General features: G+C 32.5%; 8 protein-coding genes and 1 long non-coding RNA gene across 23 annotated transcripts; 4 read left to right on the top strand and 5 right to left on the bottom strand.

Moving 5' to 3' along the window:
* The first annotated feature begins 46,653 nt into the window (after nucleotides 1–46,653).
* On the top strand, nucleotides 46,654–57,346 carry LOC124355229 (G-protein coupled receptor Mth-like). The gene is made up of 3 exons (XM_046806270.1): nucleotides 46,654–47,523; nucleotides 55,669–55,747; nucleotides 57,114–57,346. Exons 1-3 carry the CDS (start codon nucleotides 46,689–46,691, stop codon nucleotides 57,307–57,309), a joined length of 1,110 nt encoding a protein of 369 aa, XP_046662226.1. The 5' UTR covers nucleotides 46,654–46,688; the 3' UTR covers nucleotides 57,310–57,346.
* A 1,925-nt stretch (nucleotides 57,347–59,271) lies between these two features.
* LOC124355228 lies at nucleotides 59,272–61,824 on the top strand. The gene is made up of 2 exons (XM_046806269.1): nucleotides 59,272–61,374; nucleotides 61,468–61,824. Exons 1-2 carry the CDS (start codon nucleotides 61,181–61,183, stop codon nucleotides 61,763–61,765), a joined length of 492 nt encoding a protein of 163 aa, XP_046662225.1. The 5' UTR covers nucleotides 59,272–61,180; the 3' UTR covers nucleotides 61,766–61,824.
* An 8,233-nt stretch (nucleotides 61,825–70,057) lies between these two features.
* Nucleotides 70,058–78,586, bottom strand: LOC124355227 (probable protein BRICK1-B). The gene is made up of 3 exons (XM_046806268.1): nucleotides 78,224–78,586; nucleotides 74,214–74,296; nucleotides 70,058–72,111 (listed from the first exon to the last, which is right to left on the bottom strand). Exons 1-3 carry the CDS (start codon nucleotides 78,354–78,356, stop codon nucleotides 72,085–72,087), a joined length of 243 nt encoding a protein of 80 aa, XP_046662224.1. The 5' UTR covers nucleotides 78,357–78,586; the 3' UTR covers nucleotides 70,058–72,084.
* Nucleotides 78,587–86,833: 8,247 nt separating this feature from the next.
* LOC124355226 (CCR4-NOT transcription complex subunit 11) lies at nucleotides 86,834–115,189 on the bottom strand. 2 transcript variants are annotated; one of them, XM_046806267.1, is made up of 11 exons: nucleotides 114,968–115,189; nucleotides 110,691–110,782; nucleotides 110,134–110,282; nucleotides 108,250–108,369; nucleotides 107,514–107,671; nucleotides 105,992–106,124; nucleotides 104,484–104,693; nucleotides 100,278–100,417; nucleotides 98,801–98,966; nucleotides 94,890–95,099; nucleotides 86,834–92,848 (listed from the first exon to the last, which is right to left on the bottom strand). In XM_046806267.1, exons 1-10 carry the CDS (start codon nucleotides 115,003–115,005, stop codon nucleotides 94,935–94,937), a joined length of 1,371 nt encoding a protein of 456 aa, XP_046662223.1. In that variant the 5' UTR covers nucleotides 115,006–115,189; the 3' UTR covers nucleotides 86,834–92,848; nucleotides 94,890–94,934. The 2 variants fall into 2 exon arrangements, with proteins under 2 accessions (XP_046662223.1, XP_046662222.1); XM_046806266.1 differs by having other exon boundaries at nucleotides 86,834–95,099.
* A 4,694-nt stretch (nucleotides 115,190–119,883) lies between these two features.
* LOC124355223 (myosin-16) lies at nucleotides 119,884–192,384 on the top strand. 11 transcript variants are annotated; one of them, XM_046806264.1, is made up of 9 exons: nucleotides 119,884–120,343; nucleotides 122,996–123,162; nucleotides 165,806–165,942; nucleotides 169,254–169,475; nucleotides 172,070–172,237; nucleotides 174,489–174,620; nucleotides 184,403–184,589; nucleotides 185,695–185,792; nucleotides 189,276–192,384. In XM_046806264.1, exons 1-8 carry the CDS (start codon nucleotides 120,225–120,227, stop codon nucleotides 185,790–185,792), a joined length of 1,230 nt encoding a protein of 409 aa, XP_046662220.1. In that variant the 5' UTR covers nucleotides 119,884–120,224; the 3' UTR covers nucleotides 189,276–192,384. The 11 variants fall into 11 exon arrangements, with proteins under 11 accessions (XP_046662220.1, XP_046662214.1, XP_046662217.1 ...); XM_046806258.1 differs by lacking the exons at nucleotides 119,884–120,343; nucleotides 122,996–123,162 and adding exons at nucleotides 143,518–143,634; nucleotides 156,216–156,725; XM_046806261.1 differs by lacking the exons at nucleotides 119,884–120,343; nucleotides 122,996–123,162 and adding exons at nucleotides 143,558–143,617; nucleotides 156,216–156,725.
* LOC124355225 (E3 ubiquitin-protein ligase sina-like) lies at nucleotides 128,804–138,925 on the bottom strand. The gene is made up of 2 exons (XM_046806265.1): nucleotides 138,771–138,925; nucleotides 128,804–130,090 (listed from the first exon to the last, which is right to left on the bottom strand). Exons 1-2 carry the CDS (start codon nucleotides 138,771–138,773, stop codon nucleotides 129,353–129,355), a joined length of 741 nt encoding a protein of 246 aa, XP_046662221.1. The 5' UTR covers nucleotides 138,774–138,925; the 3' UTR covers nucleotides 128,804–129,352.
* An 11,788-nt stretch (nucleotides 192,385–204,172) lies between the features above and the next one.
* LOC124355222 lies at nucleotides 204,173–207,213 on the bottom strand. Its single transcript, XR_006921747.1, has 2 exons — nucleotides 206,903–207,213; nucleotides 204,173–205,499 (listed from the first exon to the last, which is right to left on the bottom strand). It is a non-coding gene; the product is annotated as an uncharacterized LOC124355222 (long non-coding RNA).
* A 510-nt stretch (nucleotides 207,214–207,723) lies between these two features.
* On the bottom strand, nucleotides 207,724–266,123 carry LOC124355221 (putative phosphatidate phosphatase). 4 transcript variants are annotated; one of them, XM_046806249.1, is made up of 7 exons: nucleotides 265,807–266,123; nucleotides 261,736–261,887; nucleotides 242,350–242,651; nucleotides 238,139–238,196; nucleotides 234,572–234,748; nucleotides 221,187–221,292; nucleotides 207,724–211,553 (listed from the first exon to the last, which is right to left on the bottom strand). In XM_046806249.1, exons 1-7 carry the CDS (start codon nucleotides 265,868–265,870, stop codon nucleotides 211,513–211,515), a joined length of 900 nt encoding a protein of 299 aa, XP_046662205.1. In that variant the 5' UTR covers nucleotides 265,871–266,123; the 3' UTR covers nucleotides 207,724–211,512. The 4 variants fall into 4 exon arrangements, with proteins under 4 accessions (XP_046662205.1, XP_046662206.1, XP_046662204.1 ...); XM_046806250.1 differs by lacking the exon at nucleotides 221,187–221,292; XM_046806248.1 differs by lacking the exons at nucleotides 207,724–211,553; nucleotides 221,187–221,292 and adding an exon at nucleotides 217,863–218,063.
* A 1,399-nt stretch (nucleotides 266,124–267,522) lies between these two features.
* LOC124355220 (BLOC-1-related complex subunit 8 homolog) lies at nucleotides 267,523–284,284 on the top strand. The gene is made up of 4 exons (XM_046806246.1): nucleotides 267,523–267,846; nucleotides 274,269–274,446; nucleotides 276,555–276,662; nucleotides 283,986–284,284. The coding sequence occupies exons 1-4, from the start codon at nucleotides 267,801–267,803 to the stop codon at nucleotides 284,137–284,139; spliced, it is 486 nt and encodes a 161-aa protein (XP_046662202.1). The 5' UTR covers nucleotides 267,523–267,800; the 3' UTR covers nucleotides 284,140–284,284.
* Nucleotides 284,285–288,358: the final 4,074 nt, after the last annotated feature.

Genomic DNA, 288,358 nt, shown 5'->3' with positions numbered 1-288,358 from the left:
CTGTGAAACTGATTGGAACTGCTCCGTGGTTTATTGTTGTAGTGGTGCGGTGGCTATGTACATGCCACACTTTTAACTGTTTATAGCCATTCTATTATTGATCTCAGGTCTATGCATCAGATGTAAATTACAACAGCTATTTAGAACCATTAACCGAGTGGTCATTGTTGTCATTTAGTGATGTGTGGCGAAAGGTGTTTTTCGAAAAGCCGTCATGGCAACTTTGCAAAGAAAAGTTTACTTTTTTTAGGCTAAGAGAGTTTAATCGTGAGATTTTAGTACAGTGTATATATCGTCGAGTGTTTCATGAAAATCTCCCTGCAAGACACAGATTTTTATGGGATAAGAACGAAACAGGCTGCTTATTGGATAAAAGCGGACAGGTGGGCGGAAAAACAGAAAAGGAAACCGACGAGATCATGCAAAACAGTTTTGTCCAAAGTCCAAAAAAGTACCTATTTGTTTAAATGCGATCAACTGTTGAATGTTTCTAACTCTACAGTTCACAAAGTTTTGAAGGAAAGATTTAAATTTAATGATTATTAACCTCAACTATTACATGCTTTAAAGACGGATGACGAATTAAAGAGGGTTGACTTTGCTGTTGATGTTCTGTATTAACATGAAAAGGATAAACATTTTATAATCCGCATTGTTCTTAGTGATGAGGCCACCTTTCTTCTTATCTAAAAAAGGTGCATCGTGATAACGTTTGTATCAGGCGGAAGTGAGAATCCTCATGTATTTGTAGAACATCACCGCGATTCTCATGAAATAAAAGTTTGGGGTACTCTGTTCCGAGACCGTGTTATTGTCCACTTGTTCTCTGCTGAAAACATTAACAGATTTATCCATCTTGATGTGCTATAAAAAACTATGTTCGTCCATGAATTGAAAATGAAGATGTGATTTTCAACACGATGAAGCATCTCCTCCCCAGAATGCCACAATTGTCCATGACTTTCTGAACAAGAAATAGTCTGGAAGTCACATAGCTCGAGGTGGATGGAGGGTTTGGCCACCACGCTCTTAGACCTTACGCGTTTAGATTTTATTTATGGTGACATGTCAAAAGTCCCATCTATAGTGGATATATCCGAAATATTGAACATTTAAAGCAACGCATGAGAACTGCAACCGAATCAGTTGCCCCAGAAGTCCTTATCAAAGCGTGGGGAGAGATCAAATTTCGCTTGGACGTCTGCATGACGCTTCATGTCAAGTTAAGATCATGCAAAACCGTTTAAAGCACTCTTCAATAATATGTTAATAATTTTTGTCTGTATTTTGTAAATAAAGTTATTTAAAAGTTTGTCATGAGTTTCTGTACACATTTTAAAGTACTTCGAGTTAAACATATGCTGAATTTGTATAACGCAACTTTCCGGCAACTAACGTACCGTAGTAACTCTGTACTGAAATATCTTCTTCAAGTATAAGCATTATCGTAATTAGCTTAGTTAGCTTGACTATTGTACTTTCAACGGTTCAAAGCTCGTTAACGTCCTGCCTGCAGATGTTTACACTAAAATGAACTCAGCAATACGACTAAGGACATATGGTGTGCAGGTTCACATTAAAATCGATTAGATTACTTGAATGAGACGACAGAAAATTATCAAGTTCCCTACTGTACCGCTTTGGTATAGCGATCACGTACCAAAGTCTGTGACATATGTATACCGTCAAAATTAGCGAACTTTCAGAAATGAAGTTACTTTGTCATGCAGACTCTGTATGTTTTGTTATTAATACTTATTGAAGGTTTGCAATGATTACGAAATCGAATATCTAAATGTAGGCAAAGGTTTCGTACTGTTTTCAGCCAGCCTTATCTTACATCCATTCACATATTGTTCATCTTAGAAAACAGTTGAGACAGGATTAGCGGCGATTATGTAATATACTGTATATGTGTTTTTACTTTGAATGTATTATCGTTCTCCTTTTAACATCAATCTTGTCATATTTTATAAATAATCATGCATCATAATTACCTTAATTAAAAATAATTATAAATGTAGTATCTAGTATCGTGTGAAAATCCGTCAGAAAATCAGTCGAAGTTCACTGTTTGATTTCCCAGTCAGTTGCGGAAGAGGTCTAGTACAAGTATTGGGTAGATTTCACAGAATCCTTCTCACTGCAGTGACATTTTCGCCGATCATAACCTCCAAAACCGAAAACCACCATAATCCGAAAATGTTGTATGCGTGCATAGAGGTGCTTATGTAATATGACACGAGCTTCTGAACACGACTGTTAAACATTTTTTGTATTTAAACTAACCTTGTCATAGGGATAGCGCTTACACCTAGTTGTTACGGGTTTTTATGCCAGCTTAACCAATAACTCGCATCTAACTCGTATTCAGAATTGAATCTGTGCAATGTTTTTATGCGTTTAGACAACGTTGACAAAGAATGACGCGTTGTTTTAGAAAATTTAAGCGGCGTATTTCAGGACTTTTTATTCAAGTGATTTTATTTTGATACTTTTTCTATTAAAGTTTCAAGATGGCGGTCTTTTAAATTTTGGAAAAGGAATGAATAGATATACAAGCATTTAACTTATTAGGCATCTTAGATTTGAACGATGAGTATGAAAGGCTTGATTGAATTTGGTACAGAAATAGTATTTATACAAGTATAACATTTAAATCTGTGTAAAGTATTTATACTGTTAAAAACTATTTGAAAATATCGACAAATAACAACAAATTGGTTTAAAATTTTATGAAAGCAATTCCAGGTTTTAGTTGATACGTAATTCGGTCTCTCTTAAATTTCAAATTAATAACTAATTAAGTTTTTAAGGAATGAATATTTAAGTAATTAAAAATACAGTAAAACTAATTTTTTCACTATCAAGTACAACAGTATACCATTTGGTAACATGGCAATCATTAGATTCGTCATAATTTCAATGTGCAAATTAATCTTGAAAACTAATAATAAATACATCTTCAGTTCGACATTTCAAAACATCAGCCACACATGAAATTCACCTTTCTTTCGACTATAGCGAAAGGGACATTTAGTTATCTTGTGTTATTGCGCGGTATAGTACCATGGAGCCATCGATAAAACAACCCCCTCTTTAACTACTACTAGTTAATTACTAACGAAATGTATATATACTCTTTAGAGAAGTATTTAAGAGAAGCTTTTAACTATTATAGCACTAAAAGTTCATTTCCGGTAAAAAAATCTCGCAAAAAAACACACGCTGAGAAGATTTATTCCGGCATTTGTTACAAATTTGACTCCAAAGCGTATTACAAGAATTCAGTTAGAATCCAGATTCAAGTTACGAACTCGGTAAATGTTGTTCGAGTGAAATACGATGCTGACTGTGACTATTACGATTAGATTAGACTGACGAGACCACCGTGCTAACAGTCAGTCCGGAGTTAGTTGGCAGTAAGGTAATGATCTAGACAACGCTCACCTAATGTAAAGAAAGTTTCGTTGACTGAAATTAACTACGAACTTTTACTTATAGAGAACGTAACACTACTTACTAATGGTATACACATGGCGTTATACGTGGAAAGATGGACGTGAGATGATTCTAGACATGAAACTAGTCTGTGAACAAATCTAAAACGCTCAATTAGTTACTTAGAGGCAGAGAACGATTTTACAACATTTTTAGCTGTAATGTATCTATCTGAATAGGAATCATGGACAGTAAAATTACAAGGCACTGTTGACGATTTTATTGTGTTTGAAATATAAACTTGCATAAGACAAATTTTAAAATCGTACGTTCATAACTTTTTGACATATCTCCTGTTATATTCAAGATATCTGCGAGAAACTGAAGTTTTAATGTTAGTGAAATTATTTAAGAAATTATTTGTAAAATCACACAATTTTTTAACGAATTTTATTATAAAAAAACTTATATCAAGTAAGTTAACTCGTTATTCGTGTTTAGCAGGGTTTTTTCAAGTCAGCTAAGCTATTCTTTCTTTTCCCTCATTGGGAAAAGAAAGAATAATTTATGTTTGAAAGTATAATTTACGTTTGAAAAAAGTAATAATATACCATTCTTTTGCTTTCTTTTGGCTTCATAAAAGCACGTGTATAACATTATGATGTTGTATGACAATACATATAATGTAGAATAACGTATCTAACAACACGTTTACGTGTTAGCTACAACACGATGTCGATTCGTGTTCAGGACAGGTACGCGTCCTCATGTATGTAGTACAACCGAACATTGGGCGGATGTTGGAACAGCGATGTTTGGTAATTCCACCACGTTCGGGTTGACCTGTATCGTGTCTATATCAGAACACTCAGCTACACGGGGTCTGTGCGATAAGTGGTGACAATCATGACTGTAAGAGACATATCATCATGTACTATTTTACCAGCCAGCTTCATAAAACGTAATATAAATTACTATGATATCTAAAGTCTAAACCTTTCCCTCGTATACAGTTTGCACACAAAAAACTGAAAGGATTCGGAAAGTAGATTGTAAGCTAAATATTTGTAGTTACGAGCTCGTAAATGAGCTACTTAACGGTGACTTTATACAAGGAAATAGTTACTAATTGGTTAGATTATTAGTTTACGTGGTACCCGTCATTAGGCGGAGTAACGAGAGGGCGGTAGACAAATATTTGGGGAGAAGTAGAGTTCGCGACTCCGAGTTGGCTTATCGAACAAACTTGCGGTTGCCGTGCCTAAGTGAACTTAGCTGCTATAGAGCACACTACACTCCGTCATCATTAGAGCCATCGCCATTGTCAGCAAAACTGCACATATCTGAGGCTGGTTGCTCTATTTACTATCAATAGAAATGTCAAAAATGAAAATCTAGTTTTATTCTTGTAACGGTTCCAATATAATGTGTAATGTATCTTACCATTATACCAGATAAGTCAGTAGTACAAAATATGTTGTAAAGGGATTTCAATATGTTTATTGAATAATACGTGAGCGTGCGCGTGCGTACGGGTATTATCTAATTTCCAAATCACACAAAAGCTGTATCTGCTTTAAATTCCATAGTCAAATTACAAAGATTATGTCAGGTTCAGTTGGTACAAATTCATTTCAAGGATACACCAAACCGGAAGACAGATTTAATTTAATATGATTATCAGTTTTTAAATGAGAAGTTCAGAAATCGTTCCTATACGTAAAGAATTACGAATATGTCTCCCATATGTATATTTTTATTGAAATCTAACCCAAATGTAACAAACCAGGGTCCCCACCCGACCGTGAAAACCGTGAAACCGGGAATAAGCCGTGAATTTCGTTCACCGTGAAAAAACCTTAAATAAGCCGTGAATTTTGTTTACATACCGTGAAAATCTCTACAACTTTTGAATAAATAAAATCAAACACGGGTCGTCGTCAGACGATCATATGGGAAAGTTGACCTTCGCTATTGCAAAGTAAAAAAGTAGCACGCAATGTAGGGGATAGACCACGAAGTTTGACAGGTGCTGCTATCTGAGCGATTGTACTGATAATATGGTTTATAAACAAATGAGGAAAAGGAAGGGCCGGTGGGAGATGACGCTTCCGGCTCAAATCACGTGAGACCTGTCTTTGTCTGTCGCCAGGTTCCGGGCCTTGGCTACGCTACGCGGCTGTAAACAAGGCATTCTCTGATTGAACGCGAGATTAATAACACAATTTAATTACTTGATAGATTGTCGTTTAATGTAAACACTTTTCGTATTGGAGTTTTATTGTATCAGATATAGTCTATTATTGTTTTCATAAAATAAAAAAAGTATACAAATCCTTAATCTAATGTAAGGAATTTAAATTACATTTTAACTTAATTTCATTCTATTAAATCCCTTATTTTATTTAAATATTAATGAGAAAAATGCTATTCAGTACGATATCTATAATCGTTGTGTGTAATGACTGTTAACACAATGTAATAATTATAAAAAATTTTAATTTATGGTGGACAATAAAATTGAATTAATTTTAGGGTCTTGCGTAAATAAATAGTATAATAATGTGACGGAGCAGAACCTACACGACACATATATCAATTAACGCAGCGAGACCATAACTTTATAGGCCTATATAACTGTTTTAAATTACCAGTAAGGTCGTTTGAGAAAACAATTTTATTTTTCATCTCTTTAGATATTAAACGGTAGTGATATGCGTTTTCCTTATCAATAATATTTTTTATGATTCCTAAGCTGCATGGATATTACGAGTGTACACGGTTTAAATCTTTTATGGTGAATGTGTGTTTAATTTGTATAATGTATTAGTAAAATATTACAAATGAAACGTCATGTTATAAAAACGTTAGAAAAAAAACCATTGCATTTTTTCTAACCAGGAAACAACAAACGTCAAGTAACTTTGTAGTGTTAAGCTTTATTACTACAAAACTACAAATGGAGGAAGTCGTCCAAGTATAATTTTGTCGGGTTCCATACGAACTACGTTAACGCTATTAATCATTTCATGCAGATGAAAAATATATCGTACAAGGTTCATTTATTGTAATGTGGTGCAGCGATGTTATGGTAAAAAATAACCTTTGTTGTCTACTGTCAATGAGAGTGGAAGGGAGGGGTATATCGTGTACTCCACTCCCCATCCTCGGACAACAGCTGGTTTTCATGTCTCAACATGAAAGATTTGTTTCCCCAGCTCGGCACTCCCAATCTTATTCTTATTGTGAGAATTGATATAAAGATTTAAAAGCTTTTCATTCAACTCATTCTGACACTTTCTCACGGAAATTCTTCTGTTGAAAGAGGCTTCTCTGTCAACAAACAGTGTATAGTTGAAAACTTGAAGGAGGAGAGTTTTAGTCGCGTTGAGAAAAGTTTGTGACGGCGTATCAGCAGCAGGAGGATTGGAGGCAATGGAAATCACTAATGAATTAGTTCATGCTGCCAAAAATTCCCACGCCCACTACTCGGAGCACTTGGCAAAACAACGAGAAGAAATGAAAGACAAAATTAATTCTGAGAAAGAGAGGAAGCAAGCTGCAATAGAAAAAAAAAAGAATTGGAAGCACAAAAATTCCAGGTTTTTGTCCGACGCCAGGAAAAGGGGCAGCTGAGTTAGACGATAAGATACAGGAACTTAGCAAAAAGTGCAAATCGTAATTCACTTTTATTCTAGACATTTTTTATAAATTTCTTTATTTAATGTGTACAAATATAATTTGTTTTTGTATAAACTGGTACCAAATAACTTTTCTTATAACAAGTTGTATATAATTTTTTATACATTTAACGTTTATATGTTAATTTTAATTTCAATAAAATTGCCTTTTCTTATGTACTAATTAAAAATGTGAACCTGTGATTATGTGAAAATTTTCCTGTGGAAGAAATTGATCGAAATAATAATAATAATGTGTTAAACAAGAAAATAATTTAATAATCACGCAAGTGTACTTCATTGACTCAAACGCGTTAGCCTTAGCCAACGTACGAATCCTGTCACCCTGCATCTGGTCTAACCTGTGTCAACAAAGTTCTCTTCAGATTTCAACAAACTTGTAAGTTAAAGAAAATTATGAGCTAATGTGCATGCTAATTATATTGAAATTTGCCTTTGTCATTGCTTTGATGACTGTTATGATTGATGTTTTGTAAAAATAATATGCCTTGTTATATTCATTATGTAGCAAATCACACATAAAATCGGACGCTCATTGCTTGCGTCGTAACCGAAGCCTATTGTTATTTCGTTCTTTTAGACGTTGCCGTCAATTCCTGCACGACCAATGACATCGTTAGTCAAATGGGAAGAAGTTTTATATTGTATTTTACCGCTCTGCCGCGTCTGTAGTGTTTACGTCTCAACTTCGCCCCTCTCCAAACACGATTTTGTTTGTACCGGTAACGTTGTTTATGAAAACTTTCCGACCTTGAATTTTAATTTTTTTAACCGTGAAAACCGTGAATTTAGCCGTGAATTTGAGTATTTAGATTGAGTGGGAACCCTGCAAACATAATTTAAACCTTGTGACGGACCTACGTATACAAGTGTGCATGAATTCAGTTCTGATAGTTCACGTAAACCGCACATGATTTTTGTTGGCGGGCTTGAAATACAATTTTATCAATTTCAGAAAAAACATCTGATTTAATAAATCTCTTTAACACCTGTTAAATCGATCTGATAACTAGATAGTCGATTATGGGGTTTATGAAATTAGACCTTGTGAATTATTTTGATTTTGACTTTTTAATTTATTTGACAGTGTCGTGTATTGTAGTAGGCGGAGCATTGATTGATTGATTTATTTCACTTCCAACGGTAAACCCAATGTACAATAATAGTAACGATCTGTTAATATAAACATAATCATACTGTGTTTAATTAAAGTAGTAAACAGGTGATTTATGTTTACTACTTAAACAGTAAAATAACACATAGCAAAAAGCATAAGTGTATTAATAAATAACAATAGTACATGTATGAGAATTAATAATAACACAAAGAATATAGGAAATAAAATATAATTCTTTATATAATAAATACTCTAAATTAATAACAACAATAATAAATAAATACAAAAATATATGTATAAATATAAAATAGGTTTAACAAAAAAAAACAGTAAGTTTTAAACTACAAGCCTAGATAAGACAACAGATAATGGAAAAACATCCCTTAATCCTCAAATTGCTGAAAATAAAATAAATATGTAATAGAAAACAAAACTTTTGCTAGGGCGTATGCTGGCACATACAATACTATAATTGTCTGTAACATCATCAGATTATCGGTTGATATTCATATCTGCGATAGGCGGTTGGATAATGTAGGATAGGTTGATGGTAAACCCAACCTGCGCCATGATAAGATTCTGTTGGTTTTGTAAACTTAAAACTGGTACTCTCAACACATGCCAAAGCAACGCTGACGTAAGCCTAAATCAATTATGTTTGGCTCCTAAAGGCGTCTTGAGACCGATGATGAGTTGAAAGATGATAAGATAGATGAAGTTGAAGTTTTTAACATTATCCTGCCGAGGAACATTGTTCGGTGAAGCTATCAAAAGGCGATCATGCTAGACGAGGCCACAGTTTGATGGGGTAAACCATCATGCTAGACGAGGTGTAGACGGAAGAGGAGTGTTAGTAGCTTGAACCTCCTTACAGGTCACCGGAAGTAGAAGTTAAACCATGTCAGGGAGCAGCCTGCGGAAACCTGCTGGGCAGGGTGTAAAGGATAACGAAATAATGAACCTTACAGGATAAATTTCCTGCGCTGATCACACCTTCGTCTACGTCCACGACGAGAAAATGATTGTATGGTTGTCAATATTGTTGTCTTGAAGTAGAGCAAGCAGTATTGAAAGGTAATGTGAATACTTTGACATAATTAGACAATGTTTATTCATTAATAATTTATTCAACTCATTCACCACCAAAAATCGTCAATGGCGCAAGTATTTCCTTCCTTAGTACTATATAATGCTTACGATATTGTTCATCGTCACAATGTAGTAGGTACATGTCTTTCTGATATACGGACTATCATAGGATATTTCACTTATTGTTTCGTATCTACCGTTCACAAAACCCCGTGTTGCGGACTTCTTCTCCAGGACAATTTGTGTATGGTCCATAATAGGACAAGAGTTAATATCTCATTTATCTCTAATACTCAATAGTCAATTATTTATTGTGGAAACAAAATACATTTGTAGAGCAAAGTCAAATATGTTAAAATTTGGACCTAAATACCACATTGAGCTCTCATTCAGACATACATTTGACCATTCATTCCACATTCATCCATTACCAATACTTCCACTTCGTTCGAGAGTCAGTCTTGTTATTTGTGTGGTCTCCCAATCATACTACAGAAACTCTTTTACATTATAAAATGCATTTGACGCTAAACTGCGTTTCAAATGAATTTTTAACGCCTTGAGCGTTGAGGCTTTTCTTAATTTATTAGGCAATCTGTTAATAAAATAAACCCCTGCTTATGAAGGTAAGCGTTCATAAACCACCGTCCTGTCTCCCAGTTCGGTAGTTGTCTCTCCCTTGTTCAGTCTCGTACAAATGAATATCTTGGCCCGTAGTCAAGGCACATTTAGACATATAATATAACGTTATTTCCAAAATGTAGAGGCTAGGCAGAATGTAGAGACTAAGCAGAGATCATCTTATGTTTTATTACATTCCTTTCATTTACGTAACGATGCTAGGATAAAGTAGCTAGAACACACTTCTAGTTTCTTTGCAAATTGGGCATTTCAGTTCGTTTCTCCTTCATTTCAACCCCAAAACGATTACTTTACGATTAGTATTCAGGAAGGATAAATTGTTTGGGAATGAGCTCACTTCAGCCCATACTTAATTGTCTGCGAGATTCCATCACTCGGTCACTTCCAACTTTCAGTCCCTGTCGCTGTTTGCGAGTGAAGGATGGAGATTTTCCGTGCACATGCAAACACGCCAACGGTGAAGGCTGAAAGCGCCGACGTAAGGACATTTCAATAACAATGTCGTCTAATGGAAACACAACCTACCAAATCTTGCCATTTTGTCCAACCTTCCTTCGCCGAGGCATGCGGTGAATATTAATTAACCTGTGAATATTTCAAAACGTTCTCTCTAGAATCTGTTACAAGGCGGGAGATTTAAATTTTCAAGTGTTCCTTTGGAGATGAGGATTTTCACCCATCTCTATTTTCTTATTATTTCTTATCAGGTGATAATTTTTAACTGTTGATATAGAAAATCGCGTCACCATTTTTTACTTATTTTATATTCATTACTGATTTCTCGAAATACAGAATAATCAAGAAACAAACTATAGTTTTAAATTAATGCAAATAAAGACATATCTGTTTTATCTTTAAGGAATTCTAAGCGAGTAATTTGATCTAAGAAGGATATGATCAGTTAGGCTCAACTTTACTTTGTGTGTGTGTCGGTCGTTGTCCTGAGTGCGAGAAAGAATTTCCATACGTTTTAATAAGTTTTACTAATAACAAATCTACAGAGGACGCTTTATTCCCGTAGTCTGTATCTTGTCTTGATTGTAGTGTCACATTGGAGCGGCAAAAAGATACTTTGTTACAAATTCCATGAACGTTAACAATATAAACCTAAACTCAAAATAATATACTTGGGCACTAAACTAAAACTTAAAACAATATGGCGTCCGATATCACTTTTACTTGTAACACAATAATGTATAGATTACTGTTCAGTCTTTACTCTACATCACTTGTCGCTTAACAGGCTTTGCTGAGGTTTCATGCAAAAGTTCAATTATATATCTCAAATGATTACATTACATGTGTTACTATATCATGTGTTAAAATGTCACATGATTGTATTCTGTTTGTTTACACGTTTTTTTTGTTCAATTTTCACTTTGCTTACCTATAGACCAAAACCATGTTACTCTTAGACCATGTAAAAATGTTCGCTGACGTTCAGCCAAATTCCATGGAGTGACATGCACCATCAGATGAAGCTTCGTGCGAAATTGCAAGCCTGTATGTTAGTCCGTTCTGGAGGATCGTGCGGACAGACAGACAGACATAAATAAAATTTTCCCAACCCCTCGAGTGATAGGCTTTGCTAACTCTCAGGCATTAAGAAGATAATTGCACTGGAATACTATATTAAGTTCCGAATATTACAGAGAACAACATATTTTTCTGAAGTTTCTCTCATGTTAAAGTATTCACCAAGGATTAGCTCAGTTTAGGAACCGAACTAAGTTTTGCTTTCTAGCAAGTATTTGCAGGATCTTCAGTTTACTAAGTCGACTTAACTAAGGCATCCAGACTTACTAAGAGAGTTCTGCAAAGCTGTGCTCACCGTCACTGTAGCTTTGATCTCGAGCAAGTATTTGCAGGATCTTCAGTTTACTAAGTCGACTTAACTAAGGTATCCATACTTGTTATGAGAGTTCTGCAGAGCTGTGCTCACCGTCAGCGAAACTTTGCTCTCCAGGAGGTATTAGCAGGATTTTCAATCCGCTTAGTCGACTTAACTAAGGTATCCAGACTTATTATGAGAGTTCTGGAGAGCTGTGCTCACCGTCAGTGTAACTTTGCTCTCCAGGAGGTATTAGCAGGATCTTCAATCCGCTTAGTCGACTTAACTAAGGTATCCAGACTTATTATGGGAGTTCTGCAGAGCTGTGCTCACCGTCAGTGTAACTTTGCTCTCCAGGAGGTATTAGCAGGATCTTCAATTCGCTTAGTCGACTTAACTAATGTATCCAGACTTATTATAAGAGTTCTGGAGAGCTGTGCTCACCGCCAGTGTAACTTTGCTCTCCAGGAGGTATTAGCAGGATCTTCAATCCGCTTAGTCGACTTAACTAAGGTATCCAGACTTATTATGAGAGTTCTGGAGAGCTGTGCTCACCGTCAGTGTAACTTTGCTCTCCAGGAGGTATTAGCAGGATCTTCAATCCGCTTAGTCGACTTAACTAAGACATCTAGACTTACTATTAGTGTTCTGCAGTTCACCGTCAGTGAAACTTTGCTTTGGATGATATCATCTCTAGACTTTAAATTTTGCATGAAACGTCATTTCTGAAACCAAGAATTAATTCAACGAAGTATCTCTATTTATGGGATTTGACAGCTCCCTTGAAGTGTATCGCTCACTAGACCGGCAGGGTTTTCCTTCTTTCTAACTCTCTGTGTTGTGAATTGCTACGAAAGAAAAGAGTCTATCTTCCACTCTGCTTTATTTATCTCACTCCTCTACTGTTCCGATTCAGGTCACATGAATCGTTTCCCCATTATCTAGCGTAATTTCGTCATTCTGATTTCGAGTTGAAATATATCTCAGGCAGATACTCAGTGACTTTCGGTGCTATAAAAAGTAAATATTAGTTATTCTTGAAATTTATTGTTCTACCAACTATGCCGGAAATTGTATTTGAAATGATTTTACACTCGAGTTTTTAAACTCATCACAGTTGGAATATTTAGCTAATGTCTTCTAAAGTCCAATTTTATATTGTGTAACACATCCATTTTGAGAATATTTATATATTATATAACTCTTCAAGTATTCAAATTCGAAGATAAAACGTGTTTCACTTATCTTCCAAGTAAATAAATAAGTAATACACGTTAGAAAATATCACTGTGTTATCAATACGTCATTACAATGTCATATTTTAAAGCGAAAATCCAGTTCCCAAGTAATTATTTACACGGAAACGTAGATATATATGTTTTTTAATATTCAATTTCTTCTTTGCAAAAATAAACTAAAATATTGTCAAAATTATAAACTAAGCTTTTACAGAGGTAAAGTCGACAGAAGAGTTGAAAGTTAAGAAAGAAAAGTGAGTTAGTTTAATGAGAAACCGATGAGGTTGATTGGATTAACATCACAGTTGACATAAGGAGATGAATTTAGAAGTCTCGCCGGTGCCTCAATATAGGGTAGGGTATCAAAACAAACGATTTTGGGGTTTTACACAGATTACGGAACGACGCGAGAACATGTGGTGAGATTTATCGATTTAGCGCGGGGGTATGATTGATGGGCTTCCAAACGCCTCGTAGACTAACTCTACCACTTCCGCGAGATATGGCGAGCCCGCCGCTTCCTTCTGCTACTCGGTATGTCAATAACCCAGCAGATATCATTTGAGAAGACGAGAACTTTAGAAACTCTGCAGTTTAAAATAACATTGTATGATGATTTAAGTATTAAAAACACATAAAGATAGTTTGGATAAAGATCCAGGTACATAATGGGTTATGATGGTAGTATTTTTAGTTATGAAAGGAAGATTGATTAGTTTAAGCATAAGCAAATTGAAAGAACCTAGAAATATTGCACAATGCATATAAAACCTTTAATGCAGATATAAACATCGAAACCTTTCCTTAGTTGGGTCTTAGAGCCTTAACTAGTTAAAATATAAAACAAAGTCACATTCAGATTTTACAGTAAATAAAAGAATTGTAATTTTTAAGAAAGGGTCGGAATCAGAAATCTTCGTTACAGTTAATAATTGAAAGGAAGGAAACTATTTAATGGCGAATGCAATGTCTAATTTAAAGCAACATTTCTGTTATGTATTATAATGCAAAATAATGTTGTCCAGCTATATAATATTTTATTTTTCATAAGAATTCCTACGCCTAGTCCAGAATGACAAACGCTGTGTATGGTTTGCAAAACCAACATTTACAGGCGACTAACAGTCAACAGATAAATATGACATTGAATTAAATTCCTGTAATAAAAAAAAAAAACAAAAGTTAAAGAAGCTCTATTTATTTCCGCGTTACAGGTAGCGATCTCAATTTAACGGGTAAAAATTTTACATCATTATTTTAATTTTTAACGTATGGGGGGGGGGTGGGGGGGGGGGGGGGTGGGGGGGGGGGGGGGTGGGGGGGGGGGGGGGTGGGGGGGGGGGGGGGTGGGGGGGGGGGGGGGTGGGGGGGGATTTACCTAATACTTCTTATATCTAAGTTTAAAATTTTCTACTGTAAACTGAAAATATTATCTTGGAGCACTCTCTAGTATTTTTTTTTTTTATTTCAAGGTATTTACAAAAATCTCTATTAGTTATAAAATAACTTTTATATTTAATCAAACGCTTCCTGAGATTTTTGATTTTTTAATCTTACCATTCATATTGAACTGTACTAATTCCTGTTTACAATTTCGTTTACTATAGCAACCCTTATTTTGAATTTAAATGTATTATATTCCTTGAGGCTAAACTACTAAAGAAGAGTGCAAGATAAGGAACAGTGTTTAACAGCAACGTTTCGAGGTAACCGGAGGTAAAACACGATATAAGATACTGTGTCATAGATAGTCCACACTAGATGGATGTAGCGTGTCTTTTTATTACCTTATAAATATTTGTGTGACCCTGTTACCAACAGTTTCCAGAGGGGTAAATTGCACGATCTAATCCAGTCTCTTGGTCTCTTAGACAAGATGGTATAGACTGTGATAGCTATTATTGCTTCTATTATTATTCTCGAACTGTTACAATACTACTGAGTGAACTCAAAATGTGAGGTCCTGTTACTTATGAAACGTTCATAGATTAGCAGAATATATTCGGAAAAGAATGCTATGTTTTACTTGTAAAAAGTAATAATAAAAACAGTCATTACAAATAATTATGTGTTATTCTCTCCATTGTCCATTTATTTCATGTTATGAATTTCCAATGACACTATACACAAACTGTCTATCTATTCAATGATTTTGCTCAGTGAAATAAGAGTGTTTTCTTTATTTTCTAAGAATGTCACCTACATAGAACAGGCTCTGTGTATTATTAGCTATGGCTAACAGTGGGCGATAAGACATGAAAGAAGATCACCTATTTTGCCGTATTTTCCGCACCGTCTAGAATAGTTTTGACGTCGTCCTATTTGTAATTGAGAGCTTGTGTAAGGCGATTCAAAAAAACTCTTAAGGTGATTTGGAATTTTAGTGTGTATGAAAATACCTTTATTTTTTTATTTAATTGCAAATATATTTCAAGTGTTGATTATTTGTGTGTATTAAAAAAATTAAATTGGCTAGCACGTAAAGAAAAAGTATCATAAAGATATACTTTTTCGTCATATAAACATTCAATCTATTGAAATAAAATATTTTATGTTTGAAAAATATATTTTTATTTTTAAATAACATGTTGTTTTCTCCGAACGTAATGTTACTTTTTGTTTCTCAATTGGTATAAAAATGCCAAGAACTATCAAGATTGATGATACTGCCCCACTGTGCAATACATATTTGATAGAGGACCTGATATCCAGTGATGTTACAGTTGATATCGACTCTAGATCACCACTTATAAGACATCCCTAGATACTTCATATTTTTGATCATAACTATACCATGTAGGTTTTCTGAGTAGTTCCAAAGGTACACCCAGCAATATTAGGAGGTAATATAACTTAAAAAGGGTATAAATGAAAGGTAAATTTAACAATATAGTGGTTTTTTATACTGACGAGTACAGAAATGCTACAAAAATGGAAACAATATTCTTCTATAAAACATAGATCGGGACGGGAGTGAGTTTTGAGAAACGTGGTGTATCAATAGAGACAACGAAAGAGAAACCATCTCAGGAATTACAACATGACGTGGTAAAGCAAATATTCTGTTACAAGCCTTCGAGCTCTCCTTACTCTTTCCTCCAACTCTGTACTATAACACGTTCATAAAAATATATACGAGTAAAATGTAACTGGACTTAACCCACTCGACTAACGACGACGTGGTGAATTTGTAATTGCAACTATGACTAACACAGCACATCAAATTGGAATGAGAAACTTTTAGAGCTACTTAATCCCGTGACAGTCTTCGTTGTGGTTCCCGGATTTTAGAAACTGCTTTAACAAAGCATGAGTATCTTTTCATCTTCAAATAGATTTAATATCAAAAACATTACTGTTAATGATAATGGTAGTTCATTTTTTATACACACCAGTCTGGATAAAGCCTCTGTACTACGAAACCAGATATGCCATATGTATATATCAAAATATGTTTAGATGGCTATAGCCTAACTGAACTTCAATAAATATTGATTAACAAAAAATTGCTGCATCCGCTGGAAATCGAACCCGGATCTCTCATTTGAAAATAAAAAATAAAGTGCCTTTATAAAAATAATAATAAAACTGGGGGGAATTGTTAAGAATTTATTTTTGCATTTTCTTTGCCATATTGCAATCATATTCGATTTATTTAACTAGTTTGTTAAAGCTTCCGTTTCAGTTATTAAAGATATTTACCCCAAACTTAAGTTGCATTACTCTTGTGTTTAAATCTGTACTAAATCATGTTAACGAAGGTTTTCTCGCGTCAATAGTAAATAAGCTAAGATTGTCACCGACGCTTCCAATCTGTGAATCTGTGTAATCCGTCTTCTGTAGGTTCTCGCTTCATTCATTTACGTTAAGCCGCTTAGGGCAAAACTGAATTCAAGCAATACACGTGATGTAACGCGAGGCAGAATTTCCTGATTTTATTGGTTGAGTAAAGATATTTTGTAATTAAATTGCTCTTTAAATGCTTTTGTAACAATAACAACAATACATCAGGACATCGAAGTCATCATTTAAATAATACATTTCCAATTACAATTACAACACCAACACGTAGCCTAGATGAAAAATAACAATAAATAAACGTACGTCATTATTGCATTACCATTAACGAATATTCCTGTTTAATTCTTCTGTAAAAGAATTGTCGTTAAAATTTAAAATAATTAACGTATGTTGTCAGATATGCGTTGTTTAACAGCCATATTTCTTTGTAGGTCCTTATACTTCTTTCTGCAATTTTAATACTTATTCCCGCGTGTGTTAAACGTATTTCGCGTTAAAGAAAGGTCAATAATAAATCTTCAATATATTATAGATTTTAAATGAGACTACCCGTGTCCACTTAACAAGTTTTAAACCATTTATTATATCAATTACTAACACTTACAATAATAGTTCAACTTACAAAGATAAACCACCATTTTCTTGGCACTTTTGGTGAAATAAAATAAAAACTTAACTTCCAAAATAATCCAAATACAAAAGTATTATTTTTTACACAAAGATTTATAAATCAAACATTTCATTAAAATTTAAAGCCATGTACATTATGAAATGATATTCATGCAATGGTTTCAAATATACATTTTAAACTATGAAATACAATTTTTCTCTAAACTGCCAACAATGAGTGTCTAGTCTTAACATGGTGACACAATTTTGTAATCAAATCTTTATTTTTATTTTTCTAAATTTATAAAATACTGAAGCAATCAATACATTCTTTATACTTACATTTAGAATGTGCAAAGCTATATTACGACTTAAAAAATATTATTTACATTACCTTGAACTTTACAAATATTAATCCACAAAATATCCCTCTTTAAATTTATAAATTAGTTAGACTTAGTCTGAAGTCCTGGAACTAAATAAATGGATTGTCTCAACTGAAACTGTTCATTACACATTTATGACAAATGTCTCTAACAATATTACTTGAAATCTGTAGTCACGCAAAGAGTGGGATTTAATTTAAACTAATCTTTAAATTAAACACAAGCAATACCAACAAATGTCAAGTACTAGCCACCTTCCCTTCTAACGGCAGTTACATAAATAGACCTAGGTTTATGCTCTTGCAAACAATCTATATATAAATCTTTCCGGTGTAAATTATACATTTTTACTAGAATTACACCTACTGAGAAAATAAGATTGATGAAAGCAAAAAGGCAATACAAATAGCGTATATTACATGGAATTGTTACAATAATAAACCTTTTTATTTAATTGCATGATTTTAATATTTAACAAGTATATTATCCAAGATGAGTCATAATTAAAATATTAAAAGCCACGATGTGAATTGTTTGCTTGACTTTCACTATGGAAGTCAGGAAACAATCATTTTCCATAATTTATTACTGACATCTGAAATGCTGAAGTAAATAGTATTGATTTTGATTTTCAATTCAGTATTTTGTAAGTAAAACTGTATAAAATATTGGAGATGTTATATACTTTCATAATTTCTTCATAGTAGATTATCACACAAATTTAAACAATGAATAAGCGTAGTTTTTAATAATATCTTTCGTCTGTACTGTTTTAAATTATACAGCAAGTATGTAATAACACATTTTGTTACGGGCGCAGAGATTAGTCTGGCAAGACGCAGAGTATGTTAATTTAATTCAAAGGCCTTCATATTATTTTATGAGCAAAAACTTTCACCTTTTCTTTTAAAACTTTAATAAATTGGTTGTTATATTTCCAATAATCCGAATTTTCTAAAGTACGGTCCCGTGGGCTGTTGTTTTGTAATTCAATAAAATTAATTCCGGAAAATGTTTTAAGTTAATATTGTAATAAATGTTAACTATATACGTCATAAACAATAATTTTCAGACAATCCTGGCCGCCATTTTCAAATAAAATAAATTGAACATGTTATTTATTTTTTTTTTTTTTATTTTTTAGGCACAAAGCTATTTCAATTTATATTTACTACAGCCTGTGTTTACATTTAAAATGCCTATGTTTTAAAATGCTCCATTTATTTAAAAACGCTATAATTCAATAATGTTTATGACAAAAGTATATTTAATAGGTTCTTTATAGGTTATTTTTTAGAAAAAGACTCTTTAAAACAGTTAAGTAATTATTAGTGATTGTAAAACATAGTAAAGAAAGGATAACATGAGTTCGGACATTTGCCATCGTTATACTGTAAGTTATAAAAAGGTATAACACAACGTTTCGAGGATTGGAATCTATCCTCTTCGTCAGGTGGGGGATGTATTAATACATACAAAAGTAAAGAATGTAAAGCGGTAAAGAAGGTAAAGAAAAGAGTTCAAACATAGCTAAAAGCTGCTTGTAGTCCAAATCCAGACGTTGACACTACACAGGATGCAAGCCCCGAGCACAAAAAAACGTAGTAAATATGGACCGAATATACGATAAAAAGCCGAATATGTGTAGCGTGGTACGTTCCAAGTTCTCAGAACACTGCATGCTATGTGATACCTAAATTGTCATAATATCGCTATATTTATCTATATACGAGTATTACACAATTTCCGGTAACAGGATTATTGGATTGTTATAATTCATCCCTTGCATCATTTCATATTTGTGACGTACCTTGGTAAACAACGAATATAGCGGAGAGGCTTCGAATCATTGTGTCAGTAATAATGCCTCAGTTACTTAATTAAAATGCACTTTATCCTTATTGGTATGACTAATACGAGTATTCCCCATTTCATTATCTCGTTGTTTGTTTGGTGTCATTTTGCTGATTTTGTATCTCTTTTATTTCAATTAATCGACATTTTATATGGGAATTACCAAGCTATAATTAGAATAGAAATACCTGCTAATAATTATGCAATCTTTTACTTGTCCGTATTGTCTCTGAAATCGAACTTATTAGGGTGCAATAAACCATAAGATATATAACAATCTTTGAAATACATTTTTATACCATTTTTCATGCATAACCTATCGCGGTTGTATGAGTGCTTGACTTTCACTATGGAAGTCAGGAATCAATCATTTTCCATAGTTTATTACTGACATATGAAATGCTGAAGAAAATAGTATTGATTTTGATTTTCAATTCAGTATTTTGTAAGTAAAACTGTATAAAATATTAGAGATGTTGTATACTTTAATAATTTCCTTATAGTAGATTATCACAGAAATGTAAATAATAAATAAGCGTACTTTTTAATAATATCTTTCGTGTGCAATGTTTTAAATTGTACAGCAAGTATGTAATAAAACATTTTGTTACGGGCTCAGAGATTAATCTGGCACGACGCTGAGAAAATGTTAATTTAATTCAAATGCCTTTCATCTTTCTTTTAAAACTTTAATAAATTGGTTGTTATATTTCCAATAATTTTCTAAAGTATGGTAACGTGGGCTGTTGTTTTGTAATTAAATCAATCGAATTCCGGAAAATGTTTTGAGTTAATATTTTATTCAATTTTTCAATTTTTTTAGGCACAAAGTTCTTTCAAATTATATTTACTACAGCCTATGTTTACATTTAAAATGCCTATGTTATAAAATGCTCCATTTATTTAAAGACGCTATAATTCCATAATGTTTATGAAAAAAGCATATTTAACACGTTTTTTTATGGATATTTTTATAAAAAAACACTTTCAAACAGTTAAGCAATTATTACTGATTGTAAAAGATAGTAAAGAAAGGATAACAGGATTTCTGACATTTGTCATCGTTATAGGTTATAAAAAGGTATAACACAACGTTTCGAGGATTGGAATCTATTCTCTTCGTCAGGTGGGGGAGTTAATAATACATACAAACGTAAAGAATATAAAGCAGTAAGGAAGGTAAAAAAAAGAGTTCAAACATACCTAATGGAATGCTTGTGCAAATCCAGACGTTGACACTGCACAGGATGCAAGCCCCGAGCACAAAAAGACGTAGTAAATATGGACCGAAATACCGAATATACGATAAACAGCCCAATGTGTTTAGCATGGTATGTTCCAAGTTCTCAGATTACTGCATGCTATATTTATCTATATATGAGTATTACTCAATTTCCGGTAACAGGATTACTGGTTTGTTATAATTTATCCCTTGCATCATTTCATATTTGTGACATACCTTGGTAAACAACGAATATAGCGGAAAGGCTTCGAATCATTGTGTCAGTAATAATGCCTCAGTTACTTAATTCAAATGCACTTTATCCTCATTGGTATGACTAATACTAGTATTCCCCATTTCATTATTTCGTTGTTTGTTTGGTGTCATTTGTTGGTCTTGTATCTCTTTTATTTCAATTAAACGACATTTTATATGGAAATTACCAAGCTATAATTAGAATAGAAATACCTGTTAATAATTATGTAATCTTTTACTTGTCCGTATTGTCTCTGAAATCGAACTTATTATGGTAAAATGAAGCACAATATGTACTTTTGAACCATATTTTATACGATTTTTCATAGACAACAAATTTTGGTTTTATTAGTAATATTCCACAGCAAAAAATATAGGGTTTTATTTTACCTGGTATTATTTACGATCATAATTAGTTATATTGTTTTCAAAATTATTGCAAAAACTGTGCCGGTCATCCATCGGTCATAAATGCCAAGGAATTGAAGCATCCTCCTCTCTAATTCCCAACTCCCCAAATGCTCCTTCTTAATTTGTTATCTGGGTGATAAATATGGAACAATCCAAAAATACAAGTGATATTCATGCTTTTATTTCCAAACTAAAACCAGTATTTATTGAAATAAATAAACTACGCTTATCTTTTTATAGCTATTAATAGGATTTCTAAATAATTAATTAATTCGTAATTTGAAATAAAACAAAACCGTTATTTTATATAATTATCTGTTTTTTAATTTTTTATTATAGATATTTTGGATTTTACAGCTTAAACTGTTTTATTTAAACTTTTGTGCAGACGTTGTTGTAACATTATTAAAGATATACGACACTTATGTATGTATGTATGTATATTAATTCCTACTCCTCATCAGAAATACAAGTACTTCATTTTAATAAACCTCGACTTCAATAAAAATTTAAATACGTCTACTCTACAAATATTTCACAGTCTTAAGAAAATATAATAGATCAAACAATTAAAAAAGTGAAGAAATGTTAATGTTTTATTATTTTGAGTTTATTTTCTGTTGTTCTATATCAATTTGCCTCTATTATTTGAATCTCTTACATGGAACACAAATAGTTGTCTTTTATTAATAATAACAGTAAGGTACAGAAGTCCCTTACAACCAGCACACCAATTATAAAATTGAAAACTTAGATATTCTCGTTATTTTACACTGAATAAATGAATAAATGATGAATAAATGATTTATTTCCATCAGCATCATACAACAGAAATTGCAAATACAAAACCTGGAAATTGACTGGCCACGTAACCAGTAGTGTGGCCAGTTTTTATAAGGCAAAGATAAAAATACAATAATATTTTTTGACGTGACAACGTCTTAAATTAGGTTGCGGCTCGGAGTCACTCATGAAAAAGTGTAACGCCCGGTAACGTTACGATGCCCGTCCAGTGGGTCCGCCGCACGGGATCCGCACGTGATAAAGCAGATAACTGTGGGTCCGCCGCACGGGATAAAGCAGATAACTATGTTTATTCGTGAAAATGTGGAGTGCTTAGATTCGTCATTTACAACAACTACAACAAAAAAGGTAAATAATTGTACACTGATATTTCATTATCGTAAACTATGATTGATTGATTAATTGTTAGATTGACACAAAAGTTGAGAAACTGAGTTTATAGGTTATGTCATACTATTGACAAATGTTGATAGTGTTAAGTAAATTATTAGTTTAAATCACTCTGCAATCAATCGTAATTCAGTCGATTGAGAAGAAACAGCGCGTATTGCTAGTCAAACATTTAAAATAACAAATTATAACCTCTAACCTGTCATAAACAGTGCGACCAAACAAACGAACTAAACCGACCAATCACCACGCGCGGAGTTAGAATTTAACTGTGTTTAGCAAGAATTTCAAATTCCAATTTTAGTAAATGTTTTATTCAACTTTACCATTTACAATAACAAATTTTAATTAATTTCAAATTATGTACAATGTTTTAGTAAACAAAATATATTTCTATAGTTAAAATTTGTGCAATTCTTATTTTCATTCAATTCCTTGTTCCTATTGTGCAATTTAATAATATTCATATCAATAAATATTCTACCGAGAAAAAGACGTTGTCACGTAAAATCTTCGCCCGTAAAACCGACTTTACAGGCAACCATAATGTTTTTTTTTTTCAGTCTAGCACATAAAGTTTAAATATTCAAGAAAGACACTCTCTGCAATGTTTATGCTTTCAAACTCTAAACTAGACTGCTTAAATATTGTAATAACTATTCAATAATTAGAACTGTGAAAAGGTTTTTCAAATGTGCGTTAACATTAATTTATGACATATATTGTATGCTATGGAAATAATTAAACTATATTAACTAATTACAAGATTCAAAAATTCTCCTTATATTGTTATATGTGCTCACTATCAACAGGAATAAAGGCATAGATGTTCATTTATTTGCAATATATATGAAACTATATTTTTGGAGATAATTCCAAGGTATATTTAATTTTGCGATAAATCTCTATTCCCTCGAAATATATTCCTTTACATGGCCTCTAATATTCCAGCAGAACCACTTTCGTGGGAGTCTCTGTGGGAAGTGGTAGAGTTATGGTCTCAGACTGTGAGTTTAACTAACCCTCTCCCGCTAGTAGATGATTAAATTCATTTTATGTATGTCTCTATGCACGATAACTAGTTGACTAGAGGGTAGAAATTTGCAGAGTAACACTATCTCTGCTTCAACGTTTTTTTCCGTTTTCTGATATAATTTCCAAACATATTTTAGGCAGTGTGCGCAAAGAATAAACTCTACTATATGCAGAACTAAGAAATGATCGTTTCTCTTACACGTATTTAAAAGGCTGTTGTATACATAACTAAACAAACAATGTATGGTTCGAATGTTGTGTTTGACTTCATAATCTACAATTTCCACAAACCCGAGCTTTGATCTAAGCAGAGAGAAGACTGTAAAGTTTAATTTATGTAACTTTGAAGTTTACTTAGTATATTTGTGCGAACCAAGTTACTGAACCAGCAGTAACGCTGAGTTAACATGGTTTAGTAGTGGTAACAGATGTAATATTCAAAGTTAGATACGATGATATCGTTATTAAAATATACGAATGCTAATTATCTTAAATTTAATTTTCAAGCCTCAATATTATGACATAGATAATGATAAAAGTTATTATAGCCGTGCCTATGTAAGATGTATGAAAGTCTTTTGAATATAAATTCATCCAAGAGTAACAAAAATACTAACACTATAACAATAAGTGATTTTTATAGAGTAACAAGAAGAGCATTTAAGAGATCGGTATATCGGTCTATACTGATATGCAACTTTCAAAACTAACGCTTCGCATCCGTGTCAGCAACGCTCATGAATGTGGAACATCAAGAGCGAATCAAACATGAATTAAATCTTATAAAGTAAAAAAGCCATTTATACTTTAATTACAAGAACTATATATAATTATTCAAAACGTTTTGTTGTACTATTATTGTAATTTAAGATGCATTCTGCACTAGCTTGACAATCCTAGACAAGTTTAAAGGGTTGAAAAAGCTCCCAATCCTCTTTTGTTCTTGTTTAGTAGACAATGGGTTAGGACAGGGTAGTAAGGACAATGGCCGCCTGTTGTTACGCTACTGCCAGTCGGCTGGACGTGATTTGCTTGCGTAATTAAGGGAAAGGGTTAGTTTTTGACAGTAGGCATTTTTGTCGTTTAAATGGAAGTGTAACTAAAAATATCACAATAAATAACCATGCTCGTTTTAGTAGTACTGCAAAATGAACACATTAAAACGCGTGAGTTGGAACTAAAGGTAAAATTAAAACTTTGTCCATTCTTTTTATTTTAAGGACATTTTCACCTTAAAACTGCGCTATTTTAGATTTCCGGAGTTTTGAGGTTATTAAATATAGTTTCGTTTATACTGTATTTACATTGTTTAAAGTAATAACACATCTTATTTCTGTCCACATCATGGTTAGTGCTTCACACTCCGAATCTATGTGAATGTAAACAAGAATCTATAAAGATATATGAGCTATTGGTGTTTGTTTTGCATGGTTACTAGGATTAATTTCTTAGACATATCAAATATTCCCTTATTGCGGCAACACAGACTAATTAAAAACATTTTAAGTACGCTTAATTAATTCATAGTACTAATATTTTAAATTTGGGTAATCTTACTTAAAATTAAGATCTTTAGCATTTTACACCTCATTGAAGTGGTCATATATAGTGTATGTGGTCATCAGAGTGAGTGATGGAATTCACACAGTCTGAAGCCTGTACTCAATATAAATTAAGAACTATAGCATTTTCCGCCGTTATAGAATTGGTCAGATGGAGTGAGTGACTGAGCAGTGTGCAGTAATTCACACAGTGCGAAACCTGTACTCACTATAAATTAAGATCTATAGCATTTTCAACCGTATAGAATTGGTCAGATGGAGTGAGTGACTGAGCAGTGTGCAGGAATTCACACAGTGCGAAACCTGTACTCACTATAAATTAAGAACTATAGCATTTTCAACCGTATAGAATTGGTCAGATGGAGTGAGTGACTGAGCAGTGTGCAGGAATTCACACAGTGCGAAACCTGTACTCACTATAAATTAAGAACTATAGCATTTTCAACCGTATAGAATTGGTCAGATGGAGTGAGTGACTGAGCAGTGTGCAGTAATTCACACAGTGCGAAACCTGTACTCACTATAAATTAAGATCTATAGCATTTTCAACCGTATAGAATTGGTCAGATGGAGTGAGTGACTGAGCAGTGTGCAGTAATTCACACAGTGCGAAACCTGTACTCACTATAAATTAAGATCTATAGCATTTTCAACCGTATAGAATTGGTCAGATGGAGTGAGTGACTGAGCAGTGTGCAGGAATTCACACAGTGCGAAACCTGTACTCACTATAAATTAAGATCTACAGCATTTTCAACCGTATAGAATTGGTCAGATGGAGTGAGTGACTGAGCAGTGTGCAGGAATTCACACAGTGCGAAACCTGTACTCACTATAAATTAAGATCTATAGCATTTTCAACCGTATAGAATTGGTCAGATGGAGTGAGTGACTGAGCAGTGGTGCAGGAATTCACACAGTGCGAAACCTGTAACTCACTATAAATTAAGATCTACAGCATTTTCAACCGTATAGAATTGGTCAGATGGAGTGAGTGACTGAGCAGTGTGCAGTAATTCACACAGTGCGAAACCTGTACTCACTATAAATTAAGAACTATAGCATTTTCAACCGTATAGAATTGGTCAGATGGAGTGAGTGACTGAGCAGTGTGCAGGAATTCACACAGTGCGAAACCTGTACTCACTATAAATTAAGAACTATAGCATTTTCAACCGTATAGAATTGGTCAGATGGAGTGAGTGACTGAGCAGTGTGCAGGAATTCACACAGTGCGAAACCTGTACTCACTATAAATTAAGATCTATAGCATTTTCAACCGTATAGAATTGGTCAGATGGAGTGAGTGACTGAGCAGTGTGCAGTAATTCACACAGTGCGAAACCTGTACTCACTATAAATTAAGATCTATAGCATTTTCAACCGTATAGAATTGGTCAGATGGAGTGAGTGACTGAGCAGTGTGCAGTAATTCACACAGTGCGAAACCTGTACTCACTATAAATTAAGATCTATAGCATTTTCAACCGTATAGAATTGGTCAGATGGAGTGAGTGACTGAGCAGTGTGGCAGGAATTCACACAGTGCGAAACCTGTACTCACTATAAATTAAGAACTATAGCATTTTCAACCGTATAGAATTGGTCAGATGGAGTGAGTGACTGAGCAGTGTGCAGGAATTCACACAGTGCGAAACCTGTACTCACTATAAATTAAGATCTACAGCATTTTCAACCGTATAGAATTGGTCAGATGGAGTGAGTGACTGAGCAGTGTGCAGTAATTAACACAGTGTGATGTCTGCACTTACTATAAATTTAGTCAAGATAAGGTTTTAAAAAGCCAAATGTCTCTCGGATCTGTAGGTAAACTGTAAACTCCGAGGCGCTGCGCTGGCTTGTTAACGGACTGACAGGACACTAACGAGGAAGAATGGGAGTTCAGCCAGCTTTGTCAATACCTGCTACCGAGTTGTCACAGTTTATAATAAGCAAAACCTGTGACTTTGTGAACACATGGGAGTGATTCATCCAACGTTTTCTTTATGCAAAACAAATCATTATGTAATAACGATCGCAAATAAAAATATTGAAATTGAAAACAAGAATTACCACATGTACCATCGTTGTTTCCAGATTTACTCATCCTTTGAGTGAATGCTCTACATATATCGGCCAAACTCAAGATAATAAAACTATGTAGTCGTTACCCACACCTTCGCACGCAATTTTAAAAACCAAGTCCGCAGCCTATTATGATCTTTCCGTATGGTATTTTTAAACGTAAGTAGGCATACGAACAGGTACATATTATTTCAGTGTTAATGATTAGACGATTAGAGGTTGATGAAGTAACTATTTTACCGTACAGGGACATTGCTAGTTTGAATTAAATATATGTAATTATTAATTAACAACCTACTTTGTTTTTTAAACCCACTGATTTCCAGCTTTTTCGATCTACTTCCTGTCTAATATATTTCCAGTGCCATAACTGAGTTTTTTCGTTGAGATATACTCCACACTTTTAACAGTGAATATAAACAAAATAAGTAATCTATCTACGTTTCAATATTTAGAAAACTTATTTACAGAATATACTACTTGTGGAACGAACTAATAAAATTGTTTCAGCTTTTCACATTTTACATTTAGTAAATCTTCTTCAGTAAGTTCGAAACTAAATAAATTAATAGTTGTTCAGACTTTGCTTTTATTTAATCAACACATAAGAAGCCCCCATACCTCAGCGTATATTGCAAATGTAAATTAAAATATATATTCTGTAACATTGACACGAAATAACATTTGTTTAGCAACATACTGGATTGATATTTCTATATTAAAACTAATATTAAGCTCTCTGTACTATAAGGAAATAATGTATTAAATTATAAACGTTAAAATTATAGACATTAAAATGCCTTATAAACTCATTTCAAATAGTAGAGGTTACATTTCTTTTTTCTGAACTGAACACCAAGTATCCTCTATTGATTTATCAAGATCTTGCTGAGATATTCTCAATAGAATAGTACAAGTTTAAGCAATTTTTGTGGTTTAATTTTTTTATATGAAGAATATAGGTTATATCTCCATGATAAATGGAGTTGGATGCGCCAGGCATTTCCAAGGCCACAAGGCTACGAAGCTAACAAGTGTAATATACTGAGTTTTGTCCCATAAAGGTCATTCATAAGATCTCGCTTTTCACATTTCATTTTTATCTTTTAGTAGTAAAAAAGTTCATTTCATAGCAGTAGTCTCAGACCGAATCGCATGCAGTAACGAGAAATATAGGTAAATACTCTGTACAGAAAATCCGCGAGTATTAAACTACAATTTAACTGCACGAGTTGGAACTCGAACAGTACAAGGATGTAATAGAGGAAAGTATTTACCAAGATAAGAATAGTTCATACCATTCTTCCGACAATAGATTGTATGTATATATATATATATATATATATATATATATATATATATATATATATATATATATATTTATTTATTTATTTATATTATTTTACAAAACTGCGGCTCCAATTCCGTTTGTATTAAGAAACTATCTACAATCCATACATAGGTTTAAAAGGTCTATTTAATTTAGTTTAGCCATTGTAAATTTTCTTTCGGTTGAAGGTATTTACCGTGCCAATAGTCTGGTGAAGTATTATACACATGTATTTCAAATTTCACCTTTAAGGGGTATTGGAACATTTATAAACAAAATATCGTTCTCTTAGCGTTAATCTTCATGAAAAATCTTTATTTTGCCTGTTTTGAGTAAAAGTCACGTGTATTTTAAAATTCAATCATTCTATGCCATGGCGAAGGGGGTTTTAACCCGTTTAAACTGTTAAATTGGTTGGGAGTTGATCATAAAAAATTATGAATATGTTTGATGTTGTAAGCATATTTTAAATTTCATCGTTGCCACAGAGTAACTAAAAACCAAAAATATAGTTCTTCTAGGAGTTGCAATACTATTTCAGCCCTTATGGATGGTTGATCTTCATAAAAATTCCTTCTTTTGTCCGTGTAACTCGTGAGCCATGCGTGTGTAAAATTTATGTTCCTAGTACATAAATAATTGATACTAATTTAATGTTTAACAAACAAAATTATAGTTCTTCTAGTGGTTAATACCCCATTTCAGTTATTATTAAAAGTTGGTTTTCATTAAAAGTCCGTGTATTTCAAATTTCATCGTTTTAGCCCATCACTTCTTCTAACCCCATTTAAACCACTATGGATGGTTGATCTTTATGAAAATGCGTTTGATTTTCCATTGAAGTAATGAGACACGTGTGTTTGAAATTTTATTTAATATTTTATACAAAAGACTTAGACAATAATGACATCTGGTTGCCTGTTCGCCCATACTCTCTATTTTTTCAATTGCCTGACCGGTCGTTAACTACTATGTAATAAATTATTTTATTTTTAAAACTACGGTACAGTAAAATTGCAACATTTAAAAACTGAATGTTGAAATGTCAAGAAAAATATATTTAAACTGTACTTATAGCCGTCTGGTAATGAATAACGAGGTATTTACAGAACGTTAATGTAACTCTCAGAACAAAACTGAGGAAAAATGAAAAGCCAGAGCGAGAATTGAATCAACAGTAATTGGTTTAGTTAGAAACACAGCTTTGAGGGCCGTTTTGGTTTCATTGTGCACAGAAGCAACTTAAATCATATAAGCTTGTTTCTGTCACTGGAAATGCTTTTACTCCTAAATATTTATTTATTTATCCATTTATAATAACACTCGTATAAACTACGTTTTATAGTTTGTTAGTATAAGTTCTCACTTTGCGTGTAATGTTTAATGGGAACTTAGATTGAACAATCCATAGTAACAATAAGTGCAACTATCTTGAATTCTATACGACTACCAGGCTACCTGCAGCTCGTAGTCGTACATACTAGTTTCCTTATAGGATCATGTATGTGTAAACTAGTAATATAAATCAAATCAAATCAAATTCTTTATTGCCAGAACATCTTTACAATGTATAGCAGTGTCAGAAACAAATGCAGCATGAACTATCATCTATTACATGCATTGCCTAGGCCTAGTAACAAGTGTCTATCCAGTTATAGCATAATAATCACTGATGCCATATGGGCTGATATTAATCAATAGCTTTTTTACACACTTCTTGAAACAATTAATTTCAAGATATTTAAGATGAGAAGGAAGAGAGTTGTACAGTTTAATGCATGTTTCATCAAAACAATTTAAAGTGGTTTTAAGACTACATTGAGATATTCTAAGAGAATTTGAGTTTCTAGTTATATGGTTATGTACAGATCTATAGTTTTTCAAATTACTCATAGTTTATATACAGTAATGTATATTTACAAATGCATATGTCACACTATTTGTCCAGTAGTGACACATCTGTTGCATTCAGTTTTAATCCTAGGCGACATAGTTAGATTTTTGTCGAATTTTTTACGTAAGAGATACAGTAAAATTTCTGTACAAATTCTTGCAGGCACACGGCAATTAATAAAAAATTGAAACTCTTTACTAATCATTACAAGAGTGTTGTTTTAATAATATAGCATATGAATTCCTAGAAAGCCATGAAAAACCGACTTTTATACACATTACCTAATAAATTATGTATATTGGCTGTTAATTTACTAGCCAAAATTGATTGCCCTTTTATGGTAGTGTAAGTCGTTTGTATCCACTACTTTATATTTTAAATAGTTGAAAATTGTGTATCTTATAATCAAACGCCCTGCGCATAGATTAAAAATTTGTACACAAAGTAATACATAATGAATTAGGGTTTATTAGAATCAGGATGTTCATTGGCATTTAAATAGTGGAACATTTCCTATAGAAACTGTATTATTGTACATACTATGTTATTAGCTTTCATACGAAGTCTTTATTCCATATAAGAAGTTATTATTGTACATACGAAGTTATTATTGGAACACCAAGTTATTGTACATAAGAAGTTACTATTATACATACGAAGTTATTATTGTACATACGAAGTTATTATTGGAACACCAAGTTATTGTGCATAAGAAGTTACTATTATACATACGAAGTTATTATTGTACATACGAAGTTATTATTGGAACACCAAGTTATTGTGCATAAGAAGTTACTATTATACATACGAAGTTATTATTGTACATACGAAGTTATTATTGGAACACCAAGTTATTGTGCATAAGAAGTTACTATTATACATACGAAGTTATTATTGTACATACGAAGTTATTATTGGAACACCAAGTTATTGTGCATAAGAAGTTACTATTATACATACGAAGTTATTATTGTACATACAAAGTTATTATTGGAACACCAAGTTATTGTGCATAAGAAGTTACTATTATACATACGAAGTTATTATTGTACATACAAAGTTATTATTGGAACACCAAGTTATTGTGCATAAGAAGTTACTATTATACATACGAAGTTATTATTGTACATACAAAGTTATTATTGGAACACCAAGTTATTGTGCATAAGAAGTTACTATTATACATACGAAGTTATTATTGTACATACAAAGTTTTTAAATTTTCAACTAGTTAAGCAAAGTGATAGCAAATTCTGGATTCATGGTTTCAAAGTTATTATTAAAGATACGCGTTAGGTAAGGATATTATAACAGACATTTACATCAAACACGAAAATTGTACATGCGGCATAGCAACTAAGACCAAACATGGCTCTGTGACTCGGCGGCATCCCTGAGAGCCGACAAAAGACAAGATGGAGTGGTTGGGAGCAGTTAGACAGTAGGTACGGTAGTCGTGAGAACAAGGTTTTTTATTCATACATTATTTTACGCGGTTTTTCGTCGACCATGAATACGATTGCCGGCAGTTACATCGTCCTCGATCACCGATCGACTTCGAGATTGCTGGCCATCTTATAGAAACGGTCCCATACATTGGCTGATATTCGGGCAATTTAGTCGCTAGCAATCAGATTACTGATCGACGAGCAACTACTTCACCTAATGTGTAGGTAGTTGAAATACCATCTCTTTATTGGATCTCAAGGTGGTTGTGCGTATCCGAATTTCATTGGATATGATTTCTTTGAGTTTTATAATTTGTTTAGATCTTATTGTTCATTCTTTTTTATCGTAGGTAACAAGTAGGTCAAACTGCAACAGAATGTTTACTTTTCATTTGGTCTGGCGAATACATTTTACTATAACAAAATATGTCATAATCAAAACAGTAAAAAAACAAACTATGCACTGTTGTTCAAGAAAGCGGTGTGTGTGTGTGTGTGTGTGTGTGTGTGTGTGTGTGTGTGTGTGTGTGTGTGTGTGTGTGTGTGTGTGTGTGTGTGTTCTTGAACAATAATATGGTAATTACATTGAAAATTTGATTTCTGACCGCCAGTAGCCTAGATATAAATTAAATACAAATGAACTGCAAGTTAATGACGTGAAAGTTTTGCACATGGTTTTATATGAAAAGTGTACATGCATCAGTGCCACTATTACAAATTAAAACATTTCTTGCGTAAAATAAGCATGATATTTATTTTATTTTATAACTAAAAATTTAATTATTATTGTCATGATTTTTATTTTTATATTTTATAAGATTATGAAATATCATATAACTTGAAACTAACAAGCTACTGTGTTAATAAGTCACAAAATACCAGTAAGTCATTTTTAGACTGACCTTGTCAAATTATGTTTTCTATATTTCACTAAACAGCTGATTCCAATACTGTGTACAACCAACCAGTCAGGTTTACCAACTATCCGAATAGCAGAATAAAACTTCTCTTCACACAATCATACAAAAACAAGGTTTCATGAATTAATTATTTGTTGAAAACCACGAGAAAAGTCTAACATCCAAGTATGACGTGGTATTTTTTAAATCAGAAAACAATCAACTTTTTTATTAACTAAAAAATGGGTCGTTGCATTTTTCAAAATTGACTCGATCCTTTATCTTCAAAATGTTTTAATTGCAATATTTAAAAACTAAAAGGAATTTCATGCAGATTTCACGTAAAAACGTTTAAATATAGGTACTAATAAGAAAGCTGTGGCATATTGATAATTTTGACTGAAATAAGTTTTTTGAGTGCAACAAGTGAACTACGCAACCAATAACAAAACTAACTACATAAATGTTTTGTCTTATTATGCACAAATTTGTCAATTCAATCTTTGCTGTATCTATTATAGTTTTCAAGATCCAAACAATGTGCATATAATTTTAAACACACTGCATTAAGTACTTATCATATTTATAAAATATTCGAATAAATTTGCCTGTTAATTAGCTATAAAAGAGCAAAGGTTTGAAAAATAATTCCAATAAGCTATTTTGTTACGAATATTTGACTTTTCATATACCTAGTCAGTCTTTAAAATGTTACAATCTATATTAGTTCCATTTGTGGTATGCTTATATTTATTTGTCTATAATTTCTCTTAATACTTTTGTTTTAAATTACATTACATTTGCTTCCAAATAAGGTAATAAGGCTGCATAAATATAATTCTTTCTTTGCTATGTAGGATTTGAGGTTCCCCCCCTCCAAACCTTGCAACCCATTTGGGAATTATTTTACTTACAAAGTATATAAATTTTTTTTGGTGACGTATGAAAATATTATTAATTAATAACAAAGGTCACAAGTTACATCAGGTTACTGTCCTATGCTTTCCATGCGTTGTTGGGTTAACAAACAAATATTGTATATAATTTAGGTTTAGGTCCAACGCCAAGAATGGTTATCACGCTTGTAGTTAAACATAAAATTACTAAACCAATCTCGTACTGAATACACGCTGTGTAAAAAATCTACGAAGATGCAAAAGTAAATCGTTGTGATTCCAGGAAAATAAAATCAACAAGATTTCCCTGTAGGACTTCCTGGCGTAAAGGATGAATAGCAACAATATTCTGAGATAGCTGACATCCATTTTGGCAGTCAATTCACTTCTTCACTGTTTGATGTTCTATAAGGAAATGTTTGTTACTTTATTGAGCACACTGAGTGAGTTACATTTATAAAGTCCGGCCTTCATGTGTTTAGATTTGTACTGAAATACAGAAAATTAGATTTATACTGTAATTATTAAAATGTACGGTATAATTATTGATTTTGTTACTATTTTACAACGAACTAAAAAACCGCAATTATTATAGACAAAAAAGTGCATTAGTGTACGGCTATGTTAAGTCCTACGATTTTACACTGTTTCTAAATTGTACATTTTCCCATTATTACTGTTTTAATTTGCACTTATCCACAAAACTTTTAAGAAATGTAACATGATACAACCGAAGTGAACTGACATATACCAAAAAGAGAAAATGAAAATTAGAATATATATTGCAAGGTACAGACTATTGCCACAGCAGCTGCTTCTTTATACAATGTAGGTTAGACTAAAGTACATGAAAAGTTGTTTGATATTGTCAGGTACAAGGACAAACTCCCACAAGAAGTCCACCTTATGCAATACAGTGTGTACAGGGTGTAAATTAAGTCCTGATACGCCTGGATGTATTCCAAACGAATTGAGATATCAATGTACAACTTTTACCATACTTATTAAAATACTTTTTTGAATTTTTTGAATGATAAAAAAGTTACCCTCCCCCGTTTTAAACGGCATTACGGGGGGAATAACTTTAAATTTTCAAATTGTAACCCCTGTTTTGTGACATATCATTTTAATTGCCTATTTACAGAAACACAATGACATGACAAAACATCGCTACGACGATCCTAGCAAAAGTTATGGGACCCATTAATTCCTCTATATTCTATTGATTTTCGGAACATGTTATTATTATGATGGGGTACAAACTATTTTTAATTATGGTAGAATATATATGATTGTGGGTAGGAAAATCTTGAATATGTTTAAAAGTGTAAACTAATACAGAGTAGATAAAAATGAAGGGAAGAGTTAGGATACGTTCTCGGAGAAACATCTTCCCACAGCTCTCCCAGCTCTCTGGCCAAACACCAGACGATCAACCCTCTTTTGCAATTTGAAGACCCTTTGGAACAAAGAAGATGAAGCTGTTCCCCATTAAATTATGCCGTACGACATCACAGAGGGAAAATTAGCCATGGTATACCATTTTTAGTGCACCACAATTCAGGAGATTGGAATGACTCCTCAAGGAAATCAGTGCAAGGAAACAGTTAGAGCAATTGGTTACGACATGCAGATGCCAAGAAAACCAGAATCCAAATGAACACCCAAGAAAAAGACTGAATCAACCTCTGTGATTTCTACTTCGTCCAGAGCAACAACGCTCTAAGAAACTGTCTGAGATCGAAAGTGAAGAATGGAGGTTTTGTCAACATTGAGGAATAAGTTGTTACTAATGAACCAAGATTTGATTTTGTTTATTGTAGAGTTTAATTGAAAGTTTAATGCTATTGAATACTCTGTCTGAAAAATTATTGTAGTGCTATCTGCGTATTGAGTAACGTGAGAATCAAGGAATCAAGAACTGAAGTCGATCCCATATAATGTAAAGAGAAGAGGTTCCAAAAGAGTTAGTAGTATGAACACTCTGGAAAAGATTTAAAACATAAGACTTGAACCGCTGTAATTGGAAGTTCATTTAATTGGAAGAAATAAGAGAAACAAAAACTTTTGATCGCAAAGTCTGATTAAATAAAGCTCCATGCAACCCAAAAGCCTTTGTAGGGCTTGATTGGTTTATTCTACTCTCCATGTCTCTTTAAAGCCTTGTACAAAAGATCTGAGCTAAAAGTAAACACTAGTTTGCGCTGTACCAAGCGGTAATTACGCTTTCATATGTAATTATTGATTTACGCCAATTGAATTAGTATAAATCTGCAAGGCATCTTGATTAGTTTAGGTAAATAAGAACAAAAACAGGTTCCTCGAAGACGAAGTTTCATTTATTTTCCCCTCGATATTTATTTACCTCTGCTGGTTCCTAAAGGCATTGTTCACACTAATACCTGAGAAACCCCTATATTTTGAGAAAACCGTTAAAAAGCAAACACTTTTAATCGTTTACTATGTTTTGTCCTCCATTATTAAAGTGCACGATTTTCCCCACTAAAGGTATGGTATACCAGAGCTGTTCGTGCTAACGAGCTATTTTGCTAATCAATTACAAAAATGTCAGTTACACTGTCTTTTTAGACTTAACCTTGTCCGATATTTTCTATATTTCACTAAACAGTGTGATTTCAAAAATATACAGTGTACAGTGAAATAATATCAGTCAGATCTAGCAAGAATCTGAATAATAGAATAAAGATTCCCCTTTCACAACCATACAAAAACAATTGTTATGGATTATTTTACTAAAGAAATCACGAGCCATCCAGAAATTAACCCTACTGGGGTAACCTTCAAATAGCCTATATGCTAAAAACTCGAACTGAATGACATTTTATTAACACTGCCAGTAACATAATATTAAACTAAAGTGAGCAAGAACATAAATAGGAAAGGAATGATGGGATGGATACTTGCACAAGTACCCCTAAACTTTATTTAAAATATTCGACTCACAAACTGATTATCTAACCTTGTACAACACTTCCAGCCCTTGTAATGGCTATTCCTTACACCTGCTTTCGTATTAATCATTCGGAGAACACTAATCGTGATTTCCTTAAGTAGCCAAAAAGTAAAATCCAAATTCACCAAAAATTCGGATTTCTCCACGCTCAAAGACGACGACATCCTGCTTTGAGATGAGATTTCCATCACGCACGACGATATGACATTCCACTTACCACCAAGTGTCAAGGACACAGATCGTAAGTCTCATTCTACAGATCAAGTGACACGTATCAGCCTCTGACACACAGCAACCGGCTCGGAATTGATCATCCAAATGTAACCTTTTGTTGTCATGCATACTCTCAAGCATTATGAGGTACATCTGAGAGGCAGCTGAATCACAGTAATCGGCAAACAGAGGCAAGTACAGAGCAATAAAGCTTTTAAAAATCATAACACTAGAATAAATATGAGGAGTGTGTTGGAGTGTGTCAGGGAACGGAACATTTTCAAGCGCTCCTTAGTTCTGAAAGGATACTTTGTTATCCAGTTAAAATGCATTTGAATGTCTCCACCTCTGTTTTCATTCCTAACTGTATCTTCCATTTCTTGTATTGGTGAATTCCACCGAGGTAACTCAATTTTTCAAAAGCGCGCTTTTGGGTATACACATACTTTCTTACAAGAGTAATGTGGGAACTGTAAAGTACCTTGTTTTTTACATTGCCAGGCGGAACAAGTCACGAGTCATCCTGCAATCGAGTGAGCTGAAGGTACACACCTACGCTGGCGCCGACTATCCCATCCATTCCAAAGTTCAAACATGAAAGGGTCTTAATCAAAGACATTTAATTGTGGTCTGAAATTAAATATCTATTTTAGGCTTTGTTAATACGTCTCACGTGCGTTTGGATGCAAAAAATCATTAAAATGTCGAAACAAGATTTGAAGTTTTTGGAGAAAAAGTTCGTTCACTTACGGAACTATTACATTAGGGGATAGGGAATACGCTATAGAAAGCTATGTGGTCCGTATCAAATAAAAATAATTAACAATTTAACCATTTTTCTGAATTTAGTTTAACTTTTCTCCCAAAAATTGTATCTTTAATACCCGTGCATAATATTATTATAATCAGAGATCGAATTAAAATGACACTCAGCATTGGTAAAATATGAAAGAAAAGTCACTCCCCCTCTCCTTCATTCGATGGAGCAAAATTGAAATTGTTTTTGGTGTTTGCAACTGTATTCCAATAATTTGAAATAATGCTTTATTGTTGTACACGCATTCGAAGTTATGTCTCATCGTTCGATTAGTGTTTGATAACTCAATATCCAATTGTGTGTCAGACGTATGCAATTAGTAAAAAATGAACCACTTTTTTTATGGGTTGGGCCAAAGAAGAAGTGTAAAAAACCAGACTAAAACCTTGACCGGATCTCGAAAACTTGTTAACAAACGTTCCAGCACACGTGCTGAGAGCCTTAGTGGCAGATGTCCGACGGTGGTTGGAGAAATATGTTGCTAACACTGAAGTATACGTTGAACTATAATTCTATAATTTAAAAGGAAAACTCTTAATGAATTAAATTTTATTATGAAGTAACAATTTCCACCATAAAAAAATATTTTATTTAAAATATAATATGGGTACTGCTTTATCGAACACCCTGCAGATAATGACATGTTTGTACGGTTCAACTGTATAGGTGCTCAAGAGACTAACACAATATGAAAATATATGAACTATTGGCCTACTTTTTTATTTTTAAACTCTGTACAGTAATATAAACACACGAGGCAGGCAGGGGCCATTAATAAAGGTTAAAATGTAAAACTTTCTGTTGCCCGACAAACATTGATCGAGCTCAGTGCAGCGCATTCCCGAGGGATGTTCACTCGGTCATCCCATACTTTCAACGATATAAGACAACTCACTGTACGTTTCTTGTGTTTCTTGTGTTTGCAAGAACTTACAGGCTCTAATTATTTGATTTAACGCAAAAAGCCTTTGTTAACATAAGATCCTAGGTGTTTTATTGATTTTGTGTCTATTGCAGACTTTTATAGTGTAAATCAACAAATCTTAACCTCTTATCGTCATAATAGGATTGTTCAAGAAAAATTCAATCCCATAGTGTAATGAATGTCACATAAAATAAATATTAGGCTATACGTGTATAAAATAGTAGTAAATGTTACTAAAACAATTGTTTTCCTATATAGTTTATTTTTTGGAAGAGGCCTTTCCAAACCAAAGGTCATCATCAGGCAATTTCACAAATAAATATTTACATTATTTTTATTACAATTAATATTAAAATACCATATAGTGTAAGTAAATATACAAAAACAACAAATTTTGAAATTATTTCAGCCAGTATGAAAAATTACATATGACTACAGTGTAATTTTTGAATAAATTGAAAAGAAAAAACACTGGAATTTTCAATAGGGCCTTCTTTATTGTTCATGGGTTTTTCTTTATTTATGTTTATGTTTAGTGTTTCCCAATCATTTAAGTTCATTCGTTTTGCTACTTTTTTTAATAATTTTAGATTTTTAAGTGATATTCTGTGTCCTGAATCAATGCAGTGCTTGGCTACAGCAGATTTTTCAACTCTTTCATGTGTCGTGTGTGATAAATTTTCTTTAAATCGTGTTTTTATTGTTCTTCTTGTTTGTACAATATAAATTTTGTCACAGTCATCGCATCCAATTTCATAAATTCCTGATTTATTACCATTTGAAATTTTGTCTTTAGGGCTTTGTCAAATTTGGGATAGTTTGTTACTCTGTGAGTAACTGTTTTATTTTTGTGTCTTTTAAAAGTTTTGGGTGTTTTGTTCGAGAAAGTGCGTATGTTGTGCAAATAAAATCTTGTTTTGTGTCTTGAGGTGGCCTTAATGTTGTCTTACCTTTTCTAGTTCTTCTTTTCAATGTTTTTTAGTATATTGTCAATAGGTTGTGTAGTGTAACCACTGAAAATAGCAATACTTTTTATGTAATTTGTTTATTTATTGTAGTTTTCTGTTGAAAGTGGTGTATTTAAAAGTCTGTAAATCGTTGAATTAAATATTGCTCTTTTTGTGCAGGTGGGTGGTTAGATTCATTGATGATAAATCTATCTACCTGTATGAATTGGTTTCCTGTAGATATCGAATTGAAATAAACGTGTATTTTTAGTAAAATCTTTTGGGTAACCACATCTTCCATTTCTAGTGATCATAATGACCACATTCAATATAGAGACAATTAAAGTGGTCAGAAAGATTTTTTTATGAATTATTTTTTTTAATAGAAAATATTTTGGATAATCCAAGAGGAATTATACTCATTTTTTGGGAGATTTTCTTCGCAGACCCACACACTTTGACTATAGATAAGGATACCATTTTCCTTTTAACGAATATGAATTATGACTTGAATATAACATATTTAATAATAATATGAGTTAAACAATTCTAGATTTTTAATGAAAATATAATTAAAAAATATATTCTCCTTCGGTCATATTTCATATCCATGTGCAAAAACATATTCTTATCTTCAGCCATTTTTCCATGAATATGATTTTCAATAACGTCCAATTCACCACTTTCAGTGCCTACAAAACCTTGTGGAATAAATCAAATAATTTATATTTTTCTATGGATATAGCATTTAATGAAAACCTAATGAAATACCATTCTGGCTTGGGAGGTTCATTCCAAAGGATAATACAAAAATATACTGTCATAAGAAAAACAAAGTTAACTGCCATACAGGAAAATAGATACAGCTTTTACAAGTTTAAAATTCATATTTTTAAATGTCGCTAAAAGCCAGGAAAGATTCCTCATTCAAAGTTTGCTGTCAGATTTACAGTTTCCAATATCACAGTGGTGATCCGTGTAAAAGATATATTGTAGATAAAAATAACACTTTTCGTAAAATCGTGAACAATTTAAAACAAAAAAATTTTTCTCTACATTTTCTGCATAGTTTAAGCTTTTATGGTGGGATCATACGTAGTTTTTTAAGTATACCATGTCAGTAATAATAGATCAGCAATATGAATTATTTCTAACTGACTCCAACCCATCTTAGCGCTTTAACCGGTCCAAAGCTCCCCAACCAGGTAACCGCCCAGCCTTCTGACCTACTCAGCCAGAAATACAAATTTCTTTTTAAATTACGTAACTAATTTTGTATATTATTTTGACATGTTTACAATAACGTACTACTAATATGAATGAATATTATAACTACTGTAAATAGATAGTCTACCTAGTAAATTTTAAGATGACAACCATCAATTTTTTTTATAAAACTCCACTACTGACATAGTAGGAATTCAAGTGAATATGGTCGCTATTACACATTTTTACTTTTTTACCCTTCTTAGCAATCATTATTTTATACGTTATAACTTCCTTTTATCGTTGCTACTTATATTTATATTTCATTTATTTTACTTGGCTTTAGAGGTGAAATTTTTACACTGTCAATAATGGTAATATTCGTGTGACAAATGAAGTTATTATTAATTGTATTTAATATAATCTGAATGTTTTATCAGTTATATCCATTCATATCAGTGTTATTAAGGTGGCTCTTTTTAATAATTATTCGTCAAATGTATTTTCTCAGTTAATTCATAATATACGAGTCATTTACTTTAATTATCTAAAAATGCACAAACCACAACATTCACGACAATCATATCGAGGTTTTTATAACAAATAAAACTAAGTGTTTAGAATCTCTACAATTTTAGAAATTGTATGTATGTGCTAATTCATTAAATATCAAGGTTTCAAGATGGGAAAAGATATAAGACCTGAATGGAACTTACCAACCGCAACGACCACACAGATATAAGAATGTTTGATGCTTCTACTATGATTATAATAACACATCAAAATGCCAAAAAACATTATAACGTCTTGAGATGGTGCAATCAGTTTTCAGTTGGAATATATTTTTATTTTTAAACAACAATTTGGTATCAGCCCTTTAAGACGTGCCTTTTCTGAAGACAGAAAGATATTCTCTCCGTTAGATCGTCACGGAGTTACAGATACCAAAAGGGGCACTGATCTCTATGCTTCAATTACAAGTTTCGGATCCCAAAAGGATCACCAATGTCTTTGTGACTTGATCCATGAAAAAGAGCCTGAGATCTGAAACATACAGTATTTAGGCAAACGCGTTTATTGTTATTGTTTACCACCACATCCTGTCTTAAGAAAATAGGAAAAGAGAAATATTAAAAAAAAAATGTATATTATCCCACAAGGTTTTGTAAAAATTTGAAGTATAATTTTGTAACATTTTATAATAAGTCCCAAAGACATACCGTTGAAGGTAAGGATATGACGTTTGTACAATACGTACACCTACATAAAAGATGATCTGAGGGAATGACATCTTTATTTTTTTATATAAAAAGTTTTTACTCGTGAAAAAGTATTGAAAAACATAATTTTGTTAAATTATTCTTAATTTAAAATTATTTCCAAAACATTTTTCTACTTTATCTGTCTTCACGGAAGTTCTTAAAGAGCTAAGGAATTGAATTTCAAAACATTTTTCACAACCAAAAATCAGTTGTACCAAATTAACCAATACAAATTACAGTTATTTTACAGTTTTAAATATGTATTTTAAAAATCAACACTCCTGGTGACAACCAAACATGAAATTTACCTTTCTTCTATCAGTGCCAGAGATAACATTTTCAACTAAACAGCATCAAATATGAATGAACATAATTAATAATTAGTAAATTAGTTGTTTCCTCGACAATTTGGGTTAACTAAGGGAAAGAGTACGGTAGATGCCATATTTTCGATGAATTAGTATAGTCGTTGCAACTGATTCGTGAGATTATTCATCTGTCTCTTTTTCGATCTTAGCAAAGCCTTCGATCTTGTTGATCATGGGCATCACAGGTCGAGTACACGAATTGTTCAAATCGTACCTTGTGAGTAGAACACAGTATGTCAAAGTGACTAGCACAGACGGTTCAAAAACTATCTGTAGCAAACTCTCCAAGAGTTAAGTCGTCAAAAAGGATATGCCACAGGGGTCTATTCTCGGATTTATACTTTTCCTTATTTTTATAAATTATCTGCATCAAGGTGTACGAGTTCTCATGCCTGTGTTTACGCGGATGATACTTCCCTCACATTATGCAGTTTTTCTAGAAACCATTCAAACCTTTCTGCAGGAAAATTAACATCTAGCTTGTTTAGCCAGAACAAATTAAACGTTTCAAAACAACCCTTATTGCATTTTGTATCAGGAACCGTCAATGTGACAGTTTATTCGAGGTTCATCTTGTTGATGAGGAAGTTTCTTCAGTGACCAGTACCAAATCCCTTGGACTGTTCAGTGATTCCAACTTTAAGTTTGATTTGCACGTGGTTCGTATATGCAAGAAGCTTAGTCAGGGTATTTTTGTGCTCCGGAAGCTGGCTTGTTTTGCAATTACAGATGTCCTCGTTGCCGCTTACTACGAGATCATTTACCCCTACATTTCTTACGGAATCCCCATTTGGGGATCAGTAATATTGTAGTTAGACTACAAAAGAAACCTCTGAGAATTATCTTTCGAGTTCCGAATAGATCTTTGTATCCAGATATCTTTGTTTCATGCCAAATTCTGGCGTTCCTATATCCTTGAAACAATATATTTCCCTCATAAAAACGTTTCATTATTTGAACCATTCTTCTCGACCCAATCGTTACACCAGAAGCACACCTAGATGCATAATGAATATTTCGCTACACTCAAGCTAATGTTTTCAAAGACATGTCAAATACCCCACAGTACAACAGCTGTACAATAGTCTGACATTACCCCTTAAATTAGAAAGAAACTACAACTCATTATTCAGAAAACATCAGAAAGGTGTACTATGTAATAACGCTGTTTTAGTTTGAATTACGTAACTTTTCAGAGCTCGCGGCAACCAACTCACTACTGTGATAACTGATCACGTCGGGACTACTGTAACAGGTACTTTGTACCGGCTACTTTGTCGGCTGTCGCGACAGGACAAGTTACCGCAAACCAAAAGTATCCAGTACAGGTTACTGTTACAGGTACTTTTACAGCCTTTACACGTTTACCGCCGTTCCTGGTACAATGTACTCGGATTCGTTTAGCAGTGCCAATACCTAGAACATGTAACTGTTACTATTTTAGGAATGTACTGTAACGTACGATTCTAAATTATTTCGAGTACATTTTGTACTCGGTTACTGAACGTACAGGTAGAAGCCACAGGAAACAGTAAGAACTAATCTCATTTTCTTAGTTGTTGCGTAATGGTAAAATTCAAATATTTAGCGTTTTGAACAAAATTGAATTACTATATGCGCGGTGCCATATATTTCGCAAATCAAAATGATATAGTTTCAATTCATATATTAAGTTATGGCTGATTTCAAAGTTCCAACATAAATGCTATTTTTAGTCGAAAATAAAATTATTAGGCGATTGATCGATCATTTTGCAATAAAACGCACTTGGGAGGGCAGGTCCCGCTCAGCCAAACTGTGCGCCCCTACATGCGCATGACGTACTTCCTTCATTGGAAACCGAGTTAATGCTAATACGGCGTCAGAAATACCCTATACCGGAAGTAGACTGCTGTGAACGAAAGTAGACGCTTTATGACATAAAACTTTCCAGACCATGATGTATTTTCTTGGTCGGGGCAAGAATGAACACGCTAATACGTCACAGAAAATACTTTAAACCAGAGTAGTTTACAATAGCCGGAAGTAGACGCTTTTTATAAACCAATGAAATGAAATGAAATATTTCTTTATTTGAGGCGAAATTAGGGCCTCATGGCCCTTTCTTACATTTAACCTCATATACAAACTAGAACAAAATATTTTCATTTCTAAATAATAATAAAACTAAATATTGTATTGTAAACATTTTCAATATGAACAAAAAGTACAACTTTATTTAAGAATATAAAATAAAAAATGTATAACGATAAAAAGGTATATGAAAATATTTATAATCACATACTCACACGCAAAATAATAACATGTACTTGTATATAATGCATATAAGAAACACAACTCAAACCACTCACACATCTCACACTCTACTCATGCCAGTGCAACCGCAGCGAAGAGACCTATGCCGACCCCGCCCCAACCATCCGCCCCAGATAGTGCTCTCTCAGCGACGCCACGAACCGAGGACGACTCTCCAAGGATGTTATACTACGAGGAAGGGAATTCCACAGACGACATGCCGTTACTACAAAAGACTTGTCATATACAGCAGTTCTGTGCAACGGCATGCGGAGCACAGACGAACCAGAGCGAGTTCTATCCACACCACTTTGAGAGACAAATTGGAAATCGTTTAAGAAATAATTTGGAAAGCCAGAATTTAAAATTGAATGGACCAATGTTAAGATTTTTATCGATCTGAGGTCATTCAACTTCAAAATCTTTGAATTAATATAATAGGGTGTTATATGTTCATCTCTCCTGAGATCAAATGCATATCTCATACAATAATTTTGGGTTCTCTGGAGTTTTTCACCCAAAGCCACAGTCATGTCGTTCATCACACTAGTAGGCTATTATAAACTTTCTTAATCAGATAATAATGCAAATGTTGGCAGGACGCCAGCAATAGCTTAGACAAGAAAATAACAAGGATGAAAAAGAAACTTTATTACCATCGTAGACATCTCAGACCGAGTATGTATTTTTATATCATGGCAACAAGGCAAACTCTACTATGGCATGTTGAGTCAAATTTTTTCTAACGAGAAATATTTCTTCACGCCTAAATGAGATTAGTCGCAACTCAATAATGAACACTGAAATTATATGTGCTTAAACACGTTTTACCGATTTAAAATGATCGTTGAGCTCCATCATATTCAATCATATGTGATTTCAATAAGATTACTAACGAATTATATTCGTAAAAGTTTTGAAGCTATTGATAATGTAATGTTCCATAGGAATGTATGTATTTCATTTATACTCAAAAAACTGTTTTACTATCCGACTTCAGAGCCCCAAAACATTGATCTTTAAACTTCAACTTCAATTATTCTTAAATCAGAATATCTTCCAGTGACCATTACTTATCTTCAGGCGTGTTTATTTTGCTATTTAAAAATGAAATGCACATGATATAATGTACTTGTTAATGAATAGGAAACCGCTCTGCACGTGGGTAATTGCTAGTAAAGTTAAAAAGTGCATGACTTGTCTGAAGTTTATTCCTCCAGTGCTATTGTGGTAGATCCTGTACTGAATAGCCTACACTAATCAACCAATCATACACTAATCATACACAATAAAATGTAACAAGTTTTTTTGTTTCTTAGTTAATTATTTACAAACTATAATATTTTTACACAATCCAAACAATACATTTTGTACACTTTAGTTTAGTTCACAGTCAAGTGATTTCTCTACATATTGTTTAATTTTATAATATAGGTATTCAATTTAACAACTCCAAAACCGTGAATTAATCTGAAGACTGATTGTTAAATTTGAAAAGAACTTTAGATAATGTCATTATTAAAATACGATCTATTATTGTACTCAGAATATTTATTATTATAGTGAAAAATTAAGGTTATGTACTTTATTACTTTATTACAACGATGTCACCAACCACAAGTACACCACACTTATCTTTTACCACTGACCACATTCAACGCCAATAAATCTGGTTGAGAAACTAAACCATTGTATATAGTGTAGTCTGTTGTCTTGGTTGAGAAGTGGCTCTCTGACAAAAATGCCTTCAGTGTTTATCCAAAAATGTTTCACTTACATCAAAAACTGCTCATGGAAATGTTATTTCATCTCAGTTCTACTTTTTGTGGACTTGTTAGCAAACTGGTATCTCTACGGCAGACACCCGCCAGTGCCTGGTATCAAGCAGAGATGCTCCACTATGTATCCAGAATTTGCGATGGTCTTGGAAAATCCAGTATCTTTGCCTAACAGGAGAATTCAGGAAGAAGATGGCACAATTTACTCTCCAGGTCATTTCTGGTATGATAAGAACAATTACAGGGGATGCCCTTGTAATGTCAGGCCGTGCGTCAGGAAATGTTGTGCTTTCAGTGATGTGTTTGACAAGAATTATAAATGCATGCCTTCTCAAGCAAATGTATCAGACTTTATAAACAGCTTTAGAGAAGTTTACAGAATGAATGTGAGTAAGGATTACTTTTCAGTACTTTCTAAAAAATGTGAAATGGAATCAAGTCTTCAAAATGTCACTTTGCTCATGGATGGTAGAATATCATCCCCCTCAGGGTATTTTGATCAGTCCCAGTACTGTTTGGAAAGGTCATCAGGATCTCTTATTGCTGTGTCTTGTGTCGAAGATAGCTTTGCTAAGACTTTACAGGCAGCCCGCAGCATGTTAACTCACACTTTGAGAGTTGTTCCTACTAGCATCCATGTTATCACATTAATTCTGTACATTGTCTTGCCCAATCTACGTTGTGGTGTCGGTTGTCTCATGGTCAATCTTGTAGCAGCCATGATACTCAAGGGGGTCTTCAACTTGGTCATCGTTGCAGACCTGGGTCACCGATACCGCCTTCTGTGTACTAGCATAGGTAGGCATGATTTGTTCCTTGAACTTTGCAATTACATAATCTGCACTATTAAAACTTTTAATAATGTATTTTTAGTGCTGTAGTCGTGTTACCTATGCTCTAAATATTACTATTAGATAATATAATCATATGGTGCAATACAAGAACATGGTATCTTTTGACTAACCAAACGTTTGTCCGATGTGCTCCTGGCAGACTCGTATTCAGACCGGCTTTTTCGGACAATTTTATCGGTGCTCGGACCCACTAGGGCCCAGGCCGTAGCTCACCAAAAGGGCCGTGCCGACGGACGGCGATGGCGGGGCCCGGCCGAAAGTCTTTTCTGGGGCTCGCCAAAGCTCAATACGGCCCTGGCTCCTGAGGAGACACCTGTAGTTTAAATTGCATGCCTGTTATATTGATTTGTCAGATATCGAATTTTTACAACATAGTAACTGTAGTACAAATGGATCTGGCAGGAAAAAATATATTTTGATCATGCTTATAAAAGAAAAAGAAAAAATATTAGTGATCATTTGTTATGCTTTGCTTGAATTAGATACATGCCATTAAAGCTTTATTATTTAATCTTATTTACATTAAGTTTAGATACTTTAAATTACAGTAAAAAACCCCCTTGATTTAACTTGTTAACTATTTTTATTGTTTGAAAGTGACTAAATATTGCAACCCCTCTGTTGGAATTTTGTTTAATTGTTAAATATTTAAAACGCCAAATTGATTTACTATCAGAAGATTAATAACAGTTCACACACTTCAACTCTTTCAATAAACATTTACCATAATTAAAAATAGTATTGTAAAAGGGCGAAACTCTTGTTGGATCTTCCCATATATTTAATTCTGCCATTTATTTGGAAAAATTATATTTAAAAACAGCCATAATTCCCACTACAAATGGAAAAAGTAGACTATTACAAGTTTGGTACATAGAGAATTATACATATATCCCTCTTAAGAGGGAGCTGGTGGGTGCACAATGTCATGACATGGACTTTAGGCCTGATAGGAGGGTGAACTGGAGCTAAACTCAAAATTCAACTAAATCTACCCTTCCTACCATGTCTAACCTAGCTATGTTATGTGTATTCTAGACGTGTAACTAACCTATTATTCACATTTACTAAATTTTATACGGTACTACAGAATATTATTTATTATTGTTAGTTCATGAACACTGGAAATAAAATGCTTGTTATAACAGATACTCGTATCTTTAAAATTGTACCAAAACTTGTTTTTATTGCATGAGAATTACTGTTGTACAATTTCATTCCATTCTGTAGTACATGCATTTCAAATTTATTACTTATACCTTCAATATTAAATTTGTAATACTTGCCTGATAGCATAGATTGTAATTCTTTTACGAAGTATTAAATTGCTTTCAATACTAATAATTTCATAAAATAACAATATCTTCTGAACATACAGTTCATACAAAGAAAGATACAGTGATATTTTATTATTTTTGTAAATAGCGAAACATAAATATACTGTAGATCTATAGATTTTCCAAAACTTGTTATTTTGTATTATAAATATCTGTTTTGTTTACTGATGACTTTATTGCTACAGCATGACATATTTGGAAATACTAAAGCATAGTGAGCTGTTATGTTCCACAAGAACGCCATTTTGAATATTCAACAGTAGCTTAACATACAAATGTTCACTAAAGATTGGATCACAACTACTTATTCCACCAGGACTTGAACCCAGGTCTGTCTTGCCAGGCGATTATGCTACCACTACACCACAGAATCTTTACTATTTCTGATCCAATTATTTCTGTTACATAGTGATAACCAAACTAGCATATGATTAAAAGACCAAACACCTGTCAAACAAATTTTATAACAGGCTTTCAGGTTTGATACTGACAAATAGGAGGTATGCTTGGTAGCGACAATGATAACGTCAATAAACAATAACAAACATTGATAACATCTGGATTTTTTGCAGAAAGTCTTACTCTTGCAGTTTTCCCCAGTGCTTCCTCTATTCTGGTCCTTAAGCAACACTAGATGGATGGGGAAATAGGATGTGTTTCCAATAATCAAAAACAACCTCTCAGATACAACAAAACTACGAGTCTTCTGCAGCGAGATGGGACTGGAAGCGGAGATAGGGATTTTCCACGACTGATCTCAGTAATGTTTGGAGATAACATATTGTATAAGGTTTTCAAATTACCTCCTATTGCAGGTCATAGGATTCCAAGTGTAAAAGACACAATGGGAAGCATAAAGGATGATTTATCCTAATAACCGATACTGAATTAAGGCATACTAGGCAACATAGTGTTGTCTAATAATAGTTATCTCACAGCAACCCTGTTGAAGGCTATGAGATTTTTCTAATACAGGAAAACAAGAGATAATGCCAGTGATACTTTTATCTGGCTTTAGAGATGATTCTAACTAGGGTATTCACACAAAAATACTCATATTCAGGCCATGTTTCGAAAGTCTATCTATTTAGGGGCGATACCTAATTAATATTTAATCATGGGGTGTAATCAATAATATAACAAACATATGAAATGAAATGATTTATTAGCCCAATAGAACATTACAATGTTATAAGGCTCGTCAAGAAATAATAACACTAAATACTAAATAACAATTAAAAAAAAAAAAAAAAAAAAATACTAACTACAACACACAAGTAACATATAGCTTAATACTAGTGGTATGATATTTCACATCTTAATTATTTTCTGGTGAATTCGGACAAAAATCGTCAAAAGTATAAATTTCAGTTTGAAGCATGTATTCTTTAATAGTTTTTTTGAAAGCCTTTAATGTAGGAATCTCTCTCCATGCTAAAGGTAATTTGTTAAAAAAAATGCTGACTATTGTAAGGGAAAGATGTTTTAAAATGGGTTGTTCTGTGTATAGGAACAGGTAGAGAGAATAACTATTACGTGTTGTGTAGTTATGATGGGAGATAAAGGGATTGGACTGTATTCTTTTATATGTTTGAGTTAAAACTTCCATTATGTAAATACATCTTACTGTTAAAATTTGAAGATTAAAAAAATGTCCTCTACATGATTGATTAAATTTCAAATTTCCTAGAATTCGGATTGCTCTCTTTTGAGTTTTGAAAACCTGTTCAATAAATGGTGAACTTCCCCAGGAAACAATTCCATATCTCAACACAGATTCGAAATAGCCAAAATAAATAGTTTTTGCTGTTCTTAAGTCAGTCAAGTCTCTAATTTTACGAATAGCACAACATGCTGAATTTTAGTTTCCCATTTAACTGACTGATGTGATTTTCCCATCTAAGATTGTCATCTAAAGTAACACACCAAGAAATTTACAATTTTTTGTAGAAGTAAGTTTACTTTGGTAAAAAGTTATTTCAAGTTGTTCTCTAAAGTTTCTAATAAAGTGAAAATTAAGTATGGATGTTTTGGAAATATTTAAGGATAGTTTGTGTTAGCTTTAAGCCAGTTAAAAAATCAAACTAATGTTTATCATATAATTTTTGAGATAGTTCAGTTTTATTGTCAGATTAATCAAACTAGTGGTGTCATCAGCAAAGAGAATTAATTTGTCACATAAATTGAAAACTGCTTGGGTAAGTCGTTTATAAAAATTAAAAATAATATTGAACCTAAAACTGACCCTTGGGGTACGCCTGCCTCCAAATAGCGGGCAGGAGATAGATATTTATGGACAGAAACCAGCACTGTTTTGAACTATCTCTACTACCTGGCTGCGATCCCTCAGAAAGCTACTAAACCAATTGAGAGCAACTCCTCTGATGCCATAATACTCCAATTTATTTAACAAAATTTCATGGTCTACACAATCAAAAGCCTTCTGGAGGTCACAGAACAGGCCACAGGTCAACTGTCCCTGGTCCAAGGCAGTTAGCACATAATCAGTTAAACTTATGATAGCATCTGAAGTTGACAAATTAGATTGAAAACCAAATTGATTTTTATTTATTATTGAGATTGATTTTAAAAAAATTTCAAGCCGTAATTTTACAATAGTTTCTAATAATTTTGAAAAAACTGAAAGAACTGAAATAGGTCTGTAATTTTCTGCAAGATTTGAATTATTGTTTTTAAATATTGGAGTTACTCTGGCTACCTTGAGACATTCAGGGAAGACTCCGTGAGTCAGGGAGCTATTCACCAAAGAGCAAAGAGGTTTTGACAGGATGTGGATGTGTTCCTTCAATATCCTTGGAGGTATTCCATCCAGGCCTGGTGACTTACTTGATTTAAATTTACTTATAACTTCAATTATCTCTTTTTCACAAACAGGATAGAGATAAAATGAACTATTAACAAATGGATTTGGCAAAAAAGTTTGTGGATCGTAATGCCTTGAATTCAGCAAGTCAAGTTGGTTTGAGATAATATGAGGTACACTTGTGAAGTGCCTGTTAAATGCTATTGCAACATCCATTGGCTCAGTAATATCTTGTCCATTAACAATTAGATTAATGTTTTTTTTACAGAAGCAAATGATTTAGTCTCTGAATTAATGATATTCCAGGTTGTTCTTGGAATATTTTTAGAGGATTGTATTTTATTTACTAGGGGTTCTCTTTTTGCATAAAGGACTATTTTCTTATGATGTTTTAAGGTTAAGTTTTATATTCTTTCCAGCTATTTTCTGTGTTTATTGACTTGGCTCTGGCAAACAGCTCCTTTGACAGGACAGCACTTGCCCTAACCACATCAGTTACCCAGAATATGGACTTGACTTAAGTTTTGTTATTGTTTTTTAATGGGAATGCTAATTCATAATATAATATCAGCTTATCAACAAATTTTGAGAAATTTGCATCAACCGATTCACCAGAAATCACATCAAACCAGTCCCTCCTTTTGCAGAAAGTCATGAAACATTCTATGACCCTGCTCAGAAAATATCCTATGTGTAATTATTTTACTATTTTCATTTTTAGTAATAAATTATTGACATTTATTTTCAAAATTTGAGAAAAATTATGATCTGAAAAGCCAGAGTGAAGGTTAAGACTTGATAGCAGATTCTGAGGTATGTTACTAACAATATTATCTAAACAAGATTCAACATTTTTGGTAACTCTAGTAGGTTCATTTATAAAATATCTAAAATTATAACATTTTAAAATATTCTTAAAAGCTAAAGACTCTGAGTTATGGTTTAATAAATTAATGTTAAAATCACCTAAGACAACTAAGTACTTTTTCTCTTTCAAAGCTAATTCAAATAACAATTTATTGCAACTTGGAAATGAATATATGAATATCGGAGTCTGGTGTTCTGTAACAACTAACAGTTAAAATATTTAATTTATTAGAATTAGTTGAAATTAACTCTATAGAGGAACATTCAAAAACAAAGTCTTCACTAAAATTTACAAATATCATTACGTTCAATAAATTGTATATGATTCTTTACAAGAAGACAAGAACCTCCCCGTGTCAAACTAATTCTACAATAAATTGAGGCTACAACGTAATTTTTTTATCTGAAAATTATTTTAAGTTTTTTTGCTGACAACCAATGTTTCACTTATAGCAATTATATCTACATTTACATCATGACTCAGATACTCCAGCTGTATAACTTTATTTAGGATACTTTGAGCATTTTGGTGTAATAAGGTTTAAGGTTTTTATATTATTAATATTTGTTTTTTGTGAATCTATACGGTTCTTACAGGTTAGAGAAGTATTGTTTTGTGAATGTGATATACAGGCTAGGTTACTGTTAATATTTTCTTGCGCTGGATGTTTTTTTGGTTTATTTATGTATTTTGCAGAGTTCTCATTAGGTGTTGATGCATGGATGTTATGTAGAATAATGTCAGCTGATGGATCGTTAGTTGCCACATGAAGTGTGAGGGGTTTATTGATTAAAAAAGTGGAGTTGTTTTCCGGTGAAGGAGCTTTGCTTTTACTACATGTTTGTCCTGGTGTATGGATGTCTTTTTGTACAATTGTGGGTTTTTTCACCTTTAAAGACTGATGAATTAGTTCGGCTAAAAAATGTTTACCTGATTTGTTTAAGTGTAGTCCAAATTTAGTATAAATGTGTAAGATGTAGTGAAACTCGTGTCAATAAAATTACATAATTTTACATTACTAGCAGCCTCCTCAATCTTTACATTTACTTTTCTTATACTCTCATTGAGAGCAGGCTGATCTAATCTATGAGGGATACCGATTATTGACATGTTAGTGTTGAGAGTTATATTAGAAAATGTATTAAAATTAAAATTAACTACACTAGCACTAGTGGAGTCTGTGATGTCGTTTGTCCCAGCGAGTAAGATAGCATGATCATTAAAGGTAAAACTGCTAGTCAAGTCCTGCAGGTTGTTGGCTACGTAGTTAAAAGGGGCTCCCAAACTGCTGACTACCGTTACCTCGTCGTAACCACTGCCTAGTTTGGCTTCGAGAATCGGTGCAAAGGTCCCGGCCATGACTGTCCGCAGCAAGCAAAATTTTCCTCTTTGTTATTTTTTCTTTGACTGGATTACTCTGCTGTGTTTTTCTAGTCGGTGTGATCTTTGTTTTGTTTTTAGATCTACTGGAGTTTAAAGGTAAAATTCCGATCACACTACAAACTTCCTCTGGATCATCAATGCGACCCTCAAGCACTTTGAAAAGAGTTTCTCAATGGCAGTGTAAATGTTTTAAGTTTTTTTGTCTTTATCAAAGTTTTCTTTTTCATTTTTTCAGGCAAAACATGTTGGAGATTGTGAGTAGGAGAAACTGCTGGTATTTTTATTTAATAATTTCATTATTTTTTCTTCTTTTTGAAGGACTAACATTTCTAGGTTATTGTTATGAATCTTGAGTTGTTTTATTTCTTCATTGGCTGCTATTAAGTCTTTATTTAAGGTGTCTACAACTAAGTTAAGAGTTTCAAGTGTTTCTCTAGTAGTTTTTATTTATAAATTCACTATCTTCGTCATCATTACCTTCATCAGATTTAGTTTCCAATACTTTGGATATACCACAGATATCAGATAGATTGTTATTTTTATTATTGGTGCACACATATAACAGCTCCAGTTTGATTTGGATTCTGCAATAATTTTAAATTGAGGGAGTAATTTATGTCTCAAGTGATACCACTGTAGACACTGACCAGAACATTGTATAGATGGTTTTGATTTTAATAGTTTTTTTTGAACAGTTTTTCCACAATTATGAGACTTCTGCTTTCTTTTCTTTTTTTTTTATAAAATAGGCCTAAGAATGAAATAAATAGTAAAATATGGAAGAATTTGTAAAAGAGTATGAAAAATTATATTAATATTTCAATTAAGAGAGGATAATTTAACTAATTTGTGACATAAAAAGTATAAAGTTACGATGTTAGTTTTCAACCTGGAACCTTCAGATTCAAAGTCTGTCACACAACCCAATGAGCCATCCAACAGATATGAAAATATAAGTCAAACTAGACAATGATAGTTTATTGTAGATGAAGGTAGATTAGGTTGTCAGAGATAAGTCAGTCACTGTCCAAAGGTCAGCTATCCTTGATAAGAAAGGGTACATAATCTCTTTAAAAATTATAGGAATAAATAAATTCACATTATAACAGTCAAACAAGTGACAACTGCAAGTTTATATTTAATATAACTCATAATCATGAGGTTTTGCTGTGATTATTCCACGTTCAAAAAACAACACAGACTTCTGAAAATGAAAGCTAAGCCACTTAGCTATTATACAGTATAATCATACTGTGGGATAATGCTAATGAGCTGTGGGAACAGCAACACAACCTGACTCTACACTTGGTTCTAGTCCTAATCTTATTCAATCCTCAATGCATAGGGCTGCCTTAGAGATTCTTGGTAATTATTCCCTTAATTAACCAAGATGTTAGGATTAACTTACCATTACTTTGCACTTTGTGATAATCCACCCGATAACAGTCTAAGTAATTGTTAAAAACAACAAACAATTGTATCAAAACTTAATTTCTAGAACTTTTTATTTAGCCAAATTTGGGGCACAAAAGTGACTTGGAGGATTTAACTACACATTAGCAATAAGGCTTTGAGCACATATTCATGTTCAAAAACCCCTCGTTCTCAGTCAAACACAGATCAGCTCCAGAAAGAGTAGCAACTACCAAATCTTTTCATTGAATTAACTTGTTTCAGGGCTAGCTATGCAATATTCCTGGCTCTCCTGTCAAGCTTGGCAACTGGTCATTGCATACCAAATCTGGACCTCATTTAGGTAAGCACTAAACCATTTTATGTATACATTAAATTAAAAAATTTTGCTTTAAAACACATTAAAATCAACAGTAAAAAATTAGTAGGCTACAAATTTACTATTCATCAAATCAGATTCAATAAGGATCATTATTTTTGTTTTCAAACTAAAAACATATGAATATTATAAAGTTTTTAAATAAAAGGACATCATAGAACATGTTATCTAACCAAAATATAATGAATACCATTGTAACAGAAACTAAACTCGTTTGACTTTGGAAAATAATGAAGTTAAACAAAGCACTCAGTCATACATGGTCATTAAACAAGTGCAGACATGTTCACAGTACAGACATGTTGTAACTTTCACAATAGAGACCCTGAGGCAAACACAGCACACATGATAAAAGCACAAAGGCAGGTGATTGAACTTCTGCCATGATTTAGAATAAAAGGTATTCACAGTGCAAACAGTACCTTGAGCCATGACAGAGAGCTAAAACATTTATTACAATGTCAAAGTGATGATAATAGCTGCCTCTGTGCAATTAACTAATTGTGCAATTGCTTGTTTGTGTACAAGTGGTTCACAGACAACAAAGTATTTTTGTTATTTATCCAGTTTATTTTTTGTTTTATTAGAAATTTTTCACATTTCCAATAACTACACCAACATTTAACAGCACAAACTACAGGAAACTAGTTTTACATTACTACATTTACATTAAATTAAATTAAACTAGTTTTACATTTACATTAAATGTGAAACTTGTTTTACATTTTTTATGAATGATTTTTACAGTGCCATTTGCTGCCACTGGCTGATTTTGGTTAAAAAAAAACAAGTTTCAAAAATGAGGAGTTTATGAGGATTATTAGAAGACCATATTCAAAAATGGATTAAACATGTTATTTTGCCTGTTTTATACTGATTTTAGTCTAGGTAATGTAACCAGTATTAGGATCACAGTATGAGTACTGTTCCTGAAGTGAAGCTGAGATAAACAGAAGATTATAATTTGCACTGAGCACCCACTAGGTATGTTCCTAAGGCAAAGAAATTTGGAAAGCATTACATAAAAAAAGTAATGATAATATGTAGTAATTAGTCCTACAAATGTAATGCCATTTAACAACAGTTTTAGAACACTCAATTGTTTTTGAAAGTATTTTATGTATAATTGATAATTCACAGTGTTTACAAATAGAACTCAAAACAGTAATGATCTACTGAGAAAAATAAATCCAAACAAGAGATTTTTAGAGAAAATAATGTAAATAATGTAGACTGGACCCCATTAATGAAACAAATAACAAAAGTGTATAATACAGTGATATGAATAATTATATATTGATCTCCCATCATTTATTATTTTTTGTTTCAGACCTACTACCCTGAGGACTCTCTCAAAGACAAGGTCTATGGTCCGCAGCAAACTGCGACTGTACCAAGGGGTAGCCTGGGGTCTACCTTTCCTTCTATCTGCATTTACTCTTATAGTGGATCTTGCTTCATTCATACCATCATCACTCAAACCCCACATGGGTTTAAAGAGATGCTGGTTTAGTAGTATGGTTTAAATATTTAATCTTGTTTTTATATAATATTTTATTACATTTTAATTATATAACAGAAATTATATTATAAATTAGATTTACACACTCAGCATACAATTTTACAATATAAGCGTCTCTATTAGAGAACTAAAAAAATAACTGCTTGATATTCTCTGTAAATTATTTATTCTCTTTTGCTTGGGTTATTTTATTTTGATCATCTGTTAAAAAAATTAATGAAATTAAAATAAAATTTTAGAATTCTACAGTGTAACTTGAATTTGAAATGTTTACAGCTTGAATCTACATTTAATTAATTATAATTCAATATATAAATATAAATTACAATTACTACCTAAAGACATTTTATAATATTGCTAAACAAACAAACAAACACAGTTGCTTTGCATATTTCCAAAAAATAGTTTAAATTATTTCCAAATTTTACTAAAATCACTATTTTTATTTTCTTTCAATACTTAAAAAAAAATATAATGGTGCACTAGAAAAATCTTAAAATGTAATTGTTTTCGTTCTTTGGTTAAAAGAAAGATACTGTCTGTACAGGACATGTAAATCAGCCATGCAATAATCTTCTATACCATATCTTAATAGCAAAATAAAAACATTTTTGTTTAATAATTTCCATTATTTACTTTTGTTCGGGTTTTCAGAAAATGTATGGTTTCAGAATAAAAGTTTATCTAGGTTTGAAGAAATTAATTTGATCAAAGATGGTTGACAGCACAAAATTGTGGCAGTGCAAGATTCTGTTGTCTCTCTTATCTTTAACTTCACAGATACTCTACCATTCACAGCCGATGTTATGCATTGAAGTTTTTTATCTTTAATTTGATTTATTAAAAATAGTAGTAATTCAAATCATTTCAAAATAGCCCATAACAAAGTCTTTTATCAAATTCCTCCCATTAAAAAAATCCTGACAAGAGATCCAAATCTAAAATTTATCATAAACTTATTTAACACCTCCTCTGCTGTCTCTATTGAGTGAAACTAGCTACTCCCATCCCTATTCACCTTACACCGTTTCTCGTAGTCAACATATTGACAGAATGTTTCTACTTCAATAAATAATTCACCTCGAACAATTCTTAAACTTCTTGGATAATTTTATTATAATCAAAAATTATTTCTGTACCACTAAAATCCAAGGAACCCCATCTTGTTTCAATATGTCCACACAGTGCAGCTGCTACTTTTAAAATTACTATATACGAGTATTTCTTTAAACATTTTGACAATCTTTTGTGTACAATAGGATAGTTTTTATGCCCCACCATATGCTCTACTTATAAAACTGCATTTGTATAAATTTACTCAAACTCAGTTTTTATTGCCTTTGAGAAATTACATCATATAGCAAAAGTCATGGTTGTTATTAGAATTTTGACATTCATTCCACAATGTCACTTTAACACATATGTATATTTTTGCGTTCATACACCATACTTTCAACAATTTCCTCCCCTGTCAATGCCAGTGTCAGTTTTCCATGTGGGTGGTCTCCCAATCATATACCAAGAACTCGTCGACATTATAGAATGCTTTTGACACTACAAAACATTTCAAACAAGTCTTTAATGCCTTAGGCGTTGGTGCATTTTAAATTAAATCTGGCAACTTGTTGATGAAGTCTACTCTACAACTGTCTGCTAAGGCAAGTGTTCATATGCTACCATCCTGTGTTTTCCAAACCGATAGCTGTCTCTGTTTTTTGTAAAAGCTGGTCGAAAAGACTCTCTGATAAAGATGTTAGCAATTATCCGAATCGCTTTCTTTAGAAGCTTTAAAACTCCCCAAAAAACCAAGTTGTACTTAAAATTAGACCATAATACATCTCAATACCTGAGTTGGGCAATATTTGGCTAAAGATCTCATTACACAAATGCCTGAGGCTAATTTGGTACAAACTGAATCAATCCAAGTCAACCCTCAATAAAGGAGTATTCCGAGAAACGAAAAATTGATTTCTTCTAGTATGGATTCTGCCACAATGTTGGCCAGCCCATATTCTGAATCCATTAGCTGAAAAGCAAAAAGCAACACGTTTGATTTTGAAAAGTCTGTTGTGGGATTGAGGCTGTGAAAATAATGGATAACAATGAAAGCAATATTGGAATATTGGATTGTGTTCAGGTCAACAAAAGCATGTTCCAAAATTTCCTTCGATTTTTGACAGCAGAGAGTTGTAACATCTATATTTTACACAAGTTTCCTATGCATGACTCAATGTCATTTACATAGACCAGCAAAATAATCCAACTGAGAATGAAACCTATAGGGACCGCATAACTCATTTTAATAGTGCTTGAAATTTGATTTGAAACTTGTCTTCTGTGAAATGACCTACGCCACTGTAGGGGCACACATTAAATGCTATGAGATTTCAGTTTGTCTAGCAGTGTATTATGGTCAACACAATCGAATGCCTTGGAAAGGTCAAGAAACATACTTAAAGAACGATTCCAACATTTTAGCCCCTCAATAATCATTTTGACAAGATTCACAACTGTGTCTACCATCGTTTTTCCCTTTCTGAAGCCCAATTGGTCCTCAGATAGCTAATTGTGTTTATTGAAAAAGAAAGTAAAGCACTCTTAAGTTTTTCAAAAATATTGCTCAAGATTTAGACAGACTGATAATTATCAATGGAAAATGGATCATGTTTTTTAAATATGTGATTTACTTTTGCAATTTTCAGGAGGGAGAGAAAAAAGATAAATTAAGCACTAAGTGAGTTAAAAGACTCACAATGTGCTTGTAATATATTTTATGAGCCACATGAACAATAGACTGATATCGGTTGATTTTGTTACTGGGAGCTGCTGAATAATTCCGTAGAGCTCTGCGTCAAGGACAGGTGCTAGTTGATGCATCATTGATGCAGTTAGGCTCCATCTCCACAAGTTGATTACTTGGGGCTCTGATGGTTGAGGATCGTTCCCGCAAGCAACAGATACGAAAAATCTGTTGAACTCTCAGGCAATCTCCACTTCACCCTGTACCAGTTCATGTCCGATTTTTATTTTAATTTGTTTATGTGTATTGTTTTTGTTGTTGATGACAAAAAACGCTGTTTTAGAAACATTTTTGTAAGAAATAACTTTTTTGAGACCATGTGCTTTTGTGGCTTGGATTACAGATCTACAAGTTTTTTGTAAATTAAAAAATAAGATTTAAAGTTTTCATTAGATGTTGTACTGTATGTTTGAAAGAGTTATTTCAAACTCTCTCTTGAAACCAGTATTCCCTTTTTAATCCAATTAATTGCCTTTTTGGCAAGCATTGATAACTTTTGTAGGACAGCATAAATTTAAATAAAAATTTAAGACATTTATTGAAATTTAAAAGTTGCTGTTCTATTGGTTGGACTAAATTTTTAAAATTCCATTGTACCTTAGAAAGAAACATTTTGATAAGAGCAATATTTTTGGCCTCAAGTCTCTCATCGTTTAAATACCAACTAGTCTTTAATGGAGACCCTGTGTGGAGAGTATGTGGATAGTACGAGGTGACTTCCATAGTATAATAATTTAAGATTTAAGCAAAATATTTCAAACCCTAACAGTACTTGAATCTGATCCATCATTTGCCAGGAAAGTGCATGCACCATAGTTTTCACTGTTTACAAATGACTAACTAGAAGTATATCTGCTATGGTGTTGAATATTCTTTTAAAATTATTAATAGTTATTTGAAAAGTATTTAAGTCTTATAATTATCATGTCAGCTTGGTAGTTTAATCATATTTAAAAAGAAGCAATCAAATATTAAATTATGCATAAAAAATTAAGAGTTTCAGCTTCATGTTTCATGGAAGTTTGTATTATTGTGGAAAATCTATGTTCAAATTAATGTATAATATTATACTATTATGTATGTTGCAGATGAGTTTACACGGTTTCTGTACGCGGTGGTGCCAGTAAACTTAACAGAATTGATGACCTTGACATTCTGCATAATGACCTTGCTGCAGCTGCGGTCTTGCCAGCAGAGCTCAGAAGCATTTTGTAGCTCCAACTCCACGATTAATCATAACAGGAAACTGCAGAGAAACAACATAATATGGTGGGTTTCCTAGAGAATAAAAACTACAGTTTTCACCTCCCTTACCCCTTTCACCTGTTGTAACTAATGACCAGGATATCATCTGCTCCCCAGGACCAAGGTCTACCTGAAAGCATGTTTCATGATGGGATCAGCCTACATCCTAGTATCTGTGGTGGCTCTCATCACCTGGAACTACAAGTCCATGAGGGGGATTCCAGTCTTCCTCGTAAACACTGTGAAAGACTTAGATCGTGTGCGGGGTATTGAGATATTCTTCATTTTCGTCCTCCAGGAAAAAGTGTTCAAACAGTTAATTAACAAGTTTTATCTTCTTAGGCAACACCTCCGAAGAGCAATCTATCACAACAAAGCAAGGCAGGCAGATTCAGTCTGTACAACAGAGGAGTGATAATCTTCATCAAGGAAACAGAAAAAAATTATTTTTTTTCAATTTTTACTATGATTAAAAACCCGATATTTAATGACAACAGTTTAGATTGGTTTAATATTACAGCAACCTGCATATATTTCATGCACTTTTCAACATTTGTTTAGATATGCCTGAAAACTTAAATAATCAATAACAATTCGTTTCAGAAAAAATAATTATGTATTTAAAAACTTTGTTTTCAATATGTATTATTTGTATTCTGGCTTTCTTGTGTAAAACTATTTCTTTCAGCCAATCAAATACAAAAAATACAACAAAAGTTAAAAAAAAACCCACTAAGTACTTTTTTCTCCAAAAATATGTTTTTATTATGGTTTAACAATAAATGTTTCTATGATAATGTCTTACGTATTTCCTGTAAAATCTCATTTTATTATATTTATCATAATAAAAATCTTATTCTTCAAAACTGTTTATTAGTCATTCGCTAAAAACTTGAATATAGGGACTACACCATACTTGTATGATGAAATTTAAAATAAGCCTAGTAATGAAAACATTCCATATTATCAACTGGTAGGTGGAAAAATAGAATACAAGGATGGATGAGAATTTATTTATAAGTAATTTTCAAGGAGTAATGTCAAGAAAAGGACATCTTTGATAAACTTTTAATTTTCATACTACTGCAGCATGTATGTTTGTTTCATATAACCATTGGAAAAAATGTTAACGCCATGTGGAGGGATGTGATTTGTATTCCATAATTTAGTAAGTAGAGTAGTTCACTGTATCCTGTAAAGATAAAAAGCTATAAATAGTTATTCCAATATATTTTCTAAAAGTTCCTAAATGTTCGCAGAGTAGGACTGGTTCAATGTTGTCATAATATAAATAGTCCTATTTCTTTAAGGGGAGGCGGTACCCCTATCTTTGTAATGTTAACATAGGTACCATTATCTCAGAAACTAATGGACCAATCAACCTAAATTTTTTTATACAACATATATAGGTATTTAAGCAACTACTGAGTTTTTTTGGTGCTTGTATCTTAAAAATAAATTTTTTATGATTTTTTTTTTCAAACCCATATTGAAATATCAAACTTGGAATTTAGAATATTTTTTTTAAGTACCTAATTATAATAGGAGTGCATCTCAAAAAAACTCAGTAGGTGCCAAAATACCTATATAAATGTGTGTAAAAGTTTCAAGTTGATTGTCCAAGTAGTGTTTTCTGAGAAACGTGTACCTTTGTGTGCAAAAAACTGTAAAAAAGTAAATTTGCGGGAAATCGCAAAAAAACGAATATAATGACCTATTTAGCTATGTTATATAATATTTTTACCTATATATGATATGTAATTGGTTTTTATAATTAAATGTGATCTTTATATTTAATAGAATAGGCTATATATGCTTTTAATATTTAGAATTATCTATATTGGAAAAATTTTGTATATCAAAAGTAACGCGATGCGGGTTAGGCCTATAGTCATAACGGAGTGAAAGATAATACAAAAAAAATTAATTAGGCTATATTATTTCAAACATTTTTGAGTTTAGAATACATTTATAAGAGAAATAACAGAGAAAATTATGAAATAGAACTTATACCCAGCCACAAATAGAGTAAACAATAACAAAATTATAGAAAAAAACATGCAATTTATTTACCGTAGCATTAGTGCATTCCTGGATCATATGCAGGCTCCTCTTTCAAAATCCTCCTCAATCCTTCTTTTTAAATTCCTGGTTTGTCTCTCCTTGCTTGTCTTTGAAAGTCACTTATCGCACAATTTGCTCGTCGCACTCGCTCGTAGTCAAAACTTTTCATTGCGTCAATTGTCCTCTTGCAAGGTTCAATGCCTACTGCTCTAAGCATTTTGCATTTTGCTATGTTGCCATCATTAAAAGTAGAAATAGCCATCATAAGCACCAAACTCAAGTGTGTTCAATGTCACAAAATCTTTTTTTGGCACTCTAGACCAGATGACATTATTGATGCTTTCATTGACATTCTGCGTCTTACCGTGTAAATATTTTTCGAAGAAGGTCAGGATTTGCTAAAGCCTGAAAGATTGGTTTCAAGGCTAACATTATAGCTGAAGGAATGCTGTTCTTATGAGAATATGGCTCTTTAGTGTGCTTTGCCTTGTTGTATTTACACCATGTATTTTCTCCTGACGGGCAAAGGCCATGCTGAGGATTGTCGTCCGTTCCGTCGAAAGTTTATGAAAATATATGGCCCAAAACCGCTGCCTTCATGTTCTGTAGGTTATCAGTATTTTTTCCTAATAGCATTTCCATAATAGGTTTGCAATTGATCAATTATGCCATCTGTTAGTCTATTCTTTCCACCTAGTTTGCCGCCATCAGAAAGTGTTACGCCTTTTGAGTCTCTTTTTAGTTTCCTTAGCCTAGACCCCATTCTCTTTTGAATATGGCCTATACACTCCAGTTTCTGTATTTCCACTTCACCATAAGGTTTACTGTCTGCAATAGTTTTGAAAACTATTTGTATCTCCATCACCTAAATACTCTAAGTACCTAACATTATACTTATTTACTGATCGGTTGAAAAATAGCTAAGGCTCCAGCTGACTCCATACCTCCGCTCGAGCCTTGATAATTTTGCCGAACAAATAGCCTCATGTTGTTGTTTGTCCAAACAATTACAAAATTTAGATAACCACTTCTATGTCCATAACTTTTCCTGTGTCAACACTTGTACAAGTAACAATTCCGTTTAGAGAGCTAAAGCCACGCCGTTGCCAAGTGCCATCAATACCTACTTTTAAGTCGCGTTCGTTCTTACCTAAGGTTTTATTTTCCTCAACAGCCTCATCCACAGCAGTTTTCATGGATTCATCCATTACCTGTTTAGCCTTGTCTTTTAAAAATTATTATATCGAAACGGTTTTTGTTGGAGGTTGCGGAAGATTCATTACGCCACATAACATTTTGTGCCTGCAGCCATACCTTTCCCGATAGACCTCAGTCCATACACTAGTCTAATATTTACATCAAATAGAGTCTTTTTTTCTAAATTAATATTCCTAGAACTATTAATATTTATGTACATATTTACAATGGCAACAATAAATCTCCATCTCAAAAAGCCAGGCCAAAATGTTGAGCCAGCACGCACTTGTAAACCACTTTTCTTGCAATTTTTACAAAGTGATGAACTAAAAAGTTGATCTGATAAAATTTGCATGTTAATAATTTCATTGTCATAGTTTTTCATCACAATTAAACATCTCATACTTATCTATGTTTATTTTCTTTGAAGAGCTTGACTGAGATTGTGTTGACATTTCAGGCCTAGGGGTAGACTCATCTTTTGACATCTCATTAGGGTTAGGACTGGCTGGTTTTCTTTTCCTACCACCAACTCCTTTACGGGGTTTAGGATAACTACTTTTAACACGAGGCATATTTATACATAAACAATCTTGTTAGCAATAATAAAATATAAATTACTAACTAACACTCACTATATCACTTCACAAAGCACCAAAACACTAAGCAAAACAATAAACAAACAGTATAAAGTCAGAAGCAGAACTCAAAGCTGATGAAATAGAAGTTAGTTTTCAGGCCTGCCAACCACAACAAAAGCAAATTATAGCACACAAAAATAAAAGGTCATATGTATAATAGTACATGTGTGAATAAACGCAAGCGCTGTCACAAATTTCTTCCTGAAACATGATGTAAGCATATTTTAAAACTTTTTTTCTGTAGGTTTACAATTTTCAAATATACATGTATTTATATATCATTGTGTGCAGAAAAAGCCGCTTAACATTTTAAAAAAATAAAAAAAAAATGTGAAAAAAATATTTTTCTGGGGTACCGCCTCCCCTTAATATAAAAGCTTGGTTTTGTATAAAAGTCTCAATAAATTAGTTTTTGTTACATTTTATCTTTTTTTTCAAATTCATCCTACAGATCACAGGGGAAAATAAAATTAAAAATGAAACTTCAGTCTATTGGTGGGCTTTTTTAGTTTTAACTATGATAAGCTAATATGATGGAATGTATATGAAATCACAAAATGACTAAATACATAGTTGAAATATTGCTATATTATTATTTTAAAATTCCTAATGAAATGCTGATAAAAAAGTTATTTGTCACCATTTTTGCTTCTGTAGAATAAATTATAAACTTTACAAATATAATAAAATTCTATGGACTTACATTTGTAATTCGGAATTCAATATGGACCAAAATATATAACAAAAATAAGTTTTTGCCCTATCTGGTATGAATTCTCACCTTAATCTTTTTGCTGTGACCAAATGTAGATAAATACACAAAGGTTCAATAAAACCTCAATATATTAGCAAATTTTGGTCAGACTTCATGATTTTTTTACCAAATAATCATAATGGACCTCACAATAAATTTAATATAATAATTTTGCTGTTTAATTATTTTTGTATGCTTCAATTATTTATTTATTACTGTCTGAAAACAAAAACAAAATTGTTCATCCAATAATCGATCTCACTGTCCCATACAACTCATTACAGCTAAGAGATAATGTATCACAATATCAAACAGTTTTAGAGAAAAATACATTTTACTGATGTAACTAACCCACAAATACATCTCGGAAGGACAATACAACCACTTTGTAAATACCATAACTGAAACCAGCTGAAAGATCAATATTTTTATGATATTCAGCAAAATAAAACAACCCGAATGAAAAACAATACAAACATATGTTCCCCGTTTTGTCTATGATATTCACTTGTAAACTTCTTGAAAATGTCATATACATAACAAGATTTTAATCCTTGCTTAACAAATTGAGTAAATCCTACAAAATTAAACTGCTTAATGAATTTCTGAAAGTCTCTCGTACTTATTTACACAATTAGCATAAAGTTGGTTTGTTACTATAATAATTATGTAAAAGTAACAGAGTAGAGCAAATAGTCACACTCACGATACATACATATATTATATTCAATATTATTTTAAACAAGATTGAAGTTAATTTCATAACTGAAGGATAAATTAAAAATTAAATTAAATTAAATTAGAATTCTTTATAAAAATATTTCTTATATCTTTGAATCCTATATCTGAACCATATACTGTGTCAGATAGGAGAAGTACTTGAAAGTATGTCAGCTCGGTGAGCCACTCTTAATCGCCTTCACTATTTTCCCATTCAGCTTGTCAGGCCACTATGTGTGGCCATAGGTATTTTCTGTGTCAGATCAGAGATTTATTAAACAGTGTGTCAGTCCACCGAGCCCCCTTACTGGTTTCACTATTTTTCACTATTTTCCCGTTCAGCTTGTCAGGCCACTATGTGTGGCCATAGGTATTGTCTGTGTCAGATCAGAGATTTATTAAACAGTGTGTCAGCTCACCGAGCCCCCTTACTGGCTTCACTGTTTTCCCGTTCAGCTTGTCAGGCCACTATGTGTGGCCATAGGTATTCAGAGATTTATTAAACAGTGTGTCAGCTCACCCAGCCCCCTTACTGGCTTCACTGTTTTCCCGACCAGCTCATCAGACCACTACATGTGGTCCACTGTATAGTACGGTTACGTAATTCAATGTTACCTAGTTGTGGCTGGAAAGTGCTGCATCTCTCTGCCAAATAAGGAAATAAATTAATATTTCTTTACTTGTAGCACATACCATAGTAAACATCATTGTTTTATTATACCAGTTTCAGTAGGTACTACTGTGGCTGCTATATCGTATCCTACAAAATTTATTATAATACTAGTGCATTTGGTGGAGCCAAACTTCAAAATATGGAAATCAGTTCATATTGTTTTGATATTAGAGACCTACTGGAGATTAATTGTATTTTTATTTTATAAATAAAAATACTTTGAAATTAGGCAAAAACCATAACTTAAATTACATACTACTTCATATGTTTACAAGAAAATAATAAATAACTAATAAAATACCCTTTACGCTTAAACTTTGTAATGTTTGAGAATTTAATTTAAATCCCAGTCATTTAAAGGGGCGAAATTCAAATACTGCCATATAAATCCAAGTCAGAATGACGTAACTGTTACACGATCACTGAATAGAGGTTACACAATCACTGAGTAGTGATACAGAACACAGCCAGTCACTAGCCATGGCCCGCCGGGCTGAGAGGACAACCACTTGCAATTTCACTTGAGCTGAGCGAGAGATCTGTATGGACCACACTTGTCAGAATGACGTAACTGTTACACAATCACTGAATAGTGGTTACACAATCACTGAGTAGTGATACAGAACACAGCCAGTCACTAGCCATGGCCCGCCGGGCTGAGAGGACAACCACTTGCAATTTCACTTGAGCTGAGCGAGAGATCTGTATGGACCACACTTGTCAGAATGACGTAACTGTTACACAATCACTGAATAGTGGTTACACAATCACTGAGTAGTGATACAGAACACAGCCAGTCACTAGCCATGGCCCGCCGGGCTGAGAGGACAACCACTTGCAATTTCACTTGAGCTGAGCGAGAGATCTGTATGGACCACACTTGTCAGAATGACGTAACTGTTACACAATCACTGAATAGTGGTTACACAATCACTGAGTAGTGATACAGAACACAGCCAGTCACTAGCCATGGCCCGCCGGGCTGAGAGGACAACCACTTGCAATTTCACTTGAGCTGAGCGAGAGATCTGTATGGACCACACTTGTCAGAATGACGTAACTGTTACACAATCACTGAATAGTGGTTACACAATCACTGAGTAGTGATACAGAACACAGCCAGTCACTAGCCATGGCCCGCCGGGCTGAGAGGACAACCACTTGCAATTTCACTTGAGCTGAGCGAGAGATCTGTATGGACCACACTTGTCAGAATGACGTAACTGTTACACAATCACTGAATAGTGGTTACACAATCACTGAGTAGTGATACAGAACACAGCCAGTCACTAGCCATGGCCCGCCGGGCTGAGAGGACAACCACTTGCAATTTCACTTGAGCTGAGCGAGAGATCTGTATGGACCACACTTGTCAGAATGACGTAACTGTTACACAATCACTGAATAGTGGTTACACAATCACTGAGTAGTGATACAGAACACAGCCAGTCACTAGCCATGGCCCGCCGGGCTGAGAGGACAACCACTTGCAATTTCACTTGAGCTGAGCGAGAGATCTGTATGGACCACACTTGTCAGAATGACGTAACTGTTACACAATCACTGAATAGTGGTTACACAATCACTGAGTAGTGATACAGAACACAGCCAGTCACTAGCCATGGCCCGCCGGGCTGAGAGGACAACCACTTGCAATTTCACTTGAGCTGAGCGAGAGATCTGTATGGACCACACTTGTCAGAATGACGTAACTGTTACACAATCACTGAATAGTGGTTACACAATCACTGAGTAGTGATACAGAACACAGCCAGTCACTAGCCATGGCCCGCCGGGCTGAGAGGACAACCACTTGCAATTTCACTTGAGCTGAGCGAGAGATCTGTATGGACCACACTTGTCAGAATGACGTAACTGTTACACAATCACTGAATAGTGGTTACACAATCACTGAGTAGTGATACAGAACACAGCCAGTCACTAGCCATGGCCCGCCGGGCTGAGAGGACAACCACTTGCAATTTCACTTGAGCTGAGCGAGAGATCTGTATGGACCACACTTGTCAGAATGACGTAACTGTTACACAATCACTGAATAGTGGTTACACAATCACTGAGTAGTGATACAGAACACAGCCAGTCACTAGCCATGGCCCGCCGGGCTGAGAGGACAACCACTTGCAATTTCACTTGAGCTGAGCGAGAGATCTGTATGGACCACACTTGTCAGAATGACGTAACTGTTACACAATCACTGAATAGTGGTTACACAATCACTGAGTAGTGATACAGAACACAGCCAGTCACTAGCCATGGCCCGCCGGGCTGAGAGGACAACCACTTGCAATTTCACTTGAGCTGAGCGAGAGATCTGTATGGACCACACTTAGTGGACAGACGATTAACAAAATTACTAAAACAATTATTGTTTTACAGCAGTTATATTTTTATGTAAACCTTAAAATATGGATTCAGCATCCAAAAATACTCAGGAATCACAAAATAATAACGTTCCTTCTTAACTTTTTGGGTTGACTCTATTGTTATCTGTGTTTGTACTAATAACATATATTTAGGCTGTTTAATAAGGTGAAACTAAACCTCTATTGCTATAAAATGTTCAAGATATCAGTAGAGGTGCAAAAGCTCAAAATTATTAGGTACAGATGAAAAAATAATAGACATCAAACAAAATTATGAGTTTGTTATACAACATCCAATATTTAATATAAATTTATAAAATGCAATAAATAAAATAACAATTGTATACACACACACCCTAAACAGACTAGCTAAAATTTACATACAGGTGGTTACTACTGTATTACAAATTATTGTAGGTCTGGTAATTTGCTTGAAGAAAGTACCGGTTTTATTTTATCAGATCTAAACAGAAAAATTAAATATTAGTTATAATAAATCAAATATAACACAGTTGCAATATACTTTGATCAGGGTAGTTACAGACATTTTACAATTATTATAATTACAAAACCTATTAAATGTTATAAAAGCTAGTTTTAGCAAATTTCTAAATATTCTTTGTTCAAAGTTTCTTACTGATGATGGGTGGTTTTAAAGAATAACATGGGAGTTTAGACATGTGTCTTTGTTATATGTTACAACTACATACAAACACATAGTTTTTGTAACACATAAGGATGGCAAAAATGTCCTAAATTATATTTTGCTACCTGTACATGACTATAACAAATATCCATAATAATACAGCATCATGTCTGCTGTATGTTCTTTCTTTAAATGTAACCAAAGACACAAATGGGTGCCCAATAGTTTCTGGAATAGCTGCGCTTAACAGACCATCGACAGAGAGAATTTCTTCCACTTTGAAAAATTCTTTTCAAGTCCAATTGTCAGTAGCTTTGATTGGGAATGTTGTATTCAATCATGGTAAATCTTTTTCTGAAAGCAGTTTAACCCTTAGAGCACTAAATAACTATTACAGCATTAATGAAGAACAACAGAATATTCCTGGTAACTCACTTAGAGCCTACCCAGGGTTAACTTTCTCCTTGGTTTTTGTCATTGTTTATTTATAAGTTTCGTCACCTCTTTTAAATTGGCAATATCCTCTACAGTTCCTCTTCCATCATGTCATGCTGAAGTCAGTTAGTGTTGCAGAGAAGGTTGAATTAACAGATACACTGTCATGGAAGAGAATTTTGAAGAATAGATTTCGCAGTGATCTTTATTATCCCGATATTATACAACAAAAACACTAAACCTACTTAATTAAAAACAATCTCCTTGACAATTCATTGCCAATGTTCAATCACAATTCCTTTATCTTCTGTCAGTATAAAGCACCAGAATCAATACATTTTTCAATCAGTAAATAATATCATAATATATACTAGAAAATATTTTAAAATATTGTAAGGTTGCCAGTTGACATTAAACATCCTTTCATATTATATTTCCTCTACCACTATACTTTTATGCTTTTATCAATACCATAGCAGTTGCAGCATCTTACTTTAAAGCAGGAATGAAAATTTAACATCTTGTTAACCAAGATAGTCAAGCTTTATAGAGTTTGCTGTGCACTTAAATCTGTCGTTAGAAAACACAAGTATGTGAAAGCGTTTCCCCAAAACGTTTTGCATATTCTCCAGACAACACCACTGACTGACTCCACTAAACTCTGAGCATGCACTAATTGTCTGACACTCACTTAGCATGTGTACTCATTAGCCTCAATCAGTGTGCGAAAGAAGCTTTAGTGTATTCCCTTGTTTGTGTATTTCTTTAATTGTTCTAAAACTACTGGCAATAGCAATTTTGCAAGATGGTACAGCTACAAACTGTATTGTTTCAAAGAGTAAAAAATTACTATAAGAATTAGTAATATATTTTATTGTCTTATATAAAAAAATTAGTACATTTATAATTGATTAAAGTAATACAATATGAAATAAAAATAATCTTTGGATATAGATTGTAGCATTTTGTACTTTGTAATCATTACAAATTAAACACAAAGCAGATCTCAAGAAACATGGGAGTTACAAGTGTTTTGGTAATAACAAATACAACTAAAATAAATACAGGATTTTGTATTAACTGGATTACAATATATACACAGATAAAGATAAGTTACCATTAATTTGACTTAGGTTAATGATGATCAGCCTGATATATTTACACTGTTGGCTCCAGTGACATATTTAGCTGAGTGGCATCTCTTCAGGTTGTTTCCAAGATCATGTCAGCGTTTCTCCCTTCGTCACCTTCAAAACAATTTTTAAACACTTCTTTTATAGATATTTGTATAAGTTTTCAAAATAATTAGTATTAATAGCACTATAACATTATTTTAGGAAGACAAAAATAATGATTAGATCAAACAGTTTGAAGTTTACATTTTCCACTCTTTGTTAAGAATGTTATGTAAAGCAATTTACTTTGTATTTTAATTTGCTCTCTTTGGATGATCTGGATTCCAGTATTTAGTTTGATAGTACATTTTTTATTGACGGAGAATAAGACCGCTATAGCCACGGACAACAAGAGGTAAAAATCGTTGCACTACCACAAAGTGGTTCAAACTCCAATCTTGGTAGAAAAACTCTGTAAAACTTTTATTGAATATATCAAGAAACGATCACCCTGATAATTAGTAAAAACAACAAAGATAAAGACTGGAAGTTAAAGGTTGCATCTGTCTGTTTAAACAATATTGAGATTCGTATAGGTATGATTGGATTATTATTACTTTTGCCTGTAGCTCAAGTTATTTTATCTTTGCGAAAACAATTTAGTTATCGTTCTTATGTGTCATAAGTATATTTCAAGGTAAGTATTTAAGTACGGACTATTATAGTTTTATATTTATATCAATATATTTTTGTGTAACATATTCCATTAATGACTTATCAAAGAAAATGTTCATTTTATTTAAAGACAATCGGTTGTATTAATTCTTAACTGATGGGGTTGATGATAGTTGAACAATGTATATTTATAAATGCTGCCTTAGTTCGTGTTTTAAGACTATCAAGGATTTTTACGCCAACAGACACCTCTGAAAGTTATGTGGTTACTTTTCAGACAATGTCACTGGAAAAATGAGAGCCAGGTATCACTGTTTGAGGTATGGTATCTTGAAGAAAACTCTAGTAAGAAACATTATCCAGTTTTAAAGTATGTATCATCAAAATTAGGAATTTCTGGTGAAGAGATGAAGAAATATTGAAACCAGTACAGTTCCTTGGAATTCCTGAAGCCGAGAGGGGCCCAATGTGGGTACTCTAGGTTTAAACTTTGAAAAAAGATTTTCTGAGTTCTATGAGCCTGAAAAGGATTATAAAATAAATGACGAAATAGACAGAAAATTGGGTGGGAAATCACCAAAATCATTTAATGAGGTCAGTGGTGAAACTAAAATATTAAGAGTTTACCTATATTGGGCAATTAATCACATGAGGAACTAACATGTGCTGCTCACATGAGTTTGAGTACTCTGTCAAAAATAAGAATGCCTCTTGAATTCTAAAAGAGGGTACCTAATTTTCACCGACCAGGGCAAAATACTTTAAAAAATTGAGTGAACACCCACCACACCAACCAGACCCATACTCTTAGTTTATACATTGATAGATAGGAATTTATGGAGTAATATTTAATCACTAATATAGAAAGAGGCATAATGCAAACATACTTATCCCTCAGTCACAATGAAACTCTCAGAGAAAAACAATAATGCTATATGGATGTGGACTCAATTTCCATCTTGGAAATTTTCACTGAAAGTTAGTTGCATGCGCTTGTCAACCGCACAAGCTGTTGATTAGCTATGGTTAGGCGATATGTCTTTAAAAACTATTTCTTCATCCTATTTTCACCAAACATGCTTAATTTTGACCATACTGCATACTTTTTCTTACTATATTCATTTTTAAGATACCATACCTCAAACAGCTCCCATTTTTCCAATGACATTGTCTGAAAAATACCTACATAACTTTCAACTGTGGCTCTTGGTGGAAAAGTCTTTAATAGCCCTAAAATACCAAATAAGACAGCATAAGAAATTTCCGTCAACCATCTTATCCCCATCAGTTAAGACTGAATATAGTATGTACTTAAATATGGGTGTTTACATATTTTTAGTCACCAATCCAATAACAATAATATTGTACTTGTGTATTTCGATGTCACAAAATCAGTTTCTCCAAAAAGGCTATTCAAGTTGATTAGACTTTACTGATTCAGTGATCAGATAATTGTTCAAGAGAAGCGTAACTGATAATATCCATCATGAATATATTTATCTAAATAGAACAGTAATCTATTTATATGAAAAAGTACACTGCTGGTACTACCCACTCACCCTGGCTTCTAGATACTCTATCTTCCTCTCCAATGTTGTCAGCTTCTCATTTAGCACAGCCAGTCGTGAACGACAAGACATATCTGCAAATCATAATATTCATGACAGGGAATTTACTTAATCTAATAGCTATTGTTTAAAAAAAATTAAATAATGGCCTTATCAAATACTATTCAAAGGAGTTTAGTCTCATGGTGCTATGTGGTTAAGATACGTTTGGGAACTCCAATAATCGTTAGAGACTACCAAATACAGTTAGGAATTCCTAATTTAGGCTTGATGGCAACTGATAATAAAAGCTTTAAATATGGCTGCCTAAGCTATCTATAGAGCACAAACATGTTCTGATAGGTTTCAGATTTTTAACCAAATTATATGCATATTCTTTGTATTATTATTCTCTATTATATTATTAAACTGGCATGTTTTAACTTAGATCTATGTTATTAAAAAGTTTTGTAATAAGGTTTGACATGATCTATGTTTTTTACTTCCCGTATTTGTCCATTGTTGTTTCCATCCAGCTAACTTTTGTTTTTATATTCAACATTTCAAATAGTGTGTAATACTTAAATAGTAGAGTACATATGTACAGAGGAAATATTTGTTGTAAAATATGTTTATTTAATTAATATTCCTATCCAATAAATATTTACTTAAGCCACTTCACATTAGTTGTAATTTTCCAAAAAGGAAATGCTTAAAAAGTAAATTAAAAGTAATGCCTCCTGGAGACAAACAAAAAACATCCCTCGTGATTAACATTTCAAAAATCTGCCAATAATGCTTGAGAGCTAACAATATTACTTAACTAACCATATACTACACAGCAGGAAGATAACGGCCAACTATGGCCACCATATTTGAAGTAGGTAAGACTAAACAAATAATTATAATTCCTGTTGCTAAGTGCACCAATCACACTTACTTCTCGCCTACTTATATTCAATATGGAGAAAATTAGCCACAAGCTAATTTTAAGGAAAAAGAACATCATCTGACTCGTAATTAACTACACAACAAAATCAACACTGAGATGCCCAGATAAGTTGTGCAAACAAGAGTGGAATAACAGAGAAAATAATCTTCACTATAGGGGTAGAAACAGTGGCCAAAATGGTGAGAAAAGTTAAATAGTAAGTTACTTAAAAGGCAAACACGGTTGATGGGTTCTACCCCTGTCCTTTTTCCGTGTGATAGTTGACAACCCTGATTCCCTCCTCTTATACCATACCTACCCCTCTTTAGTTTGTTATCCTTCCTATTAAGAAACTCCGATTCCCCTGGTCTCCTAGATTTATGGACTAGTTCAAATATAATCTGAAGGCTACAGTATAATAAGCGGCCACCAACACAATTGGCTTATGATTATTGATTTTAAATACCAATACTATCGAATGCAACATTTGACCCATAGATATTCATAAATAATCATCACTCACTGTTGTTGTTTTGTTTACAATTACGTAGAAGAAGGCTAGTGACAACGACAAGAACAATGGTGATGTATATGCAGATATTGCCTCAAAATGGTTTTATAAACACTGAGCAATGTTCTACATGGTTACTAGATAATGACCTTGCTCCTTTAAATCCAAATTGTCCAGCTTTTTATTGACAAGATGAAAACTAGAATTACGAGTAGAAATCAAATAGTGTTTCACTGCAACAAAAGTAAGGACAAACACTACATATCTAGAAACGATCTCGAGAAGACTTGTTTTGAACATTCTAAATTTGGTATTAGAATATAATGAAAAATCGTGTGTACTATTTTAGTTGAAATCAAACTATTACTTTTTGATTAATGAATGTACTTTTGATGACATTAGTATCTGCAGAAATAACATTTCAAAATGGCTAAGCTAAGTACTCAAGTACTAGGTACTGGTACTAAGTAAGGTACTACTAAGTACTTAAATAATCATAAGTACTACACTGCTCAAACGTTGTTTAAATAAAGTTTAGTTATATTATGTAATCTTAAACAAACACATTTATTTTGGGTTCGGTTTGATAAGCGGACCCAGTTTTTTATATCGAAGAATGTAGTACCTATTCGATACCTAATGTTCACATCTCAAATCCTAGACTATCAATCGATATAAAAGTATCTATAGTCCTCAATAACAATCATATGTTTTAAATTTAAATATGAATTTAATATTTACAGTGATCAAATTATTATAACAAAAATTAGGAAAACTGAAGATGACCATATTTGCTCCTCTCACAGTTACAGTTGTTTCATTCCCACAAATTTCACATAATGGGGTTTTCTGTACGAGTCCAACATGTTGAAGCCACAAAAACAATATATTTTATTTATGTCTTATTATCTTTCAAAGCAATGTCATGCAGTTTTCTAAAATTGACTGCCATTTTTAATAATTAAAATTACTTATGTAAAATTGAAATATTTCTCTGCGTGTGTAATTATTTTAAAGTGTTTACAGCTGTGGTCTATAGACTATTTAAGTTAATAATTCAAAATAATTAATCAGTATCGATTGATTATATCGATGGTTATGATTAAGTAATATCGTTTGCCAATTTCGATATAAAAAACCGGGTCCGCTTATTGTACCCTACTCTTTATTTTACATATAAAAGTATAGCTTCACTGTAATAGGTACTATTTTGAAAGCCTAAAACAATTCAGTTCAACATTATCACTCAAAATTAGTTCAAGAAAAGTAAAATCGTGTTTGGAAATAAATTCGAAATTAAAATCACGTGTTTCGTTATTGACTAGTGGCGGCAAGAACAGCGACGTACCTGTCTTCTTTCTTTCACATTCAGTCGCGTTTATCCTTGGAAATATTGAAAACTAGCAAAACCATATTGTCCGGGTAGGGTACGATAAGCGGACCCGGTTATTTATATCGAAGAATGGAATCATCGATACCTAATATTCGCATCTCAAATCCTAGACTATCAAACGATATAAAAGTATCTACAGTCCTCAACAGCAATCATATGTTTTAAATTAAAATATAAATTTAATATTTATAGTGATCAAACAAATTATTATAACCAAAGGAAAACTGAAATTATTATATTAGGAAAACTGAAGACGACCATATTTGCTCCTCTCTCAGTTACAGTTATTTCTTTCCCACAAATTTCACATAATGGGTTTTTCAGTTTGAGTCCAACATGTTGAAGCCACGAAACACGTGTCTTATCTTTCAAAGCAACGTCGTGTAGTTTTCTAAAATTGACTGCCACCATTTTTAATAATCAAGAATGTTACTTATCTAAAATTGAAATAATACCTTACGTGTATTATTTGAAAGTGTTTACGGCTGAAATGAAATGAAAAATGACTTTATTAGAGGCGAAGTTAGGACTATAAAGTCCTCTCTACCACTTAACCTCATACAAATTAAACTAACATATGTATACATTTATAAATAAAACTTAGTCTATTTATTTACATTAGGCTACTGACTGTTGATATTGTTGTTGTTGGCTGTTGATATAGGTTATAAGTTAATTGTTCAAAATAATTAATCAGTATCGATTGATTATATCGATGGTTACGATTAAGTAATATCTAATAGCCTATCGGTTATCAATTTCGATATAAAAAACCAGGTCCGCTTATCGTACCCTACCCTATTGTCCTTTGAAATATCTATTACGTTATTTGTTCAAACATATTGCTTTCATTCTTTTGGATGGTCACAAATATCAATGATTCGTATCTTTCGATAATCAAAATTCAATTGTGTTGGTGGCCGCTTATTATGCTGCAGCCAACCTGAATTCAAACGTCTTTTTTATGCAATAAACTATACAGTTTATCAGCATAAACATTTTTCTGAAAATGAAACTGGCCAATATTATTTTAAGAAATCATTAAAAGAGGTTTTAGATTGTTTTAGGTAACATGGCTAAAGTAAACATTATCCTTGTAGGCAAATAACATCTCAGGAAATAGGCTTAGAAAATATCTGATTTTCAGAAAAATAAGTTTATGTTCATAAAATTAAATCAACACTTACCAAATGAATTCAAAAAATCTGTAATCTTCTTTATGCTTCCTGTAATTACTTCTATATATTCGCGATTCGCCCAATCCTGTTGGATTTGCTTCTGCACCGCTTCCCTTTCTCTCGGTATTGCTGTCATTGACATAATTTTTATTATAATCTGACAGTTTGTTAATGAAAATTAAACTTTCTTGTCCCTTCAAATAATAAGATAGTTAATAGCTTATAATTATGGCACTACAGACTTGAGACGTACATTCCGACAATACACATACCACCTCAAAACAAACAAATTATCCTAACCTTAAATAATAAATTTATAGAATCATTTACTTCATGTTAGTTTCTCAACATCATATTTTTTTCTAATATGTATCTTTTTCAGTTTACAAAGGTAAAGGCTTTGCTTTTTACTATGCTGTTTCACAGGCCTCTACTGTGTAATTTTTTGGCTTCTCACTATGGTTATATCTATAAAACAATATAAATTAGATTATTTTATGTATTCAAATTTGGGTCGATATTTTTTTGCTAAAATACAAATATGTTTTACGTTATGAGTCAATTTCAAAGTATAGGAGAGGATGGATCCCTGGCTAATTTATACTACGAGACATAACATTGCAAATCTGGGTTATGGAAATAAACTGTTGTGTGTTGTTGCACAATTTTTGAAGTGAAAACTTCTTTAGGCGCGTTGAGCGTTTTGGTAGAGGTTAAAATCCTCGGTTCGCGTCACCGACATGCTAATGATACTAACCTGCATGAAAAAGTCAGTCTCGCTGTGTTTTTTAACCGTAGACTTGGCCGCGGACTACTAACCTGCATGAAAAAGTCAGTCTCGCTGTGTTAAAACTGTCCCGGCGGAGTATGAAAACAGACTGCGAAAATCAGTGACCTTTACGGCTTCCTCTCGCGTTTTAAAAGTGAAGCCAATGTCGTACAATTCTGTAAGATGCGTCAAATTAAAGCTCTTAATATTGGCAATCTATTGGTTACATTTTTAAATATTAAAAAAATTTCGAAATAATTTTGATTATTGTTTACATTTTACATAGCGTTTACAATGACAAGAAAAAAGTAGTAAGCGAGGATTTTTTTTATTTTTTGGTTAGACAAAATTTGTCAGCGAGAAAGTTGTGTGAAAATAGATGAATATTTTTTTTGTAATTTATCATTTTTTGACGTGACAACGTCTTAAATTAGGTTGCGGCTCGGAGTCACTCATGAAAAAGTGTAACGCCCGGTAACGTTACGATGCCCGTCCAGTGAGTCCGCCGCACGGGATCCGCACGGGATAAAGCAGATAACGTGGGTCCGCCGCACGGGATAAAGCAGATAACTATGTTTATTCGTGAAAATGTGGAGTGCTTAGATTCGTCATTTACAACAACTACAACAATAAAGGTAAATAATTGTACACTGATATTTCATTATCGTAAACTATGATTGATTAATTGTTAGATTGACACAAAAGTTGAGAAACTGAGTTTATAGGTTATGTCATACTATTGACAAATGTTGATAGTGTTAAGTAAATTATTAGTTTAAATCACTCTGCAATCAATCGTAATTCAGTCGATTGAGAAGAAACAGCGCGTATTGCTAGTCAAACATTTAAAATAACAAATTATAACCTCTAACCTGTCATAACAGTGCGACCAAACAAACGAACTAAACCGACCAATCACCACGCGCGAAGTTAGAATTTAACTGTGTTTAGCAAGAATTTCAAATTCCAATTTTAGTAAATGTGTTATTCAACTTTACCATTACAATAACAAATTTTAATTAATTTCAAATTATGTACAATGTTTTAGTAAACAAAATATATTTCTATAGTTAAAATTTGTGCAATTCTTATTTTCATTCAATTCCTTGTTCCTATTGTGCAATTTAATAATATTCATATCAATAAATATTCTACCGAGAAAAAGACGTTGTCACGTAAAATCTTCGCCCGTAAAACCGACTTTACAGGCAACCATAATTTTGATTGGAAGTTTAGTTTAGCCTGTAGTAGCGTATGAAGTGATGAGTGAACGTTTCTGCTGGAACTGTAGTTGGCGCATTGGCTCACTGATACCGTATTAATTAAAATGGTTTTTATGTTAATGTGACTATGTGATACAGAATTGTATAGCTAACAACAATGTTTAAGCTAAGTATACTATTCATGTTATTCTGCTGCAAATATTCAATAAATTACTCGAACAACGCCCTGATTACAAAATAGAAGTTTTTTCTAATGTCTTTGGTTATATGATTTACGGATCTTTTCATCTAAGTAGGTTTGCCTATTAACACAGATTATAGCTAACATAAAGGAATTTGCTGTTATTGCACATTATTACTATTTGTGGAAGCAGTTGTTAATACGAAAGTATTTTGTATTGCACTTATCAACAGTGAAATAGTAGAAATAGTAGTAGTAGTGGAATAGTAGACATTTCAAAAATTGAATTTTCAAAGAAACAACTCCTCTCCAGCAATTTTTATCTCTATGACAGCAACTTCATGAACACAAGACGCTGTTCTCCCTTTACATTACCGAACTTTATCTAAAATCACACATGAACTAAAAATGTTAGTTTAATCGGCCTTTGAAATCAAATATATACAGCCTTTTAAAATACATATAATTATACAGTTTTAAAGTTGTTTGCAAACTATCAGTTGGATTACTTTACTTTCCTATCCACCCAATGTTACATTTTTATTTTTTTCATACTTTCCAATATTGAAAACATACATGCAGCTAAATGCTATCGTGCAAATTAACTAGTTTTACTAGTTATCAGAATTATCTTTACAGATAAAAATTAATATTTTAAATCCCCTTATAAAATATAAATTAATCATAACTAAACACTGAAATGAAAATAGGAAATAGAGAGAGAGATATCATGGTTTTAGGTAATTGAAAATGTTTAAAATATATTTTCTAATTAGTAAGTACAATACATATTTCTTTTAAATACATCTTATTCTATAAATAGAATACACAGTTGTTACAAGAGTTTAATCTCTTTGTCATAGTATTTGTATGAAATATCAGATATTTGTTTAACTTTTATTACTGAGAAATATTCTAACCCTCGAAATGCAGTGTTTTATTTTTGCAACATTAACGATGGAAAATATCCGAAATCGGTAGTACCTTATAACATTGGTGTTAAAGCACTTTGGTCGCTCTATTGGAACAGCAATGCATTAGTCTTTATTAAATAACTGGAAAATATTTAAACTGAGGGGTGTTAATTCAGCTCTTTGACCACGTTCATGCATTGAATAAGTACCCCCTTGAAATTGGGGGGGGAGTGCTAATTCAGCACATTGACCGTGTTCAATTCAATTAATTATTTTGTCCTTAATCGCTGTTATATTTATTGATTCATATCTATTTCTGCTTGCTTGCACTGTTCATTAGTACCAAATTGTTCATTTGTTATTTATTTATATTTCATTGTTCATAAATTATTTATCATTGTTATCTATTATAATGGTTAAAAGTTGTTTTTTTTCTCTCTTTCGTTTGTTGATATTCTAGGTTTTGTTTCTTTATTCATAGTTGATCATTGTTAGCTCTTTCATATTTTATCGCCTTGTTGTCTGTTAGTCATCATGTTATTTTTCATAGTTTATTATTGTTACCTCTTATTGTTTGCTAATTCATTTGGTCTTTTGCATTTTACATGTATTAATTCATCTTAGTTAGGTTGTTTTGTATCTATTATCATACTACTCTGTTAATATTACTGTATTGTGTTGCAGCTTATCTATATTAGCCTTTGTAACTTTTTACTATATTTGGTCAAAATGGGTTGTCGTAAATAAATAAATAAGCAACCTTCAGGCCTAACAACGGAGCCCAGGGATATGCTTATTCCAGGGACTGCAAAGACAGCGTCCCAGACTGTGTCAGTAGGTCAGGAAAATGGCCGGTCATTAAACGTTAATTAATTCTAAAAGTGAGAGGTTCAAAAATAGCCAGAAGCACTTTTGTGATTATAAGCACCTTTACTTGTAACACGGTTCATTTCTAAAACACATTTCTGCAATACATGTCACAGGGCTCCAAGGAGACCCGCAGACTAGGAACATCCTGGTTGTGCAGCAGCTGATTAGATCGAAGATGAAACGCTTTCACGGGCTGTCCTCACCAAAAACAAGAAGTTAGTGATTAATTCATCAAGTGTTAGGTTGTGGTTTCCTTTTCAGAACTTCTTCGAATTGATGAATTAATAATCTCTTATGCTGCTTGACAGGTGTTTTGCACTGCAGCAATATACGAGGCACGTCCAGAAAGTAAGTGTACTGGTACTCTCACAGCTGTATGGAATACTTTTTCGACATGTTGGCAACACTGCCGCGTAGCCTGAATCCTCCCCTTCAAAACGAGACCAATCCGATGGTAGTGTGTTGAAAACGCTTGACGCAGTAGCATATCTCGCGAAAAATGTCGATCGTATCTCCCGCCAAGTGCGAAATTCGCGCCGTCAATCGCTACCTCGTTGTGAAGGGAAAAGCTCCGGTTGAAATTTGAGGTGAAAACTGTTTGGATTGTCTCTTAGTTTCAGGCGTGTAGTGGGCAACTTAAGTTTCGTCTCCAGTAACAAAAGAGTAGAGAAACTGATCGTCTTCGAGTTCGTAGCTTTCCGTAAACTCTTTGGAGCTCTGCACTCGATTCAATTTGTGCTGTTGTCATCTGTTTTGGGACCCACCTCGCAGACAATTTTCGATATCCGAGAGTTTCTGTGATGATCGTGTATCAGGATCTGGAGATTTGCGGGAACATCGCAGAAAGTTCACCTAACGTCAATCTGCGATCTCACGTACCGCATTCTCGATTTTTTCCACAGTTCGTCAGTCACAATTGAAGGTCTTCCGCTCCCCTGATCGTCATGCACGGAAGTACGGCCAGTTTTTAAACTCGTGACACCACTTGTACGATTCATAGCTCCATTACCGTAAACAGTTTTCACCTCATAAATTTCAATCTGAGCTTTTAACTTCACAACGAGGTAGCGAATGACGGCGCGAATTTCGCACTTGGCGGGAGATACGATCGGCATTTTTCGCGAGAGATGCTACTGCGTCAAGAGTTTTCAACATACTAACCTCGGATTGGTCTCATTTTGAAGGGGAGGATTCAGGTTACGCGGCAGTGTTGCCAACATGTCGAAAAAGTATTCCCCACAGCTGAGAGAGTACCAATACACTTACTTTCTGGACGTGCCTCGTATTCAGCACTAGCATTATGTTTAGCCTCCATTTCAGCTGTTTTATAACTCTTCCCAGCTGTAACATACCGAGTTCTTCCTTGTGTAACATCTTGAAGCCCACACATATAAATTGTAGTTAAGTGAAACTTCTCCTTTCAGTTTTAAAACCTCAGTTGGCAGTCCCATGGCCGTATGTTTTAGGCCTGGGATTTACAGTTTTAAAAAGGGAAAACATAAATACCCTCAAAAAATGTTTTAAAAACTTGTCTAAGTTTGTCGGGCACAAGATCTCATATATAATCAAGGGTTAATCAGTACTCAGTAGTGATGAAAATCAAATTTTATCTGTATAAAGTATGTTACACACAGAATAATACGGATATATTCGCATATACAATCCTTAACCCTGGGTGGTGCACTCGATTTTGGCTTTAGTACATTTTTCAAATATAATAGTTACAATCCTTCAAGATACCCTCCTGAAGACAGAAAAAGAACAAAGATTTTTTTGTCAATTCATGCGAAATTATAAGCATTACTCCCTCTAGGAGAATGATATCTAAAATTTGGAGTTTTTACATTGTAAAAGCCGTATTCATATGGTATCTGTGTTAATTCTTAAAAAGAAATCACGCATTGAGATAACAGCACTTGTGAAATTACTTTTCTTCCAACTAAGCCAAAGGGGAAATTTTACCTCTTTACACAGTTTCAAAAATTGTATTATGGCTGTCGTGCAATTCCCAATAAATTGGATTCGTCTGGTAAAATAATTCATAGCTACTAATCAATCATCTTGAAATGTACAAAGATTAAAATAAGCGTTTTAAATAGGTTGTTAAAATTGATTATTGACTATAGTTGAAGGAAGATTTGAAAGGGTAACAGGATTTAACTTATTTCTCTATACACTAATTTAAACTTAAGTTTTATACATTGCATGTTCATAAAATTGCATTAGGTCGTGGTTTCGTACAATGTAGATAGTAACCATTTTGAAACTTTCTTTTGGTTGAGACTTTTATTGGTACAGAACTTATCCAAATAATATAATAGGATTGTAACCTCATATTGTCTTAGTACAAATTTTACTTTGAATTGGCTAGGAATTATGACATTTCACCACTTTTTCCGCAATATTACTGTATATTATCCAAAACTGCACCGTTTTAATTATATTATTTACCAATACAGACACAATTTTTTAATACACAAATTGTGTAACACGTAATAATTGATACGTTTTATTAGACTTACACTATTCGACATCTATAAAGTTGACGGCCATTCACAGTTTTGGAAAACAATGGTTATATCTAAGTTTTTATTCATATTTTATTTCTAACGTTCTAAAAACCAATTTTAGCAACATTTGCTATTTCACATTGTTTTGCCAAACTTGAATTTTATGTTTACTAATGTTAAATTTGTACGTTCAACCTCATAAAATTAATGTGTATATTTATTGGCACATAAAAAACTTAAAATTTTATAAAGCCAGTAATACCAATTACTTGATGTATTGAGTATAAAAATATTTGCTATGAATTTCTAAAAGAATGCATGCAAAACATGAAAGTACCCTGCTACTTTAGAAACTGCCAGATCTAGGATTCAGGAGGATTGAGAGATAGAGTAGATGGTACAGATAACTAATTTCAGGTACTTGGCGTGGAAGTAGAATGAGCCAGCGGGCTGTTTATCATAGATAACAGGAAACGATATTGCTTATGCGATCTTATACAAGAAGTCATTAAATGATTTATTTCTATATAAGCAATAAATAGTTCGATGATGGGACATCTTCCGTCCCTTTTTGGGATTTGTTTGAGTGTTACTGAAGCCTATAACTCAGGTTGATGTAATATCTTGAAAATTAATTAAGCAATAAACTTAAATTCTGTATATTTTGCTTACTTATTACAAAAGGTTCTGGCAAAATACCTCTTCCATCTGTCTATGTCTGGGTGTTTGTTTTCTGCACAATATCTCAAGAATAAATTGATATATGAATTTATAATGTGTTCCTAGTAACCACACTTATTTATTTTAGAATATTCTCGTTTGGGTTCGTTCGACAGTCACGATGTCGGATTCTAGTCGAGGTTAATTTAGGTAGTTGCAATAACGCTCTCTTTGGTTGACCGAATAAAACAATATACTTTATTTAATGGACAATTTTAAATTACGTTATAATTCAATATAAACTTAGTAATTTAGAATGGGAGAGAGATACCATGCAAGCCTAACACGTTCAAAAACCCGGCACAACTGCAGCGAACATTGGACTTCATCTCCATCCGTTGAGTCACTCCCCCCCCCCAAAGTGACATCATTCCAAACACTAGCTCAGCAGTTCTAATCAAATTCCTGAATGTTTACTGCGACTTCACTGTGCATCAGTTCTGCACGTGGTATGTTTTCAGGCTTACTGATGACAGAACTGGACTTATTTATAATTCATATACTTAACTAAATCATAAATCTTATCCTTCTGCATTACTTAACCTAATGCAACTGACTGAATTATAGTTTTGATGCATTATTACAATTAAACTATTAAAAAAATGTTGTGTTAAATGAAAATCAAATATATTACTGATAATTTGATATTTTAAATTGGCTGATCAATTATAATTTCTACAATTTGCATTGTTTAAGAATGTCCTGCAAAAGTAAGTAAGGAGTTTAGAAGTTAGATGAACGAAAATGACACAACAGAAATACAAAGAAATATTCATGTTTTATATTATTATTTTCAAAATAAAGTAAATATTTATATGAAAAGATGGTTGATTATTAAAAATTTGCATTTTTATGTGTAATAAAATTATTAGAGAGGAACAAGCTTCTAAAATCTATAATTTGAAGACAATTTTAGAAAATGTTATTTCTAAAATATTAAATACTTTTGAAAATAATAAGTTTGTTGAAATGTCAAACTATAACAATAAAGAACAATAAAAACAAAAATTTAGGAGCAAACAAAAAAATGTGATAAATTAAACAGTAAAATTAATAATAATCATTGTTGTCAACAATAGATTCAAAGAAATACTCGTTTACAATTAAAATCTAGTTGCAGACAGTAAAGTACGATTCACAACTAGATGGATGTTGTAACAACAGAAAATGAAATACTGAATAATAATATTGAAATAAGTAAAGTAAAGGTTCACTAGCCTGTGATTTGAACTACCAGCATGTTTTACAAAATTGTATGACAAACACAACTTTCAATGGCTGCTTATATTACAATATCATTGATAAAAGTAGAAGAAAAGTATATATAATTGATAAACAGTCACTGTAAAATATAAAAAATACAAGAGCTGAGATATGGTCTCTAGTTAAATATCTGTTTATGACAAACAAAGGGTAACAAAAAGACAAACCATGAAGTTCCAAGTTTTATTACAAATTTGCATTTACTCAGATGTAAATGAAACATTGTGCATAAATTATGTGGACAAAAGATCAATGCCATGTTTCGTATGGAAGAATGTAATAAAAAACCTGCAAATTTATTGTTATAAATTTGGTTAACAAGTTGTGAATACATTTTACTCCAATGTTGCTAACTGTTTAATTACAGAAAATTTATCATGCAAAAGTGTAACAATGTTAAGTTGAATACACATAACATACATGTTAGATAATATCTAACTGAAAATTGCCACATACATGTTAACTCAGAATACAAAAAATGCACTGACAATCATTATAAAGAAAGAAAAAATAGGATTAAAAAACTAAAATATATGTCAATCAGCTTAAATAAACCAAGCACTTTAGTTTTGCCTTGACTATAAAATTACTTGTTTTATTCTATAGCGAAACAGGACACATCTAAATCATAATTAAAAACAAAGTTAAAAAATAAACAAATGAATTACTAACCAACAAATATAACAGAGTGTGATTTCATAATTAACCTTAGTAATATGGCAATAGTATCTCAGATAATGATAGAAATCAAATGCTTTATTGTAGTTTAATGCTACCCAAGACATCATTAACAATTTAAGCTAAAAACTTATATTTATCTCTAAAATAATAGATTGATAATGGTATCAATAATATCAGGAGATTCGAAGCTATACAATTTAATATACATTTTACATCTCTGGTACTTATCGATTCAGGAAATGCCAAACGTGTTATCCGATGTTGACGAAGATGATGTAAAGTTCAAATACGTCAATTTTAACCAATCATAACAATGTGTCGGAAAAAGGCTTGACAGGTAATCAGAAATTTAAAAACAAAATTTTCTCTATTAAAATTTCCAATTCATTTAACGATCCTGTTGAGTCGAAAAGTTTATGTAAATCCTTACAATCTTTAATGTTTAACAGTACCCGGATACTGTTAATAAAAATGTGTTTTACTCAGTTATTTGCAGCCAGAAATAAATGACAAACACACAATATTAACATGAAAGAGAGAGATTCATCAGTAGAACCCACGTGAAATACTTTTGCGCTATGGGTTTCCAGTACTGCACAGCGAAAAGTGAAGTTACCTCAATCTCTGTATGGCAAAGTAGAACTCTACTGTTAGTCTTGCCCTTATCGGCATGATTCTGGAGCCTCACCGTACAATACTGTGGTTGTACATTATTTTATGTAGCCTATCTTTTATGTGCGGCTCTATTTCAACAAAGCTTATATTAAATTCTTCAAAATAACTTGTGCTAACATTATACAATGTATACTAATTTCTAATACATTTTTACATTACAAAACATACATTTTTAAAGCTTTTATTAAAAAAATTATAGTTTATGCTTTGGGGTGTAATGTAACTATTGCCTAATAGAATCTTTTGTTTATAGTACAATTCTGATTTTTTTGTGTATTTTATTACCACTTTAGTAAATAAAAAATTATACTAATCCAACCTTTGAAGTTTCTCACTTTTGCGTATTTTTTAACTTAAAATAGCCAAAAATACGTTTTTCAATCTATTGAAATATATCATACATGACCTCATTCCTACAGCAATAAAATGTTCACCTATTTAAATTTTGTTATTACTCTTCTTAGCTATCCTTTTGGAAGGTTCATATTTAGGAATTTCCATAGAAAATGACTTTTGATACAAAACAATATACAGAAATAAAATATGATCTTATCTGTAATTAATATCTAAACTAACTAGAAAAAACCATCTCTAAAAAACAACAAAATGTCAAAATAGTATAATTTTAGGTATTTTTAACGAACCATTCAGGGGTTAAGTGAAAAAAAATTATTGATGAGCCAATTCCACAAAAATTCTATTCCAATTCATGTGTTATACATTAAAAAAGTGTATCACAATTTTTAATACGAATGAGCTGATGCCAAATTTTGATAAAAATACAAAAATTTGATCTCAATTTTGAATGTGATACAAATTACTGTTTAAATAACAACTAAGAAATTAACACACTAAATTATTTTGTTTACAACAATAAACACATTTTAGTGGTCGGTAATTTGCACCTACCCATCAGCTGATACCCCAGCGACTTAACTTAAATGGCCAACTTCAATCAATCAATCAATAGTAATGACATTGTGAAATTGTCTCTTTCAAAGCGCATTTTAAGCACTTCTGATGTTCTGTTGATTTTATTATTTTATTTTAAAAAACTTAGAAAGTATTGTATCGGCATCAAGGATTCTTGGGGTTAGAGCAATGATATCCAGAATCCTTGATATCACTATGAAACGAGGTATCGGGTATCGGAATCAACCCATCCCTAAACAGAATAGTTAAGTTATATGTGATATGAATAGTGTAATACTTATAGTTGTGTCAAAAGTTATAATTAGCTTACCTTTAGATTAACAAATACTTTCGATCAATGCCTCATTTAATTTCAACCTTGAATAACTCTTGTTATACACTCTTATTATCCAAATGTTTACGAGAAAATATGTAATTAAATATTAGATACAATACTATTAAATAAATAAATAAAAAATTGTTAACGTCCTGGAGATCATAACTGTTTTGGTTTTCTAATCCTTATAATCAATTAACCCTAGAGCTCATGAATCAAATGTTTGTCACACAAAAAATATGTATAGTTATTAAAAGTTTAGGAATTTGTAACTTTTCTTGAACATATTCTCTAAAAGCACTATATTACCAATTTACTGTTAATATTTAGATTATCTTTATCTTTCTTTCAATGAAAAAAATTGTATGGACAGCTGACATCTTGTGAATAATAACATGGCAATGTATTGTTTCTTAATGTTTATAATAATTAGGAATCTGCTGGTTCTTGTGGAATCATGCATTTTATAGTGTTTTAGTGTTGTTATTACTGTGTTTTAGCTAGGTTTGGTGGGTATTTTGTCATTTGTTATGGATGAACACAAAGGCTGGAAACCAGTGACTCAGAGTAAAGCACAACATGTTGTATATAGATTTCAAATTAGATTTTACATTGTTATACTTACATAAATATTTATATGGCAGTTAAATTATGTTACTCATAAAATATTATATTTCTTAGGAGGCCTACATAGGTAATAGATATGTAAATGTACAATTTTTGTATACAAGGCCATATAGGAAATTATTTTGGAGATAATGTTATTACTACATATTTGTGGAATTAGCACAAAACCTAGAATAAGTTTTACATTTCCAGCTTTGGTGTCGAACATAATACTGTTAAAACAGTTTCACAACATAATAATTACAAAATTTTGTATTTTTACTGTTTCTACAAAAATTACTTTGATAGGAAAGATTTAATTATTAAACGTTCTCCAAATCCACTGCAATAAAATTTATATACACACCATGCACATTATTAATTAATTTTGTACTAATTATGATTATAATTGCTTATGTGTCTGTTAAAATGATGCTGTCAGTACAGAGTGACATCATTGTCAGTCCTAGGGTTAAAAATACAGAACAGTCTTTTAAAACAGCCTACACTTATTATTTGAAATAAAAAAATAAGGATGGATCATTGATCAACAAAGTAAGGCAAGAAGACCCCTGCTATGAATAAAATGTTTATTAAAAATATACATAACTAGATATCGTTCGTTCATCTGCCATGCATAGAATAGTAAAAATATACGCTATAATTTATGTACACATTTTGGTAAGTTGGGTTCTACTCATATTGAACTGAATAAAATTAACAATGTACCTCAACAAACGCAGAGTTTATGTTCAAAAACTATACATTTCAAGCAGGAAATAACCAAGTCATCATGTTATTGAACAATCATATGTGGTACAACATTTGTGACATATATAAATCTAAAATATACAGTACAAAACTCCATCTTTGTTACACACGTACAAAACCTGTTATTTACAGCAATTAGAGTGCCTAATATACAACAATTTCCTTAGCATATAATACACACTAAAAAGCCTGGTCAGTAAGCATTATGTTAAAAAAATACCACATCAACAAAGTAGTAGCTTAGATCTAATTGCTTTGATCAAGACTAGTAAAAGTAAATGTTTCTTCTTATACTATTTTTACAGCCTCAATTTTTATGTAGTAAAACAGGACAAGGCAATCCCAGACATTTTCATGAATAAACAGATGATATTGTGATAAAAAAATTATTTGCTACATTACTAATTATTTTGAAGTGAGAAGATATACATAAAATGTTCTAATCCCAACAAATTTGAGGTTTCCATTGTTTTTCAGCGATATTGTAAAATCGTATTGACTATTTAGAGCAAAGTCGTTATATTTGCTGCAACTTCTGTCTAGGTGAAATGAAGTTGGTAAGGTGTTATAACAAAGAAACAACACGCTTAAACTAATTCGACCATTTTGACAATATTATAAAGAAAATCGTATACCAAAAATAAAACATAATCATTATAACTTCCAGAACAATTAGGTAGAGAAAGATCAGTGTCATGGATATCAGAGGAGAGAGCAAGTAGTACTGGTAGCTGCTTCAGTTAGAATACAAAGGTATGAATATGTAGGGGAGGAAAGAAGATTTTGTGGATCTGAAATAATATTGGGCTACACTATATTTTTTAAACACTTTTTTATGTTAAAGGACTCTCATATACATTGAATAATTTGGTTATGAAAGTAACTTCCACAGCATTGCCTCAATGCATCATTTAATTTCATGTTAATGTGTTTATAAGTGTCTAATAGATTGTATGAGCTGTGAAAGAGAAGCTGAAGAAGAAAAAACTTTATAGATATGTTGAATACCATGAACCTATATAAAACTCTAAGCCTGTAGATGATTTATACAATTTCCATACATTTTTAATGTGATAAGTATGTTTATAATTTTATTTTTACTATAACACTGCTACTGTTAATATTTGTGTGAATAGGGAATATTTGATTGATTTATTGAGAATACTTGTGATATTCAACCACTGCCACCACAATCCTATGACCTTGTAAATATATAACTTTATCCCTACTTCCCATTGTTCTTTCCAGTAAAAAATGTCACTAATTCAGAAGCCATTAAAAATTACTTTAGTTTTGTAACAAATTTATATAAATTCTGAAGAAAATGTATCAAATGTTTGTTTCCAATCTTACATAACTAAAACTTGCACTACGTTTTATAGTCTTTGCATGATATAAACAAAAGATAATATATGTAATATAAAGTCTGGAATTTCCCTTATCAAGTGAAAAAAGATTGTTGGTAAGATCAAGAAGAGCAGTTTTGTGTTATCCAAATTCAAATCAGATCTGTTTCATCCAGATGCATGGAATGGTTACATTGAATTAAACATTGAATATTTTAAATAATTGGTCTAAAATGTTCAGTCAGCTTATCTTAAATTTGACCACATAAGACTGAATCTGTAGAATGTATAAAAATACATTAAGTTGATAATTGCTGTATGTAAATGTAACCCATTCTACCCATTCATCTAAGAATAATGGCAAGTGAATTGCAGTACGAATTCAAAAAACAAACCCAATAGACTTAAAATTACTTTACACAAAATGTATAATGTTCAATAATCATATTTTATGATATGGAGGATAGCTGAATCCGATATTGTCATAATATCATATGTCTATAATTTTTTGCTGCATCTTCATATTAATAGTGTTTCCTTTTTAACCTTGGGCTCAGAGATTACATTACAGAGAGCTTTTGTATTAAGGAATCTAATGTGCCTTTGGATTTATGCAAAGTAAAGCCTACATTTTAAGTTTAATTTTTTTAACACTTCAGTACCATTTTACCATAACATCTATAAAAATAAACTATTTAAAATTTTAAGTTTGTATATTTACATTCACAATTATTTAAAGTGTCAAACTACAATAATAATTATGTAAATGAAGGATAGTTCATTGTATATTATTCATATTACTGTGCATTTGGTGACAGAAATGTTGATTCTGAAAATAATCTGGTCTTGTCCCGCCCTACAAACAAAATTCAAAATTTAAATTAGAAAACTAATAGGAATCATTAATTTATTTAAGATAAGTTACATGAATGCATTTCAACTTCTAATGAGTTAAGATTCATTTAATTTGTTATACAATATTGAGATCATGCACTTCCATTTTCTTCTACACTAAGTAAAACCGTTCTAAAACTATGTTATGCAAGTTTATTAGATCTAGCTTTATACATACTCACCTTAATTTCTGTATTTTATGACTTTACCTAGTACATTTATAAATAACGAATATAATTAAATATTGGAACAATATGCATTAGTGGTATATTTAAAAGTATTTGTACCTGAAGGTTTTGCACTTTTCATTAACAACTTTTCAGACTACTTCAACATTTCAATATTAATACTTATTGCTTAATGTATGCTGACAACACAATACACCTTAACCACAACATCACAGTGAATGGCATCTTCACATATGCAACAAATAGCTGATGGAAGAAATCAATTGCAGTCTTGACATCTGTGCAGATATACTGTACTTGAAGTTTATGTAATAAAGAATTTGGCTATTTATCTATTAAGCACATTTAAGACAAATAATACTGATCAATATTAATATTAGTTCTAGGAATACATAATTTTACCTTTAAGTTTGGACTGAGCCATCTTATTGGATCACATAATATACTCATGCAATTTTTCCACATTTGATTATTAATTTAAATCAATTTGAACATTAATTAATTGAATGAAAAAATCTGTCATCAACCTCTTCATTACCTTATTTTTTATATAATTAAACTTATTAAATAATTGCTTAGACCATTAATTGCCTAGAATATTTAAACCACTCTAAATAGATTGGTGTACAATTTTCACCTGTCTATCCATTTATGCTGATATAAAAATAAAATTTTGTTATTCATAATTACTCTATTTTCAAGATAAATTGTTGGTTTTACATTCTGATCCATTTTTGCTATACAATACATTTATTAGAAGAATGGTACTTTTAAAAATAGTGACATTCAGTAGAAACCAGACAAAAATTAATGACAAATATTATGTCCCCTTCAAGTTTGATTTAAAACATAGAACCATCAAACTTATCACTCATATTTTATTTGTACAAATCATTTCCCAAAAAGAATTAAAACATAGTAAAATTAATATTCTGTGATATCTGTTGGGTGTTTTGTCATAGATAGTCACTTCTTAATTTATACTTTTGATTTATGTCCCGTATTATGTTTGCTTGTGTCTTTGAGTTATGTCACTTTCATGTTGTACCACACTACAACACTGGTTAATGTGAACTATCTCCGGATATTGTCACTGTATCATATCTGACACAACTTCTTAGTGTTGACGTAGTATTCTTTAGTATTAAATGAGTTGTATTAATGGATTCAATTAGGCTTTATTAAAATCTAGCAGAGTAGACAGCAAAATCTTTTTTAACAAGTTTTTGTCTCTTTTGCTTTAGTGTTCAGAATGGATAGGAAATCCCCATAATCCTATGATCTCTACTTTTATCAAATCAATATTTTATCAACTTTAAATATTCCTCAATTCCCTTAAAATAAATGAAATAATAAGTTGTTTTAGTTGTATTGTTTACCTGTTGCAATTTGACCTTGGCTTATTTAATATAAAGTGACCATGGTAAAATTACTACAGTAAATTGTAAATAGTAAAATTCAGAAAAACACTAAATCAAAAGTCCATATGAAGTAGAGCTCAAGCAGAGAAGAACTCGAAACCAAAACATGAAAAACTCTATTATTTTACCTGTTTTGCTGCTACATATTTCATAAATATTAAGTTTGTTTATACATACATAACCTTCAAATCTTTTAAAACAATATACCGTTTAAGGCCAATGAAATCGCAGATACTAAATACAAAAACACTCTTATCGATATTGATTGTAATTTATATTCACTTAAAACTTCATTAAAGTTGAAATGCATTCAAGGTCGCCAACAAAACAATACATAATATGGCAGTCTTATGAATAATAAAAACTAACTTAATATTGCAAGGCAAAACTTAACGAGAACATCCAAACAATGACGAAAATCACACAAAGCTGTGGTGGGTTATGGTTCCCCCAGCTTGGGTTTGGCAGGGGCGGAGACGCTGGTGAGAGCTGCTCCTGCCGCCTCACCCCCCGCCTCCAGCTGCTTGAGTAAGCGGAACAGAGCTGCTGCTTCTCGAATCCGACTGAATTCTATACAGAACGCCTGCACTTCGATGAACAGCTCCTGGACATCAACACTTCAGGTTAATAATGTAAGATTTAAAACAACAGCAGTTTGTACTTGATTTTTTATAAACAATAAATAACAATAATACATTTATTAGTCAAAAGTGAATGAACATTGTTAGAAATAAATTTAAAAATGTGTATTCCAAAGTTTAATAAAAAATAAAATAAGCAACAGAATTCTAACACATTAACACAATTAATTATACTTAAAACTTAAGAAATTAGAAAAATTGTTATCACGGACAAGAACAGAAACCACACAAAGAATATACAAAAAGGTTAAACTACTATAAAAACAGTCATATACTACACATTAATAAAATTAAAAATACAACTTAGTTAGAAAGACATATTAAGAATTTCATAGTACTTATCTTAAATAAATACACATTTACTTTGGTAAAAATTAAATTTAAAAAATTAAAAGTTTGACAAATTAACTTTAATCCTTAGGAGCAATACATTTTGTTTTTATTCCCCCCTAATGTAAAATTATACAGCCCTAATTGAATTAAGATTTTTTATTATAGGAAGTAAAAAAAATAAAACAGAATTCTATTGAATAGATCTTAAATATGACATGTCACAAGATAGGGATTGAAATTTGAAAATTTAAACTGTCCTCCTTCAAACCCCCTTGAAAAAGGGGGGGATACCTTTACCCTCCAAAAAGTCCAAAAGAGTATTTTAACAGGTAAGGTGAAGATTTAACATCGTTGGTATCTCAATCCGTTTGGAATATATCCAGGCATATCAGGACTTAATTTACACCCTGTATATATCTGTAGAATAGAACTTCCTGAATACAGTGATATACACATAATCCAGATAATAGTAACTTAATAAAAAGCCAATAAATAGTACTTGTATCAAAAACCCTAAGGAGCATCTGAGATGCGCTTCACGCATCTATGGTATGTATGGTAGGGTTAACATAAAAGAATAAAGAAAGGAAACACATTACTCAGCTGTTCATCACAATGATATATAAATCATATAGTTTTTCACCCACTTGAGTACTGAAATAGGCGACGACATACAATGCAAATCGATGGATGATCCACTGATCGCTGCTTCGAGGAAAGTCCTTTCTAAAGTATTGCAGTGAATATAAAATTGTATGCGAAACAAGTCAAGATGGGGATGAATTGATAACTTTACAAGTGAAGTATTTTTAAAGCTAATAACAATGGTGAATGTGTAATTACAATTATTTTTTAAAACAATATTTGATAAGGCTTCTATATTAATTTAAATAAATTTTAACCCTTTGAATGGAAGGTGGTTTCCGTATCTTTTCAGCAAAAAGATTCATTATTTAAATATCTTTTAGCTCTTAAATGAAGTCTATGTTTACTATTTACACATTTCCCATGGGAGCCTAGTAACAAAATAGATACAGAGCCCTGCAGTTAGCTTGTCACAAATCCTAATGAATATCTACTGCAGCCCTTAAATGCACAAAAATAAACTACAATTGTGTCTATTTTGTTGCAAATGTTTTTGGGCTTGATCTTGAAATGGTATACATTATTACAAAAATATGATACAAATTTAAGAGGCCAACCAGGTTGTCCTTATAATTCTTATAAATTACTAGCTGTTTCCCGCGGCTTCGCACGCTTTTCGTAAGTTTTGCCCGCGTATGAGCACTTCCTGTTGAAGTAAATTATATTTCCAACGCCGATGTAGATTTTACCTTGATGTCACGATCAAGAAAATCTGTCAAAAATGTATTGTATATGCATATGTACTTTATTACAAAGTGGTCTACTACTCAAGTTTTAAGTTCAACCAAAAATTTAGTTTAAAGACAATTATACATCATAACTTAGTGCCTTCAAACAGTGTTTCACTGTTTAATATACGTATCTATCTCGTAATTGCAGTTTATAATGTGCAGGCGCTTCGAAAACTTTTCTTTTAAAGTGCCGCCTGGTGGTGAGTTACATCAATGGGCATCGTAATATAAACCTTCTCCGTGGAAAACTACATATACATACAAATTTTCATAATGATCGGTCACATAGTTTACGATTCCATAAAGGACAAACACACAAACATTCATTTATATATATATACTAGCTGTTTCCCGCGGCTTTGCACGCTTTTCGTAAGCTTTGCCCGTGTATGTGAACTTCTGGTTTAATTGAATTATATTTACAACGCCGATGTAGAGTTTGCCTTGTTGCCACGATCAAGAAAATCTGTTTATGTTTATAGCCATTGTGCACGTACATGTACTTTATTATAAAGTGGTCTAACACTCAAAACTTTAAGTTCAATCAGAAATGTATCATAAAGACAAATATACATAATAACTTAGCGCCTTCAAATTGTTTGGCTATGTAATATACGTAAACATAATTTTTAAAATTGTTAATTGCTACTGTGGGCTTGAGGGCTTGCTATTTGCTTATTAACTGTCTCGTAATTGCAGTTTATAGTGTGAAGGCGCTTTGAAACCTTTTATCTTTTGCAGCGCCGCTTGGTGGTGAGTTACATCAATGGGCATAGCTTATAAACCTTCTCCGTGGAAAAATACGTATACATACAAATTTTCATAATGGTCTGTCTAATATTTTGCGATTCCATAAAGGACAAACACACAAACATTCATTTTTATATACATAGATATATATATATTTATATATATATTATATATATATACTCTTCGAAGTACTTTAAAGTGTACACAAAAACAGAAACAAAAATTCAGTGCTCATGTTTAATTTTCGAGTTGACACAACCCTTCTTCATAACACACTGAATTAAAACATATAAACAGAACTCAAACCAAAAACAAAAGACATAACCAAAATAAAATTTTAACAAATAAATACCATAAACAACAAGATCCCAATCAGCTGTGTGTAGAATATTTGTAAATGTTTACATAGAACTAAAAATTTTTTGTTATAAAAAGGAAAAGAGAATCATCTTAGGTTCAACCCATCTGGTTGCCTTGATTTTAAAATTAATTGATGTGCGATTTCAACATTTCTTAAATTAATCAGATTGGTATTTTGATTGGGGTTTGGCTCTAAATGGTAAATTCCTTTTAGGCTGAAGCAATTTTCTAATTTATATATATATATATATATATATATATATATATATAAGATATTTCTGCAACACTTTTTGAAAACTACTCAGGGGCAAGGCTTTTATTAGTGAAAGAGTTATAGAAAGAAACCTTACGCTTGAGATTTATTGCCTGTATGAGATATAATTAAGTAAAGCCTGTAACTATTAACATTAAAACAAACAACAAACTTTGTATACAGGGGTCTTTGGTGACATTTTGAGGTTTTAGATATTAGACCATACAAAAAAGTAGGTCATTAAAGTATAATTTACTGATGTTTGTTTTCTTCTAGTCATAAACCTTTTTCCCCAATTAGAACACATTTTGGTTTTGACAACCCAGAGTTTGACTTTTAAGTCCAATAGCAAACTGAAATAAAAAGTACATTATTATTTCTCCATACTCTTACTTAAGTCGTCTTCAGTCGGAAACCAATGTAATGTGTGAATTTCATGTACAAGCGTTTGGGGATGAGTCTTGTGTTTTAAGGTGAGCAGGTTTACTGAATTCTTGAGAGTTGATGGAACTGCTACAGCAAGAACCAGAGAAACAAATGGTACCAGTTGTACATCCGCAGTGTTGTTGGTTCATCCCTCTGCTAGAGTTACCTGAACATTGATGATCTTGTTGCGGATGAGGCTCTGCAGGAAGACACAGACGAGTCTAACCAGACGATTCTGCATGTACCGGTCTTTGATGGTCTCACAAGTGGAGATGCAGTTAGAGATGTACAGATGTACGAACTCTGTGGGGAGGTCAACAGTTGTGGTCAGCCTGCAATATTGTATCAGTCACTGAAACCTCAGGTCACCAATATCCAATTCACCACACCACACTAATTATTCAAACTAGACGTTTTGTGCTTGAACATATTTAACATATATTTAAATTCCAAAATAATTTTGGACTATTTATTAATATTTTTACAAATTAAATGAAACTCTTTGTTTTTTAATTAAATAAAGTTAAGTTCCAAGAGCAGAAAATATTTATTTATTGAATTGTTAGGTGAATAGCCTTTAGACTTGATATTTTTCACATATTTTCAGTTACTGTACTGGTTTTTTATTAATAAAAATACACATATGTTCAGAAATTTAATCTTTCTTTACTCACCAATAAGTTTATTTATACACAATTGTGCCACAACAATGTATCTTATAAGTAAATTTTCTACTTACATAACATAAATGTTCAATATAGCTCTAATTCAAAGTTTTCACCATAGTTTTTCTAAATAATATAAAACTTTGTCGATAAGAAAGGTCAAACGTTTTTCTCTGAAATCCTGATTGATAACTGGCTAATGTAATGAATATGGCATTCAGCATGTGTTACACAATTTTGTACGAATGTATCTTCTTTTATGGTGTACATTATCCCATATGGTGGTCCTGCGTATGCCCCTCCATAGAACTGTTGTGTATGAAATCATTTATAGTATCGGCCTGCCAACTATGGAATTCGCTTCCTATTAAAATCACCTCAATATCCAGCCACCCCGGGTTCGTGAGATCAATAACACAGTATTATTTCATGGTGCCGATGATCACACTGGTGCGCTCTAGGTCTCAGGCCTTGCTGGGGTGGTCTGGAGACAAGTGGTATGATTGTGGGAGTGAATAGTTTATTCTTGAAAAAAGTGTCTGTTTAATGTTAATAAGTAATTTAAAGAACTTTTTTCTCACTATGTACTATCTAATTTATATCCATTTTGTATCATCATATGCCTCAATTTTATAATCAAGGAATTTGCACCTGCCAAAATTAAGAAATTCTTATACAATACTGTTATTAGAACGATAATTTTATGTGTGATATAGCATTCTATTTACAATCTTCACTTAAAATCACCAATAAGAATTTGATTTGAAGAATCAATATCATTAATAAACAAAGGATTACTAAATCAAGAATTGGAACTGGAACCATCTCATCTATAACATTGCACAGCAACATTTAATATGTCTACACCAGATAAATATAAATCATATTAGCCATTTAAAAATTGAAACACTATAATAACAATGAATTAATTTATACTATCACATAACTTAAATAATCAAGGTATGTAGCCAAGTATACCTATTGACGACTTCCATAGAGTGCAAACTCATCTCCATGTTGACCAAGACACTGAAGTACTCTGTAATGTGGGTTGACTGCATCAGCTTTAGCAGCACTTCGATAGCTATCAACGGATTGTTCTCAACCAGGTCTGGCAACTGTTAAACAGTAAAATGTTAACACAATAAGAGTACTCCTATCGGCCAAAGCTTCAATAACCATATAATATTTTTGGTACAAATAGTACTGATTTTATGCAGAGAGCTGAGTTAAACAAATTAAGGAAATAGGTTGGGTCCCTTCTTATCTTCATTATCAACTTTTTGATTTTGACCCCAGAACAGTTTCTTCTTAATCAACTTACACTCAAGGCAGACAAGTTTTGGAAGGTTTACAAGTCGTACTCTCAAATGATGTTCTACATGGTCGCATACGCGTTTACGATATGGTCTCACTATGAGGTGCGGATGGCAATAAGGTTATAAATCCATGGCCACCAGCAGGAAATAACAATAGAATCGGTCCCACCATACGTCATATCCTGCTGCTGTGAGAATGTGGGTGTCCAAAGCACTTCTCAGATATGCGGATGGGGGAGGAAAAAATTAACCACATGGTTATTAGAACCAATAGAATTATAATAAAGCCTAAAGGGCAACACCCATTCCAGCATGGTGGAATTTGATCCGAGAGAGTAAAGTCAGTAACAGCTAAAACCTCAGAGGTGAGAGGACCGTGTCTTGACCAAACTATCAGTATTGCATGGTACGCCGAGGTGAGAGGATTGTTCCTCTGATAGTAAGTAGAGAATTATTGTAGCCGTGATCAGAACTTCCGAGGCGTGCCATGTGTGTACTCACTAGAACACAAGAATCTTGTCACATAACTCTTGCAGTGTGAGGATATTAACACATAAAGAACCGCTGCGTGTCACTACACAGGACACGAAGCAAGTTCGACTAACCAAGAACAAATCTTAAGCGGACTTTAAAAAGTGTTGTGTGCTTGAACTTTGACTTGCAATCAGAAACAATCAAGGTGAATTGAGTAGTCCTGATCTTATTTTATTGGCTAAATGAACTACCATTAATCGACAGTGTCGTCACTTCCTCATTGTGGGCATTTATCATCTGAGATTTTTATCAAGGAAACTGGCTCCAGTGACCTCACCCACAATTATGCAATCACTGTTAACCCATTTCGGATCGTGAAAACGGCGCGCGCGCGGGCCTTAGAGTACGAATTAATCCGTATTGCAACGCAGCACCCACAGTGTTTGCACGCCTACCTGCCTGCTTAGCGCGCTCGCTAATTATACATGTTTTGTTTGTTTATGTTGTTATTTATGTTATATAAACATTATACAGATCATATTAGACAAGTATATTATACTAGAAGTATATTCATAAATATCCTCGGAAGCACTACTTTGAGCGTTTTTATTGATATTGAAATGATGTTGAAATAGAGTTTCCACATCCGGTGGTGTCCCAGGAACAATGTCTGAAATAGTCTGAACATCTGAATCATGGTCACTAGCCCGCTCGTCACTGTCAACATTAGTATCCGCGTAATTATGAAAACGTGGACAAATACGCGTGATAGAACCGTCTCCATCCTCAATAACACTATCGATATCACTTTCATCACTTCCACTTTCTAATAATAGTCTATCTAATTCAGATGATCGTAAATTGTCACCCATTTTATTTACGTACACGCACACGAGGCAAAGGAAAATAGAACGCCACGACTGTACGCCTCAGACAAACAATTTGTCGCAAATAATAACGTTATTGACCGATAACGAGGGGAGTATTTGTGGACGAGTATCAGAGATAAGATAGGAAGCCAGTCCAGGAAAACTGACTATAAATATCTCCGAGGCTTATAACAGCGATAAGCGTTCAAAACAAATGAGTCATCCGTACCACGTCATCCGCGTGAGGGTCACGTCATTGTGCTTTTGGTCCACGCCTCGCTCCGCGTCACCCTCACGTCGTTGATCCGCAATGGGTTAATGCAACTAATTTGACAAGGATAAATAAGATTCATTAAAATAAAACTATAAATCAACAATCCTAACAAGTTCCAGTATTTTGATAGTTATATTTTTGTGTTAATAAATGAAAACAAATATTATAAAATTTTGATTCTGAGTTTCATACATAATTTTATGTAGTGATACTTAATTAACCCTTTTAGGACGACAAAAATTTTGGTTATTTTTTAGGTACGCATTTTTTGACGTGACCATATTTCATAGCGAACATACCAAAGAAGACGACGGTGAAATTGGGCAAAATGTAGTAGTTTGATAAATATATTATAAGTCCATTATTTTAAATTGTCCTTACACCATTTTTTATCCACATGTACATAATTAAATTGTCTACAATATGGTAGCATTTATTACTATTTACAATAACCAGAAAAATTAAAAATTAAATAAAATTTTAGAATTTTTATTTTATTTTTTTATTTTATTAGTTTGGCTTCAGTTTACTATGATAAAAAAAAATTTTTTTACTGTGGGAACTAATATTACTATGTTTCTTACATAGTTTTCAGTTTAAATACAAAATTTTTATTAACATTGGTTGAGAAATAATTGTTTTACAACAAAAAAACTTACATTACTACAAAGTACCAAATTATATAAAACGGACTAAAATAAAAGTCAAACAGCTAAGTTAAATTGATCCATATTCACAAAAGAAGTTGAACAAAACACATTTCACTATAAATCTATAAACACTAAGTTTATAACTGATCTGAAACAATCAACTATAGTCAACGCGACCGCACTGTGACTGACTGAATGTAAACAAACTAGACGGAATTGGCGCGCTCCGCCGACTGGCACTACAATAGGCGCTCACGTGCAGCTGTTCTAAAAATAGACATATGTTGTATTGTTTGGCCAAGATAAGTTCCGAAATACTCCATTTCCTGTCTCAGGATGTGCCTCTACAAGGAAAACTAATTTTGTTCATCGTATTTTCGATATTACGTGAGTATTATGCAAACGTAAACCGGCGGGCACATAAAAGTCCGCTCGTCTTCTTCGGTAAAACTAGTGCGGACTATTGAAAGCCCGCATCGTCTTCTTCGGCAAAACTAGTGCGGACTATTAATAGTCCACTCGTCCTAAAAGGGTTAAGCTATTCAGCAATTAATAATTCAATAAAAAACTACGGAAACGTCACAACTACCAAATTAAATCTACAGATACTGTCCTTTATAGAGATTAGTCCCACATCCTCACTCTTATTAGGTCATCTTAGGGGATCTTAAGACATTAGAGAGCAATCTTTATTCACTTTTGTACATTATGTACATTGTACTGTGTACACTTATTCAAAAACAATTAATTAATCATATCAAATAAAATTTGTCTAGTATTTAAGTATCCAAATTATAAATAAAATATTACTGACTACAGTTTCTATAAGAAATATAATCTTCCATTTTTATCTGTTAAAAAACTTTCACTCTCAAGATGTTTTTCTTATTTCTTACCAAAAATTGTAATATTACATCAAGACAGTATTCTATTATTTGTATGTACTGTATATACAGTAATATATCATACAATTGGAAAAAGAATGGTTTCATTTGTACGTCATTTTAAGTTCAACGTCAATTTAAGTTCTACCTAATCACAAACAAGTGATGTCCACAAGAATTTAACACATTTCCCGCTAAAAAGGAGCCAGTACATTGACATGTTTCTTCTCTCTGTGCATATGTTGCCAACAAACACAAAACATTCAATTCAGTATTAATGTATCCCTGCAAGTGGAGAGGTACTGTCCAGTCTTGTTGTACCAATCACCCTTGGAAGGACCAACCCTAGAGTGGTTAAAGGACTAGTAGCAATTCTACATCATTGACTTTTAGGTATTGTATTTCTATCAACCTGATTCCATTAACTCACGAAACCATTAGAGTCATGAAGGGATATCAATTCCTTTGACATGTTGAAAGGACACCTAAAGGCACACCATCTTCGATAATATCTAGGACAGAGTACATTACATTTGTAAGGAACCCCTGTGAGGAAGGGGAAACAGAATATACACCAGAATTGAGTGGATTACATCTGTACGTGAATGGCAATGGCTCACTCCGTCTGTGGCTGGCTCATCTTCATGCTACAGTGTCAGGTTTACTACTAACTGTTAATTGTTTACTCTTCAGCCTCAGCACAAACCCACTCACCTTGTTGGGTGTCAAGCCGATATGGTAGACCAGTTTTGGATCATTGTCCAGTTCTGCAAGCAAGTGTTGTTGTTGCTGCAGAGTCAGGGCACTCTTGAACGCCTTCACCATCAATTTCTTGGCTTCGACCCCAGCACAGTTCCACACACAGGCTGTGACATCCATAGCAACTTGGTGTTCTCCGGGGCACACCATGTTTAACCACGCCAGCTGATACAACACAAAACAAATGCACACACAGTTATGATGAATTTAAATGTGAGATACAAGGAACACAGTGATCAAGACTTGAGTTATTATAAGATTATTATTAATTGATACTAAATAGTTTAATCAAGGGGAATTTAGCTTCCAAGTACTATTTACAGGATATTCCATAATGGTTAACCAATGTTTAAAATCTTGGTTTTGAGGATAAAAAACTAAAAATATCAAAAGCGACATTTCTCAGAAATGCTTTATTTTTCATCTATCTGTATGTGTTTTATAGAAAATAATTTTATTTTTAAACAGTTCAAGCTACATCACTATAATTTAGAATATACAGAGTATCCCACGTAGACGTTTAAACGTTTGATTTTATATTACTTGCCCATTTATGCACAGAAAATTTTCAAACTCTACACAATTAATAAAGTAGGTTTTTAAAATATTCTGTGAAAATTAAAGCTCCTTAAAAATTGTAGAGACAAAATGGTGACATATTGAAAATTTTATCATTTTGCTTCCTATAAAAATTTATTTCTTGACTTACCTGATTTGATTTGATTACAATGACTGGGAATAGGTATGAACATGTTTTAATTGAACAAGTCTTCCCTCATTTTACAGTTCCAGAAATGGATCAAGCAATCTTCCATCAAGATGGTGCTCCTCCTCATTTCACAAATCCTGTCAAGCAATTACTAAATGACAACCTTCATGGCCGTTGGATTGGTTGTGGAAGTGATGTTTTAGATTGGCCACCCCGATCCCCAGATTTAACTTTGTGCGGTTTCTTTCTATGGGATTACTTGAAAGAACAAGTTTGTACTCGTAGCTTCAATAATGATGAGGAATTAAAATAATCAATTGAAGAGGAATTTCTCCGGATACCACAGAATTTCTTTGTAAGAGCTTACGATTAATTTGTTAAGCGCTGTTATCAGTGTGTCGCTGTGGATGGATTACAGTTTTAATAATTGTGGACAGTGATTGTAGGTTTTTCTAATAGGCTATGTTCTAATTTTCTGATTGAAATGCTTACTTCTGTAGAACATTACAGTAATTAATTTTACAAAACCAAAAATACTGTTTTTTTTACTGATTTTAAAGTATAGTTTTTCAAAAATCTACCATTTTTTTTTCAACAGTTGCTAGAAAGGTGAAATTTTCACAAAATATTTTTAAAATCTATTTAACAAATTGTGTAGAGTTTGAAAATGTTCGGTGCAGAAATGGGCAAGTAATTTAGAACCAAACATTTAACCCTCTTCATAGGACACCTGGTATATTATATCTAGACGGACCTCATCCTCGCAGTTGTGTAGAGGAGGTACCAAACGCAACATCTCAGGTCGGAAGTTCTGGGCAGACACTGGCATTGTCCCGCTCAACAGAGCTTCTACAGTCTTATGAGCGGCTGCAGGGTCCACTGGTAGACTGCAACCACAACCACAAAATTACCTAAGTAGGTTATTATTTACATGTATTTACATTGTAGTTCTCAATCAATGTATTCCTAAGTAACACAACAGTTTATCTGTGTTTATACATGACACAACCTTATTGTGTTTATACATGACATAAATAGAGACATTTAACTGTACTAACAATAAACTAATTCAATAAACATTTTCCTTTCTGGACAACCACAGCACGATAAAAAAAAACAATTTTTGAATATTGCAATTGCAATTTTAAAATAAAGTAAAATTGTATTTTAACAATTTCGACCTGTTTAGAAAGACAATAGTGAAAGTTAAGTTTGAATTATTTTATCACAGATTGGCCCGTGGTCTTTTCCACAAAAATAATTCAAGCCTACGATCGACCCAGAAGTATTACAGAAAAGAATGACGGATTAGCCCTTAAAAGGGTTGAATGACAAGTGTTTTTATAATTGTTTAACTTCCTCTTTTATTTGCTAAATATCCAAAATTGAATCATATAAGTGAACATTTTCAACATTTGACCCAGTAATAGTAAGGATTTTTTCAAGTTCTCCCTTTCACAAGCACATGCATCTTCCCATTCTGCTGCCAGTTCTATTAATATGCCTTGGACCACATTACTTTGCTAGAATTCACTAGATAACTTTTTATAGTGTTGTATTTTATAGTGAAAATTAATCATAGAAAGGTAGATACAAAACGTCAGTCTGGTTATCTAACATAAAGTAGCCATGGTGGGATCGGTTGATTTAATATGAATGTGAGTTTAACACCGGTTCACCTTTCTTTTAATGCAGCGTCATGGTTACATTATGTCTACAAAACTCAGTTGCTCCACCATGCTTAGCGATCATGTCAGTAGCATCGTAGTGCACTTGATGAAACAATGAGAATTTTACTTCAATTATACTATATTTTAATTTTGTAATCTTGGTGTCAAAGATGTCGAAAACAATGTAAATTGTTCATTTTGAGCTTCTTTGTCATTGAATTTTTTTAATTTCTTTAGACAAGCATGGATCCAGTTTCCAGAAGTCAAGTTTGTAAACATCATCAGATTCCAGATGCTGTTTACAAAGAGAAAGATGAACTGGAGCTAAACTCAATATTCAGTCTGGTTATTTCCTTTTTTAGGACTTTAAATTTTTTTAATTCTCTACGTCATGTCTTATTAAAAACCATTGAACAATATCTCATAGAATGGTCACTGTATTAGTGAAAAATCCAATATTAATTTTGAATGAAGGTTAGGGTACTTATTTTAAATGTAAATTCATTCTAAAATACTTATTTATAGAATTTTCAAATAAGGAGCAGATAATTTCTTGGTATGATTAGCAGTTTGAAACAGAATACTATGCTGAGTAGGGAAGCCTACCTGGATCTCAGGTCACTGTCCGGAAGAACTACAGAAAGGGCGGAACGGCCGGTGGCTGGCAGTTCGCTCAGCTTATCCGCCAACGCCACCTGCAACGCTGACACGTCCATCATGTGGCCCTCCTGTACCAGGGCCTGTTTAGCCGTCTTCTTCAGCAGCTATGACAATAACATAGCTTCTTCAAAACCTTCTTTATCACGTTAGTTTAATGAATCTTAAGATATTGAAGGTGGTCTTAGAATTACACCTAGGAGGGAAAACTCCTTCGATGGCTTGAAGATCATCCCTTCTATAGCGAAAAGGAATTCATGGAGTGGAAGACTTAAAGATAATACTGGCAAGATAGAACTTCATTTTAATGTAACATTGTTTTGACGCCAATACCGATCTCTATGATTGTGTAAATAAAGAAAGATTGTCTATTGTCTACAAATTTAGAGAAGCTGACTCCCATATCTAAAACTTAATAAGGGCTAAAAATACTTTGAAAAAGAAGTATTTATAAAAACTCATAATTGGTGAGACATTTGAACTCCCTCCTCAGTCAAGTTACAAGTACAAGACTTTTATTTACCATACTGATCAGGAAGCACATTTTTCAAGGATATTTCTAATACCAATTTAGGCATCATTTGTCTTTTTAACTTCTACAATGGACATAAAAACTGCAACAAACTGCAATACACTTTCGGAAACCCAATACATATATATTAACACTAGGCTTTGGCTTACGTACATCCTTAGAGGAGTTAGTGATGATTTGGGACACAAAGTTCTTTTCTGCAGTAGAGAGGCGAGGCAATTGTGAAAACTCCATCTTGCGAGGTGGAGCCTTCACAGTGTTGTCACCCAGTTGCTGAAAACACATTAGTTATTTCCGTAAGAACTGTCTCTTTTATACATTCACAAGAGCACATAGCATTAGTTTCCTAATTATGAATTTCAAAATTTCTTATAAACAAATGTTTAAACATTTTATTTAACATGAACTATGACCAGGGAGAATATTCCATTCCTCAGCTAGTTATAAAATAATGCATTATTTAAAAACTTTCACCATCTACTTTTTGCTGCACTATTTAAATCTCTATCAATTTATTGAAATTTTAATTAACACATATATTGTGCTAGAATTTTAATTGTTTAAATGGTCTAGCTTTCACTGTTTAAGATATTTCTACATTTCATTATTTATTGAACTTACTAATATCAATGCAAGCTAAAATGTATTTTTGTATATACTAAAACTTAATGAGTGGACTTAACGAGTCTTACTAAACTTATGTATTTTGTTTTATTGACCATACTGATCAGGAGATACATTTTCCAGAATATTTATAATACCAATTTTGGCATCATTTGTCTTTTTAACTCCCTAATGGATATAAAAGCTGCAAACAAATTGCAGATTATAGACCAAGTACTTAGCTTTATTTCCTGTCAACGAAATCTAGTGCTTGCTTTACTTCCTGTCACATTCAAAACCAAACAAAAACGTAACTTTATTATCTTTCAGCAGTTCAGCTTTATTAAATTCCATAGTTAAATAATTATTTAACATAAAGTTTCAACTGTGTATTCTGATGACTAAATTGGCTTTCAAGAAATACCACTGTAAGTACTTATTTAAGAATAAGTTTTATCTTTTAAGCACTGTATAAACATGGCATTTATTGTTTTATAATATTACTAATACTTATCCAATACATCTTCATCACTTTTCACTCTCAAAACTATTTATTTATATAACAATTTAATGCAAATTGAAGAAACGTACATTAAAACCTGCTCCTTAGCCATCTTGGTTGGTATATGACAAACCAACAGCTAAAATTACAAGCAATAATGACAGAGCATGTCTCTGTTCAATCACAGTTTAGTGAACTGCACATTTCCAAGAACCACAATACTTATATCCAAAGATTTGGCCTTATATGCATACGAACTTCTGGTTAGTCAAACCTTGTAGTATCAAGTTTCTGAGGAAGAATATACATAAATATTCCCTATCGTAGAAATTTTAATTGTATAATATATTTACCCTTTAGCAAATGCAAATACAACCATATACAATGCCACTCTATTCGTCTCAAGTGGTGTAACGTTTAGCTTACAAGCCTACAGCTACCGTACCAGTCAACGTACGCACAACACACTCACAATTACCGTTCTAATGAGCTGGTCTGTTTTCCCTTTGTCAATTTTGTTCCCCTCCATTACTATATAAGTCACCAGTGCTGCCTCCAGCCTCAGCTTGCAGCTGTCAGCATAATTTCAATGCGAATGGTAGTGTCTACATTCTCATACTGATGGTAGTGACATTTTCATACTGACAGCATGTCAACATTATCCAACAACCGTTGATCACATAATGCAGAATAAAATATATACGATCTTTCACCTAGTAACAGTAAACATTCTTTCACACTAACAACCATTACATCGACATAGATTTACACACTTACAGTTTTAAACCCATAAGTTGATGTAAGGTATCCCAAATTACTATTGTGAAACAAGAAATTACATTAGTTTTCTCCAATACAGAAATATATTTGTTATGAATTAGACAAATTTCACCCCTTTAGAGTAGGATTTTCTAATGTACATTTATCCTTACCAGAAGATGGAGAAAGACTGGAGCAAAGGGGTTGTTGGCCAGGGGTTCCCCTCTGTACATGTCATGCAGAAATGTAATAGCCACTAAACGTTGCCAGGGCCGGGGCAACAAATCCCCGTTCTGGAGTAACAGCACCAGAGCACAACCCACTGACAACATAGATAGAGATTACGATATACTATAACTGTATTGTTAATCTACTTCAATGTTACTGTATGCCTTTACTGACAGTCACTGAAATTAAAATTCAGTTAGGTAACTATGGTTGTGTGTTACATGTGTTGTTCTTTTTGTGGTTTATAACATACTTAATTTGCATACTTTAATTTTATATCCTTTATTACAAATATATTAAAATTATACAACTGAAAACACAAGGTGCATATATGGAGCCAAATATTAGGAAGTGATTTGAAATATAATAAAAAATTTCAAAACAAACAAAGTTTGTATGTCATCAACTACACTATACTTCTATGGTTCTAAAACATAAGCCAAAGCAATTGAGTATTATCACAACACTAAGCACACAAACGTTTTATCACTATTGTAGGTACCTTTGTAGTTATCTTGTTTAGAAAAGCTCTGATGCAGCTGGGAGCAGAGGACTTCCAGAGTCTGAACTTCCACATTTTCTTCACTGAGAATCCTACAACAAAGAGAAAAAGAACTTAGAACAATGCATGCATACAAGGTGGCACATGTCAGAGAAAAAGAACTTAGAACAACGCATGCATACAAGGTGGCGCATGTCAGAGAAAAAGAACTTAGAACAACGCATGCATACAAGGTGGCGCATGTCAGAGAAAAAGAACTTAGAACAACGTATGCATACAGGGTGGTGCATATGTCAATTTGCCCCATAAATTGGGATATTTTGTTTTGATAGGTTGGTAACAATGTTAAGTTGGCAGCAAGACGGAGTAAGTTCATTGTTGTCTGTTCCAGTGCCTAGTGTACAGTGCCACTCTTTGCATCTGTTTTTTGTTTACACAAGTGTGTGTTTTTAAAATGTTTACAATCCAATAACGAGTTTACATCCTTCAGTTGTGGAAGCATAATACAAATACTGCTATAATAATTGAAGAATTTAATGGTAAATATCTAAGTGTCACGATACTCACTCAACAGTGTGTGCAGAAGTTAAATAAGAAATTTGAAAACACAGGAAACGCTTTAAATACCCCGAAGTGTGGTCGCCCACAATCAATTTGCAACGAAGAAAACCTGAAGACAGTTGCTCTTACTTTTGTAGTCAGTCCCAGTAAATCGGCTCATAAGGCATCTGCTGAATCGCAATTACAATTTAAGCCATACCATCCATCTTTACTCCAAGCGCTCCACAAGGATTATTCCGAAAGGCGATTGGAATTCTGTGAGACAATAATTATCTGCTCAGAGGTTGATCCAAAATTCTTGTGATTAATTTTGTGGTGTGATGAGGCATGTCTGAAACTAAATGGATGCGTTAATCTGCATAACTGCGTGTACTGGTCAGATGTAAATCCTCATAATGTAATCCAAGCAGAAATCAATGTGCCTGGTGTTATATGGTATAGGAAGATATTTCGAGTACTGCACTGATTGGTCCTTATTTTCTTCAAGGAAATGTTAACTTGGAAAGTTACGGTTGCTTAGTTCCTGAGCCCAGAAACAATCATCTTTTCAATATTCATTTGCTTATCTGGCAACAAGATGGTGCCCCAGCACATTTCGGTATCTAAGTTCTAAATTTTTTTAAATAACACATGTAATGAATGGATTTGCCGTGGTATAATCGATTGGCCTGCGCGCTCGCCAAACCTGACCCCATGTGATTTTTCACTGTGGGGTATTATAAAGGAGACTGTGTATCCTTCAAAACCACAAAATCTTGTCAAACTCAGAAACCTAATTAGAAATGAATGTAAACTTGTAAATAACGATAAACTTTTATTGCTACAAATTTGTAATTCTGTTCTCAGTTGTTGTATGAAGTGTATAAAAAATCAAGGTGGACATTTCAAACAACTGCTATAACATTACATCCGGTAATATATAAGTAATTTCATATAATGAATTTGTTTTCTTCCCTAAAAGTGTTTTCTTCAATTAACCTATAACGCCTTTAAATTTCTCTTCTGGGGAAACTGACATATGCGCCACCCTGTATGTATGGACATTGGTTTTATCATTCGCAAAATACACCTTGTAAGATTTCTTTAAAATTTGTGAAAAGTATTAACCTTAAATTCAACAATTCAAAGAATGCAGATTATACAATTCAGTACCTGTGAAGTATTGTATTTATTAAATAAAATACTTCCTTTTTTTAGTAAATATGACTTCATTACTTTTAACTCCTTGAAGATGGCTGTGAAATATATGTGAACCGAAATGAATACTACTTTGATCTTTATTCATGATACTAGGGGCACTGAAAATGACAAATAGCACACCAACTCCGCTGACGCCTGCACTTGCGTTGTGTTTGTAAGCATCACTCGCCCTAGTGGAAGTTTTATTGACAAGTACAAATTACAAAAAGCGAATGATTATGATGGTGTTTACAGTGATATTACTATTCAAAATGAACAACGAATTGACTCACTCCGGGTGTGCCGTCGGCCATGACTTAACTTCCCCAAAAAATCATTTTTAGATGTTTTTGATGATTAAACCAAGATTTTCCCAAATAGCAGATAGCATCCAGGTGACTATCAGACCCCGATGTTGATGATATTATCATTCCAAAGTATTTAACCCGGAAAACTTTCTGAGTGATTTGCCTCCCAAGTGAATAGTTTAAATGTATCATGCTAGCCCGTTGAGTGAAAGAAAGCACTGTACAATTAAACACATTCAAATTCATTTCAATATCAAAGAATCATGTTAAAATATTGGTCAGGTAGGATGATCTTTGCAATCAAGTTCAAGTCACCTTATAAATTTTAGTGCTGAATCTGCAAAAAGTAAAATCTTGTGTTTGATGACAAGAACCAAACTATTTTAAAAATGATGAAAAAACCCCTAATTGTGGTAAAAAAAACCCTGTAAAAATTACCCCCACACCCCTAATTGTGTTTGTTGGGATTCTCTGACCCTCCCAAACTAAGTTTTGGAACAAATTTTCTTTTGGTTTTCCAGAAAATGCGACATTGAAACACGTTTTAGAATGAATTTGGACAAAATCGGACACCTAAAGATATTACAAAAGGAGAGTCCTGGTACCTCCCCAAAGGGGGGGAGTAAAATATATGTGGTATATTTACTGTTGGGCATTGGAACACAACTGCAATATTTTTTAATAAACTGGATTATGGGGAATGGGCTGACTCCCAGAGCATAGGGTGACACTTTTATTTCAAGTTTATTAAATGAACATTTTTATTTCTGACTCACATTTCTATTCATTTTGTTCATAAAAAAGTAGTAACTACACAATTATGGTTAACAAGTAATCTTATCAAATAGAAAAGATTTTATTACATATGTATAGTCATGTTAATTGTAAACCTAGAGGCCAGAACGGCAAAATACATGTTTCACCTTACTAACCTGTTGCTATTGTCCTCCTGTAACAAACAAAATATAAAGTTTCAATGGGTGGAAATGACAAATAACAAAGTTATAGAACATTAGAATTGGAACTACTTTTCTCGTGCAGAGTAATATTTCATTGTTCTAAGGATGTCACGTGGTCTTGTCATGACAGTAAGTCAACCTCCGATTGCTGCTGCTGACATCAGCCATTACGCCACCTTTGGATACATAAAATAACAGTAGGTAATGTTGAAAACTTGCAAGAAAAATTTTATATTGTTTCCCTCAGTAGGACAATAACAATGGGTTAATAACGTAAATCTCCAGTTTAAAAATAATAAATTTAAAACAATGCATAGAAATTTAATGAAACTTTCAACGAACCAATAACTTAAATAGTGTAAAAAACAAACATAAGTTTAATAAGTAAACAAAACTAATGTAACTACAACCTCGTATTAAATTATTGTTATTTTATGTGTACAAAATGTGATTTCTTTCTCAATAGTGTAAGGTCTCTCAAGCTTTTTTAAAAGTAAAAATTTGTTGATGTTAAATTATTTGTTTTTATTATTGCTTGATGTATGATTATTGTTATATTTATAGTTTTTATTTATAACTTTAGGCTTTGTTGTTTTTATTATTATTTAGCCTACTCGTGCTTCATGTATGATTATAATTTTCTTGTTTCACTTGAACATTTTCCTTAAATTTTATAAGATTTCATTATGTATTGCCATCTTGTACATTATTATATGTTGTATAATGGTGTTTACCGTTAATATATAAATAAATAATGCATCCGGCACTTTTAAATAAGCTAAAAATAACTAACTTATAGCCCATAACTTTTCAATTTTTACTGTTATGTACTGTATTTTTAAACAAAACACTACAGAAAATGCAATATTTTGACCTATTTAAAAATAATAAACGTAGGCTATTTCTACTATATATAAAGTTTAACATGTCTTTACTACCTACATAACCTTGGAAGTGGCAAAATTTACTTACAACTGTTCATCTTAGGTTCAAATTTCTTTTGTAAAACCTTTGCATTTTTAGTCTTCATATTATTTTTCTATCCTAAATTAAATACATCTAATTATTTATGGAACTTTATCTAGGCTAGGTACGAAAATTGTATACAACAATAGGCCTAAATCATGCAGATTAAGTATTTACTAAGAAATGTTTTTAAATTTTTGCAATATGCAAGAATCAAGACCAGTAAGCCTAATTTTTATGTTTAAACATTGCTCTAAATATATGATTAAGAACAAGACAATTCAAGTAGAAAATTAGTACATACCCCAACAAAGAATTCAGTTCTTTTGGGGATAAAGCCATGCTATCAATTTTAATATGAAGCACTCTTTAAGTACAAGAGAACTTTAAACTTGAATAAAATATGATACTGACGAAAATAAACAATCACCAGACTAACTAATTTTACAATAAAACAGCCATAAATTTTACTCAACTAAACAACAAAGGTTATGTTGTTTCATTTTCCCACCCACTCGTCTTTGAGTTTTTTTCAGTCTTGCAAAGAGCCTGTATAGGCATGCCAGAAAATTAGACATAACGATTTCACTGCTCAGTGCTCAGTGCTCCGTAGGGGTTTGTGCACGCGCGTGCTTGTATGTAGATTATGTGGAGCTTTAGCCTGAAACAGGTTCTTCCAATGACTCTATGAGAGGATAGTACTTGCATCTGTTTGAGGATTGCGTGATAGAAATTTCAGAGGTTAAGCTAGTTTTGATTATCAATTGACAGATAGCTACTACCATGTTTATTATTCAGTGTTGAAATATATTGTAATTTTCCTTATATGTGTGACGACCTTACGAGACCTATAGGACTAAACCGATAAATAATACACTAAATGGTCTCCATCAGACAATTTAAATATTATATTTCACTTTCAATGATATTGATTTTCATTTTACATAATATTTAAGTGTGTAAAACACGTGAAATATAATGCAGGCAGTTATATTAGAATAAGAGATACAGGAATAGAAGAATACAATTTCGTATAGTGAATTAATTTAATATAAAGGTCAGTTACGTTACCAATAGATCTTATATATTTCCACATTCAATACAGAAACACAGTTTTCTCTGTAAACAAGTAAAATTTTGTTGTTTGCGTCTGGGACTAGTCATGTTGAGTGGAATCTATCCCAAGAACCAGAGGCAAAAGCATTTGTTCTGGTAATCACTCCACGTAGATACAAATGCCTTAGTATGATGTATGACCTAACTAAGGCTATGTATGACACTGTGTTTCATGACGCTCTGTTGAACAAGCTCTCTTTTTATGGCTTTAATGACTGTAGTATTACTCTTATAAAGTCATATCTTAGTAATAGATACCAGGCTGTGAAGCTGAATAGTGTGTTGTATGGTTTTGAGGCAGTAGAGCACGAAGATCCACAGGGTTCTGTTTTAGGCCCGTCTTTTTTAATTAATTACATTATATGTTGATGAACTGGAACCTTTTGTTACTGACAATAATGTGGATTCTTTGAGACAAAGTAAGACTTGATGGTGCTTCTAGTAACATTCAGGACTGGTGTAACGCAAACAGTCTCTGTCTTAATGAGCAAAACACAGATTAAATTTTCTCTCTCTCTCTCTCTCTCTCTCCTCTCTCTCTCTCTCTCTCTCTCTCTCTCTCTCTCCTCTCTCTCTCTCTCTCTCTCTCTCTCTCTCTCTCTCTCTCTCTCTCTCTCTCTCTCTCTCTCTCTCTCTCTCTCTCGCTCTCTCTCTCTCTCGCTCTCTCTCCCTCTCTTCACCTCTCTCACTCTCACCTCTTCTCTTTGTCGTATGTGTGTGTTATCTGTCGTTTTCCACAAAAGGTAATAGACAAATTATAAATGACCAGGATATATTACGTGTACTACCCTTATTTTGGTGAATTAAATTTATAACATTTAGTACTTCTTATTAATGACAAAGTAGACTCAGAATAATAGTCTAAATACATTTATATTTATAATTTATTAATACTTGTGTGACTGATATCGTACAAAAAATCTTTAAAAATTATTATTGTTATGGTTTCTGATCATAATTATATATATTTTTTTATTAAATAACCACTTTTTGCGGGTTTTAATATTTTAACATGAATATACTAATTATACACGTGCAGGAAGAATAACCATACAAATACAGGAAGAATGGCTCTTTTAATGTTCTCTGTCAATGAACTTTACTCCAAATCTTTTAAAACTGTTGCAACGAATTTTCCTTTCTTAATATATAAAATGTACGCAAGGCATTAAAGAAACAAATTGCTATTAATTTAGGTTATATGCATTAGAGATAAAACCAAATTAATATTTGACTGTTTTAGATTTCAGCGACCCATCAAAAGTTCTTGAACGTATGATCTTAATTATTTAAGTTACTGATGATTTGTCTACACTGGAGTGAAAGATATAGAATGTCTTTTAAAAGGAACATTATATGACAAATATACCGGTATTTTGAAAGTTATATAAACATTTTTTAAATATATACATCAGAATAAATTATACAAGTGCAGGACTCGATCTGCAAATCAATTATATGGCGGTTCCAATTTGATTCGCTTGGTGTCACAGGAAATCAAGTTTCAATACAACGTTTAGGTTCTGTATGAAAAATTGTTGTTTTGTTGGTAACATACATGGACATAAAGTTCTACCAAAATACGTATTATACCAACATGAAATGATAATACAACAAACACAAACTCCATGTGTGTTTTTATTTTTAATATATTTATATAGCTATTTTCAACCTTAAATAAAGAAATGCAATTTTGTATTTTATTCAATATTCTTAAGGGGGCAATGTACCCAAAACATATGTTTTTTAATTTCTGCCACTAATTAATCTTTTTGTTCATTAAAGTGTCTCCCTAGGACAGGGTTTAAAGAAAATATATTATTAACCCCCTCCCACCACTCTTCATGGAAAGGGAGGGGGTTTTTCAAGAAAATTAGAATTCTTGTTTTACACCATAGCTGCTTTTGTATTGCACCTATTCCAAATTTTTAGATATTTTTTAAAGCTAATAAATAGCCTTACAAAGTGTAGTATGGAATTTGTGTAGTTATCAAAATAGGTAAGTGACATTTCATTTTAATTTTTTCAAAAAATTATAATTTTCTATAAATGGAAAAAATTATATTAGGAGTATAATTTAAAATATACTTGATCCCATACTACACTTTGTGCACTATATATTGAAGATCATATGTACAAAATATGAGGTCTCTATGCCAATAAATAAAGAAGTTACGTTGTAAAACGTGTTGGAAAACACGGAAAAAACAAACTTACGGGAAAAGGCAAAACACTTCATATGTTTATTATATATGAAAAGTAAGACTATTTACATAATCATTGTTTTTGTGTTTAGTGTAAACATATTTTACACTTAAAAGAGTCCAGCCCTTCTTTTTTTAATTTCTTTTCTTCCTTTTTCATCTTTTTCAATTTAACTTGCTGACGGTATTTTTTAAACTTCAAGTTTTTCTTACTAATGTTGTTTCTAGAATATTGATTTTTAGTTGATTGCTTCATGACTAAATCAAAACTAATATTCTAAAGTACTAAATTGTTCAACAAAACACAACAAACGCATGTCATTCACAAAGTGAGGTTAGAGTACAGTAACTGGAACTAACAGCTGATCACTGACAACCGCTAGGGTTGTTGCAATATGAGGCTAGTTCCGATATTTGCTATCGATATCAATAACAAGCTTTGATATCGATACACCGATATTATCGAATCCAAATATCGATATCCTTAATATCGACCGATATCGATAAATAAGGAAAGGGGAATGATTAAATTGGTGTATACAACCTTTGATTGTATGAGTGTGTGTAACTAGTATAATCAAAGATACAACTTACGAGTTCATTTCCAAAAAAATGTTTTTAATACAAGTACAACTTAATACATTAAAAAATACCATAATTAAAGATAAAAAAAGAAATTCCTTAAATAATCCTATTTATCATTTTCTAACTAAGAATCATTTGAAGCACAATTATTAAAAAACAATTACCATAATAAGAATAAAAATTACAATTTTAAATTTCAATATAAATCTATAAGAATCTAAACTGGGTTTTAAGAACAACACTTTCATTTTAAAAAGCAACTATATTATATATGCTTAACTGAACCAAGCATCGTCTGGTTACTTTTTACTTAATCTCCAAAGTTAATTTCTTTGCTGGCGTTGCATTTAACAACTGAACAAAGCAAGTTGTTTGAGTTTTGCTTTCCTAAAACTAATAAATCCAAAATAATAAATAATTACAACTTTTCATTCAGTATGATATCAAAACCCCGATATTTGTACATTTCTTCCGATATCACGATAATATCGGATAACTTATATCGATATCAATATAGGATATATCGAAACTATAATATCGATATATATTGATATCGATAATATCGCAACATCCCTAACAACCGCTGATTTACTGAGTGATTAGCACACATAAAAAAGCTGGGATCTTAGTAAGTTCTGAAAATATGACATTCTAATATACTGAATACAGCAATAAAATACATTAGTAATGAATAGTTATATGATATATTATGAATAGGTATATGATATGAAGCTTGTCATTTATTATAACCGCCTAGAGGAGAAAAAATCAGCTCTACACGCTAATAGATTTTATTAAAAAAAAAAAACACACACTTTTGACAATGATAATGCAAAACCAATAATTTATTATTGTTTCCAAACATTTTAGAAACTAAAAAATGAAATAAATTTTTGTTTTAGAAAAAATCAATTTTTTGGGTACGTTGCCCCCTTAAAGCGTTGAAAAGGTTTATGTGGTTTATCTGTTTGTTGTAATTTTACATTTTTCTCAGATTTCCAGCGTTGCTTAATGTTATTATAATTGCTCATAAAACTGGTTGTGGGCGATATATCCTGATTGTATTAGGCCTACTATGTCAGCAATCCCGACTCCATATGTCGATCCATATGTCATATCATAGTGAAAGTCTTAATAATTTATAATGTAACATTATTTTACAGCATATTTCCTATTATTTTTGTTTGCTGTTAGTTGTTATTACAGTAAAATTAGTATATACAGGAGTCCTTTTATTCTATCATACTGCTTTTAGATGAAAATTGAAATTATATCAGCTGTAAATCAGACGACTGATCGAATAAGTGGAAAGTATAGTGGATTAGTGTTTAAAAACAACAATACAGTAAAAGCAATGTAGAATATTGTAAATCACCTAAGTTGAACTTTTATTGTTGTACAAAATGCTTATGGTGTTCTAAATCATTTGATAAATATTTAATCGCCACTTTTACATTTTGAATTCAACTTAATTATTGGTGCCTTAAGTTTTACACAATATAATATTGTTAATTGTACTCGCAGTGATTTGAGGTTAGAGGTAAAATTGTAGCCTAGACTGCAAATTTGAAAAGCGTTAGTCTTAAATGTTACGTTTTTGTGTATTTTATGAGTAGAAATGCATTGGACCTTAAATTTAAATAGTAATTTTTACAAATGGAAAATAACAGCAAAGAACTGTATGCCCTTCTTGAAATGTACAACAGTGATTCAGCATCTGACAATCCAGAATTGGTTGTATTTCCTCAGAAAAAGAAGAGGTTAACTAAACACAGGTATTCTGATTTACATACAGTTTTGTCAAAAGTTGAGCAGGAAAGTGTAGAACTAAAGACTATAGTGTATTTGGTACTGTAACAATTTCAATATGTCTGAAGTTATGACTGTAGCTATAGAATTTATATATTTTATACACTTCAGAATACCTTTGGATAAATGGTATCTCTCATTTCCACAAGGTATTGTTCAGCTGTATCAAAATAATTTGTAAATTTAGTTGTTTTTAGGCCAATTTAAGATGTTGAATGATTCTGATTATCTGTAGTGGGTTCTATTCTTTACATTTCCAATATCGGGATAGGGAACCATTCCACAATGTTTTGGAGGGTAGGGTACGATAAGCGGACCTGGTTTTTTTTATATCGAAGAATGTAATCATCGATACCTAATATTCGCATCTCAAATCCTAGACTATCAATCGTTATAAAAGTGTCTGTAGTCCGCAACAACAAAAATACGTTTTAAATTAAAATGTGAATTTAATATTAACACAGTTTATTTATGCTACAACTAATTAACAACTATGCTACAAGTTTAAAATTTTACATAAATAAAAAGAACTTTTATTCTGAGTGTATTTTTTCTTATTTCTGGTTTACAGAACAAATCACTATATCTTTTTTCTAAACTATAATTAATAATGGCTATGCCTGAGGCTGTCATAAGTATTAATGTTCTCCAGACTATAGGACTTAAAACTAGCCTAACATGCAGCTTGTCAGTACCCCCACATACCATTTCAATTTGAAGCATATTGAGTTCTGATGATATGAGATTTGTGTTCAAAGCATGTCAAATTGGAAATGTTCACACAGCAAATGACTTTGTTTTTTATTCTTTAAATTCTATATGTGTTGGCTTAACAAGGTGTTGTTGTAAGTGAATAAAAAAGTAAAGTATGAAAAAACTAAAGATTGCATAAGATGCAGCTATATGGATTGTGATAGGCTAGATTTTTCCTGAATCAATGACCTATCAGTCTGCTTAAAACCTGTTAAGTAGCACCGGGTGATGTGACCAGAAACACAGGTTGTTGTGTACTATGTAATATAGTTTTTAAATTGGTATCAAGTGGCAAACCACCAAGCACATCCCACACACCATTGCGAGTGTATGTATCACAAATTCTGTGGTACCAGATGTAGAGTTTTGGTTTAATTCAGCTCAGTGTGGATCTGCTAGAACAGTAAGGTACCATACTTTTGGAGCCTATCACTCAAGCGATAAATCTGTTTTTATCAGTACCTTCTCCACTGAACCTTGCAAACGAGTTAATTGTATTTGAGAGATTGTTTTTTGGTAGATTTATCAGAACCGGAACCATATACTTTCAAAATGCCAGTTTGGTTTTATGAAAGGAAAATCATTCTTTATTAATTGCTCAGTGTTTTCCTTGATCTCTTCAGTACCTGTGACCATGTCAATAATGCTGTTTTGCTTGACAAATTACATCAATATAGTGTAAGAGGTGTTCCACAGAAATGGTTTCAATCTTATCATAGTGATCAATATCAACATACAGTAGTAACCATTATATCATTACAATTTATAAAAATTAAACATACATACTGTTTAAAATACAATACAGTAACATTAAAAAATATTTACACAATTTAATGAAACTATAGCTCATCTAATTTAATCTCTTTAAAATTAGGATTAAGAAATCGTGTGTTTTGCAATGTAAGTAAGTATTATGAAGATTTTTGGGTACTTTGGGATTATAACGACCACACCAGTATGAAGAACACAAAAATATAAATTTATAGAAACAAACATGATAGAATGTAAAACAACTCTTTAATTACAAACTTACAAGCATTTCCAGGTATTGTGATCGGTATTGTTGTCGCTGTTATCTTATCTTTTTCGAGAATCCTGATTACGTCAGGCCGCGCGGCATCACATGATTTGCACGGTACATAATTGCCTTTCCATTACAATTCAATGTATATTTCTGATCAGACCCTCTAGAATTTGATATTTTACTGATAGGTACTATCTCGAGGGATGTTTTTCTTTCATTGACATCAGCGCGGGCCAGAAGGTGCTGCCGAAGCCCGCGCTGATGGCCGGAGGCACTCGCATTTTGGGTGGCGGAGTGTGATCAAGAATAAAAACAAGTGTTGAGTGTTTTTTCAATAAAGAGTTTAGTTTTAGTTTGGTAATGTTTGTTTTTACTGAATATTTGTGTTTGGAGAAATGTAGAGGTAAAACACGGAAGTACAACAAAGCGATGCACCAGCTGAACGGGCGGCGAGACTCTGCAATCACGTTATCTACTAGACCGCTCGACTTTGACCTCTGTCTGAGGATGGGGAGGGGTTTACGATAAGACAATTCCTGTTTTATATTGACGAAATATTGTTCTACGCTAATCTAGTAATCAGTAGAAGCAAAATGTCAAATAACGATTCATGTCTGGGTGTGGTCGGTATAATCCCAAAGTACCGATTTTTTAGTTATGATTAGGCTAGAATAGTTTGGTATAATTTTATATTTACCAACTTACATTAAATTTCATAGTTTTAAATCTACTCAGTGTTGTTCTACATTTGTATTAGTACTTTCTGACAATAAAGTGCTTTGATTTGGTTTATATATTCTAACAGTTCAATTGTAAGAGTTATATTTTATCTATGGTACAGACGGAAACGGGTCAGCTCACATGGTGTTGCGCCCCAGGTGTGTGGTGGCCGTACTGTTAGTCTCACCCTGGCCCTCTCTCTCCTGCTCTGTTGGCTCCTCACACTCACATGGCTTGCTGTTGTCCTAAACGCTCAGATACAACATATCGATTCTACCGTCCAGTCAGGTTAGTCTCACTGTCTAGCCCGTATTATATAAGCTCCTCACACTCACATGGCTCGCTGTTGTCCTAAACGCTCACATACAACATATCGATTCTACCGTAAAGTCAGGTTAGTCTCACTGTCTAGCCCGTATTATATAAGCTCCTCACACTCACATGGCTCGCTGTTGTCCTAAACGCTCACATACAACATATCGATTCTACCGTCCAGTCAGGTTAGTCTCACTGTCTAGCCCGTATTATATAAGCTCCTCACACTCACATGGCTCGCTGTTGTCCTAAACGCTCAGATACAACATATCGATTCTACCGTCCAGTCAGGTTAGTCTCACCGTCTAACCCGTATTATATAAGCTCCTCACACTCACATGGCTCGCTGTTGTCCTAAACGCTCAGATACAACATATCGATTCTACCGTCCAGTCAGGTTAGTCTCACTGTCTAGCCCGTATTATATAAGCTCCTCACACTCACATGGCTCGCTGTTGTCCTAAACGCTCAGATACAACATATCGATTCTACCGTCCAGTCAGGTTAGTCTCACCGTCTAACCCGTATTATATAAGCTCCTCACACTCACATGGCTCGCTGTTGTCCTAAACGCTCAGATACAACATATCGATTCTACCATAAAGTCAGGTTAGTCTCACGTCTAGCCCGTATTATATAAGCTCCTCACACTCACATGGCTCGCTGTTGTCCTAAACGCTCAGATACAACATATCGATTCTACCGTCCAGTCAGGTTAGTCTCACCGTCTAACCCGTATTATATAAGCTCCTCACACTCACATGGCTCGCTGTTGTCCTAAACGCTCAGATACAACATATCGATTCTACCATAAAGTCAGGTTAGTCTCACCGTCTAGCCCGTATTATATAAGCTCCTCACACTCACATGGCTCGCTGTTGTCCTAAACGCTCACATACAACATATCGATTCTACCGTCCAGTCAGGTTAGTCTCACTGTCTAGCCCGTATTATATAAGCTCCTCACACTCACATGGCTCGCTTTTGTCCTAAACGCTCAGATACAACATATCGATTCTACCGTCCAGTCAGGTTAGTCTCACCGTCTAACCCGTATTATATAAGCTCCTCACACTCACATGGCTCGCTGTTGTCCTAAACGCTCAGATACAACATATCGATTCTACCGTCCAGTCAGGTTAGTCTCACCGTCTAACCCGTATTATATAAGCTCCTCACACTCACATGGCTCGCTGTTGTCCTAAACGCTCAGATACAACATATCGATTCTACCGTCAAGTCAGGTTAGTCTCACCGTCTAGCCCGTATTATATAAGCTCCTCACACTCACATGGCTCGCTGTTGTCCTAAACGCTCACATACAACATATCGATTCTACCGTCCAGTCAGGTTAGTCTCACTGTCTAGCCCGTATTATATAAGCTCCTCACACTCACATGGCTCGCTGTTGTCCTAAACGCTCACATACAACATATCGATTCTACCGTCCAGTCAGGTTAGTCTCACTGTCTAGCCCGTATTATATAAGCTCCTCACACTCACATTTTTTGCTGTTGTCCTAAACGCTCAGATACAACATATCGATTCTACCGTCCAGTCAGGTTAGTCTCACCGTCTCACTCCTGAGCTGTTGGCTCCTCACACTCACATGGCTTGCTGTTGTCCTAAACGCTCAGATACAACATATCGATTCTACCGTCCAGTCAGGTTAGTCTCACCGTCTAGCCCGTATTATATAAGCTCCTCACACTCACATGGCTTGCTGTTGTCCTAAACGCTCAGATACAACATATCGATTCTACCGTCCAGTCAGGTTAGTCTCACCGTCTCACTTCTGAGCTGTTGGCTCCTCACACTCACATGGCTTGCTGTTGTCCTAAACGCTCAGATACAACATATCGATTCTACCGTCTAGTCAGGTTAGTCTCACCGTCTCACTCCTAAGCTGTTGGCTCCTCACACTCACATGGCTTGCTGTTGTTCTAAACGTTCAGATACAACATATCGATTCTACCGTCCAGTCAGGTTAGTCTCACCGTCTAGCCCCTATTATATAAGCTACTCACACTCACATGGCTCGCTGTTGTCCTAAACGCTCAGATACGACATATCGATTCTACCTTCCTTCAGGTTAGTCCACTCTATTATGTGTAGAAAACTTGGTTGCTCCACAGTGCTTAGAGATTAGTGCACTTAATTGTAGACTTGATGACACAATTAGAATACCTCTTCGCCTAGATTACACTATATTTTGCAGTCTAGGTGTTGCTGATATCGAACCAATGCAAAGAATTTGTTTTGAGTTTCTTTGTCAACGAAATTTTTTGGATCCATTCAAATTAAAATGACTCCAGGTTCCAAGAATCAAGCCTGTGACAGTGTCAGATTCCAGTTGTTGCACTAAGTGGAAGGTGATCCGGAGCTAAACTCAACATTCACATAGAATCAATCCATCCCACCAAAGCTATGCTATGTGGTGAGTCTACCTTGTTACCCCGATAAAGAAAATACAAATACACAAGTCTTGGATACCTACTTTGGTCGAAAAGTGTTTTATTCTAGTGCTTGTCATAGAATATATTTCCTATAAGCAGTCTAAGACAATTCCAGCAGCATAATAGAGTCTGCCTTGTTCTCCTGATGAAGAAAATATACATACAAACATATGACAGATAAGCCTATAATGGCCTAGGGAGAAATTCTACGTACTCCTATATAAGGCAGAAATCTCCATTAAGTTCATGCAACATTCCAAAATAATCATTTAAACGGTTGTGCATCATAGAAGTTTTGTTTTTCAGACTGTAGTATGGTAAATAATGGGTTGTTGTTGAGCCATGTTAGTGTTAATTTCACTTAAGGCATTGGTAAAATTCTGTATCACAATATCAAGAAGCCCAGTAGTTTGGAGTACCTTATGTGAAATCATTCACAGTTTTGTTCATTAAGGTTGCTTTCATAACAGGATTATGAAACATAAATTGTACAATTTTATTCTGAACTCCAAAATATTTCACATAACTTTTCTAATTTTTCTCTTCACAAACAAACCTTAGATTTCAATGAATATTTTACAAATTAAAATTAGCCAAATAGATTTGTGAACAAGTTGTGAAGTTTGGTCGGTAATACAGTTTTTCTTAGCTAAGCACAATAAACCAATTGAGATTTATCGCCAGCTCTGTGAAGTTTATGGGAACAATGTGATTACTGAAGGTGGAGTGCATCAGTGGTGCATTAGATTTTAAAATGGCCAAACTAATGTGCGTGATGACGAATGAAGTGGACGGCTAAGCATTGTAACCGATGAAATTGTCTCTAAAGTCGATGAGAAGATTAAAGAAGACCACCAATTCACAATAACAGAACTCTCACTTCGTTTTCCTCAAATTTCAAGGAGTTTTATTACATGAAATTGTTACACAGAAGTTAGGTTACCATAAATTTTGCGCAAGATGGGCACTGAAAATCTTAACAGAAATCCATAAAAATCACTGTAAGGCTGCTTCATTGTAATTTTTGGACACTTATGGGAAAGATGGTGACTCGCTGCTCGATCGAATCATTACAGGAGATGAGACTTGGATAAAACAATGAATTGCAAAACTAAATTACAGTTTATGGTGTGGGGGCACACACACTCCCCCAAAAAACCAAGAAAATGTATGCAAACATTGTTGGCACGGAAGGTTATGGCAACTGTTTTTTGGGACAGGAAAGGAGTTTTCTTGTTGATTTCTTAGAAGATAGCACAACCATAAATTCTGTGAGATATTGTGAAACCTTGCAAAAGTTAAAAAGAGCAATACAAGGCAGGCTCAGAGGAAAGTTAAGTTAGAAAATTTTGTTTTTGCCTGACAATGTCCAACCACATACAGCAAATTAGACTCGAGAAGTCCTGGATAATTTAAAGTGGGAGGTGTTTCCACATCCGCCTTACATTCCGGACCTTGCACCTTCCCAGCAACTACCACCTGTTTTCAGCAATGAAGACCTGACTTGTGACACAGCGCTTTGATGATAACGTGGAACTGCAAGAAGGGGTGACTACCTGGTAGAAATCTCAGGCAGCAGAAGTTTATAATGCTGGATTTTCAAAACTAGTTCACCGCTATTATAAGTGCCTAAATTTGTATGGTGACTGTATTAAAAAATAGTGTTTTAGTGTCTCTTTCAAATGTATAATATAATACAAGATATTTTATTTTATTTTTTTGTTAATATCAAAACAACGTAATCTACTTTCTGTACTTTATATAAGTAGCACTTGTACTTTGGAAATGAAAAGCAATCACTTCCCAGCACATTTTTAAGATACACACAATAAGAATTTACAACATTTTCATCATCTGGCCACTGTTTACATTGCCTAATAAAATAATTCAGATATTGAGTTAGTGTTCTCACTTTGCACTGTCTGTGGAGCTTATGAGATATATTCTTGTCATGTTGCTCAAAGCAAAATAAAAAGACAGAATGAAGGTGAATATTCTTCTTGTATTAAAAAAATCCATGTATACTGTAAACATCTTGTAACCTAAAATCCTGTCTTTGGTTGTCGCACATTAGTCAGAATAGCTTATGCCAACCTTAATTATTTGATCTCACAGTTTCCAAGTCGATGAACAATGGTCAGGAGAAGTTGGTTGTAACTCTCTTAGTGTCGTCATGAGCTGAAGTGATCAGATGTAGGACTCACATGGGCCAGTCTTCTGGTTGGGTCAGGAGACACTTCTGAAAACTCAAGTTGGTTTTATACAGATAGGTTGCAACTGTCATGTTTTGTATTCAGACGACACTTTTTTATATTAAATGAAAAGAGCAATTTTTTTCATTAGTTGCTTTGTTGCTGCATTCTCTTTTTCTTAATATTTGTTTCAGAAAATATCTCAACAGAAATGGTACCACTAAATTTTATTAATAATTATTATAAAGTACAGTATCTCAACAGAAATGGTAACACTCAATTGTATTTGAAATTACTAAATTATTGAAGCAGAAGAATCAGCGGAGCACATATTGCTAAACTGTTCTGATATTTGTAGACCCAGAAAGAATTGCCTACAGGATTATACCTAAAGGATATTATGGAACAGTAGCTCATATATCTAATTGGTTTTGGCAGAAGCCTTAGATTTGAGGGACAAACATAAGAAAGGCACAAAGGTCCTCTTAAGACCTCCTCATCCCAATAAATATTTTGTAAAGGCACCATAATCATGTTATAATTTTGAAAATAAATTATAAAGATGTAATATACATTTATATAATACATCTGTAATATAATAGAACATTTTTACATCTCACTCTGTGATGGTACAATCTCTAGTCTTGGAGATCTTTAATAAATGTAACACGTAAAGTACTAGATAAGTATGTTTTTTTTTTTTTTTTAATGCAAATACAATTTTCGAGCACTATTTATAATTCTAAAAATCGTTATATTCCATTTTAAAGCTATTTTTTTATATTATATTCTAATTTAAATTACTTATAAAATATATTTTCTGTTTGCCTTTGGCGAACAGGCTGTTTAATTTTTGTAACTGATTTTTTTCATATGTTAAAATATTGAAAAAATGTTTTTAAAACTTAAACAGCCATTAAATAATAGCATTAAAATGTTGTAATAAGGTAATAAAAGTCATGCAAGTGTGTGTTATTATTCTTTTACTGTGATTTTATAATTTAAAATTTGTGAATTTGTAGAATTGTGTAATTATAATTTTATGTTGAACATATTCTACTCCAATCACACAGTATGACAGGGTTAGACCCAAGATATTCACTGGAACAGATTAAACTGCAATAACACCATAGAGTTATTTAGGGGTTATATCCTCTAAATACACCTGTCAGTCCATTTAAGTTATAACCACTTTTCAGAATACAATTTAATGGAAGGAATCCACATTGTCAGATTTGATTATCATTTCCTTTGTAACTGTGACTACAATGGATATCAACACATGCCTGATTATTGGAAGTGGCTAACATTGTATTGTAACACAATATTGTTGTATACCGACCGTAATTTGTTGTATACTGTCATTTTATATCGTACAACATTAAAGTATTTAATAACTTTACCATGCTACAAATTTGAATGACATTTTTTATTTATGTTTAAAACACTCATCATTAATTTATGACATGCAAACAAAGTTAAACTAAGTCCAGATGCAATAATTCAATGTTTTAACTAATTTGATGATTTGTTATCATCCGTCTCCACTGTTAATCTATACAGCAATTTGGTATTCTGTTCTACAAAATGTTCAAGCATATCATGGCATAAATAGATTCTGTTTTCGTTGTGATTGTTGTCAAAAGACAATTGTAGCTTGATAGAATTTTCAAGCTTGTCAGTTTTGAACAGAATTGAGGCTTTGTAAACGTTGTTGACTTCTTTTGTTGCCACGCAAATGAACTCCATGGCTAGTGTCGATAAATCCGGATCGTTCTCGAGTATTCTCCAAAATATATGGCCATCCAGCGCAAAAACATTGATCCAACGGAAGTTGTTTTCAATGCACTTGTAGAAATTGGATATGTGGCGATTGACATCAGCCGATAGCTTGGGATGTCTCATTTCATTGACATGGCCCCACAAGTCTCGGACAGGACCCACCCACTCGCAGGCCACACATCTGGTGGAACGGTAGCTACAGGTGCGCTTGTGGTTGGAGAGGCTCCACAGAATCACGTTGCAATTCGGGTACGGGCAGCGCTCGGGTAGTGCCTGCACGATGTGGCGCAGTGTCGTAGTACGGTCGGTGGAGAAACGGCCACGGCAGGTCGGGCAGTGTGGCTGCCACTGTCGGCAGTCCAGGCACAGTGCGTGACCATTGACACAACACACAAGAGAAGGTGACAATCGCTCCAGGCAAATTGGACAAGTGGCAGCTTCCAGCAGGTGGTCCAGAGCCCTTCTGTGCTCCTGGACAGACAGAAAAATTAATATAGTCTAGGACTGATTAGGTTCTAAGATTGTAGTTCAGTGTATTCATCAGTATATATAATACACTGTCCCAGCAGAAAGAGTACTTTTTGTGATTCAATGTTTATTGAAATTATATATACAGGTTGTTTTTGAAATTATATTATCACAAAAGAGTGTCACAAACTTATGTGGCTGATAGTATTCATCATTTCAAACAAAAAATGTCATATAAACATAGGTCGAGAAAATGTCTCGTTTAGACACTAGCTGTAATTTTTTATTTTTTAATAAAAAAGTTATTATCTTTAATCTTTTAAGGTCCATAGGCAAACTCAATCCGACATCTATTGCAACATGAAAATCTAACAAAAGAAGCAATTTGGACTCATATTTGATCTATGTACTATCTCTGTAGATCTTGTGAAAGGGTTTTAAATAACTAACAAGTTATCTTTCTCTATGGTTATGCTTTCAGCATTATTAACATGCATAGTTGAAAACCTGCGTAATGTTTATTTTTGTCCACCAACAATTTGTAGCGTCTGCTGCTGTTTAGTTAAACATTTGTTTTGAAATAATTTGTTTAGGGATAGATACAGATTTATTACGATTATTTAGTTGTCAACGAATAAACATGTAAAATAAGTTTTCATTTTCAACTGAAATGACGTTAACGAGCTGAGGCTGCGGTGATGCAAATGTTTTGCATGATGAAGACATTGAGGATGCACTGTTTGATTTTGATAATGAAGATGATGATATAGAGCTGATTTTGCTATTTTTGAAGACAAAAGTTTAGTAAGTGATCGTGATAGAGATGACAACTAGGCTGAACAACAATCTTCAGAATTAGACAGGATTAGGCGTAAACCTAAGCCCACGCAAACCTGGAATCCATCCTTTGCTCGTGTTTCGACAAGTATTATACTACAAAAAAGTACAAAGAGTAGGCTTAAGACTAAGTTTAACTGGGGAATAATGTGTAAATTTTATAAAAAGGTTCATATAGTAAATTTTCTTATTGTTCATTTTTAATTTTATGTACAGTCCAATAAGTCATTGTTATAATAAAGACTTATTTATTTTTAGTTTTATTTACTATGCTACTAACATAATATTCAGTTTTTAAGTGAAAAAGAACGCAAATAATTCATGTACTCCTAACTATATTTCAAGTAGTCTACTTTGTTCAAAAGAACACTTCAAATAATACATTTCTAAAATTTACCAATGTAATTAGTACTGCATTGTTTCATAAGCTAAAATTTGGGTATTTTACTGAATCAAATATGTTGTATATATAGTACAATATACATTTTTATTTTCAAATGACATGTTTCCTAAGGCATGAATGTAATAATGTGGGTATTTAGAACATGACTAATACTTATGATTCAAACTTCCTTACAGTTTTGACTCAAAAAGAAATAAAGTAGGTAAAAAACCTAAATAAAAATGTATTTTTACTTTAATTAAAAATAATAAATACAAATTTTATTTTGCATTACTTTACTTTTTATAGGGTCAATCCATTTCAAATCACCCAGGTCATGTTGCTCAACATTTTTAATTTGCCTAATTTTTTTATCGCGAGTTCCCTATGGGTAGACAATCACAAAACACTATTTGAAAAAATTTTACAAGCCATAGTTTTTTCCTGGCGGCCATTTTTAAAATGGCGGTTTTGCAGATTTTAGTAAAATACGCGGTTTGCGAAAAGTTTAATTGCCAAGCTATTTTTAAAGATATCAGAATAATAAAAAAACCAGTGTGTTCAGCATAAAATGAACTTCAATTTGACATTATAATAATGTTTCTTTTGTGCAAGAAAGTCAGTCAAACTACATTACATAGTAGGGATGTATCTGTGATAGCTTCTTGTTCCTTTCACTGATAAACAGTATTCAAATCTCTCGGTAAGTTTTGTTTCCATTTCCACAACCGTAGGACACATAACATAAATGAGAAACTATGTAATGAAATATCATCTTTATTTAATTCGGTGATGGAAATTGCAGCCAACAAGTAATTGAAACCAATGTTTTAAATCTAAATGCACAGAAGAACAATATTATGTGGATACTGTATACAAGTGTAGTACAAAAAGTGTATCGGTAAATTAAGTTGAAGAATTATAATTCTTACCTATTGTTCTCACTGTGTAAGATTATGAGTTACTATTTCAAAATATTCCTTAGGTACTAACATATATTTTTATATCATGTATTTTATAAAATGTATTTAATAATATTATATTTTAGAACATAAATTAAAATGCATATACATTTTGACAGTATAATAGATCTAAGCAAATTATTTTTCTTAAAGTGCACAAGTGCTATTTTGTGGTTATGAGTATTGTTTATTTATACCATTATTTTTCTGGTTTTAAATAATTTTTATTGTAAATCCTAAGTAGGTTTAAATAAGGAATATAATGTTTTGACCAATAAATATAAGTTTATTGTTAACATAATGATTTAGCTTGTTTGCTAACTTGGTACCGCACAAGCGAGAAAAAAGGGTAGCGCTTTTAACTGAAATTCAATGCTGTATATCTCTAAATGTAGTTAAGTCTCAGTCATAATTTTTTTATGAGATATTCCTATTTGTATAAAGAACATTCTGTAAAATTTTCATTTATTTTCATTCAGTCCCTTTTTAGTTATTAACCCTAGAAAATTGACATTATTAGGCTTTCGGCCATTTTTAAAAAGCTCTAGAAAAAAAAGGAGAGCATTCTCAGAGCTAAAACTTTTTCAGCAGATAGTTATATTAGTTTTCAAAAATGAAATAAAATTAGTAGTGAGTCTCTTTTCCTTCTTAAACTTTTATGGTTTTAAAAAGTAACAATTGATGATTTTCTTCCGGGATTTTGCAGAACAAGTTTGACTGACTTTCTTGCACAAAAGAAACATTATTATAATGTCAAATTGAAGTTCATTTTATGCTGAACACACTGGTTTTTTGATTATTCTGATATCTTTAAAAATAGCTTGGTAATAAACTTTTCGCAAACCGCGTATTTTACTAAAATCTGCAAAACTGCCATTTTAAAAATGGCCGCCAGGCAAAAACTATGGCTTGTAAATTTTTTCAAATAATGTTTTGTGAATGTCTACCCATAGGGAACTCATAATAAAAAAAATTAGGCAAATTAAAAATGTTGAGCAACAAATTTTATTTTTATTGGGTGATTTGAAATGGATTGACCCTATAACAAAAGTTTATTACTATTTATTAGTTTATGGTGACATATACATAAAGATTATTGAAATATAGGCATATACACTTGAAATTGGACCTGATGAGTCAGTCCCTTGGGCTTGGGGAACAAATGAACCCCAAAAAGTTAAAACTAATTAAGCTAAAGAAACCAAATTTAGCACATAGGTTTAAATAAAGAAGAGGATATATACAAAAATGGTGTTATTTTTTTAATTAACAAAATGGCATCTGTTGGAAAAGAATATATAAAAAATAGGAAAATAACAATTATAGTTATAAAAAATGCACAAGAAACTAAATATATAACAGTTCCAACGGTACCTTTTTTAATGAAATCCGTCAACGTATAAGCGAGCACCATCACTTTATAGGTATGTTTGCACAAGCCGGTAGCAAACATACTGATTTTGTGTAAGATTTTGTCTTTTGATAAGCACCAGCTGTTTGAAATAGGTTATACGATTACAAGACACCATATAAAATGAAATTTTTATGACAATTCCAACGGAATCCATCAACGGATTAGCGAGCACGACCACTTTAAAGGTACGCTTACAGAAGCTGGAAGTGCTAAACATATCACTAAATGATAGTTAATCATATATGTGTTGCAGGAGTGAATTAAAAATGTTGGTGCAAAGTAAAAAGTGACGTTTTTTTTTATATAAAGTTGTTTGAATCAATGAATCTGTCCACAAAATCATTTTTATGTTTAATATGGTAATCATGGAGAACTGAAAAATGTCCTTTATTTAAAAATTAATGTATGGTAAAAAAGGAGGTTAACCAATGTAAGGATTTCACTTGTCTGAAAATGCTTCTTACAGCAGACTGCTACCTGAGATCCCAGTCCGTTCTCAAAGCTCTAGTTTGGCAGAAAATACTATTTAATCATTAATGAGGTGCTTCAATGGTACTGCTAATGGTAATTCAGTGCCATAGCCTCAATCGATTAAGCCAAAGAAACTCTGTTTGAAAACACTCTTTTTGATGAAAAAGAGGAGAGGCACGTAGGGCAAAATAGGGGCATTAGGCTGCTTAACAAGTTTCTTTAAATGGGAGTTGCATTTTAGATTCAAACCAATATGAACTCCAAGAAATTTAGTTGAAAGATAAGCAATCAAGCCAGTGGCCATTAATATAAAACAGTGGCTATATATTTAAAGTTTTTTCTTTGAGCATCAAATTTAATTATATGGAATTTCGTTGCATTCACAAAGAGTTTATTGGACAATAAACAATCTGAAAGTTGGGATGAGACCATTATGAAGTGCTGAGAGGGAGTACATGTTCATTGTGATAAAGATTTAGACTTGTGTCATCAGCAAATAGTGATACTGTAAGTAAATCATTGGTATGATTATTGATGAGATTAATCAGGAGTTAATTTATGAAAAAAGGAACAATAAAGGTACTAGCATACAACCTGACATAAAATAAGTATATCTATCTAAAGTACTTCTTAAGTTTTGTTCACCTTTTTCAGCATATTTGCGATAGCTTTGAAGAATTTTATTCCTCAGTTGATCCAGGGTCCTGAGATAATCATTTTATAATTATAAAATTATAATATTTATTATTAAATTATAATAAATTATATAATTTTATAAAATGATCATCCCAGGACCCTTATATCTTATAACCAGTGGTATAAGATAGGTCCCATAAAAAATAATCGCAAGGAGCTAAATCAGCTAAAAAAACTAAAATGAAATCCGCAAATTTGCACCAATTTTCTTTCCAATGACAGGTTGCAAATGGAGGCTAAGTAATAATAACTTTTGATTTGGAGCAGTATTCCTTCAAGAACGCAGTTCAAAAAAGTATTGAATAGACCAGAAAGAAAGTTTCAATAACATAGTCATCAGAAAAACAATTTCTTTCGCATTTTACATCTATAATTATTACAAGGTAGGAGTACACCACAACACGTGACACTTAACAGGCTTCGGTGAGATTAAATGCAAAATTTAAAGTAAATAGCTCATTTCATTATTGACAGATAGAACGACAAACAGTCATACAGGAGACATTTTTACATCTACTAGTAAACATGAGAGAAATTCAGTGAGCCTAAAATGTGATAAGCTTCAACAACGCTTAGCCACATTCCATGGTTGGACATGCACCATCATAGAATTCATTGTTGTCTATAATGTAGAAATGAAGTTTTATGCATAATTTAAAGTCTATAGATGAAATATTTCTCAAGATATTTTGCCACATGATACATTCACATTTTTGTCCATTAAATTGAGTTTTTTATCGGTGTGTAAATAGTAATAAAAGTCTATATTCCAAGTCACCATAAAATATTAGTACATGTGTTGTTATAGTTAGGCTACATGTTAAAATATATTATGATTGTATTGAGTTTGTTTACAAATTTATATATTCTGCTATTTTCTTGTTACGATCATGGTTACCCATGAGCCCTATGTAAAAATATTCGCTAACGCTCGGCTAAATCTTATTGAGTGAATGCATCATTATCAAACTCAGTATTTCTCATATAAAAATGAAGTTTCATGCACAGTTTCATGTCTGTATGTCGGTTCGTTTTCGAGATGTTGTGCAGACAGACATATAGACAAACAGGAATAAAGATGTTTCTGACCCCTCGAGTAAGAAGCTTCTCTAATGCACAGTCAATTAGTCCAATAGCAACTCATTAAGTTAGGTTATCTATAAACAGGGTGTTAATTATTTATATTCAATTCTGCCATTTGTGTAAGTGTAATAATATATTTATTTTGTTTGTTAGAGTAAGTTGTCCAGTCTCAGAAGGCCTTAAAAATTATTTGCAGATACAAATTCTCCCTCCCCTACAGCTTTTATCTTAAAATTATAAGGTGGGGGTACATCACATCACATATCGTGTAAAAGTCTTGGCTGAAGTTGCAGTGAAAACTTCAACTTGCTCATTTCGTTAAGGTGTTACTATGTTGCATTTTAAAATGCCATAACATAGTACTCAGTTTGTTTTAAAGTTAAATATTCTGCAATTTTTAAAAAATTTTCCATGATTCCCATCATGGTAACCCATAAGACCAATGTAAAAATGTTTGGTAACGCTCACCCATATCCCATGCACCTCATCAAACTCGATGCTTTCTATATGGAAATGAAGTTTCATCCTTAATTTCAAGTCTACAGGTCAGTTCGCTTTCGAAACATTGTGAGCAGGCAGGACAGACATTTTTCCAGCCTCTCAAGTGAAAATGTATGCTAACAATCACAAATTAAATAACAATCTATGCCTTGTGATACATCATTTTAAATATTGTGCAAAACTATAACATTTAGTGAATATAAAACCAAATTAGGACCACTTAATCACTTGCTGCACTCAAAAATATACAATTTTATTTGAAAAATTCATTGTGTCTTAATTTATTTTATTTATGATTATAATAGATTAATTAATTAGTAATAATATTATAAAGATGTTAGATATTAGTCTCATTTAGAAATACTAATGTTAGGACTAAAGATTTACTTATTCAGTTGTTCGATAAATATATCACTCTTTATTAGTTTCATAAAATAACTATTTTAATCATAATTTTCAAACAGTTTCACAGATTTCCATTTGTTATGGAATGCGCCATATTTCTGAAAGAGTTTTAGAATAAGAGGCAACCTACTAAGTTCAAAAAAATGTTAATCACAATTTTTTTACAATTATAATACAGTCCTGTAGCTTAAAACTGAAAAATATGAATAAAATTACCACTTTACTTTTGGTTACACTAAAAAATTTAAGAATATTACACTATATGAAACCAAATAAAATAAATAATTTCTAAAAATATTATTTATACCTGAAAACAAGCAAGCAAGCAAGTGGTTTGACTAAAATTTGTTAACACAAATATTTGAAATTTCATATGAAGATTACACTTTATTAAATTAAAATAGACTGCATATTTTTAATCATAAATTGTTAACTATTTCTTAAATTCTATTTTATTGTGCATACAATTTTTGCTCTTTCAAATAAGTTTTAGGTTCATAATGTATAGCATATCACTTAAAAAATATCATCTACTCTTAATATTTTAGAACTGTAAAATATTTAATTTTGGCAATCTAATTACTGGCAAACTGAACAAATGTGAATTCAGAACCTTATTATTAAATAAGGCAATTTAAAATGATTTGGGCAATACAGATTTAAATAAATATTTTTTTACCACCAAACAAATAAAGATTTTTGAATGCACTGATCAAGAAAGTATTACAAATTTTATTTTATGTTCAAAAATTCATACTTTTATACTACCTTTAAAGAGGTATCACATGGCGTAGATTATCATTTAAACATTTTCAGGTGAGAGCTTTGGAAGGGGGAGGATTTTGGAATTAAAAAATAATTTATTCTATGGTCTTCCTCAGCCTGGATTATAGTTCAAAAAACGAAACAAGTATCTGAGCGAGATGATCTTTAACTTGGAATTTGGCTGAGTGTTGTCACTCAGTAGACTGACACAATTTATCTTTTGTCTGCTAGGGGAACATAAAAATTTCTTTTCTGTATGATGCCTGTCAGTCTATATGTTCGCAGGTAATAAACTATATACTTAACATTTTGCATGCAATCTCAATGAAGCCTCTGGGTGTAGCGTACTCCTACATTGTCTATTATATGTGCTGCCACTTACAATCTCCACCCTATTGGCCTTAAAAGTTACAGTAAAAATTATTTAAATACCAGAAAATACTAGGAAAATATAATAATATTTTGCATAGTAAAATCATATTAATTAAAGATGCATTCAAACTATTCTTCCCACAAACTTTAGTTCTCCAATGCATGGGACTTTAAATTTAGACATTCATTAGTTTTTAAATGGGTAGTATCAACCAATTACCATCACTTATAGAAATACTTAGTTGTCTACGATACTTTTATGAATGTATGTGCAAAGGTGGAAGTGCTTGTATTGTATGATTGCATTCCAACAAATTTTTAAATTTTATGATTTAAAACCAATTTTGCAATTCCACTATCAGTGAGGCTTTCCTTTTAACTTGTGTAAATTAAATATTAACAGTAGCTAGAATGATCGATTCTGAATATATATTTTTATGGTAAACAACTTATGTTTGTAATTGTGGAGAAACAAAGAGGCTATCTGTAAAGCTATTTTTTATTTATGTATTTCATTAGTTTTATTCTAACCAAAGTCCAAAGAACAAGCTACATTGCTAGTTCTATTCAATATTTCCTTGTAACTTAATTGATAAAATGTGTTTAATAATCGATAATTTAAAACATGCCGATATCTTTACTAATCTAAGCAGAGACAGAGTAAAGTAGGTAAAATAGTTGCAATACAAACAACGTAGAGAGAAAATGATTGTTAGTTCCTATATTCGTACTCAAATTATGTTATTTATTCGAATTTATAAGTGCATTAAACACAGCATAAAGTAAAATATTTACCATTTTCCTGGATTGTGAGTAACGATGATGTTCAAGCACAATGCGGCGGCCACGTCTGTAGGGTCTTGATCCTGTTTGTTACATCCTGTCGGATCTTGCCCCGTCCCGTTCCCCACCAAGTGCCGATCGGTCCACCGACATTTACAATAACAGTTACCGTTCGTGACGTAGACGTATGTTTACCATCTGTTAAGGTACAGTGACGCCAACACTGATCACGAGAATGTAATTGTATAAAATAAACACAACACGTAATTTTAAATGTTAAATGTGTTTTGTAGAATCCGAGAATCGGTGTTTCGGAATTGTGAGGTATAGAGCGGGTAAATATGTCAGTTAGTCGTTACGTGCCAAGCAGCATAAAGTCGCGTTAGTTTTAACGTTAACATTTTACTTAACGGCGTATGTTTCGACATCATAAACACTATACGTTATTTGTTGTAATAACATTAATAACATTTAGTTTAAAACAAGAGTACGTACGGGCATAGTGTTATTAAACCGAATTTGGTAAGAATCGAAGCACTGTATATTTCAACAACGGCGCCGTCCGTTTTAGCTTTACCCCCCCCCCGCGCACTAGCATTGGTGTCAGCATGTAATTTTGCTGTCTCACGTCTTGAATAACGTAACTCTTATATTTCTAAACACTGAGTGATGAGTTCCACGGTCTCTCAAACACAACATTAATGATTTAATTACAAACTCGTACTCCGATTATTCATTTCACACATTAGCAAATGGTTGAATGGAATTCTATCCGTATAGGCAAGTAGGTTACACGTAGTCTATACTTGGGATCCAGAACGTACATTTATTTTTATTATAATAAAATTAGTGGGGAAACAATATTGCTTCAAAATCTAATCCAGAAATCTACCTACGTGTATACATAAAAGCCATGATACCCCCAAAACTACATAATAGATTTACATTAAAACCTGTAAACGTGTTCTTCTTGCCTCTTACACACTCGTTAAGAAATGCTTTTGAAAATTTCGCAGCCTAACCGCGGAAATCCGGGAAACTCCTAGATGATTTTAATAACAATTTAGATTACATTCAGAATTATTGTTAAAACGTTAAAATTACCATTAGGTTCCCACTTGAATCTCATAGATAATGCTGAAGACTAGGTACTTTGCATGTCTTCATAACCAATCGCGAGAACTTGATTCATCACAATTTGGCGCTGAAGCTTGAAATATGGAGAGTACTTTTCGAGTAAACTATATTAAAACACTTCGCAAACTGGTCGCGGAAGTTCGCGAACCACATTGAAGTGTGTCAAAACATAAAATGGAATGAGGATCCCAACTGAACTTTACATTACGCTCAAGACATTGATACTGTATGTACTTTGTACTTTGAATAAATTAAAAAATTTACATTTAACGTAGTTTTTTAACAAGAAATAACTGTTTTGATCATGTCAATAAAAAGTGTATACAATTAATTACCGCGGTATAAAAAATACTACATTGGCCAGATAAGTCGAAATTTTATATCTATGGAACACGCCGTAAGATCGAACCACACAACTTGTATAAAATATATTTTTGCAGAACGTCTTTTACAAACGTCACAAATTATTAAATTAAAAAATAATCCCAAATTACAGCCGAATTTACCAACAAGTATTTCAAGTTTATGTCAAACATAATCAGCAAATGTGTTGTAATATTTGTTTATTAATAGTTTGTGGTGTTGAGTTTATAGTGTGTATAAAATTATTAAAGGTTACCACGTGTCTTATTTTAAACACACGTTTGTATATATGTAATGATCTACTGTACTTCTTATTATTAAACTAGATACTATAAACCTACACTGACGCGCAGTAGCTTTAAAATTAATTGGTTTAGCACTTACGCAACTTTCTAAAAAGCAATATATAAGTTATCTATCTCTAGAAATGTAATCGAATTACTGCTTGATTTCACAATATAATACTGTATTATCAATCTGCATAATTTGAAAATTTTAGGAAAGCTATATAGTAGGCCTAAATATAATGGAATTGGCCTATAATTTTAGTTTGAAATTGGGTTTCTCTAAACATTATAAAACTAATCAAAGACATTCAAAATTAAACATCAGTAAACAGTGTGTATTTGATTCCGTATTTGCGTTAATATCGTTAATGCTAAGTTTAAACATCAGCATTGAATAAAAGAGAGTGTTGTTTAGAAAAATGAAGAAAAGTATATAGTTCATTATTATTATTATGGATTATGTTGTTTAGTTGATTGGCTAAGTATTTTTTATAATAAAAAAACTGTAATTTACTACTGCAAATGAGATAAATGAATGTTTCAAATGTAAAAATAAGTGATGAAATGTTACATTGTTTTAATTAGTCCGAGGTCACGCCCAGCGGACTCATAAAAACAATTGGTTTTATGTGTTCGACGATCACGCTACTTTAGTTCATATCTGCATGTTCGGGTTTTTCTGACAATTATAATAATACATTATTGAACTTTTTTTGAAAAAAAAAAAAAAATAATAATAATAATAATAATATGTGTAGGGTACAACCTCCCCAGAGCAAAGGACTAGAGCCGGCACTGTCGTCATTTTTACACACAACATGTCAGGGCTGCATTAATCCATCCCCCAAATTAAAAATGTTGTTTTGTTCTATTTACAAAAGAGCGGCGTAAGATAGCAGAATAATCAGTAAATGTGAATACATCAGACATATTAATCCTTAACTTATCCTCAAGATTGAGAACAGTTCGGTATCCGCAGAATCCGTGGGATGGGCCTGGGGGTGAAGGATGGATCTATATAAGGACACGGACCGACTACTGTTACCGTGTTTAATTACAAACAGCCCGCGGGTATATTGAGGGGGGAAGAGGAGGGGGTGCGTAGGCGAGTGTGGGGGCGGTACAATCGAGTTCCCAATGCCGCGGTCGTTTTATAGTATCGATAATTTGGATTCAGTGTTCGATTGAACGTTTAAGATCATTGTTCGTCACTGCTGAAGTTGACAAGTGCACGTGGTTTAAATGCGGTTTAATTTAATAGTTACTGCATATTGAATGTAGAGTCTAGTTTTTAGGGATTGCCTGTATTTTTACATTAGTTTTTCTTTGAAATTATTTGAGTGAAAAAAAGGTGTGGGAAACTAAGTACAATCAGGAAAGGCCTTATCGTTATTCATTTTATAGTGTAGGTATCGGAAATATGGTTTGGAATATTGTTTAACAAGACAGGAACATTACGGTATAAAGCACATACATGGGAATAGCGTCTGCTCATGTATAGTTATATTTAGTGGATCAAAAGGATGGTAGGATTTCGGACATTTTCCGTCGTTATGTTGTAACAAATATAACACAATAATAATGACTAACATTACGTTTCGAGAGTTGAAATCTATTTTCTTCCTCAGGAGTAAAACACTAAATACATTAACATGTACTTAAAAATCCAAAAAAGTGTGAAAATGGGCTAAAAACTAAAAAATGGAACTATACCCAACAACAGAATTAAGTCCAAGCATTGGAAAATTAACCCAAGCGTTGTCACTGCACAGCAGTCAAGAGCACAAAATCACGTTAAGCTTAAGTGGAATACTAACAAAAAAATTAATGGTGGCATTTCCAGTGGTATCGCGGAGTGTCATATGAAATAATAGGACAGGAAGGCGACGGTCGGGAGGGGAAGGGTAAAAGCAACCGACTCCGATCCTGTGTTTTGGTTTTAGACCTCGGTGTCATGGTGTGTGTACGAGTATTGTTGGTTGAGGTTTCATTGATTGTGAACATCTCTAGTTTTCCTAGTATTTTTTTTTTACATTGGTACCCAAAGTGGCCTATAAGTTTATCCTCAATAAGGTTATGTTTAAAGAAACTCTCGTGGTTTATTGTGATAGCTTTATCCCATTTCATGTGATGATTTTCAAACCAACAGTGTTGAACAATGTTAGACTTTCGACTAGCCTTTTTTCGTTTTTTCTTTATGTTTTTTAATCCTCACATTTAATGGTCTTTTTGTCTCGCTTATGTACTCCCTATTACAAAAACATATTTTACTGAACATTTAGTTTTTTGTGTACCGTGTGTCATTTATTTAGTTTTTAAAACACCAAACGGTCTTAGGCAAATTCTGAAGAAAACCAAACCAAAATGTTAGTGCTCCACTTTAGCTTGTGCGGTCATGACAGCGCCTGTGTTCATTTGTTCCTGTCTGGACTTCAATCTGTTGTCAGACATGATGTCAATATTTTCTGGAAGCGCATTGCCACGGTGTAGTTCAAGTACGTGTTTTGTGTATTATCTTTTCACATCTAAAAAAAGGGTAGTTTTCAATCCTCGAAACGTAATTAATGTCTATACCTTTTGTTCTATGTAACCATGGCAAATTTCCAAAACCCCAAACTAATAATCGACGACTAAAGTATCAAGGGGTGCTAGAATTGCTCTTTTTTGTATTTTTTTGTTTTTATTTAATGATTTGGATATAAATATTATGAAGTTAAAACTGTAGCTCTTGTTAACGACATGCAGATTCGTTTCGTGTACAAAATTGGTTGAAACGTGACATTTAAAATTTGTTCAAAACACCGATTGTATCAATGGAAAACGCGGTCATAGTTTGTCACAAAAGGAAGGCTTCATGTTCTAGCGTATACGGTTACAGTGATACAGTGATACAGATATCGAGGAGAACATCGATGCTGGTCGACCTCAGGGGGAGGGCAGGGCGGAGATCGATGTTGGCAGGGGTCGGTCCAGTGGCAGACAGTTCACCTCTCGCCCTCGGTAGACTCGTGTTCTGTGCGTGCCTGTGCGTGTGTTTGTGTGTGTGACTTCCAGGGCTGAGCTTGCTTGTGTGTATGTCACGACACAACGTAGGCTATGAGTTTCCAATTGAAATCTCATTCTAAATAGTTTGTTACTCTTCGGGTTATCTGCAGCGACTCGATATACTTCTCTGCTCGTTATGGACCCACTAAATTAACAGTACTGTTTTTAAAAATTTCATTAAATAGAGAAATTCATACTTTGTTGGCCCCTAAACAGATAAATGCAAAAATATTTTTTCCATTTGTGGTTAATGTGATATTATTATTGTCTGTGTTAATGAATATTAATAGTACCAAATAAAAAGGTAACCATTCTAGATTGGCACACCTGAGCAACATTAAATTTACCTTTAACGAAATTCGAACGGGTGTTTAATTTAAATTTATTTTACAAAATAACAATTATGTTGTTTACGAAATACATTTAGTAGTACAACATTTCTATTTCAAATGATTTAATTTTTTTAATTATGTGCATCTACTTAAAAAATACCCACTAACTGTTGTTTTTTATTAATATTTTTAACAAGTTTGACTATATTCGATGCAATTAATTCCACAGATAAGACAGATCTCATTTTATTTAGTTTTGTACATTATATCCTCATAATATATATTACCATAAATAATATGATTCAGTACATATTCGTAACTATCTGTAATTTTTTTACTAGAAAACAGAATTGTAAGTTCATTATGTCTAAACATTAGATCGGTTGCTAATATAAATACAATTATTTGGATTCCAGATTTATGTATGGCGGAGGTTAATTTGACTTCTATGTCAATCTGATTGGTATACTAATTATGGGACCACCAAGCCGTCCACATTTATTTTCTGTATTTTGCACTCTAAACGACATTGTATAACATTGATTAATTTCAATTGTCGATGTGAGATTGAAGTATTGCTAGATATTATGCGATAAATAATTGCTTTAAGTAACTCACACACTTCATTTTATCATATACTTTTTATTTCTACTATTGATAATTTAAGTACGTGAAGTAATAATTATTATGAATACGAAAGTATGTAGTTTAAATTTTAAAACAGATAAACGGTTAATAAATTTTATCGCATTTCCAAACTGTATATTTCCTTGTTACATTTACGTCAGACTGATATTGGTCGATAATTCGACATGCGCTTTGCCCATTGTTGTCACGCTGTTGACGTCATATCAGGTGGTAGTAAGGCGGTGTTGCCAACTTCACCACCCGCAGTGTTACCACCCGCGTTCGTATTGCAATTAATTACTTTTTAATGATTAATGAACGCCAACGCCAGTATCAATGGCCCTCGTGGAAGGTTCTATATGTTATTACGTGCAGCAAACTGTCGTTCCTTTAATTGACGAGGTCGGCGCTTCTGTAGAAGAAGAATTACGTATCAAAGGAAATGACATTGATAACTTTCACTTGATAAGGATCTACTTTATACGATAGTCTACATGCGTGTAACCGGTACTCATTTATAGTGTTGAGAGAGATTCAAGGTCATTCTTTTATAAAGTAGGGCTTCAAAACACATTTTAATCAATTTGGGTGGAAAAACAAATTCAAATTTACTTGCTCGGAAATATTCAGTAATTTATGGGACTAAAACACGTTTTTAACTATTTAAAAATTAATGTTGATTAGGAAATATACAATATTATTGATATTGAAATATGACCTCAACCAAAATTAGTGTCGCTTACCAAAAATTTCTTTCTAAGGCAAACTTTCTCTATCGACTCGAGAAAAACGAAGTTGTGTGCTTATACAGTGCAATTTTATTCTCGATTCCAGGACTGCTAAGTGTTCAGTAGGTATTATAGTCCGCAGTGATGTATAGATTTGCTTGCACGCGTTTGAAAATATGCTTTACTGAAAAGAATGATTTATTGTATCTGAACGAAATTAGTACAATCACTTTTTTACAACACTTTGTAGATTTACCGGTTGTCGCATTGGCTCCTATTAATATAAACCTGTCTATACATTTTTATGCTTATTTACTACATAAATTAAACTATATTGGTGAATAATTGGACGACACTATTGAAATTTCAACAAATTCAATGTTATAATAAGTGGCATATTACGAGTAAACTACAATAACAGTGTTAGAAGTTACGTTAGAAGTTAATACAGCTGTTGGCAAAACCACTGGTTATATTATGTACATAATGTAGTAATTTTTTACGTAACTTCTAACACTGTTATTGTAGTTTACTCGTAATATGCCACTTAGTTATAACATTGAATTTGTTGAAATTTCAATAGTGTCGTCCTATTATTCACCAATATAGTTTAATTTATGTAGTAAATAAGCATAAAAATGTATAAACGATATAACAAAACATTATAAGTAATCAACTAATAAACACTTGTTTGATATGACTTTAATACGCTATTAAAGCGCATGGTTCGATAAGTTCGATGAACAGCGTCAAAAATATTAGAGACTTTCATTCTAGACTTAATAAAGTATTTAAAACTACCCATTTTGCTTTTGATGCAAAGTTTGAAATAAATTCATTGCAATCCAGCTTCGATGCTGTTTCGCGTTCTATTGATACAATTGTGCGTTATCTTTATATGAAACATTACTTAAAAATTTTAAGCTTGTTGTTCAATTTGTTCGCTCATTATCATTTGGAAATTGTTGCAAACATATACCCAATAGAGAGGTTCGCTTAAGCTGAACCAAGAAATTGTTACACCAAGTGTTAAACATACAGCATTAAAAGAGAATGTGTATTTTGATATTCTTACTGCAAGTAAATTGTTTATTAACTATCTAAAGTCTTATAAGTCTTCCCCCGTTTTAACTTTTGGACGTTTGGTATGTTCAATTCTACTGTAGAAGTATAATAAAACCACATGAGGACATCATTTATGAATTTCAAAATTATTTCCATTTTCTCTAAAATGTATGGCTGGGGGAAATCGAACATTTTAAATGTAATGACTTGTATACAGAGTTAAGGGAATTGGTGAGACATACTCGACGAAGCTAATAAAACATTTTCCGACCACTTCGCCTACATTCAAACTATCTTGAAGGTTAATCTGATAGTCGGCGTTTGTTTGTACTCCTGTTCACACGAATCTAAAAATTAATAGAATGATTTGTACTTTTTTATTACAAAAGCGATTACCTTCATTCAAGTAAACATTGTCGACAATAACATTAATGCAGTAACGTAAAAATAAATTGGTAAATGGTATAATCTATAATTGGCTGTCAACTGTCAGTCCAACTGCCAAAGATGACACCTCTCGTGGCATTGCTAATAACCAGCTTTGCGTCGTTGTGTCATTGTCGCCACGGGCTTGCGACACAGTAGGCCTTGGCTGACTAGGCCTACTGCCGGCCTACGCAACCTCATCGTTTATAGTATCACCGTTATATGTGTATAATTGGGTGTCAACTGTCAGTCCAACTGCCGAAGATGACACCTCTCGTGGCAATGCTAATAACCAGCTTTGCGTCGTTGTGTCATTGTCGCCACAGGCTTGCGACACAGTAGGCCTTGACTGACTAGGCCTACTGCTGGCCTACGTAACCTCATCGTTTATAGTATCATCGTTATATGTGTATAATTGGGTGTCAACTGTCAGTCCAACTGCCGAAGATGACACCTCTCGTGGCAATGCTAATAACCAGCTTTGCGTCGTTGTGTCATTGTCGCCACAGGCTTGCGACACAGTAGGCCTTGACTGACTAGGCCTACTGCTGGCCTACGCAACCTCATCGTTTATAGTATCACCGTTATATGTGTATAATTGGGTGTCAACTGTCAGTCCAACTGCCGAAGATGACACCTCTCGTGGCAATGCTAATAACCAGCTTTGCGTCGTTGTGTCATTGTCGCCACAGGCTTGCGACACAGTAGGCCTTGACTGACTAGGCCTACTGCTGGCCTACGTAACCTCATCGTTTATAGTATCATCGTTATATGTGTATAATTGGGTGTCAACTGTCAGTCCAACTGCCAAAGATGACACCTCTCGTGGCATTGCTAATAATCAGCTTTGCGTCGTTGTGTCATTGTCGCCACAGGCTTGCGACACAGTAGGCCTTGGCTGACTAGGCCTACTGCCGGCCTACGCAACCTCATCGTTTATAGTATCACCGTTATATGTGTATAATTGGGTGTCAACTGTCAGTCCAACTGCCGAAGATGACACCTCTCGTGGCAATGCTAATAACCAGCTTTGCGTCGTTGTGTCATTGTCGCCACGGGCTTGCGACACAGTAGGCCTTGACTGACTAGGCCTACTGCTGGCCTACGTAACCTCATCGTTTATAGTATCATCGTTATATGTGTATAATTGGGTGTCAACTGTCAGTCCAACTGCCAAAGATGACACCTCTCGTGGCATTGCTAATAATCAGCTTTGCGTCGTTGTGTCATTGTCGCCACGGGCTTGCGACACAGTAGGCCTTGGCTGACTAGGCCTACTGCCGGCCTACGCAACCTCATCGTTTATAGTATCACCGTTATATGTGTATAATTGGGTGTCAACTGTCAGTCCAACTGCCGAAGATGACACCTCTCGTGGCAATGCTAATAACCAGCTTTGCGTCGTTGTGTCATTGTCGCCACGGGCTTGCGACACAGTAGGCCTTGACTGACTAGGCCTACTGCTGGCCTACGTAACCTCATCGTTTATAGTATCATCGTTATATGTGTATAATTGGGTGTCAACTGTCAGTCCAACTGCCAAAGATGACACCTCTCGTGGCATTGCTAATAATCAGCTTTGCGTCGTTGTGTCATTGTCGCCACAGGCTTGCGACACAGTAGGCCTTGGCTGACTAGGCCTACTGCCGGCCTACGCAACCTCATCGTTTATAGTATCACCGTTATATGTGTATAATTGGGTGTCAACTGTCAGTCCAACTGTCAAAAATTTCAACTCTCGTGGCAATGCTAATAACCAGCTTTGCGTCGTTGTGTCATTGTCGCCACAGGCTTGCGACACAGTAGGCCTTGGCTGACTAGGCCTACTGCTGGCCTACGTAACCTCATCGTTTATAGTATCATCGTTATATGTGTATAATTGGGTGTCAACTGTCAGTCCAACTGCCAAAGATTTCAACTCTCGTGTCATGCTAATAACCAGCTTTGCATCGTTGTGTCATTGTCGCCACAGGCTTGCGACACAGTAGGCCTTGACTGACTAGGCCTACTGCCGGCCTACGCAACCTCATCGTTTATAGTATCACCGTTATATGTGTATAATTGGGTGTCAACTGTCAGTCCAACTGTCAAAGATTTCAACTCTCGTGTCATGCTAATAACCAGCTTTGCGTCGTTGTGTCATTGTCGCCACAGGCTTGCGACACAGTAGGCCTTGACTGACTAGGCCTACTGCTGGCCTACGTAACCTCATCGTTTATAGTATCATCGTTATATGTGTATAATTGGGTGTCAACTGTCAGTCCAACTGCCAAAGATTTCAACTCTCGTGTCATGCTAATAACCAGCTTTGCATCGTTGTGTCATTGTCGCCACAGGCTTGCGACACAGTAGGCCTTGGCTGACTAGGCCTACTGCCGGTCTACGCAACCTTATCGTTTATAGTATCACCGTTATATGTGTATAATTGGGTGTCAACTGTCAGTCCAACTGCCGAAGATGACACCTCTCGTGGCATTGCTAATAACCAGCTTTGCATCGTTGTGTCATTGTCGCCACAGGCTTGCGACACAGTAGGCCTTGGCTGACTAGGCCTACTGCCGGCCTACGCAACCTTATCGTTTATAGTATCACCGTTATATGTGTATAATTGGGTGTCAACTGTCAGTCCAACTGTCAAAGATTTCAACTCTCGAGTCATGCTAATAACCAGCTTTGCGTCGTTGCATCACTGTCGCCACAGGATTGCGACACAGTAGGCCTACTGCCGGCATACGCAACCTCATCGTTTATAGTATCACCGTTATATGTGTATAATTGGGTGTCAACTGTCAGTCCAACTGCCGAAGATGACACCTCTCGTGGCATTGCTAATAACCAGCTTTGCATCGTTGTGTCATTGTCGCCACAGGCTTGCGACACAGTAGGCCTTGGCTGACTAGGCCTACTGCCGGCCTACGCAACCTTATCGTTTATAGTATCACCGTTATATGTGTATAATTGGGTGTCAACTGTCAGTCCAACTGCCAAAGATTTCAACTCTCGTGTCATGCTAATAACCAGCTTTGCGTCGTTGTGTCATTGTCGCCACAGGCTTGCGACACAGTAGGCCTTGGCTGACTAGGCCTACTGCCGGCCTACGCAACCTCATCGTTTATAGTATCACCGTTATATGTGTATAATTGGGTGTCAACTGTCAGTCCAACTGTCAAAGATTTCAACTCTCGTGTCATGCTAATAACCAGCTTTGCGTCGTTGTGTCATTGTCGCCACAGGCTTGCGACACAGTAGGCCTTGACTGACTAGGCCTACTGCTGGCCTACGTAACCTCATCGTTTATAGTATCATCGTTATATGTGTATAATTGGGTGTCAACTGTCAGTCCAACTGCCAAAGATTTCAACTCTCGTGTCATGCTAATAACCAGCTTTGCATCGTTGTGTCATTGTCGCCACAGGCTTGCGACACAGTAGGCCTTGGCTGACTAGGCCTACTGCCGGTCTACGCAACCTTATCGTTTATAGTATCACCGTTATATGTGTATAATTGGGTGTCAACTGTCAGTCCAACTGCCGAAGATGACACCTCTCGTGGCATTGCTAATAACCAGCTTTGCATCGTTGTGTCATTGTCGCCACAGGCTTGCGACACAGTAGGCCTTGGCTGACTAGGCCTACTGCCGGCCTACGCAACCTTATCGTTTATAGTATCACCGTTATATGTGTATAATTGGGTGTCAACTGTCAGTCCAACTGTCAAAGATTTCAACTCTCGAGTCATGCTAATAACCAGCTTTGCGTCGTTGCATCACTGTCGCCACAGGATTGCGACACAGTAGGCCTACTGCCGGCATACGCAACCTCATCGTTTATAGTATCACCGTTATATGTGTATAATTGGGTGTCAACTGTCAGTCCAACTGCCGAAGATGACACCTCTCGTGGCATTGCTAATAACCAGCTTTGCATCGTTGTGTCATTGTCGCCACAGGCTTGCGACACAGTAGGCCTTGGCTGACTAGGCCTACTGCCGGCCTACGCAACCTTATCGTTTATAGTATCACCGTTATATGTGTATAATTGGGTGTCAACTGTCAGTCCAACTGCCAAAGATTTCAACTCTCGTGTCATGCTAATAACCAGCTTTGCATCGTTGTGTCATTGTCGCCACAGGCTTGCGACACAGTAGGCCTTGGCTGACTAGGCCTACTGCCGGTCTACGCAACCTTATCGTTTATAGTATCACCGTTATATGTGTATAATTGGGTGTCAACTGTCAGTCCAACTGCCGAAGATGACACCTCTCGTGGCATTGCTAATAACCAGCTTTGCATCGTTGTGTCATTGTCGCCACAGGCTTGCGACACAGTAGGCCTTGGCTGACTAGGCCTACTGCCGGCCTACGCAACCTTATCGTTTATAGTATCACCGTTATATGTGTATAATTGGGTGTCAACTGTCAGTCCAACTGTCAAAGATTTCAACTCTCGAGTCATGCTAATAACCAGCTTTGCGTCGTTGCATCACTGTCGCCACAGGATTGCGACACAGTAGGCCTACTGCCGGCATACGCAACCTCATCGTTTATAGTATCACCGTTATGTGTGTATAATTAGGTGTCAACTGTCAGTCCAACTGTCAAAGATTTCAACTCTCGTGTCAACCAGCTTTGCGTCGTTGCGTCTCTGTCGCCACAGGCTTACGATACAGTAGGCCTTGACTGACTAGGCCTACTGCCGGCCCACGCAACCTAATCATTTACAGTATCATATTTATTTACATATGAGAATTTTACGAAACTAATCTATATATTAGCAATGAACTTGAGTATCTGCAATAATTAAATGTTGAACTCAGTATTGCAGCTGAGATTTCTATATTTTTTATATTGTAGTTTAACATGTTAGAATGTCATTTGAACAGTGAGGATCTGCCAGGGGTAAATGCACGGTCATGTTTTTGTTCTCTGCTTCTTTTTTTTGGATTTTTTGAACTGTGTACCACTTCTGTTTATAGGATTAGTATTTTTACAATTGTTGACGACACCTATTGTGATTTTGGTGATTTCTTAATGGTCAATAACTATCTTATCTTATCTGACATCATGCTTTTATGTTGATGTTTTTGCTGTAATTTTCAACTTTAATTCAGAAAAGACTGTGTGTTTGGGAAAAATAAAAATCATAGTCTAATATTAAAGTTTGTATTTTTACTATTAAATAACTTGCATATGCTTAGGTCAGTAAAATGTACTGATATTGCAACTAATGAAGCAACACATAACTACATTGTGGTAATTGCAGTTTCACTAGTTATATCCATAGTTTGAAAAAAATTCGCAAAAGAAGTATACGACAGATATGTAAATAAAACTGAAAATATTGCGTTACATTCGTAAATAATAAAAAAAAAAACAATTAATTAACGGAAATTCAAACAAAGCTCCATGTTACGGTGCACTTAATTATGAGTTATCTGAAATATCTAGGAAATACATTAATCAAACAATATCAAATTATATTTGTTTCACAAAATAGTGTAATTACGTAGATTTTTACGTTTAAGAAAAGGAACTCTTAGGGTTATATTTTGGACAAATGTTATTTAGAGTATCAGAACAGAAAACTATAAGACTGTGTTTAGGAAAATGTTGAAACATACAGTGTTTTGTTTTTTTATTGTTCCTAATATGTCATCTAGCTTTTACAACTTTAATTCTGTGAAAACTGTGTGTGTATGAGGGTATGAAATATAAAAATCAGAATCTAATATTGAAATTTATATGTGTGCGATTAAATAAAAAGCATACACTTAGCAGTTGCAAATGTACTGATATTGCAACTAATGAAGCAACACAGAAAAACATTGGGCTAATTAAAGTTTACGATTCTGTTGTTCACAATAATTGAAATGGGTGATTTCTTTGTTTTTTGTTTGTTTTGAAGAAGCTCGTGGTATTTCAAACATTTAGCGGTTTTCGTGTTAATACGACAGTTCTGGGTGTGTATCAAGGGCAAGGACAGACTGTTTTCGGCGAGTTCGACACCTTGCCGCGACGCCGCGAGACAGCAGCACTGTCACCGTTGCCAGTCGGTGTAGTACAGTCGCAGTCAGCCCGGTTATCACTGTGGGATTATAGTAGTTCTCTTATCATAGTCACCTTCCCCGTTTGGTGCGTGCGCCGGGCGCGGAGTGTACACAAGTCGCTGGTGGTTTGTTCAGATACCCTCTTATTGATCGGTCGTAACGACAGGTTTCACTGCAGTTTATTAGCTACCTTATCTGAAATTAATCTCGTGTATTCCACTGTCACTAGCAGACCGTAAGAGAGAATGTAGTGAGTGCATGTTAGATTGAATTGTTCGTTCAAGTAGATTTAAATACTGTAAGACTATCTGTAATGCCCATTACTCTATTATATATAATTTATTTATATATATATATATATATATATATATATATATATATATATATATATATATATATAGATTATACTGAAATATATATGTTAGCTGCATTTGTAAATATTACGTTTAACAGTTTAGTTAACGCAAATTCAAACGTAGCTCTGTGTTGCAGCGTACGAGATCTGAAGTATCAAACAAGTAAATTAAACAAACTACATCAAATTAGATTTTGTTTCACGGAAGAATGTAAACGTTTAGATTTTTATGTGCAAGAGACGGAATTCTTAGAGTTCTATTTTTGACAAATGTTATACAGTATTAGATAAAAATAAAATAACAAGTAAATAATAGTTAAAAAGTTAAGTAATATTACTGGTTTTCTGCAAGTTAAATCTTCATTTAGAACTTATTCGTGTTGTGGTTTTACTGCACTATAAAGTAATTATGCAGAACACATGACGTCTAATAATTGCTAAAATAAACGTTGTATTACATATAGAGGACTAAGGTGTTTTATCACAATGGTTAAAAAACTAAAAGTTATTATATATATGTGGAACTGAAAACCATTGTGAAATTTGTAACTTATCTAGATCGTTATTGATATCAATTTAATTATGCGTAACCTACAAACTAGAATTGCAGAGAACATTCGCTACATCTAAAGTGTAAGATAAATTGCTAGAAAAATTTAGGATGTAACAAATAATAACAATATAATAGTTTGTAAAAACCGAGCTTAATATACGTATCTCCTCCACTCATAATCTCGGTTAGGTCCTTTCTTATCTGTCTGATAAATATTATATGACGTGTGTAGATATTTTATGTATTCTTGCACTCAGGATTTAGTTTCAATAGAATTTTGAATTGTAGCAACTAATAAAATATATTTGTAAGTACGAGTTATCGATGAATCATTATTTTTTGTAATTATTCCTGCTATCTTCAATGGCAGTTCCGATAATGGTAGTTCGGTTCAACTAGTTATACTCTGTGGGTGTGCATAGTGTAGTGGGCGTGGGGTTTTCTCGAAAGATTATCAATAAAAACAGAGAAATGAAACATAAAAATTCTCTATATTTCGTCTAAACAAGATATGTTCAAGAGATACAAATAGTTAAACATGTTAACAAAAAATAATAAACACACACACACACACACACACACACACACACACACACACACACACACACACACACATATAATATATATATATAAAATATATATATAATTTAAACACATATGTGAAAGAAACGGCCAAATACAAAATAATTGAATCGTAAAAAGTGAGGGCTCTGTGGTGTAATGGTAGCACATTCACCCGGCAAGTGAGAGATCCGGGTTCGAGTCCCGGCGGAGCAAGTACTTTTTGCGATTCAATGTTTATTGAAATATATATATATATATATATATATATATATATATATATATATATATATATAGAGCAACCTATACATACATTGTGAGCAGGGTTAATGAAAACACAAATATTTATAGAAATTCATAATTATTTAAACTACCTGAGCTTTATTTAGGTGATAAGATAATTATTTATTTATTTTATTATTAGATATATTGAGTAGAAAAATATTTCTAGGAGTTATTTAGCTTTTAACATGTCAGCCAAGAAATAACGTATGACAATTTTTCTTGAAATAATTGCAAAATATAGACAAATAGGTGCGCCTGTGTTTTTTGATAGATTTCGTTGTGTGGATCAGAATCCAGAGAAACGATCTATGGCGTCTTGAAAAATATTAAAAACAATTTTATAAAGGCTAACTAAATATGTATCTTTAGCGTCGTTACATCACGATGTGCTACCAATCATTCGCCTTGTTTGCCCAGTATATGAAACCTTGCCTCAGCAAAGAACGCAGACAGTTCAGTATTGAAAGGTTGTACAACAGAAGGTCTCCTGGCACTGACGATCGCGATTCAGTGTTAAACATTAATCGTTCGTACGACCTTTCCAAGATCAACACACTCCGGGCCACTCTTGAGCACTTGTTCGACATTGACCTACATCTCGCAGTGCGAAGTTGAGGTTATGTTACTCATAAAGTAGTACCTGCTTTTGTTTTGGCGGGGCACATGATTGAATCTCGGGATTCTTGTGACCTTGATGACCAGCTGACGCTTCTCAATCAAACTTTTGTCTGTTGGTAATAGTATCAAGACGTGCTCTGTAGCGTTACTTTGTCTTTCCATTTGTAATCTCGACATGACGGTAACGGAAGTGATGGATGTAATAGCCCCAATCTCGATCTACACACAATTCACAATGTGTACAATGGCGAGTGGGCGGCTGGTGGATGGCGTGGCTGCACGCGGCGCGTGAACAGTACTTCCGTTCCTTGTATTGTCTTGGTGGAATGTGGAATCTTGGTTCTTATTGTGGCGTTTTGATCTATAACTGAATCAACGTACGTGGGCCTATAAACGACTTAACTATCTACAGCAGCAGCAGATCGTTCAAGCAATCCTACAACACTTAATGAGAACTTGGTATGGCGTTTACAAAGTGCATAATATCTTTCTCTGTCATCTCCTTTCTTGAGCTCGTGTATTTGGTTCTGGTACCCGATTATTTTACCAGCGAAAGTAGATGGAAGTCAGGTCAATAAACACATTCTGTTATTGAAGTAACCAGCTACAGTTCTATCCTACGCGTATGTTTTAAGCTCAGAAACCTTTGGCATTATTTTTTTCTCTGAAATCCTGTTTATATAACTGTTTTTAGAACATTTAATTTGCCTAAATACCACGAAATACTTTTATTTTTTAATGACAACATCCCATCAATTTGTTTTATTTACTGTATCCTATTTTATTATTATCATGGCAATTTCTTTTCTGAAAAATTAAATTAGGGTTCAATAAATTCAAACCGTAATGTACTCTAGAAATAATTCGAGAATGAATGTACAGGGAATGAATGTAATTCATGGTGGCTGGAATCTTTAAGAGTTACTCTCTTTCCAGGTTCCAAATACTGTAATTCAAGGCGCCAACCACAGTCCAACTCTATCCTACATCTTCCCACGATAAAGGCATATATGGTATTTCATTCTTTCCAGGTTTGGATTATGATCGTATAAAACTTATAGTGAATGTCCTTTTACATGGAAGAGACCAGAGGAATTAAGAATATTTTATAGTAAGACTCTCGAGAGGCAGTGGTGGAATGTGTATGTGGACGGTCCAATAACCGGGCGAAGTGAAGTGCGCGGAGGTGATGGAGACGCGGGTGGCGGTGCCACTGCGCGCCGGCGGTAAGAAGATGAGGAAGCGGAAGGAGCTGGACGCGCTGGGCCGTCGGGGGCGGTGGCGCGGGGGTGGGAGTGGCGGCGGCGTGAGCAGTCAGGACGGCTTGTTGAGCGACTCGACGGACGAGCCGGAGGAGCAGTGGCGGGGGCGGCGTACCACTGGGGGGCGGCCGTGGGGGCGGCGTCGGGCCTGTGTGAGCCTTCTGCGGGCGTGCACGCTGGTGCTGGTGTTCGCCTGCGTGGTCGCTACTACAACCGTCATGTGGCTCTTCATAGACGTCAGGGAGCAGGCAACATTCCTCAGGACACAGTTGGACCAAGGTACTTAACAGATTATATTACACTAGAGCTGATCTAACTTTACCGCCAGAGATGGTGTAATTGGCAACACTGTCAGTCAAACCTTCTCTTTTCACCAATAGTTATTAATCCTTGCAGAAAAGTGACTTTGATAAGGCAACCTTAATTCCCACATGCATGCTGACAGGCTAAATTTGAAGGAAATGTAGCATAATCTCTAGAATTGTATTCAGGAGTTTTTCTGTAAAGACGGCTTGAAAAAGCTACTCTTCCCTCAAGCATGAGTCTGGCAGGCCATTGAAGGATAGGTCAACTAATCTCTTAGTCATCTTTCCTTGATGGACAAAATATATCTCCTTGACGAGTTGACCTTGTAGTGAAATTCTGTCTTCCAACATGCATTCATGAATTCATGGGCAAAGTTGGAATAGCTCTAGTTTAACTAGGTCCAATTTTAATATTTCAGCTACGGTAGCTCAAAATAACCAAAATGTAGTTGTCAACCAGAAATTAATGAAAGGTTGAAAAAATATTTCTACCATAAAAATATGTAGATGGAAGATTGCTTAAGTGGTAAATGAGAACATAGAACAAATGGTATGATCTTTACACTGATAGAAGATTGCACAAAATGTATGTGTTTTTAATTTTTTTTTTTTATAACCCAGTATTTTTGTGTGACAAGTTAGCTGCATGCCATGCACCTGAGATTTTGCCATGGAGCTACTCTAAAACTGTTTCATAAATAGAAACTCATCTCAAATAAAACAAAATTTTCACTTGATGTCGTGTTCAGCTGAGGTGCAGGTGTTTTCATTGTAGCAATTCATCAGTTTTGTTTGTCATTAGACGACAAGGCCTTTTATAGTGTTGGAAATGATTAAGGTGGTTATAAATTCACCACATCAAAGAGAGATTTATATCTGTATCTCACCTTTTGTCATTTTCTGTGCATTATTATTGTTCATAATGTGTTCAGAACATGTAAATAACTCTTTTTATGATGTAGGTTTGTCAGGTGCTAATTTTATGCCCATAGGTACTTGTGAAACTGTTTCCAGAATTCTAATGCTGGTGATGGATTTTTTTGCACTAATCAAAATCTTCTGTCTCTCTATTTTCCTTGTATCCATTTTCTGTTTCTCATGTTTACATATAATCATAAATTGTACGAGTTTTAATTATGCAGTTAGAAGAAATAACATTGCTAAACATAAACACACAATATATTACTAGAAATTGCTGCGGTCTTTATAAGTTGAGTAAAAAGTGTCTCAAAGAAAAGGAATAGGAGTTCCTAATTTTCAATATAATAGCAAACCAAGTAGACACAGTCCAACTAGGAACACGAAGAAAATTAAACACTGTATACCAGACAACAGTTTATGAAATATCACTTCAAACCACCCCCCAAAACCTTACTACTGTTTTTTTTTTTTTTTTATAAATGGCCTAAATAAAAGTAAGACAAGACAAGATGGAGACAGTAATTAAAAATGTCATTACTCAGTCTTAAAGCCCTTGTTCTATTATTTCACACCAATCTGTTCTGAATGAGCTAACACTCAAATTGAAACCATTAATTACAGAAACTATGCCTAATCTCACTCTATGAGTACTTGCAAGACCTTGAAGAAAGGGGCATCCATTAAAAGTGTACTCTTTGTCAACATGATTCAAATAAGTGTAGGAAGAATGCAACAGGAACAATCCATTCAGTGTATCCCTTCGGGTTAGTATAAATAAAGCACACAAGGAAACAATTAAAACCTGTATTGAACAAAAGTTTTAAAATAAAATCCTAAGTGACATTTCTGTTACCGGCAAGCAGTAAGCTTCTGTAAGACCATTAAATGCCCTCCAGTAAGTGCAAGACATCTGCTAGAAAATTAGACACATGAAGAATTTCTGGATACAAATAACTGTAAGAGTCCCATGAATACTGCCTGCACTTTGCAGACTCTGTTAATCTCAACAATCCCCCATGAAAACATACTTTAGAAATAATACAGCTTGCAAATGACTCCGACTGAAGCTTTTTTTTTATAGACAGACCACAAGAAAAAAAAGTGGGAAAAAAGTTGCTTATCCACCAGATATTTCTTTAACAAACTTCTTCAACTACAGACACAGGCAGTACAAAAATACTACACCAGAATATCCAACAAAATAAATAGACTTATACACTTATTGGAAACAATATCTTAAATTCCCGATCTTATAATCCTCAGTAAACATGGACTAAAACATATCAAATTGAAAGTGCAGAAATAATACCAGGATATTACCTATAAGCATATCTGTTATAAGAGCTGATATAAGAGAATCATTTGACTTATGACTTGTCAAGTTATTTTTATTGTTACTTAATTTTATTTAACAATAAAACAGGTTTCAAGGAAACATGGTGTAATACAAAAAGCACAGAGTAACGTAATACATATATGCAGTGTTAAAAATTCGTGGTTGTAGTTAAAAATTAGTTGTTACTCAAGACCTTACTTACTTACTGCCGGGGCGTAACAAATCTCAGTCGATTCTTTGCCTCGTCTATGAGCCTATTACTCAAGACCTATTTCAAATTAAACTTCATTGTTATATCCATCAATGTCATCCTTGACATGGTTACTGTGATAAAAGAATTTTTAAACCTTTTGCATTAGATTGTATTGAATATATGATGAATCCTTAACATTTAATCAAAACATTTATAATTTTCTACTAGACCAAACATTTTATGAGTTTTCCTCAAAACCAAACTAAAAAATATAAAAGATTAGTATTTTTACTTATGCCAAACTCAATTTATTTAGTATCTACTTTAATTTTCTTGTCTGTTAGTTATGTTAAATTTTAAAACAGTTTTGAACCCTTTTTTGGTTTTTGATTTATGGAATGTGTATTATTTTAGAGGTATAATACTTTATACACATAACATTTTGTAAAGATTTATATATATATATAATAACACAACCTCAAACCTTTTTTAACTTTATAGTTAAAATAGTAAAAAAAAAATAGACACACTTCACAAGTAAAACTAAAAAGTGTTTGTGTGTATGTTAACAATATCTTTATATGAATGAGGCATGCCCCGTATTTCTATTCCAACAATAAGGGCTACACAGTATAGAAACACCAATAGTGCTGCATATCTTAAAAAAAACTCCATATCCCTCTGTAAATTTCAGTTCCACCCTAAAATTATACACAAAAGCATCAAATCAAATCAAATTCTTTTATTGCAAGGACAACATGTATGAGTTGCATAGCAAACGTCAATATTGTACGAGTAATTCTAAAATTTTAAACATTCATACCACATTACCTCATTCAAACATACAGTTTTACAATCACGCATCTTTCATTCCTGGCCAATGAAACCCACTTCAAACATTGGAGTCAGTCATTCCAATTGTGTGGTCTCCCAGTCGAATTCAAAAAACTCATCTGCATTATAAAATGCATGCGACACCAAAAGGCGTTTGAGACGAGCTTTGAACGCCTTGGGCGTTGGGGTAGTTTTTATAGAGTTGGGCAGTCTGTTGAGGAAATTAACACCTGCTTGCGAAGGCAAGTGTTCACAAACTACCGTTCTGTGTCTTCCCGTACGGTAGTTTTCTCTGCCTCGTGTCTCATACATGTGTATGTCCCGGCCTCTGGTTAAGGCACATTTGTACATACAAAACATGGTTGTTTCTAAAATGTAGAGACACGGCAACGTCAACAGCTGCAATTTCTTGAAAACCGGCCTGCACGACTCTCTGTAATTGATTTTTGCGATGATTCGAATCGATTTTTTTTGAAGTCTGAAAACTCTCTGGAAGTGAGTGTTTGCACACGCTCCCCACAGAACCAGACCGTAGGACAGATGGGGATAAATCAAGCCGTAATACGCCGTTATCAGTACCTGACTCGGGCAGTATTTTGCTAAAGACCTCAGAACGAAAATTCCTGAGGAAATTTTGGCACAAACGTGGTCAATATGATCATTCCAGGTCAACCCTCTATCAAGGTGTATTCCCAGGAATTTTGAAGAGCAGACTTCGTCCAGTGTGGAGTCCCCCAAGAAAACTGCGGGTTCACTAAGGTTTTCCACCACACGCAAAGAGAAATTCAAAACATTTGATTTTGATGAGTTTGCTGTGAGATTGAGGCTGTTGAAGTGTTGGACACAGTTGTTGATGTCAACAAAAGCCTGTTGTTCCAAAACTTCACTGGATTTCCCACTGAAACAGAGAGTCGTATCATCAGCATACTGCACTAGTTTTCCATGCCGAAGTGATGATCCTATGTCGTTGACATAAAGCAGGAAAAGCACAGGACTGAGTATGGATCCCTGTGGGACACCATATTTCAGTTTTATTGGCCTGGACAGTTGATTTGAAATTTGGACAACTTGGGATCTGTGGCTTAGGAATGAGCTAAGCCATTCAAGGGGCACGCCTCGAATGCCATGAGACTCCAGTTTGTCTAGCAGTGTGTTATGGTCAACGCAGTCGAATGCTTTGGACAGGTCAAGAAACACACTCATTGTGTGTTTCCGATTTTCTATCCCCTCCACAATCATATCAACAAGACTAACAACTGCGTCAGTTGTCGATTTGCCCTTTCTGAACCCAAATTGTTCATCAGAGAACTGATTGTATTTGTCCAAAAAAGAAAGCATTCTTATGAGAAAAAGTTTTTCAAATATTTTGCTCAATACTGGCAAAATTGAGACAGGCCTATAATTATTGATAGACAGCGGATCATCTTTCTTAAATATTGGGACAACTTTAGCGACTTTCAGGAGGGAGGGGAAAACTCCACTTTGGAATGAAGAATTTATCAGTTGGGTTAATGGTCTCACTAAGTGCTTGAAGACACTTTTAATGAGCCATGTTGACATAAGATTTAAATCGTTTGATTTTTTGGCTGGGAGCTGCTGAATAATTCGTTTAAGCTCATCCTCAACAACAGGCGCCAACACCATGGAGTCTGTGGGGCTCTGTCTTCGCGAGGGGCGTACTTGAGGTTCAGATGGTCGAGGACTCAGCCCACCAGCAACGGTTGCGAAAAACCCGTTAAACTGGTTCGCAATCTCAGTTGCATCTTCCTCAAGTTTGTCCCCAATTTTAATTTTGATTTGCTTGTGAACTTTTGTTTTATTGTTAATGATGCTCCAAGTTGTTTTTGAAATGTTTTTGGAAGAGAGAATTGATTTAGAGACATCATATGCTTTTGCAGCTTGGATCACTTTTCTGTAAATGCTTTTATATTTCCTAAAAAAAATTTTGAAGTTGTCATTTGAAGTATTTTTATTAATTTCCGAGAAAAACTTTAATTTTTCTCTAGAAACCAAAATGCCTTTAGTGATCCAATGTTTGTTGTTTGATTTTTTTTCGCCAACACTAATTTTTCTGGTAGGGCAGCAGATGTTAAAATGAAAATTTAGAGTGTCGTTAAACGTTTTGAATTGCTGCTCTACAGGATCAGATGAATTTAGAAAATTCCATGTCTCTTTAGACAGGGAAGTGTTGAGGTGAGCGATGTTTTCTGGCCTTACGTCTCTTACTGTTTGTGTACTTTTGGGCTCCCTTTCTAATTTTATTCCACTTATTATGACCTCTTGGCCATAGTGGTCGGAAATCGCTGTGTTTACCACAGACACTGCGACACTTGAGTGATTGGAGATGACGTTGTCGATAGCCGATTTAGTTGTAGCCGTAACTCTCGTCGGAGTGTTGACAAGCAACTCAAGGTTGAATGACCTCAATAAATCGACTAGTCGAATGGTGGACTGATGACTTTTGTCCAACGCGTCAATGTTAAAATCCCCCATTACGACGAATTTCTGACGTTGGTTAGTCAGTTTCGTAAGTAATTGTTCGAATTTTGAAAAGAAAGTGTCCTTACATCCGCTGGGAGACTTGTAAATTCCGATCACTAACAATTTAGATTTGTTTGTTTGCAAATTGATTCCTACTGCTTCAAAGTCTTTTTCGGCTAAATCTTGGATCGGAAAGGGGGAGAACATGAAATTTTGTTTCAGAAAAATTGCAACGCCCCCTCCTTTGGAGTGAGGTCGACAAAACGCGCAAGCCAATTTGTAATTTGGAATTTTGTAAATTCCATCATTAATCATAATAATATTATCAGGATTTTGTTCTTCACACATAGGTAGAGTAAATGATTTGTAGAGAGTATTTGTTTTGTAGACAAGTATGGAGGGTGATCCATCTCCATTATTTTTGTGTATGTGTTGTGCCAAAGTACCAAATAAATGAAAACCATTCAGACAAATTGGGCAAACCTATTTTCTAATATTCATAAATCATAATTAGTAGAAGAGTGAAAATGTGCTATCTCCAATGTCCTTGTGATGTCAGTAACAGTAGTTGGTAGTTTGTAGATGAGTGTCATACCAGTTTCTCTTCTAAAAATAAACTTGACTCAGTAATACACGTTTATTTGCCACCATGTCACTTTTGTAGTATTAACTAGCTCAGATTACAGCCATCTTAATTTATGTAATTTATTTAATAAATTACATAGTATCATATTGAACATTAATTTGAATAAGTGCAGGTAAACATGTAATAATTTCCTAGTTAATGTCAGTGTTTAAGTGAACCCATTTGTAGACGTCTATTTAATTTAATCGTGCCAATCCAATGTTTTGTTTATAAGTAACCCAACATTGGAAAGCTTTTCTCTATATTCTACTGATATGTTCCCAAGATATAATTTAGAAGCAGTTGTGTACTCTTGGACTCATTATACTATTAATTACACTCATTATTATTGATGGATCGAGTATCATTTCTGAGCCTTACACATCAATTCAATAAAATACAGTATATAAAAAATGGTTTTAATCAATGCATTGTTAGTTTAAACAAGGATCTCACAAGGAGTAGTTAAATTGGTTAAGTAGATGTATAAAAACGATAGGCCGAACCAAAGGTGTGTTTCTGACGTTTCCTCTATCGCAGGATACAAAATGATTTATTATTGTGTGAGTTTTCACGTTCTTAATAATGTAAGTACAGAAAATAAAAAATATCTCAAAATAATCTCAAACATTTAGCCGTGATAGATTTAAAGTAGATTTTGCTCTTATTATTAAGTTCTACTTGTTAGAACCAACACATATAAGATCTAAGACGATAAGTATAATGTAAACTGTGGAAAAGTTGTTAATGTTATCTTAGCTTCCTTAAACACTAGGAAGTGAATTTAAAATGTGCGCTGCAGTATCAGCATTATAGTTTATTGTTTGTGGGCCCACACAAGGGCACATGACACAGATTAGATAAGTATATCACCTAATTGCATTTCAACATTCAACACCTGACATAATTTTTAAGTGGGAAATTTTGTCACGCTTCTGAGTAAGCAAGTGTTCAGTCAATTTCATGTTCTGCTGTAGAGCCGTGAAGTAATGGTCAGTAAAAAATGGATTGTTGGATAAATAATCCACTTCAAAAATAAAAACCATTCTGGCTTAGTCAGCAAGAAGATAGATTTCATGTGTGGCTTTCAAATGAGGCATAATTAGTTTTTAAGGTCATTGTATGACCACTCTAATTATCATGTTGATAAACGCTGAACACTTTCAACAAATTTAGAAACACCATCAGTATGCACACTTAAAATATGATTAAAATTGTGGTAAGCATATAAAGTGATTACTAAAAAATATGATCTTGGTTTGATTTTAATCAGTTACAAATTATGTTAATGAACAGTTCACTTTGTTCTCTTGATACATTACAGGATATGAGAAATACATGTAAGAGTATACCATGTTGTACATTACCTGAGAAATCTATGAAAATTTGCATTAGGAATACAATACAAGTATTGGAAATTTGAACCTAGAGCCATGACAAGTGTTGTATGAGTGAAGAACTCTGTTTTTTGGTAGTTGAAGTCTATCTACATAGGGAATACTTTCTTGTATTCTCTAGACACCTCTCTCATGAACTCTAGGTCTTAAACCCCTTGTCTGCAGGTTTGGTGTGATTCAAGGTTTGCCAGAGCTCTAACAGCTTTCTTCTGGAGGAGGGAGAATCTGACTGATATTGTGTGCCGAGGTTTCTCTCCAGACTAGTAGACCATAAATAATAAATATGTGATTGTACAAGGGTGAAATATGTTGTTTTAGCTGCTGCAAGTACCGCAATCCATTTTATTATTTGGACAACGTACTCGTATATGCTTGTACTGATTTTTTTGCATAAGGATCAATGTGGTCTGTCCAAATTAACTTGTTCTCAAGTGCCATGCCAAGGAATTCTGTTTGACTTTCTTTTGTAATACTTCCTGAGTTGAGAACTTGGTTTTGTATAGAGAAGTGGATTTGAGTCGTCTTGGTAGGGTTTATTGCTTGCGCATTCATTTTGTAGTATTGTGTTGCTGTATACAAGGCTGTTTCAATTTGGTAGAATTGTTCAGCTGCTGTTTGGCTATTTATTATTGGTGTAGTGACATCAGCATATGTAACTGTATTGTTCTATAATTACTTAGATTTGTAAGTTCTATAGCCCTCATTGAATAATGTTTATATGTATTCAAGTATTTCGAGGGTTACCGTTTTTTATTTATTTGAATATGAGGAAACATATTTAGTGGTGTTGACTACTAGAAAAAACGAGTTGTAGAAATATAAAATGCTATATGAAATGTATAAAAAAAAAAAAAAAAACACCTTTTGGCTCATCGGTCACAAATTTAAGATAGATTTTCGTTGTAGCAAATAAAGACCTGCAGAGTTTAGCACCTCTTGGATAGTGTAACCTCTAAAAGCTCACCTGTACTACCTATTTGTAACTAGGATCACTCAGGCATTTTCCACTAGACAAATCGAAATAAAAGCACCAGACTCTTAATCCACTTGTGTCCGGGTTTACCCAATCTTTGTAACTGATCTCTACCTCTGGGAAAACTGACCAGGAACGTCTGTTTATACTTTTACTAAACCTGTAGGAGTCTTCACCCTCATCTTTCCATGTTGTAGCAACCTACAGCCTCTGGATATTCTTGATACTCCCTTTAATCGTCACATGTCCATATCGCTCTACTGCAGCCCTGCAAGTGAAGTTGTGGTGTTGCAGTGGTGGCCGGCAGCCAGGGTGTTCCCGAGGCTCTGCAGAAATGCCACTCCATGTCCAAACAGTTGCAGCAAAACCAGACTGCCCTCTTCCTCAAGCTGGATCTTCTCACCTCACAACTCAACAATTTCACCACTCAAGTATGCGTAGCTTATATTTTTTAAATAAGTTAAAATTCTAATTCTAATTTGTTAATTCACATTGAAACTACAATAGTTTTCTGCGCATGTCAACAAGTTGACAGTGGACATTACTAAATTTTGGGAATTGGATTGAAGAGCCTCATGCACATTATTATATAACTTTGCAGCCAGCTGGTGTTTCAGGTGTTTTCTGAAAACAACCACATTCAGGACTGATTTTATATTATGAGGCAAAATATGAAAGAGTTTCAGACCTAAGTAAAAAATTGAATTTTTAAAATGTTGTCTGAATGTGTCTGTACCTAGTTAAGTTTTTGTTATTTATATAATTCGATGGTAGTAAATCATAAAATAAAACTAGTAATATAATAAATTACTAATTTATTTTATGAACGAAATATTTCTGGAAGTTTTCCCTGTTTGTTATTTGTATATTTTTCTAAGGAAAATTTGAAAATAGTACTTTTAAATTAGGGTAGTTGAATGGTCTAGGAACAATATTTTTAGAAGTTTATAACTAGAACAACATTTTTTACTAGAGTTTGCCATGGAGTCAGTGATTATTTTGACAACACAGATAATCATTACAGACAATTTGCTTTTGACAAAATAGACTATACTGTGCATTTCATATATTTAGTATTCTTAATCCTAATTTAGCAGAATATAGAGTATGAATAAGGTAAGTGAGATGCAACTCCAGAAATTAACATGAAATGTATGCACTTTGACTTTGAAACTAAGTTACATTAACATTCATTGTCATCAAAGGCTGGAAATGAAATAGAACTTATTTTTATCTTGTTATCATATAATAATAATATGTAACATTAATAATTATGTATTGTTTTAATTTCACTTTTAAAGTATTGGCAATTATTTAAGCAGCCTGTCTGAGTAATAAAAAGGTAACAAAATGAATTGATTGTATCCGTAATATATCTTTATCTCACATGATATGAGAGCTATCCAGAAAGTAATGGACATTTTGAATAAAAATTAAGCAACTGAAATAAGAACATTTTGTTATAAGAGCTACACTCTTAGGCTATTTTTCAACGTAATCCCCATTAAAATTGAGACATTTATCATAACGTGACACAAGTTTTTCGATTCCAGCTTTGTTGAAATCTACTGTCTTGCGAGCAAGGTCTTCATCGCTGGAAAGAGGTGGTAGTTGCTTGGTGCCAGATCTGGGCTCTAAGGCGGATGATCAAACACTTCCCAATCAAATTCATCCAAGATTTGTCATGTACAATTGACTGAATGGGGACGTGCATTGTAGTGGAAAAACAAAATTTTTTGAGCTCAATTTTCCCTTACGCTTCACTCGCCATAGCTTCTGCAATGTTTCACAATACCTCTCTATGTTGATTGTTGATCCTCATTCAAGGAAATCAACCAGAATCACACCCTTAGCATTAAAAAATGACAGTTGACATAATCTTTCTCGCTGACAGAGTTTGGAGATATATTCTTGGTTTTTTTGGAGTATGTGTCTGCCCCATTCAATAGACTGCATTTTTATTTCATAATTGACATGCTTCACCCATGGTTCATCACCAGTAACAATACGATTGAGAAGTTCGTTACCATGTTTGTCGTATTCATCAAGGAATGTTAATGATGCAGCAAGTCTTTGTTTTTTGTGATCTTCCATAAGGATTTTTGAAACCCATCTGGCTCAACATTTGTGGTATCCAAGCTTTACTACAGCAATTTCATGAAGTAAACTTAGTGAAATTTGTGGGAAATGTTCCGAGAGTTCAGTTCAGCGATTTTCACGAACTTTGTCATTAATTTTCAACATCAAATCTTCAGTCACTAGGCTAGGCCTACCGCTACGACTATCGCCATGAACATTGTTGTGGCCATTTTTAAAGTCAATACATCACTACCTTAATCTGCTTTCACTCATTATTCCATTTTCATAAACTTCACACAGTTGGCAATAGATTTCAATTGGTTTATGGTTTTTGCCAACAAAAACCTTATTACTGAACAAACTTCCTTCCCAAATGGTGGGATTTTCAATTGCAGTACACATTTGAATTTATCACAGAGAAAAGTAAAAGAGATTCAGACTGTGCGTGATAACAGCTCGATGCTTACTGACTACTGAACACCAGAGTGTTTTGACACCAAGATGGCAGCTGTAGCCCTGCCCTCTGTCACACACCATTCAAAAATGTCTGTTACTTTCTGGATAACCCTCGTACAAAAGGATTTATATCTTGACTAAAGAGCTATATTGGTTCCCACTGTTGGATTGGCAGAAACTTTTACATTGATGCCAACCTGTTCCCAAATCTGTGATTAGAATAAGTCATCGTTTTCGTACCCTAACTCTCACCACTGCACCAGTCCCATTATCTTGTGGGTTAAAATATGGATATTATCAAGCACCATTATATTCATCATAGTGAGCAAACTTTTTCAATTTTCAACCCATATTTTAAGAGACTGGATATTCAGTATTTATTAAGAGTGTTGAGTTTATGTAAATGATATCAAGGTTTTCCGCAAGTTGTCATGGTTAACTATGAAAATATGGAAAAATAACTCGTTTTGAGTGTATCTGTATGATTCATTTCGAACCCTAATGATAATTTTAGTGTTTAAACAATCCTGAATAACACAAAAATAGTAACAGTAACATGGTTTTTCATGAATTTCTGTGATTAGTTTGCAGAATTTGAATTAGTTTCTTAGTGGGGAACTACCAAAGATAAACTATTCTCCATATTTCAAGCTTTAGCACCCAATACTTGTGAAGATTTTCTTGATTATTTGACACGAGAGTATTATCAAGTTCCTGCGATTGGTTATGAAGACATTTAGACAAATTTATCTTGATCATATCTAATGTGGAACAATAATAGCAATTTTAATTTAATAAAAATCATGAATGTGATAACTATCATTAAAAGTATCGTGATTTCTGCAGTTAAGCTGCAAAATTAATAAAAAATCAAACTATTTTTTGCCTCATTAATATGGTTTAAGTGGTTTTTTATCTTGAATCTTTTCACATTGTTTTATCTCAATTAGAATCTATTTGGTGCAGTTTTTAGTTTTTCCTTTAACATTTGATTATTTTGAGATAATGTTTCAAGTTGCTCTCTTTTAGAGTTATTTAAGTTTATATTTTATTGGAGGATAATCAAATACATGAAATTCCCTGTTATTTCTTTAATGTTTTTAAGAACAACAGATCAAACGCAGGTACAATGAGATATCACAGTACTGTTAATAAAATTCTATGTCTACTTTTATTTTAAGTGATGTGTTCCAACATTGTTATTTAGGTGACGACTATAAGCGGTAGCCTGTCACGGGTGGAGCAAAGGTTCAAGGCATCACCAGAGTTAATAAAGGTGCCACATGACCTGGACACGCTTACAGGAAATATTGCTTCACTGGGCAGCCAGCTACAGGACCTGGTGGGCACTGTCGCTCAACTAAAAGACACTGATGCCAAACTGAGCGACACAGCTAAGAGTCTCCAAACTAACATCACCAGTCTCAGAGTGAGTTCTTGCAGTTCACTGGTATATCACAGTTTTATTTCCATTTTTGTATTTTTAAAATTTTGATTAGTGAAGAGTTATTCACTATCACTAATAGGAAAATCTTTTCAAAGTTGTATTGGGCACCTAAGAAGCAACCAAAGATAGATCATCCGGAAATTTTGATTTTGCAAACATTTTTGCTGTAAGACAATAAGACAATTAATTTACAAGATACTTTACAGTCAAAATTATTTCAATTAGTTACCATCATATAGATCTAAAGATCAACCTTTAACATTATTTGTGCTAAATTGTAATGTGTAAAAACAGATTTATCGGCTAAGAAATTTGTTCAGTATTTGTGTGTATCACCAAGCAAACCAAAGGATTTTGTGGGAATTCTATAACAAACCTTCTCTCCAGCATCTAATTCCTCACCTTCCCTAAGAAGTGCCTGCTATCTTGGTCCTGCCTTCATTCAGCACATTTCCCACCCTCCTTACCTATTTGGTTTCTATCATTCACTTTGCAAATTTTGCCATTCTATTGTCTCTCAAAAACACTAATACTTTTGTGTGTTTTTTTTCTCTTACCATTTGATCTTAATTTTAAACCACAAGAACGTTGATTCAAACCTTATGTAACACCTTATCCAACAGGTGTAAGCTCAAGGAAGGATCTTTAAGTTTAAAACATATTTATTCTTTCGTTCAAATCGTAAATCCCAACCTACCTTTCTTATTATTTATTGGCCTTTCAAGAACGAATCCAATTCGAAAGGCCACATTCTTGAAATTTTTAATTCATTGAGACTGGCTAACAATGTTATTTATGCCACTCAGTGCTATCTCTGTACAAAATTGAATTTGAATCACTTAAAATAATTGCAATTATTGTTTTCATCCCTATTACCAGAATTGTACAGTAAAATCTTTAAACCTCATAAGATAAAGTAAAAATTAACATTGTTGCAAGTACAGTAGTTTGAAAATTCTTAAACAATGTTTTGTTTTGCTCTATGATACCTAATGACTGAGAATTACTTTTCAGAACTTTCAAAAACCACCATCTTTTAAACTTAAGAAATATAAAAAAATTTAACTTTAAATTAAACTTTTTAAATTGCCTAATATTGTTATAATGTGTCATTCTGTGTCTATGTTGGAAATTATCAAGTTAAGATGTTTTTTGTACAAATGTATAAATATAAAAGTTGTATGAAATTAATTAAAATATCTAAAATCATGCTATTCTTTGTGTGTGCAATAAAATAAATTTACAAATTCAAATGCTCACCATTTGATATTAGTTGAAACTAGATAACAAATTTATCCAAACCACACCACTTTGTGTGTAAGTAGTACAAAGTTAAGAGTGGAACATTTAAAAATTAGTGTAGCTATTGTCAAATCTGTATTACATTGCATAAGCCCATAGATAAAATCACATTTGTATATTTTTCCATATTATAGTGGTTTTCAGGACCATGACCAGAAAAAATGTAAAATATTTCCTAGAAATTCTGTTATGAAGGTGATTGCAATTTGTAGATTTATATGACATTTACCTACTTAATAATATAAGTGTACTCTATTTGGAGATATGAGTCAAAGCTACAACTGTTGTTAGTTATTATCACAGGTTACTTCAATGGATCTGCCTTGAAGCCTTCCTTATATCACACAAAGGTCATAAAATATTGCATCATACAGTCATGTGCTAAGCCTAGCTACTAACAGTGCTGGTTTCTGTAATCTTCTCACTCTTCTCCTTCTATTTTTGATTGAAAGGACAAGAAGGAGACGCTCTGTTCTACTCAACACCATCCTTCTGACTGAGATTATTCAGAAATAATGCTGTTGTACAGTTGTTTGACTGGGCTAAAGTTTCCTATAGGTAAACCAATTACAAAAACACACTAGACGGTTTTAGTTCACGCAGGGTGGGGTAAATACTCCTCCGCCGAAGTGATGCCGCCCTCTCTCAGTATCCCCACCACTGCTCGGCACTCGTCCGCTTGCTCTATCCTCTGACCTAGCCACTGCCTCTTAGCGGCTAACCTCACACTAAAACGCAAGCTCCCTGAATACATTATATTAGTCTATTCAATTAATATTTTATGCTTGTATAGGTCTACATGCAAAAATACAATATACTTATAGCATAGGTAATTAGCAACAATGTAAACAAAATGACATGAGCGAGACACGGTCCACGATGAGATACTTGTCCCGCTCCCCACCACTTGAGTTGGGCCTCTCCTGCGCTTGGCTGCTCAGATATTTGCTTCTGCGCAAGTTTCTTTACGAGCGGTTTATCTAGCGGTAGTCAACTAGTTGTCACATTGATGGTACCCAGAAACCAATAGCCTAATAGTAAGGAGAACACTCCCCTGCTTGCTCTGACTGGACAGGGGACTCTCATGCTGGACAGACCTAGCCTGACTGAGATATCCCTCATGACCTTGGCAGCATGCAACCCGAATTATTCTCCACCCCTATCCTTCTAACTGTTATGTTCAATTTCAGTAGAGGTTTCTCCAGTTCCTTGTCCTAGACAGAGACAAAATGACCAAACAATAGCATTATATTGATGTGAAATGTATGTTGCAGCAAGAAATGCTGTCTCTTAGTGCTCCAGTGGCTGCCAACCTCACGCCCACCGTGGACATCCAAGCCATCAACACAACCATCAACACCTTGAGAACCAATCTGTCGCTCATCAACGACACTCTCAGCAAGAAAATCCAGTGGGCCCAAGATGACCAGGCTAATCAATATGTGAGCATCATTTAGCAAAGTTAACCGTGCAACTGCAAACGCTTAATCTATGCCAGCACTCAATAACAGATCTTTTAACGTAACCTGCGTTTTTGTTATTACGTCTTTTAAGTATCAGTATTGATACTGATGGAAAGTGGAATGTTCAATTAATAGTTTTTATGATTATTTCAGTGTTCTTTTACAAGTCTATATCTCTTGTAACTATTTGTTACATTATCGCATACTTCACCTTCTGTTGACACTGTGAGGAGTCAGATTGTTCACGCAGGTTTTGTTATTCTACCAATCAGATGTTATTTCCTATTCACCTGAATTTTGTAATAGTAGTATTTGTTTGTTTTGGTGTTGTGAGCATATGGTTTCAGTGGGTTAAAACTGTTAGGACAATGGATCGTAATTTTCACAATCAAGATCTAGTTATAAAATACTTGTGTGAATAGATTTGTTTATGCTTTACTAACATTTATTTTGGACTAATTCAGTATAAATGAGAAATTAGTTTTAAAATAATAAAATTAATTTCTACTACCAATACAATAATTAAAAATGAATCTTTAAGTTTTTATACTAATTTGCAATTTGTACTTATGTTTTTTATTTTTTTATTTACCATATGTATAAAGGGTTTAAACATTTTACTCTTTAGTTTTACTCACAATTAAATGCTCTACCTCTACCTCTTTTGTATTAATTGTTTTTTAATTCTAATCATAACTTTGTTATGAATAAAAAACTACAGATTCATTTTTGAAAGATTTTTATGTTTACAAGAATGCATTGACTAAACATAATATGTATGTAATATGACTGGAATGGTATATAATATACTTATTTTATACTATATGATTATAAAATAATAATGAAGCAAAGTACGAGGTTTAAAATAAATCAGGCATGAGAGGAAATATAAGAATATTTTTACTGTCGTTCGGGCTTACAAAAGCATTGTCAGTCATTCATATTCAACAGTATTGCCACTTCACTAATCTACTTAAATAAAGTTGAGGCAATTGGTAGCAACTGTACCCAAATGAAGTACAATAGAAGTCCGAATATCCGAGCCGCCTAGTTAATCAAGTTTGTTTTTTCAAGCAGTATGTCAAAAATTATGCTGGTATTAATAGATTTTTTTTGGTGTGTGGGAACCCAGAGCACTGTGGTGCTATCTTACGTCATTTGCGTGGCTCTAATAGCCGTTGTTAGTTTGAGCAATAATGGTACAGTATTTAATTGCAATCTCCATACTATTCAAGTTTTTCTATATCTCAATCCCGTTAAGCTTGGTTGATTGGACTTCTTCTCTATAGGCAAATTTATATATCTTAATCACAATAAACTCTTGATATTTCACCAGTACTAAGCAGTGAAAGAGGTTTACTTTCTACTCTCTCACATGGTCTAAAATATCACATTAATTTATCACAGTCACAACAAGAATTTTCATGATTAAAAAGAGCTATGTAGGTTAATGCATTTCAAAAGTTTTGCACTTCTTGTTTCCACTTGCATGAAAACAATGTTCTGAAGTGAGCTGTATCGTTTTGAAATTTGGTGCGGACAACAATCATGTTTAGTTGCTGTAACATTGTTGTTGGAATGGGTTGTAAGAGATCTTTGATGTGGGGAAAGCTTTTAAATCTTTTTAACCTCTTTTGAGGAAGTTGAGGTTCAGTTACTAGGGTCATGTTGTTATATAGTAATGATGAATAAATGTTTTGCATTGTTTATAGTAAATTGGTGTGGGAATGTCTGAGCTAACTGGATTTGGCTGTCAACCAAGGAGTTTGTATCAATGCTTGTGGATGTTGAGGGCCATATTGGCATATAGTAATGAGGGATAAGTGTTATGCACTGTTTATATTAAGTGGGTTTGGGAATGTCTTAGCTTACTGGATTTTGTTGTCAATCAAGGAATTTGTATCCACGCTTGTGGAAGTTGAGGGACTGAGGGCCATATTGGCATATAGTAATGAGGGATAAGTGTTATGCACTGTTTATATTAAGTGGGTTTGGGAATGTCTGAACTAACTGGACTTGGTTTTCAACCATGGATTTTGTATCCACGCTTAACAATATGATTTTGTTGAACTTTTGAAGCTCTTGTTCAAATTTATTTAATTTGGCTTCTCAAGTCAAGGTGTCAGTTGATTTAAAATTTAATTTTTTGACAATGAGTTGTGAAAATGGTTTTAGACCAGAAAAAATAATTTGATTTATAATAAAAGCTAACAAATGGATTGTGTTCCAGAAACTAATAGTGAGCCTGCAAGAGCGCAACGAGAACGTGAGTACTCGTGTGACTTCGCTGCAGAATGAGTGCAGCTCTCAAGGGACTCAACTGACAGCACTGAACACTACAGTTGACAAGCTCTCGTCTCAGGTGCATGTTACATATATTGTCCTAGTTGTAACGTTTACTATTACTTTATCCATTGAAAATACCTATATTCTGTGGTACAGATACTGATATTTCGTGTCATTCTTTATTTGTGTAACAATAAAGAAGAGTATTGCAAGAGAGAGAAAGAGATTTTTGTAAATACATTGTCTTACGAGGGCTATTCAGAAAGTAGATTACGTTTCGCTCTGTAGCCACTAGGGATGGGACTATCAAGGCCATTTTGATATCAGGGTGTTTCTCCGTTCAGTGGCTATCCAGCCGTGCTGGTGAGAGGTCACTGTCACTTCTTGTTGTTTTACTATAGCAGTTTAAAATGTGTGATGCAATTGAAAATCCTGTGAGTTATAAAGTGCAGTCGGTAATACAGCATCACTTAGTTTTCCTCAAATTTCTGGGAGTTTGTTACACAAAATTATTACGCACAAGTTAGGTTACCATAAATTTTGTGAAAGACAGGTAACAAAAATCCAAACAGAAACCCATAAAATCAGCGTATTGCTGCTTCACTGACGTTTTTGGACACAAAAAAGATAGTGACTTGCTACACGATCAAATCATTCATGGTAGGCTTAAGAAAATGTATAGGCAGGAAATTATTTTGGCTAAAAAAAGAGCAAATGAAAAGTTTATTTTTTAGTCATACAACAAATGTAAAGCTGCATGGAAAGTTATAAACGCTGAAACAGGTCGTGTGCCTAACAAAGCCAAAGAAAAAATCCCAATAACAGCTGATGATTTTAATTGCTTTTTTATTAATGTTGTTAATGTGTTAACCCTTATAACGTCAGTATATCTTTTCACGACTTCCAGCAAACGGCACAATATTAAAAAAAAAAATTTTAATGTGTAAAGTTCACTTTTATTTTTATTTTCTGTAATTATGGTAAGTATAAAAAAGTAAAAATTTTAAAATTATCTTGTACGTACATATATTTATGGGACATTAAATTGTAGATATAAATAAAGTCAAAATAAAAGGCACACAAAATTTTATTACCTAAACTATAAACATTACCAGAGAATTATATAAATTACACTTGTGATAAATATAAAAAAGAAATGCATGATTGTAAATATACAACTAACCTAATAGTGTTCTTTTATATAAACAGAAAACACAACGAAGGAAACCGACTCAGCGATGGTTTTTTTTTTTTTTTTTTTTTTTTCCTTCTGAGGGAAGAGGACACTTTGTCCCCGCACTTAGTCCTAAAAGGACCTTTGCGCCTCCCTTACTTTTATTTTTGCCCTCAAAAACCGAGCCTTTTGCAAAAACCAATCAGATAAGGGCTCCTGTCCTCTGATGTCCTTGGGGCTGAGGAGATATGCTCCCAAGTATCTTTTCCTAGTCTCTACGATGGCAGGACAATCCAACCAAATGTGCTCTGCTGACTCCTCCTCTTCTCCACAGAGTCTACATTCGCTGCTCCGACTAAGGCCTACTTTCAAAAGGTGCTTCCTCAGAGGGCCATGTCCTGTCAACATTCCTAATATCAGTCTTATATCCTCCTTATTCTGGTCTAGGAGAGCTGTCCACCCTTTTGCATAAGGAGAGATAAACATTTTGGATATTCTTAAACCCGAGGCTCTGCTCCAATTCTTGTATCTTGTCCTCTTTTCCCAATCTTTAACCAGAGCTTTAATGCTGGAGAAGGATATTCCACAACCTGGCTCAGGCCCCACCAATGTGGATTCTGCTCCCTTTTTGGCGAGGATGTCCGCTTTTTCGTTCCCATGAATTCCTCGCAAGTTCGCACCCATCCGAGTGTTACTCTGTTATTTGTTGCTAGCTCTGCTAGAGCATTCCTGCATTCCCAGACCGCTTTCGAATCAATCGAACAGGTATCCAGTGCCTTCAGTGCAGCCTGACTATCAGAGAGTATTAGGTATGATAATCCTTTTGTCCCCAACTGTGTGAGTCTTCTAGAACATGAATCTATTGCCATGACCTCCGCCTGAAAAACTGAGGCATGTCTTCCTAGGGGCACAGCCATGTCAACTCCAGGTCCATGTATTCCATATCCTGCCCTTGAGTCTAGGAGTGAACCATCGGTGTAAAACTTCAGGACTCCTTTTTTTGGGTAGGCCTCCCTTTTAATCCATTCCTCCCTACTTCCGATAGAGACCGTGTATGGTTTTTCAAAGGAGTATTTCTTAACCATAGTATCAGATACTTTGGTTAGCATTTCAGCCTCAGGAAAATTTTCCAATATCTTCATGTGGCCTTCTAGGGAGGTAGCATTTATTACCTTTGTTCCTAGAAGCTTCATTGCGCTCATCGCAGCTGTTCTCATCACTTCCTGGCCAAGAGGAGTATAACCCAGAACCGCTTCCATTGCTAGTGTTGGGCAGGAGCTCATTGCTCCCGTGATGCTTAAGCAAGCTAACCTCTGAAGACTCTGTAGCCTTCTTGCATCAGCGATGGTTAGACACGCACTACCTGAAGCCAAACTGCAAACAAAAGCGCGCGCGCTGTACGGCGTCTGTGCCGTGTGGCGGGGAGAGTGTCTAGACACTGCGTCTATTGTTTCAAACAATGTAACGCGACAGCTATATTTTGACGCTTGACATAGGTCAATAACCCACACACATGGTTGACGCATACCATTAGTGACATTGATCGGATTTAAAAGGAACTTAAATTTGCTATAGACGCAGTTTTGTGTCGATGCGCCGTACTGCGTCTTTGCCGTTTGGAGATAGTTTGTCTATGCGCCATACGGCGTCTGTGACGTTATAAGGGTTAAAAAATAACTGTGATATTTTAGATGTAGCAAGTTCTGTTGATATGTTGAAATCATCAGGTATTAAACCCCCTGGCCTATGTAGTTTTAAGTGGACAGTTGTAAATAGTAGAGATGTATATAGTTCTGTGTATAGGTTAAGTAATTCCAGATCAGAAGATATCTATGGACTTTCCAACTTTGTATTAAAGGATATATTAGATGTGATAATCTATCGTTTAATACAGCTGATAAACTGGGTGCTTACTGATGGAATATATCCACAGTGCCTTAAAATAACAATAACAGTACCTTTACATAAGAAGGGTGACAAAATGAATTTAAACAATTACCGGCCTATTGCCCTAGTACCCGTTATATCAAAGTTAATAGAGACTATTGTGAAAAACCAATTGGAATATTACTTTGAGTACAATAATTTGATTTCTTCATCTCAGTATGGGTTTAGGAAAAATCTGTCAACTGTTAAAGCTGTAGAAAATATTGTCTCTTATGTATTGGATAACTTTGAAAATAAGGAAGAAACAGCTGCTGTGTTATTGGATTTAAGTAAGGCATTGACGTTGTACCTCATGATGAACCACCAGCACCTTCAACCATTAGCACCTTCAACCTGTACAAAGGATACAGCGAGTCCACTTAAGACGCTTGACCCCTCCACCAGCACACCTGCTGCCAGCAGCTCAAATCGGATGGTTACAGCAAGTCCTCCAAAGTCACTTGTCCCCCCAACCTTCACACCTGCGACCAGCTGTTCGAACCAGTGTATGTCTGCGGGAACGGAAACGGACACTTACCTACAGCACGCCTACTTCTATCTGCATAAATAACAGTAATCTAATGTATTGTCTTTAAATATTCAATCTTTGAGAAACAAACTTGGCCAATTAGAAATAATTTTTAAATGTCAACAATATAGATGTAGTGTGCATTAATGAACATTGGCTTAAATGATGAGGAAATTTGTCTTTACACCCGGAAGGCTACACGCTAGCATCTAGCTTTTGCCGGAAACCCCCCTCTTGTCCATGGAGGCTCATCAATATTTATTAAGAATTATCTCAAATATGTGACATTAGACGTATCAAAACATTGTTCTAATTATTTATGTGAAGCCTCAGCAATCTTAATTTCAGATTATAATTTAGTTGTATTAAATGTATATAGGACCCCCTAATTCAGACTTAGTATTTTTATAAACAACCTAGAAACTCTAATTATTAGACATAATGAACAGACTACCTCATACTTATTTTGCTTTTTGTGGTGATGTAAATGTTGACATATTGAAACCTAGCAGACCCGAGGTGTCACACTTCTGCAATGTCCTTAGGTCAGTTAACTTATATTGGATAAATCATCGGCCAACTAGATTTTTCCTCCTGCCTAGACAATGTATATACAAAATATTGATAAGGAGTTATGTACTACTGCACTTATTGATCAGGATTTAATCTCTGACCATGCGGGCGTTTTGGTTACTTTAAGTTTGAAAATTTTTAAAAATGAAAAAAATTGTGAATCAAAGTTAAGTAAAAGGTTAATAACTGATGACAGAATATTAAGTCTTAGAAAACAATCTGTCAATTAATGAGAACTGGAAACAACTTTATAAAATAAGTGATGTTGATATAGGATTTAGTATTTTTTCTTGATACCGTGACAGCATTGTTTGATCAAAACTGTCCCAGGATTCAGTATTGACAAAAATAAACCAAAACCTAAATTGTATGAAAAAGTGGTTTACACCCGAGCTCAAGACAATGAGAACCGGTTTACTGATTTTATATGATAGATGGAAGTTAAGCTTAAACCCTAAGGATAAAGATAGATTTAATGAGTACAAAAAATATTATAGGAAAGCCATTAGTGAAGCAAAAAATAGCTGCAAATAATACTCTCATAAATAATGCTCAAAATAAGTGTAAAATGGCATGGAATATAATTAAAAGGGAATCTGGTAATAGCTCTGAACGTTACTAAAAATATCCCACTCTCCCTGACGTGTTTCAACAATTACTTTGTTAGTGTACCACGTAAAAATAATTCAAATACCTCTGTACATAATTTTAAACTTTATGGATCTGCTAAAAAACTTCTCTCTTTCAGGAAATCTACCTTTAGGCTTTAAATGGAATATGATTGATGCTAATATAATCATTAGTGCAGTTAGTAAACTTAGTAATTCTCGAAGTGAGGACTTGTATGGACTCTCTAAATTTTATTGTAAAGAAAATAATTGATGTCATAATTGAGCCTTTCACTTATTTAATCAACTTAATTTTTATTTAAGGGCCTTTTTCCAACCTGTCTGAAGTCAGCTAAAGTTACCCCTATCTTTAAGAAAGGAGACAGAAGCTTGCCTGAAAACTACCGTCCCATTGCCATTGTGCCAATCTTTAGTAAAATTATCGAGTCTTGCCTGCTGTCACAGCTTTTTGATTACTTTGTAGATAGGAACTTATTGTATAATCTTCAATTTGGGTTTTAGGCCAAAATTCTCTGCTGCAATGGCGGTTGAAACTGTTGTAAATGTTTTATATTAAAGGGCTTTGAAGATAAGTTAGTGATAGGCAGTAGTTTAGTCGATTTAAGCAAAGCTTTTGACACCGTTGCTCACAGTGTCTTATGTAAAAAGTTAGAGTATTATGGAATTAGGGACAAAGAATTACAATTAATTGAAACTTATCTTTCCAGCAGGAAGCAGATAGTTAAGGTTAACAATATTGAGTCTGGTTACCTTAATGTTACTGCAGGAGTTCCTCAGGGCTCTATTCTGGGGCCCTTTTTATTTTTAATCTATGTCAATGATTTCAGTGTTAATGTGCCTTGTCTTTCAATACTATATGCTGATGATACCACAATGATTAGCAAAGGTTACGATGTTCCTGATGTTACTATTACAGCTAAAAACATCTTTAGAGTTAGCTAAAAATTGGTTTTCTGCAAACAAACTACTTATTAATGAGGACAAAAACAGAGAATATAATTTTTTACATTACGAAGTCAAAATAAATAAAGAGGATGAATGCTTACTTAAACCTGTAAAGCTATTGGGGTTTTACCTTGATAGTAAGCTAAGCTGGCATGTACATGTTGACAATATTTGTAAGAAACTTGCAAGGGTAACTTATTTGCTAAGAAAACTCAAATTTTGTGTAAGTTTGGACACACTTGTGCTGACCTATTATGGACTGTTCCACAGTCACCTGTGTTATGGTATTCGTTTGTGGGGCAACTCAGGTGCTGCAAAAAGAGTATTTGTTTGGCAAAAAAAGGCCATTAGAACAATTGCAGGCTTACCTACCCAGGCATCTTGTAGAAATAGTTTTGCTGGGCTCCATATTTTGACCTTGGCCTGTATTTATATTTTTCAAAATGTGGTCCATGTAAAGGAAAACTTGAATATGTTTGAGACTCATAGTAATATCCACGGCCATGACACCTGAAGTAAAGATAATCTAATCACACCCAATGTTAGGCTTGATAAATCTTATAAGAGTCACTACTATCAGCAGCTCAAACTTTATAATAAGCTCCCCACTACCTTAAAAAACTTGCCATTATCAAGGTTCAAACCAACATTGTGTGACTGGTTAAAGAAAAAGGAATTTTACACCATTGAAGAGTATTTGGCCTGTGATGATTTTGAGGGGATAAATGTAAATAGTTAGGGCTTAGTTCTGTTAAAAGTTTTATTTTGTTAAGTTTTGTAATTTTAAGCTATGTTGTTCTCATTTTGAACTCAGAACTAAGTGAAAAGATTGTACACCACTGTCCTTCTATTGGTTGAATATTATTAAGTACAAATGTTTTGTACTTTGTATTAGGCAACTTGACTGTATAGTATAGAGAACTGACGAGACCTATTGTAATTGTCTGTGTAATTGCCTAATAGTCCAATAAAGATTCTTGATTCTTGAATTTTTAATTTATATGTTTGTCTCGTTTTAATAGCTGTTATATGTCTTTGTTGTTATTTTAAATTTTATTTTAGTATTAGTATTTTAATCAAAAATCCCTTGTTGTCTTGTCTAAATGTGTATTTGTAGAACAAAGTTTATAATATATTTTAATTATGCCATTGTTATTTTGTAATATTTTATCTGTTAATTTGTTATTATATTGTATGTTAAACAATATATAACTGTAATTGTTAGTGAGTATGACAGAGTAATTATAAGCCTATGACTTTGTCAATTACACAGTTTGTGTTTAAAGACAATAAAAACTTCTTGATTCTTGATTCTTGATTCTTGAACTCATTCAAAAATTGAAATATTATGGTCTGGAGAACAATGCTTTGTCTTTGATTATGTCTTATTTGAGCAATAGACTTCAGTTTGTCAAAGTAGGTGACCAGAGATCAGGACTTAAGAGGGTGGCAAGCGGGGTTCCCCAGGGCTCAGTCTTGGGCCCCTTCTTGTTTACTGTCTTCATTAATGATCTCCCTAAATTTGTCCCTGGTAAGGTTGTCTTGTATGCTGATGATACTACTCTGTTATCATCAGACAGAGACTCAAAATTAAATGATGTCATTATGGGGTATATGAGGGAAAGGTCCTATCTCTGGTTCTCTGCTAATAAATTAACTGTTAATAATAACAAGACCGAGGAAATTGTCTTTAGTTTATGTAATTCTGAAAATAAGTCTGTAAAACTACTTGGTATCAATTTAGACTCAAAGCTTAGCTGGGGAATCCATACAAACCATTTATGTATTAGATTAGCAAGGTTAATATTTCTACTAAAAAAACTAAAATTGTATACAAGTCTTAATCTTGTCATTAGTGCATATTACACTTTTTTTAATGTACACCTTCTGTATGGGGTTTTACTGTGGGGCAACTCTAGTGGAACAAAGACTGTATTTAAGTGGCAAAAGAAAGCCATATGCTGCATAGTAGGAATTAGCGACAATGAGTCCTGTAGGCCATATTTTGAAGAACTGGGTATACTTACGCTTCCATGTATATATATATTACACAGTTTAGTTTTTGTTAAGGAAAATCTCGACTCTTTCAATCTTAGAAGCTTTAACCATGAACACAACACTAGAATTAAAAATACAATTGATGTACAATATGCTAGGTTAAGTAAAACTCAACAGAACTGTGCAATAACCGGAGCTAGACTATTTAATAAGTTACCATTAAGTGCTAGATCAATTTCTGTTGGTAGGTTTAAGAATGTTGTTGCAGAGTGGCTCAAGAGAAAAACGTTTTATTCTGTAGATGAGATTTTTAATGCTAATTTTAGTGACTTACAATTTTAAACTTTTAACACAGATATAGATTGTATTTATTTTAGGCTCTGTAGACCTACTTAGTGATATTTTTAATATCATATTTAACTTTGTCAATACAATTTTGTAATTGTTGGACGACAATAAAATGATTCTAATTCTGAGACGAAACTTGAGTAAAACACGTGAATTGCAAAATCAAATTACAGTATGGTGTGGGGGCACATACACTCCCCCATAAAACCAAGGAAATGCATGCAAACATTGTCGGCACAGAAGATTATGGCAACTGTTTTTTGGGACAGGAAAGGAGTTATTTTTGTCGATTTCTTAGAACGTGGCACAACATTAAATTCTGTGAGGTATTGTAAAACCTTGCAAAAGTTAGAAGAGCAATACAAATGTGTTAAAATATAGTATTTTAGTGCCACTTTCAAATGTATATAAAAACATTTTTTTTTTACTTTGTTTTTTTTTGTTTATATCAAAATATAATCTACTTTCCGGATAGCCCTTGTATTATATAATTTTAAGGCATACATTTCCCAGCAACCTTATTTCTCAATATATTATAAATTTTCTGAACTGATCTAGTTCTACCTGATAAATTATTATAATATTGATGATCAATAATATAGTACACAATAATTTTGGGTATCATTTAATCAGTTACTAAAGTTGCCAGATGGCAAATGCAAGGTTTGTCATCAATCAGAATTTGATTTTTTATTATAAAGAAAACCATTTGCACATTTGAATTTTTATCGTAGAATTATTTTTTGAAGCCGTTATTAACCTTTTGACTAGTAATCCCGCAACGAAGTCAGAAGAGCGATACGTACCACCTGTAATAATCCTGATAGCCATGTGGGAATCGCTATGACACAACAATTTTCACAATAGTGTTTCGTGATGAATAATCTCTCGCCTGAATACGTATGCAATCCAGCGGAATGGATAAGAAACACTTTCAAGTATTTTTTGTTGTTATCACTAGACTGCAGTTACTAGATTGCTAGTTTATTTCTTTTCAGTTGCAATCTATCGCCATTTGACGGTGTTCAATCAGTTGTTCCAAGTAATCAGCTGATTCTGTTTCTGTATAATTCTTTGTTATATTATCTGATATAATGAAGTTGTAACCTCATTTTTACCTTGCCAGTTAGACCTGATAGTTTGTAAACATTTTGTTTTGTTTACCGTGAGTAAATAAATGTGGTTGTTTTTGCAATTACTGATTGTATAAAAACCTTACATTAAAAAAATCTATTGCTTTATTATTTATCTATTCCTTTCTGAAGTAGCCTATTATTTTTTAATGTGCTGTGCTTAAAAAACTTCCATATTATTTTTGTTCTTAGTAAAACAATATTTTTATTCATTAATTTTGTTACAAAATTCCAAATCACAACACTTTTTACTTATTTTTAATAAAAATCTTAAAATACTTTAATATTAGGACAATACCAATATAAAAAATGTTATACTTAAAAATATACCAATACTATCAGATAATGCAATTAACCACCTTCCTTCAATCCCTGTAAATTACTGTATGAACACAATTGTTATTTTTCGTGATTAAAAGAAGAATACAATAGAACTGGTTTAAATTAAACCTTAAGATAGTTATTTATTTTTATATTATTAGAATGATCAGAAAATGTTAAGCTACATTGTTTGAAAATGTATTATATTTTTAAATACAACTGTAAATCAAAACAGTTTTAATATTATAAGTAGTAGAGAACCAATGCAAGACCTTGTAACAGGTATCGAAGCAAGAAGAACACTGGAATCAGGTGTCTGGCAAAGTGACTGAGCTGTCATCTGTCTGTAGCGAGCTCCGCAACAACAACTCACAGCTCAGTGAGCAGCTCGACAACATGAAGCGAGCTCTCATAGTCGAAAGTCCACCAACAACAACTACGGACACCTCAGCAACAGGTGACAACCTCAGTAAGTTGACACTTTACAGAAATTCACAGATTGACCACTCCCAACTGTTGTAGATAGAAAAATAAATTTTGTAAATTAAGCACTTGATAGTTCATAAATTAGTTACTGTTATTATAATTAGTTTAAAAATAAAACTCATACCCTTGGTTTCAAGTATTTGATTACATTGAACTTGACTCATTTTTCAGCGTTATGCCTGCACAGTGCACAAATAATCTTTTAACACATTGACTTTAGCACATTACCACTATTCCGGGTGTTCTAAAGTCAGTACATGACTCATGTTGCAATGAAAGTATTAGTCAGACCAAAAGCAGCCTTGCAGAAGAAACATCATTGTCTAAGAATAATATTGTGTAATATATACATACAAACAAAAAGTACACTGAAATAACTTAAACACAATGCGAGAATATGAACATATGATCGCACTTATACGCCACAGCGATACTGTTGGCTCTGAACCACGTGTTGTGTAGCTGTTGTCAGTGTGATCAGCTGTTCTGATTGGAGAATTTGACTTTATTGTTGATTGAAAATTATGTTTAATTTTAAGTGTAATTTTTCATTCAGCACATTATTACTTTCATTGCTCTTTAGTGCTGAATAGATGTCTTATTCCTCCAGTGTTGACAATAAACTTTCTTTTGACAACATTGTATTATTTTAATTCTTGCTTGCTTCCACTCATGTTGTGGTTTTCATTGAGCAAATGTGAGGAAAAGCTAGATTTTTGTTGGTCACATTTTATATTGGGATGGTGTTTGTTATAGTTCTGATGGAATGGACGACTATTGTTCTTTGAAATTTTTGGGGCACTCAAGACATTTAATTTTATAAACTTCAGTCATTTAGAAACAATAATTTAACGTAAACACTGGAAACAAAAATATAAATAAATCCAACGCAGTGTCAGGTAGCTGGGTATAATGTGAAAACAAGTGCTATTAATTGTGCCAAATCTAATTTTCCACGCTATCATGAGTTGTATAATTACTGAGTTCAAAGTGTCCTTTGACCTGATCTGGTAGTGTATTTGAGATCATCATAATCCATCCTTCTCCCTAAAAAAGCTTATCTTTTATTAACCTCACGTTGGTTGCAGCCTTAAACAACCACTCCTCTCCCACCCTCTCCCATGTCCTGGCTGTTCTAGTCGGGTTATCCTTTGTCTTGGTCTTCCTCTGTTATTGGCTCATCTAGGTAAGCTTTAAAATATTAATTTCAGTTTGAAGTACTTTTTTATCTCTCTTCCTCCTCTTCCAATTTTTTATCTTGTATATAATAGTAAATTACAGTTATTAGTTTTTAGTTAATTAATAAGTATTTAAAACATTTATAAAATCTGAAAGATATTTTTAATTAATTTTGATCACATTTAGTCAGTTAACCCTTTTAAGGCCAATGACCAATTGAGTTGCACTAGTCTCAAAGGCCATCTCCTGATATTGCTCAGGTACCTTGAAGGCCAGGCTATTTTTGTTCCTTTTTGCATAGTTTTAGTAAATAAGCTGCAACTTCCATATTACTTAGTAAAAACTGATAATTCTTTTTTTAATTTGTTTGTAACATTATAGGCTTAGACAGGAAACTATAAGGTTGGTCATATAAAATAAAAAATATTTTTTACGTACATGTTTATATGTAAAATTTGTAAGCGTAGTTTACTTTTTTTGGTTTTAACACCTCATAAAAAATACAAAGGATTGTTTTGCACCCAAGTAACACATATTTTCTAAAACTACATATTATTTACAACACACATGCCAATTTTCAAGTGCTTATCAATAATAAAAGTGAAGTAGGAACGAATTATTCAAAATCTGCAACTGCGGCTTATTTGTGAAAATTGTAGAAAAGCTAGTCTTGTCTTCAGTTTATACACAAAATATATTTTTTCTTCATACAACTCACAAGAATCCATACAAAATAAACCTAAAACACTGTTGTTAGTAATTAAAAAGTTCACTCATTTTCTAATTCATCTTCAGAATTATCATCGTACAAAGCATCTAAATCACTATCACCTAAATCCCCAAACACCTCAACAAACTGAACACCGATACCACTATCAAATAAAGTGTTGACTAAAGTGTTTTCACTTGTAGGTGATTTGACTCTCGTTCTTTTGCTCATATTTACACTTAGTAGTTCACTGCAAATACTCTAAAATACCTATAACATCGCACATAATTACTGAATTGCATCAATAAAATATAACCACAACAACTATAACCTATACACCACAACGCCGTTGTAGTAAGACAGACGATTTCATCGAAATGCATAGGTGTATAATAATAGAAATGATGCAAGAAACGGCAGTGTTTGCGTTTATTAATGAAGCCCATCTAACCCCAAACAAGAAAATATCATGGTTTGTGGCATTTGGAAAGATTACTGGCCAGTAAACCGGAAATAATGGACGGCTACCTATTGTAGCCGTCGGCCGCGAACGCCATTATGATCACGGCTACCTATTGTAGCCGCCGGCCGCGAACGATATTTTGACGACGGCTACCTATTGTAGCCATCGGCCTTATAAGGGTTAATTAACTTATTTTTAAATTACACTCATGACGGTAGGCTACAGTTTAAGTAGCCTAAAGCCATAGTGTAAATAGGGTGTAAAGTCATCCCCACCAGGGTGCCCAGATGCAAATTCCTAAAATTAGGATTATTGGAGGTAAAAAGAGGACATTAAAGCAAAAAGGAGAACAGTATATTCTTATAAACTTTGCGAGAAACATATAGCTTATTATAAATTAGTACAGTATTTGAGCATATTATAAATAAAAACTCAAATTCGATTTGTTTACATATAAATTGAAAAATAAAAGGAATTCATATTATTTAATTGTTTATTGATGGATAAAACTATTGTTTGAGGCTATTATTTTGAATGTGGCATAAGATTAAATTAATTATTGTTAGAATTTTTCTCTTAAAAATTATAACTGATTTAAACCCAAATTTTAGAATGATATTAAAAAATAAAATTTATTCATTACATTATTAGTTAGCTATGCATCAGAAATTATCACTATAACGTTAAAATATATAATGTATTATAACAAAATTAACCTATTATTTATGATACATAAATAGAAAATCAAGGGGTAATATTACCAGTGCAGCTGATTGGGTAGAAGCATCAGCGAGTCAGTGACACTATAGACAACACTCAACATACAACTGAATCTAACAACTGAAGCAGTTCACATGCCATGTCGTTATGTATGCCCTGCAATAACTTTGCATGGCCTGTCTTTGGGCCTTGTAAATCGGACAATTATTTTAATGCTACTATTTTCAAATATTTAGTATTCACCTAAAAACTGGACATAGTACATAATTTTCAAAAGTCGGGAGGACAGGAGAACAAACTTAAAAAAGGGGGACATGTCCTCCTAAAGACGGACGGACACCTGTTCACCCTGATCTCCAGATATTTTTAACTTTCTTGATTTAAAGAAATCACAAGTATAATGCATTTTGTGTTAAAATAATATAAAATTAAACATGCATGTGAAATTTAAAACTGTTTATTTGAGAAATTGTCTGCCTATTTTCAGTATCCCTCACACACACACACATGCACGCACGCGTGCGCACATGTACACGCACACACTAGCGTTGTTTATTGTTTTCTAAGAATCGTCTTAATTTATTTAAGAATGTGTTTATTAATAGAAACGGGGTGTTTTTGCAAGTTATAAAATTGGGAAAAGGTAATTAAATATTAAAGCTGAGGAAAGGACATGTAGACAAACCAATATTTTACTGTAGATCAATAGCAAAGCCAAGTTATGACAATAAAGTCATATGTACTTTACAATTCTGCACACCATTACCTTGGTAATTCTTCATTGCCTAACTTTTCTCTTAATGTTAATTTCCTGATGTAATATTTTTCAGATATTGAATCTAGAGCTTTGAAAAACTCATTACTCTCCGGAGATAATAATTAAAGGCAAAAGAAACTGCTAAACCAAAGACTAATAATGCTACCAACATTTAATTACACACAGGTCACAACTGGTTGACCTTATTGACTCTTGTCATCATCAGATTCACTTGACGAGATTCAAAAATTTTGAATATATCATAGATCAGCATGAGTCTTTTACAATATGGTTTGTTTACCAATGAGGTATTTAATATATACCCTTAGTAGCCTACCTTAGATTTTGTGGAAAGTGGATTGATTTCCATTGATGAGTTGTGATTGAGCTTCTGATAATTTGGAGCAAAATGTAACACAATGTTTTAGCCATTCTTTTAGAACTAAAAATATATCGATACCGTGCTTGTTATATACATTAATTACATTGATATTTAATATTGTATGCAATCTAAATTAATTCAATATTGCTTGTTTTTATTGCTTTACTTCACTAAGTTTGTATTAATTAATCCTTCAAGTAATAGTAAAAACTGATTATTTAATTTACAAATTAAAGAATTTAATCAAACAGTATTTAAATAAATACCACTAGTGAATTACAACACATATTCTAATAGTTAATTTGATTTATTTGTGATGATGGAATCCTTGATTCTGAAAGGCCTTGCAAAATTAAATTAATTATTAGAATATGTGTTGTAATTCACTAGCGGTATTAAATTTAAATATTTCCAATGCTCCAAGGATCTCCAAGTGTTTAATTAATTTCGTTATTTCAGATACAACTACAGGAATTCCTGCTTCGGTGAACGCATCTGAACACAAGTCCTGAGGAATCGCGAGGCCAATGCCCAACTCGCTGTAAATATTGTAAACTCGTTACAGAAACGAAACTATCTCTCGGAGTCCAATACATTCAAATCGTGTTTTGAGGTGAATTTGTTGTGTTGTTCAAACGCAGGGAAGACTTGTTAGGTTTTATTGTTCTATTGGATGTTTTAGAACCAAATTGTATGTGATTTTATTGAATTTTTAGTGTAAGTACGACTTATACCTCAATGCTCAAATACTTGTAGAAATTATTCATAACTAAACCTACAAATTTCTCATACATTTCACTTTTTTACAGTTTGCCAATGAAAGCAATAACAGTTTAATATGGAATTTAAATTAATTGTTCTGATCTATTCCTTCCTTGGAAAGTTTTCTTAGTTTTTTAGGTTATATTGTAATGTTTACATAAATTATACTAATAAAAGAAACATGTGAGGCGATTAAAATATACTTGTTGTAGAAAATATTTTAAATTATTGTTAATTCTATTTTTTGTAAAGCGTTATTTTTCTTTTAGTTTTTTAAAGAATCTTGGATTAATTTTCTTTTTATTCAATTATTTGAAATTAACAACAATGTTGATTTTCCTTAGCATGCTTATTTCACATTTATTGCTTGTAGTTGTATTAATTTTAGGTAATTAGTTTTATGTAATATACAGACAAGAGAAATTTACACAAATTTGTTTTTATATACAACTTTAATATTTATATTTGCATTATGTAAAATATTAAATGTTTTACCCCTCTCGAAGCTGGGTAGTTACAAATTTGTAATAAAACTACAATATTTGTAGTTTTATTATTAAACTGTACTATTATTTTTAGGTGTATCAATAATTGTAACTATTTCTTTCTAGTCAGCTTTTTTGGGCTACTTAAAATTAGTGTTGTATTGTAGTTTTAGTTAAACATATAATAAGTTGCACTTTAATTTTATTTGATACATTTTATTCTCTTGTCCATCTTGAATGATTTTTGGAATAATTGTTTTTTAACCAATGATAGAAATATTAAAAATTCCTAAATCCCTTTGTGCTCAGATGTTCTAGTAAATTCTTATTTAATTTGAGTTGAGGCATGATTCTTCAGGATAACAAGATTTTAATAGTAGTTATTTAATCATTCAGTAATCATGAAAAAATCGAGCATTTAGTTAAATCTTTTGTCTTCCTATTAAAATTTGATTTAGACATAGCACATACATATGTTGTATGTACATAGCTTAAAGTTAAACTGTTCATAATTATTTATTTCCATGATTTACTTTGTTTAAATTAATGCAGTTTTTAAACAATGGATTTTAAAATAATTTTAAGTTTTAAAACCTTCGGTAGTAAAATATAAGAAAATACCGTACAGTATTTGTGAGATAATTATTTTTTTTTTCTTTCTGTACCTGCTTGAATCTGTTTTTGCTTTTTTCAAGACTAAACCATTCACACAATGTGATATTATTATTATTATTTTAATGGGTAGCAACAATAATCAGGGTATTTATTACAAAATAAATCTTGTTGGAATAATTTTAAAATAACGCTCCATACAATTAAACACCTAATGTTTTACTGTTATTTATTTTTTACATTTTTGGAGGATTCAATACAGGAGTAACACTACTTAAAAATTAATAATAGACTGTGAAACATAAGAATTCTATACTTCGAAAATGCTCCTGTTATTATTAACCATTTAACAGTACACAATTTAAAATAATATTTTCAGTGGTTTTTATTCTCTTATTCTATTTACAATGTAATATTTTGGTAGTTGTTTGTTCTGAAAGTTTTTATTTTCAAGAAATGTGAGCAATTACTGTACTGATCACTAGATGTCAGCAGTGTCTACTTTCTTTCAGTATAAAACATACAATTTTCTTTGAATGTTGGCAATTTTTGCTTGACAAGGCAACTACTTTATCTCTATAGATATATTGTTTATTGTGTCAATTTATAACCTTAATTGTAATAACTGTAACCATAGTTATAGTATGGCCTAAATGTTTAAAAATAATAAAGAAAGAAGGAAAATTCTTTATTGTGACTCTTTCAGAACTAGGAAATCTTTGATAATGTGTTCAGTACAATATCCAATTACGAATGACCATGTTATACATCTATTAAAAAAAAACTTAACAACGGCAACTAAAATGCATAGTTGCTAACAGTTTCTTTAAAAAATGTGTAAATATTTCCGTAATATTGTATTTTTACATTATATTGTTCGTCAATATTGTAAGTACAAAATGTCTTTTATTATAGATGTAAAGTAATAAACGTTTTATTTTTAACCAATAAACCAATACAGTTGTAATTGGTACAAACAAAACAAGTGTAGAGTTTTTAGTCTGTTCACAGCCAAGAAAGAAATATCAGCTTTAGCATCAAAAACAAACCACTACCAATGTCATTGTGTAAATTAACCTAAAGATTCATTGAATTATGTCTCTCTAGAGAAATTTTCTACTAAATATTTGCAGCAGAACCTCTTTTTACAAAAACAGGAGTTGCCAGGGACCACTTACTTGGTCTCTTTAGCATTACTTAGCCCAAAACGCTTCAACTTGAAAAAAAGTTTCTTACTTGATTTTTAAAATTAAATAGGGTAAAAGTATACAAAATAAGTATTTATGTGATTTTGTTAATTTGCGAATAGTTAAATACGTTCATTTTGTGTTAACAGTGTTTATATGTGCATTTACTTTTTATGTTATTGTTTTAACAGGTAATTAAGTTTGCGTGTAAAAAGGAACAAGCTGATGCTAACAGCAAAATAATTGGGCAACAACTACAGAAACGGTCTATTTAGTAACTAATTAGTATAATCACCAGTACTTGTGTGAAGGATCCGTCTGTGTGCCAAAGATGTATTTTTCTATTGTTCGGCAATCGCCACGCTCTGAAGCACCAATTCTGTGTTGTATGAAATCTGTATATTATTGATGATTTGTGTAAATATTTTTATAACTAGTTCTACAGAATATTGATTTTAGTAAAAGTATATCATTGTTACGAATTCAAAGAATTGATAGTTAATAAATCATGTATGAAATAGACATGTGAGTTTTATTTTCACGAAAATACTTTGAAGCCAGCATTTTGATGATAACCTTAATTTTAGCCCATTAGGAGAATCTCAATCCATTTTAAGAGGTAATCCATGGAAATAAATTACAAACATTTGAATGGAAAATCTATGTAAGCATTATTAATATTACTTTTATAACTAAAATTAATGGTCAATTACATTTTTATAATTTTGTAACTCACGTTTAATATCACTTTTAAAATATTCAAATGTATATCCAAGTTATTCGTTTTTTTTTTTTTTAATGTGATTTGTTTGTTCTTGCCTACTACGAAATTTTGTAATGTGTGTTTAAATAAAACTTTTATTGAAACATATAAAATAATGACAGTTGATTACTGTGAAGGAAAATTAACTGATTTGTTTTCGTTTACAATCCCACTTTATTTAGACAACATTTATTTTATTTTATTGCTACTGAACTGAGGATTTGAAACAAAATAAACCAATGACACCTAAACCAATTCAACCTTTTTCTCAACTTTTGGCATCGTTGACAAAACTGGATACATATAGATAATGCCAATTATACTAATACTCATTACATATCCCGAAGATAGATTGGAAAATTCTCAACTTTTAAAAGTTAGAACAGGGTTATTGGGCACCCAGTATAAATTCATACTTGAATTCATATTCTGGATTTATTTTGGAAAGGTAAGTGATATCTGACAATGGTAATTGACAGTTTATTACTCTTACAAAATATTGCAGTTTCATCCGTAATAAATGTAGTCTAGAAGATAAGAGCCAATTAAAATTTACATTGTATAACCACACAACTTTGCTTTTAATAAGCAATAGAGAAATTATCCTTGAAAAAACGTTTATCGACAGCCACGCTAGGTTTGTTGGGATTAGAATAGACGGTACTGAAAGGGCTAAAATGTCAAATGATAACTTTTGACATAGTTATACCAGTCAATGAGGTAGAGAGACTGAAAGTCATAATTTTAATCATACATACAGGGTGAATTAAAAGCATAAATACCCATATTAACGACTGCACCTAGAAAAACTAAACCTCTGTTAAAAAATTAACAGTGAATCAATCCAGTACAAAATGGTGAGTAATTCTAATTAAATATATCCGCATGCTTAAAAATCTTTAAAAATAACAAGTGTGACTAGTTAAACTAGTTCGAATTAATTATATTTTTTATCATACAATTAAAAAAATAGCTTTTATGAATGGAAATGTTCATGAAATCAAAGTTCATTCTGTTTAGTATTTTAATGGTGATGGCTCCTTTTCTATCTGTCCAGAGATTTGGAAAGATGTCTAAAATCTTTACATGTGGAAAATACATGTGGACATCCTGACTGTAGTGCGGAGGTGCTCCATCTTGCTGGAATCAGACTATATCAAAGTTGCTAACTGAACAGTTGGAATAATCTGCTGTTGCAACATTTCCAGGTACATTGTGGAAGTAAGATTTTCTTCAATATAAAATGATTGATCAAATTAACCTCTACACACCTTTGCCTACGAAAACAATGTTATGTTTGTTGTGTATAGCTAAAAAAACTAGCATTTTATATTTTTATCCCTTTTAATACCCTCCCATTCCAAACCCCACCAAAACTAGCGCATCTGACAATTACTTTCTCAGCGGAAATCCCTCTTATTGATTTACTGATTCAAACACAACGAATTCAAATCTCATATACACTATAAAATTTCTAAAGATGACTACAAAAAATGTTTTGATCAATGGAAATACCGTTGGGACAAGTGTATTAGTTGTAATGGAGATTATTTTGAAGGAGATAAGGTCGTATTGTAAAAAATTTGATAATATATAATTTTTATAAAATAATTCCGGTTTTTTTTTGGTACCCCCTCGTACAATGATCTTAATGAGGTCTGATAAATGATCTTTATAAATTGACTTCTTCATCTAGAAGTCTTGGTAAGAACAACATAGAGTATGTCATTCAAAGTAGTTACTACAGAAGGAACTATGTATTTATTCTCCTAATGTACAATGTTTTCAGTAATATAGATAGGCAGGTCACACATCACATCTTAAATTACAAATGGTTTTGGTAAGTTTTGTAACTGTTTCAGCTCACAAACTGATGATAAGAGAGCTACCTTATGCAATCAGAAGTAGGTACATTTTAACTTTATGAATCCTTAAAGTGAAAACATTGGAGGCTATAAGTGGCCATTAGGTGGTGTTCTTGTTGCTTATCCAAGCCACTTCTTGACTTACCGGCTTGGAGCTATTTAAACAAGTCTTGTTACAAAGGAATTTTTGCAAGCACCTTGTCTTCATTATTTAGTGTGTCTTAAGTTGCCTACGACCTTGTTCAAAGGCAGTTAAACATTCTTGATTTAATAATTACGAGGAGTGTTCAGAAAGTAAGTACAATAAAAAAAGTAAACATTTTTTTCAACACAATTTTATTTCTACATGAAAGACCAAACCTCAACATAGCTTCCACCAATATTCAAACACTTGCTGTAGCGGGTGATCAATTAGTCTATACCCTCTTCATAGAAGGTTCCCACCAACGAATGTAGCCATGACTCCACGGCAGTTTTCATTTCATTGTCGGTTTCAAAGCGTTGGCTGCCTAGAGTGCTTCATGTGAAGGAACAAGTGGTAGTCAGACGATGCCAAGTTCGGGCTGTAGGGCAGACGATCAAACTGCTCCCAACGAAATTGTCGAACAGAAATGAGTGTCACCAGCGGTATGGGGCCGAGCATTGTCATGGAGAAATACAATTCCGTTACTGAGCATTCCTCTCCATTTGTTTTAAATTGTCCGCCTTAGTTTTCTTAAGGTTTCATAATACCTTGCCGCATTAATGGTTTCACCTCTTGGGAGAAAATCAATCATCAAAACGCCTTTCCGATTCCAAAAGACAGAGCCATAATTTTTTGTGCAGACATTGCTATCTTGAATTTTTGATTCTTCGGGGATTGCATATGTCACCACTCCATTGACTGCTGTTTGATTTTGGTGTGACATAACGGACCCAAGTTTCATCACCTGTCAAAATTTTTTTTTTTAAATCCTCACCATCATTATTGTACCATGTGAAAAAAGTGAAATCACTTCCGAGTCTCTTGGTTTTGTGTACATCAGTGAGCAATTTTGGAACCCATCGGGAACAGAGCTTGCGATAAACTAAGTGGTCCGTAACAATTTCGTACAAAAGAGTGCATGACATTTTTTGGAAATCATTAGATAGCATTGTCATAGTGAAACGTTTGTTCTCTTGGATTTTGTCGTCAACTGCCCTTACCAGATCATCGGTGACAAGAGAAGGCCGACCGTTCCGATTCTCATCATGCACATTTGTTTGACCACTATTGAACATTCTAACCCACTTTCTCACCATTCCTTCACTCATCATGTCTTCTCCGTAAACATCTCGAGTTGAAGATAAATTTCAGCTGGTTTCACATTCTCACAATTGGCGGGATCACCAATTGTCTTAAACATTTTAAATGTTCAGAGAAAACTGAAAAACAACGTAGAACAACTAAAATGGCATGAGTCAATAGCCAGTGAACAAGGATGACTACTGCGCATGCACGGAACACCGATTGCAGCACTATGGCGGCAGTATAATGAAACGGTACTTACTTTCTAAACATGTCTCATATATTTGGAGTAATAGATCGAGTGATTGAAGCATAAAATTATGAAACAATGGTGGTTAATAACAGTATTTTATAATATGATTCTATTTTGGGATTTTACTCCTTTTGGAATAATTTTGTTTAATTATCAGAAATTGTCACTGAAAAACTTATGTTTACACAATAGAGAAAACTATGTTAATTTTTTCTATACAATCCAGCTGTAATAGTGAGTTGACATCACCGTAAAAAGGAAAAGACCCGATTTGTGGCAGACTGGAGACTGGTTCTTCCACCACGACAACGCACCGGCACACACAGCCATCTCAGTTAGGCAGTTTTTAGCCAAAAACGGCATGGTTCCGCTGCCCCACGCACCTTACTCGCCTGACCTCGCTCCATGCGACATTTTTTTATTTCCACACATGAAAAGAGGCTTGAAAGGTCAACGATTTGACAGCGTTGAAGAGGTTAAGAAAAAAACGAAGCTCAAGCTTGCAGCCATTTCTAAAGATGACTACAAAAAATGTTTTGATCAATGGAAATACCATTGGGACAAGTGTATTAGTTGTAATGGAGATTATTTTGAAGGAGATAAGGTCGTATTGTAAAATATTTGATAATATATAATTTTTATAAAATAATTCCGGTTTTTTTTGGGTACCCCCTCGTAGTAGGTGTAAATACTATCAGACATCTTACATTAAATAGTTTTTATTTGATCACAAAGATGTTTTTATTTGATATGAGACCTGCCCTAATCATATATGAGTAAATGTGATAAATGCAATACTCTCCATTATTTCAAACATTTATTGATTTCAACATACTTAATAATAGTGAAGATATTTCATAAATTATTTATATCATTGAAACATAAAATACATTAACAATTTAACCCTTTTAGGACTGTGGATTTTCAATTTCTTATGCTTAATACATTCACTGCTAACGTCTCTGATTGTAGACGCACCAAACTTTCTCTGGGTGCCGCCATCTCCAATCGGAGACCTTCGGCCATTGTTTCTATAAATATTAAAATTTTTACCATGCCAAATGAGTTTCAGTGTTGTCATTAGCAGTGATTACATTAAAAGACCATCTAGTTTTTGCCTAAATTATAATGGTTTGTGGAAATAGTTGGAATCTTTTAAGTTGAAAAAGATAATCAAATGGTTTTTCACAAGTTAACAGGTGCTTTTTTGAATTCCGTTTAAAAAGTTGTATTGTGTGGGACCTGATGGGTTCTATTATACGATGTTCTATTTCTGTACATAGAATGGAGAACAACATAAATATATTTTACTTTAAGTTTACACAGGAAATCTTTCTCAACTCCTCAATGTTTTAAAATATAATATGTTTTGTTTTACATGATTTTTGGAAAAAAAACCATTTCAAAATTCATACTATCTTTAACCCTTTGGGTAGCCTACTAACTCCGGGTATTCAAACATGTGAAGAAATTCCGAGAAACACTAACATCCTGTTATACTGACCTGATGAGTATTGAAAAATACTAACATAATGATACAAGGACGTTTGGAATATTATTTTTGTTATTTTGACTTTTCAATCAAATTAATTGTATTTACTATATAATGTACTATATTTTTGAAATATGGGTTTCCACTGATATTTGTATTTATCAACTTAAAAATTTGTAACAAATTAAACATACACAATTTCTTTTAATGTCATAAAAATTGTTGGTTTTGCAATAAAAATCCAATTTAGGTTTTTTGTAAAAAATGTTCTTCCTAAAAAAAGGAAAACAATTTTATATTTCCTTTATAAAAAAACAATGTTGACTGTAACAAAATGTATTTATATACATTTTTTTAATGATAAAAAAATACTAAAAAATAAGGGAGTTATAGGAAAAAATGTAAAATAGTTCATAACAGCTTAAAAATAGTCCAGTGTTGATTGGTAATTCCTGGGTAAAAGCCACCAGTACTACTCAGATACGAAGAAAAACAATAATCTAGTTCTCAAAGGGTTGATAACAACACATACGTTCCAGTTCACACCACATCGAAACATAGCTTATACAATTAATTTCATTAAACATTTGGAATCGCTGTAGAGTCATCTTCAGTTTCATACATTGACTGAATTTCACAGCGAGAACAATATATTTAAAGAATTTGATTGTGTAAACAATGTATTGAAACAGCGTAAACAGGAAAACTTACATGTTAGTTATGACACGGCCGTGTAAGTTAAGACTAAGACATTACCATACTGTGGGAATGGATTAACTTTGTTTTCTATTTCAAATGTTTGGCTAATAGGTTTGATAATATATTTTAATTATTATGAAGTGGCTAAAGTCAAATCCAATATCTCCTTTCTCACACTGTCGTAGATTGAATCATTACTTATTTCAAAAACATTTAATAATGTAAAAAAATATGTATGGATTCTAAATTTTGTTGTGTATTAGATAATAATGGGCATTCTGTAACCTGAAACCCAGAATAACAATACATTGCTTGATGGTCTTGTTTAGTAAAGAAACACAACAACAATACTATTGTTAAATAGTCCTAAAAGGGTTAAAATTTAAAAACCTTTTTTCAGTTTAGAACCACTTGAACAGGAGATACAACAAGATACAAGAACCAACTACATTCCCAAGAATAAGTTTAACTTAATACACAAAGTTTTTAATAAATGCACACATATTGCTTCTTAATTAAAATAATTAAGATCAGAATAACACCACACATTAGCAAAGACTGTATACAGTCATGTTACATATACATCTGTTAAATAATAAACATTTTCAGGATATATATTATGTATAGGAACAAACTTTCAATAGAGTAAGTAAACCTTGTTTATTTGAGCGATGTTATAGAAATAGGAAAGACTTTTATGGCGTTATCTATAAGAGTACAACACAGCGATTGGTTGTAAAATTGGTCCTGTATTTAGTTAGATAGCATTATTCTTTCTTTACTTGTAAATACAGTTACACAAACAATGTTGGTTATTCTTATAACTACAAGAAAAAGATGATTTTTGTAGAATTACAAAACATGCAGTATTAACATAGAGTATTAACTACGGTAACAGCTATTGCACTAGTCAAGTTTAATATTTCTCTATGACATTACAAATATTACATGTGAATTTTATTACTTTACATAAATTGCATAATTACACACACATCTGTGCTATGCATCAACATGAATGCTACTTTATATTGCAGGAAAGTTATATAACACTACATGTTGCATGGTGGTTAGCAGAAGCACATTATTGTGACGGTACAATGAAAATATGTAGGATTCAGATAGATAAACAGATCAAATGTTTAAAAAAAAAACCAAATATTTTCTATCTATTAAAAATAAACTGTATTTATATTTTATAAGAAACATGAAACCTTGGACAATATGAAAAACATGAAAGCTTTACATCTCATGTCTCATGCTCTAAGACCCAATAACATATGAGATTGTTTAGTTACAGATGGTAAAGAGTAATTTAAATAATTAGCTTTATAAACTACAAAGCCATCAGGTTGAAACATGTTGTCAACTTTCCTTAATTCTTTCTTTACATTGTTAATCCAAATTTAGATATTATGTAATCATCAGATTCAAATGTTGTACGAATTCAGATTCAGAGAGTTTGTTTTGAACATCTTCGTCTCCAACTTTTTATGGATCTCTTCAGATAGATAAGGACTCCAGATTACAGAAGTCAATCTTTACTAGTGTCAGATTTCAGATGCCGGCACTAAGCAGAAGGTGAACTGGAGCTAAACTCAATGTTTGCATTGAATCACCCTTCACACTATAGCTACGTTATATGTAGAACATCTTGTTTAAAGCTTTTGATGCATTCATTTTCTACAAGGGATTTTACAATGTCCCTTAGAATATGATGACGGGTCCAAAAAAACACACCAGGAACAATATAGACCTCATTTTTCTGCAATAAATCTTTGCAAAACAATTGTTTAAAGGCTGCTGCCTAAAAAGGCTCCAAAAGCAACTTTTTATACTTTTCCCATATTTGGCTTCTGGTGTGGAAATTGCAGATATGATGCAATTTTTTTAACTTTAAGAACAAGGTGTAAAATTCTGTGCACAGATGGCAGTTATTTGAAGGTATTTTTGTAATATTTAAATGTTTAAAATATGAGGCAATGATGAACAAAATGAGAACCTATATTAGAAAAATATATCCAATAGGTAACTGTGGATGATAATGTGCAGATCAATTAATTATTTTAAATTTAACGGAAGTGTCTTGAAGTTCAAAAAGAAATTTTTCAAATAGTTCAAAGAATATTTATGATCTTAATATACTGGAACTATCTACAAGGATTTCCATTCAAATTTCAAATCTTCTGACAAGTTTAATTACATTATTATTGAATGCCACATAATACATTATAGCATATAAATTGTAAAATTATAATAACAAATATTTGCTCTAACAGTGGCTGCTTAATAAACATAATGAAATTTACAAATTATTCTGAAAGTAATGTTTGCTCTGATTCATAAATTATTAGTTCTAAAATAGTAATTACTACTACTACTGTAACTTTACATTTAAAAATTTTAAACTGCCCCCCAGAAAGCCCATTTTAAGGAAATAGTTTGCTTTTGTTTCCTAGAGGGGTGTCCTAAGTTTCATTTTTCTATATTTGACCATTGAAGGTTGAGCAAGATCCATACATGCTTTTAACTTAATTAATTTCAATGAGCTACCTTTTTTACTGGGTTGAGTTAGAAAGCTCTAGTTTCCACTGTTCTTCTTTTATCAAGACCTTTCAAATGAGGTGTCACTTATAGGGTCTTTAAATTTAAACATTTTGAGCCTTCCCCCAAAAATCCTATTTTGGGGAAATGGATAAAGTTGTAACAGTAACTAAAAAGTTCACTTCTATTTCTTAGAAAGGTGTTCCATCACTCCATCTGTATCCATCATAAACTAAACATAGTGTATTCATACTTTTAACTCACACTATAAATACACGCTTAGGGTTGAGAAGCGTCAAAAGGTGTCTACTTACAGTCGTTTAACTTCACTTACACTGCCACAGTCGAGTTTGTAATATTGCCTCGATGAAATAATACTATATGCCATTATAGTAATAATACTATAATAAATAATACTATTTTAATACTATATGCACGTGCCAGCGCACACCCACATAATGTAGGAAATGCCCTCCATTATAACTGTGGACAACACCCTGTGAGAGCTCAAAAATCTCAACAACTTGGATGGACTCTGCTTCTTTGGAATTCCGGGATATATTATGAATTAGGTTTGCATAAATTGCCACTGAACAAGAATGAGCCACAAGAGGAAGATTACATTTGGATGGGCCAATTGCTACTGCCGCTAATGCGATCCAAGGTTGCCACAGAACTTGTGGTTGTGGGTTTGTATGGCGCAGCTTGGCATATAGCCGGTACTCCATACTGATGAGAGAATCTTAAACCTAATATGGCCTTAAAAAGAAGTAAAATCAGTGTGCCATTGACATTCTGATAAATTCTGGGTTGTAATTAAGTAGTTGTACACTGTGAAGGAAGCCAAATGCTCGGATAATCAGTCACTGATGATCGCTTTGTCTCAAAAATACATTACATGAGCCAACAACATGGCCTTCTTGTAATACATACAAAACTTGACATGCTCAGTTGGCTGCATAGGGAATCACTAGTTTCTTCACTGTATCTATCCAAACAAACTTCAGTAGGTGTCTATCAGAGGTACAGGGACTGTTACTATCAATCAATCAATCAATCAATCAATCAATCAATCTTTATTCACATATACATTGAGTACAGTGGTGCGTCAACAATTATTAATTAAAACATCTAAATTTAATAATTAAAAACATGAGAAGAAAAAAAATACATCTTTATATTGTTTCTTTGTTATCTTGGTGTTTGATTTCTCCAGTCCAGGAATTCTTGAATTGAATATACAGATCTGTCTAAGAGCCAGTTCCTCAGGGAAGTCTTCAATTTTTCTTCTGGCAGTCTCCTCAGTTCTTCAGGCAACTGGTTGTAGAAGGCAGCGCCGCTGTATGAGGGCTTCTTCTTAACGAGACTGAGGTGGTGTGCTTCAAGTAGGAAGTTGCATCTATGCCTTGTGTTATAGTTATGCTGGTCTCCCATCCTGGTTTGTCCTGATTTCACTACGTAGAGGATTGCCTCAAGTATGTAGAGGGAGACTATTGTCATTATCTTGAGTTCCTTAAAGGCATCTCTGCAGGTTTCACGCGAGCCTAGTCCATTCAGTGTTCTTATGGCTCTTTTTTGAATTACAAGTACTGTTTGGAGGTTTGTACTACTTGTTCCACCCCAGGCCAATAGTCCATATCGTAGATTTGACTCGAACAAAGAGTAATAGGCAGTTAGGGCTGTTTTTTTATCGCTAATCTGTATCATTCTTCTAATAACAAAGAGGTTGGAATTTAACTTCTTGCAGAGCTGTTTTATATGACCTGTCCATGAAAGGTTGTTGTCCAATGTTATTCCTAAATATGCATTCGAGTCTACCGTTTTAATGTCTGGCAATCCTTGGTGTTGGTTTGGAGTTGGTGTGAAAATAAGTTGATGGGTTTTGTCTTCATTTAAAACTAAGTCATTATGATAACAGTACTGCTTTGCCATGTTGTAAGCTATATGTGAGTTTATTTCCATTTGTTCTTTATCTTTGGCTGTAGTGATCAATGCTGTATCGTCAGCAAACATGACTGTTTCACAAAATTCTTCAAGGTATTGTGGGAAGTCATTTGTTAACAGGATGTAGAGGATAGGGCCAAGAACGGATCCCTGTGGTACACCTCTATTCAATGGTAGGATTTCAGATTTAATTTTGCGTAGGACATAATTTTCTTTGTAAGTAATCTCTACCAGTTGTTTCCTGTTTCCAAGGTAGCTTTCAAACCATTGAGCTTCTTTTCCAGTGACACCAAGAGATTTGAGCTTTTCAATTATCAGTTTGTGATCCAGAGTGTCAAATGCTTTACTGAAGTCAAGCAAGATGGTCGAAGCTATGTGTCCTTGTTCTAGTTTGTCTATGATGCTTTCGATAAGTTGTGTGACTGCACTTGTTGTTGACCTGTTCTCAATAAAGCCATGTTGCCTTTGGGTAAGAAGATTATGATCTCTTAAATGTTTTAAGAGTCTATTCAAAACAGCTCGTTCAAGGATTTTTGAAAAATTTGAGACCAGTGATATTGGACGGTAGCTGGCTGCTGCCTCTGTAATTTGGCCCTTTTTATAGTTAGGGTAGACTTTAGTTGTTTTTAGGCTGCTGGGAAAAATACCTTCATTTAAGGATTTGTTTATTGTTACTACAGTGTAGGGTTAGTCTGTCAACCTCAGATATGTTGAGGAGCTTTTTCTGAGGAGTGTTTTTGGTTCAACTTATGTTGATAACAATGCAAAACAAAAATTGAGTAAAGCTATCAGATATCTGACATAATCCCACTAGAATTTCTTTCACAACCAGTTAAATCTTCTTTCACATGAATATTTACTTCTTTACATCTAAAGGCAGTATATGTTTTAAAATTAAACTTCTCAATGTCTATACTACATTTAACTACAGAGTATTACTGTTAAAATAAAAACTAACCAAAGTTAATTACAATTAGGTTAATTGAAAAACGAAAATAAGTAAAAATAATTTAGATGAATAATAAATTAGCTCATGAATATGTTGTAGTATCAACATATTATTGTCATGTTGAGTAGCATCAAGTTTTTTTATAACTGATGCAAAACAGTTGATGCCTCTCAACTAATTATATATTTCTTGATCCCGACTTGTGCAACCATACCTTTGAAGTAATCGTTCTCACTTATTTGTAGATAGATTTTGTGGACAAAAGTACTGTTGAATTGAAATACAAATTTCAAAATCGTTTTATCTGGTAATTTTTTAAAACTATATGGTATTTTCTTTTTAACTTTAAATATTTTAAACAGGCAGCCTTCTTTCAATATTAAAACAAATAACACAATTATATTTTTGAGTTTTCCTTTTATTTATCACTACCTATGTCCAAAGTTTAGTATCTGTAGCTTTGCTAGTTCTAGAAATGTTATATTTTAATAAAAAATACACAATGGTGTCTAGTGGCTAAATGATACATTTCTCAACCAATGTTTATAGCAATTTTTTATTCGAAATCATGAGTACTCTCAGCCACAGAAATTTGCGGCGCTCTTTTCTGAACAACCTGTATATATTTTTTTTTTTTTCATTATAAAATTAGAACTAAATCGCTATTCCAGATGTTGTAAAATATTTTTAAAAATTTATTTTTGGGTAGATACAATTTTGGATAGCTCAAGTAAGTCAACTGTTGTTACTCTTTACAGCCAGTTTAATACTGAACAAGAAAATATATAGTGTCACACTTAGCTTCTATGTACTTTTCATTCCAGGGTGAAATTAGGGGCAGCTGAAGGGTTAATTTATGTATATTTAATATTAATTAACAACTAAGAAAGATGTGTTAAGGGCCACAATACTTTAAATTATCAGTTTATGAGTGACCTCGTAGTATTTAGTTAAATTGCTATAAAACTATAGTAGATAATTTTTAAACCATAATGATTGTTGTAAAATTACCTATACCACTGTTAATATATTATGGATTCAAATAATTGTTATAACAGAAATGAATCCTAAAATTTAAAATTTACACAATAACAAACAAAGATGACTTTAGTGGTAAAATCAGCAGTGTTCATCATGATGCAAAAATATGGCAAAAAGAAACATAAATCATAGCTTGGTAATTATAACCAAGGTTTTATTACAACAAACTCATCACCTGTAAATGTATAAGTTAATATGGGAGCGATCTCGTAGATTTTCAAACAACTAAGTGAATCAGTAATGTTGTGAAAGTGTGTTGTGTTGGGCAAGTGGGTCTAGTAAGTCACATTTCAGTCCTATCACAGCCACATGACTAAACTTATAAGACCCCAATGGGTTACATCTGACTTAAAAGGATCTTAGATTACCTCATCTGGGAAAACTGTGCACAGCTATAATTATATTACTTTTAGGACTTTGATGTAAACAAATGTTTCAACCTTTCTCATAACTTTTGACATAACTATGTATTTAAATAAAAAAAAATAATGGCAGTGATGCTAAACCTTATAGGAATTTCAAAACATAAATAAGCATTTATGTTATTCCACTGTTTAAATTAAGCATTTTAACTAATTATTTTGATAGTTTTTGCACAGTAGAAGGTATAGTATTATAAATATGTATTAGTACAGCCAAACTTTCACATTTATAATGTTAGTTAGAACAGAGAGTGATTCTGATTTAGCATTTGTTTTAAGACACTGATTATTGTCTACAGTAATTATTTATTAAGACACGATTAACTTTATCAAAACAGTAAACTTTTAATTTAGTAAAATGCACGGATTACAGATCATTTCTCCTCTATATTTCCTTAACCCTAGAACTGTTAATCGACATAATTATGTCGGTTAATGCCGCTTTTGTGGTGTTAACCGTCAAAATTTTGTCGATCAAACATTCCCTCGTATAATTAATTTTTATAATATACTCCGGTAACGTATCGATATAATTCATGCACCATTGGATTCGGGAAGAAAAATGCTAAGGAACAGAGGAGTTTGATTCCTCTTTGTATTATGGTTATGACGTAGCAAGCTTGTTATTTTGAACGTAAAAGAAAACGCGACGCCGTTTGTTGTGACCGCCATATTGCCGCTGCCGTTCTGTATCACTTTCGTGCCGAGCTGTGGATATTTGTAAGTTTTAATAGTTTTACGCGTGTTTTAGTGTCGTATTTAATGTGTAGTGTGTTGTTTGATGTCGTAGTAGTGTAAACATATATATTTTAGAATAAATCAATTTCTATTTACTGAAATATGTTTGAGAAATTACCGGCTTTGTGTAGGCTATGGCAAAATGACTTGGCTAAAATTCATTTCACATAGTTTGTTATTGTTTTCACTTACTAAACGTTATTTATAGCACTCTTTTAGCTCTGAAGTAACTATTTATTTTTGGTAAATAGATAGTTTTCACAATAATATATATATTGCCTGTAATTTCTTTGGTTATATATAATAACTGTTTGGGTTATTCTATATTTTTTCAATATCTTTAGTTATATTTATAGTTTTTTAACTACATAATATTTCATATTACTTATAAACCATAAATTTATAAATTTTGATATAGTACAAGCTTTAGAAACTATTTTATATTTTGCTGAATGAAAACTTTTCGCAAAATTTTTGAATAATGGAAAAATTTAACTTTTTTACTTTTCAAAAAATAATTTATGGTAATTATTTCATTACTACTGTATATTCTATTTTATTCTAAGTAATAAAATATGCAATATAGCATGTATTCATAGATAAATGTATTAGCAAAACTTGTTTTACCAAAGTCTTACGTGTACACCCGATTTTCAGAATTTATACGCATCGCTGCTTTTTGTTCTATAGCTTTATGATGCTTTCATAAATGTGTATAATGTTTATGTTTTTCTGAAACTAGATAAAATTTGACACAGAATGGCTATCTCACTTATAAATATTTCTCACTATAACTTCATTTGCTAGGTATGGTCCCCCCCAAATTTAAGAAATATTTTTCGTAAATTTTATATTTGATTAAAAAAAGTGTTTATTAGAAAATTTTTGATGGTTAATTTTACAATATAGTGCAATTCTACGTTTAATTCTGAACACAAAAATATATACTCTTATTTATATTGCTTTTATTTTATATTTTTAATAATTTTTTTAAAAAAACCTTGCGCGAAGCTCCAAAACAGCCCGACACTACAGGATGAAATGACCGCCAGTTCTAGGGTTAAACTCTTGTTCTAAGTTATTATATCAACAAAATTATTGGGGTTATTTGAATGTATGCAATTGATCAACATGCAAATATAATAAACAAATACCTTCTACATTCTAAAAGCTCCGTTCTTATTGGAATTAGTTATAAATTTAAAACAAACAATCCAATATTTAGTTGATGAGCTGATGTGCTCCTTGAGTACGAAACGCCTCACAGAAATAAAAAAGTATATTATTGGAGTGTGTCTTTTAAATTTATAAATACCTTCTAATTTAAGCATTTTAAATATTTAAAAGTGATTTTCATTTTTTTTAATTTTACAAATAAACATGTAATTTTTAAAATTAAATATGATTTTATGTAATTTTTAAAATTAAATATGATTTTATGTAATTTTTAAAATTAAATATGATTTTATGTAATTTTTAAAATTAAATATGATTTTATGTAATTTTTAAAATTAAACATGATTTTATGTAATTTTTAAAATTAAATATGATTTTATGTAATTTTTAAAATTAAATATGATTTTATGTAATTTTTAAAATTAATATGATTTTAAGTCAAGTACATAGTGTATGCCTATTGCCTATACTATCAATTAATTTATATATAATTCACGACAAACTACAAGTAAAGAATAAATCAAATGTTTTCATATTAAACCTCAAATGAGATCCATACAGCAAACTACATTATGTATATCTGAGTACATGTCTCATGAATCATGAAACACACTATGTGTTTTTTAGCATTTGAAAATAGACAATCTTAGCATCATTTTTAGACTTATGAAATTACAATCAAGAACAGACAAATACGAATAAAACGCATTATTACTTGAGGCAAAGATCTATATTAATCTTTCTTTTCTTCTCCTTTTATAATGCCAAGTTATTGGTGTAAGTATTAACAACATGATGATTGTTTTAAAAACTTTGGTGCCATTATATTTTTGTTATTTTATATCATACAATGAGTTGAAAGCTAAGGCATTGAATAAGAAATTAATTGCTCTTGTAAAACATTTAAAATACATCATAAATAAAACATTTTAAAGGGAATAATTAAGTGTTGTTGCAATATTGGGGTTTCAGCAAACAATAGTTTGTATACATGGAACAAAGCTAGCTGATTAAAATATTCTAGTACAACTAAATCATTAATTTCCAAATAAAACTAAAGAATTTACAATTTTTTAAACACATGTTCTGTACATAAATTAAAAAATGTTTAAAGTTACAATATAAAAAAAAGAACACCCACATAGAACAGTTTCAAGGTAACTAAATAACATCACAAGCAAAGCATACATAATAAAATTACTAACTCTTGTTATGAACACGTATAAACACTAGCAAAACTTTGAAAAAGAAAAAATCAACAAAATAACATAATTAAATACTACAAAATGATAAAAGATCAAATCTTAAATTAATTATGTGCACAACACAAATACAACCAAATGGACACAATATAAAATTGAATCCAATGTGACATATAAAAATATTAAGTTACAAATAATAAACAGCAGCAGTAAAAAGGAAAAACTGTGTGTGTTATAAACCATTTCTAAAACGTTAAGTAAATGAAAGTATCTAATAAATTTACATGTTAGGTATATGAATCACAATAAGTACTCATACACCCTGTATGTTTATTGGCAAGAGATCAATCTAAAACACTGACCAAGAATAGACTATTGGTAATTGACAATATATACTTGTATTCTACCCTAATAGACTCTACATAAAAGATAACATACAATAAAGTGTATATCCTTATAAATCAATAGGTCACATAGACTACTTTGGAATAATGGAACTATCAGAACTTTGTTTTGTATAAATAATATAAAAATCTAATAGCTACAGTGGCATTTTATAAAGTACTTATATCTAATCTCGAATTAAAAGTATAAATATTTATTCGATAATATGTTTTTCAAAGTAACTAAAAAACTATGTAATACAGTTCAATTTTGTATTTTGAAATATACAAGTTGGTTACATAATGTATATTAATTGGTATTGAAGTACAAATTTTAAAAACTGTATTATTTCGATCATTTTTAGTAACCACGCAATTGTTATTACTTTAATTATTTGTAATGAAAACTAAATTTAAAATTGGAAACTATCATATATGAATGTTTTTTTTACTCAATTATTGCAATCTGGTTGATATTCACATGTTTTTTAATGATTATAATTAATACTGATTTGAGTATTGAAAATACTAGTCTATTTAAGTAATATATCAGTACTAAAATGCAAAAACTGGATAGTGTAAGAAGGGCACAAATATACACCCAATCTATCCGGGTATCTTCCGGGTGTATTGTCCGGTAGAAACACCGGATTAACCCTTTGATTGCCACGTCTGAAAACAATAAACTGATTAACTGGACACCCTACCAGTGAACAAAAATTCTATTCTTGAACAAAAATAACAAGACAGTAGCACTATTTGATTGCTATTGAACTCTAATGGTTACATACAGTATAAAGCAATCAACAAACCATACGAGTATAGTGAGTGTTCACATTTTGTAATTAACACAATGTATTCAGCATGAATTTTGCGAGTTTATATCATGGTAAAAAGTTTAGAAATAATGATAAGACTTGTTATCGTTTTAATAACTATCCAGTTCTGAATTAAGCTTTGAGCAGAGCGACTATCCTGAAGGACTAATTTTGATTGAATTGGAGATTTCAATCATTATTCCAGTGAGAACCTAATTTATTTCACTGTAACAGTAAATATACAGACATATATATCACATATTTCTATTATTATATTTATAAATCGTAAGAAATTATCATTTAACAAAATTAGCAACAGTTTAATATGATTATAAAACAGAGGGATAGAGGTAGAAAACCTAGTACTCAATGAGTTAATAACGTAAATGTAATGGTTGTATTTTAATCATGTGTCATTGAATTTTTAAGGGTTAACTTTTTGCATAATCATTCTTAGGTTACATTTTAGTAGTTTATACTCACAAATCCTTACCATGACAACACACCAGCACATTTAGCATTGATTGTTCACAAGTTTCTGTAAAAACCTCCTTATTTGCCAAATTTCGCCCCCAACAACTTTTGTTTTTTCCCATAACAAAAAATAATTATGAGGGGAAAGCACTAGAAAGATGTGAAAAAAAGAAACATCGTGGAAACTAAACAGCTTTATTACAGAGAACTTCTAGGCTTGCTTTGAGTTATGGAAAAGAAGTAAAAAGTACACAGCAACAATTAAAGAGTATGTTAATGCAGACAAAATTTATGTATGTACCAGTTCAAAAATTAATGTTCAAAAATAAAGTTTGTATGGCTCAATCCTATCTGAATAAACCATATCCATATTGACCATGCCTAGCTAACCATATGCAATTTCATTTATATATTTAAGTGATTTCCTATTTTCCCATTCCAAGTACTACCCTGTTATTACTGTTTGTGTTATTGCCAGTTTTCTCCAGAAAAATTGTTTACACATTTATCTAGTATAATTTATGCCCGTCTATTGCTTCAACTTAAAATTTTGAACAATGCAATAATTGTTATAGTTTCAGTACAACAGTTATATGTTTGAAAACCAACCAAGTGTTTCTAAGACAAGAAAATGAACTTACCTTCCAATTTAGTAAAGGTAAGTTTGCTCTTCCTACACTATCCACTGTCCCTTATTGAATCTGGCTCTAGCCCTCTATACCTGACAATATTGCACTTAAAATTGCTTATCATAAATAAATATTTTTGGAAAATTTAATAAATCATTTTGTTTTATACTACTGAGTATTAATATATTGCTGAACATTTTATATATCAGAATATTTGGAAAAACCATAACAGTATTAACATTTTTGTGAAAATTTCTTTTTGATCATCGAGGAGTGTGAAAGTAACAGAATATTTTTTGATATTTCCAATTGTACACTGATTTCTTATATCACTGAACGATGGAACATGTTAAAAAATTATTGAAGTAATAAAATAATACATAATTAAAAACTTAAATTGTATTATTTATTTTTTAAACAATTCACTTACTATCAGTTTCATTTCAACTTTAAAATATTTTCAATACTACAACTATATTTTAATGTTATTTTGATTACCATTAAATAAAAAAAGATTTCTTGTTCAAAAATCTCAATTTATGTAAACTAGACTTATTAAATAATAACAACCACTCAAAACACTCGTTATTCCACTATTATGTGTGTTAACAATTCATATCAATTACATCTTATATCTTTCTGGGTCAGAAAAATCTTTAACTCCACTACACTTCTATCACCCTGTGCAATTCTTAATTCAAATCAAACACAAAATACTTGTAATATTCCACATCATGCAACTAGCTGGCTGGCTGTTTTAAAACTAACAACATATATTGGACTAAACTCCGCTTCTAACTTTCCTCTGGTTTGGTTTTATCTCAAAAAAATATATTCCGTTTACATCCACAGTAACAATAATTATTCTTTTATGTGCTCAAAAATTTCACTCCAATATTGCTTATTAAATGATGAAAGTTAAGGGTCTGAAGTTGTAGTGAGGGTGATACCTCCGTTGCTCTGCGCAGGGTCACACCCCGAGGGTGGTGAGTACTCATGTGTATCTTCCAGCTTCAGGTCTGACACGAACTTCACCTGGACAGACAGTCAGCTTGTGCATTGTGGCTTAGCATAGAAATGATCAACAGTGTAAGTAATGAAATCCTGTCTTTTCCCCTTTCTGGATTTATGTGGAAACACTAAAATACAATAAATGTTAATTTCTTACTGAAGCCTGGAAGTCAATGAGTTTCTTCACTAGTACACTTTTTTCTTCAGTTACATGCAGATGAGGTAACTCATTATATAATGATCTAATGATATGTGAACATTAAAAAAATTAATTAACAGCATTCATTCATTACATTTTTGATTGCTATGCGTTAAAAAAAAGATACACACATTGTATTTTTATTTCTTCTTCCGAGGGATAAGCTAGATCATAATGTAAAACAAAACATAAATTTAGATCTTTTACAGATAAACCAGAAGTCTGTACCCAAATCTCTGATCCAACTTTTCATTCCTAGATGGGCAAAATCCACACATTTTAAATACATTCGTTGCTTAAATCAAATAAATAAAGATTTTAAGTATTTTTTTTTAATTCACAAAGTTTCCCTCCAAATTAAGATTTTAAAAATTAAATAATGTAAATAAAATTTACATGATTTTTTAATAACAAACTGAAATTAAATTATTATTACTGGACCCGTGGTACATACTGTATATACACTCTAACGATTTCTTAACTCTCCAACTGACAACGAAAAAAAACTTTGTGGTTTTTGCAGAATGAACACCTTTATTAATTTATAAAAATTATTGTTTGTAATTAAAACATAGTCATATTAAATCTTACTATAGATATACTAAACTTTTGACTTTAGTGACAAAGTGAAACAAAATATACACACAAAATAACAACTTTATCACTGAAACTAAAATGTATAATACATGCATCTTATTTTTTGAAGAATAGGGTTTTTGAAATTTGTATTATAATAATGTACAAATTAAAATAAAAAAGCAATTCACACATTTTAAATTTTTATGAAAAAAGTAAGAACATAGAAAACATCACACAAGAAAAATGTATATACAAATTTATATTTGGAATATACTGTAATGTGTATGAATAAATCAATAAAGTAATACATTTTAAAAGTATGTAAAATTTTATATTCCAACATTTTCTAATTCAGAATCTTTTTACTTTTACTTTGTAAAAGAGTAAAGAATGAATACTCTCTCCTCCAAGGAACAAGGCTCGAATGGTTTTGATGGTTTTCTGAAGCCAAATATTTACAATCATTAAACAACTGGTGTGTTTCTGTATGACATATTTAAGATTTTATTTTACACAGTGCAAAAACTACAGTGTAGACGTTTACTGATATACTGGCATACATATTTCTGTGGTTAGATACCATAACATTTATGTTTTCTCAAAATAGCTATGAACATCACTATGTCCATCTCATCAAGATATGTTTAACTTGATATTCAAATCCCCTGAAATAACACAGATTCCAGATGAGTTCTTAATTTGTAAAGAATGTATCAACTGACAAGAGGCAATAACTTGATAAATGGACTTAACAACTCATGTTTCTGGCCCAACAGGTTTTAGTTTTAAACTATTACGATACCACAACATCATATGTTGACTTCTTTAAACTCAGAATTTGTTGAGATCAAAGAGGATAAAATGTGACAGGTCGACATATCTGGTTTTGCCTTTTATAAAGTTGATGGCTAAACCTATTATGTAGATGTATTAAGCTTTGCTTCGTGTTATATAAATCATTGAAATCTTTTACTATAGTTAATGACAAAATCTGCTGTGGCGATGTGTAAAGTTTTGTCTCCTAACAAAGTTTACTATACTAATGCTATGTAACAAAGAAACACACACATGTTTTATTGATTAGTTTTGCCATTCTTCAAATCATTGGTTTTCATCAATGTTAGTTAATGAGGTCAGCTGGGTTTTTAGTGTTATTAACCCTTTTGATCTCGGCCATTTTTTGCAAACTATCTCTCAAAAATCTTGGTAGTTTACTGCAATGTATATGCTAAAATACTAGCACTATTTTTCCCGTTTGGCAGGCTTTTGTAAAAACACATTTTTTTTTAAAGATTTACATTTATTTATTTAAGATGAAATATACTAAATTACACAATAACATCTGTGGGGAATATATATTCTTGTAATATATTATGTTAAAAATAACATGTTTAAGGAAGTTTTCACACATTTTTTAATTATGTATTTATGAGAGGTATTTAAATACAATAAATGAGGCATGAACTGTTTTGCCACAAATCCGGTTGTGTTTTGCTGATTAGAGCAACAAACGGTGGCGTTGAACTTGCAGGTAGTACTCTTTATTGACCATTTGACCTTGTGGCAGGAATCCATGATGCACTATGCCATTTACATCTAAGAACACAACCTTCATGTTCAACTGTACTTATCGAGCATTTTTCAGTCTTGGCCATCCAGAATGCCTACACTGGGATGACTGAGCCTTAGTTTCAACGTCATATCCAGAAACCCATGTTTCGTCACCTATTATAACATGTATAAGTAATTTTGCATTGTCGTTCATCGTCTTCTACTATGTCTTCATGGCCATCTTTGAAACGTTGATACCACTTGTAAACCGTTTACTCATAGCAGACTCACCATAGGCCTTAGTTAACATTTTCCATACTTTATACACTTTATTTCATTTTTCACACAAAATATGATACAAATTCTTTGATCCATTTTTTTAACAAAACGAAAATTGCTAAGTTCATAAAACACGTCTAACCTTAGCAGCTGCCACTGAAAAAGTAAACAATGAATACAGCTGGAAATTTTATTATAGTTCAGAAGCATGAGTGCCGACACAAAAAATCTTTAAAATCAGACACGCCAAACCCACAAAACTTTAAAATTCCAGTTACTTTTTGAACACACCTATTATAAATGCAATACATTTTTAAAATCAATTCTTACTTTGTGTTCAACTAATACAGTACCGTAAATTAAAACAAATACCCAAAGAACTCAATTATTAAACAATACTAGATAACAGTAGACAGCAGGCAACTATAATTAACTGAATAATTGTTCTAAATTTTGTTATATAACATGCTACTGGATTTGAGTTTATATGCAAAAATGTTGCTCAAACAAGTAATGAAAGGTGATTTAAGCAATGAATTTTTGCTTACTATAAATAGCCCAATTTATACTATAGACTATCTTATAAGAAATGACAGGCAGTAGTACTAGCTGTAATTTTAATATTTGACTTATTCTATTAGGTTTTATTTTATTTTTATTTGTCAAATTTGTATACATATTGCAGTATAAATTCTCAAAACACATTTCTTAAATAGTATATTTTAATGCACATATACATGTATAATTAAAACTGAAAACGTTCAGCCTTGATTGGAAAACATTCCTCTTTTAAGATGATACTACCATCTGTACTATGAGAAAACCTTCAAGAGAATCATAAATGAGCCTTAAAATTTAGTCAGTAGACCTACTGACTGGCTCACATCCAACAGACTGAAGCTGAATGAAGAAAAAACCCAATGGATGATTTGCTCCTTAAACCTTAATCGGCTTCCAGCACAATGAAAGTATTAAGTTGCTTGGATTCATCCTCATGGCTGCAAGAAAGGCCCTACTATTCAGAGTCCGAATTCTTGAGCACCTGACTCAGTGCAGCGGAAGACAAGAGCTCCCTCTGGACATCAAACTTTGTATCAACTTTGCATTATATAACTATGACACAAAAACTATTTCCATTGTATAAATTTTACTAACCACAACTTTTGTTTTATGACGCATGTACTATTCTCTATGAATATGTAAATAAAGAAATTGTCTATTGTCTATTGTCTCAATCCTAAATTTCTGTGGAATAAACGTATAAAAATTATCTGTGAAAGGCTTTAGCCATGTAATCTTGCTGAGAAAATGGTTCATGATGTGCCAAAAAAGTATATGTTGGTAATGGGGGGCATTCATCTGACTGCTCTTCATTTCTTAAACCACATCAGAGGGAGAGACCGGTCCACTGTTCACAATTGTTTAAGCATCTTGGTATTATAACAGTATATAGTCAACATATTTTTCACTAATTGGTATGTAAAGCTTCATCTAGCACAGTTCAAAACCCAGGATTATAAACTCTCTCACGCCACTCAGCAGCGTAATGACATTGATATGCCCTTTTCACACTTAGTCTCACTAAAGATAGTTTCCCTAATATGGATATTAAGGTCTTCAACATGCTTGCCAGAGTGTGAATATTGGATGATGCCTGTTTCAAGACGATAGTTCAGGACTGGTTGAAGGATAGTCAGTCCCCTCTATTCACTACAGGAGTGTTTCTAAAATAATTTTCAAGGCCTATCTGCCGCCATGTAAATCATTGTAAATAGTATTTTATCTTATTTTACTTATTGACTTTAAAGTTTAAAAAAACGCTTAACACAACCTAGACAGCGTCATTGGTATCGACAAAGAACAAGGTATTATTTTCTCACAACCTTACATAGACTTGTTACTTACTGATTATACATTTTATATTTTTCTTAATGTTACAAAGCTTGTTTATATTGTTTGACAATCAAAGTGAGAGAAATCAAACATTATGTGAAAGAATTGCCAATAAAAATGTTGTGTAAGAGGGAAGAGTAAAAGCAAACTAACTCATGACTTTCAGTTGTATGTGTTCATTACAACCTTACCGTTGCTAATAAAAACTTCATATTTGTAAATCAATGTTTATGGGCACATATGATATAACAGCAATACGGTTTGTGTGTTGATAGAAAAAAATCAAAGCTTCTCTCTGAATTTGATATGAGAGGTAAGCTCACACCAACAAACAAAAGAAGTGATGAGGAGATGATCAAAAACAATTCACCAACTCATTATAAATTACCCACAATACAAAAATATTATGCAAGATAAGACAACTCTTAGGAAAAATATTCTTGTCAAGTCATATAAGTGTTAAAGTAGTGCACGAACATTATTTGGAACGGCGAGTTATCCTCCAAACAAGTCAGTCTCCTGTGATATATTTAGAAGTTACTGTAGACTACCTGGATAATAGCCTTGTTACAAAATCCAATGTAACAAGAAGCGAATATAAAATATTTAATTTAAGAAATTATATGTTAAGTTGCTTCATTTCAACTAGTATATTCAATATACACAAATTTAACAAGCAAAACAAAATCCTAACATATTAAACAACAGTAAAGAACAAACTTACATTTGTTTTCATTTTGGTTGGCTATTACTTTAATAATAGATAAACTAAAATAAAACAATACAACACACCCATCCACAATCTTTGCAACACCAAAAATGTAAAGGCACAGAAGTAGATATTAAAATATATACCACAGAACCAATGCTGATATTAAATTAATTTTATTCCAAGGAATTAAAATTAAATTATGTATATATCTCTTCCCCTCCCTTTCCTTCTCTGATGGTCTTACAAAATGTATTCTGTTCTTATTTTTTAAGATGTAGAGAGTTCTGGTGTTTCAAACTATCATATCTATCTTTATTTTTTTAAATTTAAATTTGAACCTTCTATACTAAAATAACAGCAGAACACCATTACACAACAAAGATGTGTGGGATCTAATGATAGGTATGTTCTGTTCTCGTCATGCCAGTGCACTGAGATTGAATTTTATGAGACAATAATGCCTTTATTAAATCCACCCACCAGTATTAGTCTTTACCATGTCCTATTACCACTAGATGGTTTTAGAATCTTTAGACTACAGTTTCATTGCTAAATAAGTCTTAGAAACTGACTACTGACTAGCTGGTTTATTATTGTCTGATTGCTCAATAAATACCTGTCCACTCAAAAAGATGTTTGATTACATTGACCTTTGGAATGATTCTATTTAATATCACTTTGTATTGTTTGACGCCATTACTGTATCTTGATGATCATGTATATAAAGATGTTTTTGATTTGATTTGATTCGCCATATACCCATCATAATTCGGCCAATGTTTTGCATATTTGTTTATATTTATTAATTATGTTTAAAAAATATTTACCATTGCACATAATTTTATTCAAAACATTCCACTCACTTCAAATATGACAATTACTTACTATCTGGTTTAAATTTTCTTTACAAAATGTGAAAAATATGTTAAATGTTACATACATTTAACTTCACTTTTTCAAAATCAAAAAGTGAAAACTAAAAATTGCAGAAAAATTCAGAAATAACAATAAAAATGTTCATTAAAGCAAATGCATAAACTTCAAAACAACATTCACTATAAAAAAGTTATAAAAACAAATAAGGCAATACAGAACATATTTTATTCAAAAGAGTTACTACTTTTTTAGCAGTATTTTATTGCCACAGCTCCAGGACCTTATTCAGCTTTGGTAGACCTCGGAAGATATTCGGCCGGACACTGTCATGTCCCACCACCGTCGACTCAGTTGCTTCTAATAGAAGTGTGTGGGGGATCAGCCCGGGCCCCCTGAAGGCCTGCGCTCGGTAAAATTGTCCAAAAAAAACGGTCTGACTACGGGCCTGCACAGCATTTATTCAGTAAAGTTTGGTTGCAGAATGAAGAGACAAATACACAGTTTCTATATGTACAAAGTATAGCGCATTTGGTGCAATATTTATACAACTACAGCTAGCTGTTTACAACAATGTTGTATTACTTATGCGTCGGCATTCAGATTAAGATTCAGAAATTCTTAATTCACAAACACATGCAAAGAATGTACAATGAATAGTCACAAAAAGAACATTATAGTTAATCAAAACTTATCTAGTATCAACTTATAAAATATTCAAACTAACTACTACTACTACTATTACTTATTTCAACTTATTATAATATTCTATATTATGGTAATAAATAGCTGTCATATACACACATATATATATATATATATATATATATACATAAATACATATAAACATATTGAACTAAACCAATCAATTATTCCTTTCAAACAATTCTTGGAATGAATGTAGAGATTTATTTAGTAGGTACTCTAAGTTTAGTTTTGAAATTATTAGTGTTGTAATAAGTTTTAATTCAACCGGCAAATAATTTAGATACTATTTCCCTATGTATGACGTTTTCTTTTTATAAAAGTTCAAGTGATGAGAATCATTAGATACATTGAACCATGTATTATACAGATGTTTTCTTTCTGTTAAGGTAAGATTGCAGAAATATATAATGTAATTTATAGCTTCAAATATGTAAAGATTGTAGACAGTAAATATTTGGAGTTTCCTAAAAATATGTTTAACTGAATTTCTTATATTTACATTTTTATAATTCCTTGCTCTTGTTTAACTAGAATTTTATCTAAATTATGTGATGTGGTAGCTCTATAAATAGCTATACCGTAAAAAATGTAAGAATTTATGAGAGCATCATAAACTGATTTGAGAGATTCTATACTGCAAAACCTTAGCCGATCGCCTCAGTGCACATAGACCAATGGAAATTTTATTTAAAACATAGTCCAAATGTTCATTCCAACTTAAGTTTTTATCTATAACCAATCCTAAAAATTTTGTGCTATAAGCATTCAGCAATTGTTCTTCCCCAATGAAAATGTTGCGTTGAACCCTGTTTAGAGCTTGTTTTGTGGAAAAAAAATAAAATTTGATTTGCTAGAGTTTAACAAAATGGTTTTACTTATCAAGAAGTCTTTAATCACTGAGAAACCTATGAAAGTGGACATCTCAACACTTACGACACTTTTACCTGAGATAACCATATTATTGTGTCATTAGCATATAAACAGACATCAGAGCTTCCTTGCACCACAGGCAAAAGAAGTGGACCTAATACTGATCCTTGTGGGACTCCATGCTCAACTGTTCTTAGTTTTGAATGAAATTTGTTTTTAAAACAATACCGATCACTTTTTGAAACATGCTCTATTTCAATGTATTGCATCCTATTTTTAAGGTAAGAACTAAAGCATGTAAGTTCCTTTCCCATAGTTTTAAGAGTGTTTATTAATTTATAATGTAACACACTGTCAAATCCTCTGGCCAAGTCCAGAAGTACTCCAATCACGTCTTCTTCCTTATCCACTGGATTGATTATTGAATCAATAAACTCAATACCTGCAGTAATCGTACATCGTCCAGATCAAAAACCTTGCTGTTGACTGTTTAACAAATTGTTGGATTCCAGATAATTTAAAAATTGGTTATAAACAACTTTTTCATATATTTTTGATAATACCACCAGGAGAGACGCTGGCCTATAACAGGCAGGATATTTTGGATCTCCCTTTTTTAAATAGGAGCTATTTTTTATACTTAAGCTATTTTCAGCTTATCTGGAAAAATTCCTGATATCAGAGAATTAACCAAATGTGTTAAGGGTTGTAATTACCAATTAATTACTTTAACCTTATCAAAGAACCCCCTTATTAAGGGGAGAGAATCCCTATTTGAGTTGCCTCGTTTGACACCTAGAAGCATCGGTTTACCTATGCTATATAAGTGGACAAGGCTGCTTTACAACAATAATTGAAATTTCATCAAATCCTGATGAATATATGTTTTCAAATTATGAAATTATGGCTTTTACATCAACATCATTTACTAGTTTAAATTTTAAAGTAGTTGAAATTTGGTTTGAGTGCTGAAATTAAATATTGCTTAAATGGTTGGTGGGAGAAATGCTCAGAAGTATTAAGCTATCAACGGCGTCAACAACAAAATTATTTAAAATATTAGCAACCATTTGTGTGATTGCTGCCTATGCACTATTATTGAAACACTGGGTGGTGTAAAATGTTTCTTTCTTTCCATAAATAAAATCCAAAAATATACTTCGAAATAAAAATGGTTTATTTAGCATCAACCTCTTTTTTATTTACAGATGAAACAAATGAAAACCAACAGCCTTCCATAAATTAACACTGTATCTGCTGGTAAATTTTCCTAGAATGCTAAGTAAGGTTTAAATGGTCTTTCAACTCTTAAAAGCTGAATATAAGCTAAATGTCTTGCAAAACATAAAACAACACAAATCTAGTGGTTATTTTTCATAGTGAAAACAAAAAAGCAAAACAGGTGTTTTGGGTCTTGTACGTTTATAGAAGGATACACTGATCTAGTCAACTTTCACCCAAGACAACTACCGTTAGTTTTAGGTTGACCTTCCTGCCAGCTTTACCACAGATTAGTGACTCTCATAAGTATATAACAGACTGAAAAAATTCCTAACGACAGTTGAGGGAATCAAACCCACTACTCTAAGGCTAACTCCTGTGTCCGAGGGTAGCACCTTAGACCACACAGCCATCCAACTTAATGTCTTGCATGTGCAGATAGCTAACTTACGATTTTGCTCTACTGGGTCTTAGTCACTTATCGCTTTGGCAGCATTCTAATGCGTCGCAATCATGACTCGCAGCACTTACAGAGTTAAATAAATACTTTTATCAGAGTAAACGAGTGAAATAATTAAATTAACAAGTTTACAACTTAAATATTCATGAACTGCAATTTTAATAGTTTGAAGTGCAAAACCAAAATTCTCTCCGCATTAGTCTAACTTTGAATATGGTATAATTACTAATCATACGTAATCATACTTCCACCTTGCCATCACCCATCCCAACACCATTAACCAATTAAATTTTATTAGGCAAGGAAAAGCACCTGAGTATTGGCCCAACAGAATGGCCGAACTATTCAACCTTGGGTTATCAGTAGATTGTGCTAAGCTCTGAGACACCCCAGCGCCACACCAGCAGATGATCTGTTTCTGAAGCAATCACTTAAATTAACTCTTACATGAGAAAAATAATTAGATGCATGCAGGTTAAATGAAGACACATCATTTCTAAATTGAATTTATACATAAAGAATACCTACACCCTAAATCAATTGTATGCCATAACCATTTAAAATTCATTAAATATATTAATTTTCTTTTTGGAGAGGGGTTGTATTTAAACCGAAAATTAATTACTGAAGTATTATAAGGTAAAAGGATTTATTACTATATACCGTATACTTTATAATATACAATGCAAAATGTGCAACTTCAAACATAAATTACTTCATGTGTAGAAATACAATGTAAAAACTATTTATCATGAGAAAATTTTTTTTAATCAACCCGATTAAGGTTTAACAAAATAACCAACAAAATCACAGCAATAATATAACTTTATTTGATCAATTTCCCATAAAATAGTGTGATAAAAAATATTTATAAACACTTAGTTGGGATTACTGGCTTAAAGTGGGTAGAGGTAAAGGCTAACTTTGGATCAATGACCAGAGATGAAGCAACTAAAAACTAGAATTATTTAAAGTAGAATAGCATACTTTACACCTAATTAGAAAAACTACTCAAATTACAAAAAAAAACATACTTTACAACTAACATTATGCCTAACTAAATTATGTATTCTTAAAAAGTTAAAAACAAAATCAAATATAATTAAGTTTAAAGTATAAACTGCATTTGAACGAATATCATAATTCATAGTTATTTATTTCATAATTCATAGAAATATTTATTAATGAATTATCAATAATTAGGAATTATGATTACTTGAACCATATATAAAAATACTAATGTATTATACGGTAACAAAGCTATACAATACAATTAATAAGTGCAATTTCAAACAAAAAAGACTACAAAGCCCACATAAAACTATGTAAGCTTATAAATTATTTTATTTTTTATTTTAACTCATTATTTACATATTTAATAACCATAACACTGTATTGCATGAAATCGAACACCATACATAAATAAATAAAGTATAATCAAATTACATTTCACTAAAATTCTTGTACTAATTCTGTTTTATAAAAAAAAGTAATCACTTTTATCGTAACTTAAATAAAAATATTCCTAGGCCTATTTTGAACTTAACAGCTGTAAGTAGTAAATGGTACTTAGTACAAACTGAAGTCACAATCTTTGGTATAAACATATTTATTGAACACTGACAATGTTAAGGTCATTTTCTAAGAATAGGCCTATTTTGAACTTAACAGCTGTAAGTAGTAAATGGTACTTAGTACAAACTGAAGTCACAATCTTTGGTATAAACATATTTATTGAACACTGACAATGTTAAGGTCATTTTCTAAGAATAGGCCTATTTTGAACTTAACAGCTGTAAGTAGTAAATGGTACTTAGTACAAACTGAAGTCACAATCTTTGGTATAAACATATTTATTGAACACTGACAATGTTAAGGTCATTTTCTAAGAAACAGGATAGTGTTTGATATTTTTTGCTGAAGTCGGTTAGCTTCAAGGTAAATACAGTGTATTATTGGTACTTTGGGATTATACCGACCACACCCAGACATGAATCGTTATTTCACATTTCGTTTCTACTGATTACTAGATTAGCGTAGAACAATATTTCGTCAATATAAAACAGGAATTGTCTTATCGCAAACCCCTCCCCATCCTCAGACAGAGGTCAAAGTCGAGCGTCTAGTAGATAACGTGATTGCAGTCTCGCCGCCCGTTCAGCTGGTGCATCGCTTTGTTGTACTTCCGTGTTTTACCTCTACATTTCTCCAAACACAAAAATTCAACAAAAACAATCATTTACCAAACTAAACTCTTTATTAAAAAAACACTCAAAACTTGTTTTTATTCTTGATCACATTCCGCCACCCAAAATGCGAGTGCCTCCGGCCATCAGCGCGGGCATTGACAGCACCTTCGGTGCTGCCCCGCGCTGATGTCGACGAAAGAAAAACATCCCTCGAGATAGTACCTATCAGTAAAATATCAAATTCTAGAGGGGCTAATCAGAAATATAAATTGAATTGTAATGGAAAGGCAATTATGTACCGTGCAAATCACGTGATGCCGCGCGGCCTGCCGTAATCAGGATTCTCGAGAAAGATAAGATAACAGCGATCACAATACCTGGAAATGCTTGTAAGTTTGTAATTTTGTAATTGAAGAGTTGTTTTTTCGTTCTATCATGTTTGTTTCTATAAATTTCTATTTTTGTGTTCTTCATACTAGTGTGGTCGGTATAATCCCAAAGTACCGTATTATTTTAGTGGCAAAATATGGAATCCAAATATTAAACAGAATATCTATATGTTCCAAACACTGCCTGATTATTTTTAGCACAGTATAAAAATAAGCAATTTCCTTACAGTTTTAATTTATTTACCTATGTATTGTTATGAGACCTATGTATTGTATGAAATACCAACTGTTTCGTGGGAAAAGTATAACATGTATCACATATAAAATCAAAGTTAACTCTAATACAGTATATAAAATATCATAACCTAACTTACCAAGTCAAACCCCTTGTAACTCAGAAAATTAATAGTTTCAAAAATAAAAATCCCATGATCCAACATAAATCTAACAATCTAATCTAATCTAGTCTCCTAACCCAGGAACACAAATTGTAACCATACTTTCTGGTTACACCAGAATCTGCTCTCTAAGGCTAAAATATTTAAAGAATTTCATTGTGTGATCAAAACTAACCTAACCCAGGAATACAAATTGTAATCAGAATTGCTGGTTACACCAGAATCTGCTCTCTAAGGCTAAAATATTTAAAGAATTTCATTGTGTGAGCAATGTTTTGATATGATGTGAACTGGAAAATTTGGATATTAGTAGAAATCAACATTGAAAATATGAGGGCTGTTCAGAAAGTAAGGAACGTTTCCATCTGACGCTGCCAGGCATACTTCAACCGCATATACATTGGTATGCTCATGACCGGCACCTCAGTCAGCATCCAGATGTCACATCGGAAATACCTCCGCGCTGCCCATTTTTTTAATATTGAAATTTGAAATGTTGCTACAATGGAAAATCCCACCAGCTGTAAAGTGCAGTCTATCATTAGTTTTTTTGTTAACAAAAAACTTAAAACCAATCGAATTTCATCGGGAATTAAGTGAAGTGTACCGAAACAATGTAATGACTGAAAGTTTTGTCAGGAAGTGGTGCATTCAGTTAAAAAATGGCAAAACAAACGTTCATGGTCAAGAGAAGAGTGGACGTCTAAGCATTGTGACTAAACGATCTGGTTGTCAAAGTTAACGAAAATTCATTGAAACCACCATTTTACAATAACTGAGCTTTCTCTAAGTGTTCCACAAGTTTTACAAACTTTATTTGAAATTTTTTCATATAAGCTAACAAGCACAGAGGAAAATCGTTATTCAAAATTTTCCTTTTGCATGAATTATCATGCAAAAGCAAAATTTGCCTGATCTCTAACGGCAAACCGTACATAAGAACTCTTGAACTCGTGCAACTGGGAAATTGTTCCTCATTCCCCTACAGATTTGATTTTGCTTGAAGTGATGTTCACTTTTTTTCTCAAAAATAAAAAACCTGGAGATAACGATGGGAAGCTCCAGGTACGCTTCACTGAATGGCTGAGATCAGAGGCGACAGAATTCTATGACAAGAATTTAAAAGCTTGTCCAACGGTATAATAAGTGCCTGAATTAGTATGGTGATTATATGGAAAAGTAGTATTTTAGTCCCACTTTCTTGGTTTAAAAAAAAATCTAAAACGTTCCTTACTTACTGAATAGCCCTTGTATATCACCTATGTCAGAAACCAAGCCATCTGATGCCTCATGCCATCATCAAGTGTAAAGATTCGATCTAAATAATGATAAATTATATTTTACCCTCTTGTTTTTCAGTAAATATAACATTCTAATTTTACTGATTTTAAAGATTTTGGGAGCTAAACTATTTAAAATGAGATATTTCTCTAAAAATAGAAAATGTGTAAATCGAATATTTAAATGTTTTTAAAGTTTTTAACAATATCAAAATGTAACTCTAGGCACCTGTTGTAATGATACTAAGAACTGCATTTAAACCTTTTTTATTTGCTAGATTTATACCAACCTCTGAATAATGAAAATTGAGCACACTTGTAGTGCCATTTTATATACAATCTTGATATTTTTCAAATATATTTTTTTGGTCCCTTAAAATGACATTTCACTTTAAATACAGGAAACAGTTTTTAAAAGCTATCACAATTATTTCTCTTTTACTAAATACTGTATATGAAAAAGAACACTGGACATGATTACATAAACATTGATACAATGAAGTAAACCTTAAAAATATATATTTTTTTAACCCCATGATAAGTAGTTTGATCAAACATTAAATATGATGACAAATTCATCAAAGATTTATACAATTGTCTTATTGAGTTTTCATACATAATATGCATAGCATTTATTTAATTTGAAATACAAATAATGAACCTCCTAATATAATAATGAAGTAAATACACAGTCATCACAAAAACAAGTAAAACATCACTTTTAAAATTTAAGAGAGAGGACAACACTATTTTCAACGTCAAATAGATTGAATAGAGGAATAAATATAAAATAAATAATCTGTCTTAACAATTACACCTACAAAAGAGAGCAATGCTGGTCATTTTGCATAAGTTTTCTTGACAGAATTCTTTGAACCCACATCAAAACTTTATATCTTTTAAAAAAGTTCAAAATAATTTTTTATGAGAGAATTTAACGATCTAAAAAGAAGTTAGCAATGTCTTTAACTTAGAATAATATCTCGAGGATTAATTGATTCATAAACTTGAAATTTTGCTTAGCTATCACTAACAGTCCAATAATTTTTAGTTTTTTTATTTACAAGGTCTTTTGTTTTCAATGTAAACACCCATACATAGTAATATAAAAACATGTATTCTTAAATAGTAAAAGAGACGTGTTTTATTTAATAAACTACACCTCTATGTAAATTATACAGAGTGAGGCACTCAACCAGTCCACAATGTACAGCTGCTGAACTGAGAACCTACCTTCTTTGTTTTAATGAAAATCCCCGTATTTCGACCTCAAGGAATTTGGAAAAATAATTTTTAACACCCCAAAATGACAATTTAGGGAATAGGGGTAATTTTTTATTAAAGATTTTAAAGTGTAAAGGTAGGTAAAACCGTACCTCATTTTAAAAATCTCTCTTCACTGATTATTTTGAATATATTTTAAAATTATTTCGCTTCTTGTATACAGAATGGTCCAAAATGTCAAAGTTGTACGGTTTCACAGGTATTTTTTGCACACACACACGCGCACGCACACACACACAAATAGTACTCAATTTCTAGAACTAGACGTGACGAAACTTTAACTTTAAAAGGTATGGATTGCGTCCCAGTGAAGGGGGATCCGGAGGCCATCCCTGGATAATTTTGAACATGTGCGTCTCTAAACAGTATTTCTATGCATTTCTGACATACAGGGAAATGTTTCACTTCTTGTGCAAAACCCAAAAATTTGTAAACCATTATTTGCTGTTTTGCTTAATTAGTGTAATATATCTATGTTAACTACATATATAATAACTAACATAAATTTATAAAACAGTTGAACATTGCTTAAGGACTTAAATAGTTCTAATGTTCAAAAAAGTAGAGAGCAATAAACATAGTGCAGTAGCAAGAGACTGTGTCAAGTTTGTTCATTCAAGAGTAGTGAGTGCAGGTCAATTCATTTATAAAATTGCTATTCTTCCTTGCTAACAGTTCAAACGACTGCCACTACAGACTGTGGGCCATAGGTTTGTGTAATGCTTGGTGCAAACTCATATGACAACTTGATTTTTTATCCAATTATAACTATTTAAAGTGAATCAACTTTAGACATTTATAACTGTTTTTATGTAAAAAATGTAACCCGCAAAACAATGTAAGATCTTAATCTTTAATTGAATGCTGTTCCCTCTCATACTGGGTAACGAATAGAATTCATATGATTTGCACCAACCACTGCATGAAACTTAAATAAAAATAGTCTCAACATTAACTGATATCCAGTAATGGATGTCTCTAGAAATCCAAACAATAGCTAACAAGCACTGTACACTGCAGCCAGCCATAGTCCAGTCCACTGATCCTTAGACATACTTGACCCTGTGGTCGGACGAACAACGCTGCAGAAGATGTGGGAATTCTTCAGGCAGACGATTCGTCGGATAGCACCTTGCAATAAACACCGTCTGCCAAACACAACAGGTCTTCAAATCCCGAAAGATTTATCCAATACTGGAGAAAGACTGTCAACTAATCCAAGCAAAAGCCTTTTTGACACTACTGCACCGCTTGCATACATTACAACTTGTAATATTCAAATGAAGAGTCATTCACAGTTACACACAAAAAGAGATCTGACTGCCCATGGAGCATGTACTTTTTGTTCATCAATTTAAATGTTTCATTATATATAGGGTGTTTCATGTAAGGTGTCTAACTGATCAGGAGAGAACGGACTATAGAAGAATAGTGAACTGGTCGGATTCCCCATAAAATCAAACCTTAAGATTAAAAAGTTTAAAACTTTTCAAGAATTTCAAAGAACGTATGTGTCAAAAAATCTATACATCAGCTTGATTCTCGAGTTTTTAAAATTTGAAAATATGTAATTTTATACATCATATCTAAGGCATTTTTAAGCCAAACATATTAGTGATAAACAAAACTTAATTATTTTTCTCATTTTAAAATTTCCGGGTTATTTCTGAGACGCAATATTATAAATTACTCCAAAAAACTATCCTTGTGGCCCAAGCCCAATTTTTGAATAATTCAAAATAATTACTATAACTTTATGTTTTTATATTCAAACACAAGCCATCATTAGATCATTTGATCGTCTTTGTAAAACCAAACAAAATTTGTGTTTAAACTGTTTTTCTAGCTCTAACAATATTAATTTTTAAATTTAAAAAATTGTTTTCAGCATAATGTCAGTTTGTTTTTAATTTTATAACAAAACTTATAAGTACCTACTAAATTTTAGAAAATTAAGCCAAATAATTCAAAATTAACACAAATGTAATTTAAATTAAATATTACATTTTTATACAGTTAACTGTACTATTCCAATGCAAAATTAATTATATGGCTTAACTACAGTTAAATACATAGGACATTTCATTAATTTTGTTCATCTATCTGTTTCATTAAAATCAACTCTTCATAAAAATGCAACGATGAATATTACTTAAATAACTAATACATTATTCTTCTTCAACAATCATTACTTCTTAAATGATCAAGAAATGTTATTTCTGTTAATGAAAGCTGAAGTTTTTTGAATATTAGTTTAAGTGTTGTCTTCAAAGATACCATTGTTTGGCTAGAATGTTGTAACATATTTATATGCAATTTGTAGTATGTTATTAATTTTTTAAGTCCTCAATAGTACTGAACTATAAATTTTGGATCACTGTTCATTCAAATTCAGAATGTTTAGTTGAAGATTATCGTTTTAGCCTCATTTTAGTAAATTATTCATTATATAATCAATATATTTTACCAAGTCTGTCGTGTTGCTACATACTGTGAGCTAAATCTGTTATTCCTAATATATATTAGATCTATGTATCATAGATTAAATACAGCATTGTATTTTTGTTTAAAATTTATTTTACTTTTTAAATATTTATTTTGAACATCCACTTCCATATTTAAAAATTATACTGAAGCAGGTGATATTTTGAATGTAAACTTTAATTTGCTTAATTTTTTTAAAAATCTAAAAGAGTGTATAAATTATTCATCCTAAGTCTAAATCAAAATTGTGTTATCAATAAATGATTTGAAAATATAGAATTGTAATTCTGGCTGATGAGAAAATCCAATTCTGATTTCCCCATAAAAAGGTTGACACACGATAGAGCCCTCTGAGTCACCATTGCTATGGGATTTTCGTTGTAAACAAAATGTATATGTTTTAAAAACGGACACGATTCAAATAAGCACAAAATAAACTACTTTTGTAATAAATTAAATACTACGATTTGTATTAATTTGCCTTATCTTCAGATAAAAAGCAACAGTATCAATTCCTTCATCATGTTTTATGATCATTTACATAAAGCATTTAAATAATTGTTCTAAAAAATAAATAATAAAATAAATTTAAAAATATAAGCAACAGTTGTACTAATTACTATGTTCTTCCTCAGTATTCTAATAAAATTTGTTGTAAAATCGTTTAATTCAGGCATAAAATCAATCATATTTTGCATTTTATCATCAATCGATTTCAAAGTTTCAATTTGTTTTATATAATTTAATAGACTAAGAATTAATTGATTAGTTTTGATGATGCACCAGTTTGTTGTTATTTTATGGTATCCAGCATTTTCTATAATGACAATAATTCAATTTAATATATTACTTGATAATAGCTATTTGAATGAATAAAATTTACTCTATATAAAAGTTTAATACTTCAAGTGATAAATTCATTAACACAATCAACACCAGGAGACAAAATTTCCATTATCAACCAATTTGCTGTTTGGTAATCAAAGAGTAACACAGTTGAAGTACGATTATCCAAGGTGCTGGGTTAACTGAGGCCATAACTAAATAATCCTTTAGGAAGTGTTTACAAAACTACAATGAAGATATCAGGCGTGTTTTTTATGTTTGAGGGTGTGGAACTCTGTGGCACCAAGCCATTTGCATTGTTAATTACTGGCTGTTGTTAATTCGAGAATTAATATGATGGATTTAGAACCTGCCCATTTGTCACAACAGGCTAGTAAGTGAAAGTGGCTAACTACCCAATTAACTCTTCCAAGAGATCTTGCCTATTGGATGCAGATAACAATGAACAATTTATTGTAACAATGAAATTTATCTTGGAAATAGAGAAGAATGCATAAACAATAATTATTGCAATGACAGAGCACAATGGTGAGAGAAACTGTGAACAATACTAGATTTTGTACAAGTATTGATTATATTCATTTCAATGTATTTATATACATGTACTTGTAACATTCAAAGCATAGCAGTAGTAAATTACAGAAATCTCAAATTCTTATCTGTCGTCAATAAAACAAACAGGATTTTTGTAAGTGATAGATATTTATCCAGTTCTTGTACACTCTCAATAAGAATGTTATTATTACTTTTGAAACTACTTCAAAATGTATTAGACTGACAAAGACTAGCTTTCTTAGACTACACAACGATGAAGCCGGCACTAGACTAATACCCCAGTCATAAGCTCATGCTCACAATATCACAGCAACTAGATGACAAGACAAATACACCCACTTACTCTAGACACTATAGCTTTCCTTTTCCAACAGTGATACCATACTATACTGTAAATGAGCAGGTCGCCCAAGGTGGAAAATTAGCATAGTCAAGCAGTAAAATGAAATGTTACCATTTTGACAAAATGGCAAACATCAATTCATGTTTTGAACATCTTACATTCATTCAAGTTTTCACATTTCTTGTTAAATCTTTAAAACGAGAAATGTGAAGTAGTGTATCACAGATAGTAGTAGTTCCGGAAACTGACCAGGAGCTTCTGTGGCATTATCAGTATTTATTAAACTGTTTTAAGATAGTTCAGTAGGCCTAAAAAAATATGTATTCTAGTAAATATGTTTATAGAATCTAAGTTAGCCTCTACTGTTTATACTAGATAATGCCAGCTGGTTGAGGATAGTTGCTAGAGTGTGATTTACACCTTGTTTCCAACTAATCAGTCACCACAATCATGTAGTAGTTTACATTGGTTACTTTTGTTACACTTAGTTTAGACACTCCGTAGTCTCGTGTTGTACTGTGAATGATAATGCAACAAAGTCTTGTACATATACATTGTATTATATAGTTAAAAATTTGCGATAAATTAGCAGCACTGGCCCACACCAAGATTGGAGACAGCTCGTGTTAGTTTTGCCGTAGTTTGTCCTCACAACTCGTATGGCCAGTACAGATGGCCGTTCTACCTTCATTGACAGCTCGGGAGCCATATTTGTTGTATGCCTCCCCAGATTAGAATTACTTTTCAATTTCCTCTGTGTTATTTGCATAGTAATTTAAAATGTTTAAAGAAAAAATGAAAAATAGTTATACATTTTTTTATAATGAACCTTTCTAATACGAAGATAAACATACATTTGGAAATTTAACTCTTATACGTATATTGTTAACAAAGATATGTAATAAAATGACATAAAGAAGGTTTTTACAGTTATGTTATAATCAGACATAAACTATTTTACATTTTTTTACAGAATAAAACCTTTAAAAATAAATACCTATGTGTAGTAAAGAATAGTTAGCACACATCTTCTAGTAAAGTTTTCTAGGTTTCTATCCCTTCTATCACTTCAGTGTTAATCCCACTACACACGTTATTCGTCTTATTTGCACGCTTAAAGATGCAAAATTGATCCGCACTTCCAACAAAATGGCAGCGGTCAGTAGAGCTGGCCATACGAGCTAAAGGACCAATTATAAATACTGTCTTCGAGTGCATAGGGTTGATTCTAGTAGTATGTTCCATGGCTGCTTTTGAAAATTCCATTTTAATTTACCATTAAACTTTTACTTCATCATTTAACTTTCTATAAAAAAATCCTTTTCCCAAAAAAATGTTTTCTAAAAACATATTCTAAAAATTATTATGTTTTGGTAAATTATTTTTATACGGATACGTATAAAAATAATAAAAAAAACTGTTATTTTTGAGTTGATATATTTCTTCTGTTTAAAAAAATGGTAATTACACACTCACACTTACACAAATTGCTACACAAACTCAAGTTCCACAGGAGCATTCAGATCATTCTCATGTGATCTGCTTAGGTCTAAAATTAGTGTATAGTATTCCATTAAATGTACTAGAGTCGTTTAGTGGGTTTTAAAACAAAAAAAATTAATTTTGCTTTTTAACAAGCAAAATTTTTTAAAGATAGCTAAAAAATATCTTGTCTAAAAATGTTATGTGTTTTTCTTTTATACCAGCAACAAGGAAGCAAAAAAATACATATACCCAATGGTATTTTGGAGGGTAATTACTAAGCATTTATGTTTTCATGATAAAAGAAATACACTTAAGATTGCACTTGAGGAAAAGAACATAACAATTGTTGGAGTTATTGCTACTGTTGGTGTATAAAGTTTTGTGTTCCTTATTAGTTAATGTATCAATAAAATTTACAAACTATAACTTTAGGCAAGGCCTCCATTAAGTAATGTAATTATTTTTAACTCTCCTAAGCTATAATGAACAATAAATTACTCTTAGGGATCCATGCAAAAGTAAATTTGAATAAATAATTAACAACCATAACTAATTATAAAATTAATTTATTTTAAAACTAAAAAAAAATCCCTCTTGTATATAATAAAAACATCTACCCTAATAACATGTTTCTGCAGAAACACTAAACATAAAAGTTCCAGAGCGATTCTCAAATAGAAAGGATTTGAAAAATTGCAATTGTAAATAATTAGTTCACTACCCACTGTAACTATTTTTATAGTAAAATAATAAACTTCAGCTTTTTATGTCAACGCTTACAGTTAGTTACTTAAAATCTGAACTTTTCAGACATGCTGTAAGATATTCGTAATTTTTTTTAATTCAGGTATTTCTGTACAAACAAGTACAGGATAAATGGAATTTATACATTAAACGACTCTAGTATTACAATTATTATCAATGTTTCACAAATTTCTATGTTAAATTACTAATCTAGTTGCTAATTTTTCTTATTTTATAGAAGCAGAAATACACTAGTAATAATTTTAATATTTAAAATCAATGACCTAACATTACCTTGATGTTAAATAACAGGAAGGAAAGGGAGGTAGGATTTTTTGTTGTAAGCTAAATTATTTTGTAAATTACAGTATCCAATTTTAGTGGTAATATTAGATAAACAGGTTAATATGACTTGTTATGCCCGTAAAAATAGTATTTATGATCAAAGTTTTAAATTCTTACAGATGTAATAAAATAAATATTATTTATATAATGATAAACTACTAACAATAGTCACCTGTAAATATCTTTTGGTGCTAAATGATATAACTGTTATGTATTGAAAAGGGGATATTATACTCCTAAGGGTTTTACCCAAATATATATATTTATACAGTGTTAAAAGAATGAGTATTGAAAATTCGCTTGATTCGCTCAGTACTTGACAGAAAAGAGTTATCCTGGAACGATTTAATAACCTGACTACATAGTTAGATCAATCTTTATCTTTTACAAACTAGTATTCAAAGCCAGGTTTCCTTAAATGATAAAGTGCAACACTAATTATCAGCTACCAAAAACCCATATAATGAAATTTGTGCATGCATACATCTAATTATTCTGCTAACCTTCATGCAAGTAATATTAAAAAATCTATGCCAACCATTACATGTTAAAGAAGTTGGTTTATTCCAAATCAAACCTACAGTTGTGTTAGTTTAACCTCAATTATTTAATAGCACTAAACTACATCCTGGAAACGCCCAACGATGCCCAAGTCACTACAGTTGTGGATAAGTCATGGAAACTGTGGCGAAGCAAGAAAACACAAGGAAGTTGTCCAGTGACTAAGAGTCAAGATCTCAATGGTACCAACCACTCTGTGGCAACAACAGTACCCAAGTCACTCCAGTTGTGGGTTGTCACAGTACCTATGGTATAGCAAGCAGATACAAGGAAGTTGTACAGTAAACAAGAGTCGAGCTCTCATTGATACCCATTGGTACAATGGCAACAATAGTGCCCTAGTCACTCCAGTTGTAGATTAAGTCACAGTACTTACCTATGGTACTTGCAGGCAGATACAAGGAAGTTGTACAGTAAACAAGAGTCGAGCTCTCATTGATACCCATTGGTACAATGGCAACAATAGTGCCCTAGTCACTCCAGTTGTAGATTACGTCATCACCCAGAGTGTAGCAAAAGACACGCAATTGTTCAGTAAAAAACACTTCAATGGCAACAACAGTGTCCGAGTTGCCCCAATTATGGATCAAATCATAGTACCCATGGTATAGCTAGCAGACACAAAGAAGTATCCCAGTAACTAACAGTTAAGATCTCAGTGGTATTCAAAACTTCAATGGCAACAATAGCGTCCAAGTTTCTCCAATTATGGATTGTCATGGAACCTAGAATATAGTAAGCAGGTACTCAGATGTTGCCCAATTACCAATAGTTAAGATCTCAATGGTACCTACCACTACGATGGCAACAACAGTGCCCAAGAGGGAACCTGCTAGAACATCACTCCAGTGGTGTTTGTAGTTGGAGACCCTTGACAACGCGACACCCCATGCCATAGCCAGACACACGAACTGGGCGAAGTGACGCAGCAAGTACGATCCCTTCCAGTGTACTCTGCATTGGATGTAGAGCTGCAACATTTATATCTTTATATTGTTTCATCCATTTCAATCTGCTTGATTCAGTTGTGTAATTTACATAGAATAATCTTTTCCGTGATTTACCAACCTTTATGTGCAACTATGATTGCAACATTTATTAGTATTAAAAATTTATTATTTGAGTATTAAAATTATATATTTTCTTTTTATTAACCCGTTTAACCCCGACTTCTGTATTATACAGACATAGTAAAAATGGCGTCAAGTCCCTACATCCATATAGCACGGACGTGCACTTTTTATTATTTAACTAGCCACCTATTTTACCAAATGCTTTGACATTCTACAGACTTGTGTACAAAGATGTATTGCATCAAAATATATTAGTTCATAAAGCTTTGACTTCGTATTTTGTCAGTCTGTGATTGAGAAATTGCAATTCATCTCAGCTGACTGTCCACTGATTGTCACAAACAGCTGCATTTTACAGTTGGAGGAATTTAGCTGTGCTCGTAGGGCCCAAATACTACTCTTTCAACAAATAAACGCTATCTGTGTGACGGGTTGCGTTAACGTGCTAGCCGCTGAGATGAAGGCGCAACAATCTCTTTAACGACTTTAAACTTACGATTTTGATTTGCAGATTAGAATTGACTAATACGTTATTTTCAAAAACACGTTAAACAACACTATAACAACTGAAAAACAAGGATTAGTCCTATTATTGCTATTATTTGGTATTATCTTATTATTTAATTCCACCACAATCAGCACTGTCACACAACAGACTGATTGTAGTGAGTGTGATGAGTTATTTGGGCCAATACCATTCCTGAGACGAGGGTTTTACCCATGAGTCACAGGAAATGTTTTCGGGACGCAGTGCCTAATGCTACCCCGCCACCCCTCCCGCCTATCACCACACACTCAAGGTCACATGCGCAGCTAAAGTCCTCGAACTGTACTACATTGTAAATACTCCACCTTGCTTCATGTCTTTAGGTTAAAACAGTATAAAGTATGGCAATTAAATTTTAGTTTGTTATTTATTTGATTTGAAAATGAGTAAAAGGATTTGTTCATTGTATCCCGTAAGTAATACAAATCGTATACACTAATTAGTAAGTTGCAAGTTGCAAATTGCAAATTGTAAGTGGTGTGGATATGGGCAATGATGATAATTTGAGTGATTTTTATCTTGATATTTCTGAAAATATTTTCTACTGATGTAAGTATTGTATTAAAAAGTTTTCTAATTTATAAAAAATATAAACAGTTTTGATTATTTTATCACAAATAACATTGGTTTCATGTTTTAAGCTATGAATTTCAAAACTTGTATTACTGGTATTTACTTGCACAAAAATGGCAAACAGGAAAAATGACAAGTCTTTACAACAATTTATATTACTCAACTTGTAAATAAAGGAGGCCTTGTAATTGTTGTTTCCTTAGATTACGTAATAAATTTAACATAAAATGAATTGATATTTGTGTGTTAAATATTTTTTTGGCTATATGGTTTTCATCAACAAACTATAATTTAAAAATAATTTTCAAGACATTACATATTTATTTTATTATATTTCTGTAATTTACATTTATTGCGAAGTAAAACAAAAAGAATTAGCTTAATAACTTTAAAATTAGTCTAGGTATGAGATGTTTACGAAACTCATACATTTTGTCTAAAATGGCCTAGGATTTTTGGGACATCACTTGATATAATGGTCAGGTTTAAGGAGTCAATAGGACAAATCAGAGTATTTTAATGTTGTGTCTTAACCCTGATTCATTTAATTCCAAGAAATGATTCATGATTTCAAAAATGTAATGTAATTTATTTTCTATGGTTTTATTGGCATTTTAAATGCAATAAAGTAACACTTAAAATTAACTATTAAATTTTCTGTAAAATTCTGAAGAATTTTAATTTGAACAATGTCTTTGCTTGTGTTAATTGATAGCTTTAAGTTAAAAAATTGTAAATTTTTTAAATTTGTTTCATTAATACTTTTGAACTGTCTAATAATTTAATAAACATCAACGTAGTGTTCGGTATTCTTATGGACTGATGTGAATTACAAGGATTTGTGCAGGATCAAAGACAAGATTATGTTATCGCTACGTAATGATAACACATAAAAAAGCACAACTTGCAGACATAACCTAAACACTCACAACAACAACACCATTTTTAAATTTTATCCAGTACAAACAGTTTTTTTTTTTTTTAGAAAGATACCTATATTTGTTATTTTATTTTCCACTTGTCTACTGCCAATCCATAAACTCTACATAACACACACCACTGTAGCCTACTCATAAATAAAAACATATTAATAAAAATTACATAACCTATTTTAACAAAAATACACAGTAACTGTAGGATTCAACTCTGTGAAAACAGGGATAAGGTAATATAGGAAATACAGGGTGGTGGAGATGATAGGATATATAGGGTACGAATGTGGTGATAGAAATGGTGAGTCAACTATTTTACGAGTGGCAGTGTCAACATTTACCTTGATGATGACATGATTTACATCCAAATTAACGTGGATTTATTGCACATTAAATAATAATAATCCTATGAAGATGGTGAGGTACTGCAGTCTGCAAATTTACTGTATTTTCCATCACCTAGAGGCTATGTAGAAGTTTTGCTGCATTACTGTGCTTGAAAATCTAATGCATCATTCTAATTCTACTATAAAACTGGCAAAATAAAATTCCCTGTAAAGCTAGTTTATTCCATTAGCCACATTTAGACTACAAGGATGTATCAGCTTTCTGACACAATCAATGGATTACAGTTTCAATAGGAATCAACTAATCAATCCATTAATCAATCTCTGTATTCGTTCTATGTACAATTCACAGTAGAACACGTCAGAGTTTAAAAGATAGCAAGATAAATTCGCCGGCAAAGTTAGTGTATTCTTTTTGATGCCTTGAGTTTAGCAAGATGTGTCATCTTGCTGGCAAAATAAATGTATTCTAATTATACTATGAAGTTAGCAAAGTATAGTTGCCTTAATAACTGGTGCAAACCCAATGCCATTTTGGGGCTGACAAGAAAGAGTTTCTGGTGAAGCCAATGTATTTCCAATGCTACTATGGAGCTAGCAAGATATAAATGCTGGTGAGGCTGGTGTGTCCATAGTCTTGAGAATGATTTCATTAGGATAATGAATGGGAGAAAATTAGAGTGTTATTTAGTTAATTTATTTTACTTTACCACCAACTGACAGGTTACCCCATATCAAAATGTTTGTGTTGGTATTTTATTTTTCTTACTCAAAGTACTTCAAAGAACTACATAGATATTTCTTTAAATGGCAACTGATAATTTTACCATTATTGTTACTAATAAATTCAGTTTTAAAAAGGAAAAAATTATACCTCCAAATAACTTACCGTAAGAAAAACCATTGTATACGCAGCAAAGGATGAATGTCCCGATAGAAAAGATAACCTGAAAAATTTCAAGAATATTAGATGATTATTAGGTGATTGATACTGTTACAGTTCCCACAGAGGAATTTTAGATGCAACTATAAAATGAGAAAAGGTTTATTTTGTTATTAAATCAATAATAAGACTTTAAGAAGTTTTAATATAAATATCAAAACAATGAACAAAAATCAGAAAATTATTCTATGTTTTAGTGCATTTTTATTTAAAGAAAATAGACTGTATCTCGTACATGCAATATCTCACAATATTAACTTTGATACAGAGTTAATCTAATTGTTTATCTAGAGTTAGAGATCATTTGCATTCAAGGGAGTTTCTCAAAGTTCATTGATGGATTTTTTAGTGACATTTTTAACTAAATACTTTTTAAATAATATCTAAAATTATATCTAAATATAATTTTGTTTATATTGTGAAACATTTATAAGCTAGTAGGTTTAAGATACACGTAAAACTAGGGATACTTATGGAATTCTTTTATTCCATCAAGATCTTATGGTACAGCCACCATGAGAAGGGATAGTGCACCAAAACTAGGGAGCGTTAGTGGGGGGGAGGGGTGTTGGTTTTATTACTACCTCACCCATGCCGCCTTCACTGAAAGGGAGGCTCTGATCTAATATATACCAAATAGATTGATTCTCTTCAAAATAAATAACATGGAAAAGTTATTGTTCAGAATTGAAAACAAACCACAGTGGATATCTTCAAAGTTCTATATTGGATACAAAATGTTTTATCATTTCAATTGCAGACCTACAATATTATTGGGAGGATGTATGTACATTAAGTTTATGTAAGTATTGTGTTAACAGTCTAAGCTCTTGGTTCATGATAATAGCCTAAAGCTAGATGAACAAGCCTGTTTTATTTTCAAATTCTGAAATTGTTTATGTGGAAAAAACTGTATATATGAGGTATGATGTAAATTTCTTAGACGTTTGACTTTAAACTTAATTTTTGAAAGTACAGAACAGTATAAAGTAGAAAGCTAAAAGTATGTTTTTTCACTAAAAATATTGTCCGATTTTGTTAGCTTTGAAATAACAAGGAATGCGCTCATTGCTTTGTGTCAAAGTATTTTATTTTATAATCGTTATTTTGGAAAGTACAACTTCAAAAAATTGTAATAAAATATTTTTTACACTAAAAAGAACGACTCATATAGGAGCTTGTGTTTCAATGTTCTAAAATTGCTAACATTTTCTCATCTTTCTTTTGAACTGCAAATTTTATGTTAAAATCCACGACAGAGTTGGAAACATTATAATTTATTGCCTACCAATACAGTTCAAAGTCAGTATCTAATATGACATGCAAATTAATGAATATTGTAATGAAGATTATGAGTACAGGATTGAAGAATAATAAAGGTTAAACATTTATCTAATCAAAAATCGTATTATACAATGTAACAGTTGTACGATAATCGCATATCAGAATTACAGGTCCCTCTAATTAGCTGTACAGAAACTAAGACAACGTAGCCTATGATTTTTTTCATCAGATAAGCATACATTTATCAGTTACTAAGATTTTTACCTTCTAACTGGTATGTTTTTATATACAGGGTGTAAAAAAAGTCCTGCACGAGCTTGATAATTCCCGAATGATTACAGGTAAAGCAATAAAACTTAGTACATCATTACTGCACCTAGAAATCTACTTTTTGAAGTAACTACCATTTTTTTTCTTGTCAGGGAGATGGCCCGCAGGATTCAGAAGGAAATCGTAAATTAGAGCATAGGTCGAGTAGTATATAAAATGAAAGTTCTTTATTAGTAGAATACAATGCCACAAATCTGGTCTAGAAAGATGCACTCTTTAAAAAATTATGCTCGTTTAAAGTTTGAAACATTTACAATGTAGGTCCTGTTCTAGGTGGTTTAATATTCTTTTCTTGGCTCAAGTTGTGAAAGTTAAACTTAATAAATGAATACTAGACTAATGAAATAGTGTTTAAGGTAGTTAAACTCTTCACATATAATGGAAGATGGTCTACAAGGAGTTCAGCAAAACAATTTAACGTAAGCATAGCTCAAGATGTACATAATTTTAAAGTGTAATATAAGATGTACACCAAGTAAAGTCCAAAGGCCGAACTAAAAATAAGAACTTTATATTGTAATAACTGATACCGGGTTTTTCCCTTTATCATTCATCTCTACTAAGCAATCCCTTTAAAATAAGCAGTCAGTCACAATCTCAAGGAAAACAGGTCTTGAAACTTGTAGAAATTTATCTGAAAACACTGTTAATGTAAATAATTATCTGTTCTGTTTAATTTTCTCATACACTCTCCTAACCAAGTCATCATATAGAACAAAAGGCCTCCCACTTTGTGTTTTTGTTCTGGACATAATATGTTTATCCCTCATTAAACTGACTAACCCACTCTCCTACCATTCCATTACTCAGTGCACTATCACTATAAATCTCATTAGTTTGATGATAAATTTCAGCTGCACAGCCATTTTTGGCATTAAAAAACCGAATACCAGATCGAACCACAAACAATGTGTGTGTAATGTATGGAGCTCATAACTCTACATGAGTGGAGTGCAAACAATAGAGCTGCGGTGGTATTATGACAAAATGCTGCTTACTTTTGTTTCATATGAGGCAAGGTAAAATACATTTGAAGTATTCCAAAATAGTTTGATAAGTGTCTATGTATATCGGAAAATATTCAACAGTTTCTCAGAAAACACTTAAAACCAATAAATATAACTAAAAATCTAAACTTTATTAAACCAAAATTAAATGCACCTACTTTAATATGATTTTTACTAAAATGTTATATATTATAATTTCGGCACAATATAATATGTAAATATCACATTTTCCAGTTACAGTTTCCAGTGAAGCCGGTACAAAACAAATGCAACCTTGAAGCTGGTGGAAATGAGTTCCAGATATGTTCCGAATACTACTACTTGGTGGCTGGCAAAATAGAGTTACAAGTAAATTAGTTTTGTTAGTTCCACCTTAAGGATAAAATAATTAAAAAACCAACCAAAAGCCATTGCATCCAAATACTATCAAAAGCCTTGTGGAACAAAGATCCAAGCCAAATCGTGAAGTATAAATGACAAATGAAGTAAACCACTTCCACATGTAACATCAAACAATATTTAGTGTTATAGACAGTCTACGAACTTAATTCATGACTTTTCATATTTGATTCTTGGCCTAGAATCCAAGATAGAACAATAGAAGGTTCAAAGTATTGACATATCCTAACATATAATACTATAAATGCAAAAGTAAGTTTGTTTGTTACGCTTTCACGCTAAAACTATTCAACCGATTGCACTGAAATTTGACATGGGCATTCTTAGGGTCCCTAGGATGAATATCGGCCTATTCTTATTTTGATAATACCTCCGGACTCTCTAAAGCTATTTAAATTCCCATAAAAAACGCATTGGTACAATCACATGTTGTTAATTCATTGGAAGAGCCTGTTAAATGTAATCAACTGTTCACATAAACATTGTATTATGACAAAACTATCATATGTTTAGTAAATTTAATTCCAATTTTGTGTTTAAATTTATAGTCTTCAAACCATTTTTTTCTCTTAGGACGAGAAGCTTAGAATAAGGACCTTTGCGCTGCTTCTGGATATTCTGGATAGGTAAGATTGGGGGTAGGGGCTGCCTGTACCCAGTGTGGGTTTAACTGGAAGGTATAAACCAGCCAGAAGTGAACCTTCTGGGGGCTTTAAACCACAGCGTTAGTTTGAAAGTAACACTTTTTAACTCCACATGTTTTCCAGATAATCAAATTGGAATTTTTAGAAAAATTAATTTGAACCGTACATTTTAGTAAACATCAATTAATAATGCAGTATTTTTTTAGTAGTGTAATGCAGATATCAAAGACGAAGTAGATTTATAGCTTCAACTACTTGCTTAACTTCTGGTCCCCTGACGCACGATATATGACAAATTCTATTTTTTTAATATCATAGAACCCTATTGTATTACACCACAAGTGCTTTCACTAAGAAAGCTATGAACTTTGACTTTGGAGTTCCTCTACATTGGTCTAAAATAGTTCAAGTGTTACTGAAAATTATGGGAGAAGCGTGCGAAACCACGGGTAACTGCTAGTCTTAAATAAAAAAGTATATTTTCCACACCAACCTGCTGGCCCTTATTAGTTTTGCATTCGTCCCCATACATGTGAAGTTCTCAATATACAAACGCTGGTTCTCAGGCAAGCTGCAGTCAATGTTAGGCTGACAGATGGCAAGGAAATGTGGCCGCAGTCGTCCAACAGAGTACTTGGCAATGTCTGTTAGCAACTGACAGCAGGCCATTCCGAACCCGAAGACTCCAATAACACAATAACAACGCCACAGCCAGGGATGGATAGAGTAGCCCATCAACCGGTGAGACGCTTGTCTCTCACCCTCCTTGTAGTGTATCCATTCCACTGCCAAAAACTGTAACATGATTTATCTTATAAGTTCAGTATCATGAAAGGAGAAAAGCTAAGAGATTTCATAACTAGAGGATTAATTTTATTGTATCCAGTATAGTAGAATTAGTGAGAACATTATCATGGATCTCAATTTAAGCTAATTAAACTTTTGTTTAATTCTCTGGTATAACTAAAATGGCTGAAACAATTCAAATAAAATATTTATTTAGTACAAGTTTGAAATTAAATTAAATTAACACTGTGAATACGAGTGGGAAAGCACTGATTATCGAAATTTGACCAACTTTTGTTCAAACATTTTAGAGACATAATCAATATCACTTCCAGCTTAGTGGGAATAAAAGAAGATTTTACAAGTAAACATCATCTTGAAATACCAAACTGAAGATGCATTACTAGTTTAGAAAGTTAATTTTTATGATGACTCATAGTTGGCATTTTAATATACTAAAGTTTTGTTGGTATTGGTTAATAAACTGAGCCAAACCACTATCTCCCTAAGTAACAAAATTCCTGAAACGAAATTAGTTTGAATCGTCTACAAATTATGGCATTATCATTGTCACCATTATTTTCATAACAATCTAAAATTTGTACACACATTAAAAAAACCTTGAATTCTAAAACACTGAACTGCTACAAAAAAAACTTAATAAATATCAAACAATGAGTAGGTATAAAAGTAGCTTGAAATTCCTAAAAACACATTTTGATATTGATTTATGTTATGAAATGTCAGAAATAAAAATTTTGCACAAATTCAAATGGCTGCTGTTTATTGGTTAAGACTGAGAAACGAACTGATCCTAGCTATGTGCAAATATTGTTATTGTACTTGGTCGGAATGTACTAAAAATTACGGCAATTATCGTTTTCCAAGCTCATAGACAAATGTATATAAATACATTTTCGAATTATGATTCTGGGAGCCATGATCAGATAAATGCAAAAGATCACCTGAAATTCCATTATGAGGATGATTGCAATTGGCAATTTCTAAGAAATTTAACTAAAACAAAAAATAACTATGTTTTACTTTTATCTACTAAAGAGCTTTTGCTCCCTGTAGCTTCGTCTTTATTCAAGATTCAAGGTCTTTATTGTGTTATTGGTCTTTAAACACATTCAAAAGTGAAATAGACTTTGTCAAGTTACTAAAATATTCTAAACTAAAACTAAAACAAACAATTTAGATATATAAATTAATAATAATATATATAAATAACTATTAACATATTTAACATGGATAGTAAAATTTTAAAACTCAACAATATCAAAACTGAATAAATAAATACATTAAGAGACAAAATTAAAAAAAAATAATGTTGTGGTCTCACAATTTAAGAATTCATTAACACAATAAAATATATTAACTTTTAACCAGCACTTCAAAACTGTTTTAACCCTTTGAGTGCCACAGCATATTTTTCCCAAGTCATACGCATAAATTGCATTTCCTTCTGTTTTGCAAGCGTGTGGGGAAAAACTATTAAAAAAACTATTCAACCGATTTGAATAATTTTTTTTTTAGTTTGTGTGCTATACAACAAGGTATTTTTTCCATATAATATTGTAATTTTATTTTTATTTACACAAAAAGAATATAGGTTATAACAAAAAACTAAAAAATGAAAAAAAATAAATTTCAAGTTTGAACTAAAATTTTATATATACAATATTTTTTTAGCTATATCATATGAAAGAGCATGAAAAACTGAACAAAAATCATGCATAATATGGTGTGTTACAGTAATATTTAACCAGATACTGCAATATATACAAAATACAACAAAAAGCAATATACATCACTAAACAAATAAACACGAAAAAAGAAGTTTATAAATGCATTGTAAGTTATACTGAACACAATTGCAGAATAGTAATAACAACAGTTTTCAGCATAAACACACGAAACTAGCACAATGTAAACACCCAAGAACCAAACTGTGTAGTTAATGGCAACAAGTAGCAGCTGACCAACTATTGCGTCATCTGTTTTTTTTTTTCTGATGGCAAATAACTACAAGGAGGCGGTGAACAATAAAATTCAATCACAATCGATTGTTCGAAACTTGTAGATTGCCGTGAAATAAGTTATTTGTCAAAACAAAAATGAATTATATGTGATATTAATTAAATACAAATCGTCTACTGGATAGATGCCGGTAATTTATGCACATTTTCACAACATCTACTATGTAGACGCTGCGGCACTCAAAGGGTTAAATTTGACTAAAGATACAGATCTAGCATTTAATGGTAATTTATTAAACAATTTAATTTTCATAAAAAGATGACTGCATTTTGTTTTAGTTAATTTAACTGGTAAGAGTTGTAACAAATGCTTTGTTCTAATAGGATAATCATTAATATCCTGTCTAGTTGTAAATTTTTCAAGTTGTTTTTTACACTATAAGACAGTAGAATAAGTACATATTAGGAATAGTCATTATTTTTAGTTCTCTAAAAATTGGAACACAGGTCTCTCTTTTTGAAACATTTTGCAAAACACATAATGTATTTTTTTGCCATTTCAATACTCTTACTGCACCACTATTGCTCCCCCATAGAGTTATACCATAACTTAACTGTGAATGGAAAAATTCATAATAGGAGGCTAGAAGCATATCCATAGTTATACAATATTTCAATTTACTCAAGAGATAACACTACTCTAGATAATTTTTTACACAATAATTGATCTAGGTGATGTTCCCAACTTAATTTGCTGTCGAGGTATACCCCTAATAGTTTTACAGGTTTACTAACTTCATAATTGCTATTTAAAGTAAACAGTATTTTGTCAGTCTTTTGGTCATTTACTACTAGTAGTTTGTCTCACACCATTCCATTGCCAATTTTAATGCACGGTTTTCTTTCATAATGAGATTCTCATAATTTTCACTGAAATTCAAGAGTGTGGTGTCATCTGCATATAATACTGAGGAGCATTACCATTAAACGAGAAATCATTAACAGCAACGGCAAACAAAAAAGAGCCCAGGACAGAACCTTGTGGGACTCCAATTTCAATAGGTTTTAGTTAAGATCTATCTCTATTTTGCACTACCATCTGCTTTCTATTTTTTAGATAGGATATAATTAATTGCAGTTCTTTGCCTCGAATACCATATCTATAAAGTTTGGATAGTTAGGAATCATGATCTATGTAGACAAATGCTTCAGTCAAATCGATTAATGTTACTGATAACAATACACCTCTTTCAAAATGCGCTCAAATTTTATCTAAAATATTTTCAACTGCTTTTATTGTACTTCGGTTTTGTATGAACCCAAACTGTTAATTACAAAATAGATTATTATTAACAAAAAATGAATTTATACATGTCTTAAATATTTTGCTAAAAATTGGTACTAACGAAATCGGCCTGTAGCTAGATGGGCTAAATTTGTCTCCTTTTTAGTTCACAGGAGTTACTTTAGTGACCTTAAGAGCATGAGGGAATATACCTTGCTCTATCATCATATTAAACAATAATGACATTTAATCAACTATTTCATTGATCATTTTCTTTACAAGCATATTAGAAATACCATAATAGACTTCACAACATGATAGGCTTAAATTGGCAACAACTTTTGGTACTTTGGGATTATACCGACCACACCCAGACATGAATCGTTATTTCACATTTCGTTTCTACTGATTACTAGATTAGCGTAGAAACAATATTTCGTCAATATAAAACAAGAATTGTCTTATCGCAAACACCTCCCCATCCTCAGACAGAGGTCAAAGTCGAGCGTCTAGTAGATAACGTGATTGCAGAGTCTCGCCGCCCGTTCAGCTGGTGCATCGCTTTGTTGTACTTCCGTGTTTTACCTCTACATTTCTCCAAACACAAAAATTCAACAAAAACAAACATTTACCAAACTAAACTTTTTATTAAAAAAACACTCAAAACTTGTTTTTATTCTTGACCACATTCCGCCACCCAAAATGCGAGTGCCTCCGGCCATCAGCGCGGGCTTCGGCAGCACCGAAGGTGCTGCCGAAGCCCGCGCTGATGTCGACGAAAGAAAAACATCCCTCGAGATAGTACCTATCAGTAAAATATCAAATTCTAGAGGGGCTAATCAGAAATATAAATTGAATTGTAATGGAAAGGCAATGATGTACCGTGCAAATCACGTGATGCCGCGCGGCCTGCCGTAATCAGGATTCTCGAGAAAGATAAGATAACAGCGACAACAATACCGATCACAATACCTGGAAATGCTTGTAAGTTTGTAATTTTGTAATTGAAGAGTTGTTTTTTCGTTCTATCATGTTTGTTTCTATAAATTTCTATTTTTGTGTTCTTCATACTGGTGTGGTCGGTATAATCCCAAAGTACCCAACTTTTAATACATCAACTGTTGTAGGCTAAAGCTAAAGACATGGACTTATTATTTGAACCCACTTTTCAACAGTTTTAAACAACTGGACTGATATCATACAGAAGGTGATCAACTAATAGAAGACACTGTCATAGTGGACAAGACATGGGTTCTCAATTAACTCCATAGTCTAAATGTCAGTCAATGGAATTGTATTACTTGACATCAACATGTAAAGTCAAGTCCAAGCATATTAACACGCAATGTTGTTGTGACAGTATTTTGGGACAGGCATGGACTCTTGTTAATAAAGTTTATGCAACAAAAGGGCAATCAGTGCAGCCACTTACCAAAACATCCTTTCTTAACTTAGACAAGCATACAATACAGAATAAGTGACACAGTGTTCTGACATCTGGAGTGTTGTTACTATATGACAATGCCAAACCCCACCTGCCACTGTCTGTAATTGTGCTTAATGACAATAAAAGAACTTGAATCTTAAAACTCATTTTTTAAATGTGTATTCAAAGCCTTTTTAAGTGTATTTTTATTAGTTTCATAAAGAAATGCATTAACAACAAATATAATAAGATTTTATTTTATTTTTAAAATAGTTTGAAATTTTGTTTTAAAATTCTTCATAACATTCTACAAGCTTTTGTATGCCAAAGTCTTCTACCTATAACCAGTCTTCAAATGTGTATTTTACCTTGTCATCTGTAGTGAAAGGATTTCTGCATAACAACTACTTAAATAGTGGAAAAAGTAAAAATTGCTCTGCGCCAAATCTTGAATGAGTCTTGGGGGGTAATCAATCCGTTCCCACTGTAGCATTCTAAATGGATGTTTTAAATTGAACATTTCTTGTAAAAATTACGAAAATTGAAGATTTCTTATAAAAATCTGTTATTTATAAAAGCATATTATTTCATTTCCTTCAACCTTCTTATACACAAAGAACAAATAAATCTGACTTTAGTAATAATAATCATATTAAGGTTGCCACTCTGGGTTATTCTTAGAAGACACCCTATTTTACTGGATGTAAGTACATCAGATGCCAGCATTATAGACACAAGCTATAGAAAAAAGTATTTCCAAAACTAAGTTTCCTACCAAAATTTTACACCAAGGGTATGCCTTATCTATCTTATTGACACCTTTAGTGCACAGATCAACATTCAGTGACTGAATCAGAAAATAAATGTAGCCTACACATTAAATATTATTATACTCTATGTTTTGGGTAATTGTAATTTTGTAGTTTTTTACACAAAAAGTATGTCAAGAAAATCATGAAAAGCTGTAATGTTTTAACATACAATAAGTATATTGTATTTAACATAAACTAATTAGGTCTATTTTTATAACTCATTGCAATTATAATGAATTCATTTTTACAGTTCTTATTTGGTTAATGTCATTTTATCTTGTTTTTACATTACCAAAACTAAACTATGCTGCAAAATCTGGTTGACCAGAAAGATAAGAATTTCAATATCAACCCAGTAAAAAATGTTCTCATTTACCTAAAAATTTTTTCCAAGTTCAAAACTAAAAACCCCAACTACTACATGTGTTATAAGAACTACTTTCATGATTTTATGAGAGTAATAAATTTCTTTATGCACTCAAAGTACAACTGATGTAGTTAAACTTAACAGTGAAATTAGATTCGTTTAATATTCAACTGTGTAGAGTGCAAAGTGAGAGGGAAAGGTCGCCAAGATAAAGGTCAAATAAATGTCATACTTGTAGGCACTGTAATAGCAAACTATTACTACATAATGTAAAGTAATTAAGGAGGAATAGTTTTACCAAAAAGATGAGAGCATGTAAAAAGAAAAACATGGAAATCTCTCTAAGAGACAAGTAAAGCTAAAATATTCTAAACTGCATATTCATGAAGTGTTGCAGCATGTACAAACATAGTCAACCATAGATATGTTAATGAGAACAACACTCCATACACAAAACTTTAAAAGCAAGTTCATTTCAGCCTTGTTCTACATACATTTCACACCAACAATTGTTATTCAAATTCTTAATTTTTCATTTAGAGTTTAAAGTGGTGTAACCAGGCTTTACTAAGATTCATTTATTGTAAATTTCAGAATGGCAGTCAGTCTTTAAGATAAGTTTGGTGGAAACAGGAAAAATATAAAAATCACTTGATTATGCTTATGAGTAATTAATTACTAGCGGGCCCGGCGCGCTTTGCTGCGCATTTCAATAATTTTTTGCAAAAGTTGCCCGCGGCTTCGCACGCAATTTCCCGTTGAAAACAGTACACTATATTCACTTATTCTTTTTCTATCACATTCTAAACATTGCTGAGATAATTGATAGTCGTTCCATCGTGAGCCTCTTGGGCGTATTATGAAGGTATGTACCATATTCCTGCCTCTATCTAGCTGTTACCCACGGCTTCGCACGCAAATCTTAAGAACCGAAGTCCTTATATTACTTAGTAAATTTTTTTTTTTACTATAATAAATTTTAGATTAAATTAGTTATATCTCCGATGCCACGATTGAGCTTGCTTTGTTGTCTCGATCGAGAGAATATGTACACACGGAGTTTTGAGAACCATACTTCTGTCAAAAAAAACAACTAAGGTTGATTTTATAACATTCTTTATATTTGTAGCCAACGTAAGATAGTAATTATGATATCTGCATTACTCTTCTGATCAAGCATGAGCATGGTTTATATTAAATAAATATTGCAGTTAAAGGTGAATTTTTACGTCAAATTTGAATTGTATTATCTGGATAGTAAAGTCTATGTTTAACAGTGATTGCAAAAACAGTTTAAAACAAAATTTGTCGTTTCTCTTAAGCTTACTCTATGCTTTAAAACTATAAGTGTAATATATGTTTACAAAGAACAGCTGATTAAAAATTTGAAAAGACGTTAACATATGTTTGCTGCAATGCATTTCTTATGGGTATTTCTGTAACCAGTGGGGCGGAATCCTGAATCGGGAAAGGGATGGGCATAGCTTATAAACCTTCTCCGTGGAAAAATACATATACGTACAAATTTTCATCATGATCGGTCCAATAGTTCACGATTCCATAAAGGACAAACATACAAACATTCATTTTTATATATATAGATAGACATTTAAATGGTAATGTGAGGAAATGGTTTTTTTTTTTAACTAGGTCCCAGAAAATACAGTTGGAGATATAGATATGAATTTTTACAGTATTTATATGTAATACGATTTAAAAAGAATGTTTTAGTAATAAACAAATTAACATAACTGAAGACAAATACTCTACCTTCAAGACTGTCTACCCAAGGTTGCAGCTGGGTTTTGTACACCTCATACCCAAAATGTACTGCCCAACAATATTTACATATGATAACATATATACATGAACATATGACACACACACACACACACACACACACACACACACACATACTATTATATATATATATATAAATATATAAATAAATATATATATATACACACACACACCCACAATTCCAACATATTACGAGAATATTACTATTTCCATTGGAACATTTGAAGCAGATATTGAGTACATAAAAAGTGCATACCATGTAATAAATGGCCTAGAAAAATATCTGAAGTGCAAAAACACTGCCTACCGACCTATGTAGTATTAAATTTTAAATTTTGTAACTTAAGATACCTCAAATAAGGGGAGAAAACATATTACAGCAAATTAAATTTTTATTTGACCAAGTATAACCAAATAAATAATTAAAAGATTTTCTCCAAATAAGAAAATTAATATATAATATATATGACGTAAAATGTAAAAGATTACAGAGTGGGAGATTGTGTTACAAATTATAATCCTAAGCATAAACTACGTAATAAACAAATCATTAAAAAAATGTTAAAATGTAAAAATATCAAGGATTTATATAACACCACAGATTCTAATTAATAGAAATATGGTGTTTGTGTATTATAATTAAATTCTTACTTTAATCAGCTTGACATAACTGTGTGATAACTTTTTAAATATACTGTGAGCTGTTTGAAGGTAGCACAATTCCTCGTATATTTCATAGTCACTTGTGTCATTGCACTCGTGAATTGTCCCAAAATATCCTCTAAAGTTAAACTAAATCCAGGAACAATTAAACATTTATAGACATAAATTATTTAAAGGAAAGAAAATAAAACCTTTTAACACACACTTAATTTTTATTCTGTAAAGCACAACTGTATAATGAAATAATGTAACAATACTCCCAACAAATTAAAATATGCATACCAAACAATTAGTATACATAATTTTCTAAATTTTAAATTTATTTAATAGTCAAAGGATATACTAATGCAAATTTTTTTTATGTAGCATAATAGTTTAATAAATATTCCAATAATATTCTCAAATTATCCAAAGTTATGGAACACAAGATACTTTAATGAAAAGGGGTAGTAATACAAATCTGATTTTTAATAATTAATGACAAGAGGTTATGGACTTTAAAATATGATAAAATATTATAAATAAGCTCAATGTGAATCAATATGGAGTGTTTATTAAAAACAATCTAAAATCGATTTCAAAATTGTTCAACATACATACATAATGGACAACAAATGTGTTTTTATGTATAAAACACATAAAATATTTAACAACATGTACAGCAGGGCAATATTCTTAACCTTAAGTCTTAATAGAGTATGCCTATAGTCAATAAAACCAACACACTTCGTGTTATGTTCAATTCCAAACACATTAAATTCTGACGGAGCATTCTTGTATTAGTCAACAGTGGTAATTCATCCAGATATTGATGGATGAATATCTTCAATTATAGCCCCTAACCCTACTACCAATTACTAGCAAATACCTCATTAGCTAGCCAGTAAATAGATGGCTTGCTCTGACACTGAAAATTGTATCAACATGATAAAACCAATTCATGAATCATGACATCTAATTCCTCACTTGACCCCAAAGTCCACTTGTACAAACAGGCAGCCATTTTTCATACAAAACAGCATGATCATTGTATCTAATGGTTCTATTTCTAGAAAAATGTTTACATAAATATCATGTTGTGTTCCCTTCTCCTCTTGGCAGTTAAAGTCATATTTCTAACAAAAGAGAGCTTCCAAAACTGGAAAGTTTGTTACCCTGTCCCAGAAGAGGGTATTTAAAAATATGCCATTCTGATAAATATTTATATACATTTTGTTTATTTTTTGTGGATGACAAAGAATTTATTTAAATAAGAATGTTTGTGTATAATATAAATTTCACAATGTTACAGTTACAAATATACTATACTTAGATACAAATTAAAACTACCTAATTTTTTGTTCTTATTGTATTAATAGAGTTAAATTAATCTCTACAACAGTTTTGTTATAAATGTGTAATGTATCAGACACTGGAATGTGCCAAAAGTAAGAATGGTATGTCACACAGACGAGTTAAGACACAACTTAGCCATGGTGACAACTGACAAAATGCTATTTATTAGTTCTATTCTTACTACTCCAGAGCAATAAACTATGTATTGAAAATGTTAACGGTTTTAGATTATAACCAATTATTTATATCAAAGATTACTTGAATGTTTTGTTCATCTATTAAGTGTTTATTATATTTACTTCTGATTTGAATGAATTCACAAAACAGAACAAATTGGATATTACTTAAACTACAAGTATGTGTGTTTTTTTTTTTTTTTTAATATTTACCACTAAGAAGCTCGAATATTTTTTAATGTGTTCATAATTTCCTATGAGGAAAGTGGATGGAATTAGATTTTACAAAATTTATAAAAGTTTGGCCATGTGGCATTTTAATTAACGATTTTTGTATAAATTTATAGAACAATATGTTTATATAAATATATTACTTTACCAAATAATTTTTCAAACTATACAAAACTTATGATATATGTAGAAAATTATACAACAATTATATATTCAGAGAAATTATAACATTTTGTTTTTATCAAGCATACATTTTTAAAGCAAGTGAACTGTGAAAAGGAATAAATCAAAACAATGTAAAATGGTTTTTAAAGTTAATGTTCTATACATAAATGTAAGTAATTTTAAATGCTTCAAAATATAAAAGTTATAGCGAAATATTATGAGGTATTAGGATTATAGTAGGGAAAGAATCCTAACACCTAATCTGATCATGATGTGGTCAGGCAATTTCTTTTTGGCCGTGTGCCCAGGGATCTATCCAGGACTATTCAGAGAGTGGTATGGAGCTGGCTGGCTAAGCAAAGTCCGTCCTGTCTGGCTAAATAAATTCCATCATGTCTGGCTAAGTAAAGTCCATGCTGTCTGGCTAAATAAAGTTTATCTTATCTGGCTAAATAAAGTCCATCCTGTCTGGCTAAATAAAGTCCATCCTGTCTGGCTAAATAAAGTCCATGCTATCTGGCTAAGTAAAGTCCATGTTGTCTGGCTAAGTAAAGTCCATCCTGTCTGGCTAAGTAAAGTCCATCCTGTCTGGCTAAATAAAGTCCATCCTGTCTGGCTAAATAAAGTCCATCCTGTCTGGCTAAGTAAAGTCCATCCTGTCTGGCTAAATAAAGTCCATGCTGTCTGGCTAAGTAAAGACCGTCCCGTCTGGCTAAATAAAGTTTATCTTGTCTGGCTAAATAAAGTCCATCCTGTCTGGCTAAGTAAAGTCCATCCTGTCTGGCTAAATAAAGTCCATCCTGTCTGGCTAAGTAAAGTCCATCCTGTCTGGCTAAGTAAAGTCCATCCTGTCTGGCTAAATAAAGTCCACCCTGTCTGGCTAAGTAAAGTCCATCCTGTCTGGCTAAATAAAGTTTATCTTGTCTGGCTAAGTAAAGTCCATCCTGTCTGGCTAAATAAAGTCCATCCTGTCTGGCTAAGTAAAGTCCATCCTGTCTGGCTAAGTAAAGTCCATCCTGTCTGGCTAAATAAAGTCCACCCTGTCTGGCTAAGTAAAGTCCATCCTGTCTGGCTAAATAAAGTTTATCTTGTCTGGCTAAATAAAGTCCATCCTGTCTGGCTAAGTAAAGTCCATCCTGTCTGGCTAAATAAAGTCCATGCTGTCTGGCTAAGTAAAGTCCATGCTGTCTGGCTAAGTAAAGTCCATGCTGTCTGGCTAAGTAAAGTCCGTCCCGTCTGGCTAAATAAAGTTTATCTTGTCTGGCTAAATAAAGTCCATCCTGTCTGGCTAAGTAAAGTCCATCCTGTCTGGCTAAGTAAAGTCCATCCTGTCTAGCTAAATAAAGTCCATCCTGTCTGGCTAAGTAAAGTCCATCCTGTCTGGCTAAATAAAGTTTATCTTGTCTGGCTAAATAAAGTCCATCCTGTCTGGCTAAGTAAAGTCCATCCTGTCTGGCTAAATAAAGTCCATGCTGTCTGGCTAAGTAAAGTCCATGCTGTCTGGCTAAGTAAAGTCCATCCTGTCTGGCTAAATAAAGTTTATCTTGTCTGCCTAAATAAAGTCCATGCTGTCTGGCTAAGTAAAGTCCGTCCCGTCTGGCTAAATAAAGTTTATCTTGTCTGGCTAAATAAAGTTTATCTTGTCTGGCTAAATAAAGTCCATCCTGTCTGGCTAAATAAAGTCCACCCTGTCTGGCTAAGTAAAGTCCATCCTGTCTGGCTAAATAAAGTTTATCTTGTCTGGCTAAATAAAGTCCATCCTGTCTGGCTAAGTAAAGTCCATCCTGTCTGGCTAAGTAAAGTCCATCCTGTCTGGCTAAATAAAGTTTATCTTGTCTGGCTAAATAAAGTCCATGCTGTCTGGCTAAGTAAAGTCCATCCTGTCTGGCTAAGTAAAGTCCATGCTGTCTGGCTAAGTAAAGTCCATCCTGTCTGGCTAAATAAAGTTTATCTTGTCTGGCTAAATAAAGTCCATCCTGTCTGGCTAAGTAAAGTCCATCCTGTCTGGCTAAGTAAAGTCCATCCTGTCTGGCTAAGTAAAGTCCATCCTGTCTGGCTAAGTAAAGTCCATCCTGTCTGGCTAAATAAAGTTTATCTTGTCTGGCTAAATAAAGTCCATCCTGTCTGGCTAAGTAAAGTCCATCCTGTCTGGCTAAATAAAGTCCATCCTGTCTGGCTAAGTAAAGTCCATCCTGTCTGGCTAAGTAAAGTCCATCCTGTCTGGCTAAATAAAGTCCATCCTGTCTGGCTAAATAAAGTCCATCCTGTCTGGCTAAGTAAAGTCCATCCTGTCTGGCTAAGTAAAGTCCATCCTGACTGGCAAAGTAAAGTCCATCCTGTCTGACTAAGTAAAGTCTATCCTGCCTGGCTAAGTAAAGTCCATTTTGTCTGGCTACATAAAGTCCATCCTATCTGGCTAAATAAAGTCCATCCTGTCTGGCTAAGTAAAGTCCATCCTGACTGGCAAAGTAAAGTCCATCCTGTTTGACTAAGTAAAGTCCATCCTGTCTGGCTAAGTAAAGTCCATCAAGCCTGACTAATACCACATTACTGTGCACATTTGTCATCTGCAATCTTCTTGTTGCCCAACTTTCCTGACATATGCTGTTCCAGAGTGTTTGGAAATATAATGCTTTCAAAAGCACAGGAGTCTGAATTAGGAATTTATATCTTATTAAATACCCCTTTAATGATTACATTGTTCTTTAGTAACATTACGTTTTCCTATAACATGACATGACATGTTTATTAAACGTTTATTTATGATAATCTGCTTTGTTCTGTAATGATGAATGATTGTGTAAATAAACGTTAAATAATAATATTCATTTAAGTAAGACATTTGGGACTGTGAGTATATTATCACAGTGTTGGATGTCCGCTTGCCATTTCTGTTCAGTTTGGAAAGAACCGGAGAAGTGTGATGTACCCAGATCAACAAGAGAACAACAATTATTTGAACCTCAGCAAGAACAAGAAGTAGAATCACAACTAGTGGTTTTGAGCTCACATTAAACTATATGTCCTGTGATGTTAATCAATTGCCCTTTCAGTTACCTTACTTGTTCAAAAACCTACAGTAAGGATCACCCATTCTACTGATCATATATAAATCATTCAACTCGTACAAACAGTTTGAACTGTTCCTTAAACATTTCAGTTCTAACCAAGATCAATGGAAAAAGAGACATAATATAAATGTTAATTTTTGTATGCAAACAATGGAAATACTGACCACCTGCAGGATGTAATGATGAGACATGTTTTTATCAACCACTCCTTATCAATGTGGTCATTGGATTATCGGTTTTTTACTGTTATTAATATGCCTTTTTTATTGTTACTGTGTTTTACTTTCTAATAATAATGTTAAAACAATCCAGAGAGTTTTATATAGAATATTTAAATATATGATGAGAAATGTAATTTAGCTTCAGTAATCTGTAAAACTACTATTTTCCACACTTGGCTAGCATATAACACTTTCCCACTGTGACCAAACTAATGTTGATCAATATGCCACACACTGATACTTTCTATTAATCTCTTTATTAAAAAAATGGTTATTCAATTGAATTGTTATTTTACTTTGTGTTAAACCAAACATAACTATGTATTAATAAATTTCAACCATTTGTATAAAGCATATTGTTTTTATTTTGAAAAATAAGAAGGTTACACTTCACATATACAAACTCATGTGATATGAGAATTAAATATAACATAAAAACAGTCAATAAAATATACCTAAAATAACTTGTATCTGTGTTACTGACATTTAGATGTGCAATACTCAATGTGTATTATGATACATCATTATTGTTGCAGTAACTGTATGCAAATTGAAATGGTATCAAACAAGTGATACAAAATGCAATATGTTTTCTTTACCATACGCTACAGGATTGTTATGGAACTTTTCAATTGTTGTTCATAAAAATAGAAAATTAACTTTTTATGTTTTAGCAGCATTGAAAATATACATAACAACTCCGCTACCCATTTTAACTATACATTATTTAAAATAAAATTTCAAGGAAGAACAGACCACGTTAATTTATACAGTTTATTCGTCTTCAGTAAAGTTCTGTGTAGTGACAAAACACGAGAAGAAACATCAACCCAACTTCAACTGTTATGTGTGAGTACAGCTGTTCAAACACATGTTCTGGTTGAATTGTTCACATGCGGGTGCAGTATATACGATGAAAGTTTATCATAGACATGATACGGAAATCGCTGGACATTTGTGAAGTCAATAATTATTTGCACTCACCTAATGGGCAAATTTTTTAATTTGTCCTAAAATGGCTTTTATATTATCTATTTTTTATGTATTTGGTTTTTGTATTAGTGGTTAAAAAATTGACTTACCGTTTCAGTATTTGAAAAACGTTTTTGTTATTACACTATAATTTCCAGCCAGTATTTAACAGTTTTTGGCTTTTTATAGATCACCATTTCACAGGAAATAACATGAGCTTTGGAGTGCACACTGTATATTATTTTCCCTAAGAGATACAATACAGTGATCAATATGCTCCTATTTGGTTGATATATGCACATTAGGTGAAAGGGAGATTTAACAACCAGTGGAAGTTGTACTGACGAAAAATGCTCCACTCAGGAGGGAATTGAACTATGTAGACTCCAGATTCCCCTAGAGGGTTGAATAAATATTTCATTCACTACTAAACATTTGTGTACGGAAATAGTTAGCTCTGCTAATTACTTGACTCAACACGTTTCACAATATATTCAACAATATCATGGTTAATATGAAGACAATAGATATAACAATATTTAGTAAAAAGCATTGGATCTCATTATTTTAAGTCTTTCTCATTATTTTTTAAATTACCATCAATATCAATTTGCCTTGATCAATGATATATATTCTTCTTATATTATATTCTGGAAAGTGAGAAACAAATATTATTAATAAATCAATAATTGTAAGAATATTAATAAACATTTACTACAAGACTAGATTTTATTTTTATTATTAAGAACATTAAGGGGAGGGTTCATTTCTACCCTGTGTAATAATAAGTAAATATATTGTCATATTGTTTAATGACAAGTGAGATCATTTCGTCCATTGACATACCATAGAGAAATATAATCAACTGAGTGTTATTACCCGAAGCTTCGCATGTATTTTCCTGCAATATGACAGGGGTGCCATAGCCAATCCCATCCAAAATCATGTCATTAGGATCACTTTTAAATCATTAAATGTCCAGCTATTCTATCAGGAGCCTAAAATTAGAGGTCAAAAAATTATGGCAAAATAGTCTCATAAAAAGTTAATGCTCGATACACCCCTTACACACCAAAACGTTTATACGATGAACTCAAAGATGTCCTAGGCTTACGTCTTCAGAGTCTCCTTAATGAATCTAATTTAATCCATAAGATTTATTCGCATGCAAAATTTAACATGCTATAATCGACAATCTGTGATGGAAATTGATAGATCTTGTTATGATTTGATACAGCTTCTCAATACTTTTTATGTGTACTATATGTGTGCTTATATTTTGTTATCTGACTTTATAAGCGTCAAAATCAAGCATGATTTAAATACTTATAATTAGTGATTTGAAATTGTTGTATGATTAATGTTGTTCTTTATTTGTATAATTTTAAATTTAATTGTACAAATTACATGAATAAAGTTGTTTTAAATTTGAATATACTGTTTCCTGTGTGGTTTCATCCACTTCGGCTTCAACATGGGCATCATCGGACACTCTGATATGGATGGTGAGATGTCCTTAACTATCCCTGAATCAATGATGGTTAATACAAGTACTCATCATCTCCTCCAGTACATTATTCCCTCTACCAAGCCTGAAAACCTATAGGCTCCAACAGGATCACAATCAAAAACCCTTACTTGGACAATATGTTTAAGGAAAACAGGGTTCCAAGGATGAAGCTCTAGATCACAACAGCTAAAATATTTAAATATTAAATTTAAAGACCATCTAGGCAGAGTCCTGAGGTCAGAAAATAAAATCACTTCTTAAGAATTAACATAACCTTTAAAGTAATCAATGTTTGTCTAAATTTATTTTATTTATTTGCTTCACATATGTTTATATATACATATAAATACATGCAGTAAGCATGTGAACTGCCAGTCATTGTATACATAAATAGAAGTAATATCTGGTACATACCAGATGGCCATAAATTTTCAAAATCTACAAACTAACTAACACAAACAAATTATCCATCATTTAAAAATTCAGCCACAGAGTAAAACGCCTTGCTTATGACGTGGTGTCTGAAGAAAACTTTAATAGATCTCACGCTGCATTAACGCTTCAAGAGGCATGCTTCAGAAGGGCACTAAAACGTTTCATGGTGGAGTAATAAGCTCCTTTTAGTATAATTTAAGTCTGTTTATTGGATATTGGTAATCACTGTGGCATAACGAGTAACCAGTACAGTTATTGAGAAATATTTCAACATAATCTTTTAGAAAAACTACACATTCATATATGTAAATTGGCAGAAGTGTTAAAACTTTGTTTCTTACAAAAATTTGTTTACACGAATCTCTAGGTCCAGATTGAACATTGTCCTTACAATCCTTTTTCTGAATAATAAAAAAAACAATATATCAAGATACCAAAATTATATCATGGTGGGCATCTACGAGGTAACATGAACATACAGGCAAAATTAAATAGCATTTAGTTCAGTAATTAGTATAATCTTTCTGGAAGGAAAAGTGTGAGGTCTTGTGGTTTTGTACAAATGTCCATAGTAAAAATGTGAGACTATTTATAATTATTTTTCTGCTAGCAGAGACTGAAAGTTAAAATTTCAAGCCTAACCTAGACAGTTAGGGAGATTTTGTGATTACAAATTTGGTGTCCTCGGGATATCTGCGGTTGGACTGGGAAAACTTTTAAAACAGTTTCCCATTGAGCATGAACTATTCTACTGAGACAAACTTGTGTACAACTTTGAGCTAAACCCTTTCCAGTGGTTCTGGAGATTTTGTCATAACTATGGCTAAAGGTTATTTGGGTTATAAACAGATTTACTGCATAAAACTTTAAAACTAATAACAGAGTTTTACCAATATTTATGCAGACAGTAAAAGGTAATCTCAATTAGTGAGATTTATCTAAATTATTGATAACAAACTAATTTTACAAAGAGTTAATTCAAATTATTAATTAATAATATTAGTTGAATATACTATTTTTTCCATCAGGAAATTGTATAAACCTATATAAAATTTACATTTGTATTAAGTGTGTTAAAATTGTTGACTATCTTAGATAGAGTATTTTAAAGTATTATTAGTTACTTTTATATCAGTAAATGACAAGAGTTGTTCTGTAAAACAGATGTATCTGAGAAACGCTTGATAATAAAAGGCATTTTTGAATTGAATTTTATATTGGTAATAAATGATGATAATGTAATAAGTTTGTTGACTGCAGTCCTTTTAAAGTAATTATGAAATCAAGGGTCACATGTGCTGTTTTATCATGACCATTGCTATCTGAAACTTTTTCACAAACAAGCATGTCGTGTTAATGATTCTTTTATCTGAACGAAATGACTGATTGTGGTGACTCATCATGATAATAATTCAGTGTTAACAGAAACTTTAACTTGAGTTTCTTATACTTTTTTAATTTGTTTAATTAATAAATAAGGATCTTAGTTTCAACAAAAAACAGATGAAATTAACTGAAAAATAGATGTAGAATGAAGTTCTATAATTATGTAATTAACAATATTATCACATGTCTTTGTTATCATTGTTCAACAAATATTACTATAATTATCTTTACTACTGTGTGTTTCTAGGAAATGTTTTACCACTTTCAAACATTGACTTAAGATCATCAAGAGACTGACTGACTTTGCAGAACTTCAAGAGATTGACATGACAGGCGTAATCGATGCATCTTATTGTCTAGGAGCCAAGAGCCAATTTACATTGTATAAGCAGGAATCAATGCTGAAATTTGTTTAAATAAAGAATTAATTGTCATTTGCACTAATTTTGGCAGAGGTTGAAATGGGAGGTATTGAAAGGGTTAAGCATGTGAAATGATAATTGTTATCAGATTATATTTCTTCTTGCATTCCTTGAAATAGGTATATCACTATCAGATAGCTAGATAAATAGATTCTAATTGTAAAACAATTTAAATTTTTTTTTTTATTTTGGGTTCTAACTTTATCTTTAAAATTAATTGTATACATAGTATAGTGTACAATTCCTTTTCATTTAATAGTTTAATCACACATAGAAAAAAAGACATAAAGGTAAAACTAAACTCTTACATTTAAACCATGTTTAACTGCTGCCACAAGACCTACAATCATCTGGTTTATTACTGAATAATTACTAAAAGTAATTAGTTCTAACTTCACCTGTTATATAGCAACTATTAACCCATTGTTTCCTGTGAATAGAATTTTGTGTCATATCCCTAGTATTTGACCCAGAAGAACTAAAAACATTTTCAACAAGCTCAGACTCATCATGGCATGACAAGATCCTTTCTTATACATCACTAAACAATAACACAGAATGTTAAAAACGACAAAATATTCCAACAGCAGATTCAGATTCAGATTCTTTATTGGCTATTAAGTAACACAAATTACAATAAGCTTCGTCAAGTTAATACAGCTAAGTCATAATATTACAACAATAAATTGTATATTAAAAATTACAACAACATTCAAATTCTTAGATCATTAAAATCACAGTTAAAACAACTGCAAAAATAAAACATAACATAAAACAGCATAAACAAAAACTGCATGAATTAAAGTAAAATGATAGTAATTAGCAGAAACTCACCACACAAATAGGCATGCAAATGCCAACTGCGTACAACATCCCTTTGGTAACGGTAGACTCTTTATAGGGGAACCGTATGGAGTCATCATCGCAGAAGAAACCCCGCTTGTATGGAACTCCCCACAGGAAGAAGATAAGAATCGGGAAGCCAACTGAAACAATATACTTTTCTATTGCAAATGACATAAATTATTCTCCTAAGCTATTCACTATAAGTAAAATTTACTAATTAAACAAAACATAACAAATTATATTGAGAAGTACAAAATATCTGAGTTATTTAATACACACTTTACCTAACCTTCTGAGTTTAGTTTGTATAATTGATATTCACAATAACAATTAACCTAATGTTTTGTAAGTAGAAATATCAAACAAATAATAGTTATTTTAGAAAACAAAAAAAAGAGAACTACTGCATATTGAAAGCCAAATACTACAGTATACTGTACATACCAAAAACCCATCCCTGTAGTTATTTGTCATTGATCATGTTATTTCTAGTCTTAAGAGCCGATTGTAGTAACAGTTTTTCCCCATAAGAACAATGTTAAAATACATGCAATTTAATGCCCTTTTGTTTTACCATAGCATTATGAGAGATGTCTCATTTAAAGATAAAATAGTACGCATTCAAACGCTCTTTATAGTTTTTTTTTTAAAAGTGTATACTTTTTTAATATTTCAATGATGAAGTATAACAAAGTTTGAGATTTTGTGCTAAATAACCTATAATAATTTCGTAAAAACCAATTTTTTTTATATGTATTAATTGTATCTTTAAAATGAGATATCTCCAATAGTTCTATGACAAAGCATAAAGGTGTAAAACTGCATAAGTATTAACATTGTTCCTATAGGGAAAAATTCAAGGTCATTTTACATCAGTCAGCTCTTAAGGACTTTAATTTATTTATAGAGGACTAAATAAGAAGAACAAAATATCAAATTTATAACATTAACATTATCAATAAGATGCTATAATCACCTGATATTGTATTCAACTTAGAAAAAAACTCTAAAAAGCCTTTGGATGCAGATTAATATTACAGATTAATCTGTATACTTTCCTCAAAATTAATGGAATGAAATGCAGCAACAGCAAAAATAGTGAAGGTGCTCTTTAAAAGTATATAATAGCCTCAAGCTAACTCAAATTAATGGGACAACCAGTTGAGCTAAGTTTTGGAAAGTCAGACTATATACAGAAGCTAGAATATAAAATGCTTTTGATAAACTTTTTAAGTATAGCATTGTATTCAAGGTTCATGAATTTCAATATAAGAAGGTATAATTATAAAAAATCATTCTTATAATGGAATAAAGTAGTGATTTACAACTCTTTTTTAACAATTATTAAAAAAAATATCTAACCTATTTAAAAAAAAGTATCTGAACAATCCAAGGGTTTAAATAAAAAAAAAGAAACTAAATTTATAAGTTAGATCTGAGAATTGTGCATCGACCAAAACATTGCATGAGAGAATCCCAGACAAGTCCATAAAAATACGGTTAGGTAATTCGTTATGAGAACCTTCTAGAAATATATTATATGAAAAGGATAATGGTAAGTCAAATTAAATTAAAATAGCAGGGAGATTGACACAGTTAGCAAGGGAAGATGTGGAGGAAAACGTTAAAAGGAACACACGCTTGAACAGTTTGCTTTCAGCAACATGTAGTGGCAGATGATAAGGAGATAAGGAATCAATTGTAATAGATTTGAGTGGTCTTGAAACCTGAAGATCAGTATATACAATATTAGTATGGAATTATAGTATTTAATAGTCATAAATCTTAATATTTGTTTCCTCTAAGACGGAGTGTTGTAGAAAGGGTGATTGGTTGACTGACATCAAAGGACTTTACAGACTGACATCAAGGAAATTATAAAGGTTAAGTGTCAGGTGGAAATTACCTATAAATTTATTTTGATTACAATAAATTTTGTTAGTTGAAATACATTTTAATAACTCGTTATTTTAACTTTGAGTATCTATAATTTATTTGATTTATCTAATAACTGTGATTATAAAATTCGTTGTCTCAATCAATTCTACATCATTCAAATTCAAAATTTCTTTATTCAGCCATGTAACAGATTACAAGAATAGCGTCACAATAAATCTCAATATACATTTATAATTGCTATATTAAAACATAAAAATCAGTTTGACACTCACTGAAAAAGTAAGATTTGGCTATGTAGCCTTCTACAGAGTAAGTTAAAACCATTTTTAAATCAAGACAGTTATTAGTTAAGGTAATTATTAGGTAATTTAAGGGGATTTTATACATTTCTAAACATACCCAACAATACTTAAATGTTACTTACATATTGAAACAAAAAAAGTCTTCAAAAGAATACAAGGATAATGTTAATAAATAATCTTAAAGTAGTTTTTTTGAATTTTTCATAATTTTGCTCATTTTGAATATTGAGAGGAAGGTTAAACAAAAATTTTGTGCCAATGAAACCAGTTTTCTTTTCATAAAACTTCAGCCTATGTTGTTCCACATATCTGCTACGTCTTAAATTATGATCATGATGATTTAAAATACTAATTGGGTTGTTGTATTTTTTTACGTATAAAACAGTTTCATAAATGTATAGATCATATACAGTCAAAATTTGAAGTTGAGTAATGTATGGTTTCACTGTATCTCTTTGTTTTAGGTTAAAAATTATTCTTAGAGCTTTTTTTTGTTGTAATAAGATTCTGTCCAGATTTCTTTTAGTTGTGGCTCCGTATATGCCTATATTGTAAGACATATGGGAATTTACCATAGCAAAGTAGATGGCTTTCAATGTCTCAATGCTACACACCCTTGACATTTGGCGTAAAGCAAATAGACCGGAGGACATTTTTTTTACCACATAATCAACATGTTTCTCCCAACCCAAATTCCGATCTAATATTATTCCAAGAAACTTTGTATTGTCTACTTGATTCAATTTTGAATTTTCTAAATATATGTTAGGCTCAAATTGTAATCTTGATTGTTTAGTACTGAACGATACAAAATTTGATTTATTTGCGTTTAGCAAGAGATTCTTGGAACTCAGGAAATCTTTAACAGTTAAAAGGTTTAAAAAAGACAAAAGCTCAATGTCTTCCTGTTTATTACCTGAAACCGTAATACTTGCATCATCAGCATAAAGGCATATTGAGCCTCCACCTGGAACCGTCCCAGGGAGCCCCTTTAAATAACAGAGAAATAAAAGAGGGCCCAGGATAGAACCTTGAGGAACGTTATATTGTTATTACATTCAAAGGTTATATTGCACAGACAGGTGGAAGGCATATTTTGGGTTGAGTGAATGTGGTTTTGTGCATTTTATTGTCAACCGTAGTGACAACTTTTAAGATTCGGCAACTGGTGCTAATAGGTCTACTCAGAGAGTCAAAAGCTTGTGGAGGGCTGTAAAACGAATTTTTAAAAGTGGCATTACCAACTGACCTGCTCGCAGAAATTCTCTGTGAGTATTTGTACAGAAGAGAGTTATATTCCAGAGATGATGTTTTCAACTCCTTCTTTAAAATGGTGAGGCTAATCATTGATACTTAGAAGAAAACATATAAATAGTTGTTCGTAACTTTCCTATTTGTTGTTCTAAATGTTTGTTATGTAGTGTTATCATTTCGTTATTATTAATGAGTGTTTCCTATTACCTGTTCTAATTGTTTGATTATTCTGATTCCTTTATCAGGTACTTATGATACTGTCACTTTGTTTATTACACTAATTATTTTAATTTCAAATATGATTATTATTATGGCTATAAATACGTTGATATCAATTGATTGTCTTGCATTCGATATAGCCTACCAATATTATGTATCAATGATTATACTAATCGATATAAAAAACAGGGTTCCCTTATCATACTCTGCCCCAATTACTTTCAACTAGTTCTCCTAGTGTAAACTAACCTATCCTTAATAGGTAAATTCGTAAAATATTAAATTAATGTAAGAAATTAGTTGAAACCTTAGATTAATTAAAAAATATATACATATGTTCTTAAGTAACTTAATTTAAATAAAACTTAATTTCAATAAAACTTACCACAAAATAGACATACTACATCAATTATAACTTTTCTTAGGATTGATCTTGACTCAGCATCCATTTTAAGAAACTAAATTAATTCAAACTCTTATAGCACCTGTTTAAAACTAAATGTAATTGTCTTCATCTAAGATAAAACTGAACAAAGTTATAATTGTATTGACATTCAAGGAACAGAATAAAATTATCGTCGCGCCTCTCGCCCCTTCCACAACTTCAACACGATAGTCCCAACGACTATCAGTCGATTGACGTAAAAGTTAATCTGCTAAGAACAAATACTGACAGTAGGCCTACCGTACCGTCTGCTACAACCGGCACAGCAGTCAGCACGCGATCAGAAAATACGACACAGGATGTCCACACCCAAAAAGTTAAACTAATTAATATTTTAGATCAAGACAAAAATATCCCATAATGTGGGTAAAAAACTTCTACTTCATCCAAAAACTCTGATCTTACATTTCCATAACGCAACTAATCATTACTATAGGTAAAACAAATAAATGTATGAAGTTTTTATCAGATAAACATTGAAAGCTCTTGTTTATACGACAATTCTTTCTTCCTATATTCAGATCCACGAACAGTGAAAAATACGTTTCTGATTAAAATTTCACTTAATTGTGTGCGTGTCTTAAAATTTTACATAGAATCCTTTACCATACGGTAAGCGGGGATGACTTTAAGATGATTTTCGTTATTGTTTTAGTGTTAATGAAATAATTACAATATTATTATATTGTAAACAATTACACAACATATTACCTACAATTATAAACTCCTCCTAGCAAAGTTTGTAAATAAACCACCAATTATTTCTTCATCGGTTGAAACCCTTGAATAGTTAACTTCTTTGGATAATCTTTGTGAAAGATCTGCCAGGAAAGATTTTATTAACAAGCACTTTGCGACTTGTCATATCAAGGTAGGCTATGCATCAAAGATCAAAACAAGAAACTAGAAAACCATGCGTTGACATGGAATATTCATGTACTGCAAATTTTCTTTCTGCATCTTCGATGAAAACTCGTTGACCACCTGACCTTCTTAGATATTCAAGGCTTTTCTTGAAACTCTTATCGTGTGTACTCAATTGTGCACGTGATGAGACAATGCGACTGCCACTTCACTTATTTATAGGTCTCTCTGATGTCGAAACGATGTAAAGTTTCGTTTTGAGCTTCTACGTCGCCGACTTTCTTTGGATTCTTCAGAAAAACATGACTCCAGATTCCAGGAGGCAAGTCTGAGACAGCGTGAGATATCAGACGCTGCAATAAAGAGGAAGGTGAACTGGAGCTAAACTCTGCAATCAAACGTAAAATGCTGTTTACAATAAAATAAGTTACAACATATTTAAAAAATTTAATTAAATAATTAGTTTTTTTTTATTTAAAGGTAGATTTTATTTTATACTCAACAATGTATCATTCATATATCGGTATTACATAATTATTATTTGATTCAATCAATATTGAGTAAGCATAATTTACAAATAATTAAATAATAACAAGCAAATTAATATTATTAATATTCTGCAGAATAAATATATTGCAATCTAGTACGCAAGGACTCACGTTATTATTGTAGTTTTATTGTGTTTATTATAATGTAGATGCCACATCGCTTTTTATACGTTTGAAAAAATAGGATTATCCAAAGCCAATTATGATCAGCTGCTGTTCTGCTAGTGCTGCAATGATTCATCCTCAACATTGATGATTGATCATTGGCCAATGTAAGAGCAGCTGAGACCGCAACATGTTAATCTATGTATCTTGCAAACGTCAAAAGTCAAAAATCCAATGACATTATTGTGTTAAATGGTAGTGTGAATGTGAACGACTGTTTTTACATCAAATCCAAACACTGAGCGAATCATATGGATACTTTTTATATGGGATATAGTAAAGCAGCATAAATATCTATCTATATGAAAATTAGTTGAACGTTTTTAGTATAAGTGATTATATTATAGGCAATTTACAATGTCTACTAGTCATGATGCTGAATTAGATGCGAAAGTAAAAAAAGGTAAACGCATAAACCTTTTGCTTTAACCCTAGTGATTTAGTACTATCTATACTGGCAAGCCCTTTATGGTGGGTTTGCAAGGGCTCTTCTAGACTGCTTTAAAATGTACATGCTTTATTTTATTTTATTTCAATGGCAAAACCATAACATATACAAACATTTAGGAGGTGGCTAGATAATTATAAAGCTAAACACTAACATACAATAAACTACAAGTTAAATATTTATGCAACTGTACAGTTATATTTTTGCCAGAGTATTTAGAATTTGAATATTGAACATGAAAAAAAATTAGAACTCTTACGAAAAAAATAATTGTAGTTGTGAACTTAATGACTGGGTGGCAAAAAAAAATTGTATTATTAACCTATTGGTGTTGCCCTCCTACACAAAGTAATATAAGGTTTTAATGGGTGGAAGTGACAAATAACAAAGTTATTGAACATTAAAAGTGGAACTATTTTTCTCACGTGGGGTAATATCTCATTGTTCTATGGGCTTCAAATGGTCTTGTTATGATCGTAAGTCAACCTCTTATTGGTTGCTACTGACGTTAGCTATTACTCCATCTTTGGATACATAAAATAACAATAATGCTGAAATCAGAATTAATTTAGACCTAAGAAGAAAAGCTCATATCAGCCAGACTGCCTCTGGCCATCAGCGCAGGGGACAACAGGACCTTCGGTACTGCCCCGTGCTGACTGGTGACATGAGAACCATCCCTTGTGGTAGTTTTAGCAAAAAATCCAATTCTAAATGGTCTGATCACAAATGCCTCTATCCATTACTACTTTAAATACAAGTTTGAACACGTAACTTGAAAAAAGAAACAAACAAATACAGTAGAGTCCCGTTAATCCGACCTAATTGGGACCGAGCCCTATTCGGATTATGTGATTGTTCGGATTAGCCAGAATTACAGAAAAATACGGTTTTAAACTTGAGATGGGTCTATTTTGTTATAGAATTATCAATATTGTTTATTAAAACATGTTTTCTGACTGTTGCATTGTATTTCTTGACAAATAAACATGTTTGCGAATACTAAGCACATTTACCGTATTTAGTGTGAGAGTTCTATTGTTAAGCAATGTGAGCTTACTGGATATTGTACGGGTCCACGCGTTCAATAGTTGTACGAAACTACGCGTCATCCAATAGACTCTCTTCAATGTGACAGAGGAGAATAACTGAATTTATGTCTTTTAACATTTAATATTGTACTCAATAATAATATCAGTACTGTACGTCCAATTTTTGTTTGATTTCACTTCTTAATACTGTAATTTAACTCATACTTAACCTATAAGTTTCAATTTGGTACTGTATTTTAATTTCATTATTTATGTATTGTACCGTACACAATTTGTCTTAATAAAATACTGTATGTCTATTTAATTAAAGTTTTCTTTGTTTATGTACGAAATGATGCACCCATTTTCATTTTGTATGTAATTAGTTCCTATAACTGTTCATTATCGTTATAAATAATTCCTCCTGGACCTGTTCGGATTAACCGACGTTCGGATTACACGTGTTCGGATTAGCGGGACTCCACTGTATTGTAAATTTACCTAACCATAACTACCTAGTCAATAGTCAATTGTCATTAATCTTTATTACAATTTCTTTGAAAAATGTACTTGCGTCAAAATTTCTACACAGATTGGTCAAGTTGTGTTGGTTTTCTCCTCCATTTCAGGAATTCATCCACGGAGTAGAATGGTCTGTTGATGAGCCATCTGGTTAGGGTTGTTTTTAGCTTATGTCCTTGGAGTCTCTTCATGTTGTCTGGTAGAAGGTTGAACAGCTTTTGGTCTATGTAAGATGATTTCTTTTCAAACTGTGAGGTGTGGTGAAGGGGCAGGTGGAAATCTAATGCATGGCGAGTGTTATATCTATGGATGGTGTGGCCTTGTTGTAGATGTTCCTTGTCAATATACATAATAACTTCTCCGATATATAAACCAACTGTTATTAAAATCTTTTGGCTGGGAAAAAGATTTCTGCAGCTCTCTCTAGGACCCAGTCCTGACACTATTCTCATGGTTTTTTTCTGAAGCAGCAGAATTCGATTAAGGTTTCTTGTTCTCCCCAGACTATGAGCCCATATTTCATGTGCGACTCGAACAGAGCATGGTACTTAACTTTAGTTGTGACTTCATCGCTAATATGCTTGATTCTTTTTAAAACGTACAGGCATGAACCTAGTTTCTTGGAAAGATTCTCAATATGATCATCCCATTGCAAGTTGTTGTCAATTATCATTCCAAGGAACTTGGTATGAGATTCCAATTTTACATCGGGAAGTGCTGGAATTTTGACATTTCTTCTTCCAAAAGCAAGCTGTTTGGTCTTATCAGTGTTAACTACTAAATCATTCTCGTTACAATACTGGTAACCCATGTTCAGTGCAATGTATGAATTGACTGCTAGGTTGTTTGAGGATGATTCAGACACCAACAGTGTTGTTTCATCAGTATACATTAGAGGGGTACAGTGTGTGCCTAGGTATTGTGGCATGTCGTTCGTCAGGAGGATGAACAGGACTGGCCCCAATACAGAGCCCTGTGGTCATCTTTTCGTCCGGCACCCCTGTGCGGTCGCCCAAACGCGCCCTACCCTAACGCCGCTCCTGCCTGTGGTACTCCCCTGCTGATTAGAAGAGGCTTTGATCTTGTTACTTGAGTTATGCCATTTTGTGTGTTTTGTATCTCAACAATTTGACTTCTTCCTTCTAGATAACTCCTCAACCATGCTTTTGTCTGTCTTTTAACTCCAAGTTGTTCGAGTTTATTAAGAATCAGTTTGTATGCCAAGTAATCAAAGGCTTTACTGAAAACCAACATGATACCAGCAACCATATTAACTTCCTCCATGGCGTCCTACCATCCACTTCTAAAATTCATTAGCGTAGACTTTAATAAGCGGCCTACACTTATTATTCGGTTGTTTTTATCAAATGGCTTGATGTTTGTATCCGAAGGATTAATTCGATATTACAATTAATTTATTTAACTTAGCATATAATTTCAACTTATTAGTTATAGTAAGTTTAATATAAACAACAAGAAGTAACTAATATTTTGAGAATTAGAAAATGGTGATGAATATGAGGAATGTATGTGAGATATTTCTCACAAGTGACGAGATTTGTTTAAGTGGCTTCAACATGTTGGGTTGGCTCCTGATAACACATAGGGAGAATTTTTTTCTCCATTTCACAAAAGCGGTTACTTATTGATATCAATCAGTGCAAGTTATAATTATTGTAAGGTTTCTTTGATATCTAAGACTAGGTCATACTTGATTTTGTTGTTTTGTAATGTTAGAGTTAAACTTATGTTTTTAAAATTGTAATGTACGAGAGTCTTCTTGTTACGGTAATTTATTATAACTCTTATTGTGTACGATTTTTACATATCGAAGTTGGATAATATATTGAATTGTTCAATAAAAACAACCGAATAACGAGTGTAGGCCGCTTATTAGTCTATCCATTTATTATTTGCAATTTTCATACAGTAAAACCTTATATTCTTTTGTTTAGTAGAATGATACAAATAGCTGTTATTGCTATTTGATTTTTATCAACAAAATTCATTACGGGTAACTGATAGATAAATTGTAATCAACATTTAAATTCAATAGGAATTCACACTTTTAGTATATGGTACCTCTCATTATACAGAAAGTGTTTGATAAAAAAGTGGTAGACAACTGTGAAAACACTAAGGCAATGGTAGGAGAACACAATGACTTATTAAATGCAAAAAAACGTCATGAAAATTAGTATTTCTAGTGCTGTTTCTGAACCATCAAAGATAAAACCAAATTTTAGATAAAAAATGTTTAGTTTTTAAGAGAGTTATTGATGAGTTTAATGAAAGTCAATACCTTGATGTTTGAATTTTTACATTTAAAAGTTTGAAATATCTCAAATTTGAACTATTTAAAAAAATTGGAAATGTGCTGAAAAGTGACAATTGTAACATATTTGTAGAAAGAGTAATTATTTGGTAATCTTGAATAAAAATTTGGATCTGCTAACATTTTTAACAAGGTAACAGTAAAAATAAAAACTGAAACCGTACAACTTTGACATCTTGGACCACTCTGTATATAAAAAGGAAATAAATTAAACACTATTTAATCTAAATTATCAGTGGATAGAGGTACTTTTAAAGTAGATATGGCTCAACCTATCTTTACATTTGAAAATCTTTCACAAATGGTCCTTACACCCCCTCTCCTAATGTGCCATTTTGAGTTATTTCTGGATGTAAAAATTATTTTCCAAATTCTTTGGGGTCAAAATATGAGGGTTTTCGTTAAAACAAAGAAGGAAGTTATCTCAGTTCAGCAGCTTTATATTACGGACGGGGATCTGTTCCACCCCATATAAGTCATTTTTAGCCTTCTCACAACTTCGTGGCGGGTGCTTTACGACTAATTACTAACAGGGTGGCGCAAAAGTCAGTGGACAGTTGGTTAAAACAAGACTAGATTTATTTGAAATTATTTTTTATTACAAACAATACTTACAATTATTTTTTATATTCAAATTGTTTTCCGTCTTCATTTATACATCTTTGAAGTCTTTCTGGAATGCTGTTACATACTCTACGGCATAGTGTGGGATCATTGTCCAAATCATAAAATGCGTCATGTATGTAGTCTTTCAGTTCGTTAATAGTATGAGGCTTTCGAGAATAAACAGAGTCCTTGACTACTCCCCATAGGAAAAAACCCATTGGTGTGATATCTGGTGAACGTGGGGGCATGTCAATATCTGCCCTTTGACCAATAATCTTTCTTTGGAAACGTTTGTTTAAATAATCGCGAACGGCAGTGGCGTAATGTGGTGGAGCACCATTGTGTCAGCTTTAAACACGTGTCACAGATGAACTCACTAGTTCGATTGTTGTGTGTTTTGTTGCATTGTATTGCCAACCTAAAAAGGCATAATTACCAACATTTAGTAATACCAATGTACCAACATCATGGACGAAAACTATTGTACTACGTCTTGCTGTTATTTTTTTCTTCTTTTAACCAACTGTCCAGTGACTTTTGCGCCACCCTGTATAAGTTTCTAAAGTCATAATGAGGTTTATTAGAAATTTCATAACCATTTAGAGATAGTTCAGTTCATTTTGAACATGGTAATATCTTTTTTGTGTAGGTTATAATAATAATAATAATAATATTTTATTGCCATACAAAATTTTTACATTCATCGACAAAGTCAAAGTACAGCCAGTAGCCAAGTCAAACTTAGTTTACTAATCAAAATGTTAGTGTATATAAACTAATTTACCATAAACTATTATCATAAACTATTACAAAATAAAAAATTACATAAAGTATTTTTGGTTAAAAACCAATACAAGGTACAGCAAAAAATTCTTCAATTGAATAAAAAGGATTGGCTAGAAGCCAACTATAGAGCCTATTACAAAAAACATTTCTTGAATATTTATTTACTAACTGAGACAACTTATTATAAATTTTCAATGATAAAACCTGGTGACTATTAACTGATTTATCTAGCCTACAGAAATTAATTGTAGTAAGCCTACTTGCCTTACTCCTCGTATTATAATTGTGACTGGCATACTTTATAGTACTAGGGTTGCGAAAGGTATACAAAACCAAGTCATACACAAACAAATTAATAATAGTTTGAATTTTTGACTTAATAAATAATGGTCTACAATGTTCTAAAAAATTGGCACCACAAATGATTCTGATAACTTTTTTTTGCAAAATTAATATTTCATTTATCCTGCTGCAGTTTCCGTACAATATTAAACCGTACCTAAGAATTGACTGAAAGTAAGAAAAATACGCGGATCTAATATAATTTTGTTCAATACGGCTAGTAAGCCTTTTCATTAAGAAGATAACCCTAGACAATTTTGAGCTAATATAATCAATGTGAGGTCCCCAAGATAGATTTTTATCAATTTGTACTCCCAAAAACTTTACTTGATTAGAAAATTGATCAAAATTGGTATTAATATTAATATCAAAAGGTCTTAAAGTAAAAATTATGTTTTGGGTTTTTTCTTCATTCAAAAGAAAACCGTTTGCCTTAAACCAACCCGATGCCCTATCTAAAGCACTTTGTGCCAAGACATTAAGAGTATCGATATTTGAATTGATGTTAACAAATGTTGTATCGTCTGCATACAGGATTGTTTTACAATTTATAAAAGCTGGTAGGTCATTAATAGAAATTAAAAAGAGCAAAGGACCTAAAACCGATCCCGTGACCTATAGCCTCGTTCACGTCAAAGAAGTGGAGATAACATTATCACTCAAAATGACAGTATGCTATGTGTGAAATAATTATACTCAATAAACAATCAGAGATGGTTACGTTACCTATTAGCAAATTGCATTATTTGTTGTAGCTACGGAGCGCATCTCGGAAAACATGCACATCGTAGCCAATGAGCCTTCCTTGGCATTCTACAGGCTGCAGGAGCATGTACGCAAGGCTCTACCACCGATGGTGGATAAGCGAGTTGACGTCACCAAGGTGCACCAGCAACTACAGGGTCGCTGCTATGATGCTGAGTATGCTGTCAGGTAATTAAGCTCATATAAAAACTGTGATGATAGTTGTAAAATCCATTTCTTAAAACTCAAGAACATGTCTATGCAAAATTTGTCCACAAATTAACACAACTGGATTAAAATGATTATTTTTAAATCAAATGTGTTCTAAATGCAGCTATTTATTATAAAATCAGAATTGTTCTTAACTATTTGTATAGTTATCAACCCGAATGATACCAATCTTGACGAATTACATGTTTTTGTGAAGATTTTTGTTTTACAATTAATTGTTAGTTGAAACTGTCAATAATGTATAGCATTGAAAACAAAACTCTATAAACGCAACTGCCTACTGCTGATTTATTATTTGATTAGATTTAAATTAACCACACTAGTCTTAGCAAACACTGTTTGGTTAATTTTGTATGCAACTGTTTTACTTGATAGCCCAGAAACAATTATAGGGTACCTATTTTTTAATCAGTTAACACTTGAAAGAAATCAGTTTTATCCCCTTTATTGAATTTTCTTTGCAAAAAATACTTTGTTTTATATATATATATATATATAAATATTTATATATTTCTACAGAGTGGCTAACCACCCAGGAAACCAGGAATAGGCCAGGAATGAATCGGGAAAATCTCAGAAACAGTTTTTCTGTCTCCAAAAACTTATGAAATAAAGAAATAATGTAACAGTGTAACAGGTCCTTGAATCAGGATTTGATTAGTTCCAAATATCATATTTTACACAACATGCACCATGAAACTGAGAATGAAATCTACAACGTAATGTAAGCCAAAAGACATTGAAACCTTGCCTTAAATGATATAATAACCAGTTTGCAGATGGCTGGCCAAATATCCCCCACACATTTTTCGCAGTGGACAACGGCTGGTGGAAATCCCATAATTTCTCCAATCAACTAAACGTCTAAACGACTTCCTTGTTTTTTACTTGTGTTGTTGACAATTACAAAAATAATATGCCAGATTTAGCTCTTAAACTACAAAGAACACATAATCCATATATTGTTTTCATACAAGTATTTAATGCAAATTTTTGGTAAACCTGTATAATTTTATATTTTATAATTTAAACATGTTCTAATCCAAATGTTATGATAGAATGATCACACAACAAACAAAGATGGAACTTAATACACTGTGAATGATAATATTTTAAGCAAATATACAACTCATTGATGTATGAATGATAGTGTTATGAAACAAATATTTGACTTGATGAAACAGGAACCTCACAAACACAATATATTGTATAGAAGTGACTAAAATTAAGTTCTTGTCAAGTATATCTTTTAACATTACTAATAAATACTAATTTTAAATTTATAATTCGATCTATCTTTTCATCACACTTTCAGTTTATGCCTTTTGTACACTATTGTTTACTTAATATTATATTTACCTGCCATGTGCTGCAACCTGTGGCCGTTATGAACATCCTATCTTCATTGATTTTGCCACTAGACATAACATCTCTCATTGTTGCACACTTGGTGTAGAAATAAAAATACATTGCTATAAATAAATTGTAATCATTAGACTATTTTTTTCACTTTCTTAGTTAGAAGTCCAATCTAAATTGAGTAATTTTATATAAAGAATAAATTAGAATTGTGAGCATTTTATCTATCCTGAATTGGTGTAAATGTAATCGAACAGTTTTTTATTAATTGAAAACTACATAAATAATAATAGCTAACTCATACATAATTTCATCCTAGTATTAAGTTAGTAAGACACACGACTTCACCTAACAACACCATTAGTACTGATGCTATGTTGGTATCAAACTACTTTTTATTTAAATGCAAGTAGGCTAACTGAATTTAGTTCAACTTGATTGTATTCAGCTTTTGTAAAGCTAAATGAATAAAACTCACAAAACATATTTTGGGAAAAGGAGTTTTACACCTCTTGGCTTGGCTTCAATGTGTTATATTCTTCTAAATTAATCTAATAGTAGTAAAGGATCATTAATTCTACCAGTACCGATGTAAATGAATATTTTATATTTACATACCTCTGTTGATTAAACTAATCTGTTAATGAAGTCAATTTTAAAATTTGCCAGTCATATGCACCTGTAATACTTTTTGCCTTGTTTTTCAGTGCTATTAAATCAATGGAAAATGCAGATACAACGTTTCTGAATATTCAAGAACTGTTGAAAACTGCAATATTTTTAAAACAACAAATCAAGTATGAGGAGTCAAGAAGGTGAGTGTAAAATGTCTTAAGTGATTTTTATATGCATTTAGATTATTAGTTATACATTTTAAATTTTTAGCAGTGTTTAATTGGAGTTGTAATAGTATTTTTTTTTGTTTTTTTTTTTTTTCAAGAAAATACCCCACATAAAAATATATGTGCTGATAACATCTATCTTATCCAATTAATTATTTAATACTTTATTCTATGTTAAATATCTATTGCATCTATCTAAAGATCTAGGGTGTCCCAAAATATAGACAGCTTTATGTATTATAATTAACACTAAATGTAGCCTACTCTGATGAATATATAATATGAGTTGATTGAAATGTAACAGTTCCTGTTTAATAAATGTTGACTGAAGTTGGCTCTTCAAAGCTGGGCCGAAATATTAAAAACATTCAATAGTTGTGGCTAATGTTTCAATGTAGTGATAAGTGGAAAACTCAGTGGAAAATGTTAGTTTGACACCAGCTGCATAAGCCTGAGAACTAAGAACATTTAAATATATGTCAGGTGATTCCCTAGATAAAATTGTTCAATTATACAAAAATATTACAAATACATTTGTAAATATCATACAAAATTAACAGCCATTAATTATATATTTTCTTTGGAACTATCCATAACCTGGTCTAAATAAATGTATCTAACAAGAAACTGAATACAGTTACGTAGAATATAGGAAACTAAAAATTGTTTTCTCTGTGTTTATTTCTCGTCCATTATTTTGAAAAACCATTTATTACTCTTATCAAGTAGAATTTCACTTTTTTTTCAATCTTGAGCATTCATTGCATCATATTAACTTAATTATATTGTTACAAAATTTATTATTTTTTTTTAGTTTAGAGGTTGTTATTATTTACTATTACCCTCCCTATACGCATTCCTGATTCCTGTACTAATGTGCACATGAAAACTTAATAAGCATACTAAAATGGGAAGTCAAAAGAAGAGTTGGAGGTGAAATTTTTTTTTTATATATAATCTCAAGTAAAATAGTATAGAGTTTATTTATAAGGATATTTAGCTGAAAATAATTTAATGGTTGCTATTTGGCTGCCATTTTTGTTGGAGTCAGCAAAAGTGTTTTCATTATTCTTAACCCAACAATAATTATTCTATAATACCAGTCTACACCTCCCTATAAAGTAGCTTTTACTTTACCCAACATGTGTATTATGTAAGATTAAAGTTCAGTTGTTTTGGTCAAAGTTTACTCTTACTCAATAAAAAACCATGGTTTTCTTGTTTTTTTTTTTTTTTAAGTAACAGTATTAAAATGATAAAACTATTATTTATCAACAACACACCATGTTTCAACACATTTATTCACTTTTCATGAACTATTATCAACTGCTGATGTGTTATTGGTAACATTCGTCAGTTGTTAGAAACATATACCAGCTAATAATAATTTAAAAAAACAAAAAACAGTTTTTATAAAACATTATTCATTGTTGCTGTATATCTCATTTAATAAAACCCTGTAGCCTAACTGGCAAATTACTAGTAACCAGTTGTTTTATGATGTTTCTGAAATGGCAAGGGAAAAGTTTCTACTTGTTTTTGCCATTGTCTTTTAATAAAAAGTTTGCTATCAAACATTACATTTAAATATATAACTATGCTGAATTAGTTTTCACAGTTAAATAGCATGTGTATGAGCAATATCTATGCCACAAACATATACAAATTTTAGATTTCCACTACTACTTATCTGCATCAAGAGAACTTAGGAATAAGTAGGGACTAGGGAATAAAGGAGTTTTACTGACTCATTTTGTTGCGGAAAATGTTATTTGACTAAGATGTGAGCTAAATCACTGTGTGACATTTTTCTACTGAAAACACGTGTTTGAAACATCTCTATTTTTTGTTCTGCAGGGAAAGTACAAATTTCTTTGTAAACATTATTTACAGTGTTTCACAGATAGCAAATGATTAGTCACTACTTTTTCTTTTCTTGTGGAGTTACATATACAAAAGTTTTAGTGTGATTGTAATAAATTAAAACTTGCTAGATAGTGATATAAGTTTGTTCTAGAATTGATTGTGTGTGTGTTTTTTTATTTACAACATTGTGATTGCAGCCAATTAAGGCAGTACAAAAATTGAATTCTTTTCCAGAATGTTTTGTTATAAACTGGATTGTATTTTTATTATTTTGTATAAACCTATTTGTTATGTTTTGACCTTTCTTTCCTTTTTTCTTCATAAAAATTGTTTGTATTTTTTGAAAGGCTTTACTTTTGAAACTTAATTTTTACTTTTATTTTCTTTATTTGTATTGAAAAAATAGTAAATTCGAAATTAAACAAATTAAATCGAACTAACTATAAATATTCTTTATAATACGCTGAAAAAGCCAATATAAAATAATGTATAGGTACTTTACTCTAATAATTAACATTGTATAGAAGTTTTAAATGCTGACAAATAGCAAAAAAGTGCCTGCCAGATCCAGGGTTAACTATCAACTTGGCTGTCTTTTCAAAACAGTTAATCGGTTTTACAGTGTTAATTAAGACAGAATTTTTTAGACATTTGCAATTGAATTTTGAACAGAACCACTGAAAAGAGTAAGATTGTAAGAATTTGTGACAAGTATGACATGCATTGTGCAAGTATTGACTCAAGTATTGGACATGGTATGGGCGAAGAACAACCCTCTCTATATATACATAATTGAAATGTCATGTGGGAACTACAGGATTTTACATAATGCTCCAAAAAAATCGTTCAGACAATAATTTTTTTGACAAATTCAGACAGCTCCCTGTAACTTTTGGCTTTTTACAAAATAATAGACTTTGTCAAAAGAAACTCATTTTAGAAAATATTAAAATGCACCAAGAGACTTTTCCTTCTTGCTATTCTAAAAGATGAGTATAGTGTTTCTGAAAATAGAAGTAACTTGTAAAGAAAATAATTGTTTTAATTCTATAGCATGCATTTAAGAGCATAGTATTGAATTGATTTAATCAATAATATTTGTAAATAACTGACGTATTATTTAGTACGTCTATGAGTTAAAAAAATGTTTATGCTAAATGTTCTTATGAGAAAGTAAATAATGTTTTAGGAATTTCAGGAATGAAGATTAATTTTGTATTGAAAACAATATTTTGGTTAAAAAATTGTCAATATTTCAGTAAATGTTGAAAGCCAGAGTACCATCAAATTTTTACAATATTATTAATGATTCAAATATTTATTTTGGTAACTTTCCAATCTTCCTTTCAACTGGAGTTGCCTGATGTATTCCGTAGTTCCGGATATTTCAGTAAGTCATTGTACCAGTTTTATTTAAGGTCCACATATGCCAAACTGCCCATTTTATAATTACTTAATATTTTTATGTTAAGTTGTTAATAATGAATTGAATATTTTTGTGTTGAAATATTTTACAATCAGTAAACAGATTTTTCGATTAGACAGATACAGTAAAGTCATGCTAATCCAGAATAATAAAAATTGAAACCTGTTAGGAAGTTTCAGGTTTGTTACTGAGTGGTAGAAAGAATTATCGGTTGGGTTAACATTTATTCCTAGAACGATGAGACCTCATACGATTCTCAATATTTGGTGATAAGGAGGAAAAATGTTTGAGATGGAAGTAGACACTAGAAGTAACAATGGCTGTTTTCTCAATTTAAAATTTTTGTCGTCATCTCAGCTGATATTTTTAAAGCTTTGTAACATAGAAGAAATAACAAATGATTCTTCTCAAAGCTACTGTATATTGAAATTTCACTAAATCAAAATTAATTCTCAAAATAATTGACAAGTTTTATGTCAATTTTTTTATTGTTGTAAACCACTTGGGAATCGTTAACCAGTTTTCCTATATCTAGTTATTTAGCTAGATTACAATTAAAATTAATGTTCCAAATACTAGAATTTTGCTTTTTTATAATTTTAAGATTGAATTTCATCAGTTTGCAGATAAAAAGTTTATTTTTAATTTATTTTTGTGTGCAATATTTTTTCTTTGAAGAACATTGGATTAACTTCATTTGAACTTGTGATTCTATTTAATGTATCATTATATGATTATAACTGTGGTAATTGATATTAGTGATTACCATCTGATTATACAGATAAAGTACATTGTAAAAGATTAGTATTCCAAATTTTCATTACCGCTGTTTCAAGGTATAAATTTTATTGTATTGTACAATTAGCACTTGTTCTACAAATTTAATTTAAATCCGTGCATTTCCTTTTATTTCTTCATGCCGTTTGAGTTGATTTTCTTTAGCGTGAATGCATTATGATTTTTTTACAGTAGTAATGTTATGTTTTTTGTTTTGTAGGTTAGCTTTGCCTTCATGAATTGAAGTTTAATAATTTCATGCTTCCTTTGGATATGAAACACAGTAAGTATGTTTGACTGACGGCTGAGTGCATGGCTTCACACACAGCTTTGTCACTCACATTCAACCATTTTACTGTCAAAATTCTAACAGAAAGTGTCATTTATATCAGTTTTTACCATCTTAGTCCTGCATTATGTTTTAAGATTAAGTTATAAAGAGGATTTTATAGTAGTACCCTCTGTTTAATATATCGTGTAAAAGTTTTGATGTGAAACTATGGTTTGAAAATAAACTATATTTACGTATTAAAATATTGCCTTTAATTTTGATTGGTTAAAAAACTTAAATCCTAGAAAAAGCTGGATAAATAATGTAGATTTAATGTGGCGTCACAGTATTTGGAATTCTTTTAAGAATTGTCATCTATTTTGGTTTGACTTTTTTCTCCCTGTTAAAGGAATAATGAATTAGCATTTTAAAAACAAAGCATTAAGTTTCACAAGCAGTGTGCTAATAAATAAATTTATGCATATTTTTAATTTAAAATAAACATTGCATGTCATTTAATATATAGAATGTTTTAAACATTATATGCTAGACTAACGCCATTTAAATTTTAAAGTGTATTATGTTGAACTTCAAAACAGCCACTCGTGTACTATTTATTTATTATACTCTTTAAGAATCAAGCGGTAACATCAGTTTTCAGGGATCAAATTATAAGAATGTATTACTGCTTTGACTTAATTTCAAGTTCATATATTTGGAATCATTACATGGCAGTCTACTCATTCTAACAATGAGACTTACATTTAGTTATAGCCATCATTAGAGTATTTGTAACTAGCAGAACAGCTGCATGTATAGTCAAATATTTGTTAGGGTTAGTTAACTTAGTTAAACAATAATTTATTTTTAAATGCTTTTGTATTGTATTAAGAATTAATGCTGTTAGCATTATGTCTGTAAATTAGTTATGAGTTGTCTCCTTAAGTTACACTAAACGAACAAATAGATACAAATTTTAGTTGTTGGAGAGAGTGCTTCTTGCTTTATTTACAATCAAAGAGTGTGTAAAATATTAACTCTAGGTACGCAGCTAACATTTTCTCACTGTCACGCTTTCTGCAGTCTTTACAAAGTAATCTTTAAGATAACACTGTTAATTCCAAATTATTTCATTTTTTACCTGTATTGCTTTCAAAAGGATAAATTGCTATAATGATGGTGGCCACCTGACCAGGGATCTTCTTGTAGAACCGGGACAATTTCAAAATCAATCTTTTCGTCTAATAATTTATAAATTCATGAAATAAGTTGACAGCTCCTTTAATCAGGGGACCTGATTACTCTAAACATTGTATTTTATGCGTTGCAGTCTGTGAAACTGTGAATGAAGATTGACATATGTTCATGAGCCCCGTCTGACACCGGTTAATCCAAGGTTTCCTCCACTAATGTAGAGGAATTTATCTTGGTTAGTTCTACCCTTTTGTCGCAACAAGCCCCTCCCCCTCCCAAACACGTCACAATACATAGGACAATTAAAGTTAGCCAGCCAATTGTCCTTGGTCTCGACCACTAAACGAGTGACACACTGTAAGTGGTGGAGCGGCAGAGAGATAATGGCCCTGATACAAACTATGATTTTGTGTTTAAGTTTTATTCAGTCACTGAAATCGGGTCTCCAGACGAAGTTGTCCAATTTTTATTCTAAAGTTGTGTTTGCGTGTTAAATGAAATAACATGTAACCTTTTTAATTAAAAGATACATTATCAATTCAAACTTTAAAGGTGAATAATTTTATTTCACCATCCAACTGAAGATGAAAGTATGTCGTGTAATCTAACACAACGCTGGCCTGCTGAGAAAGTAACTCGAGATATGAGAAGTTCAAGAATTACTGTATTGACTACATCAACAGCTGTATTATTATGTATAATATATAGAACTACAGGTGAGGAAGTAGAAATAATCTTATTGCACCACACCTACACAATAACTACTGCATATAATAACTACACCACAAGATTTATTACATATAGCACATCGACATAAGCCCCTTATAATTAATTTAACTTTGAATGAATCCACAACAAGAGACATTCTTACTAATTTTAACTGAACATTAAAATGTCACACTACATCCAAAACACTATCATTTCGAACCACGACGTAACAACTCAATAAACCTTGCAGAAGTTATCCTCCACATTTACTACAATTTTGATCTTCATCAAATTACCTAAAAAATTGAGAACAAATATTCAACTAGGCCTACAACTGATCTACAAGCTAAAACACATTTTTTTAGTTTTTTTTTTTTTGTAAAACTTATTTAGAAGCTTCAGTAACAAAATAACATGATTTATAAATAATATTTTAATGGAAGTTCGCATTTTCTATCTCTATATTTGTCAACGCCAGCATGTCTACTGGTTCTATGCACGGGTGTGACTGCACGACGCTAATCAAACGATCGCTAATTTTCATTTTATCTATACTTCATATTTTGTGTACTCGTACATAAATAAATTGTCTATAAATATATATTCATAAATTTTTACATAAATGGAATATATTCTAGAACCTCATTTATAACCTATCACTTATATTATTTAAAAGGAGAAGGTAGAAGATATGACTTGTAGTTTTAAAATATACTCATTACCCTGAATCTTTGCAGATTTTTTAAAAATAGTATGGTATTCTTAGGTTTGTCATCTTAAAAGGTCAAACAAGTTTAGTTGACAGTATTTAATTTATTTGTTGGTTCTACTGAACTGACCTTGTGTACTCGCAAAATTTTTAATTAATTGCATCCAAATCAAGTAAATGTTGTTACCCTTTAAACTCAGCCTCTTGCTTTTTTTCAGGTAAATGAGTTGAACTGGAAACGTGGAGTGTACCAGACAACTGCCAGAATTACTCATTGAAGAATTTGATATATTTTATATTTCACTATTCCAAAAGACTGGTTGTGTAAAGTATAACGGTTTGCAGGGGTAAGAAGGAGAGCTCGTCTGTCTACAAGAGACTCTCCGCCCACATCACGCTAGATCTGCCTGACCTGCCAGAATTGTCCGATGCATTGCGTGAAACTGCCAGCCGAGTAGAATCCATGATGCGTCACACTACAGACAACGCCCAACACTAATATTTTGCATCCACCTCTCTCATGTCACTGCTTTGTTAAGTGTACTTGTTTATTTTGTAATAGAAATTATATTTTAAATGTGTGCTGCTCAAATTTTGTAAATGATTATATCTTCTGAAAAATTAAAATTACTGTCTGTTTATCATGTTGGCATAAATTATTTTAATACCTCAACGATATATATGTGTGTGTATGTATAAACATTAAGTAGACTTCTTAATATGATTTTACTTTAATATTTTGGCATTCGCCTCTCAAAAAGGATTAACAAAAAATACTTAAATAGTACATCAAACAAACAAAATTAACATAAATAAATAAACAACAATTTTTGAACATGTGATTAACAGCTAAGAAAATTATCATGAACAGAGAAAGATAAATGGAATAAAAAAATTAATACATAATGAATACAATAATTTATCAAATCGTCTTTTATTCAGACCAAAGGGTACTTAGATTTTAATATTAACTGATGTGCCTGTTCTAAATTTTCTAAGTAAATTTTGTTTAATCCATCGGGTAATTTGCAAATACCTTTCAGTGTTCAAAATTTTGTTGATGGCCTAATGCGTGTTGGGAAACCAATTTTTCATCCTGTTTTTTAGACAAACAACGATGATTATTCATTCTTATGTGCAATGGGTTTGTTGTCAATCCAACATAATTTTTACATGTTAACTGATAAATTACATTTTTACTTTTACAATCAATTTCTTCTCTAATAGGATAAGTTTTAATTGTTTTACTACTATACTTTCAGTATTATTACTCCTGGAGCAGACAGACCAAAATATCATATTAAAACTTTTGTAACCCCATAATTATCCGAATAGTCGTCATTTTGATTTTCCACTTAAGTATTTTTAATTTAAGAATGGCTTATTGTAATGAGTTGGAATTGGTTTGTATCTGTATAACCTAAAGACCTGATTATAGAAAAAAATCAATTTTTTAGAAGCTTTACTTTCATAATGGCGGTTTCCTAAAAACTTAAATATCTTAAAAATTCCATATCATAAAATCTCAATTATTACATTTTATTTAGACAATTTAATTACAAATTCAATCTGGGACACCCTGTATTATATTATGAATGGTAATATTAAACATAGGATTACCTGTAAAAATGTACTTTAGTCTGGTAAAAGTGGTGGCTGTTCAGTTTCTAATTACTAGATATTGATAAAGTCATATTATTTTATAAGTTAAAGATAAAGTGGAAGATAGTGAACCTAATTGTTGTGATACTGGTGAGTTTTATAGTATTCAATTGAAGCCAAGAGAGTACAGTATTTGTTAGACTTAGGGTAATGTAAGGTAATTTTTTCTTAGGCTTACATCGCTCTTATGAGAGATTATAGACAATATTCTTTATTGACATGATCTTGGAGAACAGTACATTGCATCAGTTTGATAATATAATAAAATACATTTATTTATTACAGTGAGTATCTATTATGTGGGTTGGTGTATTCTTTTTTTGGTGTAGAAGGGTCTTGCATGCAGCTACTGTGTCAGTATCCTCTTGAAGTGCTGTGGAGGCTTTTTACGCATGTATACTGGAAGGTGGTTGAAGTAAAATTCTTCTTTGTAGGATTGGGTTTTTCAAAAAAGAATTAAATGATGATGTGGTAGGGTGAAATTAGAGGCATTGGAGGTGTTGTGGGTATGGTGTATTTGTGTATTGTAGTATCATCAGTTAAAATTGAATCAAAATCTTGAATTTTTAATTCTTCTGTATAATTAAGGTTTTTAATACTATCGATAAATACATAAAGAAATATTCCTTTATCTGAAAGAATTTTAAAGAGCTTATCTTTATCATTTGGTTGTACTTCTAATATTTGATTCAAAATACCAATTTTTATAAAATTATTAGTATATTTAAAATTGTTGCGTTTCAAATTATTTGCTGACTTTCTATAGATGTAGCCATAAATCTAAATGTACCTTATAACTCAAGAACATTTTTTAGAGTTTCGCCAAAAAAGAGAGAGGAAACTAAAAAGCACCCAAAAGACGCTAATTTATCGAAACACAAAACTCAAAGGCCGAGCTGTATAAAAATACTGCACCAAAATGTGGATAGATTAGCTAATAAAATTGATAAAGTAAAGAGGCTCCAGATGTAGTTGTTTTAACAGAGCATGGACTGAAAGACGATGAACTAAAAAACACAGTATTAGACGGATACAAACTGATAACCAGCTTCTGCAGAAGAAACCACTTAAAAGGTGGAGTCACAATCTATGCCCAAAACGATGTTGAACCCCATATTGAGAGTACGAGTACACACTTACTCAGCACAGAACTAATATGTGAGCTCTCAATGGTCAAGATAAAGACCAAACACAAAGATGTCTGTATCTTGGGAATCTACCCTAAAGCCAACCTTGAAGATTCTCTTAAAATACTATCAGAAGGCCTAGACGAGATTACACTCTGGAACAGCGAGATCATTATTGTTGGAGACATCAACGTTGACAACCTTGAAAAAGCATCAAACCCCAATAAAACTAAGCTAAACGAATACCTGGCAAACTACAACATACAAAGACTAGATATAGGAACCACAAGGAAAACTTCAACATCCGAAACCTCTATCGACTGTGTTTGCACAAATATTGACCAAAAAGACATCCAGGTCAATATTCTAAATACAGGAATATCCGATCACAAAGCCCAATTATGTGTTGCCACCATCGCTCTTGAAAAACCAAAGCCAACTATGGTGTACAAAAGACTTTTTACAGACCGAAAACTGGAAGACCTAAAATTGCTACTTAAGGAACGGAGGTGGTATGAGATATACTCGGCAAGCAGTATAAACACATCCTACAATACCTTTCTTAACATCCTCACCACAAACATGAACACTGCATGTCCTGTCACGAAAAGAAAAAATAACGGAATGAAGAAGCATAAGTACAAGTGGGACAATGAAGTCAATGCCCTCAAAAGAAGTTTCATAGCAGAGCAGGAAAACTATCTTACATCAGGCCAAAAAATGCACAAACAACGAATGGTTGAGAAGAAAAGAGATTACGATCTGAAGATAAAACAAATTAGAAAGGAAGCAACAGCATACAGAGTAGAACACGCTGACAACAAGAGCAAGGAACTATGGAGGATAGTCAACAGCGAAAGATGCACCGGGAATCACAGAACCCCAGCAATTTCAATACTCAATACCAATGGAAAGATTGCTCCCCAACATCATTGCTCATGAATTCAACACATTCTTTGTTAATATAGCTGCCACAACCTTGGCCAAAGCAGGGCAGACAGGCACTGAAAGGAGAACTGTCAACCATATACACGACGTAGGCGACCTGGTACTCTACCCAACAAACGAAGAGGAAATCAGGAATATCATCCTGTCCATGAAGCCAAAGTTATCATATGGATATGACGAGGACTCCAACAAATTACTTCGTCACTGCATGGAAGAACTTATACCCCCACTTGTACATATTGTAAATGGGTCATTCAGAGAAAGCACATTCCCAAAAAGGCTGAAGATCAGCAAAGTGTACCCGAAACTACAGAAAGGAGACACCACTCAACTAAACAATTATCGACCCATCTCTCTTGTGCCTACTTTTCCAAAGTTCTGGAAAAAGTAGCCTTAGCCAGACTAATAAAGCATGTCGAGAGGTATGGGCTACTAACTACAGCGCAGCATGGGTTCACCAAATGTCGATCCACTAATACAGCAATCATAGACCTTGTGGAGACAATGATTGATCACATCGAGGAAGGAAACACTGCCACAGGAATATTTTTAGATCTAAGCAAAGCCTTCGATTGCCTAAGCCATAGCCTCATACTAGAAAAGCTAAAGTCAATAGGTGTTAGGGGAACTGCTGCCAACTGGTTCTCCAGCTATCTCAGTGACAGGTCCCAAATGGTAGAAGTCCAACACAAACTAAACACCAAGATCACAACAGTCAGGTCCAAGCCTCTGCCTATCAAGAGTGGAGTACCGCAGGGCTCAGTACTGGAGCCAGTACTCTATACTCTTCGTGAACGACATGCCCTCCCAACTTGAAGAGTTCAGCAAAGTTCACATGTACGCAGACGATACCATCCTCACTCTTGGGGCGAAGACACCGGACAACCTTGACATACAATCCTTCATAGCATACAATATGGCCGTACAATACTGTCAACAGAACGACTTAGTCGTCAACAAAGGAAAATCTCAACAGATGGT

This window comes from Homalodisca vitripennis, chromosome 2 (genome assembly GCF_021130785.1).
Source record: "Homalodisca vitripennis isolate AUS2020 chromosome 2, UT_GWSS_2.1, whole genome shotgun sequence".
In the NCBI taxonomy this organism is placed as follows: Eukaryota; Metazoa; Arthropoda; class Insecta; order Hemiptera; family Cicadellidae; genus Homalodisca; species Homalodisca vitripennis.
The sequence above is the reverse complement of the archived record's forward strand: the minus strand, read 5'-3'. Positions and strand labels throughout refer to the sequence as shown.

Excerpts from the sequence above, each read along its gene's own strand:
- LOC124355223 (XM_046806258.1), top strand. The coding sequence starts at position 156,374 with ATGGAGACGCGGGTGGCGGTGCCACTGCGCGCCGGCGGTAAGAAGATG. Across the intron at positions 174,621-184,402 it reads TTGACAAGCTCTCGTCTCAG|GTATCGAAGCAAGAAGAACA; the intron begins GTGCATGTTACA and ends ACCTTGTAACAG. Across the intron at positions 184,590-185,694 it reads AGCAACAGGTGACAACCTCA|CCTTAAACAACCACTCCTCT; the intron begins GTAAGTTGACAC and ends CGTTGGTTGCAG.
- LOC124355227 (XM_046806268.1), bottom strand. The coding sequence starts at position 78,356 with ATGTCAATGACAGCAATACCGAGAGAAAGGGAAGCGGTGCAGAAGCAA. Across the intron at positions 74,297-78,223 it reads AGATTTTTTGAATTCATTTG|ATATGTCTTGTCGTTCACGA; the intron begins GTAAGTGTTGAT and ends TATGATTTGCAG. Across the intron at positions 72,112-74,213 it reads TAGAGTATCTAGAAGCCAGG|GTGACGAAGGGAGAAACGCT; the intron begins GTGAGTGGGTAG and ends ATTGTTTTGAAG.
- LOC124355228 (XM_046806269.1), top strand. The coding sequence starts at position 61,181 with ATGTATGTTGCAGATGAGTTTACACGGTTTCTGTACGCGGTGGTGCCA. Across the intron at positions 61,375-61,467 it reads CAGAGAAACAACATAATATG|GACCAAGGTCTACCTGAAAG; the intron begins GTGGGTTTCCTA and ends TCTGCTCCCCAG.
- LOC124355221 (XM_046806248.1), bottom strand. The coding sequence starts at position 265,870 with ATGGATGCTGAGTCAAGATCAATCCTAAGAAAAGTTATAATTGATGTA. Across the intron at positions 242,652-261,735 it reads TTTGCATGCCTATTTGTGTG|TTTTTGGCAGTGGAATGGAT; the intron begins GTGAGTTTCTGC and ends ATCATGTTACAG. Across the intron at positions 218,064-234,571 it reads CTGTTGTTGCCATCGTAGTG|GCCCGTAGTCAGACCGTTTT; the intron begins GTAGGTACCATT and ends AATGCTGTGCAG.
- LOC124355229 (XM_046806270.1), top strand. The coding sequence starts at position 46,689 with ATGCCTTCAGTGTTTATCCAAAAATGTTTCACTTACATCAAAAACTGC. Across the intron at positions 47,524-55,668 it reads CCTTCTGTGTACTAGCATAG|GGCTAGCTATGCAATATTCC; the intron begins GTAGGCATGATT and ends AACTTGTTTCAG. Across the intron at positions 55,748-57,113 it reads CAAATCTGGACCTCATTTAG|ACCTACTACCCTGAGGACTC; the intron begins GTAAGCACTAAA and ends TTTTTGTTTCAG.
- LOC124355220 (XM_046806246.1), top strand. The coding sequence starts at position 267,801 with ATGTCTACTAGTCATGATGCTGAATTAGATGCGAAAGTAAAAAAAG. Across the intron at positions 274,447-276,554 it reads GATGCTGAGTATGCTGTCAG|TGCTATTAAATCAATGGAAA; the intron begins GTAATTAAGCTC and ends CTTGTTTTTCAG. Across the intron at positions 276,663-283,985 it reads AAGTATGAGGAGTCAAGAAG|GGGTAAGAAGGAGAGCTCGT; the intron begins GTGAGTGTAAAA and ends AACGGTTTGCAG.
- LOC124355226 (XM_046806266.1), bottom strand. The coding sequence starts at position 115,005 with ATGGCTTTATCCCCAAAAGAACTGAATTCTTTGTTGGG. Across the intron at positions 110,283-110,690 it reads TAAACAAGATAACTACAAAG|TGGGTTGTGCTCTGGTGCTG; the intron begins GTACCTACAATA and ends CTATGTTGTCAG. Across the intron at positions 108,370-110,133 it reads CAGTCTTTCTCCATCTTCTG|CAACTGGGTGACAACACTGT; the intron begins GTAAGGATAAAT and ends ATGTGTTTTCAG.